This window comes from Patella vulgata, chromosome 4 (assembly GCF_932274485.2).
Source record: "Patella vulgata chromosome 4, xgPatVulg1.2, whole genome shotgun sequence".
Lineage (NCBI taxonomy): Eukaryota > Metazoa > Mollusca > Gastropoda > Patellidae > Patella > Patella vulgata.
This window is the reverse complement of record NC_065882.2, coordinates 73,674,085-73,916,186: the sequence shown is the minus strand read 5'-3', so window position 1 is coordinate 73,916,186 and position 242,102 is coordinate 73,674,085. Positions and strand designations below refer to the sequence as shown.

The 242,102-nt window shown below is 34.9% G+C and overlaps 3 protein-coding genes and 1 long non-coding RNA gene across 9 annotated transcripts; 2 read left to right on the top strand and 2 right to left on the bottom strand.

The window, feature by feature from the left end:
* Positions 1-3,361: 3,361 nt before the first annotated feature.
* LOC126819785 (F-box/WD repeat-containing protein 9) lies at positions 3,362-15,834 on the bottom strand. 2 transcript variants are annotated; one of them, XM_050548023.2, is made up of 9 exons: positions 15,779-15,834; positions 14,136-14,418; positions 13,244-13,383; positions 12,082-12,210; positions 10,654-10,766; positions 9,799-10,033; positions 7,560-7,676; positions 6,587-6,745; positions 3,362-6,267 (listed from the first exon to the last, which is right to left on the bottom strand). In XM_050548023.2, exons 2-9 carry the CDS (start codon positions 14,392-14,394, stop codon positions 6,190-6,192), a joined length of 1,230 nt encoding a protein of 409 aa, XP_050403980.2. In that variant the 5' UTR covers positions 14,395-14,418; positions 15,779-15,834; the 3' UTR covers positions 3,362-6,189. The 2 variants fall into 2 exon arrangements, with proteins under 2 accessions (XP_050403980.2, XP_050403979.2); XM_050548022.2 differs by lacking the exon at positions 15,779-15,834 and adding an exon at positions 15,456-15,627.
* A 289-nt stretch (positions 15,835-16,123) lies between these two features.
* Positions 16,124-65,648, top strand: LOC126819773 (transportin-1). Of its 3 annotated transcripts, none has more exons than XM_050547992.2 (22): positions 16,124-16,250; positions 16,486-16,561; positions 18,363-18,619; positions 32,414-32,547; positions 33,520-33,601; positions 34,258-34,380; positions 37,169-37,348; positions 38,131-38,238; positions 39,102-39,159; positions 40,818-41,143; positions 43,565-43,714; positions 44,783-44,857; positions 49,339-49,425; positions 49,786-49,893; positions 50,839-50,997; positions 51,701-51,788; positions 52,504-52,602; positions 53,545-53,640; positions 56,069-56,144; positions 58,040-58,214; positions 59,265-59,388; positions 59,790-65,648. In XM_050547992.2, exons 1-21 carry the CDS (start codon positions 16,152-16,154, stop codon positions 59,370-59,372), a joined length of 2,664 nt encoding a protein of 887 aa, XP_050403949.1. In that variant the 5' UTR covers positions 16,124-16,151; the 3' UTR covers positions 59,373-59,388; positions 59,790-65,648. The 3 variants fall into 3 exon arrangements, with proteins under 3 accessions (XP_050403949.1, XP_050403950.1, XP_055956112.1); XM_050547993.2 differs by having other exon boundaries at positions 16,132-16,250; positions 50,863-50,997; XM_056100137.1 differs by lacking the exons at positions 33,520-33,601; positions 34,258-34,380; positions 37,169-37,348; ... (13 more) ...; positions 59,265-59,388; positions 59,790-65,648 and having other exon boundaries at positions 16,132-16,250; positions 32,414-32,551.
* Positions 65,649-71,939: 6,291 nt separating this feature from the next.
* On the bottom strand, positions 71,940-199,199 carry LOC126819777 (cAMP-specific 3',5'-cyclic phosphodiesterase 4D). 3 transcript variants are annotated; one of them, XM_050547999.2, is made up of 12 exons: positions 199,048-199,199; positions 189,475-189,582; positions 155,118-155,227; positions 149,936-150,051; positions 149,211-149,304; positions 80,231-80,418; positions 78,289-78,387; positions 77,624-77,788; positions 76,755-76,854; positions 76,101-76,378; positions 75,624-75,806; positions 71,940-75,249 (listed from the first exon to the last, which is right to left on the bottom strand). In XM_050547999.2, the coding sequence occupies exons 1-12, from the start codon at positions 199,140-199,142 to the stop codon at positions 74,911-74,913; spliced, it is 1,875 nt and encodes a 624-aa protein (XP_050403956.1). In that variant the 5' UTR covers positions 199,143-199,199; the 3' UTR covers positions 71,940-74,910. The 3 variants fall into 3 exon arrangements, with proteins under 3 accessions (XP_050403956.1, XP_050403957.1, XP_050403959.1); XM_050548000.2 differs by lacking the exons at positions 149,211-149,304; positions 149,936-150,051; positions 155,118-155,227; positions 189,475-189,582; positions 199,048-199,199 and adding an exon at positions 91,651-92,130; XM_050548002.2 differs by lacking the exons at positions 149,211-149,304; positions 149,936-150,051; positions 155,118-155,227; positions 189,475-189,582; positions 199,048-199,199 and adding an exon at positions 80,970-80,989.
* On the top strand, positions 141,527-150,038 carry LOC126819800 (uncharacterized). The gene is made up of 3 exons (XR_007679762.2): positions 141,527-141,682; positions 141,967-142,117; positions 149,914-150,038. It is a non-coding gene; the product is annotated as an uncharacterized LOC126819800 (long non-coding RNA).
* Positions 199,200-242,102: the final 42,903 nt, after the last annotated feature.

Below are 242,102 nucleotides of genomic sequence, written 5' to 3'. Positions count from 1 at the left end.
AGTGACCAATGTTTGTCAATAAAGGCACACACATGCTCTTTCCATCTAAAATATCCATGTTTTCCAGTTCCAGATAACTGTAAATTATACAGCGCTAGACTAACTATTGTTACCCTAAAATAAAACAAAGATCATCATAAATCATTTATCTGGGCGACAGAATTAAACCTGAATTTTAATATATGTTTTCAATAAAAAAAAGCATCTTTTGAAACTGAAAAGAGTTATGTCTATAAAAGAGAGAAATGGGGTTTAACGTCAACACAGATTCATTTGGGGATTAACATGTGGTACACTTTTATTTCAGTAATTCACATGCACATAGGAGTCTTTAGCAGTGGGAGGACATAGAGGACATAGAGAAAACCCAAGAGGCAAGGTAGGAGACTCTACTCCTTGTCATGTACAAAAGTGATATCAAAACCAGTCCACTTGACTCAATGGCAGACCTTATGATCTAAAAAGCATGTGTTAGACAATTCTTTCCGTCCCCAACCCCCCTTGGTTGTAAACATAAGTTTTCCCAACAGATATTACCATGGTATCCTGGCCCTTTCTATTTCTTCTTCACCATTTTTACCACAATTATTACATTTAAAATCAAAGAAGGTATCTCCTTGTAATGGCGAAGGCTTGCCGCTCTTCAAACAATCTAAAAGTAAAAAAAAGATATAAAAATGTAACTATAACATGAATATGTGAAACATTCAATCCAACAGAAACAGAAATTTTAAATTCTTTTTACTATCTACATTATATAAGACAATATAAGATATACCATGTCTTTGAATGGCATTTAGCTATTGAACATAATATATAACACAACACAATTCTATGGATAACAATCACTATATTTATTACACACAACGTTTCAACAAGATTTCACTGGTTGTTATCAAGCATACAAATTACAAATAAGGAAAAAAAAGTGAAATCTTGTCGAAACGTTGTGTGTATATAATATAGTGATTGTTATCCATAGAACCATCGAGTTCAGATGAAGGTGAGTAATCCATTTAGAGAAATGTAAAAGTGTATATTTACCTAGATGGAAATTGTTTTTGCATACTTCACATGTCAATACCAGACACTTGTCGTTTTCTAGTTTGCCACAATAACAACCTTGAGAATTTACACTAGACATTCTTGTTTATTTTCTTCTGTACTGTATCATATATCACACAAAGCTAAAAATAATATAAATAAATGATGCTATAAACAGTTCACAAGTACAATGGGGTTTAACATACTACTTTTCTGCACCAGCTAGGCTAATGAAGACCAGGATACATCATGCAGTGCGCTACATGTATGAGTGAAGTTTTGCCCAGGCAGCACTGCTACCGCGTACTCTTCATTGAATTCCCACTATCAAGTATGTCAAGGGTTAGTCTACATGTTCTGCTCCTAACCTGGGCTAATGAAGACGGGCATATGCCATACAGTGTGCTATGAGGGAAATTTTTCCCGGGCAGCAGGCCTACTCTTATATCAAATTCCAACTGCCATGGGATCATTTACGTGCACGCCAATGTGTACATGGGACCTCGGTTTTTCGTCCCATCAGAACGACTAGACAGCTGTCCTTGTCAGGCAATCCATCCTGCATCACTGATAAGGGGAAACCACGTCGGAAAATTTGAATGAACTTTCTCGGCCAATGCAGGGATCGAACACCCAACCTCCAGGCTAGCGAGCCAGCGTCTTACCCACTTAGCCACGTGATCCCCCACTGGGTTAGTGATTCAACACAAATAATGCAGCACCACCATAACAAATGCTTTGATTATAATGTCAGCGAGCAGGGAATTACAGGGATACGTGCTCATATATCAATGCTTTTACGATTAGGAAACAGAGAATTTGTTTATATATTCTCAGCAGTGACTTGAAAAGTTAAAATGGAATCGTAGCCCGAGATTTAGAACATCAACACTTTGATGTTGATAAAACTCAAGCATGGGGTGGGATAAAAGGAGTTACTTCCCTTGCCTTAGTTTAGCCATTCGACAAATTTTACCATGCACTGCATTTTAGAAAATAGTCAGACACAGTAGGCCTAGATGCTCAGAAGCAGTCAGAAGTTATACATCTTACTCACTTACCCTACTGCCCAACTCCCATTTAATCTGAAATACAGCTCTATTTGGTTGAACTGGCAAATTTTGTAGCAAGTGAACATTTTTTCTCAACGCATTTTCCCTTCACAATAAATCAGAGTTACCGCCCTTACACGTCTCGTATTACAGGTATTTTCGGAAAAGTTTTAGTTTTTTAGCTCAAAACTTGTTGGCTGTAAATTTACATAAATGCATTTTTAATATTATTCTGGGCAACTGCAAGGTTCAAACCATCGGCGAACTATTAGCGTTTACTTTATATCAGTCACAGTGTCAATAGCCTATAGGCTACGGTGCATTAAGGCCTTATCCATAGTACTGGGCGTCTTTTTTAAGCTCGAAAAAAAAGACAGTTCCAACTGCTTTTTAGAACATCCAAGATATTGTGAATTCTTTATGGTCATGTTTTACAAATTCCATAGGTTTGATACGGTGTATGCGAAGCATCTAATAATCAAAACCTACTTTTGAGGATCGGAACCGGAACATTAAATTTATAGGCCTAGGTCAGAAATGAAATGGGGTTTAACGCAGACTCGTAGCCAGCGGGAAATTGGCCCCCGAAAAAAAATTTGCGACCATAGCTCTAAAATACCTACTGTAGACTGCCAGGTGTGCCCCCCCCCCCCTAAAAACTTCACTGCACCTCCGCAGTCACCAAGCTGGCTACGTGCCTTGTTTAAAGCGGAAATTGCAAATTTTCAAGTTATATTTTTAAAATGTATTAAAATAAAGCCTTAAAATAGATGGTATTCATAAACAGTCCTACCTTGTTAAAGAACAATCCTATTAATCCTATAATTCGCTATTGCCAGCTGAGAAATTAGCAAAAATATCATTTTTAACTCCAAATTCCAACGTTGGAAAATGGCTGCCCCATGTTGTCAATAGCAAAACAGGGGAGGTAATTGTGTTGTTATTTCCTGTGTCATAGATTTTTAAGGGTGGGAAATAATGCCCATGATCGTATAATAGTGATTTGATAACCTATTCAGCAAAAGACATAGAAATAATTATGTTTTGACTTTCTTAGAAAATTTGAAATTCACGCTTTAACGTCCTACTTTTCTGCACTAACTGGGCTTATGAAGACGGACATACAATTGCAATTTAAATTCTCCTACTGGATCGAACCCAGAACCTTGCTCATTAGTGAGCCAGGGTCTTACTCACTTAGCCAAAGCGACTACCTTGAGGACAAGTATAGTCCTGTTAAAAATAATTACACAAAAATATATTCTTGTGGGTTTTTTTTTATTTATGTTAACATAAAACACACAACAAGATATGTGTAGCCTACTTGAAATCTCATAAGGCATATAATGTACCAAGAGAAATACTCAATAATAATTGAAAAAGTGTTAAATATTATTACAAATATCTTTACATCTTAAATGCATTAATATAAATTATAATCCTTAAACCAAACAGTACATAATAAACATTTAATAAAAAAATATACAGAAAAGTTAAATTAATTTAAAACGGAAAAATAATATAGGCAAATGACAACAGAAAATGCAAATTGTAATCCTGAAAACTTGTGCTTAAAGCCTCTGTGCGTCAATTACTTTTTTGGAAAATATAAATTTGTTACATTTTAATCCACGCTAAAATGTAGCTGACTGAAATTGATTATTTATCATTTAAAGAAGCATTATGTAAGATTTAGATAAAGGGCTGGTAGTTCAAAAATAGATAATGCAAAATGAATATATTGAAAATTTCATTCAAATTACTTAATTCTGAGCGAAGATACTAGCCTTTGAAGGTTTGACAAGATGTGTGCACTGATTGTAACCACCGTACTGGTCATTCAAGTCTTAGCCTTGCTTCTCCATTTTTAATGTAAATCATTAAATGGTCGAACCATTATAATCTACTTAAAATCTAAGCCATTCGAATCTGATGGCATCGAGAGTTGATTATGGTCTTGTCATGTTAATAAATGTCTAATTAATAATTAATATAAGATTTAAGGCCCAAAGAATGAACTGTAATTAGTGGATTTAGCTCTTACATAATGCATGTTTAAATGACAAAACATTTTCAGAAAAAATGACAGAAGAAATGTCAATCCTTACACCAATATTTACACAAGATTGAGCAATATTTACAGAAATGTGAAACATATCAAAAAAGATATTTACAAGTATAACCCTTATATATGCGGCTGTATGACTATTGATGTGGAGTGGCAAATTTTTAAAGTTGTTCTTTTTGCACATAGGAGTTTTTTCCTTGATCCGAGATTGGACACTTGACACACGCACAAAGAATCATAACCAAAAAATAAATCTTAATAGAGCATGATCAAAATGATATTCCTATTAGATATTCAACTTTTACGATATTGTAGTTCGTAAGGGATTCCTATATCGCTTTCAAATCATGCTAATGCTCCCGTCAGTTGGGGTGGCTTCCGTACTGCGCTGCTGCGACAGTACGGCGACCAGAAAATGCTCAAGGTTGCCGATTAACATTAACACAACGCGAGAAACTCTCCCAAAAAATTACAAACTTAAAAAAAGCTGCATTCTCACATCTTCCAGGTCAGATCACAGAACCTTGGCTTTTATTCTGAACATGCTCAAAATAAACGCTGTGAGTCGGTGATCATTTGCAACAATGGAAACCACAGCAGATATCTGTTATAACACAACACAGTTCTATTGTTCTCCATAGAACTGTGTTGTGTTATATTATGTTCAATCGCTAAATGCCATTCAAAGACGATATCTGTTGTTTCCACCACGCTTTAAACACCCTTATGGCGACCTTGACGTGCTCTGAGACTATTTTCCGGTGCCTTAGCAGCACAGTAAGGACACCACCCCTGTCTGATGGGGTATAAGAGACTACAATAGAAAAATTATAAATATTTTTAACATTGTAAATAAATTTGAAATTGTAATGAACGTTCAACGTAGATTATTTACAAACACCGGTAAATTATATAATATTATGATAAATATTCTAATGGGTGATATTTTGTTTATAATGCCAGAGCAAAATGACGGGGTCGCATTGATGTGGGTTTTGATGTTTTCAGTCCCCTATAAAATGGAAAAAATCATGTGGTTTTAATGCGATTTTTAACACTATAATCATAATGCTCAACTAATGTCAAACATGATAAAAATATTGGGTTTTTAACCCCCCACAGGACCTGGTTCCTCGGCCAAAATCATCAGTTATGTAGAGATATCTTAAAATATCTTAAAGGTCCTGGTTACCGTGGTAACTTATTTAATAGTCACACCAGTTTGAATTTTACTTTTTCGGAAAAAACTATTAAAATTGTGCTTATTTTTCCTTGACAAAAAAAAATGAACAAAAAATATTTGGTTGCTCTTCTAAAGTGTTTTTAGAGAGAGAAAGAAATGGGGTTTAACGTCCAATTGATACAAACTAGGTCATTTTGGGACTAACATATGGTTCAATTTTATTTCAATAATTCGTTTGCGTGTAGGGGTCTTTAGCATTAGGAGGAAACATGTGGACCCTGGGAAAACCCACAAGGTTGGACAGGCGACTCTACTCCTTGTCACATACAACCGGGGAATCGAAACCATGCCAGTTGACTCAATAACAGACCTTATGATGCAACGCGCACACATTAACCATTTGGCCATCCAACCCCAAAGTGTTTTTTTTAGTTCAAATGTATAAGTTTTTAACATTGTTCACAAGACTCAACTGGTTGTTTATCTATCAAGTCCGATAAGAAATAAAAATTAAATTACTTTGACCTAACCTGATTATTTTAGGATTAACATGTTATTTTGTTTTATTTCAACAATTCTCTTGCAGACAAGGGATCTTTATAAGTGGGAGGAAACCACAGAAAACTTGTGAAGTAAGGCATGGACGGACAGGGGCGACAACAGTATTGACACATAGGCATAGAAAAATATGTATTTATAAGCATGACCGATATGACGATCTGACTGATTTAAATAATATCACAGTTAACCCATAAGAGGTAAAATGTGTTTGTACATTGCGTTGACTATTGTACTAGCAGAAATAAGTTATTGAACATTGGTCTTCATCTGTATTACTGATATCAGTATGACTTTGGTCTCCAAATTCCTATTGAAATATCACAGCTGGAGGTTGCTAGGATACCATTTAAATAACTGATCTGAAATAAATATATAAAGAAGAAATTTATTGGATCATATTATATTGTCTTATATTATGTATTTTATTATATTCAAGCATTTCCATCTCTTGTGAGGTCAATTTATTGGAATAGTCAAATGTTTTCGGGCTTTCACTTCATAATTTGCCAGTTTGAGCAAAATGTTCCTCATAGCACACTGCATTTCTTGTATCCGTCTTTTTTGCAGCAGATTAGTACGACGGAACACCTTCATTTCATTTCATTTATAAAAGTGGCGTCCCCTCCCCCGCCCTTCCTTAGCAACCGAAGAAATGATTTTATATGGTATAGATCTTACCCCTGTAACATCACCCTTGTGCTCTTTTAAAGTTGTGATTGGTGATGGATTTATATTTGGTTCAAGAACATTAACATGAAAATCACTTGAAGATGTAAATACAGCTCCCCTTGTATGTTTTACTCCAGTAAGTTTCCCTTTATGGCCAACATCATATGTCTGAAAATACATGAGGTTAAATTTTAAAAAATCCAAAAGATTATTAATTTGTGGTGTAAAGCCTTACACAGCTAGTCGGTAAGCAGTAATTGGCGTTGGCATGCAGGTAATGAACCCTTGACAGTAGGAATTCGATGTAAGATTAGGCCGTAGTGCCGCTGTTCTCGCAAAATTTCCCTCATAGCACACTGCATGGCGTATGCCCGTCTTCATTAGCCCAGTCGGAGCAGAACAGTAGGACGTTAAACCATCCCCTAACAGCATGCTTAAAACTTTTCGTCTTGATCAGCCACAATGAATATAAACTAATTCGTTCAATCTGATTAAAATACAGATCTATATTTCGTTTCGTTTTTTTTTTATACATTTGATGGCCTACACTACATGAAGATCTGACCAGTTTTACTGAAAGGTCGCATCAGGGGTCGTACGAGGGGCTCTTGACCCTATGACATCAGACATTGATTAATCAATCAGCGTTGATGTTTCTAGTGGTTTACCCACAGTTCCGTTATGGCATGCCTAGAAGTCACCGTAACAGATGGTTTCATTGGCTAATATGTCACGCCATCCAGAACGCATGTTATAGAACTCCAGATCCTAGTGTAGCACAGACAAATAAAACGAAATTTTGAACTATAAAATACGAAACGAAATAGGATCTGTGTTTTAATCATGTTATATAACAACACTTCCAGGCCCTAGTGCATTGAAGACATGTAAAACGAAATTTTGAACTATAAAAAACGAAACGAAATAGGATCTGTGTTTTAATCAAATTGTAATTTGTTGTACTTTTGAGATGAAAACTTACAGCAACTGTGTTGAAATTGCCATATGTAGCATCCATAAGATGTAGTTGACCCTCTTTATCTCCAAACCACAACTGATTATCACCATAACTCAAGTCTAATGCATAACAATTTTCAAGCTGCAAAGAAAAAGTTGTCTGATCAGTCCAAAACGGTCAAAAGTAACAACACATTAAAGCAGCATTATGAAAATTAGACAAAAAGCAGACAGTTCTCGCTAGAATAGTTAAAAAATCTAAAGGGAATATGCTGAAAATTTCAGTCAAATTACTTCACTCTAAGACGAGAAATCCTCATTTTAAGAACACTGTAGCCTCAATTGTCATCGTTACCGTTGTTACGATAATAAATAAAGTCTTGATTATCCATTGTCTCAGTTAATCATCAATTTCCGTTGAACCACAGATCGGATTCAAAACTGTTTAAAATCAGACCCATCAGATGACATCGAGAGTTTATTATGGTCTTGTTATGTTAATAGATGTCTAATTAATAGTTTATATAACATTTAATGCCTAAAAAAAGACCTACAATAGACAGATTTATCTCTTGCATAATGCCTGTTTAAGTAACTAAGAAAAATAATCAAACAATGATTAAGCTCTTGTCCTTCCTAATTGGAAGTATTAAGAAGAATCTCTTTCACTATAATTCATAACTGGTGGGAACACATTTTTTTTCCTAACAACATTGCCAAAACATCACAAATTTAAGTCGTCATTTTGGCACGGCAAATACAAATGAAATGGGGTTGACGTGAACCAACCGGGCTAATGAATACAGGCATACGCCATGCATTGTGCTATGAGGAAAATATTTGCCTTATTTCAAAATTCCAACTTTTACAGGTTCTTTTACATTTACAAGTATGTCAATGTGTACATGGGACCTCCGTTTTTGTCCCATCTGAATGACTATACACTGTTCTTGGCCAGAACCTTCGTCATGCATCACTGACACAGAGAAAACCACACGGTTAAATCTTGAGGAACTTTCTCAACCATATTCGGGATCAGAACTGGGACCTCCTGGTTTCTTTTACATTTACAAGCACATCAATGTGTACATGGGACCTTATTATTTGTCCCATCTGAATGACTATATGCTGTTCTTGGCCAGAACCCTTCGTCATGCATCACTGACACAGAGAAAACCACACGGTTAAATCTTGAGGAACTTTCTCAACCATATTCGGGATCGGAACTGGGACCTCCTGGTTTCTTTTACATTTACAAGCACATCAATGTGTACATGGGACCTTAGTTTTTGTCCCATCTGAATGACTATACACTGTTCTTGGCCAGAACCTTCGTCATGCATCACTGACACAGAGAAAACCACACGGTTAAATCTTGAGGAACTTTCTCAACCATATTTGGGATCGAATCTCAGACCTCCTGGATGGCAAATGAAACGACTTTTAGATATTAATCCTGACTGAAACCTAAGACTGAACATAAGGCACCTACCACAGACGATGTCAAACACAAATGATCATAAACGTACATGAAGAGCCCTGGGGAAGAACAAGTCACTTTTTCCATGAACCCCAGTTAATGGTGCCATCTGGTAATAAATTGTATTAGCTTTCTATGGAACAATCGATTTCAGCTAAAAACGATCAGAGTTACATCGAACCAGGGCCTTTCTGAAATGGTCTCCTGTTCGATAACAATCTAAATGCACGGCGTTCCGGTCGCATCAACCATTCTCGTTCATAAGGTTTCAAATTTGTTTTGCATTTTATGCGAAATACATAATGTGACAAATTGTTTTTCCTCTGGGTTCTTCATATATTATAAATTGTGCTTGACAAAGTCTGTGACAGCTGCCTTATATCCAGACTTGTTGTTAAACATACATTATGCAAGAGCCAAATCTGCCAATTGCAGGTCTTTCTTTAGGCCTGAAATGTTATCTAAATTATTAATTAAACATTAATTAACTTATCCAGACCATTACCAACTCTCGATGGCATCACTAGCCTGTGGTAATTACTGGATTAGAACCTGGTCTTCTGCTTCTGATCAAATCAAAAAATGGATAATCGAGACTATGTTTTTTATCGTACCGACTTTAGTAATGATGATTGAGGCTAGGCCCAAAATTCAATCTCTAAATACTCAGTTCAGGGTGGATCAATTTGATTGAAATTATCTAGTTTTAACAATGATAGTAAGAACTACCAGCTCTTTATCTAATCTCCCATAATGTATCTTTAACCATGAGAAAATTACTAACCTCTACAGTTTTATAAACTGACGATGTCCGTCTGTCGTAAATACTTATAGTTTTATCCTCGCTACCCGTTATAATATAATTATCATCGGCAGCCACACATAACACTGGCTGACGATGAAAACGTTTGAAACTTTTCTTTCCTTCTCTCGGGTCAATGAAATAAAGTTTCTTGTCGTAGCCACCCGCTACAATTAGACCAGGTTCCATATGAATTGACAATATGGCTGATTTACACCTGGAAAAATAATAGTGGGAAATATTCTTTGAATGGCATTTAGTAATTGGAACATTCTTTGAAGAAAACATCTTTCAGGGTAGGAATGGATCAACCAATTTAATCCATCAATCATGGATTATTCAACAATAGCAACAGAAATGACAGAGGTTGATATTCAAAATCTGATTTCTGATAACTTTCTGATAAGTTGTTTTTGGGTTGGTTTAAGGATCGTTTTTTTCTATTCCTACTGGGCTCATAAAGACGGACATACATCATGCATTGTGCTATGACGAAAATTTTGCTAGGACAGTGGCATTAGGACGACCTACTCTTATTTTGATTTCTATCTAATTTGCTGCCAATAGTATATTCGGGACCTCTGTTTGATTTTTTGTCTCATTAATCCTCACCATTCCTTCCACTGCTAAAGACCCCTATCCGCAAGCAAATTATTGAAATAGAATTGTACTATTTTTAGTCCCAGAACGTCCTGGTTTGCCTAACCACATTTTTCTCTTTTTTGTTTGGAATATTGTGACTTGAAAGGGATATTGCCAGATATTATTGAATAGTTGGTAGAGAAAATTTAAGACATTTCATTTAATTTATATGTAGAAAAAGAAAATGTACGTTACTTGAATTCTGTAATTGGTTGACATCCAGCTTCAATATTCCACAGTCGTATAAATGTATCCCATGAACCTGTAGCTAATGTACTGTCAACAGAGGCTAATGACCATATCCAACCCTGGATATAATAAGGCACAGTTTATTGTTTATGATAATCATGACAAATATGTACTGTAGCCAGCATGATTAAAGGACAATATTGGTGCCAGTCATTATCACATATGTGATACAACTGGTTAAACATGTTCCAAATATTATTTTATCACAAAGATCATTGCTACGATAGATGAGTAATGAAGGGTTCAACAAACGGAAGTGATGAACGCAAAAGGAAAACACAACTTATCCTTCTATATAACTGACTGAAGTGACGAGTGATAACAGATACACGGGCGAATTTCTGCTCACTAATAAGTTGTTATGTGAGACTGTGAGAGGATATCTGACATTTCAAAGAAGTAATTGAATGTCACTAGGTAAGAGAACAAGGGAAAAATAGAAATACAATGTAGTCTGTACATTCCCTTGTTTTTATTCTTTCTATACTTAATAAAAACATGGTAGTGCACAGACTTTTTCTATTTTTTTTTTCATTTTCTCTTATCTAGTGACAGTCAATTTCTTATTTGAATTGTCAGATATTCTCTCACAGTCTGACACAACAACTATTGGTCTTCGAAGAAGTTATTAGTGAGAAGAAATTTGCCCAGGTATCTGTTATCACTCGTCACTTCATTCAGTTATATAGAAAGATAAATCGTGTTTTCCTTTGCGTTCGGCACTTCCGTTTGTTGAAACCTTCATTATTCATCTATCGTAGCAATGATCTCTGTGATAAAACTATATTTGAAATAGGTTTAACCAGTTCTATCACATATGTGATAATGATTGACACCAATATTGTCCTTTAAATAGCTGTTTTTTATTCCAGGAGAGACCAGTCTCACTCTACTTTATATATTTAACATTTCTCATTATTTACCAAATACCTTTTACTACTGAAAATATTGTCACCAATAGATTTAATTTAGTTTGTGGACTTCCAACAATCAACACTAATTATCAGAAATTATTGAAGACCAACAGGCTTCTTCATCTTATGAACTTACAAACTGTGTATATTCGGATGCCATCTTTGGTTTCTAGAGCATCCACAAGATTTGTCAAACTGATCCAGGGCCATAACGCTGGCAGTAATTACCAGAAATCGTTGGAAATCAATGGGATTCTTCGTTTCATGAACATAAACACCGATAGATGGTGGTGATGACAATATACAATCACATTTCAATGTGAGCATAAAACAATGTGTATTGCAATTGATGCAACCTTCAATAGGTCACATTGAATGGCTAAAAAATATCTTACAGTTTTACAGTATTTGTTACGTTTATCACATCAGAGTAGAACTAGTTTCTCAAAAACAGATTTACCTTATGAATTTTACAATCACTGTATACTGTCATTTCTTTCTTTGATTCAGGTCTGTGTTTATCATATTTATCCAAATCAAGAATAGTTAAATAACGATCTCTTGATCCAGCAGCCAGAATAGAACCGTTCTAAAAAAAATCAAGTCAGATACAGTACACACAGATTAAGCATGGCATGGGTAGAAATCTCCTCTACGGTAGCTATAAAAGGAAAGATAACTGTCTGGGATATCAGTTGATTTGGGAAGGGGAGGTTATTTCACACACAAACAGTGGTGACACGAGAGATTTAAATATAACGATTAACACCTTACGATTTGATGAAGTGATGAATTGTAATGTGGAACGGTGAATTGCCATACATCACTAATACCCATGATCCGTGTTGGATTTAGGACTAATAAGGCCCTGTGCTAGTTAAGTTATGAGGCTCCTTACTTGGGCCTTGAAGGAGGTAGGCCCCGCATGCCTACAGGCAGTACAGCATACAAGCTCAGAAAAGGATAGTTAAAATATTACATGTTACCAGATCAATCATTATTTTCAAAAAGTTTTAGGCAAATTTTTGAATTATTTGGATGGAACATGGGGCCCCTGTGTCAACGGGGCCCTGTGGTTAAGCACAATGGTAAATCCGTCATTGCCCATGACCAACCATGTAAAGGTTTAGATGACTCAACAACTGTACCAAGGTAGGACGCTAAACCATATTTAATTCATTCATTTCTTTCGGCAACTCCTTGCACATGACAAAATTGAATGAAATTGGGTTTAACAACCTACAGTTCTGCTCTAGCTAGCCTAATATAGACAGGCATATACCATATAGGGTGCTATGAGGGGGATTTTGCCCAGACAGTGTCACTAAGGCCTACTCTTATATCCAATACCAACTATCAAGGGCTTTTTTTACGTTCAGGCCAATGTATACACAGAACCTCAGTTTTTTGTCAATCTGACCAACTATACATTGTTCCTTGTCAGGCCCTCCATCCTGCACAAATTACAATGGGGAAAAATGCCAGAAAATCCTGATGAACTTTCTCAGTATACACAGGGATCGAACACAGGACCTCAAGGTTAGGGAGCCCATGTCCTACTCACTGAAACACTGTGGATCCTGCACACTGCAAATGACAAAGCAGACATATTTGGTACAAACCTTCATCAAATGAACTGTATCCACTGCTGCAAATAAACCTTCGTTATATGTAAAATAGTCCAGGTGATCATCAGGGTTACTCCACTGTCGATATGTCTCTTCTCGAATGATACATCCTTCTTGCCAATCAAAATCGTCAACTATATAAAATAAAAATATCTGAGTAAATTAAATGAAATGCGGTTTAACATCCTATTTTTCTGCATGAATCGGACTAATGAAGACAAGTTTCGAAGTACTATGATGAAAGGTCCTGACAAGGACAGCTGTCTAGTCATTTGGATGGGACAAAAAACCAAGGTCCTGTGTACACATTGGCGTGCCCGTAAAAGATCTCTTGGCAGTTGGAATTTGATATAACAGCAGGCTGTAGCACTGCTGTCTGGGCAAAATTTCCCTCATAGCACACTGTATGGTGTGTGCCCGTCTTCATTAGCCCAGTTGGAGCAGAACAGTAGAGCGTTAAACCCTTATAGCTTACTCTATTTCGAATTCCAACTGGGTGCGATCCAGTGCCTTACTCACTGAGTCACCACAGACAGTATACATGTATGTTAAGAGGTTATATATCTCATTGGTGATTCCACAGATTCTGTACATTTTGTAAAATAATTTTTTAGATTTCTTTATTTGTCTTGGTTAGTTGGCCAAATATTCCAATGTGTGCCATTTAGATAGTCTCTCATTGCATTAAGTGATGTGGTTTCAAGCCTACACTTGTACCTGACAAAGAGTAGGGTCGCCTGTTTGACCTTGTGGGTTTTCTCCAACTCTTTCGGTTTCCTCCCACTGCTGAAGACCCCTGAATTGTGTTAACCACATGTGTCCAGTGAATCTCTGTCTCTCTCTCTCTCTTTCGCTCTCTCTCTCTCTCTGCTAAGTGATATCTTACCATGTATAGCTGGGTATTTTTGAGGCCATCTTTTAGAAATTCTTTGTTTCCAGTATGAATCACAAGAAAACAGATCGTAGAATTCTTGACAGACATTCATCAAACTTTTAATGATGGTTTTTGCATCAATAAAATTTGATATATAAATCAAGAGTTCCGATGGTAGATTATTTAGGAGAAGGGGAGGTAAATCATCATCTTTACAATCAACAGGTTCTTTGCAGGAACAATCTGATAAGGAGGTGCTGGGAGACGCCATGGCATCAAATATATCATTTACAATCTGAAATATATTACAAAAATAGAAACAGTTTTATTTCTTTGACATCGGCTGTACTAAAAAATATCAATTTTTCATTTATCCTGTTGTTTTCTTGGTAAATATTGACCTGGTTATGAATCGTGATATAAATCGTATTGTAGCACCTGAATCCCAATACGTATCGTATCATGACTTTAGTGACAAACGGTGAATATGATGTTTTCTGTCTGTGTCCCAATTTTTCCCTGGACATCTGGTAACCATGCTATATTGTAAGGTTAAAGTGGAGATAAATAGCCCATTTGAATGGCAGATTTAATTCTCAGACTGCATGATTATGTAAGATCTAAATTTGCCTATTGCAGGTCTTTCTTTTGGTCTCAAATGATTGATATATAATTATCAATTTGACATTTATTTGTATGTAACAAGCCCATAATCAACTGTCTAGACCACCGGATGGTCCCAAGTCTTTAATGGATTGAAACACTTTGGCACTTCAATAATACATGAATCACCCATTCCAAAAAAAGGGTGTGTCACTGTTGCATTGTGGGAGATCGGTGAGCAAACTCACTCGTAGGTCGCCATTACTTTGCATTGGATTTTTCTGACCAAATTTCGAAAAACGCTGATTTTACGTTAATTTTAGTGATGGGGGATATTTCATATGATGTGATAGAGATACAAATGGTTGACGCACATAAAGAATACCTCAGAAAGCACATTTTGAAGTATACAGTTCGCAAAAAGGTAAAATTTTGGGAATGGGTGATTCATGTATCAGATTTAAAAATGGATAAACTAGACTTTGTTTATTGTAACAATCATGGTACGGTACACGACAATCAAGACTAAACCCTCAAAAGGCTGATAACTTTGCTCAGAATAAGGTAATTTGACTGAAATTTCCAATATATTCATATTTCATTATTCTAAACTAGTATAGCAAGAGTTTACATAATGCATATTTTAACAGATTAGACTAGTCTAGTCACTGATCGCAACAAATAAATAATTGACTAAGTCTAACTAATGCAAACAGATTTATCACTTACATACAGATCTTGAAAGGTGCTGAGCAAGATTTCACTTCGGTAAGTAAGATTTAACAGTTCTTTGCAATAAAAAGTATTATGCTATGTTTAAAATATTTAGAAATAAGATCATTTCTAAATATAGAAAGAAGCCCAGAAAAATTTAGTCAACATTTTTCGTCCAGCAGATTCCAAATCGCCTGCTTTTCACGCCGTCGTTGATCTCTCTGGAATATAAATCGTTCGTTCGTGAGGATTAACGTCTACTTTCACCTAGGGTGATATCGCATATAAAATAAACTTGGAATTTTTTAATATATATGTGTGCGTAATAGAATAAATACCTCAGAGATCTTTAGTTTATTTACATAAAAATGAAAGTCGAGTTTCTGGCAAGGGAGATAATTTCTTTTGTCCAATCAAATTCTTTGTTACAAATAACATCCTTTTCCTTTATTCAATATTCTTTAAGAAATAATTTCAGCGAGAAAAAAATAATGATTTTCAAGATAATTAGAGTAATTTGTATTTCAAAATGAACATATTGTTATGGGCAATAAAACGTGATATTTTAAAACATATTGTTCTTGATTAACCAGTATTCATATTCAATTTTCGTCTATTTTTAAAATCTGGTAAACCGAAGCTAGAGACTCATCTCGTTAGTTTCCGGCGATATCATCGGATTATTCCGGAATATATGCAGAATTTGCCAAAATGGCGTGGCAGCCAGAAGAATCGGGACTCCGGCAAATATTACAGTTGTTGAAAGAGTCGCAGTCCCCTGATACGGCAACTCAAAGGGCTGTACAACAAGTATCCTTTATAAATTATCCCGTATGGCCACAAGTTTGTGGTAATTTAGTGGTCATTAGGGTGAAAATTAAAGCGGGGAAATCGTGACCACGTGCACCTGACTGAACAAGCGGATGCCGCCGAATCGTCATTATTAGGCCTATCGGTTTCTTACCTATTTATGGATCAACCAAGTCGATGTTCCTAATTCACAAATATTTCATGGTTTTTTTTTATTCCTTATCTTTTTGTCTAGAAATTAGAAGAATTAAATCGTTATCCAGATTTCAACAACTACCTGATTTTTGTACTAACCACACTGAAAACCGAAGGTAGATTTCCATTTTATTTCAGAAAATAGGTCTATTTTGTTAAGTCATTATTCATGTTTTCATATTGAAAAAAAAGAAAAGATAAGATTACCATATCGTGAATTGTGCTTTTTATTTGTGGGTGGTTTGATGTTTATAATAGAATTAAGTGTTCAGTGGAAATAATGTTACAAGATAAAAAGATTATATTCACTTGTTAAAAGTTTGTCTGAAACATTTGACTCGTTCTTGAGGTTTTCTATCTATTGTATTGTCACGGGTGATCTGTGGCTCAGTTTTTAAGACGCTAGCTAGCTAACCAGGAGGTCTCTGGTTCGCTCCTGGCATTGGTAGAGAAACCTAAGGATTTTATGGCATGGTTTCCCCTGGTCAGTGGTGCAGGATGGGAAGGCCTGACAAGGCACAATGTGTTGTGGTTCAGATAAATAATGATTGTAGGGGTGATGATTTTCCGTGATCGCGGAAAAAACGCGGAAATCGCGGAATTGTCCACTCAAAACGGAATTTGAAATCTCACACGGAAAAAGACGGAAAAGCCGATATTTGCTGATACTAAACACAAACTCAAAATAATTTTGCAGTTATCCAAGTATTTCATCTTTTTATTCATAAAAATCGAAAATATTGAATGATATCGCGTGGTTTTGTTACTGTCTATTTTAGTATTTCGCTACTTTCATTTCATCATTTAGGAATCATAATTTTAATCGAAACGAAAACCTGTCTTTCATGTATCCCATTATAAAATTACTCTGTAGTTTAACTTGAATTAAACATTGTAATGTATATATATGTCTTTAAAAAAACTTCTGTCACTTCATAAAAGTAAAAATCGTTTCATTTACTTCTTATTTTACTGCCGGGCTCGTGACTCGTGTTTATCCGCATTAACCACGTGACATCAGAAATATACCGTAGCCTTGTGAATCCAGCCCTTATTCTCGAAGAAACGGTAGTAACTACGAAGATGTCTGGATAAATCGCGACTACACCTAGCAGCTGAGAAAAATGGCTTCGTCTGCTAAAAAGATGAAACGAGCTCACAAGATGTAATTTTCTGTTATTTAATTCGGGAAACAGGTTTAAAGAATAACTAGTCATTGAACATTACAAGTCATTCACAATTCAACATTTGTTATCATTGGTTTAAAATGATCCGTTTTGTAATAAAAGGCATTTTAAGATGTTTTATTCATTTATTCATAAAATAACATTTTATCTCGAAAAAACGGAATATGGTCAGCTCTGAAACGGAAAATAACGTAATTAGAAATACTTAAAACGGAATTTGCTATTTTCTGAAACGGAAAATCATCACCCCTATGATTGAGATCCTGTGTACACATTGGCATGCACGTAAAAGAACTTTTGATGGTTGGAATTTACATGATTATTGACGTAAAGCTCTTACTTAAAGTTCCAAACTACCAACTCGAATAATTTGACACGCAGTATTTTATATTTTTGGTGGTGGGCTGATTTTTTGGCATAGCATCAATAGATAGGTCATCCAAGATTGATAATGCATCTGGAAAAGTAGTTGGTTGATTGTTCGAAAACCGTAATAACATATCCAGTAGGGAATTGGGTGAAAATTAAAACAACAATGCACTCTCTTTTGGCTATGGACTATCTCAGTAACCATCACGCGATCTATGTTTATTCCAACAGACAAGTAAAATTGTCTTGCAACACTTGATGGGTCAATTCTTTAACCTAAAAAATCAACGCATTGAGAGAAAAATAAGGTTGAAATATTTTGTGGGTGCTTTAATACAAATAAATTACTCTTAATTTCCAGATGATCCAACCAGATCTTTAAGTGGATTGATTTTGAAAAACAATGTTCGTGCTCATTTTGAAAAATTTCCAACAGAAGTAACCTCATTTATAAAACAAGAATGTCTGAACAGTATTGGGGATCCTTCGCCATTGATCCGGGCAACTATAGGCATTCTCGTTACTACTGTTGTTGCAAAAGGAGAACTAAGGAACTGGCCAGAATTACTCCCTACTCTCTGTCAATGTTTGGATTCGGAAGATTATAATATATGTGAGGTGAGTGTTAGATTTTTCTTTAAAAATTGCATGTAATTGATTTAGAATATAAAGGCGTCTTTAACGACACATACTTTCCATTCTCAAGTATCACACTTGCTAAATACACACATTATCTATCCACAAAAAGATAGTTACTTTTGATTTTCTTGCATTTATAGTAATGATAATTCAAGTACTGTGCATATCATTCTGTCACATGACTGACAAAAAATGGCAGATTGTGGCCGGTCCCGTGATGTCATTGATAAATATTTTTTAGTAGCTTGAACAGCTATGATTAAATGTAATCAGATTGCCAAAAGCACATTTATCTACTACAGGGTAATCACCTTACATTTTCATTCTTGTGAACATTATCTTGAGTACATGTATCTTAAAAGAATATTGAAATCGATTTAGCATGTTCAAAATGCCTGAAATAGGATTCAGGAAGTTTTTATGTATGGTGGGCCTACAGAGCTATATTAAGATATTGTTGGCCTCTGGTATTAATAACTGAATATAAAATCTAGATTTCTTACTCTTTTTCTACTTTCACTAAATAATTGTCAACTAACCTTTGGAGGCCCTCCAGCTGACAGAGGCTCGTGGGTAAAAACCCTAAACCCCCATGGGTCTAGGCAATCTAGTTAGTAGAGTTCCTATTCATGAACAGAATGAATATATTTTAGACTTAAAATTACCTGTGATTATAGGCTTCTATTCACATAGCACATGTAAGATTTTGTCCATATAAAAACAAATATTCTGGCATTCCCACATCACTTAAAAAGTGCTGCATGACCCATTTTGTTTTTTAAAAGAATAAATATTTTACCACTGGAAAAGAAAGTAACTTTACAAAAAAATTCAAAGGAATCCAGAAATGCACCATAGGCTCTTCATCAAGTATGAAACCCTGGTTAATAATAATATTGACAAGTATAAATGATACATGTACTTGATAAATGTATTATCTTGAAACCCGTTGTTTTTGAGAAGTCATATAGCCCAGTAGTGATCCTGGCACAAAATAAAAGCCCCCCCTCCAGCATCGGATTTTTGGTAAGGATTGTCTTGAGATCCACAATATTTTTTTGGATATGGCCTTATGTAAAGCTTTTTATGTGCAGCACTGTTGTACTTAAATCTCTGTAGCTTTAGCCTTGCCTTGTAAAATGCAGCCCCAGATTATTGTTCCCTGTACACCTCGAGGTGGATCAACTTGACTGAAATGCTGTGATGTTTTAAAAAAAACACCCCAAATAAACAGAAAAACCAATAATTTGACTTCGGCAAAGTGTACTGTTATCTAAAATCAACAATGATTGTATTGAATTTTATGGAATTGGCTGGAAATGTTAGTAATTAAAGTATTTTTGCTAAGAATGTTTGTTTTTAATTAAGAAACTAATCAAATAAAAGAATGATGAAAATTGCCAAGTTTTTGTATGATTAGATTAAGGAAGCTACATGTATGTGTAGAGTTAAAGGATTTCTCTTTCTCTCAAAAAACAAATTGTCATAAAAAAAAAATCACTCAACATGAAAAATCCAAGCATGCCCATAATGTATGCTATGTCCCTGTGGGTAGACAGATTGTCTAGGATTTTAACACCCCTAAAAGGATTTAATCATAATGATGAAGAAAATATATGCTCACGTACTAATTGTAGAGTATAGAGAGCCTCTCTTTAAATATACATTATGCAAGAGCTAAATCTGCCTATTGCAGGTCTTTCTTTGACCTGAAATGTTATCTAAATTATTAGACATTAATAAACTGATCCAGACCATAATCAAAACGTGATGTCATCTCTAGCCTGTGATATTTACTCGATTGGAATCCGATTTGCTGCTCAATGTTCATTGATGATTAAATCAAAAAATAGATAATCAAGACTGTTTTTTATCGTACTGACTTTAGTAATTATGATCGAGGCTAGACCCAAAACTCAATCGCTAAATTCTCGGTTCAGAGTGGATCAATTTGACTGAAATTTTCAGCTAAATCCCTTTACGTTATCTAGTTTTTAACTATTATAGTAGTGAGAACTGCCAGCTCTTTATCTAATCGCCCATAACGTATCTTAAAGTACAGAAATAAGCTTACAGGAAATTAGTCTGAAATAGTTTTCTTGATTTGTACTTGTTGCATGTACAAATACAATTATGAGTGCATGTGCAACCAGCAGGTGTTAATTATTTATTATAAATGCATATGCAGCCTGCTGGAGTTAATTATTTATATAAATGCATGAGCAGTCTGCAGGTGTTAATTTGAATGAATGTTTCGATTACTATAAAGATTGAAGATTTCGCAAGATTGCAATATCTTGGTATAAATCACAAGTCTTGTTCAATGCTGTCATGCCTAACATGAAAGGGTCGGAAACGTCGATTACATATGGTGAAAGGTATTCTGCTGGTCTTGCGGATTCAGTTATGTTTACATTGTATCGATGGTCTGATGGTATAAACAATAAAGTCTTGTAAAAAAAATAAGTTTTATTCAGTTACACATGAAGAATTCATACTTCTTTGTGAATCACTCCCCTAAGACTTTTGTGAGAGCTCTATTAGGCGAGTGATTTTGAGTGTGATCAAATTTAGGAGAGCTTTTTTTTTTTTTGCTCCTGACACTTTTAAACCCACATGATTGGGAATGGCCTGGGGAATTATCTGCCTAACCATAAGAATTTAAGAAATGAATGTTTTAGACTCAAAAAGATCTAGTTTTGTGTTAAATAGACATTAAAGCCATTGCCTTTTATTTGTGTATTTATAAGAAATGTGTGGAAATAGAATCTGATTGAAATCAATCAATAGTGTGGTTATTTAATGCAGGTGCTTGTTCCTTGGAGAAAGGATTCGAAAAAATTACCCTTTCCATTGTTAAAAAATGAAGTGATGAATGGTAATGCTTTAAAGATACTTTCCCAGAAAAGTATTTATCAGATTTTTATTTTCAATAAAAGTATGACAATTTTGGTATATATGGAAAATAGAAACATCCAATCTTACTAGAAAAGTAATGGATTCCATGAAAAACACCCATGGAGTGCATACAGGGCAAACATATAGGGGTTTCCCTAACCGGCAGTACCCGTTGCTAGGTACTGTAACACATCAGCCAAGTCACGTGACACAAACATGACTTCTTTTAATAGATTTTCTGTAGCAGCAGGGGTATTCTCTCACGAAAACAATGTTTTGAGAAGGATTTGGAGCAAAATTTTGATAGATTAATTCGTTTGAATACGTTTTTAGTCCAAATATATCATCAAATCACCCAATTTGTACGCGGGAAGGTATCTTTAATCCCATTGCTTTTTATTTGGGTGTTTAAAAGAAATGTGTAGAAACCAAATCCTGTTGAAATCAATCAATATTGAGGTTATTTAATGATTTAATGCAGGTTTTTGTTACATTGGGAGAGAGGGGGGTTAAATACATCGTTATCACCTTCACACCGTAAAAGGATATTGATTTCTAATATTGGTACTCAGTTGGGGAATAGTCTGGTATCTAGATCACTGGTTTAATCATTAACTACACTGTATATAAAGCTTGTTAACTAGTTTATCCAGACATGGGTTAACCTTGTATTAACTAGAGGTGCATCTTGTTCAACACCTGGGATTTTACATATAAGCTTTGTGTTTTATCCCCTCCCAACAACATCTGGTTCTTCTATACCCTCTAGCATTCCAGATGGTCTCTACAATTATCAATATTACAAAATAGTATAAGATTTCATTGTATCAAATACCCTGTGTACAAGTATATCTTGTTCAACTCAAATGATCTTGTAGAAGCTTTGTTCTTTATTATTGAAATCTGAAAACATAGCAAAACCAATCAAAAAAATAGATCATATTAAATAAACTGCAATAAAATCTTATAAAGTGAAAACTGTCAGTGTAATAAAACATTGAAATCTGATATTCCCAATATGGTTATCATTGTATAATGTATTAGGAATTTGATATACCCAACAAGATTGTTTTACACGCAGATGTATTACAAATGAGGGGGTTTGGGTGGCCGAATGATTTAACATCTACGCATTATATCAAAAGGTCTGTTATTGAGTCAAATGGTGTAGTTTAGATTCCCTGCTTGTACATGACAAGGAGTAGGGTCGCCTGTCAAACCTTATTATTGAAGTAAAATTGAACCATATGTTGGTCCCGAAATGACCTAGTTTGTGTCGAGTGGGTGTTAAATCCCATTTCTGTGTGTATTACAAATGAATATATAGCATAATAATCAAATAAAATAAATATTGTATCAAAAAAAAAAAAGTGAAATGTAATATAAATGCAGCCAATATTCCCGTGTGCATCATTTTATTATGCATTATAGTAATGTTTGCCAAACATATTAAAATTTACAGTAAAATCATTTTGAGTAAGCCATTATTTTCATTATTGTACATGTATACATTACAATATGCGTATTGTAATACATGTAATATGTATACATGTATTTATTAAAATTCACAGTAAATGGTTTTGAGTTGAGGTAACTATAGTAACTATCTATACAATATATCTATAACTTTGTAATCTTTTAATTGAAGCCAATATTATCAACAGCATGGTTGATTTACCATGTTTTTATGGCATATTACTTATGTAGTAAAACACCTCAAGCAATGGATTTATTAAAGAGGATTTGTATAGAAATTATGCACTGTTAATTGAAGTAGTTTATGGCTATCTTTTTTTCAAGATATCTACAATGGAGGCATATTTCCTAGCTTTGTGTGGCTGTCTTTTATTACAATTAATTGATTTTATACAATTTGTTAGCGGAGCATCCAAACAACTTATTGAGGGAATACAAGTATAAATATTTCAAGTATTTTGCAGTTTATGGCCATCTTTTTTTTTCAAGATATATCTACTGTGGGGGCATATTTCCACAGTTTGTGTGGCTATCTCTTTTATTTATGATATTTCATTTAATTGATTTTTTGCGATGTGTTACCTGAGCATCCAAACAACTTGTGTTAATACATACAAATCCTTAACTATAAGTATATTGTTGTCCATGTATGTGGAAGTATTATACAATTGTTAACTCATTCAAACACATTATGATGGAATCATGGCTATATTATGTAATAATATAACCTATACATTGGAGATTAACAATTTAAATATTTAATTGATTTTATGTGATTCTTGTTACCTGCATTCAAATACCATACCATATGGTGGAATCTTGGCTACATGTATATTATAATGATACTAAACAATGTACATGTATACAGGTTGAGCTAGGTGGCTCACTAACCTGCGTTGACCGAGAAAGTTCATTAGGATTTTCTGGCTTTCCCCCTTGTCAGTAGTGTAGGACTGAGGACCTGGCGATGGACAATGTCTAATCGTGCGGATGGGACGAAAAAAAAAAAAGGTCCCATGCACTTAAAGAACCCTTGAAAGTTGGAATTCAATGTAAAGGTAAACTGAGTGCCGCTGTTTAGGCAAAATTTCCCTCATAGCACACTGTATGGCGTATGCCTTTTTTCATTAGCCCAGTTGGAGCAGAACAGTAGGATGTTAAACCCCATTTCATTTGATTTTACTGGTGGAGAGAAGTCTACCATATAACTTAAGTTGCTGTCTATGGCAGTTTTATTTTTGAGATACAGCTACTGTGTGGGCGTACTTCCATTCTTTGTGTTGCCATATCTTTTATTTATGATATTTCATCTTAATTGATTTATACGATCATTATGCTCATATAGATACCTTATGGTGGAATATAACTTTATTATACAGTATAATACTAACAATGTATACAGTGAATATTAGTCTCAGTAGCCATAGTTAGTAACAATTGACTGGTGGGTTGGCATTGAACCAACTTGATGAGTTATAAGTACTCAACTGCTGATTTGTTATTCCCCAGTGGAACTGACCTCGTTTGTTCAGGTATTATAAAATAAACTCCGTAAACAAACCAGGACCCATTACTTTCAGGTTGGCTAAGCTAGACTAAGACTAGTAATTCTCTCCCTATTGACTTCAATGACGTGGATTTAACGTTGAAGTCAATGGAGAATGACTTGTCTGTCAGTTTTTGCAACTAGGCGATTAGTCATTTGGGGATATAACTAATAAGGAAGAATGCTATCACTATTTAAAAAAGTTTTGTTATGGATGAGGATAGGCATAGTAATAATTTATACAATTAAAATATGTCCTTCAATTCTACCATTTGAAGTTTATTTTGGTATTAAATACTTGTGCATAAAAATTAGCAACGAGGACCGGAAAATAAATATAAAAAAATCAAGATAAACACTTTATATGATCATATTCAGTAGTTCCCATGGCAACAAAAAGGATGCCATTTAGGCTGTTGTTGACTTTGTCACTTTGAGTAGATGATCAATTTCGTATTTGAGGAAAATCCAATTTTTGTCCCAGTATGAAAACAGTAGTATATTGTACATGTACATGCATCAGCCATCACATGTTATAAACCTATTTCGTTGTACTGGCCACCAGAGGGGATTCACATGCCTAAACATAATACACAATGTTGAAATATATGTCGATCAATCTGTGCTGAGCTAAAATAGCTGGGCCTACTATTGAAAATTTATTCAAAAAAATAGTTTTGAACTGGATCTCCAAAACTTTACGTTGAATTTTAATCAAATTCAATTCAGAAATTTTTTTGTTCAAATAACTAAGACCTGTATGTGCAAGTGTATTATTGAAATGAAATTCAACCATACATGTATGTTAGTCCAAAAATTACCTAGAGTGGATGTTATTGAAAGTGTATCTGTAATTATCAACCGATGAATGTAATACAAATCTAGACTACAGTCAGAGTGTGTTTATCAATAACGTAAACTGTATTTTACACTGTTTATTGATTTAGCCCACTATCTTCAGTTTAAGATTTCTGCTGGTATTCAACTGTTTAAGCCCCCACGTACCAGAATAAAGGTTAAATTTATAGTTAAAGACCATAGCCTACATTATCAGATTTTATTTTTATAAAAACACATTTATTCAAGTCGACCAATTCTAAGCTGTGTTAATGGCCATTTACAGTTTACATTGGTTTCTATTGATTTTATGTCACTGTATCTTATACATGATAATAATTCTATCTTTTACGTAAAATCCAAGTCATTCTACGTTGTCAGATTAATTACATTATAACATGGAGACCACAGTGGGGCACTAATCATAAGGTCTGTAGTTGGATACCAGTGTAGGTTGAGAAAGCTCCTGTATCAATCACTTGAGCTGAACAGAGGTCGGAGCAAAGAAGCAGGGCTTGCCATGAGACGCGAGTAATTACTTGCGCGCACGCTACGCTCGCGTAAAACCAATTTTACGTGAGTGATTAAGTACTCGCGCAAATATAAAAAAAAATTTAATCAGAAATAATTGAATATCGTAATAAAAAAAGCCGTAAACAATTTGTATGCCTTCATATTGATGCACTATTGCGCACGCGGCGTGTCTTTCCAGTGCCACCTGTTACTAAAAATACTTTGAGACATGTACTGCCAGGCGGTTTTTAAGCGGATGTCCTTTGCCGTGTGTGGATAATCAAAAATTCTTTTGATCCCGCATCTTTTCTGCAAATTGATGGGATTGAAATTGTTTTGCCTGTTCTTTTACCTTTCTAAGCTTTACCTTTCTAAGCTTTACCCGAATCCCCTCAGCACGCCAATGATGGCAAAGGGAAACCCAGTTTCCCTTGCAACGTTCTTGTCATGGGAAGAAGATTTACAGATAATATTACTGCCAAGGAAATAAAAGAGTATGCATTGCCATTGTGTGTGAAATAGCTTTATTCAACGTCCGCTTCCACCGAAGTGACAAGAGCATTGACATTAGGCACATGAAATTTAAATGGCTACTCACGCACATCATTCTGCGTGAGTAATACATGTACTCGCCTCACTCACGCAAGTCTATATTTGCTTGAGTAGTCATCTACTCGCCTCCAATTTGCTCGTGGCAAGCCCTGAAGAAGTGTATAGTCCTTCCTATGGGATATAAACCTGCGGTCCCATGCTGATGACCGGTGTCCGAGCAAACTTTTCCTCATTAAATAGAATGTCGTACTTAATATCATTCCATTACAATAGTGCATAATTTTGACTCTTTGAGATAAATAGCTCATAGCAAACAGGTGTATAGTTCTTCATACAGGATGTAAACCTGATGTCCCATGCTGGTGACTGATCAAAACTTTCCTCATTAAGGCAGGACACTACCTAAGAATTTTACATTGATAACAGAAACTTGCCATTTAGTGTAATATTAGTATATGATGTCCCAAATCAGATTTGATAATTTGAGCGCAAAATGTTTATTTGTTGCCATGGAAATGGTGGCCATATTGGATTTTTTTATATATTCACGGTGGCTATGTTAGGAAATCAAAATCTTCAACAATTTTATTGAAACAAACTATTTGTGATTTGGAATAACATATATAGGCATTAAAGAGTGCAATAAGGCATAAATTTTACTATTTAAATGTTATTAAAGAACATTATGCATCCCACAAAAAACAAGTGGGTGTGGCCGAACACACCACTAAAAAGATTTTGTACAATTAAATATCCAAATGTATAACAAACACTTTGAAAATCACCTTATTGCAAACAGTAGCTATAGCACTAATCGTATTCCAAAGATGAGACCATTATCTCTCAAAGATTTTGAGAATTTGATTTTCTAAGACCTGATATGGGTGAAAAATTGAGTACGGAAAAAAGCAAGTTAAAAGTTAAAAATTTGATTTACCTATATAAATGACTAAATATTTAACACTATATAATATAAAGGCTGGACAAGACTTGAAAAATCAACAAATTTTAACTATTTTGGGCAATTTTAGCTGATATCAAAATTTGACAGATCAGTCTATACAGAGTGTTTTATAAGGTAGTGTCTTGCCTTAAATATACATTATGGGAGATAAGATAGAGATGGCAGTCCTCGCTATAATAGTTAAAAACTAGATAGTGTAAAGGTAATTTGCTGAAAATTTCAGTCAAATTGATCCACTATGAGCCGAGAAAGAAGCGGGTGAAATTTTCGCATAGCCTCGGTCATCATTACTAAAATCATTAATATAAACAGCATAGTCTCGATTATCCACTGTTTTAATTTAATTATCAATGGTCGTTGAGCGGCATTATAGGAATCTAATTATGGTCTGGATACGTTAATTAATGTCTAATTGATAATTTAGATAACATTTCAGGCCTAAAGAAAGACTTGTAATAAGCAGATTTTGCTCTTGCATAATGCATGGTTAATTTGGACGTTGTACTTGATATCATTTCATTAAGATAGTACATAATTTTGACTCTGAGATAAATACATGTGAACAATCTTACATCGACCACCTATTGATTTGAAACCGTCCAAATTTCAAATTATCCGATAATGAAAGCCTTTACTTCATAATTAAGTTATGATCAACGTATGCTAATAGTAACATCATCAGATCTAAGTTACTCACTGAAATGTATTTGTTGGAATTGAGGTCTGATTAATTTCCATGGATTATTGACGTACACGGACTTGACCTGTGAATTATGGAAACCACGGAAATGAATATCCTTAACCTGTCAAACAAGTTACGTCTGTTTGCCGTAAATTGTCCGTTATTAGATTCAGATGTTTCTTATTGATTTTTCAAGCTTTATGGCATCCAGTTTCCGAAAAAGGAGTTTAAACTAACATAAAACTGTATTAATGCAAATAAGATACTGTCAGAAAATATCAAATTTCTCGCGGTATAATCCACGCTAGATGTATTCAGATTAATTATTTAACCATTGATTATCAATACTAGGTTACACATGTATCTCCCAGCTTGGATTCAGTTGGATTAAAAACAGCCCTATTAATTACATGTAGATTACATGTAAATAAATGCTGTTAAAATGACAGCAGATGTTTTATATATAATATCTGGACGTCATCCGACAAACAATTTGTAACTGGCGTCTAGCGATCAGGCTCCAGTAGACTGGTTTTGTCAAGAGATTCTGTCGAAAAAAAGCAAAATGTATCATTTAAATAACAGGCAGCATTGCTTGATCATTGGAATATCATTTCATATCTTTGTAAAAACGGAATTGAACCATTCGTACTGAAAACATTTCTGTTAGCTTGCCTCCTTTTATGGATTTAAAAAATAATTATGTGAGCGTTTTTGTTTCGCTTTCTTCAAATGAAGTAGCTCGCTCCATAGTTGGTGAGGGCGGGAAGGGGGATTGTTTGGGCAAAATAATCTGTATTTTTTTCCCTTTCGTATTATGGCTGGGAATTACTGGAACTTTCAAAATCAATTATGTCTTGCTTGAAATTGATATAGCCAATAATGAAGTTAATGCTTATTATGTTATATCCTAAATTATTATGGATGGTAGCTTTTTACAACTTAATTACAAAATTACTATCATTTTGAGAATCGATTTAGACATGCTAGAATCTGTTGTCGAAATCAGTCGTGCTGCTGTAACGCGCATCGCCACATTTAACCTTCTTTTGAAGTCTCCATATGGAATTGATTATATTGGACTCCAAATGAACTGTAATTAATGGATGAATAGACTTGGTGGGATTGTAGCAAATTACAAAAATAGATATTTAATTATTATAAACTGTTGAACCCCATGTCTCTGCTATCAATACCCAATCAATAGATATTAATATATTTATACAATATATATCATACATGTACCTTACAAAACAGCTGTCGGGCTGTAATTGAAAAAATATAAATTTATGATTGTATGACTCAAGCGATTTTATATTTCTAGTTAAGCATTCTCAGACTTAATTTGTTCGCTTTATTTTATCTAAAATATAGCCCTTTAATAAAATGTTTTAATGTATCAAATACATAAATAAGAAATTATATGCAAAGTTTTGTTTTCTAAATCAAGGATATTTCTCATAAACAGTGATTGAAAGTTGAGTAAATTCTTAAACATACATACATTAAGTAAGAGCTAAATCTGCTTATTGCAGGTCTTTCTTTAGGCCTGAAATATTATCTAAATTATTAGACATTAATTAACATATCCAGACCATAATCAACTGCGATCTGTAGTGTATTATGATCCGATTTACTGCATAACTTTCCTTCATGATTTAATGATTAAATGGATAATCGAGACTTATGATTTTTATCGTACCGACTTTAGTAATGATCGAGGCTAGGCGGAAATTTCAATTGCTTAATTCTTGGTTCATAGTGGATCAATTTGAATGAAATTTTCACCAAATTGCCTTTACATTATCTAGTTTTTAACTATTATAGTGAAAACTGCCAACTCATTATCTAATCTCCCATAATGTATCTTTAATTTAGTTAAAATAAGGCAAACAATTTTGAGTAAATTCTTAGTCCGAGAATGCTTTGTGTACTAGGTTATTTCGGCACTAATAGATGGCATCATTTAATTCCAATAATCTGCTTTCGTGGAACGGTCTTTTGCAGTGGGAGGAAATAGGGAACCGAAAAACCCATGGAGTTAGGTAGGCGACGCTACTCTTCGCATACAAACTTGTCAATGAAAATCGCACCATTTGAGGGACCTTACAATCTAAAGTACCCTCATTATACCACTTGATCACCCAACCTGTCTTGTGTCATTCAAGATGATGAGAGCTTTGATTCAGTCATTTGTTTTATAAATGATACACCTCCGGCTGACTGAATTGAATGACATAAAATATTCTACAGTGTATAAAAAAAAAAAACAATGATTCAATTTTAGATCAAATTTGGTGCAAATAAGTTTGTATTGCAAGGTTTTAGTGTCCTTCAAATTACATTGATATTGATCTGTGATAAAACAAATGATTAAATTATTATCTAAAAACGTTAAGTTCTTGTGTCGTTGAAGAAGACATTTCGTCGTGTTAGAAAATGTTATCTGTAAAATCGATATTAAATACATTTAGTGAAATATATCGGTAGGAAAATTTCAGTGTTGGACTTGTCTGCTACATGTATAAAACCACTTCAAGACGATTTATAGAACCTGGAAAAGGTGATGAAAAAGTTTAGTTGTCAATTCATCTACAACTTTTTTGATTATAAATCATTGTTATTATATGGGACATTTTATGAAGTTCTGTGTCTTTTTAAGAAATAAAATGAGGTTTAAAGTCCTACTGTTTTGCACTGATTCGGCATATGCCGTACAGTGTGAGGGGAAATTTTGCCCAGACAGCGACACTACAGCCAACTACTATATCGAATTCCAACTATCAAGATTGTTTGGGGGGGGGGGGGCTTCCCATCCAAACGACTATACATTGTCTCTTGCTAGACAGGGGGGTTGGATGGCTGAATGGTTAGCGTGCGCGCGCTGTATCATAAAGTCTGTCATTGAGTCGGCTGGCGTGGTTTCGAATCCCCGGTTGTACGTGACAATGAGTAGGGTTGCCTGTTCAAGCTCCAAGCGAATTATGTAAATAAAATTAAACCATATGTTAGTCCCGAAATGACATAGTTTGTGTCAAGTGGACGTTAAACCCCATTTCTCTCTCTCTCTTCGTTGCTAGACCCTCTGTCATGTACCACTGACAATTGGGAACCACGCCATAATTAGTTGGAACATTCTTGGTCAACGCAGGCATCGAACACACGACGTTCAGGTTAATTAGCCACTGTGACACTATTGTGAATTGTAATTAAGTTAGTGATATGTTATTGACAATGTGTTAATTTGATTACAAAGGTAGATTGATTAACTCTGTTGTTGTTTCTAGTCCTAATCAGTTTGTTGATGTAAATATTTGATAAGATCAACTGAAAAACCTGAAATGTTCCATCACATGAATCATCTAAATATAGATTTTCTCTCTCGTTATTCAATACCATGTTGTTGTGAACTCGGATTAGATATAAACCATAGATCATGAGGACTGTCATTGAGTCAAGTGGCTTTGTTTGGATTCTCCTCATTGTAGGGTTCTCCGGTTTCCTCCCACTAGAAAAGACCCTACATACAAACGAATTATTGAAATAAAATTGAACCATATGTTAGTCCCAAAATGACTTAGTTTGTGTCACATGGACATTAAGCCCCATTTCTCCCCGAAGTCACTTCCCTTATTGTTTTTTAGATTTTTCCCAATTGGTCCATTTTGAATTGTCATCTTGTAATTTTACAGTAGGTTACCCCCAATAATCACATAGCTTCAGACACGATTTAGTTTGAAGTAGCAGCATTTTTTTGTTTCATTTAATAATCTGGCCTTCGTCCCACATCTAAAATTTCTATCCATTTCTTTCCCTGGTTAAATTCCTCCCGTTAGATTTGAAAGTTCTTCCCTGGAATCCTAGTGCCTCCTGTTTCAGAATGTTGGAAATGTTCAGTTCTTCATATCGTTGTATAACTAAATATAATTGAACCATGTTACGGCTACTATTCCTTTTAAAGTTCCAGCTTTTACAGTATTGTGTACAAGGGAAAATCCCTCAAATGACAGTGACTTTAACAGCGCTAATGTTCTGAATTCTCACAGTACTTGATAGTTGCATAAAATAGCTGAAATGTGGACAAAACTAAACAGAATTGAACCATTTATTGGCTTATATTCCTTTTAAAGATTTAGCTTTTATATTATATATTAAACAAGGAATTTAACCTTTGACCTCGCTTATTCTAAATTATGCCCAGTACTTGATCATTGCCAAAAGTACCAGTAGCTGAAATGTAGACAAAACGGAAGATTAAATCTTAAGTTTTTATTTTTTGACTAATTGATATTTTGTTTTATTCAGGGAGCTTTTGGAGCTCTACAGAAGATCTGTGAAGATTCTGCTGAATGTTTGGACAATGATGTTGTTAATCGACCTCTGAATATTCTTATTCCTAAATTTCTTCAATTTTTTCGCCATCAAAGCCCTAAAATAAGGTAAATCATCAATATTTATCATTTGCCTCGTTCACATTTAAATTGCAAATCATCATGTTTTACAACTCTTAATAGCTGGTGTGCTTAATATATGTACCGAGACGCAATTTGAATGTACAACATATATTACTGAAAGTACTGGCAAGACATAATGAAACTGAAATGTGATATTTGGAAAGATTGTCGGCTCTGCATTTACCGACGAAAACATGAACAAACCGAGCCTGTTGGCAAAGGGAGGGAAGATCAAGTCAGTAGCGTACATGTATCTCTGAAATAAGATTTACGATCATCCATTTAATAAAGATTTGCATTGTATCTCCATATACTTTGATAAATGACTATCAATTTGAATAATCTACATGTAGATAAGCAGGTAAAATAACTGGTTGTTTCTACTAAATCTTTCTGTTACTTGGGACAAAGCTGAAACTTTTTTAAAAAATCAAAATTTTAAGATTGAACTAAAAAATTGTATTTTTGTATTTAAATTTTTCCTACATGTTATTGGGGGGGTTGGGATGGCCTAGTGGTCTAGAGTGCCGCGCTTCGACCTCTGGCTGGCGGCTGTGGTTTCGAGCCCTGGTGTGAGCGTATGTGGCATGGAAATAGGGGCGCCTTCTCAACCTCGTGGGTTTCCTTCGGGCACTCCGGTTTCCTCCCACTGCTAAAGACCTCTACGCGCAAGCGAATTATTGAAATAAAATTAAAAACCATATGTTAGTCCCGAAATGACCTAGTTGTGTCGAGTGGACGTTAAACCCCATTTCTCTCTCTCTCCTACATGTTATTTATATCCCTCCTAAATATAAAACATATTTTATTGCTTTAAAGCACAGGGTTTGTGCTTGAAAACAATAACAGAACACTAGAAACCACCGCTTGCTTTCCATGTAAATTTTGTGGGGGGTTTTAATCGTCAATGTCTAAATGCCACTCAAGGGTTATATAAAATGTTTTATTTATTTGCAGGTCTCATGCTATAGCTTGTGTAAATCAGTTTATTATTAGTCGTACTCAAGCCTTGATGATTCATATTGATACATTCATTGAGGTTAGTATATTATCTTATAGTATTTATTTATCCATCATGACTCAAGCTACACTGTGGGAGATCACGTGGGTAAGACACTGGCTCGCTAGCCTGGAGGGTCGGGTGTTCGATCCCTGCATTTGCCGAGAAAGTTCATCCAGATTTTCCAGCGTGGTTTCCTCCTTGTCAGTGATGCAGGACGGAGGGCCTGACAAGGACAGCTGTCTAATCGTTTTGATGGGACGAAAAACTGAGGTCCTGTGTACACATTGGCGTGCAGGTAAAAGATCCCTTGACAGTTGGAATTCGATATAAGAGTAGGCCGTAGCGCCCTGCCCGGGCAAAATTTGCCTCGTAGCACACTGTATGGCGTATGGCCAGTTTAGGAGCAAAACAGTAGGAAGTTAAACCTCATTTCATTTCAAGCTACACTGTACAATAAGTAGTGCCAATAAAAGATCCCTTTCAATTGGAGTTCATAGAATAGAATTTACAAAGCATTCTCAGACTTTGGTTAAGTTTTTACTCAACTTTCAGTCACTTTTTATGAGAAATATCTTTGATCCAGAAATACAAAATGACTTGTTGATGTATTTGATACATTAAAACTACAAAAGTAGCAAGGCAGATGCAGAAAAATATTGTTTGTCTTCAATCTCTGATATTTTATATTTTAGAATCTGTTTTTCCTGGCTACTGACGAAGATACCGATGTTCGTAAAAATGTTTGTCGAGCTCTGGTTATGCTGGTTGAAGTTCGCATGGATAGGCTCATGCCACATATCAATAATATTATCGAGGTAATGAATATTGTTTACTTTCAGCAAACGTAGTGTGTAGTCATTGGTATAAATTGAAAAATCACGACCATACTGTGTTAAAATCCTTCAAATAAGCTGAAACGGCGATGTTTGGCCAAAATTGCTCCTCAAGAAACAAGAATTATTTGATGTTGAATTATCTGGGTTTTGGGTGGCCAAATGAATAAATGTGTGCACATTAGCTCATAAGGTCTGTCACTCAATGAAGTGCCGTGGTTTAGATTCCCCGCTTGTACGTGACATGAAGTAGGGTTGCCTGTTTTACCTTGTGGGTTTCCTCCCACTATACTCAAGTAAATTATTGAAATAGAATTGAACCACATATTAGTCCCGGAATGAGCTTGTTTGTGTCATTTGGAAGTTGTACACCATCTCTCTCCCTCCTTCCTCCCTCCCTCTCCCTCCTTCCCTCACTTTTAGCATTGTGCACAAGTTAATAGAACAAATAACCATATGTTAGTCCCAAAATGACCTTGTTTGTGTCAAGTGGGAGTTGTATACCATTTCTGCCTCCCTCCTCCCTTCCCTCCCCCTCTCTCCTTCCATCACTTTTAGCATTGTTCACAAGTTAATAAAACAGATAACCATACGTTGGTCTGTTGACAACATAACATTCTATTTTATGTTTCAATCAATATGTTAATATATAGATGTCACATCTGTTTAAACATGTCTATCTATAAATAGCCACTGGTAGTACTGTCAATATATCATATAGATAATTTGTCTAGTTAAAATCAACTTGCTTTTGTCAAAATATAGCACAGTTGGAGATAACATGCCATAAAAAATTTCATTTCGTTTGCAAGGAAAATATAGTCCTTGTTTTCTGTATTTGGTTGGGGTTTCTCCTTGATTTGAAAAACTCCCATTTAGGACAAGGTAAATAAGGAGAGTTTATAATAAAGACCGTGGTTCCTTTCATTGATAAGGCAAGAGGTACAAGATGTGGAGTCTATACAGCCGTGATTTGTGACAATTTGTCAATGATATAAAATAAAATGATTGATTTTCAGTTGTAAGGTGTGCAACAAAAAACTACTTGATAAAGATTCAGGCAATGTATACCTCTCAAACTTGATCAAGGACATTAAAAAAAAATAAGAAGAAAACAACAATGACTGTACTTGGATTTAAAAGGATTTAATATACTTTTTCAACCCCCTGATTAGTAAATTTAAATGATTTTTTTTTATGTCATTCAAGATGATGAGAGCTTTGATTTAGTCATTTGTTTTATAAATGATACACCTCCGGCTGACTGAATTGAATAACATAAAATATCTAAGTGATCATTGCAAAATTTCAACACTGGCATCCAAACAAGATTAATGACACAGTGGACAGAAAATGATAAACTAAATATTGGTTGAGATCTGTCTGAATTATTCATTTGGTTGCAAGTTTTGAAATCATGGGACTGTCCTTGGCATGAATGAATATTGTTACTATGAGAATTCAATTTGTCTCCCAAGTGAAAATATTTAATATTTTATTAAAAAACTGAAAGGGATTTAGGAAAAGACATAGGCTATATGACCTCTCTCTCGTATAATTAATATGAAGCCATAATTGAACAGAACTCTTATCGATCATTGGCAGAATCTTGGAATATTTTATAAGAGCGTCGCTCCCAGGAACAGATCCTGGTCCAAAAATAACAAAAACCAAATTATCAAGGATAGATATTTCCCAACTTCAATTCATAAGAAATATAGCGCTAGCTTGTAATGGATGTCGAATGATGCTTATATTGTCTGAAGTGAATGACGAAAGTTGATTTTCATTCATCATATTTTACGTACTGAGCTGAATTTTAAAGATACATTATGGGAGATTAGATAAAGAGTTAAAAACTAGATAATGTAAAGGTAATTTGTTGAAAATTTCAGTCAAATTGGTCCACTATGAACCGAGATCAGCTTTGTAAATTTCCGCCTAGCCTCGTTCATCATTACTAAAGTTAGCACGTTAAAAATGCATAGTCTCGATTATCCATTGTTTTGATTTAATTATCAATGAGCGTTTGCAGCATATAGGATTCTAATCCAGTTGATATCGAAGGCTAGCCTTGACATCGAGAGTTGATTATGGTCTGGATAAGTTAATTAATGTCTAATTAATAATTTAGATAAGATTTCAGGCCTAAAGAAAGACCTGCAGATAGGCAGATTTAGCTCTTGCATAATGCATGTTTAATTATTTCTGCATTTGCAAGCAAGGGATTCAAAATACATTGTACCTCAAATGGCCATCATTGGCTTTTTTATCGATCTAACAATGCAATAACTCAAAAGATTAATAACAAGTTTTCAATATTTCTGTCATTCAAGATGATGAAAGTTTTCTATTCATTTGTTGATAAATGACATCTTGGAGACCTACTGAATTAAATGACATTTTGGAGGAGAGAACTATTGAATTAGAACATACAAATACTTCCATCATTATTAAACTTTTATGAACTATCGGGAACTGGTCCCCAAGAACTACTGATCTTGTTCTTTTTCTTGAAGAGCGGCACTTTTTGAAAAAAAAAGCCTTAGTGTAAATGGGCATATAAAATGAGTAAAAGGCACCATTCTGCCCAGACCAGTTAACGCAACATCTTAGTAAACAATGCATACGCCATAGAGCCAATGATGGACGCCCCTTGATGTGACATCACCTGTAGAAGACATACAGTCTGTCATCTAATACAGATTGTAGTTCGATAGCTGATCATGTTTTAAATAATCGTTAAATTGATATTTTTGTCGTATTACAGTATATGTTACTAAGAACTCAAGATAACGATGATGGTGTAGCATTGGAGGCGTGTGAATTCTGGTTATCACTAGCAGAACAGGCCATTTGTAAAGAAGTTTTATCACCTCATATAGAAAGATTGATACCTATTCTGGTTAAAGGAATGAAGTATTCAGAGATAGATATTATTCTACTGAAGGTAAAACTAATGTTATTTGATTTTATAGTGTGGGGCTAAATAGATCCAATAAAAATTGGTATTGAAAGACACATGTCCTTGCCTTACTTAGCCATAGAATAGTAGTGATTTCTATTCCAGTCGATGAGGAGTAATTAGCTGTTCTGTCATTTAGTCAACATTCAAACACAACCCTTAACTTTGAAAAATCTGGGATTTTTGCAGCAGATGGTGGTTATGGAACAATACAAATTTGTCAATGAAAGGCAAATAATTTTACTGAAGCCAAACTTTAAAAAAAAAACCTGTGTTAAAGTCCAAATCGCCGACCCAGATACAATAAATTGGTTTTGGTGTGGTTTCCTGCAGACAATTTGGATATTTACAATAGTCTGAATATCAGCATTATTTAAAGATTAATTTATTTGTTCAGTAATATTGGGGGGGGGGGGGCAATTTTGTAACGAGAACCTTTCTAGAAACACCTGTTGAGTTTCCATGTATTCAACAGACAAACACGAAAGGAGATTAACTTCAGCGCTTTCCGTTCTTGGGTAGAAATTATGTCTGTTCAAGAAGTAGCTCTGGTACAATTACAACACCATGTTTACATTTTGATTAGTCTGTTTATTATTCACCGAATTGGAGAGCTTGGTTATATTAAAATCTTTCGTAGATCTAATGAGATAGGAACTTGGAATTTGACACTAGGTGGAAACTCTGCTGTCCTCATAAAAATAATTCTTTAAACCTTATTTTCATTTTATTTAGTTTCTTACATGTATTTATATTATTTAAACTAGGGTGATGTGGAAGAAGATGAAATGATACCAGATAAAGAATCGGACATAAAACCACGATTTCATAAATCTAAAACCCACAGTCAAAAACGTCAAGAGGATGCGGATGAGGTAAAAAAATTAGTTTTATTGGAATGTGCCCGAAAAGAACCTTCAGAGATTTCTAAACCGGCTACTCACTTTTTAAGTACTGTCGACAAGGCTTGCAAGCAAAGTGTGCCATATTTCTGTATATAGATGAGCACAGCTAGAATTAATTCATAAGTGACCAGAAATCCCTCTGCCTTGGCCAAAACTGTCCTGTTGTATTGTAGACTTAACTGAATATTATTTATAAAATGTCTAAATAAATAAGTGTTGTATTTTCTGAATTGATGGACGAACTGAGAAATGATGTAAAACATTCAGCATCCTAAAATATGTAGAATAAAAGATGATAAAAATCTTCCTACTGTCTGATCTCAGTTTTTTGGGGTCTTATCCAATTTTGGTTCTATTCTTGACAACTCAATACCCAAAATATTTCTAATTATAAGAAGCAAAAATAAGTCTAGCTACACCAATTTGAATTTTGGTTCTTCTGGAGAATCTAGTATAAATTCCACTTATTTCTTTCAGAAAACAAAAGGTACTTGGTAGCCCTTCAAAATGGATTTTGCTTACTGAAATATTAACTTCAGATTCAGGGCCCTTATTCACGAAAACTTAAACTAAGATACAATCGAAATTTTAAGAAATACTGCAATTCGATTGGCTGACCAGTAAAATCAATTTGCATATATCCAATGAAGTTGCAGTATTTCTTAATTTCGGTTGTAACTTAGTTTAAATTTTCGTGAATAAGGGCCCAGGTGGCTAGTGAACAATTTTTGGCTTAGCCATACAACTCCCAAGAACAGAAACAATATAGTCGACTATCAAAGAAAAATACATTAGAACATATTGTGAATACAGATAGTTAATTTCTTTTACAGGATGGCGAGTCCGAGGAAGGGTATGATGACGATGATAGTTTGTCAGATTGGAACCTTCGTAAGTTTGATTTTCAATTTTGAAAAAATAAGCTTGATTGGTTATGTCATTCAAGATGATGAGAGCTTTGATTTAGTCATTTGTTTTATAAATGATACACCTCCGGCTGACTGAATTGAATGACATAAAAACTTATGGCTCTGATTATTGGCCGAGTGAATGACGCGTACCTTCAAAGTGGTTTAATTCCTGTGTTTTCCCCTAGTTAATGGTGTAGGACGGGGGAGGGCCCCGACACAAAACCGTGTCTAGTCGTTCAGATGAAAAGAGTACCTGTGGTACTGTTAGATCTAAATATTAAGGCAACCAGCAGATTTTGTCACAGTCACAGTATGTAAACAGGGCTAGTGCTAAGCCTTACCCACAATCCTCAACAACATTCACGAGCCCTTACCCTGTTTACATCTTGTGAGCCTAATGAAATCTGCAAGTGGCCTTAATATTTAGATTCTGTGTACATGTTGGCATGCTAGTAAAAGAACCCTTAACACTTGGAATTGTATGAAGAGTTATCAGGAAGACCACAGGAAACGAATCTCCTGCATAACATACTGCAAGGCGTAAGCCCATCTTTGTTCTTGAAACAACTAATCGACATTCACATTTTTCTAAGACATCTTTTTTCACAGCTTAACAATGTTAAAAAGTACTCAAATTGGTTAAATATAACATTTAATTAAAAAAAATATATATATATATAAAAATTAAAAGGTGGCAGTGGCTATAATAAAAAAAATTCTTCCATTTGACGCAAAACAATAAATCGGAGATAAAGGACTAGTTTTCATTATTTTTGTCATGTCATTTAAGATGATGAAAGTTTTCTATTCATTTGTTGATAAATGACATCTTGGAGACCTACTGAATTAAATGACATCTTGGAGACCTACTGAATTAAATGACTTAATGATGCATTGAGGATCTTTTTAGTTGGTAGATTTCAATTGGAGACGGAATATCATTACATTCCCTTAATTGTCTGCTGTCTTTCAGTCAAAACAAGGGACTATTAATCTGGGGTTTGTTCATCTTGTTGTCGAATGTAGTTAGCTGTTCATTAGGTGTAAACTTTCCACATGCTTTGGCTATTTATGGCCTAATAGTAGAACATAGTCTGGATTATGCATGGGGTCAGTCTACCCTGTAATCATTTGGGAACTGGTCATAAGCTGGGTTGAGTTCAACTTTTAACTGCCTCTTTAGCGTCAGTTGTGTTGATCTAATGTTATTTCTTAAGAAATGTTAAATGACGGGTCACATTATTACAAATGTTTTTAAATTTTGACTTAGTTAATTAACAGTGGAAAACAAAATCTGTTAATCTCAACACTGGTTTTATCTACATTATAGATGACAGATTAAACTATAACGCCTACTTATGGAAGAACAATGACAGATTGTTATCCCACAAAACAAACCAAGATAAAATCGACAGATTTATTTTTAACCCAAAAAAAGTGATCTAGCTATGTTAGTCCTGAAATTAAACCCATTTCTTTCATGTCATTTAAAATGATGAAAGTTTTATTCATTTGTTGCTAAATGACATCTTGGAGACCTACTGAATTAAATGACATGAAAGAATAAAATGAAACAAACTTTTGCAAAAAGAAAATAAGATTATGAATTTTAACAAAACAAACTTGTAATTATTTCAGGTAAATGTTCTGCAGCAGCTTTAGATGTATTAGCCAATGTTTTTCATGAAGGCGTTCTGCCGATTCTTCTTCCTATTCTAAAAGAAACATTGTTTCACGAGGAATGGGAAATCAAAGAATCTGGCATACTGGTTCTCGGAGCCATTGCAGAGGGCTGTATGGCGGGAATGATGCCCCACCTGCCAGAACTCATCCCTTACCTGATTGGCTGTTTGTCTGATAAGAAGGCCTTGGTTCGTTCAATCACATGCTGGACATTGAGTCGATATGCACATTGGGTTGTTGGTCAGCCACATGAACAGTATCTTAAACCTTTGATGACTGAGGTAAGCGGGTTATTTTTTTTTTTAGTCTCAATACTCTGATCTAATTCATGCACTTTAGATCATAAGGTTAAGGTCCGTCTTTGAGTCAAGTTGCATGTTTCTTTCCTGGTATTAGCTAAGAAAGTTCCTCCAGGATTTTGGTGGTCAGTGGTGTTAACAAACTACTTAACTTGAATTTAACAGGATGGTTTAGCTGGTCGCGTAATTGTTACATGTAATTTCCTATCGGAATTCATGAATATTCTTTACGAGAAATGTCTCTCTAGAATGCCAAAAATAAGGTAATCCTTCAAAACCAATGAGACTTTTGAACTCCAATTGTAATTATGTCATTCAAGATGATGAGAGCTTTGATTTAGTCATTTGTTTTATAAATGATACACCTCCGGCTGACTGAATTGAAGGACATAAAGTCTTCTATTAAAAAAACAAATATCTGGAATTTTAGGTAAAAATAAGTCTGAATTGGGTTTTTTATTATTGTACAGACTGCATTTATATTAAGCTTCAATCAATCTGTGATAAACTATAGTGATTCATTTATTATCAAATATAGTTGAGCTGAACGGACATTTTACATTGGTAATATTTTTCTGTCGCCCCTCTGTTAGGTCGGGGGTTGGATGGCAGAGTCAACTGGTGTGGTTTCGGTTGTAGGTGACAAGGAATAGTGTTGCTTGTCCAACCTCGTGGGTTTTCTCTGGGTCCTGCTGTTTCCTCCCACTGCTAAAGACCCCTACCCTCAAGTGAATTATTGAAATGGGATTGAACCATGTGGTAGTCCCTTAATGACCTAGTTTGTGTCAAGTGGACGTTAAATCCCTTTTCTCTCTTGTTAGGTGCTTCTGCTGTTCAGTTTTTTAATTAAAAATGATGTAAAAGATAACGCTGTTAACTCGAGTTTATTTTCATAAAGGCCTGGTATTTACTATGTTCTCCATTAAAGCCTTTGGTCATCATTTGTTGAATTTTTTAATCCCTAGCAAACTACAATATTGTGAAAGTCCAATCTCTAAATGTCCAAAAATTGTTGTATCCTGTTCAGATATGTTATAATTCAGCATCCTTGTCGGAACAACATAATGTGATTTAAAAAAAAAAGAAAAAAAAAAGCAGTGACGCCTATAATCTTCACTAAAATCTTTTCATTAAACCATTTGAATCCAAGGCAAATTAATATTGTGATTTTGTTTTCTTAGTTAAACATTAGATTTATAAGCCATTTGAGTACATTAGATATTGTCCAAAAAAAGCAAATGACTAGCAACTTTTAAGCTCAGAAAATTGTTCAGTCTGGGTTGTGGGGTTTTTTTTTTTGATAATCATTCAAGATGATGAGAGCTTTGATTTTGTCATTTGTTTTATAAATGATACACCTCCGGCTGACTGAACTGAATGACATATCCTATAAACAGATTTCTGGAGTTCTAGATAAATTTAGATAAAAATAATCTGGAGCTCAGGTGGCTAAGTGAGTAAGATGAAGGCTCTTTAGTCTGGAGGTTGCGTGTTAGATCCCTTCATTGGCCGAGAATGTTCATTGTGATTTTCCGGCGTGGTTCCCCCTTATCAGTGATGCAGGATGGAGGGCCTGACGAGGACAGCCATCTAGTAATTCGGATGGGATGAAAAACAGGTACATTGGTGTGCATGTAAAAGATCCCTTGGCAGTTGGAATTCGATATAAGAGTAGGCCATAGTGCCACTGCATGGGCAAAATTTCCTTCATTGCACACTGCATGGCGTATGCCCGTCTTTATTAAGTCAATCTGAGCAGAACAGTAGGACGTTAAACCCCATTTCATTTCTCTTCCGTGATTCTGCTGTTCAGTTTTTGAATTAAAAATGATGTAAAAGATAACCCTGTTAACTCGAGTTAATTTGCATAAATCCCTGGTATTTACCATGTACTCCATTAAAGCCTTTGGTCATCATTTGTTGAATTTTTAATCCCTAGCAAACTACAATATTGTCCAATCTCTTATGTCCAAAAATTATTGTATCCTGTTCAGTATTTACAAAGATATGTGATAAAAACAAGGCAGTGTCGCCTATAACCTTCACTAAAATCTTTTGATGTGCCTCTTAATTAATCCAATTGAATCCAAGGCAGATTAATATTGTGATTTTGTCTTCTTAGTTAAATATTAGATTTATAAGCAATTTGAGTACATTAGATATTTCCAAAAAAAGCAAATGACCAGCAGCTTTTAAGCTTAGAAAATTGTTCAGTCCTGGTTTGTGTTTTTTTTTTTGATAATCATTCTAGATGATGAGAGCTTTGATTTAATCATTTGTTTTATAAATGATACACCTCCGGCTGACTGAATTGAATGAATAACTTAAAATTATTGATGTTTCTCGGTATGTCTTGCATTTAATGAGCTATTTTTAATATTTAATTCTTCTAAACCATTTCAGTTGTTGAAGAGAGTATTAGATGGCAACAAACGGGTTCAGGAGGCCGCATGTTCTGCATTCGCCACATTAGAAGAGGAGGCTTGTACGGAATTGGTTCCCTATCTTTCGTTTATTCTAGAAACATTGGTTTATGCTTTCAGTAAATACCAGGTATGTTGTATTTAATTATCACAACACATGGGATGGGCTCAAGTAGTCTTATCATGTAGGGCTTTGAGCTCTTTAACTGGCCAGTCACCTTGTGGTCGTGGTTTCGATCTCTAAGGGTAACTATGTGACTTGGAGATAAGGTGGCTTCTCAACCTTGCAGGTTTACTCTTAGGTACTCCGGTTTCCTCCAACAGAAAGTATCCCTGCACATGTGCGGATAAATTTGTCTGCGGTATCACCTTTGGTGAAAGCAGATGTTAAACCCCATGAACAACACAAATGGTTATAGTAATGTCATTCAAGATGATGAGAGCTTTGATTTAGTCATTTGTTTTATAAATGATACACCTCCGGCTGACTGAATTGAATGACATAAAAGCTTGTGGCTCTATGAATGATTATTGGCAGAGTGAATGTGGCATCCCTTCAAAGTGGTTCGATTCCTGTGTAAGCCGAGACAGTTCTTCAGGATTTTGCTGTGTTTTCCCCCTAGTTAATGGTGTAGGACGGGGTCTAGTCGTTCAGATGAAAAGAAAAGGGTGCAATTTAGATCACAAGGTCTGTCATTGAGTCAAGTGGTGTGGTTTCGATCCCTAACTTGAAAAGCAGTTGGGTCGCCTGTCCAACCTCGCAGGGTTGCTTTTGATCTGCCGGTTACTTCCCATAGCTCAACACCCTATGTAAAAGCGATTTATTGATATTAAGTTGAACCTTATGTTAGTCCAGAAATGACGTAGTTTGTGTTGAGTGGGTGTTAAACCATGTTTTCTGACACTTCTCTCTCTAATTCTTAACAAGGAGAAAAATGATGAGGAGTGGCATCATCTACCTTACTTCATGGGTTGTCTCCCACTTCCGAAAACATTATTGAAATATTCATATACCATATTAAGTATACTTAGAGTGTTTCTAACTGAGAAATGATGTAAAACTATCAGCATCCTAAAATATGTAGAATAAAAGATGATAAAAATCTTCCTACTGTCTGATCTCAGTTTAAAATTAAATTGATCAGAGCTTAAACCATTTCACAAACCGTCAAATGAATTCACGTTTAATATTTTTCAGCACAAGAACTTGTTAATTTTGTACGATGCTATTGGAACACTAGCCGACTCAGTCGGCCATCATTTGAACAAGGAGGTGAGTGTTCAAAATTTAGCTTGTTTGAATATTTGTGTTATGGTTTTCCAGACATCAAGCTTTAGATTTCCCCATGCGCTGCAAGTTCTGTGGTTGTCTTCCACAGTTAAAGAATGTAATGAAAACATGATTTTGTGCTAGTATCAAGTTCTATTTCTTTCAGTTACCCAACAAGATTGAAATTGAATATGAAATTTTATGACAAAACAAAAAGGAAACCGAGTTTTGACTTTGCACTAATTAAGCCGGCTGGATAATGTAATCTTTAGCCTAAGCGAACATTTACTACTGATCCGTTTGCTTTTATTGCACTAATTAAGCCGGCTGGATAATATAATCTTTATATCAGTGGTAGAACGGTGCATAGATAAAAATAGTAATAGTCGCAGCGTTTGAAGTTTTTATAACCAAAATATCTTCATTATCGCACTGTTGCTAACAAATATATTATCCTAAAAACTGGATCAAACTGTAGTACAAACTACAAAAGTAGCTGGATTGTTTTGACCGTCCTAGGGGGGGGGGGGGTGGATGGCCGAATGGTTAGCACGTGTGCGCTGTACCATAAAGTCTGTCATTGAGTCAACTGGCGTGGTTTCGAATCCCCGGTTGTACGTGGCAAGGAGTAGGGTCGCCTGTCCAACCTCGTGGGTTTTCTCCAGGTCCTCCGGTTTCCTCCCAGTGCTAAAGACCCCTACGCGCAAGCGAATTATTGAAATAAAATTAAACCATGTGTAAGTCCCGAAATAACCTAATTTGTGTCGAGTGGACGTTAAACCCCATTTCTCTCTCTCTTGACCGTCCTAAGACCTGTCTTCCACGTGAATCCACAAGTAACTGTTAAAACTTAATATCATAGCTATCTCTAGTGGCTCACTGAGTATTTCCAGCCAAGGTTATAGCAGAGAAAGTTTTCGTAGTTTTTTCTAGACTGGTTCTTGTTGATCAGGGGAGCAGGATGGAGGTCCAGCAAAGGGAAAAAACACCTAGTTTAGATGGGACAAAAAATAGGTCTGGTGGATTGACAGCATTTAATCTTTATGAAACAGTTGTTTGAAACTTGCATCATTCCTATATCTAGAACTGAACATGTAACTTTTCAGTCTTTTGATTCTGTGAAAGTGTTTTTCTAAATTAAATGTAGTTTGTAATCAACCCCAATTTATGTCCAGAATTGAGATATTGGATACTATTTGCTATACTAGTATTTGCTTGTTGACCACTTAAGAGATTGTTGATACCCAAAATTGCAGGATGTTTTACACTGTAATCATTCGTGTGGGGAATTTTTTTGTCAAATTTATTCATGATCTTGGCACCCAACACCCGAGTTGTTGCTATAAGTCAAGTATAAAACTTTGTTTCTATGATGATTTATACAATCCAACTCTGATTTTAATAATCTGAAAGAATCTACTAAATCTGAGAAATGTTTTAACCAAGACTCATTGTTTGGCGGGAGCTGCAGGGGCTCAATTGGACGCTGGTGAGCAGGTGGTGTTGGCTGAGAAAGCGTCGAGTCGTTTAGAATTGAACGAAAAATCTGACATTCTGTGTACCCACTGGTGTGCATGTCAGGGCTGCCGACAACCTGTATCGCAGCGCAATTTGCGATATATATTTTGTCCGTTGCTATCCACATTTCTCAACACTTTCAACGTGTATAAAATATCAAATAAATTTTATAAACAAAACGGAATTCTCCGTGTGACATTTTCTTCTCGAACTACCCAGACTCAATTCATGATACTATATGATACAGGGACATAACTCTATGAATCAGGACTATTAAACCGGAAATAGGGAATCAAGTAGTACCACTCACGTTGCGAGACATGTCAATTTCGAGTAATTATATCAGTATTCAATTTGAAAAAAACCAAATTCAGTGTATCCCCCACGTATTATAAATAAAATATAAAAAATAAATACGTGTAAACGTATTGTAAAGTGAGAAATCAAAGTAAGAATTCCCGTAAACTATTATTGTTTATATCGCGGGTGTCTAGTTAATCGAGATTATTCGTAAAATACCGTGTGCTTCCGATTGAACAAAAATAATAACACAAGATAAAAAGCAGACGAAATTGTTTTCTAACGAAGAAATAAGAAGCCACTGCCAAGAATTGGCTTCAGACATAAGGCCTAACAAAAGTCTACATTCATTCAGAAATGTTCACAGCTAGCTGTAGAAGTGCTAAAATTCTAAAAAAATCTTAAGAATGAAATCTAATCATTTGCTATCAATTAAAATTAAAATAATCTTGTTATTTAGGTGTTTTATGTTGATTTGAAACTGAAAAACTGCTAATCAATTTTTAAATTTGCTAATCAAATTTGGCAAAATTGGACTTTTTGATTAGCAGTGCTGCTAATCATCTTTGAAAAATTACCGACAGCCCTGGTGCATGTAAAAGAACCCTTGACAGTTGGAATTTGAAGTAGGCTGTTAAAGATTTCCCTCATAGAACACTGTATGGCCTATGTCTGTTTTCATTAACCTGGTCAGTGCGGAAAACAAGGACTTTAAACTCTGTTTCATTTTATCGTTTTGTCATATTTGCCTGTATTGACCAACTTAAAGTGAAATTGACCACAAAGAATTTAACACTAACCCTTTAGCACTTGACACATGTGAATAACTCAGACACATGTAAAAACGCTTAGATAAATTAAAATAAAAAAAGAAATGGGTTAATACCAATCATTTTCCATCTGGCAAATCTAACACTGTAACCCCATTTATCATTTAATCTTGTGTATTTAGCATTAATTTCTTTAACATTAAGTCAATATCAAAACTTTGAAAATTCTTCATAATCACCAAAAATCTTCTAATTTGTATTTGTGCCCAATTTATAGCTGACCATTTAACGAGTGGTAATCAACTCAACCCAATGTCATCCCTATTGGGAATAAAGAGAATATTTACTACTCAATCTTGATAACGAGTGGTAATTAACTCAACCAGGGCTGGCCACGAATAAATTGATGGCGAGCAGATGACTGCTCACGCAAATTTAGGTTTGGGCGAGCAAGGCGAGCAATAAAAATTGCTCACGCAAAATGTTGTTTGCGTGAGCACACATTTTCTAACATTGTTTCAATTTAAAATCATAAGAAAATTGCTATTCCTGGCACAAAGTTTGCAGTAAACATGTGTGACCATCGCTTTCTGTTTTTGACAGTCATACGTACTCTTCTTTATTAAAACCAATTTCCGTATGGATTTCTTCACCCCACGAAATAAATGTGGATAGGGCAATCAGGTTGCCTTTGGCCATTATTACGCTTAGATTGAAAATTATACGACTGCACAATGGAATAAAAACCGAAGTTCTGATAAAATAGGAAATACCGATAAATATTAGTTTGAAACGTGTTCATTTAGCGTGAATGCCTAATGCCGGATGTAAATATTCTTTACTTTAGACTCGATTATCACGCGTTCGTTACTGGTGTTCGTAGGAAAACCAGTCATAACGTTCAGGTCTAAAGTGTATTTTTAGTAACAAGAGTGCTGAGTAACTTTTTAGTCAATCAAATTTAAGGAGGAAATGCCGCGTGCAGCTGGGTGAATCTCAGTTTGACAGACGAATTTATGAAGTTATTGACATTGTTGGTTTAGTTTCGGCAATAAACTTGTCAATATTTTGATTATTTTTACAGGGTTTTCTTAAAATTTTGCGCGAGCAACAAACCGCTCGCGTAAATGTAGATTTGCGCGAGCAACTGCTCGCGTCTCGTGGCAAGCCCTGTCAACCCAATGTCATCCATATCGGTAATATTGGGAGTAAAGGGAATATTTACTACTGATCAGTTTGCTTTTATTGCACTAATTAAGCCGGCTGGATAATGTGATCTTTATATCAGTGGTAGAACGGTGCATAGATAAAAATAGTAATAGTCGCAGCGTTTGAAGTTTTTATAACCAAAATATCTTCATTATCGCACTGTTGCTAACAAACTGAAATTGTGTATCACTTATTACAGCCAGAAACTAATGCTCCTTAGACTGCACCAGTCACATAAATAGCTGTGGTGCGTCCAAGAACTGTGAGTTAGATGCTGGCTTGCTAGCCTGAAGGTCGCGGTTCGATCCTTGTGTTGGTCGAGAAAGTTCATCGGGATTTCCCCTTGTCATTGGTGTAGGACAGAGGGCCTGACAAGGACATGCTGTCTTGTCGTTCGGATGGTACGAAAAACCAAGGCCCTGTGTGCACATTGTCGTGCTTGTAAAAGATTCTTACTCAGTTGGAATTTGATATAAGAGTAGGCTATAGCGTCGCTGTTAAACCCCATCACTTGCATCCAAGAACTATTATATGGTCATGCAACCCGGACAGCTATTAACGTTTCTAGGGTGATTTAGGGAACAGTGGTTTCAGGCCGTCGAGGGATATATCGGTACGATTCCTGTCAATGCACAAACTTCAGATGTTAAACTCCATTTCATTTCTAACATCAAAATATATTTTCAGGAATATGTTAAAATGTTGATGCCACCGTTAATCAATAAATGGAATATGTTGAAAGATGAAGATAAAGATCTTTTTCCACTACTTGAGGTAAGAAAAACATAATGGCTTTTACAAACCTGGAGGTCCGGGATTTCATATAGATATTACTCCAGGTTTCCCCTTGTCTAGTCCTTCAGATTGGATAAAAAAAAAAAAAACAGGTCCTATGTACATTATAAAGATCCCTTTACATTTGGTATTCAAATTATGAGTAGGCCTGGCACATCTGTCAGCAAAAATTTACTATATCACACAGCATGGGTTATGCCCATCTTCATTAGACCAGATGGAAGAGAAAAGTATGCATACATTGGTGTTCACATTGGACTTTGATATCTAGTTCGGAAACACCACTGTCCAAGCAAATGTTCCCCGTAATAGTTAAACACATTTAATTTCTTATTTCAGTGTCTTTCAAGTGTCGCTACAGCTCTACAATCTGGTTTCTTACCCTACTGTGAACCTGTCTACAGACGATGTGTGTCTCTCGTAGAACAAACTCTCAATCAAAACTATGTAAGTATACAATTAAACTATCAGTCAACATCTATAGAACTAGAGTGTACTAGTGCATACATTATGGAATGGTTTCAATTCTTTACTTGTATGTGACGAGGAGTGTCTACCTAAATTCATGGGTTGTCTCCAACTTCTGGACATTCCTGTTCTAGACATTACTGCTTGCGAACATGTTATTGAAATATTCACATACCTTTATCAACGGGACTTATCAACTGTTTTATATAAAACTAAAAAATGAATGTAAATTTTTCTCAGCAAAAATAGTTTTAGACTCACTGATTGTAGACTTTAATATTATTAGGAAACTGGCCGCTTCCAATTAGTAACTTGTTGATTAGGTAACTGGCCGCTTCCACCCATTCCTATTTCTAACTGAGAAATGATGTAAAACTTTCAGCATCCTAAAATATGTAGAATAAAAGATGATAAAAAATCTTCCTACTGTCTGATCTCAGTTTATGAAATAATCTTTATTATATGCTTCTTTTTTTTCTTTTCTTTTTTTTCTTTTCTTTTTTTTTAAATACTTGTCAAAATGTTCTGTTAAAAATTTATCTATATGATCTGTAAAACAAAAATTACAATAATACTTGTCTATTTGATCTGTAAAATTGGCTGAGTGGGTAAATTGTCTGTATTGTTCTAGGTGTTACGTCCAAGTTTTCTATGAAAAAAAAAAATCCATCACACTTTTAAAGGACAATGTTGGCGTCCACCAATATATTACATATGTGATAGAACTAGTTAAACACGTTCCAAATATACTTTTAACAGAGATCTTTGTTACGGTTGATCCGTGACAAAGATTTGAAGATTCGTGAAGTGCCGCTAACAGTTAATGTTACTGGCTGAACTGGAGAGCGATAACTGGTACATATGTAATGTTGGTTGACACCAACATTGTCCTTTAAAAATTATATTGATTTAAATATATTCCAGGCTAATCTACAACAACCGGAACAGTATGATCCACCAGATAAGGATTTCATGATTGTTGCCCTTGATTTATTGAGTGGACTAGCGGAAGGTTTAGAGGGAAATATTGAAGCTCTTGTTGCTAATAGCGCCATTTTGAAACTTCTCTTCCAGTGTATGCAGGTATGTGTAGAATACGTTTTGAACAATCCAAAACGGACAGATCAAATTTTTTTCCACTTAAATCGAAGTATACCTCCTTTGTTTTACTCAAAATGTCACAATATATCCATAACTCATCCTTAATTTCACTTAATGCTCATCTAAATCTTTTGCTCTTAAATGTTGAGGCCAGGCCCCGCCCCGAGTTCACAAAGCATTCTGAGACTTAAGTTAAGATTTTGCTCAACTTTAAATCACTTGTACCTCTATTTTGCACTAATTAAGCCGGCTGGATAATGTAATCTTTATATCAGTGGTAGAACGGTGCATAGATAAAAATAGTATTAGTCGCAGCGTTTGAAGTTTTTATAACCAAAATATCTTCATTATCGCACTGTTGCTAACAAAATGAAATCACTATCACTTGGGTTCGCCAGGAACTAATGCTTCTTAGACTGCCCCCAACAACACAGAGCAGTTCATGTGGATGTCATGGTGCCAAAGGAAGGCGCTGGCTTGCTAGCCTGAAGTTTGCAGGTTCAGTCCTATTGTCAGCTGACCAAGTTCAACAGGATTTTTCTGTTGTGGTTTCCCCTTGTCATTGGTGCAGAACTGAGGGCCTGACAAGGACGGCCGTCTAGTCGTTAATTGGGACGAAAAACCGAGGTCCTGTGTTTGGAATTCTATATAGAATTTAATATGATTTTGTGATTTTCTTTTCAAGGATATGATGCCTGAAGTTCGACAGAGTTCATTTGCACTGTTAGGAGATTTAACCAAAGCTTGTTTTCAACATGTCAAAGCTTGTATAGGTTAGTATTTAGACTAAACAATTTTGGTTAAAAAAATTAATCCAAGTAATTCCTGTTGAAAATCATGTTTCCAGTGTTAATTGACCACACTATATATATATATATATTCATAGGCCGTTACAATACATGTTATCACTTTGGATGTTCAGAAAACTACTGTACACTTTACCATGACAACTAGCTCATTACTATTCATATATATATTAACTCATTACTATTCATATATACAAAGTTCATGAATATTCATGTTAACCAGCACCGGCATCCACAAACACTTGCATTAAACATACATTATGCAAGAGGTAAATCTGCCCATTGCAGGTCTTTCTTTAGGCTCGAAATGTTATCTAAATTATTAATTAGACATTAATTAACTTATCCAGACCATAGTCAACTCTAGATGTCAATGCTAGTTTGCGATATTTATTGGATCATGATCCGATTTGCTGCTCAACTTTCATTCATGATTTAATCATGAAATGGACAATCGAGACATGTTTTTAATTGTACAGACTTTAGTAATGATGATTGAGGCTAGGCCAAAATTTAAAACGCTTAATTCTCGGTTCATAGTGGATCAATTTGAGTGAAATTTTCAGCAAATTGCCTTTACATTATCTAGTTTTAATGAGAACTGCCAGCTCTTTATCTAATCTTCCATAATGTATCTTTAATGAAATATGCAAGTAATGCTACTTTTCCTTTTCTTTTTCAGGTGACTTTATGCCAATTTTGGGTGCAAATTTAAATCCTGAATTTATTTCTGTATGTAATAATGCCACTTGGGCAATTGGTGAAATATCTCTTAAAATGGGTAAATATTCAATCCAATTTTGTTTTATGTAAAGCTAAAAATGAATGTAATTTTTTCTCGGTACAAATAGTTTTAGACTCGCCGATTTTAAACTTTAATATTATTAGGAAACTGGCCACTTCTAATTAGTAACTTGTTGATTAGGTAACTGGCCGCTTCCACCCATTCCTATTTCTAACTGAGAAATGATGTAAAACTATCAGCATCCTAAAATATGTAGAATAAAAGATGATAAAAATCTTCCTACTGTCTGATCTCAGTTCATGAAATGAAAGCCAAAAGAAAAATTAGTCACGGTAACACCAATTTTAGAATCTGTCATATATTCTCCCACCGACTGTCTCTAACTTGGACATGTAACGATAGCGGCCGCCATTCGGGTAAACTCAAACATTTTGGTTTTGATAAATAAATATCCCGTTGAGTACCGTGAACAATATTGCTCATTCATACCTAGTTATATGATTAACATTGTTCATCTTCCAAAACTGAAGAACATTTTTAGACATCCTCTTTATATTTGCAAAACATGAAAATTTTAGATATCCTCTTTGTTTTTAAAACATGAAATTTTTAGATATCTTTATAATTTCAAAACATAAAAATTTTAGAGATCCTCTTTATAATTTCAAAACATAAAAATTTTAGAGATCCTCTTTATAATTTCAAAACATAAAAATTTTAGAGATTCTCTTTATAATTTCAAAACTTGAAATTTTTAAATGTCTTTTTTATATTTTCAAAACATGAGAATTTAATCCTTTGAGAAGAGGAACCAAGTTTTAGGGGTATTTAGAATTATTTCTTTAAACACCCCACCACCATCCCTAAAGACAAAATTCAAATTGGTGTTTTCTAAGCTGAATTTGTGGTCAAGGGTCCTATTAACACAAGATTTTAGGACTAAAGCAGTACTATATAAAGTGACTTTTGTTATTGTAGGAGCCGAAATGGAACCTTATGTTAAGTTGGTCATAACGCCATTAATCGATATAATAAACCGACCCAACACTCCTAAAACATTACTAGAAAATACAGGTAAGAGTTGTTTCCCTTAGACTTACTCCCAATTGATTTTTTTTTTTGTCTAATATCTTTGACACTAACAATAATTAACTATTGGGAAGTCATGGGTGATCGAGTATGTGCTTTTGATCATAAGAGTCGGTGGGCAGCCTCAGTTGCTCGTGGGTAAGATGTTGACTTGCTAACCTTATCATTGGTGCACAAGACGGAGGGCTTGGCAAGGGACAATGTGTATAGTTGTTCAAATGGAACAAACAAAAAAAAAACCAAACTAGGTCCTGTGTACACATTGGCGTGTATATAAAAGAATCCTTGGCAGTTTGAATTCAGTATAAGGTTGTGCCCGCTGTACAGGCAAAATTTTCTTCATAGCACACATAATGCCCTTCCTGATAGCCCAGTCGGAGCAGGGCATGAAACATTTCAAGTCAGTGGTGTTTCATTCCCATGCATTTACATGACCAGTAGTATTGTCTCCTGTCAATTCTAAAGGGTTTCCTCTGGATTTCTTTTAGTTTTTTCCAACTGCTAGATATCCATATACCAAGAGCCAATTATTGAAATAACCATGTACCATATGTTAGTCCCGAAATAACCTAGTTTGTATGGAAACCAATTTCTCTGTCGATATTATTAACTTATTATTTGAGACGCAAGTGACCGTTTTTTGTCAAATCGTTTAGAATTAATACTTTCAGAGTACAAATCTGCTGATGTAATTTTTAGTTCTTTGGATTTATGATGACCAAATTGCCACTGGAGACTCGCAATTTGAGTATGTGTCAGGGGTATATTCCCTCCGGAGACTCATAATTTTGAGTATGGGTCCAGGGTATATTCCCTCTGTAGACTCGTAATTTTGTGTATGGGTCTGGGTATATATCCCCAGACTCGTAATTTTGAGTATGGGTCGGAGTTATATTTTCTCCACCCACCCATTGTTACTTTTTAAATTGAACATTTTACTACTTAACTATATTGAACTTGCATATCTTAACCATACACATGTTTGAATCTTCTCCCTGTCTTGTTTTCATTTACTTTTCATTGACCAATTTTACTTTTTCTGTGCTCTGAAATCACCACTTTTGTCGGGGGCACTAATATGTCTCTGTGACTCCACAAGAAATTTTACTAATTTTTGTATGTGTTTAATATAAAATATTATGTATGTTGATATTATAGTTTTTATATATATATATATATATTTGTTTTGAAAGCTTATTCAACATTTCACAATTATAATGGTCTTATTTTCATTGGTTGCACATTTTGTTAAATAGAGCATGTCATTTATCAACGGTTCATTTGCATCCAAGAGATTCCATGTTGTTGATTTTCAGGCTGTTTGTGGAGGTCATTTTAGGAACTCTTTGAGTTTGGGAATTTCCTAACTTCTGACGAATATGAAAAAAACAAACTATGTTGTCAAACTTGGTGTTTATTTTCAGGCCGGTTTGGTAGGTCATTTCCATACGGAAATCTTATCTATCAATGCGTGAACTCTTTAAGTAGGAATTTCCTTCCTCTCCCATAGTCTAAAAATACTCTCCATGTTGTAAAACCTATTGTCTTATTTTCAGGCCGATTGTGATTATCATTTCCATGTGGGAGTTGGAAAGTCCCATATGCCTAGGTTATACATCACAAGGGAAAAGGAGTAGGGAAACATAGCCGTTACCCCAAATTATCAATTTGCAAATGGCTTCCCCAATCAGACTGAGAATGGACAACACCTGTTTGTGGTTTACCAAATTTGACTGAAAGGCCTTTATAGAATTTTTCAACTTCTCTAGGTAGTGTCGCAGGGAAATAAACTGGTCACCTGTATTTATTTAGCCTTAAAGCAGTTAGCTCCTGTACGAGTTACAAATACTGCTGGGCTCTAATCAATGTTGCGGAATACGACCCTTATTTTTGTACCTTGTTGAATAAGGTTTCACATTTTATATAGAAAAGCTGATTATGTATTAAATATTGATGTTGTCTTGTGATGTCATGTGTGTTGTCTCCCCCTCCCCACATCTCCCATTCCCATCTCTTTTAATCGTTTCTTTCTTTACTTTTAATATGGTATTTTTTATATATTTTCGTTTCGTTTTCAGCTTTTTCTATTTTTGATTATATGACGTCAACTTTGTCAGTGGCAAATGATTGGATTTTATGGAATGCTTACCTAACTTCGGAATGAATTTATTCAAATTTATCATTTCATTTACATACAAAATAACCAATTTTTCTCCGCTCTTTTTCACTAACTTGTAAATTTGTGCAAAGATTTTTAATCATGAAGCATAGTGACAATGTTGACCAATCACTGAGGTTATATGATATATTTTTATTTCAATGTTTGTTATGTAAATGTTGATTGGTTTGTCTTTCTTATTTCTTCCCTTTGAAAACGCTCCATCCTCATGTTGTCATGACAACGGGTGATTAGCCATTACAATTGGTCGAATTGGTTTAGTGTGTGCACAGGAAGTGGCTCCCTTACTTCAACAGTTCATAAGACAATGGTCGGTACTACTTTTATTTTATTTGTTTTATTTTCTCTACTTTTATTTTAGTTCTCATAATTACACTCGAAGGGTTGATCTAATGCTTCTTTAAAAACAATGAAAAATTGTCTGTTAGGGTTAAATATTTGGTCCATTGAGAAGTCATATAACTTGCCTGCTCTGCTAAATTAAAAGAACCGAAACTGTTTCTAAATTTAATCATTAAGTGTTAGATCAGCCAAAACATTTAATTGGGAAATTTTATTTTAATTAGAACCAGAGAATCTTTTAAATAATTTGATTAATTTTTTCTCTATTTTTGATTAAGTTATTTTTAAATGACAACGCTTATAACACAACTTGCACACAAGCTTTTAGACAAGTAGATTTAATTTATGCGAATGACCTTGAGATTTTATGCGAATGACGAGGGTCAAGGGTTGAATACTACATGTATGTTCTTTGTTGATGTACGTGAAAATGTATATATGTCATGTCTGTTGGATTACTTTGAGCTTTTTTTTGCGGATATTAGTTTTGACATGAATGTTAAAAATGAATATTGTATTTCGTATGGAATAAATTAGACATTACTATATATAGTTGTATATTTGGAACCGGATATAAATTTTGAAGGGATTGAGATTATCTGTGGTCCAGTCTGAACTGTTTTAGGTAAAGAGGTAAATTATTTCGCTAATGGTAATGTCTTTATGCTTCCTACTGCGGAGGAAATGGGCTTCCTCTAACTGCTGAAGACTCCTATGTCCAGTCTGAACTGTTTTAGGTAGAGAGGTAGATTATTTCGCTAATGGTAATGTCTTTATGCATTCTACTGCGGAGGAAATGGGCTTCCTCCAACTGCTGAAGACTCCTACGTGCAAGCAAATTATATACCAGGAGGGGTTAATCCTGATGTTACTTGCCATGAAACTTGAGATTTTTCAGCTGTGTTTCACCTTTGCCATCTTCATTAGCCCAGGTTAGGAGCAGAACAGTAGGACGTTAAACTCCATTTCATTTCATTGTTTCACCTTGTCAGTAAGGCAGTACACAATGTCTGACATGGATAAGCAGAATTGAGATGGTATGAAAAACTGATTTTCCCTGTATACAATTGGCAGCATGTTCAAGATCCTCTGACAGTTGGAAATCAAAATATGACATTTTCATCAAAGAATCTTGGCCTGGTTGATGCAGAAATAAGAAAAAAAGCCCCAAAACATGCCTTGGGATTTAAGAGGTTTTGTTCACATGGAAATCAAGTTTAGATTTTTAGCACCAATTCTCTAAGTGCAAAAAATGTCATTTTGTCTTATTTGAAACGATGCAGTTGCTAGATATGGTTGAGAATGAACTTGATAGTTGAAGCCAAGATGCAATTATGTGTTATGTGTTCCTTATAAATCCAGCACCTACTTGGAAGGACACCTTTTACTTGGAACATCCTGACGCAGACACTTGGACATATGTAGATATTTGTCAGTATTGGGAGACTATACACTTCATGCATTTGAATTTCCGTCAATAGCCCTGACAAGGAGTAGGGTTGCCTGTCCAAACTCGTGGGTTTTCTCCAGTTCCCCTGGTTTCCTCCCACTGCTAATGACTCCTACGCACAAGGGAATTATTGAAATAAAATAATTGAACCATGTGTTAGTCCCAAAATGACCTAGTTTGTGAGGTGTGGACATAAACCCTCCTTCTCCCCCTCTCTCTCTCTCTCTCTCTCTCTCTCTCAATAGCCCTGTTAGTGCTGAAAAATACGGCTTTAAATCCCAGTTCATGTATTTGAATTACAGTTCAGAACGATAAACCACATATAATCTCAATGTCTTTTACTGTTAATGATTTTATTATTTTGTTGGGATTTGTCTCATTTTAAAAACAAAAACATGTCCTTAATTTAACAGGTGTACTTCATTGAGAAATATACGAGATAATGAGGAAAAAGATTCTGCTTTTCGTGGCGTCTGTCTCATGATCAGTGCTAATCCCGGCGGTGTCGTACAGGATTTCATCTTTTTCTGTGATGCCGTCGCTTCATGGGTTCACCCTAAACAAGACCTAAAAGAAATGTTTTACAAGGTATGAATGGGGTTATTTATTGTTCACTCCCACAAGGTGGTGCCACTCTTAAAGATGCATTATGTACGATTTAGATAAAGAGTCATTAATTCATCCTATAGTTCAAGAATAGATTTAAAATTTGATTAAAATTACTTATTCTGGGCCAAGTTACGAGTGCTTGAAGATGTATTCTCATTGTTCATTATCGTAGCCATGGTTATTGACAATCGAGACTCGAGTGGTTATCCATTGAAATCTTGGCCATGTGTCCACATTGTTCATTATCGTAGCAATGGTAATTGACAACCGAGACTGGAGTTGTTATCCATTTAAATCTCAGCCATGTATCCACATTGTTCGTTATCGTAGCAATGGTACTTGACAATTGAGACTAAGTTGTTATCCATTTAAATTTCGGCCATCATATGGTCCAGAGAGTTATATTTAACTCTTACATAATACATCTTTAATGATTTTAAACAGATTTTTGACTATTTTTAAATTGTGATGAATTTTGACTATTGTTGCAAACAAAAACCAACTCGAGTTGCTTAATCAAGAAGGGTTTTGTGTCTAGATTACTCACTATTTAGCTCTTTCTTTTTCTGAGAAATGATGTAAAAATTTCAGCATCCTAAAATATGTAGAATAAAAGATGATAAAAATCTTCCTACTGTCTGATCTCAGTTCTTGAAACGAAAACCCCACCCCCTTAACAAAAAGAACCTCCAATACTACTGGGGGGGGATGGCTGAATGGTTAGAGTGGGCGCGCTGTATCATAAAGTCTGTCATTGAGTCGACTGGTGTGGTTTCGAATCCCCAGTTGTACGTGACAAGGAGGAGGGTCGCCTTTCCAGCCTCGAGGGTTTTCTCCGGTTTCCTCTGACTGCTAAAGACCCCTACGCGCAAGCGAATTATTGAAATAAGATTAAACCATATGTTAGTCCTGAAATGACCTAGTTTGTGTCGAGTGGACGTTAAACCCCATTTCTCTCTCTCTCTCTCTCCAATACTACTTACTAGGAAGTTTTAAGTAGTATTCAATGTTTGTGTTATATATTTTCAGATTCTCCATGGTTTCAAGAATCAAGTTGGAGATGAAAATTGGGAGAAGTTCTCAGATCAATTTCCTCAACCACTTCGTGAGCGTCTAGCTGTCAACTATGGGGTCTGATTCGTCTACATCCATAGTAAGTTCTCTTCTGAAATAACCTGTAAGAAGATTGTAGACGGATAGGTCGTGGTTTGTTTTGCATCATTTTCAGGCAGACCATTGTAATGCTAATTGTAGGCCGGTTGGGAAGCTATACACCTTGCCACATAGGGAATCGACTTTCCTCTCTCACTTTTACGATTTGTTTCTCCAGTTTTTAATTGATCTGTAAATGATGTTTCATAGTAAAAACCAACCAGATGATGGTTTCTGGAATGAAGTTGCAACCAACAATAGGTTGGCAACCACTTTTTTTAAGGCTTCAGTTTTGTTGACATACTTAGAAGGTTTAGAGTCTTAGATTCAAACATGAAGAAAACAAAAATGTCTTCTATAATAGATACATGTACTTATTCATGTTTTCTGTTTCTTTTTCAGAATTGGGGCAAAAAAAAAATTCGGGATGGTGCTCTTATCGCGCGTTGAGCATCTTCGGGGCCGCGTAGGGGTTGGCGAGGGAGGGCCGACTCAGAGGGGGGTCCTAGCAGCACTCGGTCACCACCAGCAACACAAAGTGACCAGCTGTTACAAGCACGGGTAATCTTCGGGTGGGTCGCGAATGGGTAGGGTTCATCTCGCGTCGTCGCGTTTTATCGTAATCTGTGTTCGAAACAGTGTCTAGAAATCAACTTTGCATGTTAAATCTTGATCTTAAAGGATTTTAAGAAGTCCCATATTTTACAACCACTGAGTTCACACTGATTACACATACACCAGAAGGTAATATAATATCCATTCATCTCGTAAACATCAACGAACATGTTCACATGTCTGAATTCAGAATTTATGTTAGCTTTTACAATGAGTCTGTGATTTGTTTTGTAACTTTCGTCAATGGAATCATGATTGGAATCATGGAAATTTTAATTTCTCGACTCAGTGGTTGATATTTTTCCTAATGGAATTGATATTATGTTGAAGTATTGTTTTTCGCATGCTGCCTAGAATCATTTATAATACCATAGCCATTGTCGCTTGTCTTCATATTCTACAAGACGATTGGCAAAATGATGTAATCCTAGTGTTTGATTGGCCAATGTAGTCCTATTGTAATGTTATGATTGGTTAACTTCTCCACTTCTGAACTTTATGTACACAGCTAGCTTCTGATTGGCTAGAATTAGATGTTTATACATCAGAACAACCAATTGGTGAAGAGTTATCTTTTGCTATATGTATTAGCGCAAGGAAATTACATTTGATTAGTTGTGTAATTAACGACTGGATTGTTCAGTGCTATTTTTCATGTTTAGTCTTTGTTTTTTAGTCTTTTCGCATTATTAAACTTCTGTTTGCGAACTAAGAAACCAATATATAGTGCACATTTTAAGAAATTAATTTAATTTTGAATGTAAAGCAATTCATAGTATTTAATCTTATAATGATACTTTGAGAAGCTATTTTGTTCCGAATTGTTTTGTCTAGTAGACATTTGTAATCGTTAAGAAAAATAAAAATGGCATCTTTGTCAACTCCACCAACTACTTGACATTCTTGTGAAATAGGGTGTTAAAAAAAAAAAAATGATATCAAAAAGCTTATTCACAGAATTTAATGGAGTTTGTTTAGTTCACAAAAATGCTCAATTCATTGTGAATGAAGTTAAGGCCAATTGTAATTTTGTCTTGGATGTATTAAGTCCATGACTTTTATCCTATATCAAATAACATGCAATCATTGTATTAAGTTTTTGTTCACAAGAGCACAGATAATGAAGTTTGAGAGGAGTGATCATTCACCAGTTTGTTTCAAGAAATAACATCTAATTGTAAGAGTTGCCGTTTTATTTCTTAAGACTTATTACACCCAGCTAATTAATGGACTGGCTGTCCCCAGAATTGATACAAGGGAGATAACTGTACCAATTAGTAGTCTATATCATCAAGTCTTGATTTTGATGAGTAGATGAAACTATCCATTGTTTTCTAGACCCAAGTTAGATTTGTTTTGGATTTGGGACTTGTGAAAGGACGCATGATTCCGCTGCAGTACCGCGTCGCAATGTTTTACTTTTTTGTATCGTTCACTCGTGTTGCATAATAGCTCAGTTAACGTATTACAATGGTGCTTTTGTTTATTTACTTAATGCATATTATATTGATTCCGAGGAGTAGCATAACAGTTAGTAAATAAATGACTGCATAAGATTTCAATTAACATAGATTGAAAAACGGAAACAAGATTTTTCCAAAGATTTGTGTCTGATCGATCCACTTCTTCGGCAAATATGATTTTAAGTTTGGAGTCAGCAGCTAGTTTTTGGTTTTAAAGGAGAGGCAGTGAATCACTTAAGCATCGGCCAGTAGATTTACTTTATTTAAAGGATTTTCCACTAGAAGAACTGAAGAAGTGAGAGAGAAATTATGATTCATATTGATGTGTTCCATTTCACTCGTGACAAGTCCTGAGCAAATCTAACTCAACAGTAAAAGAAATTGTGATATTTTTTGTAGCAGGGATATAGCGTAAACCTTGGCCGTTCGGACGAAACAATTTCACTTTTTGTTTCAATATTGTTATAATATGCCTGAATTTTTTAAATTTATATTTTAATTATGAAATAAATGCTCGCGTTGTTGACTAATAAAAAATGTCTAATTAAATTATCGCGTTGTGTATATTAATTATGCAGATGTGCATATTTTGAGAGAAATGCTAGAATATCGCACATCGATATATGGCCGCGTTTTTTTCCATAAAGGAAATTTCCTTTATTAATTTTTCGCGATATGTGAATATTTATTTTGCGCGGTGTGATTTATTTTAGTATTATGTAAATTAGATATAAATGTGAAGTTATTTTTTGATAGATATTTTTTATTTTTTAAAGATTTTTAAAAGTTTTTTTGCTATTTTGTTTTTAAGGCCAAGGTTACGCTCAATGTCTCTGAATATTTATTTTTTTATTTATTTTTTTTTTCCCCAACTGCTCAAATGACATTGTCACCTTTTATTAAAAGGTGTAGATTTAATTCTTGGCCATCAAATAAAAATAAAAATTGACCCTTGGAAAATTCTTCCATTAAATTATCATTGATAAGATGCCCTGTTCTCTAAGATTTTAAATTTAATTATAACTTAAATTTTCATTTTGATGTCATTGTGATCTCGAGATTTTTGTTATGTATTGAAAGTTAATAAGACTTAGGATCGGAGTTAAAGGAAATGTTTATTTAAAATCATTACCTTTTTGCCACTGTAAGCTATAAATTCAAGCTCCAATCAATGAATTGTAAATTAAAATATCTATGGCTCCTTTGTTTAATAAAGAAAATGTTTATTTTAAAAATAATTCAGTACTTCTTTATTATCGACACCATTTATAAGAATATATCATTGTTTGCTGAATTCAAAACCATTATTTTATTAATAGCAATTGTCAACTTATCTCTGCCTTGATCATATTTTTTAATGGAAGAAATTTTCTAAGTGTCTGATGTTATTAAATCACTTTTCTCTATTTTGTGTACCTGTAAGGTTTCAGGCTTCATAATCGATGGTGGTTGGGACTGAAGCTATATTTATAGCATTTACGATTAATATCAAAATAACAATTTAAAAACTTATCATAGCTTTGATTATGAATGTTGTAAAAATGTTATAACTAATCAAAGAAACTATTTCATGATTAAAAAAAACAACACTATCATATAGATAGTGAAAACAGTTTTCCAATAAATGTTAAAATATTTTCATACTTTGTTTCTAATTCATTGATATATGGTAAAATCACGTAACAATACAAGGTATTATTACTTCCTCCGATATCACTATTGTTGTGGCAGGCTGTAAACCATAAAACAATCAGTTATTAGATGATAGGTAAAACATATTCCAATAACTGTAAGTCTACTTCAGCTTACAACGCTTAGCTTCTGTCTGGAACCTTACATGTAATATAAATTGTTTAAAGTGTGATAAACTATCGGTGAATTTGATAACTGTGATGCTAAATATATTAAACCCATCGTCTCATCGTGGTATATTCTCAACTCTTCTGTCTTATTCTCGACTCAACACCACTAGTGAATTTAAACAGTTGTAAAACCAAAAACACTTATCTAATTTAGATGGCTTACCTAAATTTCATTTCACTTTAGATGGCCGATTTCGTAACTTTGTGCGTTACCCTTTCAATGAAGTCCGCCAAGTCGGTTAGAAGACGGAGACGTATTTTTTAACAGCGTGTTGTGTCGCTCATACTGACTCTAGCGAGGTAGGCAAGGTCTTATTTTCTCACTAAGATGTTCATTTATATTGTTCAGGCGTTCACAGGGACTGACACGCGACCGTTTAGCAGTAAAAAGTTGCCCAGTAAAATTGACTGGGAAGCCATTGGAATTTCGACAAGGATTCAATAGAGTTCCTTAACGTAGAGGCCGAGTGTAATGAGACCTACGTTCAGAGCTGAACTGGGTTATATAAAGATTGATATTTTATTTTTATCAGAGGTTTAAAACAGTAGAGTTGAGAATATTACATGAGAAGACATGTTTTATTAAGACATGGATATAGGTACAAATGAAGGGTGATCTAGTGGGGGAGTATGTTGTGTGTGTGCGTGCGCATGTGTGTGCTTTGTTTTTAATTATGTTAACCATATATGTTCTTTCTACCAGAAAAACTTTGAGCAGACTTTAAAAATGTCTTTCAGATTTTTAAAATTCAGTTGAATAATGAGAATTTTGTAGAATACGAGGCCTGCCATCATTAGCCCAGTGGGTGTACAACATTAAACTCCATTTCATTCCCAAGATAATGGGCTGACCTTCAGTTCATATATTTTTTTTTAATTTATTTAATTGCCCTCCACATGTCATTACTTAAAACAACACCTTGTTTATTCAGTGAAAAATAAAAAAAGGAATTTTGATTGTTCGGAATAGAAAATTTAAGCAAACATGCATTTATTAAAGATGGATTGTGAATTGTCACGACTAAATGAAAATTAAAAAAAACCCAGCAAATCGGTCATCTTGTTATAAAAGTAATATAATCACGTGTAGAAACATGTGGATACTAGTTGAAAATTTCTGTCTTCGTTATGTACCGCATAAAAAAAAAACTGGAAAAACCACCATAAAATTCATCAGCTGATGCATAATTTATTACTCAACTGTACTTGGCAATATTTCTCAGAAATATCCGGGTCTCCAACCTTTATTTGCATTATTAAACTGTGTTCTTTGTATAAAAATGAAAATAGCTGGTTAAATTGACTATTTTAGACACCACAATTATTTAGCTTTAGGACATCTAGCTAGAAAATGTTGGCAGGCAATGTGTTAGATTGATGTATTGAAATATTATAAAAACATAAAAATGCAAAAGCCTGAAGCCTAAAACAACTGGGAATTAACATATTTTAACGATACATTTAATGGTGTTGTGATCCAACAACTTATAGCAAAGTTAACAATTTTGCATTAAATTAAATTCCAAGACCGTGACGAATTAACTTCTAAATGAAAATACTGCCGATGGGTTGAAGAATCCCTGTACAGTGCATGCAAGACTGGGTCTAGGTGATACGCGGTTGGGGATCAAATTAAGAAAGTGTAGGTAATATTCCCAGAGCTATGAACTTGATTTGTTTTGCGTTTAAGTGAGAACTAAATTTTTAAACTGAGTAACCCGAGTTAGAAAAATAAAACCTACAAAAACAAGCAAATAAATGGAGCTCAATCAATTAGACTATAACTGTTAATACAATTTTTGCATTTAATTTACATATCTCCATCCTGTCTTTATTAGCCCAGTCGGTGCAGAAAAGTAGGATGTTATACCCCTTATAATTTACATATCTCTATGATCTCCCTGGTGCAACCCAAACCTGCAATGTCTTCATTTTCTAGATAAAAAGATGACGTGAATGAGTTTCGTTGTTTAACTCGACTCTACCCTTTAACTATTTCAGTATCTTGGATCAAAGCAAATTTCTAACAATCTCATTTCTTTTAACTAAACAGTATTCTTTAACTATTTCAGTTTCTAGAGACACATCTCAGATCAAACGAACCAAATATGATTTTTAAATCTCGTCAAAGTTTATTTTTAAGGACTGCTCACTGTTTGTAATTATGTCTGAATGTTACAATGCAACTGCAATAAATTGAACTATGGTCTGTTTTCTTATTTGTCTTCTACCACTTTCCAATATTGTAAAAAAATACTAGCTGTGCTTTATTTTACAGGCATCCTATGGGTAATAAATAAAATTATATTGTTTCTGCTAAATCTGTGTTAGTTGTGCTTTTGTTCAATGGAGTGAGCCACGGTGGCTTAGTAAAGTGCTGGCTCACTAACCAGGAGGCTGAGGGATCGATCCGATTTTGGAAGAGAAAGTTCCATCAGATTTTCTAGAGTGATTTTCCCTTTGTCTAGTGCAGGTCGGAGGGCCCGACACAGAACTGCATAGTCGTGCACACTTTGGTCTGCACATAATGAAACCTTTACAGTTAGAATTTGAAATAGAGTAGTGTTGCTGTCTGGGCAAAAAAAATTCCCTTGTAGCACACACCTGGTTCCTTTACAACTCATGTTAGAATAATCACAACCAAAACTGCAGCTAAAATATTTTAAGAAGGCAGCTCGGGCTTGAATCGATGCCAGCAACAGTTGTCCAAATACTTTTAAACAGTTCTGGACCTACTCAAGTGTTACTGCAAGGAGGTTTGGGTTGCCAAATGGTTAGACATGTGCTTTAGATCATGATGTCTGTCATGGAGCTGTATGGCACAAGAAGTAGGGTTGCACATCTAACCTGGTCCTACACGCAAGCTAACGTGTTACCTGGAAATGACATTACCCCCCCCCCCCCCCCCGTTTCTTTCTTTCCCACTTGTCAGGTGTGTTGCATGATGACCAAAAAAGTGTGCCTAGTTGAAATGGTTAAATTTCTAGATCAAGAGCTGGCCGTTCTTGTAATGAACTTAAAAAATAGATAATAAAAATGAATATATTGAAGTTTTGACAAAATATGAGATTTAGTCCTTCAATGGACAGTCTGTCTAATCCACTCAATATCTTAGCCATCAGGTGGTCTGGGGAGTTTCTTTTGATCTGGTCATGTTAATAAATGTCTAAACAATAATTGATATCCCATTTGAAGTCCTAAAAAAGAACAGCAATAGACAGATTTAGTTCATACAAAATGCATCTTTAAAGCTAGCAACTTGGGATTCAGATAAGCAATTTTCACCACACTCATTTAAATGTCAATTTCATACAGTTTCTTGGCCAATTCTGTTATTTTGAACATTATGACAAAGGACTGTCCGTTCCTATTAATCTGTAATATGAAAAGGCATACAGCGGAATTGGTCCAGATTCTTGGCTGGTTATAACAATGAGGCCGATACGCAAAATTCTACTTGAAAATAGTGTTGGATTGTTATAAATTTGTGTCTGATGTGGCAACAATTGATTCCTTAAATTTTTCTTAGATGTTGAGCCAAATGATTTTTTTTGATGAACACAAAAGAATTATGGTGAAAAATAGAAGGTAACGACTCTAAAATAGCCTTAGAATAGAGGGGGGAGGGGGTAGAGCAGTATTTTCATGTTGCAGAGAGAGGACTTCGTCTTTGAGAGACAGTTCTGAAGGATATGTCACGATCTAATTTAAAAAAAAAATGATTTCAATAAAACCACTGACAGAAAATTGGTTCTAACATTCTAGACCAAAAGATATTTTGCAAAAGGCATGGAAATTAAAGAATTGCTATCATGAATAATGGTGAAATTATTACTTTTATTCCAGAAAAGAATTAAAGTTGTCTCCCTTTAATTGCCACACCATTTTTTTGGCTAAAATTTAAATATTTGCCAGTTTTCGATATTTTGATTTTCACTGTCATATCGCAAAGACAGGATTGATCAAATCTATACTGAAATATATTGCTTTGACCTTGGGATCACTTAACTCAACAATAAAATGGGGTTTAATGTCCGTCCAATTGGGCTTATAAAGATGGGCATACGCCATAGCCTACAATGTGCTTTATGAGGGAAAGTTTGCCCAGACAGCCGCACTACGGCCAACTGTGATTTCTACTTCCAACTGTTGAGGTTTCTTTCACATGTTTTACATGGGACCTCAGTTTCTCATTCCATCCGAACAACTAGACACTGTTCCTTGTTAGGCCCTCTGTCCAACACCACAGACAAGAAACTTTCTCGTCCAACAATGGGAACAAACCCAAGACCTCCTGGTTAGCAAGCCAGCGTCTTACTCACTGAGCCACTGCAGTTCCTTACCTTGATTGCTATGTAAATCTACTTGATTTTCTTTTCATCTAGGCGGTTGATGGCCGAATGGTTCACATTGGATCATGATTTCAATTCTCGGCTTGTATTGACAAGGAGTAGGGTCGCCTGACGAACCTCGTCGGTTTTCTCATAGTCCTCCGGATTCCTCCAACTGCTAAAAATCCCTACTGAAATAAAATTGAACCATATGTTAGAACTGAAATGAACTAATTTGTGTCCAGTGGACCTCTCTCTCTCCCTCTCCCTCTCTCTCTCTCTTTATCTTAATCCTGTAAACAATTTGTTGTTTCTCCTTCGTTGAACATTTTAATCCCCTTGATGTCAGTCAACAGATATAAAAACTAGCCAAAGATATCACATATCCTAATAAAGTGAAGTCTATTACTTGTTGATCAAAGTCAATCAACTTGTCAGTTAACCTTTAATAGTTCACGATCCAAGTAATTAGTACAAACGGTAATTTTGATAATCCTTAAATATACAAGCTTGATAATTTTGCATACATGTATAGGATAAGAAAAATGAAATGGAGTTTAATGTCCTACTGTTGTGCTGTGACAGGGCTAATGAAGATTGGCATACGCCATACAGTGGGCTATGAGTGAAGTTTTGCCCCGGACAGCAGCACTACAGCCTACTATAACATCGAATTCCAACTGTAAAGGATAAGGGTGGAGTGAAGCCAGTGCGGTGGCAATGCTTCAGACGTTTGTTTGTTCGAAGTTAATTCAATGGATGTAGGAGGAAAAAATATGCCCTCAGGACACGCACCTGAGAATTTTTGTCGTGGAATTTTTCCCATTCTAAGAATAACACTTGGAGGCCATTGCTATTTGAATGCAAATTATATGAGGTGTTTGATTCCACTCTGCTCAGTTTGAAAGGGGGAGGCAAAGATCTTTTGGGAGGGATTTTAAATGAAATGGGGTCTAAGATCCTACTTTTCTACCCCAACTGGGCTATTGAATACACCAGGCCCCGAGTTCACAAAGCATTCTAAGACTTGAGTTAAGAATTTACTCAAAATTGTTCGCCTTAATTTATCTAAAATAAAACTTATTTTAATGTATCAAATACATCAGAAACTATGTGCAAGTATTTGTGTTTCTAGATCAAAGATATTTCTCATAAACAAGTGATTGAAAGTTGAGTAAATTCTTAACTTAAAGGAACTAAATCGCTAACATTTGGGACCTAGAAATTGACACAAGTGGGTCGCAACTCATATAATACTGTCATATGAATGTATATAAACTGATTTTCATTCAATCGTTTCCGTTTTTACTCTAATTTCAAATCAGTTATGTTCCGTGAAATAAGCCAGCAGTTTCAATCGAATGCAAATTCCTAGCGTCTTGTTATTCCAGTCTACATACGCCGTTTGGTTTGGTGCAATATGTCTTGCTAGAACTGGGGCTGAAACGCATTATGGTACACGATTCGTGTACCAAGGGTAAAATATTTATTTTGTCTTAAATATTTGATATCAGAAGCCCATCTTTTTCCGGTAAGATCACAGCAACGATGTTGTTTTAAATTGACAAATAATTCGTGTTTTAAATGTCGAAGATTTTGGATGATATTGAGTTAGAGACTAAGCTACTTTAAGTCTGAGAATGCTTTGTGAACTCACTTTTCAGTCCAAAATTTTTTTAATCAATGATGTATGCGAGAATTTTTCCACGGCAAGTCTAATGCTAGGTTTTCACTGTAAACATTTTTTTTTATTGTAAATGATTTTGCTATCTAATATGCTTTATAAAAACTGCTGGTTTCTTCACAAACACATTGCAGTATGTTTTGTCAAATTGGTACATCGCTCTCTGGGGCCCACAAAGCCCCAGGGGGAGCATAAATATCACTGAATTTTTTTTACGTCAGCCTGGCAGGTATCCCTGATGCCTTACTTTGGCCATTCAGGGGTAAAGTTAGATCATCTCTGAACATAAGTTCTCGTTACACAGGGCGAGTGTAAATGAAATGATATGTTTTGAGCTGAACCAGGGTAAAGTTAGAAACCTTATTTTTTGCATAGTCTTTGCACTGTGTGGGAGACCCAAAATTTACTTGTTCCAGATTCCAGCACATAAAAATTCTCTCGGAGGCCATTGTTCTCTCTCCCTTAGGTGGAGGTGTTTTATTGCCCAAGAAAAGTAAAAAGACATTTGATGGTTGGAAAACACTGGGAGTTATTTCAGAACTAAGCACAGAGATGAGACAAACGTACCGCTGGGCCGATTTATTACTAGTATTTGTTGTACTTTTAGCACCTTCAGACTTAACAGTACCATTTGACCAGCTTCAATTCACCTTTGTCGTACTACCGGACTTCTTTATTTGTTGTGTTCCTTGTGATCGTAAATAATACTACAGCAACAATGATTTCACAGCTTTATTAGTAAACTGGAAATAACTTTGCAGGTTCCTCGTTCTCAAATATATAATGACTGGTAAGAATTTCTGGGTGAGCTCTCATCTAGCTCTCCTCTACAACCTAATTTATACCCCCTACTTTTCCCAGGTCTTCAAAAACCTTGACGTGAATTTCCACGCCATATAAGGAATAAAACTCTATATTTCCCACAAACAAAACAAGCAACATTACCTATTTTTGGTCAACCGACCATAGGTCAATAAACAGCTAGAATTTGATGACTATTTTGACAATGATTATAATTTAACTAAAACATCACTGTTTTTTACGAACAACTATAACCACGTTCATTTAGTACTTATGATTTGACTTTATAGACCAAATTGAAGAGACAATTTTATAAAGAGCCAAAATTGTCTCAAGGGCCATAGTGCTACACCTTTCCCACTTTTCGACTAGAGAATAGATTTTTTTTTATCATGATCAACTTTTTGAAACATTGTTGATATTTTGATAGCTGCAGCCATCATAGGGCTCTCTAATAATCCTGCTCTGCCAATTTGTATAAAGATGAATATGATTAACTGGATCTGATTTCTAACTTTCTGATAAACAGGTGATTGTGTAATCAATGCAGACGACTTTCAGTCCAACTTAGATAATCCTCCACCCCTAAAAAGATCTTTGCCTTCCTTCCCCTTTTGCTAAATAATCACTCCCCAATGATCTTTGCCTCAAAATTTTTTGAACTGAGCAAAGTGGAATCAAAGAGCTTATTTAATTTGCATTCAAATAGCAACTCCCAAGTGCAGCTGTCAGTGAAAAATTTCCCCCATACAACACTGTATGGTATATGCCAGTCTTCATTAAATTAGTCCTGTTGGTGCAGAAAAGTAGGACGTTAAAACACCATTCATTTCCAAGAGTAAATTTAAAGACAGAAATTCTTCACTTTTCTGTTGGTTCGTTCTTAAGGCTTAATGTCCGCTTCCATTTTGGGTGATATCACAGACACATGTTTCTCGAGAAACTTGCCAGAGGAGCCAAATGATAGGCTTAGTCGAGCATAGGTAGGAGACGCAAGATCAATTAGAAGGACTCCTTGATTCTGTTTCTTTTGGGTAAAGGACACAATGCCTTTATGTTTCATCCAAAGGAGTTGCTCCCGGTACAAGTAATAGAGTATTGCATAGGAGACTGTCCGAATGATGGTGAGCTTGCGCAGTCTGACCGACGTTACCATCAAGGATATGAACTTGCCATGGCTGGATGGCTCCAGGTAAAAGTAATAGAGTATTACATTGGAAACTGTTGAAATGATGGCGAACCTGCGGAGTCTAACCCACGATATGAACTTGCCAAGGCTGGATGGGTATGGAGGGTAAATCTGGCTGGAGTTGGTCCTGGGGGCCCACCACCTGCCATGTTCCTGTGGCAACAACCGCGAGTTTTACACACAGAGAGAGAAATGGGGTTTAACATCCACTTGACACATGCTAGGTGATTTTGGGACTAACATATGGTTCAATTTTATTTCAATAATTCGCTTGTGTGTAAGGTCTTTTAGCAGTGGGAGGAAACCGGAGGACCTGAAGAAAACCCACGAGGTTGAACAGACGACCCTACTCCTTGTCACGTACAATCAGGGAATTGAAACCATGCCAGTTGATTCAATGACAGACCTTATGATACAGCGCACATGTGCTAACCATTTGAACATACACCTCCCACCCCTGCGAGTTTTACAACATCTAGCCAAGATGTATGGAGTTAAAGTGAGATCAAGCTTTATGTTGAAGATGACCACCTGCCTGACTTTGGCCCGGTCATTTCTGATCCCGAGTCCAGTAGAATTGGCATCAAAAACAACAAAATCAAAAATATGGATTTGTAAGAATTTTATTCTCCACTTGGTTAAATGACTGGTTTTTCTAAAAAAAATCCAGTTTTTTAAAAAGGTTTATTAGAAATGGGTTGACAACTATGTGAAATAAACATCTTTAAATAACAAACTAATTATTCCTTTTATATCATCATCAGTCAGTAATGTCGTTAATTTATAATAAAACATTCAATTTCAGTCCTGATCGTCATTCGAGGGACTTTTTATTTATCCCATGCAAACTACAATATTGTAAAAATTGAATCTCTTAAAGGTGTACAAGTCAAATATGATTCAGAATTTACAACCATAAGATGAATTATTAACTTGTTTTTGTTTTCATACTCAAATAATCAATTTGAATAGATTTTGGAGTTGATCAGGAAATAAAAATTTGATATTCTCCGAAAAAATACGAATGACGATCATTGACTTGAAAGATAGTCTTGCTTTCTGAATTTACACGTAACAGCATTTTCAAAAACAACAATTTTTATTTTTATATAAAAAGAGACGTTAGTAATTAGAATAAATAACGGACCAGATCTAGAGATAGAAATAAATATGTCAGAGAGGGTCTGACAATTTTTAGTAAAAAAAAGAAAACAACCAGTGACATGGATGACCACGACAACAAGGGGAAGAAACAAATAATTTATTATAATAACAAAATGATATGTTTGAGTTTTCGTTACAATCATTCAGGTTTATTTTTCACAAGATTTCTATGGTTTAAATATGCATATATACCGGTAGTTAAATATAGTCAAATTCTTTCATTCATGTATGCAGGTGATCAGCCTTAAATCAGCTAAAATTAAAATGCATTAACCGAATCAAAAATTTCAGAGAATACGTCTGGTAGTTGAAGGTGTATCCTGGATCAAATCTTTTCAAGGAATATGTATGAGCTAAGTCTGGATATCCTGTTGAATTCAATCCAGATAATTCATTTCATTACGTTTATAAATAAATTTCGGTGTTTTTTTATTATGTGAGCAAGTTAACTCAAGGATATAAATCAACTAGGATGAATCAGATTACAGAAAATTTGAAAGAACTAAATGGTATGACATGGGTGACCAATTAAAACCTCATTTACATGGGTAAAATAATTTCTACGAATTTGAAAGCCGGAACAAAAATGTCCCTATTCAACTTCTCTTAGAGTGTTTGTAACAACCCAAAAATCTGGTAAATGAAATTTGATAATAAACTTATGTATAAATTTGAATATCCTGACTCGAGGGATAGGCTTATTTCGTAAAGAAATTTTCTCTTGACTTCCCATTGATAAAAATAAAAACCAAGGTCAAGTCAAAATACCAGGGTTGTAAATAATATTGAATGATTTGCCAATAGAAGATCGAAAACATCTATTATTCATTATACAAAAGGGTGTTTTGACTTGTTATAATGTCCTCAAGGATTTAACGCCAGCACTGATAGTCTGATCAGATACTTAACGGAACTCCTGTTTTTATCCCTTTTTACTTTTTTAAACAGTATCTTATGTCTGTCTTTCAATGATATTTTAATCAGACAGTCACCCAAAATTCTTCCTTGTTTTTGTCACGATTTATTTTAAACTTAAATAACAAAGTCAGTTTATATCACAGTTAAGTACAAAACAAGGGTCTGGAAAGAAGGGGATAACGATGGGGAGATTGTAAGGATTTAGGGGCAGAGGGTGTGTCGGGGTCGGGGGTGGTTGGGTTGGGGGGAGATAAACAAGTCACAACAAATTTTGTTAACTTTGGATGAAATAAATAAAACAGAACAATCCTGTCAGAGTTCTATAAATAAGAATTAATTTTACGTTTTCTGACGACTCATTGAAGTAGAGATACAACGACGTAATTTGAAACCCTTGCTTTTAAACAATTTGTTAAATTAATGTGAGTTAGTTAGGTCATGCTTTGATGAAATAAATATAAATAAACAAACAAACAAGATGCTAATAATAATCTCACACATCCCTGAATCACGCTTCACTTCCATCCACACACACACACACGCTCACATTTACACGCGCATTTATTCAACACATAGAATGGAATGAAAAACACAAACGAATATTTTTTCTTGGTTAAAAGTTAACAAATTCCGTAACAACACTAGTAACAACAAACAAACAATATTAACTTAAAAAGTAATTTTTTTAAGAGTCCATTTCGAAAGATCCGTGTTAATTAATGAAGAATCGTCTAATCTATGTTATTCATTCAATCAAGTCATCGATTAATTCACAATCATTAATTATTAATTAATTATTAATTATTATTAATTATTTCAACAAACTGGGGGAATTTAAACACTATGTATCACAGTTTAGTTGAAACGTAAAAACATCGTATAAATAACCACAGATAAATTAATTAAGCCGAGACAAATACGATTGGTCAGTCCAAAGAGTCCATACTGATCACCTGACCAATCAAATCAGCTCAAATCTGTTCAAATACACAAAATGGCCATCGTTCATTATTTAGGGAGCACACATTCAAATGAGTCAGTTGGCAGATAATTGTTCAAATACTATCAAAGCAACCGTAACGTCATATAATATATATATATATATATGCACTTTAATAAAACAGTTCTTTTCTATTCCACAGCACAATGCATCAGTTTATCACTTCACTATAGGTACTCATAGTCGCATTGATGACACTCGACAGTTTATCAGTTTAAGAGTTACCTTCTCCTTATTGAGTATAAGTTTGTAAAAATTCATAAAACGTGTTCGCCATTTTTCTACCTGACACAAGTTTTAGGTAAGAAAAAAACACCACCATGGCATTCCACTAGAATTAACACTCCCTGAGATGGAGCCAGCGGTTCATGATATATAACAAAACCACTCTGTAAATTAGAGCATGCTCTTTAAGATGACGTTACTATGGTGACCATACAAATGACCTCTCTAAGAGACTCCCTAAAACAAAGAGTTAGGAGAGCTATCACATGCTTCATTTCTTGTCCAAATGTCTGTTATCCTTTGAGCCTTTCGAGTCCTTGTGACTATCGGTGACTCGAATCACTAATGTGTCTTTATTACTAGAATCCCCCTTCCCTTTATCCTCGTCATCCATGGGGAACTGAAACTTTGTTTCCTCCTCCTTCTCGTCACCATCCTCTCCGTCGTCGCCTCTCTTAGTGCAGAAACTTGACGAAGGACTGATGGGGATCATACTCTGGAACCAATCACGATTATCTTCTAAGGTGTCCAAGATATCTTGAGCGTCTGGATATACAAGATCGGCCCACGTTTCCCATAGCGGATGAACAATATAATCTATAAATCCAACCTGAAACAATAAAGAAACAACAAATTTATTATAATTGCTCGATTGAATATCTGTTTTAACAATAATTCATAGGTCCTTTAAGTCTTATGAACAATTAAAATTTGGAGAAAATCCAGTCCGATTGGTGCAGACAAGTAAAACTTTAAACACCATATAATTTTCTTTTACTTGCAACACGTGTCTAATTATTGACCCCAATTAGCTTTTAGTGCATTTACTTTAATCAACCACCATGAAGTGTATGATGTATGGAAAGTAATATTCAAATTTTAAACGGTTTGGACTCTTTTTAGTGCATCAACTTCAACTAATACCGTAAAGTGTTTGAAGTAAGGCAATTTAACTTCAGTTTGTAAACTGTTGATGACTCTTACCTGAGATTTTTCAATGGTTGCTGTTTGTCTATCACACATCGGACTGATATCTAAACCACGCCTTCGTTCAGCATCACCTTGTTCAAAAAACTCGTTCATTATTCTATCTGTCCACATTTTATATAATTCTAAAGGTTTTGTGGGATTGCTCAGATCTGAACAGTGAACCATATTCTGTAAAACCTGCAACAAGAAAGGAGAAAAATTAAATGAAAATTCATTTTGTAATAATATTTTGTGTGGTCTTTTTTTTTTTGATTCAGGAGTTCATTCGCAAACATTCAAGGCAAGCTAGACAATATACTTTCAGCTTCTGATACCAGTAAGGCCTTAAACGAAAGAGTTTGCCACCTTAAGAAACTATTATAACATTCTGTCTTTTTCCTTTTTCTACACACACTATCAATTTTTTTGTGCCCTATCCTATGGACATAAACTAGTAATTATTTGATCTTAGAAAATCTTGGATTATCCTACCTGGATTCTATCTGTGTAGTTGTCGAGCAATAAAACACCAGATCCAGCCACTTTCTTCGTTTCCACCATAGTTTTAAGATCAGCCAGTAACGTCATATGTTTAGACATGTCTGTAGCTAGAACCATGTCAATCACCATTTTACGAAACGTCTGGCGTTGTTTTTTACCCAAGTTAGCGATAATGTCACAGTTTTCTTCTTGTAGAAGTTTAAACGCTACAGCCAAATGATGATTCTCTAAAACAGATTCGTCGTTATACATCAACGCTAATTCTGAACCTGGAAGAAAAGAACCCAAAATTATACAATGAAATGATTGGTTTTAACGATATTTTATTTCAAGTATGTGTATATACAATATTGATATAATGATTTTGAAACAAGCCAAAGATTATATAAATTCATCTCCATGGGATTAACGTCATATTTTTCTGCAGGCACCATGCAGTGTGCTATGTGGAGAATTTTGCCTGGACGGCCGAGCTACTGCCTACTCTGTTTTCATATTCCAACTATCAGGGGGTCCTTTACGTGCACACCAACTTGAGCCAAACTTAGTGCCGGACAAAATGACAGGTACTAGAGGGATTGTTTCTGACAATGTCTGTGACAGGTGTCTTATTTAAAGTCTTGAAAACAAAATTCATTAACTAACCTGATGCCACAAGGTACTGGTTTGTTAAACCTGGATGATCAACATCGTGAATTGCAGACGCAAAGATTGCCGCTAACGTTTCTAAATCTGTGAATACATTCTGAAAAAACAAAATATCATAAAATTGAGATAAATTATTTATAAAAAAAAATCTTTTTGGCTGGGGGTAGTTAGCTTTAAAAGATATGGTTGTAGACAGAAAATCTGAAATTTCAGGGTTTTCCTAAATATTTATAATCATTATGTCATCATTTTATCTCGGACAACCTTTAAATCACAAACTATGTCGTAAAAACATATCTCTCGGGTATCCGGTTTCTTTTAATCATGCAGATGTCAGTAACTTTAACTGATAATTTTATATTCCAAATAAAGATAAAACATGCTGGTAATCCGCGTGAATGCCAGGAATCTGGGACTAAATTTAATATGTCTAATTGTGCCGACATGGACAAGATATAACCGGTTAAGCGAATGGAACGAACATAGAACCAGAATCAACCGAAATAATCTTTCTAAAATGTCTTTAGCAATTAAATATCAAATAAGATAAAAGAGACATATAAATGTGGTCACATGTGTTGTAACGTCCAATCAAATTATTTCTTCCTAATATCTCCTGGTCATGTGGTATTATGTCCAATCAAATTATTTCTTTCACTTAAATGGCTGTACACTTTTTAAGAACTGTATATTTTTCAGTTAATATTTACATGTTTCATGTGCTAAAGGGTTCAAGCATTTGCCCCTCCACTCTCCCCTTACCCTTTCTCCATATCCACTTAAAATAAAATACATGTATTGTAATTACCTCTACCCTTTCACCCTGTCCCTTACACTATCCCCTTGAAATAAAATATTGTAATTACCTCTAAAGCTGGTACAGAGAGTAGAACATGTGTCGATTGAGTGACGTCTGCTGCGTGGATGGAATTATGGTATGGCACATCATTATGATAATGTTCCTCGAGATGCAGCAAGTACGTTACTAATGTCGGTGCAGGGATTTTAAACGTTTTCATTAAATCTCTGTCCTGAAATCAGAAACAATCCAAAAATTATATTTTGAAATCCAGGGGCCCTTTTTTACAAAAACTTAAAACTAAAACATTCAGATTAAAAAAATTTTAAATTCATAAAGAACAACCCAAAATTGTAATCTGACCAGTAGTGGAGCAAAACATGATGTAACATTGAAATCAATTCATGTTTTAATAGATCGAGCTGGATGATAGACATTAAAGGTCCAGTTAAAGTCAAATCTACATAATTTGCATGTAGAAATACGGGCCAGCAATTACATCAGATATGTTATTTATAGATTGAAGGACAAACATGCCAAGTTTCATGTTGATCGTACTTGAACTGCTGGCGCCTTAAGCCTTTTTTCTCAGAGCTTCGCCCAAAGAGGAACAAGATAATTTGCGGTATTCCTAAAAGATTGTTCTTGATACAATACAATTTATTATTAAGCTATACAAATACACAGGTAGAATATTATATATTGAGTAATACAAAAGGTAGAATAAATTACCTGAAATATGGTGTAGACAACAGCTGTAAGGGGTTTGTTATTCGAGTATGTTGCTATTTTAAACATGTCAACTCCCCATTTATCTATCTCACCTAAATACTGAAAATATACAAAATAAAACAATGGTTAATACACTAGGTAGATTAACATTCCAAGTGAAGCCATCATTCCGTTCAGTTATAAGTCATGTCTGGTGCCATGTACAAGACAGGGCATGCTAATTGGTCCTAGAGCAGTTTTTTTTTATTTGTATGTGGAGTTCAGATAGTGATAGGTGCCATATGTGGGGCAGAGTACATTTATCTTTCTGAAAAACATATAACACTCTTTGTTTATTTTTGGAATTTAACATAGAAAACTTATTTTGTTGCAATTTGTCTTTGTAATCTTAAGTGAAAATCTCAATTCAGTTCGTTCTCTTAAACTCCCTTCGAGATTAGAAAAGCCAATTCTATGAAAATCTCATTTAATTTAGATATTCAAATATATTTCATTTATTTGATTTGAAATGAAACAGGAGTTTTCCTTTTGTTTTTATCTCTTGACTTTTGTTTTATCTTTGCTCTTTTTCCACCAGACAATTAAAAAAAAATATGTTTAAACTTCTTTACTCAAAAGAAACTAAAGCGCAAGAAAATAGAGAGTGCAAACGGATTAAGACCTTAAACTATTTGTAGAGTCAAAAGGTGAAGTGAGGTAATTTACAAATGCTGGACGTGAAAGATACCAGGAAGAGCACCGAGCGTTACTTCTGCGTAACTCACCACGAATTACGAACAGTTTTTAACTCTCGGTCAACAGTCAAACAACCTTGGGAATTCCAAAGTCAATATTTATTTGAAGGGAAAACAGTGTTTGTTGGACAGGCAAAAGCCAGATATTAACCAAAAAAGAACAAATTCGCTCTACGTCAAAAATAAGTAGTATCAATAAGGACCAAGTACTGTGACGTACAACTTTGCGTGACTTTTGCTAGAAATATTTCTTCCTCCGTAAAAAAATAAGTAGACTCAAACACCGTTCTTGTAGCGTATTTATAACGTAATATATTTACCCTACAAATTACTCAAAGTTTTCTGTCCGTAAAAGTCAAGCAAATTGTTAGTTCAAAGGACTAAATACGTCCCGTAAAGAATTGCCAGAAACCATTACATCTTATAACGAACACCTGCTCTTATCTCTGTCAAATGAATTCCTTATTTTAAATTCTAGGAATAACAATTTTTTTTAAACCTTCAATTAATATGTTTTGATTTAGAATATATCATGCAATCAAACACCTGAAATTCTGAGATTGTTTGATTCCCTGAAAACCTGACATTTTTTTTAGGAGTATCACAGATTAAGGTTAATCTGTTACATGTAAATCATGTTGGTTTTTCTTTATTTTTACATATAAGAAGCAACAAAAGAGAGATTAGAAATGATGAAACAACTTAGGATTAGATATATATCATAAACTTAATCCAATCCAACAACAATTATTAGCGAATTACAATTACAGATTAACTGCCATAACGTGTATTCGATTACTATTTTTCAATATTTTTGATATTGACATCAAATCCCATTCCTATGTATTACCCGCAGATTAGATGAGATAAATACATATATGCAAAGATTATCTTTAAAATCTTAAATACTTTAAACACAATTCTTCTATATTAAAACCACTTTTGTTCGGTCCTCATTAACTCAGCTCAGAACGCAGGATGTTAAACCTCATATCATTTCACTAGTCAGGGTTTGTTTTTTTTAAATGTGCAAGAAAGCAAACTATACAGATAAATCCTCTAGCTGTTAACGCTTTGCATGTTCATATTTTTATACTTTTAAAATGTCATTTTTCGGGGAAAAGTTTATACAAAATATTTTTGGGGAAATTTTCATTTTTTCCGTCTCAAAATATTATTTTTTTACTAGAGTGCATAATATTACTAACCTTTGCTAATTCCTGTGGATGTGGAGTTTCTACTCCATATCGTGGAACGATACCGGTAAAACTGTTGGCGTGTTTAAGCTTCCTTACACCGGAGATCTGGGACATAGGTCGATTTGGTTCTACAGTCTCTGCCACTTGATGAACTGGGTCAACCTTTAATGTTGGTAGATCCAATTCCTGTTGCTTATCTGAAGAGAGAAAAATTCAAAATTTTAAAATCATTGTCTGCCAGTCTACTTGGAAGATACACATTTGCTACGCACATCAACATCCTTGTATTGTTATTGTAACCCATAGAAACCATTTCAAAGACATACAGTAAATGTCCTTGGGGAACAATCGCAATTAATGCATGTTTACAAAACATAACTCACACAATTACGCCTCGTAACTATTTTCTTTTTATCGTACACTTGAGTTTTGATTTCATGTATCATTTGTAAAGGACGCAAGGCAATTGTCCATATCTTGTGAAAGAAAAGAAGAGGAACAGAAAAAAAAACAGAATGAAAAGCTGCATCAACAGTAAAATGAACTCAATGCCATCAAACAAACAAAAAAACTATAAACAAAACGATGACGACAAAGACGTGGGCAGTGACGTCAGTTGTAGCAAGAACATCAAATAGCCGGATCAAATTTGTGTATTTTTTAACAGAAAAGTTTGCCTATGTCAATTAGTTGTTGATTTTGGTTGTTTTCCTGGGTCGATCAAAACATACACAATAAATCCACTCACTTTTAAACTTCTTTTTACGATTAACGGAAAACTGGCATCCGAAAAACAGAGATTTCAAATTCAGTTTAGAAAGTATCATATCAACAGCTGACGTCATGTTAATTCCAAAGTGTTTTCTTTGCAAGAAATTATGTTTCAATGTCCTTTATGTTATACAGTTATGTTTCACAATGTAAAAACAATTCTTATCATGAGTGTTTTCTTTCCTAGAAATTATGTACCTATTTACGTCACACAGCTGTGTTTCAATCAAGAACGTTTTCGTTCCAAGAAATTCTGAATTTATGTCCTGATGTATAAAACTTGTCTGTATTTCACAATGTGAAGTAATTCTGATGAAGACAGTCATACAGAAAGCTTTATATCTATGTATACCCGTGACTAAGTTATCAAAATATGCAACCTTTAAAATCAATAATTCAAAATTAATCACCTCCGATTATCCAATAACACAATAAGTGATTCAACATGGTTTGAATTATTTGAAGTTGACTTCACATATACGACAGTATCAAAAAGACGCATCTGTTCGTCTGACTTAATGCTAAAACAACAGGAAATAATTTGTAGAAACAAACCAACGCAATAAAAGACATCCAACAGCTAAAAGGGTAGGAAGCCAGCTTACAATTACACCATTAGCAATGATGAACGCTGGCAGTTTGACGTCAATAAGTCAAAAACATAAGAACCCTGATCACTAGCAGTTATCAGTTATCAATTAAAATTAACGAAGGCGTGGGGTGTCATACTTCATCTCAGGCTAAAGATACCGTCAACATACGTCATTATTATTTCATCTTTAATTAAAGGAGAGGAATCCTTATCTGTATCCGTATCTTTATTGTTAAAATTAACTGTGGAGTAGTAATCAGGCAAATACAGGTGCTTCATCAAAAGACCAAATGGAACCATTGTTATCTATCAATTAAATTCTTGATGACTAATTCCCTTGATGCCTATCCTCCCAAAATGATTCATTTTGAATAAATTCTCATATTGACAACAAAAACAAATATCCTTGGCATATTATTAAAAATATAATTCACAACAAAATTTAATAATGAAGAATTAATCATAGCTTATTATCAATATCAGTTTACCATATCCTTGGTTGGCATCATTAAAATATTAAAAAAACAACATATTGAATCCCAAAGGATTAATCATAGCTTTATAAACAATATCAGTTTACCTTAACGAGCTACAATTCTTGAAATTATTAGTCTACCTTACAAATGATTTTAACAGAATCAAATTTTCTGTGGGGCTTTTATTTACAACCCAGCTTGTAAGCATGTCTGTAATTGCATTTTGATTATTTATAACTTCCCTGAAAATTTGCAAGGACGAATATTTTTAGCTACTTGTGTAAACAAGAACAGATCATGTTAGAGTGTGTACCTGGGCCCTAATTATAATGATTGCCAATTCAACTTCCTGTAATTATTCGACAGGTAGAAAATCAGGTTGGTGTAACAAAGGTAGAAACCAGGTAGGCATGTCATGTTTATTCTTTGTTTACTGCCACAGAATATGCAACAGGATTCAATACACAATGATCCCCCCCTGCCAGACATCAAAAGATTAAAAACATGTCTAACCAGGAAAGAACCGCAGAATCAGAAAGTAATCTGAATAAAAATGAAAGAGGACTATTTACTTTGTCTTAATTAACCAGCCACATATCAAATGTTTCCATCCGGCTTATCCAGTGATTATATGCCCTAATGAGTTAAATATGATTATAGCGCAATATTTTTCCTTTTATCTAATGATGTTAATGTATTTGTTTATTTTACATTAAAAAAAAATAAAAATTACAGAGCTTTAGGCTTATGAACTAGCATTATTAAACAATGAATTCTTTGTAGCTGCCTACAGATTTGACATAAATATTATTAGTCTGCCTAGGGCTTCTCAGGGTTTCTGACTGCCTACTGTCTGAAGCATCCAACAAATGACCTTAAAATCACATACGTCATGGAAGACACAGTCTTAACATAGGGTTCATATTGTATGTCATAGCTTACGCATCAATATAATAATTCTACTTTGAACAAAAATCCATTGAACTTTGTGTACCGTTACTTCGCTTGAAGTTCTCTTTCATTTCGGGATATAAGTAATATATTAAATGCATAAATCAAATGGGGTTTAACATCTGCATCATAAAGACAAAGCTTGAAATTAATTAATGGGATTTTTTTTTCTCACATATTTAACAATTTTTGTTAGGATCCCTAGCCAAAAAGGATAGTCACTATTTTAAAAACAAAATTTCTGTAATTATGTAACAAATGATGTCAAATGTTTATTCAATTATTTGTTTGTTATTGTTTTATATCTTTTAAAGAGGAGTGTCAATAAAAAATAAAATTTAAAAAGAAAAAAAAAATTCATCCAAGGTCTAAATGTTTGATACAGATGCATAGTACATGAAAATAAGGGTGGTCTCTTAGCTAGACCATAAATTTAAAATTTATGTTTTTTTTCATCATGAACAGCAGGGACCTAATTTTATTAGGAAGGTCACTGGCACACTTTTGCTCATGTTACCCTGAGAATTGCCACTATATAAATCATATTTAGTTTAAAATACAACAAGATGAGTTATTACTTAACAGTGGTGTTTTTATAAAGTTATCATAAATCTGCTATGTTATGTACACCATTAAATACATCTCCCTTTGCCTGCTCATTTTTTAATATTATCACAAAGATTTTTTATATCTTAAAATTTCATTATCAATAAATTAAATCGGTTATAAGCTTGTGAGTTTTTTAATTCAAGAAAATCTGAATGAGATTTGACTATTTTTTCCCCTTCAAATTCAACATGTTCATATTACAAATATAGGCCAACAAAGATATTTCAATTTTAATATTTTATTATCAATAAATTGAATTGGGTAAGCTTGTGAGAGGCCAATTTTTAACTCTGATAAGTTTTATGAGATTTGGATTTTTTCCCTCAAATTTATCATTTTTTGATATTATAAATTTTTTCGAATGAAAGAAATCCGATAAGTTTCTGACGTGTTAAAATGTACTAATGACCTTTAGTACCAGCAATTTTTTTTTCTTTCTTTTTACACAATTTTTGTAATGAGAAAAGTCTGTTGGACTAATTGTTTCTCTTCGTTTGTGTTATGATTTCGTTGTCAATTCTTTGATAGCAGAAATCAATAGTTAAACCATGTGTCATTGATTCTGAGATCATTTATATCTAGGTCGGTGCTGACGTCAATTCTACGTCACGACAAGATGCTGATTCACTTAGTACTATCATTTACAGACTATTAGTCAGAGATGAAAAACTTTGGCATCAAAGAAATTAATAATTCACGACCTTCAACAGGAAATTTTCAAAACTGCATGTGGCAAAAATGCCTGCAATAATTTGAAAATCTTAAAGTCTCTGAGATCTTAACACAGATTCCAATAAATTCAATTAGGGTTCCAATACACCTTAGTTGTAAGATCGGGGCTAGGACCGAATTTCAGACATTTATAATTACATGAAAAAATTGTCTACAATAAAGCCCATGAATTTACAAGCGCTGGGTATCTTAACAGAGTTTAATAAATTCAATTAGGGTTCCAAAAAATTTAATTTACCAACAAGGATCAGAATTTGTTGAACTTTTGATCTTTTCGGTTATTAGTTGTGATTCATGTCGGTCACTGGGCTAATTTTTTTAGACTTTTGACTAAATCAAGGAACAAAGTAAGGCAATCTGATTTTCTTTTTAATATTTTTAGGAGAAGAAAAAAATCTGGTTCATTTCATCTGTAATTAGATTATGGTACACGAAGTGTGTTGATAAATAGCAATTAAGGTTGTAATATCTAAGGATCTTGTTCCACATGCCAATAATTCCTGCTGTCACAACATTATCTCTTATTACTTTTAATCTATGGCTGGAAACAGATGGATTCTCTGCATGCAAATCCTATACCAGTTGACCAACATATATATATACAGAATCAGATTTTTGATATTTTTTTGATATTTATATACAAAAGGTATTTGTGATATTTATTTTTAATTTGAATTTGACATTCTATTATAATTGTTATTATTGTAGCTATTCATATTTAGTTTGTCTCATGTAGAACACCATATTTGGCACAAAATATGGCCTGGTTGGTGTTTAAACACCATTTCATTCACTGTAAGCAAACATAAGTATACATTTGATCAAGATCAGTCTGGTTGGTGCTGACGGTGCCATTAAATATCATTCATTATAAGCAAACCTATATACAGTTTGACTGATTGGGTCAAGACAAGGATCAGAGATCAAGATGTACAATAGAAACATAAACTGTCATTTATTCGAGATAATATCTCACCGCTATCTATCAAATGTTTCTTTTCATTAACACCAATATACTTTGAATGATATATCTATTCCCACACCTGTTTCGCTTGGACTACACATACAGATAATGTATCAAAATACGGTCAGTAGAATTCGGACAAGTAGGCAATCAAAGGCGATGAGGTCAGATTGCAACAATGTTACCATTTCCAGTAAATATATTCAACTGACCAATACAAACAAAGGATATAAATAATAAAAGGTCAATTAATCTGATCAATCGGATTCATTCTAAGATTCTGGGTCAAATATGTCCAGCTCTGTCTGTTAGCGTTACAATAGGAAATGGATTGCAACGGATATTACAATGACATATATAATTGGTGTACGAGATTAATTTATCTATATATCCCTTTAATTCATATGTATATACATGTCAATTCTATAGAGTTATTAACCAACATACTTGGAGCTAAACCCTCTTCTTGAATTACATTTACATGTATTTCTAGAGCAATTGATACCACTCCTCATTTAATACAAGGTACAATTTTATGGATACACAATTACTGAGTTTAATACTCAGTAATTGTGTATCCATAAAATTGTACCTTGTGTTAATATGTTCAATTACTAAATGCCAATCAAAGAAGACACTCCTCATATGTTTGGAATAATCTGCTGTTCTTAGGTATTGTGACTAGAACAACCGATACCACTTCTCATTTGAGGATTTCGTATAATTAACTAATTCTGATGTTCTTTGCATACTGTGCTTACTCTTTTCTAGAACAACTGATGCCACTTCTCAATGGAGGAGTTCATGTAGTTAACTAATTCTGTTATTGTGAATAAAACAATTTCATGTTAGAAGGAGAACTACAGCAATTTATTGCATATGTCAATATCAAAATAAACTGAATTCTAGCAATTTAAAGATGAAATTTAATCAGACATAATATTCTATGAATTTTAACTTGATTAAGTATCTTTGAACAAAAACATGCAGCAAATTTTTTGTAAACATTCGCACAAACAGGACGAGCTTAGTTAGATATTGATGTAAAAACTGTAAGATCAGGTTGGGTTTTGTTCTTTAAAAGATTAACATAAAACAAAGATCATCTTTTATGCACTCGTCGTAACACACTTGACCTTTCTGAGTTGCATTGCTGACATGCGACCACCGGGTGATTTCATGTTCAAGCAAACTTGTACAAGGAAACATCAAGCACAACTTCTTTAGCTTTTACGCGTATTAGCCAACCGAGCACACATAATACTACAAAGCTTCACCAGAAGTTAGGTTTACATTGGGCTGTACACAAGGTAAAGTACAATCAATATAGGCCCACGTAATAACTAGCCTTAACCACAAAGGGAACTTATATGTTTTCCATCAACCGCTAAATCAAGCTAAGAAGTCTGCCAACTGTTCTACAGTGCCTTAGGGTACAATCTTTTATAATAACATCATACAATTCTTCTGGTTTCTTGGCCAAATATTCTCAAATCCTTGTTTGGTTCGTATGTTAGAATTCATAGTATGTATCCCTAACTTGCACTTTTAAAGCCTTATCTCTAACCTCAACTCCTTGGCCAAATACTCCCAAATCATAACATTCAGTTAGAATTGATAGTACATATCCCAAACCTTATAGCCCTATCTCTCACCCCCATTCCTTGGCATAATACTCCAAAATCATAACATTCAGTTAGAATTGATAGTGCATATCCCAAAACCTTAAAGCCCTATCTTTCCTTCCCATTCCTTGGCCAAAAACTCTCAAATCATAACATTCAGTTCCTATAAGTTATTATATACATGTACTGGTATCCCAACAGTGCACTTTTAAAGTCTTATCTCTGCTCCCCATTCCTCAATAATCTGGCATTCCTGAGATAAAACCATCATAATTAACGTCTAATTTATAAATCTCTCCGATAATAAAAAATCTCTTATAAAAAAAACTAATTCTGAACCACATATAAATCTATTTTTACCTAGTGGGTTGAAATACGAGTTAGAATGTACGTAGGTAGTAGGAGTAATACGATAACACATCTTGGTAAATACAACTCCAGACTGGGTTCATTTGAAATACCAAATTTTTAACCAACTACAGATGTACTGATGTCATCACAACATACCTTATAAAGAAATCTCACAAAAAGAACTTAAAGAAAAGACGCAAGATTTTAATAGTTTTGGAAAATAAAAAAAAAATTTAATGTTTCTGTTTGAACTACAATATTCATCAAAATATTAAAATTTAAATATGAATGCAATAAAATTTTCTAATGATGCAAATACTGGCTCAAATATTGATGAATTACGTCTATGACAGAAGACATTTTACGTTCGTTCGTCACAGATTAAGTCATAACTATGTGTTTTGTTTTTTTTAAAATGTGTCATTGTCTGCTTTGTCATGGATGTCGCGCCATGAAAATTCCATAATCTTTTTTTTTTTTTCAAGTTAATTTTAATATCGAATCAATCAGGATTCATTGAAAGTCAACCATGACAAGACATATTAATAAAAATGTTTCTAGCAGGAAATGTGACAAAGTGATTGACAAATCTTTCACGTTTTTTGGTGATGTTTTTTTGGCAAAAGTGGGACAGATACATCACATCACGGACACAAATCGCTAAAGGTAGACATAAAAAATGGACAGACTTGATACCAGACGGAAACCTTCAGATTTAAAAGATGAATTAATCAATGGCCGAGCCGCAAGAGACCCGACATCTATGCATGCATATCTTATCCTTCATAATGACGTTGTCACTGACGTGGGTCAACGCCTAGTGGTCCCGACATTAAATCCTGGAGAACAAATATACATGACATGAAAACTTCAATTCTATGACGGAAAGCTTTTTTTTGCAAGACGTGTTATGACATATCAATTAATGTATGTAAGTTTATGCGAAAACCAGAAAATTGTGTGAAGTCATTGGTTAGTCAAGATGACAAGATTTTTGACACAGAGAATAATTTACCGGTATTTAATGTAAAAGTAACCACATATTTTTAAAAAAAATTTCATGTTATGAAACCTCTGTTAATAGAAACCGCAAGTTTGTGCAAATTCATTGGCTCAGGTGCAGTTATACAAGAGATCAGCCCTTGGCGTTTGTAGATCTTAATTAACATAAGGGTGAGTCAAAAGTTAAAATTAATACTGTTCTAATCGCTAACAGTTTTTATTTTCCTCGATTTTTATTACCTCATCCGCACTCAATAAATAAATAATTTTCATAGATAAAAGTCATAAAATAAACAACATGCAGTCTGTCTACAATGTACTATTAATGTTAAGAGGAGAGCAATTGGGTTTAATGTCCACTTGACACAAACTAGGTCATTTTGGGACAAACATGAATAATCTGGCATGGTAAAAAATCATAACTTAAACTTAAAACCATGAAAAGAATTTCATCACATGAATCAATCTGACAATAATATCACCAAAACCTATAGCAGACATTTATAGAATGACCTGCAAGAATAATTCATGCAATTTATGCGAGACCTTGTCTAGCAAGTTTCTCTGGGTAACTTGACATCATGTTACTGACTGGTTTTAATACCTACTAACCCACTGACGTTTTTTTTACTTCTCATTTCGCAGACATTAATCTGTCAACTTGAAAGATTGAGCACTTTTTGAAGACAATCTGGGCAATGTTTTGAGGTGACTTGCAGCTCCAGTTTAAATTAAAATAGTTTTTTATATAAGAAATCTGTCAAATAGACAGATATGCATCCTGCCCTTTAGATAAACCTGCTTATCCTTATACATTTCAAATGCATTACATACACTGAAGTACTATTCATAAGATTCTTATAAAACAAGTCTCACTAATTTGGGCCACCATCAGATAAAAAAAAGTATAATTAATTTGTCAATTCAGCTAAATATAAACATAATAAAATCACAATTTGAAGTCAGTAACCCCCCAAAAATTTCAAGAATTTTCATTTTGCTTTACATGCATACATTCAAGTACTTTCACACACGTCTTATAAAAACATCCCCCCAATTTGGGCCACCATCAGAAAAAATATTAGAGTAATTAATTCGTCTGATCAGCTAAAAATAAACATAAAATCGCAATTTGATGTCAGAAACCTAACCAAATTTTATTTTTGTTATTAAAGGGAAAGGGGACACTGATTTAAGAGTGATAACCGAGATATTCATTTACAATGTCACAACGAAATCATGAAATATCTCTCCCATTACATCAAAATATTATGATATCTGATGCTAATTCTAAAAATAACGCATAGGAAAGATGTAGGAATCCCACCTGTAACCTTGTATTGACTTTGTTTGGTTCGAGTTCTACACGTACGCTCGATCCACAGCATGTGTGTTTCTACTAACTCGATTTTACCATGGAGAATAAACTAACTGATCAGGTCTATTGAAATTAAAGTTTCTGAAAGTGTGATAATGGTTTAGATTGATAGTAAAATAGTTTTGAATTATGGGATATTTAAAGGTGTAATTATCACAAGTGGGTTAATATATCTTTCGTACATATCTGAATAAACAATTATCCCCTATTCCAATCGCTCGCCATGTTGCATAATGCATCGTATAAACAAATATGGCACGACAGTAGATCTACAATTCTATGCAACATGATCTAGATGTCGACTCCATATCAATTCGTAGATATATTCTTGACTTCCATCCAATGCAAGCTCTGGTGACATTCTTTTTCGTTCGTTCATATGTTCTTATTTGTACCCAATACAAGCTCTGGTGACATTCTTTTTTTGATTCTTGTTCAAGTGCAATTTCATTGCTAGAGGTTTTTTGTGCTTAACTTAAATACAATCATAGAAATGTATCTGTTTATTGGAGTATGTACCTATATGCACCAAGATAAATGCATCATTAGACTCCTGCATTTCTATCCTTATCATGCATTGTTATCATCTAGTGCTTTTAAACAACCAATTGACTTTCTTCGTTTTTTCGTATCATGTCATAATATAATTGTTTCACCAGGCTATTGTGTTCTATACGAACATACATCAGGTCATTATGTTCTAGTGAGAAACAGCCCGATTCTACTCTTAGATAACATAGGTGATCATATCAATTCATGGTTCTCCAAGTTCACACGGTCGATCTCTTTTAATTATGTTCTAGAAGAATTTCTAATTGCATCAATTACAAATGAAATGCAATGGAGTTTAACGTTTGTGCTCTGACTGGGCTAATGAAAATGGGTATACACCATGCATTGTGCTATGGGGGAAATTTTATCCAGAGGTGCTAAAGATTACTTTTATTTCAAATTCCAATTTTCAAGGGTTCTTTTACGTGCACGCCAACATATATTTTTATTGCACCAATAAAAACATCATATATAGCTCTATAGTTATAAAGTTCTAAAACAAAAATCAATTCTTTTCAACCTTTTACACTAAAAAAACCTATATTTTTAGAATGTGGAGCACAAACTAATTACCTGACATTCTCAGGGATAGCATGACCTTGTTTTGGTTTAAGAATAGACAAACTCGATTCCGTAATTTCTCTCTAACCTGATAAGTTGCCAATATTTCTTCTTCAAACTACACGCAACATTGAAAGAACTTCTACCTCTTGCGTTATTATCTTATCAATTTGCTTTAACGAAATGCCAAGTTAAGGAAATTTAGCTAACGGATGTTCTCTGAAGATCATCCTTTTTATCTTCTAAGAAATATGTTTGTAAATTCCTTACGCACTTACGTCAATGTCTTCGACTTGATGCCTCTCAAAGATTTTCACACTCAATATGATTATTCAACAATTTTCAGAAAGTTAACGGTGGGAAATTATAAATGCTCTGTAGTCTGGTTTCATGATTTATTAAAATTAATTTTTGGGATAATAACGAAAACTGCCATATCTTAATTGAAAATGCAGCCTGTCTTCATAATAACAAAGAAAATACTGAATGTGTAATATGCAATCACAAATAAAGTAGCTAAACTGCATTTAGGGACATATTATTTTAACTTGCCATTTTATGTTTCTCCATAATTCAAAAATCTTAATAACAGTATGACAGATATCTTCATAAAAAACACACATAATTCAAATATTCTAATATGAAACCGTTGGTTATGCATCATAAAACATACTTATAGTTTAAGGAAATTTAACACCAACAATTTTAACAAAACAATTCCAATTTTTCTTATATTTTAATGAGCAGACCAATGACATTTGTTGATGTTTAAAATTCAACAAAATTTATCACCAATAATTTCAATTTTACAAAAAGAATTTGAATGTGCAAAGGTCCCAATGTTTATAATAATAATGATACTTACAATCGTAACATGATCCCGTTAACCTGAGTAATAATGCTTCTTGTTTCATTGTGACTATAACACTATCAACACACTGCTGACATTGTCGCTGTTGCTCCACGATGGACATGGTGCATAAAACAGGCATTGCGACTAACTCAACACAATTTTAAAGTTATAATTATATCGTCTCTATCACAGCTAGCTAAAAATCATTTAGTCCTTTTATTTTTTTTTTCCCGCTGAAATTTGTCAAACTTAAAACAGATGACAAAAATTTCAAATTTTAAAATCCTTTTCTTGAGCAATAATCTAAAATTATTTTCACCACAAAAATGTATATAAAGTACTGGTATATATGAATAGATATATCACAAAATAACTATAAAATGTTTTCTGTATAAAATAATCACTATAAAACTATCAGTATTAACACATTATGCTGTATATTCCTTTTAAAAATAATGTGTAGTTTTTTAAGTCTATGGTTCTCTGTGTATGAGTATCAGTAACATCTGAGTGTAATGTGTAATGTCTACTGCTTTTATACATATCTAGCTATGGTGAGAGATTCAGAATCAAGCTAGCCATTTGATTGGTTAACGGTTCATGCTTGATGTAGGCTTGAGGTGTGTTTTGTCTTCCCGGCCTGCTAGTACTACTGTACATTGCTTTAGCTTGTAGATATCATATCTAGGATCGTCCAGGCATTATCACACCATATCGTTTGTATTGTCATGGATTGTGATCAGATCATCAAGTACTCGAATCAACTGTCATGTATTCAGTTCTTTGGTAGGGATGTATTGTTTGTTTTTTTTTTAGGTTGTTTTGCAAGACGGGGGAGAATATGATGTCAGGTTTGAATTAGATAAAGATATGTATATATATATATCATTTCGTTTTTTCTAATCTTTCAAAATATGTTAACACAAGGATTTTTCCCACATACCTGGGTATGTTTGTTAATGAAGCGGACATGATATATCGATAACGATTATCTGATAATTATCTTCAAATATTTAAAGATAGGAACAAACCACACTACTCATATGTATCATGAAAGTAGAAAATATGTTTTAATTTTATGCAATTAAATACACCTGGCTTTATAATCCCTTTATAAAGAATAAGCCAGGAGAGAGAGAGAGAGAGAGAGAGAGAGACCTTAGATCCAAAGCACACATAGCCTTCTCACCACCCACTTACAAAGTGGAAGCAGACATTAATTATTATTTTATATGTCTATGACACATAAAGATGGTGGTGTGAACTCAATAACAAACAAATATTAAAAGTATGTTTTATTGCATGACTTCTTTGATAGGCATTTATTAGTAAATGAAGATATTAACAGAAAGTACAATTTTATGGATACAAAATGACTGGATTTATTTGAATTCAACATTTGTATGAGACAAGAGTATCCAAGTGGGGGAAATGTTGCATTGTGATAAATTCCTTGATGATGCTTTTAGAAAATTGAGAGAGTGAGAGAAAGAGATGGAGTTTAACGTCCACTCGACACAAACTAGGTCATTTCGGGACTAACACAAAGTTCAATTTTATTTCAATAATTCGCTTGCACGTCAGGGTTTTCACGTACAACCAGCGATTCAAAACCACGCCAGTTGACTCAATGACAGACCGTATGATACGGCGCACGTGCTAAAAATTCGGTCATCCAATGCCCACGTAGAATTGTACCTTGTGTTGATTGTGTAGCGTGTTTAACTCGGTCATGTATGTGGTCTTAATGTAATGTATGTGATTAAAATGTAAGACGTGAAATAGGTATAATATATAGACAAAGCTTACGTGATATTGGTATAATACATACACAATGCTTATGACCATATCTATAATCTGTCTTCTGTTATCTAATACTTATAGCTTAATTACATAGATATTTAATTAATATATAAACGGGAAGTGGCTATTACTTGATAAAACCTTATTCTATAAAAAAGAGAGAGAGAGAGAGAGAGAGAGAGAGAGAGATTTAACAAACAAATAACAGATTTACTTTGTGACTAGTGACTAACACATTGTACAGTTTCATTTCAAGGAGAGAGAAATGGGGTTTAACTTCCACTCGACACATACTAGGTAATTTCAGGATAAACATATGGTTCAATTTTATTGTGGTTACAGGTCTTTAGCAATGGGAAGAAACCAGAGAAAACCCATAAGCTTGGGCAGACGACCCTACAGCTTGTCACATACTAGCAGGGAATCAAAACCATGCGACTTGACTCAATGGCAGATCTTGTGATCTAAAGCACATGTGTTAAGCAATTCAGCCACCCAACCTCCTTTCTTTAGAAGAGAGAAAAAGAGTTTAACCCAACCCAACACAAACCAGATCTTTTAGGGACTAAAAAGTCGAACATAAGATCCGTATAGCAATAATACAATGAAGCATAGGGATCTTCAGCAGCGCAAGAAAGTCCGAGATCACAGAGAAAATCCACAAACTTAAGCAGGCAATCTTATTCTATGGTGACTATAAACCCAGTTTCTACAATCTATGAACACTCAAGCCACCTAACCCCCATATAGAAAACTCAACATCAAATATATCAAAACATTATATTGAAATGTTTTGGTTTTCTACGCATGACTTCTTGGTTCAAAAATAATTAGAGAAAATAGAAATTTTATTGAAGTAAATTTTCCTTTAATGATAATCTCTCTTCTTTTTTATTGTCTTTTGAAGATTTAATTTGTTATCAAGCAGAGTAAGTTAATCCTCAAGTCAAATGAATTTTTTTTACCTTTGAAAAATTTAAAATCTTGAAAATAAAACAAACTATTTATAGACTGAGTGAATATATTAATTGATGTTTCAACAGATTTTTATTTCACATTCTTAGAGAGAAAATGATAGAGAAATGGGGTTTAACATCCACTTGACACAAATTAGATCATTTCAGGACTAAAATCTAAAATATGGTTCAATTTTTTATTTCAACAATTCACTTGTTTGGAGGGGTCTTTAGCAGTTAGAGAAAACCGAAGGATCAAGAGAAAACCCATGGGGTTGGACAGGCGACCCTACTTCTTGTCAGTACATGTGGAGAATCGAAATCACGCCACTTGACTCAATGACAGACCAAACGACTATACCTTGTCCATTGCCACAGCCTTTGCACCACTAAGACAGACCAAACGACTATACCTTGTCCATTGCCACGGCCTTTGCACCACTAAGACAGACCAAACGACTATACCTTGTCCATTGCCACGGCCTTTGCACCACTAAGACAGACCAAACGACTATACCTTGTCCATTGCCACGGCCTTTGCACCACTAAGAAAATGCTGATGATCTTTCATAGATTGAACACAGGACCTCCAAGCTAGCGAGCCAACTTCTTACTCACTGAGCCACCGGATCTCCCTGGGATTTCGAACCTGGGCCATTCTCCCAACAAACATTAAATTGTTTTTCATGAAATTTATTGAAATGAGGATTAATGTCCTACTTTTCTGCACCAACCGGGATAATGAAAAATTTCAAATATAGATTCTTTAATTTGAATGAGGAACCACGGTGGTTAAGTGGGTAAGACGCTGGCATTGACCGATTGCTGGGAAAGTTCATTAGGATTTTCCGACATGGTTTCGCCGTAAGTAGTCCACATAAAAGATCCCTTGGCAGTTGGAATTTGATGTAGGCTATAATGCCACTGTCTGGGCAAAATTTCCCTCATAACACACTGTATGGCATATGCCCGTCTTCATTAGCCCAGTCGGTGCAGAACCCTATTTCATTTCATTTGAATGTTCTAAATGCAACATAGACTTATTAAAAAAATGTCTTTTTGCATAATTTTTGAATGTGAACACCTGTTCTATGCTACGATGTAACATCTTGTAACCCACAAGGTTTTCATTGATAAAATATTTCTTAATATAAAAGTATTACATGTTTATATATGTGTGGTAAAATATTAAATTAAATTTCAACCCTTAAATCAATACAAGTTCTATACCAACATAATTCTATATTGATTTCAGAATACACATGTTCAGTAAATTTCAATAACAGTTATATGTATATTGAATTGTAGGTAGGATGCAGCCTACTGAGCGAGGGCCTTACAACACGGGACACTTGAGTGCTCGTAAACACTCCTTGGCAGTTGAAATTTATATTGATTGTCGGTACTCAGCGGCAACCCACTTGCATGGACACAACCCACTTGCATGAATGTAAATGAACGCGCTCTCTCTCTCTCTCTCTCTCTCTCTCTCTCTCTCTCTGCACTGTATCACAAGGTCTGTGATTGAGTCAACTGGCCTGGTTTCGTTTTCTGGTTGTACGTGACAGGGAGTAGGGCCGCCTGTCCAACCTCGTGGGTTTTCTACGGGTCCTCCAGTTTCCTCCCACTGCTAAAGACCCCTACGCGCAAGCGAATTATTGAAATAAAATTGAACCATATGTTAGTCCCGAAATGACCTAGTGGAAATTAAGCCTCATTTCTCTCTCTCCCTTCTCTCTCTCACTCATAAATAATAAAACATAAGCTATATACTGATTAAGATGTGTGTAAAGTTAATTCACTCTATGGCTTATCACCTTCACTTCATGGCCTATATTATAAGAAACTAACACATATATGGTGGGTAACATGACTTTTATCTCATTCACTCAAATTTCAAAGATAACAATTACAGGGATTTGCTTTTCTTAATGTTGAGCTTTCAATATTATAAACTTTCTCAGATAACTGTCAGAATACAAAATACAAAACAAAACCAAAAAAAAAAGGTTTAAAAACAGGTGATTTGAGATAGTCAAGATAAAGCAAAGAATTATACTTCTTTTAATCAAATAACTCGACGAAAAGTTTGTTCGTATTTTCTATTAAGTTTATTAAATATCAATGGTTAGAGGAAAAAAGTTTCGTCATTTTTTAAAATTTCAACTGAACAAAAGGCCAAGATGAGGATTAAGATGTGAACATCCTATTGTTAATCTTAGCGTTGCCGAGGTGTTAATGACGCGACAGACTACTAGGTCACATAAAATCTTTTTATCTCATCTTTCAAATACTTTAAAACCTATTATCATTATGTCTTACAAATTATATATAATTCTTTTTTATCTGCTTTTGTTTTGTTTGTTTTTCTACTGTCATTTCATTTTATTTGTTGTTTTTTTTAAATTTAATTTCTACAATTATGAAATGTTGTAGTAAAAGATTAAAACAAATTAAAAAATATGTCAAGTTATGGTTTCTATCTTTCTGTGCGGATATCTTTTGATATACGAATAGTTACATATAGCTGTTGATTTAAAAATATTAAAAGATGTTTTAAATATATTCAAAATAATTCTGAACTCACCCATTTAACTCTTTATGAAACTTACAAAACATATATCTCAGCAATGGGTTGGCAGATCTGTCGCAAATTTTGAATAGGATCCAATTTTACCATCCCAAATTTAACCAACCATATAGCCAAATCAAAATTAGTGTTTATACTGTTGGTTTCAGTTATTTTGTATCAGCTTCTTTTCATTTATGTGGAGTCACAATGGTTCAGTGAGTAGGATGTTGGCTCGCTAGCCTGAAGGTCTCATGTTCAACACCAGTGTTGGCCGAGAAAGTTCAGTGGTGCTGGACAGAGGTCCTGGCATGGGTCAATGTATAGTCGTTCGGATGTCCCGTGTAGGCTACATTTTGGGATGCACGTAAGAGAACCTTGGCAGATGGAATTTGATATAAGAGTAAGCTGTAGCGTCGCTGACAGGGCAAAATTTCCTTCATGGCACCCTGTATGGCCCAGTCAGTGCAGAATAGTAGGAGTTCAATTTCAAATGAAATTATACTGACTGAAGATACAGAGAGAGAGAGAGAGAGATAGGGTTTAATGTCCACTCGACACAAACCAGGTCATTTCAAGACTAACATAAGGTTCAATTTTATTTCAATAATTTGCTTAAGCAGTAAGAGGAAACCTGAGGATCCGGAGAAACTCATGAGGTTGGACAGGCGACCCTACTCCATTGTCATGTACAACTAGGGAATCGAAACCATGCCAGTTGACTCAATGACCGACCTTATCATACAACGCGCACACACTAACCATTTGGCTATCCCCCCCCCCCCCCCCCCGGAAGATACAGTCTAAAGACAATTGATTCTTTCAATAGTGAAGGCCATGCTTATTCTTTCTAGAACACCAGATACCACTTTTAATCTAATGGAAAGCTCACATAATTAACCCTTTTAGTACTATGACAACTAAGGACAAACTAGGTCATTTTGGGACTAACATATGGTTCAGTTTTATTTCAATAATTCGCATGTGAGTATGGTAGGGATCTTTAACTGTGGAAGGAAACCGGAAGACCCAGAGAAAACCCACAAAGTTAGACAGGTGACCCTATTCTTTGTCACATACAAACTGGAAATCGAAACCGCGCCAGTTGACCCAATGACAGACCTTACGATCTAAAGCGCATGCATTAGAACATTCGGCCACCCAACTTTCCAAATATTTACAAACAATCATCAGTAGTATTATAAAGCTGTCATCATTCATATTGAGTTACGTTAAAGTACGCACCTGAGCAGAAAAACTACAAACAATGAGTGAAGAGAAACGGATGAAAGGGCTTACATTCATGTGTATTATTTACGAGTGATCAGCTCCCTGATACATCATTTTAACCCACATTCATTCATATAAAAAATATATCCATCTTTTTTCCCCATCAAGACACCAATCCATCTACCATTGAAACATCAGTCACTCTAGCTACTTGATCCTATATTTATAGCTGGACTATTATTATGTCCATATTTGGAGTGTTGGATGGCCTAATGATCTACTGTGTGGTTTTGATTCCCAGCTTGGAGCAGGTTCCAATTGAAAAAACCTCATGGGTTTATTATCATTGCGTTCTCCGGTTTCCGCCCACTTTGAAATAAAATTGAACTGTATGTTAGTCTCGAAATTACCTAGTTTGTGTTGAGTGAAGTTTTACTCCATCCCTCTCTCTGGTCTCGGGGTCTCTCCTGGTTTGGGCTGATTGGGATTTTCTGGTGTGGTTTCCTTTATCAGTGGTGCAGAATGGAGGGCCATGCTAGGATCAATACAGTCTAGTCGTTCAGATGAAATCCAAACCCAGGTCATGTGTACGCATTGGCTGGAGTGCATGTAAAAGAACCTTGACATTTTGAATTTGAAATAAGAGCAGACTGTAATGCTACTGTCTTCATTAGCCTAGTCGGTAGACGTTAATCTCTCTCCATAGTTCACAATGACACGACAATCAGATAATTCAAAACCAATTATCTACATAAACAGAAATCACATAAAATATTTTTTTTTTTATGATTGATTCTTTCTTTCATAACAAATTATGTTCTACAAGGACAAAAATCTTCATAGATTTTTTGCGTTCAAAACAAATATATTATTTTCAGTTGCTGGGATCAATCTAGAAAATATTGATCCCGGTCGTTCTGATCTTTCTAACCGAAAACAATTATATATGTCATTCTGATCACTGTCGAATATAATCAAGGGTTCTGCAACCAGTAAATTGAAATCAAAGAAGTAAAATGAGGCTTAAAATGTTCAACTTTTTTGCACCAACTGGATTCAAGAAGACGGACACAGTTCATGCAGTGTGTTGAGAGGGAAATGCCTCCGTTTCTACACATAGTTCCTTGTATCCCAATTGTCAAGGGTTATTTTGCATGCACAGTGCCATGTATATGGGTGAACACCATTTTTTTTTTGTCCCATCTAATCAGATAGACACTTCTTCCATGACCAAGTCCTCTGCCCTGCACCATTGCCATACTCACGGTATCTCAAAGGTGCTAAACCTCTTTGATTTTAGTGGATGGGACAAGATCTATAGGATTAATGATGGGACAAACTCTATAGGATTCATGATGGGACAAGCTCTATAGAATTCATGATGGGACAAGCTCTATAGGATTCATGATGGGACAAGCTCTGTAGGATTCGCGATGGGACAAGCTCTATAGGATTCACAATGGGACAAACTCTATAGGATTCGTGATGGGACAAGCTCTATAGGATTCGTGATGGGACAAGCTCTGTGTGATTCGTGATAATTTTTGTTTCAAAAGATTAAGCAAAAATCCGCTTGTCATTTTAATTTGTATTATATTTAACTGGCCATGTTTTTTATTTAAATGAGTTCCAGTGGTATGATTGATGTGAGTGTCCTTGATTATTTTCTTTATTGTTACCACAGTAACCTATATAGACCAATCATAATCCATCATACAAACACTACTTCGTCACCAGAAAACAACCTATACAGCCCCCAAATATATCGCATTTTGGTCTTATGATCCACAGCATTCATTTGACAAGTGGTTTAACCCTTAAACATACATTATGCAAGAGCTAAATCTGCCTATTGCAGGTCTTTCGTTAGGCCTTAAATGTTATCTAACTTATTAATGAGATATTAATTAACTTATCCAGGCCATAATCAACCCTCGATGGCATCAGATTTCTCCGATATTAAATAGATTAGAACAGTTCAGCTAAAAATGGAGGAGAAAGACTTAGCTTCAAAGAACCAGTACAGTGGTTGAGATTATTGCAATGTCTTGTCAAACCTTCAAAGGCTAATTTCTTTGTTCGCAATAGAGTAATTTGAACAAAATTTTCAAATTATTTATTTTACATTATCTATTTTCGAACTATTATAGCAAGTTTGGCTAGCTCTTTATCTAAATCTTACATAATGTATCTTTAATTAGACTGTCTTAATTATAGTATCAACATGTTTTGCAAATGGGAGGGGGGAAGGTGAGTGCGCTTTAGGACTGTCATTGAATCATGTGGTGTGGTTTCAATTCCCTGGTTGTACGTGACAATGAGTAGGGTCATATCTGCTCAATATTGTAGGTTTTTTCCTGCTCCTATGGTTTTCTCCCACTGGTAAATAAAATCAATTATAAAAAATTGTAGAATATGTTAATTCCAAAATAATCTACTTTTAAGTTGATGTTAAACTCTCTCTAAATTTGTTAGCTTTTGTGTCTCGTCGTCCATAGTAATCATTTAACAAACAGTTTGACCTAATTAGAGTATCTTCACCTGAAACTTTCAGTATCCTTAAATATCGCATTAAAATATCCAGGCCTCGGAAGAAAGAAGCCTTCAATCATTTTTCCACCCGGCTTGTCTTGTTAACCCCCAGGAACTATCAATTTCATTGTCTAAATTTTTTATGGTGATGTATGTCTCAATGAAATTCTGCATAAATTAACATAATTACTTGATCTTATGAATGGCAGTAGGACCAAACAGAGGAGGATTGGCAATCATCAATCAAACAAAATCAACCATATGTTTTATTTGACACAGTCTTACTTTTATAAGCCTTGTTTGTTTTGATTATAAAAGTCTTAGATAACAAACGCAAAAGTCAACAAGGAAAAGGGTGGAGTGGGCCGTAGAGAAAGGGGAGTGAAGGGGCAGGAAAGAAATGGAGTGCAATTATTTTCGGGGACTAACAAACACATCCTTATTTAAGGACTAACATTATTTCATTAAATTACATGCATAAAGAGCTCTCTGGCAGAGAAGACATACAGTATAACCATAGTTGTTAAAAGAAACAAGGAAAGGATAGGATGGGTGTGGAGAAACGAGGTGCAACTATTTTGGGGGGACTAAACTTAAACATTATTTGATTAAACTGCATGCATGAAGAGCTCTTGAAACAGAACAAATCCATAAGGTCAGGCAGATGACAATGCATAATCCTAATCATCTACACTTATATTGTATTGGTTCCAATTCATGAGGGTGGGTTGGTTGATCAAGTGGTCTAAGATGTGCACTTTATATCATAAGGTCTGTTATCGAATCAAGTTGTATGATTTAGATCCCACATTTGTACATGACAAGGAATAGGATTTATCTACCAAACTTTGTAGCTTTTCTCTGTGTCCTCTGCTTTCCTCCCACTGCTAAAGACCCCATTGAAAGGAAATTGTACCATGCTAGTCCCCCAATGATCCAGTTTGTGTTCAGTGGATGCTAAACCCCATCTTTCAACTTTCTCTCTTCAGTTTACCAAAAATATTTGTTACTTCTGCAAACTGCCTAAATTTTTTGGGGAAGGTATAATCAAAGTATTCTGTCAGTTTTAACAATGAGATAGTATGTGGTAGTATTTAATTATTGTTGGGTGGTATTGGGTAGTGTTTGGTGGTATTAGGTAGTATTGGGTAAATTGTCCTGCCGCTCACATTCACCACTTGTGAAAATAAAAACAGTACAAGTATCAAGTCATGATGAACAGAAGTTAATTTAAGGACAGACACACCAAACGTAAATAGATGCAGAAGACCTCAAGATGAATGTACTTTACATTATATTATAAACTCACGTTTTTTTTGTTGTCATTAAGGATTATTTCAATCTGTCATCTGGTACAATAATATTTATATGAGAAGTGGTATTAGTTGTTCTAGAAAGAGTAAGCACAGTTAACCATATGAACTCCTCAAATGAGAAGTGGGAAGTGGTATCAGGTTTTTATAGCAAGAGTTAGCACAATAAATGTGAACAGCCGAACAGGTTGGTTATGTGAACACCTTAAATGGGAAGTGGTATCAGGTTTTTATAGCAACAGTAAGCACAATACATATGAACAGCCGAACAGGTTGGTTATGTGAACTCCTCAAATGGAAAGTGGTATTAGGTCTTTATAGCAAGAGTAAGCACAATAAATATGAATAGCCAAACTAGTTGTAATGTGAACTCCTCAAATGAGGAATGGTATCAGTTTTTTATAGCAATAGTAAGCACAATACATATAAACAGCCAAAATGGTTGTAATGGGAATTCCTCAAAAGAGAAATGGTATTGGGGTTTTATAGCAAGAGTAAGCACAATACATATAAACAGTCAAACTGGTTGGTTATGTGAACTCCTCTAATGGGAAGTTGTATCAGGTGTTTTTATAGCAATAGTAAGCATATTATGCCATGTGCAGGACTAACCTACTGGACCTGTAAATTTCTGTTAAATTCTTAGTAGTATCCATCTTTAAAGTTTTCTTCAGATCAGAGGCACACCCCTTTCTGTATTTATTGTAAAGGATTGAGCTATCCCTTGCGAACTACAATATTGTGAAAGTTAAATCTCTAAAAGGTCCGAATATATATTAAGCATTTTCAAAGATACAATGAATTGAACATTTTACAACATCTGGCATCCTCTATCTGCAGCTGATATACACAAGCCAGTGCCACCTATTATAGTAAGTGCAGGGAGACTGCACCACACACAATTATAGAAGACAAATCTACAAACAAGACACAATATACAGACACCAAAAACAATAAACGTACATGTAATGCCTAACATCTTTTCTTTTGAGAGGCCTATTTTTTTATGTGAATTAAATCCAAGAAGCGAGAGAGAGAGAGAAATGGGGTTTAACGTCCACTCGACACAAACTAAGTCATTTCGGGACTAACACATGGTTCAATTTTATTTCAATAATTCGCTTGCGCGTAGGGGTCTTTAGTAGTGGGAGGAAACCAGAGGACCTGGAGAAAACCCTCGAGGTTGGACAGGCAAACCTACTCCTTGTCATGTACAACTGGGGTATCAAAACCCCGCCAGTTGACTCAATGACAGACCGTATGATACAGCGCGCACGTGCTAACCATTCGGCCATCCAACACCCCCCCCCCTCAAGAAGCGAGATCATCTTCCATTGATATTTTGATTTTGTTTTCTTAATGTTAAAAATTTAATTTGAGTACATTTTAATAATAATAATACTGTCATTTATAAAGAGCGTTAATACTGAAGAACAGTTCCTAAGGATGCTGTTGATTGTTTCAGGTATAATATGTTGCATATATCAGGTCAGGAAAAATTATCTGCAAAATGCCTGACTTTAAATTAATTTATCAGACCATGTTACTCGTTGACTTTAGGAGCCATCCCAGTACCTACACAAAATAAACTGGTTTAACATTTATTGAACTCTCGGTCACGTACGTACCAACCTACTAATATTCAAGTACACAGTTCTTCATGATGGTTTGGAACAATACGTAATGTTATGTATTCATCTGTTTATATCATTTCAGCACACCTATCCCTCCTACCTGGTAAAAAACTTCCATTACTGACATCAATTTGCAGGAGTTCTGTCAGAATCAATTAGTCGAAAGACGAGCTAGAGAGATGGTGCAATGCCAATGTAGCCATTTCTTCAATTAGACATTTTTTACTGCAGGTTAATGAGTTAATAAGTTTTAAATACATGTATTCTACAAAAGAGTGGGGACTGCACTCGGAGAACTCTCAAAAGATGCCACCATTTGTTTCATTGATTTAACTTTTTTATAGAGTCAGGTCTAAAGCAAGCCATTAATCAGCTTTAAATCATAATAAACGGTTGAATATATAAATTAATTTAAACATTCTGACAGTTTAAGCTCTAGTAGTCCTGCTATTGCTTTTCTCTCTAAACAAATGTTACTTTGGTATCTTATCAATTTCAGGGGGCATTAGGTACGATTGGGTAAAGAGCAGAAAGTTCTTGCTAAAATAGTTTAAAAAATAGATAATGAAAAGAGAAAATGCTGAAAATTTCAGCCAAATTTATTGACTCTGAACCAAGATATTAACAATTCAATTTTTGGCTAGCCTCGATCATCATTACTAACGTTGGTTCTACAATTAACAAAGTCTCGATTATCCATTTTAACGTTAAATTATCCATCACGAAATGTATTCAAATCCACTAAAGATCACAGGCTTATGATGGCATAGAAAGTTGATTATGGTCTTGGTAAGTTAATCAATGTCTAATTAATAATTTAGATAACATTTCAGGCCTAAAGAAAGACCTGCAATAGGCAGATTTAGCTCTTTCTTGCATAATGTATGTTTAAGAATTAGAGTTTTCAAGTATTACATTTGAGAAATGGGGAGATTTCTTGGATGACCATGATATATTATTATTTTAAATCCATACAAAGACAGAATGTGGTTGATCTTTATAAATCTTTAACAATATTGCTACTTTACCGTTCAAAATCTTCAAGAAACATTCATGCGTAATCTCTAAACTAAACAGTTTTTTTGAGAACGAGATTGACGTCAGTACATCTACATTAATCAAACGCATGAAACTTACAGGAACGAAGATAATATTGCCAAAAAATCTATTCTACACATTGCATCATTACAAAGTAGCTGTTGAGCTTTGCGTAATGTGGGTGCGGCCCGCCATTGTAATTATCTTGGAAGCTCTTCAATTGTTTTCAGTTGCGTAAACAGAAAGCCTCTATGAGTATTGCATTACCAAACACTTTGCTCCATCGCATACACCAGCCCCCCCTAAAAACCAAGTTTCAAAATGAGGTGCAGAATAAAATAATAAATCACCTAAATAAAATTCATGTTTTATTTAAGCAGTTCGTCTTGAAATTGGGAACAATATCGCAAAATATTTTCTCATTGTACATCTTTCTGGTAAACAGATTAGATTGTCTGTGAGGTTTTCTGTATTTGAAACATTCCAGAAGTTGATGTATTTTCTAAATCAAGTCAGTGATCAACCTTGATTTAACCTTAGGTAGACATTACTTAACGTGCTGTTAATTGGTATATACAGGACCTTGGTCTTCCGTCCCATTATAATGACCAGATGATGATCCTTGCCGGTCTTTTGTATGACATATCAATAATCATTAGGCCAGAAAGTGCAGTATCACATTTAACCCAATTTTATTTGTTCTTTTTTGTACAAATTAATGATGCCATAACAGATATATTATATAATAATATTTCTGTCAAAAGATCCAGTCACAGATTGAACATGTGGACCCATGGCCTCGTGTTTAAGTCACGTTTCACCAAATAGCCATTTCAAAGTCCATCTCTCCAGACCTCATATCCCAAAATTAGCTCCTTTATCTATAGGGTGAGGTGATGACCTTGTCAATAAGCTTAAGAGCTTTAAGTGTGAAATATATTGACAAATACTTATTTAAATCTTTCACTATATAAAACTTTACATTAAGAAGAGTCAGCTTACCTATTTCTTTGGCTAATTATTAACATGAGGTATACAAGATCCATTAATGTTTGAGAGGGTTCAAAAAAGAATTATGTACTATTCTCAGGTATGCCTCCTTTCCCTCTATTTAATTTCCTAAACTGACATATTTTGGGTCAAAAATCTCTTCTCTTAAACAGAAATGTTGTATTTCAGAAAGTTTAAGGTAGAAAATGTCCAATCTTTTTTGAAATTCTAAAGGATAGAGTGTCCAACATAAATGCTCGGATCTTGGCCAAACTACAAACACTTATAACTTGGCTTAGAATGAAATAATTTGACTGAAATTTTCAATATATTCATTTTTCATTATCTATTTTTGACCTATTGTAGCAAGAACCACCAACTCTTAGTCTAAATCTTGCATAACACATCTTAAAGGCAGAAAATGATCATGCATTGCTGAAATTCATAAATGCTGCTTGAAATGACATGACATTCCTACTTTCTACCCCAACATTATAATTAAGTAGAATTGTCTTGGAGACAGACTTTTTCTTCATAATATTCCAACCGTTATGTCATTATCAGCTGCGTTTTTTTTCGACAACATAGATGCCTCAAAGCCACAGAAGATAAGGCGTCTGATGAATGATGAAGAGATTGCGAGGATATTAACCGTTGGTGATCTGTTTCCAGATCTAATATCCTGCTCATCATGACAGCGTAACGGATTTGTCCTTGAGATCCAACTAGGAAGCAATCAATTATCTGTGGTAAACCTTCATGTCTTTGACCTATTTCTTGCAGTACAACAAAACTAATGCATTAAAAAGACAGTGCATCATGTTGGAGTGAAAAGGGGTTCAATATCTTGTCATTATTCTGCATTTTGAGAGAGAGAGAGATACCAGTCTGTAGAGGAAATTTCCCTGTACATCATACTGAAAATCCACCGAAATCCACTTTGGGAGTTATCAACGTTACATTTTACCAGATTACAATACAGCATGTTTTAATTTTATGCAAAGATTCTGCACAGTTTGGTCCTATCAATTATTAACAATATTACTACTTTTAGTTTTCTAGGAAGGTGGTACTTCAGACGCTAGACATCTAATTTTCATTCACAAAACTTTCTCCAAACACAAGCCTTTAATAAAAATATTGTAAGTTTTCAATTACATAATTCAATAATTACTACTTTCAGTCTACTGGGAGGTGGTACTTCAGATGCTAGACATCTAATTTTCATTCACAAACTAAACATTTTCCAAATTTAAGCTTTTAATTAAAATATCAAAAGTCTTTAATTACATAATTCAGCAATATTCAAGAGTGCAGTTTATGGTTGATTTAATGTTAAAACATTGCGATACTTCAACATTAGATGAACTTAATTACAGATTTAACACTAAAGAGAGGCTAAGTTAACAGAGAATAATAATCTTCTTCGCTGATGTCAAATTTCCTACATAATTTTTTTCACAGATTTTTTTTTTTTTTTTTAGTAATTATATCAATCTTGCTTGCTTTATCCTTTAAGAACTTTGGAGTTTTTTGAGGCATAAAATGAAATGGGGTTTAATGTCCAGGACACAAACTAGGTCCTTTCGGGACTAACATATGGCTTAATTTATTTCATTAATTCGTTTGCGCGTAGGGGTCTATAGCAGTGGGAGGAAACTGAAGAAAACCCCCAAGAAAAGTAGGACTTTAAAGATGCACTCAATACAAACTAGTGACATACAAGCGGGGAATCGAAACCATGCAACTTGACTCAATGACGGACCCTATAATACAACCCCCCAGAAAAGTTGGACTTTAAAGATGCATTATATAAGATTTAGATAAAGTGCAGGCCATTCTGGCTATAATAGTTCAAAAATAGATCGTGAAAAACGAATATCATCCAAATTACTTTATTCTGATGAAAGTTATAAGTGTTTAAAGTTTTGACAAGATAAAGCGTAGTTTGTTTATTATTATCATAGCACTGGTCTTTATTATCCATTCTATAGATTAATTTTCAAATCTTGTTGGTCATTTAATCCATTTGAATCTCAGCCATCCGATTGTCCAGAGAGTTGATTATAGGCTTGTTATGTTAATAAATGTATAAATATAGTCAATATAACATTAGTCAAAAATAAAAACCTACAATAGGCAGATTTAGCTGTTACATTATGCATCAGGGAGCCACAGTGGACAAGTGAGTAAGACACTGGCTTGCTAGCCTGGAAGTCGAGTGCTCGATCACTGCGTTGTCAGTGGTGAAGGACAGAGGACCTGACAAGGACAGCTGTCTAGTCATTCGGATGGGATGAAAAACAGGTCCCATATATACAGTGGCGCGTACATAAAAGATCCCTTGCCAGTTGTAATTCGATGTAAGAGTAGACCATAGTGCCACTGCCCTGGCAAAATATCCCTCATAGCACACTGTATGGCTTATACCCGTATTTATTAGCCCAGTCAGAGGAGAAACCTTGTTAAACCCCATTTGATTTCTTTTTACATTATGCATCTTTACAACCCATTTCATTTATGGTGTTGTAGTCTTGTATTAACATGGCCTAATTGAAAGTCAACGACACTGCCACAATTTTTACATGACCTGAACTCAAGCCCTGTATACATCAAATCATAGCTCTGGGCAGTGGGTAATGATTTTTTTTTTAATTTCAAAAGAAAAAGTCTTTATAATGTTCATCCAGTTTTTTATTTCACACGAAACACCCTGAAGAGATTAATTCCATATGGCACAGCAAAGTCTGGGGAACACAAAACCTCTGTTTGAAAGGGAATCCTTTCAGATCTGTTTTCAATGAAACGGAAACAGTATTGTCTAATAAGATGAAAAACCTTGCCTTCTTAAAAATTAATTTCCTGTCAAACTTTTACAAAAAAAAAAAAAAAATTCACCAGAAACTTGACAAGTCCGGTCAAATATTTTAGGTCTTCGGGAATATATTCATCTGGTTAAATGATACAAAATTTGAACAGTAATCAATGCCTGGAATAAAAATAGCATAATCACCAACGGCAACTTCTAAACATATGACTTGACGTTAACCCTAACTTTCTCTTGACCTTATATAAATGACCTTCAAAATAATTATACTTGTCATTTCGACATTTCAGACAAGTTTTTGCGCCAGGGGTTATCCGATAAATCTTTGGAAGATTTGCAGCAAGTGCGTCTCATTTGAGTCATTAGCGTGATCTTTGCCTCGAGAAATTGACAACCTTTATAAACAACCATTCGTCCTTATTGACATTTTTATTTTCCAATCAATACAGATTAACCACAATCCAGTTTTAATTATGATCAGTGCACATGCCTAGAATGCAACCACTCAAATAAGAAATGAAATAAAATGGGGTTTAACGTCCTACTGCTCCTCTCCGACTTAGCTAACGAAGACAGGCTATGCGGGAAATTTTGTCCGGCCTACTCTTATATCAAATTCAAACTGCCAACGGATCATTCACGTGCATGCAATGTGTATACAGGACCTCAGGTTTTCATCCCATCCGAATGACTAGAGAGCTGTCCTTGTCAGGCCCTCAGTCTTGCACCACTGACAAGGGGAAACAACGCCACTTTGCAACATGGCTCACATACTAAGAGGCAGAAAGAAATGAAATGTAGTTTAATTGCTGATTTTTCTTCACCAACTGGGCTAACAATCAACAGATTTATCATGAAGCAAAATAAGCACATGCTTAAATCACCATTGGGAAAAGTGTGTGGGGGGGGGGGGTACCACCCCAGAGGTTTACTCTGGACCAGGATTTAACATGGTACAAATAATGATGCAACTGAAACAGGGCCCACAGAAATGGGCCCTTGGATTAAATCTTGAAAAATATGTTATAATTTCAGCCCTCATGTAAGTTTTGTTTCATTTAAAAATCTATTTTATGGCTTATCCATAAAATATACACATTTCATTTCAGAGAGATTCTCTTTGCAGACAGCTAGGCAACCCTGCAAGTACATTTAGCTGACTTCCATTATTGATCGAGAAAAACAAGCACCTCAACATAAAGAAAAGTAAAATACTTGTCATTTATTATACATAACGACATTTTTTTTATGCAGACTTTAAAGGAAATGAGATGGGGTTTACCGTGTCACTTTTCTGCACCAAGTTGGCTAATGAAGATAGACATGCACCATACAGTGTGCTATGACAGACATTTTGCAATGATGATACAGTCTACTCTTATTTCAATCTCCAACGATCAGGAAATCTTTAATATGCTGCTAATGGTATACACAGGATGAGTAGATACTTTTCCTTGCCAGATCAGACCAGGTTATTAGTCCTGCACCAGTGATACGGGGAAACCGCACAGGAAAATCCTGTGGACCTATCTCAGCCAACAGCAGGAACGAACTGAGGTTCTCCTAAGCCACTATGGCGTCTTCGACAGAAGCAATTAATTTCTTGGTAAATAATTTTCATTTTTTGTGAGAACTGTGTTGTCATTTTTTCTCAAAGGTTTATGAGTAGACAGAAGCAATTAATGATGTCAAAGGCCATTTCCTAATAAATATTTCCCATTCTTTGTAAGACCTGCGTCCATGACCTGAAAACCCAACAAAAAAAAAATCCACTTGTATTAAGCCTTGCCATATTTTCTGATTCTGACACACAGAAAACATTAAGTCCTTTGATTCATCTTTTGTACGAATTCTTTTCACCCTTAGTCCAGGTTTTCCAGTTTTCTCCCAGTGCTAAAGATCCATATGTGCAAGCGAATTATGAAAATAAAATTGTACCATGTTAGTCCTGAAATGACCTAGTTTGTGTTGAGTTAAAATTAAACCCCATTTTCCATTTCTCTCTCATCCAGGGTAAATAGAATGTCCACACAGCGGGGCCTTGGAAGGCAACCAAAGGGATTCAGCTGTAGAGTCGCTTAAAGTACGACCTAGATATTGACAAGACTATTGAACTTGAACAATTTGTTCAGACAAAAAAAACATTTAATCCATCAAGGGCATATTTATTTTATATAGCTTCTGCTTGGAAGGTCCGTCTCCCAGGAGATATGATACCACCTCTACTAAAATAACTAACTTGTCAAAAGTATTCAAATATTTCATATTTGATGTCAAAATGTCCAAATTAAATATAAATGTCTTTTTTGGGGGGGGACAAAAATAACTTTATTTTTTAGAAAAAATTAACAGAACATACATTGTTCTTTTAAACTACAGCTTGCATCATCTTGCATGGTACCATCTTGTACATTGTTTTGCTTCGACAGGCGTATAGGAAACACACCCTTTTTTTTTAAAAGGGTTCCCCACCCACCAATAAAATATATGGATTCTTGTTTGACTAGAGGTCGAATCTTTAAAATAAGAGAGATCAGGAAGAAAGAAGTGATATCAATCTTGTAGCACATTCTATTTTTTTCTTTTTTCATAATTTTGATTCTACAGATTCTTCAAATGAGAATTTAAAAACTATCACAGAACATAAAATGATTTATCTAAAGACTTTTTGTAGCGCTATGAGCATATGCCTTGTTTATAGAGCTTTGCAGATTAAGTAAAAAAAAATTATTATTATTACATACTTTTTTTTTAATAATTTTGATTCTATAGATTATCCAAAACACATTTGTTTAAAAGAATTTAATGAGACATAAAAACTATCACTGCACATAAAATAATTTATCTACAGACTTTTTGCAGCGCTATGACATATACTTTGTTTATTATTTATTATTATTATAATGAAGATTAAAAAAACAAAAACAAGAGAAGACTTTCAATGTCATGGCCATGATTATGATCAATGTACAATTCTGAAAATGAGGAAGACATGCTCCTATCAACTTTTTTTTCTCAAGTTTACAAGACAAATTAATGAATGGTATGTACTGTAATTAGTGTGATTTGATGATGACCAAGACGAATGGAGTCCTGTTTGGTAGTTAAAACATTTCAATGTCCGGGTACACTTAAAGTGGTGATAAGTTGATGCTAGTCAGACCCGCTGTCATTAATCAGACTTTCATCATATATTAACAGAGAGAGAGAGAGAGAGAGAGAGAGAGAGAAGGAGAGAGAGAGAGAGAAATGGGATTTAACGTCCACTCGACTCAGACTAGGTCATTTCGGGACTAACATATGGTTTAATTTTATTTCAATAATTCGCTTGCCCGTATGTGTCTTTAGCAGTGGGAGGAAACCGAAGGACCCAGAGAAAACCCATAAGGTTACAGGCAACCCTACTTCTTGTCACGTACAACCAGGGATTCGAAACCATGCCAGTAAACTCAATGACAGGCCTCATGATACAGCGTGCGCGTGCTAACCATTCAGCAATCCAATCCCCCCTCATATATTAATAGCTATATATGTGTATTAAGTTAGAAATTCTGAGAGTTTAAGCTATGTTATAGTAAACACTTTCAACTGATATCTCTTGTTTACCTCTAGATAATGTCGTCAAATCAACAAGGTGCTTTGGATCGTGTTTGATCTTAAATTCTGTATTTAATAATGAAATAAAATGGGAATTAATGTCCTACTTTTCCGCACCAACCAGGTTAAAGAAGACAGAAATATGCGACATCATGTGCTTTGATGAAAATTTTGCCAAGGCAGCAGCGTCTACTCTTCATTGAGAGAGAGAGAGAGAGAGAGAGAAATGGGGTTTAACATCCACTCGACACAGACTATGTCATTTCGAGACTAACATGGTTTAATTTTATTTCAACAATTCGCTTGCGCGTAGGGGTCTTTAGCATTGGGAGGACACCGGAGAACCCGGAGAAAACCCACAAAGTTGGACAGGCAACCCTACTCTTCATTGAATTTCAACTGCCAAGGGATCTTTAAATCCCAGATTTTTTACCTAATAACTGGAATTTCACAAACTATCCTTTAAAGGAGCTTTATGTAAAATTTAGATTGAAGCTGGCTGTTACCCTGGTACTGTTATATTCAAAGCTTATAGCCTTGCTTCTCCTTTTGTCAAGGTTAACAATTGCGTCAAAATAACCACAAAAACTCTCAATGTCACTCTCATATGCAGTATATGACAAAATAATGTTCCCACCAATTTTTTTTTTTTTTAAGATGGATGACATTATGATCAGTGGTAACTTGTACGATAAATACCGGTATGTTTGTAAACACCATCAATGTCCGTTTACCTTTAATAATAAATGTTCGCCCAGCTTCACTTTCTACATCATCAAAGTATTTACCTACAGATATGAAAACAAACATCAAGGAAACTAGTCTTTCATTGGTCGATTATTGTGCTTGCCTCGTAGGTTATAGCCAGACACAACAATCTTGGTTTTACGTCATTTATAAAGGAAAGTAACAAAAAAAAAGAAAATAAAGATCAGTGAAGATATAAAAAATATGCTTGGAGGTATTGTCCAATAAAAAAAATATAAGGATGTTCGTAGGTATTCTTCAGTAAAGACAGAAGAAAAAGATGCTTGAAGGTATTGTCCAATAAAAAAGATAAAGATACTTCTATCTATTATCCTTGACATTGTAATAAATGGTACAATAACATTCTGTTTATAAATCCTGTAGAAAAATACAATGTATTAAAGACAAATCAAATTGATATAATAAAATCAAAATCTTGAAAAACATAAATCTGTCTCTTAATAAGAATTCTCTTCCTGGATGATTCACCTATTGTACCTTGCTTTTATATATGAGAGAAGGAGAGAAATGGGGTTTAAGGTCCACTTGACACAAACTAGGTCATTTCGGGACTAACACATGGTTCAATTTTATTTCAATAATTCAATATTTCCCCTCCCCTTTACTAGTTTACAATAGTAAAGAGATGAAATGGGGTTTAACGTCAACGACACAAACCAGGTCATTTTGGGACTAACACATGGTTCAATTTTATTTCAATAATTCACTTGCGCGTTAGGTTCTTTAGCAGTCGGAGGAAACTGGAGGACCTGGAAAAAAAAACCCCAGGAGATTGGACAGGCGACACTTCTCATTGTCACGTACAACCGGGGAATCGAAACCATGTGCTAACCATTTGGCCATCCAACCCCTGCTTTCATTATATGACATTTTATTCAAAAACAATGAAAAAGGGTTTAACACCCTACTTTTCTACTCCAACAAGGCTAATGAAGACGTGCATAGGCCATACAGTGTGCTATGAGGGACACTGTACCTGGGGAGCGGCACTACGGCCTACTCTTATTTAAAATTCTAGCTGTCAAGGTTGATATATGAACGAATCAACACTGACCTTGACAGGCCCTCTGTCCTGCACCACTGACAAGGGGGGAAACCACACTGGAAAATCAAGAGGAACTTTCTCGGCCAATACAGAGAGTGAACTTTATTGATATAATGTGAGTTTTTCTCAGGTAAAACTAAAACCATAATGTCTCAATGGCTAAAATATATTCTTGTTTTGTTAATCAAATCTCACCTTGACTTTCATGTATTTAGTAACAGCCTCATTAACTCCAGATACAACTGGCATTTATTCACCCTACTTTCAATTTCACGTAAATTACTAACATCATGAAATATGAAAACAAATTCTTCTGAACTGTATTCACATTCATCCTACACTAACAAAGCTAATGGTACATGTGGCGCAGCGATGATTCAAAAATAATTCCAACCACTTTCTCGCTGGGGTACGGAAGCCTCACATTTCTTTTCCATTGCCTAAGGAGGGGGAGCAGGTTTGGGGGGGAACTGATGGGGTTTTTAACATCTAATTAAGAAATACTAGGGGAACATTTATTATAAAGAGATTTGACTGCATTTTCTCAACTTTTTTCAATGCACCATATCAATATGAAACGAAATGCGGTTTTAACGTCCTATTTTGTCTGCGATATCACCCAAGGTAGAAGCGGACGTAAAATACTACTAATAAGCGAACGAAATAACTTCCTACTTTTCTGTATCGATTAGCCTATTTGATAGTTGATACAATTGGCCTATTTGATAGTTGAATGTACTGAGAATCATACAAATGTAACACAAAAGATCTCAACTTCTTTTGTGTCTTTTTTTTTTATCAACCTATATATTAAAGAATAAATCTCTCTTTGATATGAACTACGTACGATGTATTCATTTACAACGCCCCACCTTGAGTTGGTAATAAAATACTGCCATTAAACACTTCTGAACGACATTAATGGTCGTTCTAATGCAAATTTGATTCACATTAGGTGCATCTGCACAGAATAAACGGATCCATTCTAGTTTTGTGGTCAAATGGAAGGCTCATATAAAAGGTAGGAAAACACTGAAGTGCCTTTAGTCGGCCTACACAAAGATCAAACCCAGGACTTCCTGGTTTATGATTAGCAAGTGCGATAATCGACAAGTCACTGTTTGTTCTTATTACTGGAGGCAGACCACCATTAAATTTCACCATCTCGGTACCCACAAATTGTAGTTCGTCTATTTATAGCAATTCTATCTCTGTCTCTTTTCTCCCCTTTTGCATGCCCATTTTTGTTGATTTTTTGGTCTAGAATGGATGAAGAGGGTTATCAGGTTGGCTACGGTGATATGTACGGCAACTAGTTACATGTTTTTAGTATGCTTCTTCAAGTTTGTGTATCTCAAAATTTTGGTGGTCAACCTCAAACAAATTTTAGTGCAGACATGATCATTTGTTCCTCTGTCTGTAGTGAAAAGCATTCAGCCCAACGAAAAATTTGGGGAAAAGTTGGAGGTGGGCAAAGAGGCCAGAATTAACATTGAAATCAATGGGGAAATTAATGGTGGTCTGCCTCCTACTGAAGTAAGGAACATGGTGAGTATAGCGGTGACAATAACATGATATTTGTCCTACCATACTTGCTCTTACTCTCTAGGACTACAAATCATAAGAACTTTCACCACTCAGAAATAATCTATTAGAGAGAGAAAGAGGAATGGGGTTTAATGTCCACTCAACACAAACTAGGTCATTTCGGGACTAACATATATGGTTCAACTTTATTTCAATAATTCGCTTGTGCACAGGGGTCTTTAGTAGTGGGAGGAAACAGGAGGACCCGGAGGAAACCCATGAGCTTGGACAGGTGATCCTACTCCTTGTTACGTACAACCAGGGAATCGAAACCAAACCAGTTGACTCAATGACAGACCTTATGATACTACACGCTAAACATTCAACCATCCCCCCACCCCCAATCTATTTGAGGCATTTATTAACTGGATAGAACAATAAACTATACTATTCAGTTCAAATTTCAAGACAATAATTCACCATCAAGCAATAGCCATAAATGCCAATATAGACAGTTAAATTTATTTATAAAATTAAAATGTTTTTGGAGGAGAGAGAGGAACTTAACCAACTTATATAGGAGTAATAATAATAAACAGTACACCATGTTGTACCTAATAACTTATATCAAATCCGTGGGAGTTGAAAGTAAGTGCTTCGTAAAGAATAGTCTCATTTTACGTGATATAAGAACATGTAACAAAAACATTTCATCTTCAATTAAGATTACTACATGGGAAACAGTATCAATGAACATTTGCCAGCATGAAAACACACGAGCGCACGCACTCATCCTTACTTAAAAAAAAGAGGATGGAATTTACGTAAACCTACGTCCCATTCATTACGTGAGGTTATTTAGGATAAGTCTCTCACGATTCTATAATGAACATATGGTTAGTGGGCTAAATAACTTCCAATAAAATCTCCCAAACCGACTCCATATTGTGAAAACATTTGAAAAAGAAATTATGAAGAGCCATGTATCATTAGTATATTTCATTTAAATTAAGATAAGAATAAAATCACTTCCTTCAACACCAAATTAAATTTAGCTTGCCTGTGATAATTACATTGACAAGAGTCTTGTGTTCCAATAGGTGCAACAATTTTTTTGGGGTAAAATGATTATGTGGTTTGCTGGTAACCAAGTACAGATTTTTAAGTGTAATGGTACCAGAATTAAAATGTTTCCCTAAAGTGATTATTAGAGATAGTAGAATATTTGCAAATAAAAATGGATCTTTTGTCTAATTCACACCAATATTAGCTGTTTTGTCTAATGCACGCCCATTTGAGCTCTCATAGTACTTTGTCTGATGCACACTAATTTGAGCTCTCGTAGTACTCTGCCTGATGCACACCAATTTGAACTCTCATAGTACTCTGTCTGATGCACACCAATATGCAGACTTAGAGTCTAATGTACACCAAGTTGGGCTCTTAATGGTACTTTGTCTGATGCACACCAATTTGCGTTCCTGGGAGTCTTTTGTCTGATGCACACCAATTTGAGCTCCTGGGAGTCATTTGTCTGATGCACACCATTTTGAGGTCTTAAAGAGTCTTTTGTCTTAATGCAGAACTGGGTGTTTAGTCTAATGCACACCAGCTTGAACTCTTATGGTATTATGCCTAATGCACACCAATTTCAAATCTCAGGTCCTTGTCTAATGCACACCAAGTTGAGGGTATTTTGTTTAATGCACATCAATTTAAGCTCTTGTGGGTATTTTATCTAATGCACACTAATTGGAACAAATACGTCCCTTATCTATTGTTTTTAAAAGACACTTGCAAAATGTCAACACTTGCATCCAAATTAATACCCCATTGATTGATCTCGACCACCGGTCCATCCATGCCAACAGAATTAGAAAAAGTTGACATATTTCCAATCATGATCCAGCCTTTAATTAATCAATTCTATCCACGAGTGTTGAAGTTTTGCGATGGTCGCTTAGTTAGTAAAGGTTATTAAAGTTCAACAGTTTACCTTGTGCTGTACTATAAATACGACACTATTTATTATACTGGACATATTCACTTACCTGAAATGACAAAGAAAAAAAAAACATTTAAAAATTTTGTAAATTTATTTGGAAGAGACTATGGTAATTTGTGTAAATATTTCAAATGAAAAAATCTTCTCATAGATAAAGGTCCGGAGTTCAATCCCCAGGCATTGGCCGTGGACTTTCTAGCAGGATTTCTGCTTGTCAGTGTCTGTTTATTTATATCAAATGAAAAAGATCAAGGTCCCCTATATATGTTACTGTTTATTGTAAAAGAATCCTTGACAGTCAGAATTTGACAAAGATTACACGGAAATGTCGCTGTTCGGGTAAATTTCCTACATAGTGAAAGAAAGTGAAATGGGGTTTAAAATCCACTCGACACAAACTGGGTCATTTCAGGACTAACATATGGTTTAATTTCATTTCAACAATTCACTTGCATGTAGGGGTTTTTAGCAGTGGGAGGAAACTGGAGAACCCAGAGAAAACCCATGAGGTTGGACAGACGACAGGGTATATGATAAGAAAAATAAATTGATTAGCAGTTATTGGATGTTTTAAAAAAAAATGCTAATCAATCTGAAAATTGATCAGTAGTTCCTCTTGATTGAATAGCAAATAAGTAAATTTTCAAGGTATCGTATTGAATGATTTCTGTTGGCCATAATTAATGTTTCTTTGTGTATGGGGGGCTTTCATCGCCTTTAATAGACTTAAACTACGAATATTTTTATGTTAGCCAATATAGCATATCGTTTTCTGAATACAAAAAAAAATAATATAAAATAGGCACACCTCACTATTTTTCATTTTCAGTTGCCGTAGAGTATTCAAATTTACGCCCGAAATATTCTTAGAAAATTAGGTGTTTTCGTAATACGATAGAGTGAAAGAGTACCGACCCGTACGACCATAGGCTACCTGCTTCACATTTACGGCAGTAATATTTCTCAAAAATTAAGCGTTTTCATTCACATGGCAGAAAATGAAAGCAAAATATCTGTCGAAACATTGATTGTTTTCATTATAAAACGGTATTTTAAAATGAAATTTTAGCATCGACACCTGTATGCAATGCATGCATTGTCGCCACGTTGTTATTTGTCCACATGACCTTTTTCCCGCCAAAATGAACCAAGTGCCATTTTAGTCGCAAAGTAGTTTGTTAAACAAATAAAAATTAAACTGGTGTGTATAGTGCACGATTCGGGTGGATATATTTTACAAATGATTATAGCCTACGGAATATTTTGTTGTTCAGTGAATGGAAAACGTTGTGTGATGGCCAATGGGATGCCAGATGGGAACATGTCGTCAAATCTTATAAAGGGAAATGGTTACAGATAAAAATTACTGTTTTGTGAATAATTATCAAGCTTGAATATTTACGGGATTATCAAATTTAACGTCTGTACTAATCACTTAGTTGAATCGTGAACTGAATGATTGTTAAAAGGTTAGCTTACAATTAGTTTATTGACTAATCTTTGACTACTTTTAATCTCGTCAACCGACATCAAAGGGATTAAAATGTCTGTACGCAGTGGAATGGTAAATCACGTTTGTTCAACATTTTTTCACGCTTAATTTAGGACAAGAGACTTGATTCACAGATTCCCTTAAATGTGATAACTTGCTGCTAATCAAATTAATATTTGATTCACACTTACGTCGTTTTTGTTTAGCAAACTGCGATGCGATACTGCTTATCATATTCCCTGACAGACGACCCTACCCCTTGTCACGCAAAACCACCGGAGAATCGAAACCACGCCAGCTGACTCAATGACAGACCTTATGATACAGCGCGCACCTGCTAACCATTCGGCCATCCAACCCAGCTTCCTACATAGCACACTGTACGGCATATGCCCATCTTCATTAGACTGGTACATCTTTTTTATGATATTCTATCAGTACTGGGCTATTTCATTATTCTTTTAAATCTTATTATCCCATTTGACCAAATTTAAAATACCTTTTTTGGTATTTTATCTGTATTGAGCTATTTTTGTTTTTCTTCTTGTACTGTGCTATTTCTATATTTAAATTGTATATTCTATATTGTTTTATAATATGCGTTTATAATAATCATATATTTGTGTTTTGTACAAGTGCCACAGAGCAGCTTCCCAAGCTAGATTTTGGTGCTATACAAGTCAAATAAATCATTATTATAAAACATACTTAGTGCAAGAGCTAAATCTGCCTATTGCAGGTCTTTCTTTAGGCCTGAAATGTTATCTAAATTATTAATTAGACATTAATTAATTTATCCAGACCATAATCAACTCTCGATGGCATCGCTAGCCTGCGATGTTTATTGGATTAGGTTCCGATTTGCTGTTTGATTTCCATTCATAATTTAATCATGAAATGGATAATCGAGACTATGTTTTTTATCCTACCGACTTTAGTAACGATGATCGAGGTTAGGCGGAAAATTCAATCGCTAAAATCTTGGTTCATTATCTAGTTTTTAACTATTATAGCGAGAACTGACAGCTCTTTATCTAATCTCCCATAATGTATCTTTAAGTGTTTGTCGGTGGAATAATAATCCGGTCCCACACCCCCCCTCCGACCTCCTCCCACACATCATTTTAAGCCGTCTGATTCCATGATGATCATTCTCATCTTTCGTTGATAAAATTAGGCTCGATATAGCCCAAATAAACATCGTCAATGAAAAATCCAAATCAGTGTAGAAGTTTGTTATTTATCTTCTTAAACAAGGTATTGTCTGGCTAATATCAATTATTTTCAGTTCAATTTGCATCAAGAATTCTGATCAAAGGGCATCATACTCCTTTGAAACGATTTATCCCACCTATTCAAATGCACTAACTATTAAATATAACACAAAATGACCATTTTAATATTAATATATATCAGTATCTATACAACATCAACTTTTGTAACAGCTTTTATTAATCATACATAAATCTTTAGTTTAAAAACTGTCATGGGAGTGGGTGAGCGAGGGATCAAGACAGAGAATGAACTAGAGAGAGGAAGAAAAGGGGTTTAACCTCCACTTGACACAAACTAGGTCATCACCAGACTAACATATGATTCAATTTTATTTCAATTATTTGCTTCTGTGTATGGGTCTTTTAGCAGCTGCTGGAAACCTAAGGATGTGCAGAAAAACCTACAAGTTTAGACAATCCTACTCCTCGACACGTACAAGTGGGGAATTGAAACCACGACACTTAATTCAATGACCGACCTTATTATCTAAAGCTTACATGTTAAACCATTCAGTCGCCCACACCCCCTAGCGAAGGAGGGAGGTTAAAAAACAGCATGTAAGGTTATTCAACACAGGTTTCAGACAAAAGATCTTAGTGGAAAATTTAAGATCATCAAAGGAGAGAGAGAGAGAGAGAGAGAGATGAAGTTTAATGCTATTCAACAAAAACTAGCTCATTTCGGGTAGACTTCGGGTACATATGGTAGATTTCTATTTTAATAACGCATATAGCCCATAGGTATCTTTAGCAGTGAGAGGAACCCAGACGACTCAGGTGACCCTCTCCTCTTCAACCAACCACAATCTTGGCAACTTTTCATGAAAAAATTTCAATTTTTGGATACAATTTGTAGAATATGCATGTTTATATCTCTTTCCTTGTCAGTCACATTTTGTGATATTGATAAAAAAAAATTCTTGTTAGTGATTAGTAAGTGTCACATTATAAGCAGTGGGATGAAAATGGGAAAACCCACTAGTTCAGGCAGGTGACCCTCTCCTTGTCACCCACAATTTTTAATGAAAGAATTTTAATTTTGGATATGATGACATGTAGAATATGTGTATCTATAACATATCTTTCCTTGTCAGTCACTTTTTCCAATATACAGGTGACACCGACAAAAAAAGCTCTTAAGGGATCTTGTCACGTGTCGGTGATTAGTAGGGGACGTGTTAAATGTACACGTATGATATAATTATCATCCTACATGCTTATATAGAACACACAATATAAATAAATCACGTTTTCAGCAACATGTGTTCTGAAGGAAGCAAGGTCAGGGCAAGGTCGCATCCTACATGAAAAAATTGATTAATTTTCTGATTATTATGTATTTTATTTGTTAGGATTATATATACACACACAGCAGATGTTTAATATTACACCACACACATGGAGATATTAAAGAGAGAGAGAGAGAAATGGGGTATAACGTCCACTCGACACAAACTAGATAATTTGGTTCAATTTTATTTCAATAAATAGGGGTCTTAAGCAGTGTGAGGAAACCGGAGAAAACCCACGAGGTTGAACAGGCGACCCAACTCCTTGTCATGTACAATCATGGAATCGAAACCACGCCACTTGACTCAATTATAGACCTTATTATACCATACGTTAACCATTCAGTAACACAACACACATGGAGGTATTAACACTACTTATTTGCATTGTTTGGGAATTATCTGATTTTGCACAGTTTAAAGTTTGATTGAGTCAATTCAAACTACACTATGAAAGATGAATCTCATGAATATCAGACCAAATCCAATCAGTATTCACAAAGATATGTGGATTTGAAATTCCGTGGATCTATGCTGCTCACTATGTAATAAATCTGTCAGCATTCATTTTGCTATCCTCGAATAATTATTGATGGCCTTATTTTATTTCGATTGAATCCAAGCCAAGCAATTATTTAGGACATGATTTAGAATTTCTAGGGCACTTTGAAATATATAAGTTCAAATATAACAATTAACAATATATTTTACGTTTGGATGCACATACAATACGCCTTTATTTTCGTTTTGAGGCATACAGTCTCGTGCAGGTCGATTGAGGTCAGTAATACAGGCACCCCCCTGATATTAATTTCCCTTTTTATGTGATATAGATCTCAAGATGTCTGCAATAGCCAATAGCCATATTAAAACATGACCCAAACATTGAAGCTTTTTGTATTTAGCTGTTAAAAGTTAATCTTATATTCATCATGTTCTTTGTTGCGTAAGAAAGAATAAACAGTGTTTTTTTTTTTTTTGCGATGTCAATTTATAAAATCTGGGTCAAGCCGTCTAAAATTACAGGGGAATGATCTCTTTCCATAAACAAGAATAATAACTAGGATTTTACTTGTATCTTACTTGCGCGATATTTATCTGATCGCAACAACTGTGTTACACAAGACAAAATCTGTATGTTATAACGCACAGATTGCAAACTACATATAAAGTTAACCGAATTAGGGAAAGAAAATTTCTTCATAAAATTACTGCCCCGAGACATAAACAAGTCTTTGTTGCATAAATTATTTGTCTTATCTGATCAAATTTTGAAGCCTGATTTGATCTTTACGAGCGCTAATATTAGGATAATCCTGCGATTATGGGTTCCCCAATCTCCATAGGAGTTAATGTCCTGTACAGCACAAGGTTACGTCGTGCAGGAAAACATACAATCGATGGAGACGAATCAATCTCTTGTGGCGTGTTAAAACAGCCCGCATGTGTCAATCAATCAATTGAAGTATGGTTTAATAAAAGTTTCTTGCTCCTAGTTTAAATGTCAATCTTGGAGTATGAATACGGGGAATAGGAGCTTCGATTTGAATGTCTTGTTTTCCTTAGAAACGAAATGTGGTTTAACGTCCTACTTTTCTGATCTGACTGGGCTAATGAAGACGACCATACGCCATACATTTTGCTAGGAGGGAAATTTTGCCTGGACAGCAGCGCTATGGCCTTCTTATATATATGGAATTCCAACTGCCAAGGGTTCTTTTACATGCATGGCAATGTGTACGCGAGACCTTGGTTTTTTTGGCAAATTCTACTCAGAAAGCATCATTTCCGACTTCTCTTTAACGAATTCTAAATAAAGGGAACTTTTGCAGGCAGAGCCAATGTGTACAAGGAACCTCCTTTTTTCATACCATCTAAAGATTAGACACTTAATTGCCAAGAACCCTGTCCTGTAGTTTTCTTTAGAAGGCCTTTTCATCCCTTGTTTTTATTCTCCAAATGATATCTGTTTATAAACCAATTCAAGAAAAATGTCTATTATCAGTTATGCTTATACATATTAGTTATAATCAATGGATATGAAAGAGAGGGTTTGAGAAAAATGGGGTTTAACATCCACTCAACATAAACTTGGTCATTTTGGGATTAACATACGCTTTAAATTAATTTCAATAAATTGCTTCCGCATAGGGGTCTTTAGCTGTGGGAGGAAACAGGACAACCCAGAGAAAAACCATGAGGTTGGACAGGCAACTCTACTCCTTGTCCCGTACAAGCGGGGAGTCAAAGCCATTTGACTCAATAACAGACCCGTATGGTTTCACACGCATGCATTTAACCATTAGACCCCCCCCACCCATCCCCAGATATGAAAGAAGAAAATGGTTTCAACATGACAGTATCAAGCTGTTGCATGTTGATGTTTATATCACATTAATTTACATTTTTATTGCGCTTTCCAAAAATACAAATGTCAACTTATCGGTGTGTATATATATATATCTCTGAAAATATTAGCACAACCATAAAGATGCACAACTTTGTTTCATCATAAATCATGAAAAGATAAAAGGTATCCCAATACAAACTGATTTCAACATTGGTTTATAAACATTTCAGTATTTTAAAGTACTTTATCGCTCATCTGGGTCATCAGAAATAACGCAACAGTTATTTTGCTAATTTTAACTGTCAAGGGTTCTATTATGTACACAGGGCCTCGATTTTTTGTCCCATCCAAACATCCAGGCACTGTTCCTTGCCATGCCCTCCGTCCTACAATCACATTGGAAAATCCCAAGAAACCTTCTAGGCAACACCAGGACAAACCTGGGACCTCCAGTGCTTTACTCACTGAGCCACTGTGGCTGGCTCCTGAAATAAAGGGCTCCGAAAGAGAACAAAATATTTTGAAACATTTTGAAGATGGTTTCTATTCCCTTAATTTTACATCCCAATGTCAATGTAACATATAATGAAGGTCTTATGGATTTTAAAATTGTTTCATAACAAGTCGTGTACTTGCAATATTTATATTCAAGAAGCTAAATCGTTTAGAAATTCAAACAAAGCAGTTTATTCTGTCAATAGACATGTATCATTAACTAAGAAATTGATCGAGCCACACAGACAATATCATGCTTTTTTTTTAAGCTGTTATGAAATTATTGTTGATTTTACTTAACAAAAGAATACCATAAATACTGAAATGAAATGAAATGGGGTTTAATGTCCTACTGTTTTGCTCCGAACTGGGCTAATGAAGACGGGCATACGCCATACAGTGTGCTATGAGGGAAATTTTGCCAGGACAGCGGCACTACGGCCTACTCTTATATCGAATTTCAGCTGTCAAGGGATCTTTTACGTGCATGCCAATGTGAACGCGGGACCTTGGTATTTTGTATCATCCGAATGACTAGACAGCTGTCCTTGTCAGGTCCTCCGTCCTGCATCACTAACAAGGGGGAATCACGCCAGAAAATCTGGGTGAACTTTCTCGGCCAATGCAGGGATCGAACACCCGACCTCCAGACTAGCAAGTCAGCGTCTTAGCCACCGTGCCCCCCCCCCCGCCACATAAGTACTGGAGAGCTGACATAAGTGAATGACCTCAAGAAGAGTACATTGTATATTTATCTTCTTTAGTGCACAAATTTCCCAAATTCAACCAGGACTTTAAAGAAGCAACATATGCAAGCCAGAATAACCTGTTATCATTATGCATATTAGTTTAGAAATAGATACTTTGAATAGACAGGTGGTTTATTCATTAAAATGTTTTGGGTTATGACGACCGGACATTAGGCACCTGTCACAGACTTCATCAGACTCTGATTATCACACAATGTATATATTATAATATAAACATGTGATAATTTATGTCTGACAAAGACTGTGACAGCTTCCTTCTGTCCTGACTATAGGTTATATAACGCTTTTACAATCATTTTTGAAGTATCTATTTTTGTCTATTCTCTCCTCCTGCATCATGGGTTGATTCAATAGCTACGCAGATCTTCCAGCCTCTGCAACTCATTAAAGGGGGTGTTGCCATTCCCCCTTATTTCCCCTCCCCTTTACTAGTTTACGATAGTAAAGAGACAGAAGTGGGGTTTAACGTCCACAACACAAACTAGGTCATTTCAGGACTAACATATGGTTTAATTCTATTTCAATAATTCGCTTGCGTGTTGGGGGCTTTAGCAGTAGGAGGAAACCGGAGGACCCTGGAAAACCCACGAGATTGGACAGACGATCCTACTCCTTGTCACATACATTATTTAACATTCAGCCCTAAAGAAAGAGCTACAATAGGCAGATTTAGATCTTGTATAATGCAAGATTAAATAAGTTTGTAGATGATCAGAGTTTGTTTAAACTTTGTACAAAGACTAAACCTAGTTCAGAGGCGGATTCAATGGCGGGCGCGAGGGGCGCGTGCCTCCCCCCCCCTAATTTTCGACAGTGCCCTTTTTTACTGCTGAAAGTGCCTTTTCTCAGACTCAAATATGTCCGTTCCCAACACGTTGTAGGGATCCCAAATGACTCAAACCATCAACTCAAACACACCAGTCTGGGAAATAGCTCTTGGAATGGCTACAGATGCAAGGAAATGACGGATAATTTTCTTGGGCCCCCCCCCCCCCACAACGGCGTGCCCCATCTGCGCAGTCAATGCCTTCATTTTGCAGCGCCCCCCCCCTTTTCAAAATTCCTAGATCTGCCCCTGTAGTTGGTTTCTATAAATCAATAACCAAATTGCTAGCTTAAACATACATTATGCAAGAGCTAAATCTGCCTATTGCGGGTCTTTCTTTAGGCCTGAAACGTTATCTAAATTATTAATTAGACATTAATTAACTGATCCAGGCCATAATTAACTATCGATGGCATCAGATTTCTCCGATATTAAATAGATTAGAAAGGTTTAGCCATATTTTGATTTAATTTAAAAATGGAGGAGCAAGACTTGGCTTCGAACAACCAGTACGGTGGTTGAAATTATTGCACACGTCTTGTCAAACCTTCAAAGGTTAATTTGAATTAAATTTTCAAATTATTCATTTTACATCTATTTTCGAACTAGCTAGCTCTTTATCTAAATCTTACATAATGTATCTGAATGTTTAAGGCATATGCAAAAAAGGTTGTGATGAACTGCCTCGCATTGCATAGGTAAGGATAGAAATAAAAATCATTACCATTTGTTTGTCTTAAAACTACCCAAGTGGGGTGTTGACGAGACATTCAACCCAATTCCAATCCAATGTTAAGTCAAGAAGGGTAACGGCCAGCAATTTTGCTTTCTCACACACCTTGTGTTTCTACGAAATTTTTTAAATTACATATTTCAAGGCTCCACCTTTCTGTAACGTAGTAAATATTTCCCAAATGTTACTGTTACATGCTGAACTCACAAGGTCATTGCACCCAACAGCCGATCCTAACACTGCTGGAAGCACATCATATTATGCACTCAATGGCTCCAGGAACTGTTGTTTCTAATTATGACATCACTTCATTCTCATTATCTCGGGGCAAATGACCAATAAAAAATGAAAATATCAACAGAAATTGACCGACTTTATTGTAAATATCAACATCGACAATTAGTCTATTACGTGGAAGATGATTTATGAAGACGTAAAATGACTCTTGTCCGTACACACTTCAAATATTCATAGGAAATGAAATGAAATAGGGTTTAACGTTCTACTGTTCTGCACCAACCAGGATAATGATAATTGGCATACACCATGCAGTGTGCTATGATGGTAATTTTGGCACGACAGCTGCGGTAAAGTCTACTTTTATTTTGAATTCTGTCAAGGTATTTATGTGCTGATCGAGCAATGTTGAGCAAACTGCAGCTCCCTAAAATGTCCACTGAACAACTGCTGCTCCTAGTACAGGAAAGTCGACAGACAATAATATTAGTAAAGAAAATCATTTAATTTTGCTGAGTTCCATTGGTTATATGTCAACAATGACAACTGACCATCTTCCATCATCTAAATATAGTCCTTCACAAGACAAGGGAGAGAGATTGGATTTAACCTCCACTCGACACAGTTTAGGTCATTTAGGGACTAACATATGGTTTAATTTTATTTGAGTAATTCGCTAGCGCATAGGGGTCTTTAGCAGTGGGAGGAAACCGGAGGACACTGAGAAAACCAACGAGGTTGGACATGCGACCCTACTCCTTGTCACATACAACCGGGGATTTGAAACCACACCAGTTGACTCGATGACAGACCTTACGATACAACGGGCATGTGCAAACCATTCGGCCATCCAACCCCCACAAGAGAAATTCAGAAGACACTGAATGGACACAGGCACAAATACTGTTGTTTTTTTTTCTAACATAATGCCTCCTTTTAAGTATATATTATTCATACACATCCAACACTAAGTTCAAAATGTTGGATTCTTATTCAGTAATGTCTAACATTTTATCAGGCTTGCAAATAGACTCGTATTTGTACTCGTTTTCGATTGGAGAACTACGACTCTTGGTACAAGAAAGTCAAGAGAAGTGTGAATAAGTCGAATAAATTATTGTATTTTGAATTAGTTTCATGTCGCTAAAATTCTCTTGGCGTAGAAAACACGTGCTTAGTGTTCGTATGTTTAATATGAGATGTTGAATGATTTAATATGAGATGTTGAACGATACGTGTCCCGAAGGGGAAGCATTCAATTTTTATGAAATATAACCATGATATCATCTATTGTTGTTGGTACAGAAAGGTCAGAAAATATTCCGCCTGGCGGATGATTAAACTGGAAGGTTAATCTGACTCTTCACACATAAATAGATCAAATATTCTGACCTTAGGAGTGGAACTTTCATTCCATTGGCTAAATGATGAAATTTTAGTACAAAATTTGGCCTTTGAAAAGGCTAGTAAAATATCATAGCTTATGCCCCCCCCCCCCTTTCAGAGCTCCTCGGAGCCCATATTTTAATAAAAAGACATTTGGTATTTTAAAAATTTGGCTGAAGAAAAGGCCAGTAAAATATTTTACCATAAACGACCACCCCCCCACCTACCTATTAGAACTCATATTTTGATATCAAGCCATAAGGTATACTTTAAAAGTACCAAAACATAAAAACCAGAAATAATGTAAAGATTTCAACAATGTACACATAGGTTTTTTTCTTACATAATTCATATTTAATGAATCCTGAACACTTTGTTTATATCAAAATCAAGCAAATAGAGGGGTTTGGATGGTTGAATGGTTAGCATGTGCGCGCTGCACTGTATCATAAGGTTTGTGACTGAGTCAATTGGCGTGGTTTTGATTCCCTGGTTGTACGTGACAAGGAGTAGGGTCGTCTGTCCAACCTCGTGGATTTTCTCCAGGTCCTTCCACTGCTAAAGACCCCTACGCGGAAGCGAATTTTTGAAATAAAATTGAACCATATGTTAGTCCCGAAATGACTTGGTTTGTGTCAAGTGGACGTTAAACTCCATTTCTCTTAAGCAAATAGATGGTATATGTTATTACACTTGATAAGACAAATTTATTACACTTCTTTCAATGAAGCCACTGTTTGTTTTGGGGGGGAAATGCAATATTTTCATTAAGATGAGTCATAAAAATAGATTGATGTTTGACTATTTTTATCTTTTCCTGCGGCTTATTTTTTTTTTTTTTGTGTATGTGTGTGCAATTTGTCTTGGTTTCTCCACTATATCACACTGACATGACACAGTGCCGCTAACATTTATACATGAATACTTACGATTGTTTATCTTTAATTCTAGAATTCAAATTTTATTGCTTTGATAAATGTTGACTCTGCTTTGATAAAAGAAATGGGAGTTCAACATCTCATGAAAAATAATTATACAATGTAATGTACTTTCTAGATGTGCTTCATTGATGTTGATCTTGCTTTGATAAATATTTATTTGGAATTTCAAAATGAAATGAAAGTTCAACATCTCATGAAAAACATGCCAACAGTGAGGCTGATGTCCCCCGCTGCAATCACAAAAAAATAAATAGATGACAAATATTAATTAATTGAAACGAAATGAAATGAAGTGAAATGGGGTTTAACGCCCTACTGTTCTGCTCCTAAACTGGGCTAATGAAGACGGGCATGCGCAATATGTGGGAAATTTTACCCGAGCAGCTGCAGTATGGCCTACTCTTATATCGAATTCAAACTGCCAAGGGATATTTTATGTGCATGCCAATGTATACACAGGACCTCAGTTTTTAATAATCCCCTGTCTGCCCAACTACAAAAGAACCATGCTAGCAACCGAATTACTAAAATAAAGAAAGAGAAATGGGGTTTAATGTCCACTCGACACAAGCTAGGTCATTTTGAGTGTAACATATGGTTCAGTTTTATTTCAATAATATGCTTGCGCGTGGTAGAGTTCTTTAGAAGTGGGTGGAAACTGAATGACCGGAGTGTAACCCCTCGAGGTTGGATAGACAAGCCTAGTCATTGTCATTCACAAACTGGGAATCAAAACCATGCCACTTGATTCAATGACAAACCTTTTGATCTATACCACCAAGCATTCTTTACTGACATATAATGGTTTGTGTCCTGAAAGGATCCAGTTTGTGGAAGTAAACTAGAGTACTGGAATAATACCACACGGTATACGGCTCTTTTCACAAAATTAGCAAAAAAAGTTTCAAATATCTGGGGAAAACCCAGACTGGATTGCAAGCCAATCACCAGACCCTAACACAATAGTTCTCAACCTTTTTTGCCAACGGCACACTTAGTTACACATGAAAAAATAACGGCACACCTGGCTAAATATATATATGAAAAATATTTGAAGTTTTCAAAATAAAAACATTTTAAGTCAGACAGCATAAAACTGTAGACAGAGACTAGTCATAGACACATAGAATAACTCAAAACTAAATAAAGAAAACACAGCTAGGAACTTATCAGTAAACACCAGTGAATACTCAATTGGGATCATGTGGTTTTTCGCATAATCTTAGTGTGTCATTCAAAATTTTGTGGCACACTCAGAAAGATCTTGCGGCACACTGGTTGAGAATCACTGGTTTACACCCCATCTCCAAGCCAGGGATTGAAACCAAATCTGCAAGCCAGAGGTGAACAGCCAGATAGAACTCAAAGCCGGACACTCTAGGCCACCTCATCCTCTTATTGTCAAACCACAAAGCAACCAAACACATAATATATTAACATTGTTTGCTTAACACCACACATGTTATCGTGTGTTTTGATAGTCATTTAAAGTACATGCTAATCACGATTAGCTTTGAAGCATTAAAAGTAGATGATCAAGATTAGCTTTGATAGTAATTAAATTAAGTAAGTACGTAAATATGTTAACAAATAAAGATAATAATTTTTCATCGTGTAATAATCAGCATTATCACACAGCTAATAATAATCTATTTTCCCCTTTTGTACTAAAGCGATAATAATCTACATAGGTTTGTACTTTTAACAACTGATTAGATATTGAATAGATGGCTAGAGTAGTCTAATGCTGGCACCCACAGAAATGGGGTTTACCATACACATAGTTAGTACTTTTAACAACTGATTACATATTGATGGGCTGGCAAGAGTGGTCTACTAATACTAGCACACAAAGAAATGGGGTTTAACATACACATAGGTTTGTACTTTTAGAGTATATATTGATGATCAGGTTAGAGTGGTCTAATGCTGGCACACAGAGAAATGGGGTTAAACATCCACTTGATACAAATGAGGTCATTTTCGGAATAACATATGGTTCAATTTTATTTAATTAATTTCCTGCGTGTAGGAGACTTTAATAGTGGAAGAAAACCAAAGAACCCGGAAGAAACCTACAAGATGAACAGGTGACCCTAAACCTGGTCACATGCAAGCTTGGGATTAAAACCGTGCACTTTACTCAATGACAGACCTCATGACCTACTGCACACACATCAAACCACTCGACCATCCAACCTACCCCTTGCACTCTTGTCCAAAGTAAAAGAAATAAAATGAGGGTTTAACGTCCTATTTTTTGCTTGACAAATTGGGCTAATGATGAAGGGCAGTGTGCTATGATATGAGGGACAGTTTGCCCACACAGTTGCATTTTCATCTACTCTTCTTCCAAATCCAACTGCCAATTAAGATTCTTATATATGTGTGCCATGTGTACACAGAATCTCAGTTTTCCATAATACCTGAACAATAGGACACTTTGCCTTGCCAGATCCTTCATCGTGCATCAAAGATAAGGGGTGAAACCAGGCTTGAAACTATCAAGGAGCTTTCTCAGCCAATACCAGGACCTCCTGGTTTGTGAGCAAGCACCTTATTCCCCAAGCTACCGTGACTTCCCAAGCATGAGCAAAGAATGGTACTTAAATTATTCAAAACAATAACTAGGAACACTTTCCTTGTCAGCCTTGCAAGATCCACCCCGGACAAGTGAAGCAACTGATTTAGCACTTCATTTTGGCCTAAATAAACGACATAACCTCCATAAAATAACAGCCTAAAATATATCATGTTTGCAGCGAAAAGTTCCTGTAGTAAAATCTTACGTTATACAACAAATGAAAGAAAAAGTGATAACAAAATTTATTTTTATAACCATTTCATAACACAAATATCCCAAGAGATGAGTTTAATCCCAAAGTTGACTTTTATTGTAAGATTGGTGTCTACTGTAGAGTCAAACTGATATTGGCCTCCTGCACTTTAACAGAGATGTGACAGTTGTTTATAGAAACAAGATAAATGAAGCCGAGCATAGACCCACAGAATAAATGAAAGGAAATATAGGGTTTAACATCCCATTTTTCTGCAAAAACCAGGCTGATGAAATGAAATGGGGTTTAACGTCCTACTGTTCTGCTTTGACTGGGCTAATGAAGGCTGGCCCGGGCTGATGATGGCAGACATATACCATACAGTGTGCTATGAAAGAAGTTTTGCCCAGACATGGCATTTTCATCGAATTTCAATTGTCAAGAATTCTTTACATGCATGCCAACGAATTAATGGATGGATCTCAGTTTTTCTCCTGTCCAACAATCCAGATGCTTTCCAGGCCCTACAGCCGGCAGCACCGACGAGGGCACATCAGGCTAAAAAATCTGGTGGCCAACACTGAGATCAACTTTGTGACTTCCTTGCTTTGTTAGTGAGTTGGCACCAATTGTTTCACAGATATATTGTGAAAACCTTCTTATATGTCTGTATTAGATGACTGACCTTTGTAATTTCAAGTATGCCTTGTTCAAGGTGATGTCACATCACAAGGCATCCATCAATTGCTCTATGGCGTGTACATTGTTTATGTAAGACGTTGTTGCATTAACTGGTCTGTGCAGAATGGTGCCTTTTACTCATTTTATGTACCCATTTGCACTAAATAGGAAATACTTTTCTAATACTTCAAAAAAAATGTTTTAGAATTTAATTTGCAAATGGAAAACAGTTATTATCGCGAGTTCATTAAGCCGCATCGATTTCATCCCCAAGCTTGAGTAAAGACTGGTACTTAAATTATTCAACAAAACAACATCATCTTGTAGAGAGAGGACTAGCGAATATTCGCGGCTGATCAGTGTGCTCCAGCACCCTACCAACAGAGCCACCATGTTGTCTACTAGCTGACCTTGTGTACTATAACCAAGTTAATACAAACTGTATTAATAGAAGCAAGACAAGCCCAATATCTTAAACTATTTATTTCAGACTAAAGAAATGTAATGTAAACATGTTATTGAATATTGTATTTATAGAGAACAATGATTAGATAACTCCGTCTCTAAGAAAATATTTTCTAGGTCCTTTATTTGTCTGCACTTAATTAAGTTTAACCCAATGTGGTGGTTGGTGCTAAAGATCGTATTATCTTAGCAAAATATGGAATGTAAGACAGACTAACAAACTGGTATTCTCTAACCTTATGACAGAGATAGGATCGCAATACACAACACATGGTGCAATGATAAGGTGGAATGATGAGATGGTTTTCTGTAATCTTAACACAGGGTGCAATAATAAGATGGTATTCTGTTATCTTGACACAGGGTGGAATGATAAGATGGTATTTTGTTATCTTAACGCAGGGTGCAATGATAAGATGGTATTCTGTTATCTTAACACAGGGTGCAATGATAAGATGGTATTCTGTTATCTTAACACAAGGTGCAATGATAAGATGGTATTCTATTATCTTAACACAGGGTGCAATGATAAGATGGTATTCTGTTAACACAGGGTGCAATGATAAGATGGTATTCTGTTATCTTAACACAGGTGGAATGATAAGATGGTATTCTGTTAACACAGGGTGCAATGATAAGATGGTATTCTGTTATCTTAACACAGGTGGAATGATGACATGGTATTCTGTAATCTTAACACATGGTTGAATGATCAGATGATATTCTGTAATCTTAACACACAACACAGTGGCTGTCAGCGGTGACTATTTACAGTTAATACCCTTTAGGATAAAAAAAACCCCTGAATCTATTTATCAACTACAACCAAATATATTAAACAAGAAACCACCAAATTAACCCTACTTTTAATTCATAAAATCTCTTGTTGAAAGTCAAGTAATATGAGATACCTGCTGATAATTACATGGGTTAAACCTTTCTCTGTAACATTTACGTCACTGATCAGCTTTTTTTTAAGATCAAAAAATTTAAAGTATTCATCAACTCCAACCAGATATATTAGAAAAGTTACCACAAAATTAACGTTATTTTCAAATTATAATACACAAAGGACTAACATTGCCATTCAACTCGGCTGTTGTCAGCGGTGATTATTTTCAGTTGTTTCCCTTTAAGATCCGAAAATTTAAACTATTCATCAACTACAACCAAATATATTAAAAAAAGAAACCACAAAATTAACCCTACTTTTAATTTATAAAATCTCTTGTTGAAAGCCAAGTTATAAGAGATACCTGCTGATAATTACGTAGGTTAAACCTTTGTTTAATACATTTACGTCACTGATTAGCTTTTTTTAGCTCAAGAAAACTTACAGACAATTGTAAACGTCAGGAAAATAGCTGATGTTAACCTAAAACGGAAATATCACGGGAGATTTGACATCTACCCGATGTACTCGACGAGTGATGTTAATTAAGCTTCTAAGAGCTCGCTTCTTGTGCATGCTGGCTATCAAAAGTTCTTTCATAGCATGATACAGAAAAACAATCTTGTGTGTCTTAATCATCTTAGCTCTTACAAATATGACTCGCTTCTATTTGCATTGTTCCGTCAACTCTATGCTTTGGTCATCTTAAGACTAACAAAGAGTATTTTTTTTATAGGATTTATCTCCTATATTGCTGGCTATCAAAAATTTCTTTCTCAGCATGAAAGAGAAAAGCACATCTTGTGGGTCTTAATCATCTACTCTTAGAAATATGACTATTTTCCTTTGGTAATTGTCCCCTTTACACAATACTTCTGTCGTATTCATTTCTATTGTTACCTGTGCAATGTACAGTGGAGATTTTTGTTTGGACAGTGGCATTTCTTTTACAATTACAACTGGTTTCCATTGGAAATGAGATGGAGTTTCAAATCATTTTCTGAGTAACATAAAGTAATTTTCATTTAAATCGAGAATTTCAAATTTTCTAAGAAAGTCAAAACATAATTATTTCTATGTCTTTTGCTCAATAGGTTATCAAATCACTATTATACGATCATGGGCATTATTTCCCACCCTTAAAAATCTATGACACAGGAAATAACAACACAATTACCTCCCCTGTTTTGCTATTGACAACATGGGGCAGCCATTATCCAACGTTGGAATTTGAAGTTAAAAATGATATTTTTGCCAATTTCTCAGCTGGCAATAGCGAATTATAGGATTATTCTTTAACAATGTAGGACTGTTTATGGATACCATCTATTTTAAGGCTTTATTTTAATACATTTTAAAAATATAACTTGAAAATTTGCAATTGCAACTTTAAATGGTTGCATGTGCAGTAGCGCTTCCACTTCAAAATTGTCACTGTAAGTCATTTCTGATAATGCACGAAAACTTAGCAAATTAAATTCATATGTCATGTGTTTTGTTTATGGTAGGGTATCGTGAATTCACATGTCTATACCACTTTGTCAGCATGGTGTACACAAAAAATTATATATTGGATTAAGAAATAAAATAATAGTATGGCTTATAGTAATTATTTATTAATGAAGTATTCCCTTTTGGCTATTTAAATAGATTTTATTATCAAAATTTCTTACTTGGTTAAAGACAAATAAAGCGAGTATTACCATTTGTTCTATAGAAAACACAATGACCTTGAAACACATGAGTTGTTACACGCTAAATTCGAAATGAAGATAAATATAGAATTATTCACGGCATATTTCTGATGTTTATCGGTTTTAGACCAGAATAACTAATGATAGACTACCTTCACAGCTAGCGTGACTAGCCCCCTCTGGAATAATGTCATGCATAATAACAGTAAACATCTGCACTATATTTTTGCGACACATGCATGCATTATCCATATTGCTAGATGCATTATCCATATTGCTAGATGCATTATCCATATTGCTACATACATTATCCATATTGCTAGATGCCTTAACAATATTGCTACATGCATTATTAGTATTGTTACATGAATTATCAATTTTGCTATAAAATAGCATTGGAATACGTAATTTTATTAATTATACAACTCTATAATATAAATCATGAGATTATGTGACTTCTATACGTGTGCATTATTCTGTACAACCTGTAGAATTTTATAGTTACATAGCAGAGGTCGATCGTAGCCATGTTTGAAAATTGGGTTTTGAAAAACACACTATTTTTCCGGCATGCAAAATGACCGATGGGTCAGACCTAGTTCCAGTCATTTTGCGTTGCCCCCAGTCTTGACCGGCATATACAGCCGACATGGAACCCAGGATGTACAGTATGCAGTGGAGAATTTTGCCCAGACAGGAGCATTATTCTTCTTTGATTTCTTACTACCACATGTACATGAGTGGGCTTTTATATGAGAGGGAGCGAGAGAGAGAAATGGGGTTTAACGTCCACTCAACAAAAACTAGGTCATTTCGGGACTAACACATGGTTCAATTTTATTTCAATAATTCGCTTGCACGTAGGGTTCATTAGCAGTGGGAGGTAACCGGAGGACCCAGAGAAAACCCAGGAGGTTGGACAGGTGACCCTACTCCTTGTCACGTACAACCGGGGAATCGAAACCCCGCCAGTTGACTCAATGACAGACCTTATAATACAGCGCGCACGTGCTAACCATTCGGTCATCTAAGCCCTCACTTTTATATGAGGAAGTCACAGACACCATGACCATATTATTACAGATTTGTCAAGGATATCAATTTATATTTTTTCATTACAACACCAATGACAGGTTAATAATTCTAAGAGTTACTAAAGAACACCTAAGGTGAAATTTTTCTTTCAGTATTAGCCTACTTTTTGCTACTTCCTTAACCTCAAAGAGAAAACATATTTTCTGTGGGTGTTTTTTAGATGGTAACTAATGGAAAATTTAGTTGGAAATATTTCTAATGTCATTATTGTGCGTTGTCATGACATGATGAAAAGTCAGATTATATACATACATATATAAAGAGATTAACGTAGATCAAGTACTTCTATGTTTACGGAAGATAAATACATGAAAATAATTCAAAAATATGTCCAGTTAAAAATATCAACCAGTTTTACGTCTGGGGTTTAATGTCCACTCGACACAAACTAGGTCATTTAGGGACTAACATATGGTTAATTTTATTTCAATAATTCGCTTGCGCATAGGGGTCTTTAGCAGTGGGAGGGAACCAGAGAACCCGGAGAAAACACACAAGGTTGGATAGGCAACCCTACTCCTTGTCACGAACAACCGTGGAATCGAAACCAGGCCAGTTGACTCAATGACAGACCTTATGATAGAGCACGCACGTGCTAACCATTCGGCCATCCAACCCCCCATCAAATCATAAGCTGGATGAATGGAATGACTGAAATGGGGTTTAAGGTCCTAGTCCTACTGTTCGTCTCTGACTGGGCTAAGGATACCATAAGCTAGCTGTCTTCTCTTAATTCAGTGTCTTCAGATGAAATAATGCATACATATACCTGCCAGTTCATTACATAACATCGTAGGTCAGAAATGTCAACATTTCAGGCTACAAACTGGGATCTAAAAGGCTCATCATATTTAAAAACATGTAAGTTCATTACACCATTTCACTGTGACCGGAGTTTTTTAGCGGAGGTAAAGTGTCGTCTAATGCATGCGCTTTAGATCATAAGGTCTGTCCTTGTATCAAGTGGATTGGTTTGAATACCAGGATTGTATATGCGACAATGAGTTAGGGTTACCTGCCTAGCCTCATCCTGTAAGCGGCAGTCTTATTTTCAAAATCTTCTCAACTAGTGAACAAGGAGTTAGGGTCACCTGCCTAGCCTCATCCTGTAAGCGGCAGTTTTATTTTCAAAATCTTCTTAGCTGTGATTAGCAGTACCCTTATTTTCTGCCTTAATCTGACAACATAATGATTCTATAATTTCAAATTGATACAAATATTACAAGGAAGTAATTAATATAAATCGTTTGATCTTATCAGGCTGTAGATTATTTGATTTAATCGTTTTAGAGATTTTATCTTATTTATGATATCAGAAGGAAGAATAGATATTGACCCAAGTATCTTATTTAATCGTAGCTAGTTTTACCTCCTACTTACAAGTTATTTATGTAACGCTGTTTGTGCGTCTGTTCCAAATCAAGACGTTTTTGTTACAAAACACAAAACATCTGGTTTAATAGGATTTCTCAATGCGTATTTTGTTTTCAAGAGAATTATATAAGGGTTTTGGAATATTTTGAATGGATGAAATAATAGATTACTAATTAATTTTCTTGTTACAAAAATAAATCAAGATTTTGTGTGGAAGATGATTTAAATCTTAATTATAAATATCAGGTTAATTATGTTTTTGAACGATGTTGAAATATCTTCCTTAAATGAAAACATAATTTATGCTTCAGATTTACAAATAAAATTGTCTGATTTTAAAATTTTAATTTTACTCTTCTACTAGTGGTCTCTATGGTTATTACTACTAGTGGTCTCTATGGTTATTACTGTGTCCATTTTTATTATAGGCTAATCTAATGGTAGGATGTGGTGATCCAGTGACCAGGTCCCACTGGTAACCAATCACTATTGGTCAAAAAGCTAGGTCACTGTGGCCATTTTATATCTAGGCTACTTGGTCACTATGGCCACCAGTTTACTGCGGACATTTTTGATCTAGGCTATGCTAATGCTAGTGTGTAATAATCAGGTCACCGTATTTTAAAAAGCCCAAAATGCTTACCACTGGCGGCACTGTCCTGCATATTCATTGACTTGATATGAGTCCTCCTGTACAGCAAAAAGTTTGTTTTGTATTAAGGGTTTGTAGCTAGTTGTCATATCTGGAGTGACTCTCCTGGACTATGCCTAAGGGAAGGGACGCCAGGGAACACCTCCAGAGAAAATTGGTAAAGTTCAAGGAAACTGTAAATAATCTATGTTACACATATAGGAGGAAGTGTGACGGTTGCGGGGGTAGAGAGGTTTATCAACTAAACATGCCATTTATTATGTTTTACGGTTGCGGAAGACAGAAGCTCATCAATAAAAGTGATGTGCTCGGCCATACATTCATCATTGAAGTTTGGGTGAAGTTTATTGGTTGCGAAGGAAGAGAAGTTTATCAACAAAAGGTTTCATGTATTCTTTTTATGGTTGCGGGGTTTGAGAGGTTTATCAACAACCGGTGTTGTTTATTATATTTACGGTTTGAGAAGACAGAGGCTTGTCAATAAAAGATCTTTGGGTGTTGGATTTTTTTTTGTGGTTTTTGTTAAAAAAAAAAGGTAGCTCCTTTTTACAAAAGGAACACTCAGTATATCTCTTGATGTCTTTTATATCAAAGACCTATACAAAGAGAAAGTTAATGCATCCATCATCACCTGATCCATTATGACAAGTTGTAGGCGTGAAGCCTCTATCAACCAACCTTCACCTCTCCAAAGATTTCTAGGGCTTACACAGCTCCTAATTTAGACCTAATTCATCATTCAACTGACAAGACCTGTATATCAATTTTTTTATGTAAATTTTAATACGGAGAAAAAAAGACGAGGTCATTTTGAAGTAACATAGTAATTTTCAATTCAATAATTCAATTCCGCCTAGGTGTCTTTAGCAGTGGCGAAGGAGGAAAAGAAAGAGAGACACACACCCACACACAGATAGAAGAGAGAGAGAGAGAGAAAGAGAGAGAGAGAGATGAAATGGGGATCAACATCCTACTGTTCTGTTCCTACTGGGCTAATGAAGAGTGGCATGGCTATGCAGTCTGCTACGGCCTACTCTTATATCAAATTCCAACTGCCAAGGGATGTTTTACGTGTATGCAAATGCATACCCAGGGGGTCACCCCATCCAAATAATTAGACAGTTGTCCTTGTCAAGCCCTGCAAATGCATACACAGGGGGTCACCCCATCCAAATGACTAGACAGACCTGCATACTGCACCCCTGACAAGTAGAAAACAAGCCGGAAAATCCTGATAAACTTTCGCGCAGGGATCGAATACGCAAACTCCACTCAACACAAACTGGGTCATTTTGGGACTAACATATTGCAATCCTTAGAAGTAGGAGGAAACCATAGAACATAGAGAAAGCCCACAAAGAGTCCATCCTCCTTGTTACATACTATTCTGGTTCTGGGATTAATTCCAAGTCATTTTACTCAGTGACACAAAGCAAAAGTCTTAGACCAATCAGAAACCCAACACCCACCCTGGATTTTATTTTTATTGCAAAATGCTGAATGTTGATGTTTCCTTGTTAGAACATCTTTAAATGTGTGTGAGAGAGAGAGAGAGAGACTACTCAACACAAATACATAGGAATCTTTACTGTTATTGATGTCATGCAAATGGCAGCATATCATAAATCTTTCAAGAAAATTGGCTGTCTATTTGCTTATCAAATGAAATGGGGTTTAATATCCTACTTTTCCAATTTATTTGCTTATCAAGTCTAGGCATGGGCATTGTTCAGGTGGTGAGTAAGTGGGTTTTTTTTATTTTTTTCACCTGGAATGTAAAATCTAGTGTCATCCAATCTAGAACTATATTTGTGACACCTTATTTGTCAAGAATGGAATATAAATTTGTCAGTTTATGTTAGAACATATTTAATCCTTGTCTCCCCAAATGTCTGACAACACTTGTTTTATGAGACCTTGATGGCTTTTTCTTGCTGCCTAATTAGCTAGTCATTCTGGCGGATGACATGTCATTAAAATACACACGTAACAAATCAACCCAACTAAAAATTTATTTTATACGTCTCTCTGTATGATCGTATGACCTAGAACATTTCAATTATTAAATGATGTAGTAAAATATCATCAAACCCCAAAAAATTATTTTGCAAATATTAAGAAAACTAAACAAAAATATTTATTTGATATTTCGAAAGAAAAAATAACTGTGAAAAGAAAAAGGACATTTATTTTGCAAATCTGAAAGCTACATTTAAGAAAAAAACAAAATTAGCAAGAAAAGTCAAAATAATATATCTTGTAAATATCAAAGTTACTCACGAGAGATTTATTATAGCAAATTAAGGTAGCAGGATTAAAAACAAACTTTTAAATGATGTATGGCATAAAAAATACACAAAAAAAGTTACATAAATCCTATGAAGTTGATCATTATTTTAAGAAATATGGAAGAACAGATTAGCTAGATGACCGTGAAAAGAGAAGACAATTTGTCTTGTAAATATCAAAGTTCACTTCAAAAGATTAATAAAAGGAGAATTAAGGGAGTATGGATAAAAACTTTCGAGCTGTGTAGAAAACAAATCTAGTTGATCCTCTAAGTACCTGTTAAGTTGATCAATATTTTAAAGGACATAGACCAGAAGGATAGTTACTCATGTAAAGAAAGAGAGAGAGAGAGAGAGAGAGAGAGATGGGATTTAACCTCCACTCGCCACAGTTTAGGTCATTTTAGGTCTACTAATATATTATGGTTCAATTTCTATTTCAAAATTCACCGGCATTCTACAAGGGCCATAACTCTAGAAGTAATTAATGGAAAGGGGGGTATGTATTTTAATTATTTCTCATAATGCTCATATTTTGATTAATGTTTTTTATTGTAATTTTGTTAAAGTCATTATTTGTTTTATTATCAATCAATGACATTTTAAATCATAAGTTGATTCTTGGATTGAGGCAGACAAAAAGAATGATGAAACCCTTGACTACCAGAATGTAAATAAGCTGTAACCACACCTTTATTACAGGTATGTCAAGAATCAAGATAAACACAAGGAATAAACACACAATAACATTAGATCTATTGTTTACCATTCCATTCATTGCAGGCAATTTGCCCATTAATAGATGAAATAACAATGGAGAGAGATAGAATGGAAGCGGGGAGAGTTTATTTTTAGGCCAACTGGGGAGGAAGATAATTCCCACACGCTGGGATAGACACTATAAGGGGATTTGGCAAAAAGGATTGGGTTTGGGGTAGGTAACTCTAATCTAATATTCCAGACAGGTCATACAGTACACCATTAATTTCCCCATTGACTTTAACGTAATTCTCGTGTGACGAGAATGGGGTTGAAGACTTTCTACCACAGTTGGAGCAACATATTGTGGCAACCTCTTGCTAAAAAGCGTATATGTAATTAAGTAAGTAAATTTATTTCATAAAAACGCCCGCGAGGAACAGCATACAATTACAAAAATGACATTAATACAATACAACAAATATACATGTAACAAAATAAACGAACATATATTATATAAAAATAGTTATAAGTTATATATACTAGCAAGTTGAAGTCGATTAAATAGCAAGGGGGATAATTAGCATGTGCTTCCTTTAGGACTCTGCCAGACTGTTGTGGACGATTGTCTGAATCATGGACATTTGTAACATTTACTTCAATCAAGATAGACCAATTTTATGCATGGGAATGGAAACTTAATAACGGACCTAATCTCCAAAACTAGATGCCAAGATCAAAGACCATAGCACTGCTTGAATATATTCTTCTACTGAAAATATTGTGAACAAAACATTTGGAGACAAATAAATAAAAATTAATTTTTGACTAAAGGAAAGGGTTGAGAAATTAATTCGACTTATTATGAAATATCCTATGACAGATGAGTTTCTCAGAGTGATGATATACACTGACCCCCTGGCCAAGGACATTAAATAGAGTAGTAATATTCACATTTTCTTGGCTTTAAATTATGTTTCAAAACAGAGGAAGATTGAGTTTTAAAACAATTCCCACAATCTAGGTCATTTTGAGACTAACATATATAGTACATAGTGGGAGGAAATGAAATGGCGTTTTAACATCTTACTGTTCTGCTCCTATACTGGGCTAATGAAGATGGACATAGGCCCTGCAGTGTGCTATGAAGGAAATTTTGCCCGGGCAGCGGCATTATGGCCTGCTCTTATATCGAATTCCAACTGCCATGGGATCTTTTACGTGTACAGCAATGTATACACGGGACCTCGGTTTTTCATCTCATCCGAATGACTAGACAGTTGTCCTTGTCAGGCCCTCCATCCTGCACCACTGACAAGGGCAAACCATGTCGGAAAATCACGTTGAACTTTCTCGGCCATTGCAGGGATTGAACACGCGATTTCCAGGCTAGCGAGCCAACGTCTTACCCACTTAGTCACCGTGGCTGCCATAGTGGGAGGAAAGCTAAGGATCCAGAGAGAATGCATAAGGTTATAGACAAGCACATCTAGTCCATGTCACATACAAGGTTATAGACAAGCACATCTAATCCATGTCACATACAAGGTTATAGACAAGCACATCTAGTCCATGTCACATACAAGATAGGCATCAAAAGGACAACAAAGCATATCTAACATATGTTGAACCATTTGTACATTCAACCTTTCATTTTAAAAACATTATTGGAATTAGATAAATAAGCATGAATTCCTATCTTAGAAGCAAAAGATAAATCATGAATGCCAAAAAAAAAATACAGTAGCTGTATGAACTACTCAGTTAAGACATGGTATCAGATGATTTAGAAATAATATGCATACCCTACCTTGTGGACCAATGCCTGTCATTAAAAAAGTAAAACATGGCATTCGGTGTGTAAACTTAATTAGATAGTCCATCTCACCGATTACAAATAACTATAGGATTGGCATGACCTTAATATTTGAGCACTGACGAAATCCAGAACAACAAGAGCATCAGGAGTCCCCTCTTCCACTAATTGTGTGATAAACAGGTTTCAAAAACAATGGCCTGACCTGACCTCTTAATTTAGGGTCAACCTGAATATTTTGTCCAGAGATGAAATCCAGATCTGTTAAGAGGGTGGAGCAATTTTGTTTCCCTTTCAGCACTAATACTTGTGGTGACAAGTGAGTTTTAAAAACTGACCTCTAACCAAATGTTAAGTCATCAACATGCCACAAAGTATACACAAACATATTAATTGCAAACTTTTCATTCATAAAGGAAACAAGCTGACTGAAAAGATGACAATGACAAACCAGCTTCCGTTCAAAAACAAATCCCTCAACAGCGGTGTGTAGAGAGAGGTCCACTGCGGCCCAGACAACCATTATAGAGGGGCATACAGTCAAGGAGTGAAAAATAAAATTTGGGAATTTTGAAAAATACGGCATTATCAGAGATTAGATAAAGAGTTGACAGTTCTCGCTATAATAGTTAAAAAATAGATAACGTAAAGATAATTTAATATGCTGAAAATTCAAATTACGCCACTCTGAACCAAGATATTAGCAATTGAATTTTAGGACTAGCCTCGATCATCATTACTAAAGTCGGTACGATAAAAAACAAAGTCTCGATTATCCATTTTGACGTTAAATCATCCTTCACAAAATATATTCAAATCCAGTAAATATCAGAGGCTAGAGATGGCATCAAAAGTTGTTTATGGTCTGGATAATTTAATTAATAATTTAGATAACATTTCAGACCTAAAGAAAGATCAGCAATAGGCAGATTCAGCTCTTGCATAATGTATGTTTAATGTATGTACTATCTACCCTACTTAATTTGAATAAAAAGTATATTTCATATGTTTTAAGAAATTTAAAATGACACCCAGTACTTGACAATATGCTTCAGTCATGTGAGCATACAATCAAAACCTCTCAACACCACTGTCCCTCAAAATATATTCCACCATTTTATTTACCTGTTGATGAATTTTGACAAATAGAAGATAGAAATAGCCACTGTTTTTTTTGGTTGTTTTTTTTTTTTTTAACTCATTTTTTATAAAACTAATTTTCTAAATTTTCTTCAAAACAAGAATCTATTTCTTGTTTTATATAAATATATATTACATTATAAAAGATATCAAAACAAGAATCTGTTTCTTGGATTAATTGTCATAATAATATATTGTCATAACAAAATTTTCTAGGTGAGGAAAACAGATTAGTTTTTTGTTTGCTAATTAAATCAGGTGGTATGTCACAGTTTTGACTTGTATATCCGTTTACAAAAATGTGATTATACAGGTAATAAAATACTTCAGTCATGTGATAATTTTATATTCCGATTTTAGTTTACATGCACGGAGAGTGGAAGCTGACAAACCCAAGGCACCATAATTTAATATTCCATCTTTAGTTTATGTGCACTGTGAGTGGTAGAATTTCAAATCAATGTCATGTCATGATTTAATATTCCGACTTTAGTTTACCTGCACGACTTTAGTTTACGTGAACTGTGAGTGGTAGAATTTCAAACCGATATCATGTGATGATTTAATATTCCGATTTTAGTTTACCTGCACAACTTTAGTTTACGTGCACTGTGAGTGGTAGAATTTCAAATCGATGTCATGTGATGATTTAATATTCCGACTTTAGTTTACCTGCACGACTTTAGTTTACGTGCACTGTGAGTGGTAGAATTTCAAACCGATATCATGTGATGATTTAATATTCCGATTTTAGTTTACCTGCAGGACTTTAGTTTACGTGCACTGTGATTGGTAGAATTTCAAACCGATGTCATGTGATGATTTAATATTCCGACATTAGTTTACCTGCACGACTTTAGTTTACGTGCACTGTGAGTGGTAGAATTTCAAACTGATGTCATGTGTTGATTTAATATTCCGACTTTAGCTAGTTTACCTGCACGACTTTAGTTTACCTGCACTGTGAGTGGTAGAATTTCAAACTGATATCATGTGATGAATTAATATTCCGACTTTAGTTTACCAGCACCGTGAGTGAAAATTTCAAACCGATGTCATGTAATGATTTAATATTCCGACTTTAGTTTACCTGCACGACTTTAGTTTACATGCACTGTGAGTGGTAGAATTTCAAACTGATATCATGTGATGAATTAATATTCCGTCTTTAGTTTACCTGCACTGTGAGTGGAAGAATTTCAAACTGATGTCATGTGTTGACTGAATTTTCCAATTTTAGTTTACATGCACATACTATGAGTGGAAGAATTTCAAACCGATGTCATGTGATGATTTAATATTCCGATTTTATTTTACACGTACCCAGAGAGGAAGAATCTTAAACCAAAGTTTTTAATTCTAGTTTATAGTACTGGCTTGGGCTTAAAGTCCAATCAACAAAAACTAAGTTATTTCAGGACTAACCTATGGTTTATAATTCCCTGGCACATAGGGGTCTTTAGCAGAGGGAGGAAACTGGACCAAAAATGGAAGACTATTCGGCTGTCTGATTAATCTATCAAACCCAGCCATGTCCGATCTTCACACTGAATGAGAAGATATTATATCATGATCATTTACAAACTAATTGAATCTTGCAAATCTCTATTTTTATCTTTCTCAATAAACTTGACCGACGGACTGATGACAAATAAATCTGCTCTGTTTGCTCAAACCAATGAATGGCGGTATGACGCACCCCAAATTAGGGTGGTCGTTTATTAAAGGAATATAATTAACTATTAATTATAACATCAAAATTTACAAAAATGAAATAGACATAATTAAAATAAATTCACCAAATGATGTTTTTTGAGTGAAGGTGTAGCGGCCCAAAAAACCGCCATAGACGAAGTAATAGAATAAACTATAGGCAAACTGGATGCCGAGAAAAAACAAACCGCTCACACGCTTCGAAGTTTTTCCAAGAAGGGAGTCACGTGGTGGCTGTTCACATGACATGTTTAAAGACAGCTTAAAGCTGCATGCTCATATAAAAATTCGTCTTTGGCAAGACGTTGTATTTCGTTTGAAAACTCCAATTAATAAATAGGTTGTCTACCAATATAACGTTTGTTTACAGGAAGTAAGGTTATCAAGAGATAAACAATGGATATCCTATTCAAGAATATTGAAAATACCAAAGCTTAAACACTTTGAAATTGTACATTAATATACATATTCATCATTTAGTACGATTAAAAGTTGATTAATGACGACAATTTATTCTGGCTTGCAGAGACTTATAGATTTATAAACAATATTGCAAGTACCAGAGCTTAAACTGAGAGAGAGAGAGAGAGAGAGAGAGAGAGAGAGGGAGGGTTTAACTCCACTCCACACAAACTAGGTCATTTTGGGACTAACATATGGTTCAATTTTATTTCAATAATTCTCTTGAGCGTACGGGTGTTTAGCAGTGGGAGGAAACGAGGTTGACAGGCAACCCTACACCTTGTCGCATACAACTGGGGAATCGAAATCTCAATGACAGACCTTATGATACAACGGGCATGCGCTAAGCATTCGGCCATCCAACCCCCCTTAATCTGTTAGAAATTATAAATTGATATACATATTCAACACTTATGATTAAAAACTGATTAATGACAAATGATTCTGGTTTGCGTAGACTTATGGCCGCTTAAAACATATTAAAGACACGCCTAGGTTTAACATTATTTTCATAAATAAAACAGAAATATAAAATGTTATGTCAAAAATGGGTAAACATTAAAAACATTAATTTCTTCATCTTATAAAGGACCTTCAAAATCTGACCTGGTTTTTTAAATGACATAGATAATAGATATAAATGCGCAAAACTATTGCTCAAAAACTTGTCAACAAATTTAATTTTATGTCATAAAACTGTAAGCATTGAATATTTTACACCCAATTTAAATGATGCAATTTAAAAAAATTTCGAAAGAAAATTGACATCAATCTTTTCCCTTTCAAAAAAACACCCACCTGCTTCAAAACCGAAATTTGTCAACAAAATAAAATTAACGATTACAACCACCAACAACAAATTTTTAATGACGCACATTTAAGAAACTAGATCTTAGAAAAACAAGATAGTTTCTACGCCTTCACCGAGAAAACGCACATAATATTGACTTAGATGAAGCCATTACAAATGAAGACAGTAGCCTGATTTCTTCCCCTTATTTAATAAATTAAGTTCATCAAGATGTATGCGACCATAACATCACAGAATTAGAAACATCTTGTCGAACAAGTTTATGAAAACTGTCATAACTTCATATTTTCTATACAATTATTAAACCAGAAATAATTGCCTTACTTGGACTAATATATTAGAACGTGACAGATGAAGACCCAAATAGGACATTAATTCTTTGTATAATGAATTACCTGAACGTCAATTTTACGTTTTTCCAGTTTTTTCTTGAAGATACTTGTTTAAAGAACCTGTAAATTCAGCTTTAAGGCAATAGATAAGTAGCGTTATACGTTATTAAATGGATTATGGGTGTTTAAATGCAATAAAGTCTTGTCTTGTCTAACCGATGAACATTCCAGTGTATATTAGAGTATTTTACAGTATATATTTTAATTACTCCCTGTATATCCAATATCTTTCAGGGTACATTCAAATATATATATATCCAGGATATATTGCGGTTTCTCTCAATGTATATTATACAAAGGGATTTGACACAACAGTTATAGAGCATGATTTGTGACCAAATGGTTGTAACTTTGGGACTCGAAGCTCTTGAATAGATGATGATGAGTTAGTTGTATTTTACGTCCGCTTCCACCGAGGTGATATCTTGAATAGAACACACTTCATCTCTATATTCAGACCTACTCAGCTGTAAAATGGATACCAATGTATATTATAGTATCTCCCAGAGTATATTTGAGTTACACCCTCTGCATATATTAGCGCACCAGCGAGTGTATATATGGGTATCTCCCAGTTTATATTAGAGTATCTCCCAGTGTATATTAGGGTATCTGCCACTGTATATTGGAGTGTATATTAGTGCATCTGCCCGTGTATATTAGAGTTACACCCAGTGTATATTAAAGTACCTCCCAGTGTATATTAGAGTTATACCCAATGTATATTAAAGTACCTCCCTATGTATATATCAGAGTATCCAGAGTGTATATTAGAATATCTTTCAATGTGTATTGGAATTATACTCCCTGTGTATATTAGAGTTACTTCCAGTGTATATTAGAGTATATTAGTAGGATTTGTCACCAAATCGTTGCTGGTTCGAGACTTGAATCATGTATCATGTCGAACTTGAATAAAGCACACTTCATTCCTGTATTCCAATCTACCCAGTTGTAAATGGATATATGTATAAGAGAATAAAAGTAAACTTACCTAGATATGTACTGCATATATACTCTGCTATCTGATTTCCTGATTTACTCGATTCTGCAAAATGACTCAATTCTCTGTTTAACATCCGTTTAAACTAAAAAGAAAGAATAAATTTAATAATTTAATGAGTTTTCAAATTTCTCAAAACAGAAAATCTGCCAAATCAATATAGTCCCTTTCTCGATTTCTTTAAAAAAAATCAGCTGATTTCATTTCACAAATATTGTTAATTATTTCCCATAGGAAACTCCAAAAAATATCCAAATTCTATTCAGTTCTGTTTTAATTAACACCGAATATACAAAAATGCCAGTTTAAATAGCACTAAACTATTATTGGAATTCAACAGGTATGTGTGTACTATTAACCAAGAATGATGTAATTGCAGCCATCTTGGAATTGTGACATCCGATCAAGAATTGATGCACAATTGTCCAAGATACAAGCTTCCTAAATTTCATCCCGTTTTGGGACATATCAAAAATCGAAGACTGGCAATTGATACATAATTGTCCAAGATGTCGATTGTACATAGAAATTGGCACACTACACAATTGTCCAAAATGTCGAATGTACATAGAAATTGCTGAGTCTTAGGCTTCGAACAACAACGACAAAAATGATAAGTAGGGCTTGCAACCAGTTCCTGGTCCAAAAAATGTTTGTTGAGCACCACTCAAACCTCAATATTTTTTTTTAACAGGTAAAACCATTGAGAAACTTACCTTACTAGATGCCATATCACTAACAGACCGGTGTGTTTGTATCGTCTCAAGCTGATCCAAGCACCAATCAAGTTCTTCAAGAGTTTCCATCGCTAGTTTATGGTAATTAAGTTCTTCTGAAATATGAATCCATGAAATGTGAAATCTGAATAAAATTTCAAATTCTTTCCATGTCTTATTAATCCTAGAAAAAATGGTGAAAGGTCTGTCTTATAATATTGGGGTCTGTGGTCATGGAAATGTGTACACAGGACGCCTGTTTTTTGTCCCATCCAAACAACTATGAAGTTAGTCATTTAGACAGCAGGTTTAGAAACTGAGGTCCTCCATTACACATTAGCATATAACTGAACCTGTAAGACATTGAAAATAGTTCGTGGATACATCTGTCATACCCAAAATCTCTTGGTTTGTGAGTCATTGACAGACCTTATGATCTAAAAAAAACAACTGATATCACTTCTAATTGTAATTGGTGAATTGTGTGTGGCCTACTTAACTTAATTAAATATTCATAACAATTCAACTCCTAATTTATCAAACTTATATTTGCAAAGAATTTAACATCCCTCCAATAATGATCATGGGGTTGTCGACTGGTCCAACACATGCACTTTTGATCCCAAGGTTTTGTCTCGACAAGGAGTAAGGTTGCCTGCTTAACCTTGTTGTTTTTTCTGGGTCCTCAGGTTTCCTTCTACTGCCCTAGTATGTGCAAACGAATTATTGAAATAAACTTCTAATGTATGTAAGTCCCAAAATAACCTAGTTTGTGTCGAGTGGACGTTAAGTCCCATCTTTCTTTTTTCTCCGCAGGTTTGTCTTTTTTGTTTTGTTTTGTGTGTAGTGCAGTTGTCCTGCACTTAATATTAAAACACATGGTACCAAGTCTTACTTATCTGGGACATTCTAAAACTATTTTATTGTAGTCTAAAAAAAAATTTTACCAAATGAACTTGGGTCTACATAACTTCGTGAAAGAAAATGTTCTAATCTGATAATGATTATTTTAATTGTGTCAGTGACGTCAACTATATATATTATAAGATAGGCCATTTCATATCCCATGACTATTTAATCTTGTTTATAACAAATCCATGGCACCACATGACATGAAATTCACAAGAGAAATTGAAAACTGCGGCCCCCTTTATTGATATTAAAGATAAGATGTAGGTCTATGATAACAAGATCAAAGTCATAACAAATTTGATATAATTGATTTTGTTAACAAATGACATGAAATATTGTTAACAACAGAAAGAGAAATGAGGTTTAATGTTCACTCCAGAGAAACTAAGTCATTTCAAGACTAACATAAGTTTCTGGGGGATCACGTTGGCTAAGTGGGTAAGACGCTGGCTCGCTATGACAGCTGTCTAGTCGTCTGGATGGGATGAAAAACCGAGGTCCCGTGTACACATTAGCATGCATGTAAAAGATCACTTGACAGTTGGAATTTGATATAAGAGTAGGCCGTTGTGCCGCTGTCAGGGCAAAATTTCCCTCATAGAACAGTAGGACGTTAAACCCCATTTCATTTCACTTCAACATATCGTTCCATAACATTTCAATAATTCACTTGTGGGTAGGGGTCTTTAGCTATGTGGGAGAAAAACGACAAGGTTGGACAGGCCACCCTACTCCTTATCACGTACAAGTGTAGGGAATCGAAACCAAGCCACTTGACTCAATGAAAATCCTTATGATTTAAAGCGAACATGTTACACCATTAGGTCACCCAACCCCCCATATTGTTAACAAACAATTGATATGAAATGAAATGTGGTTTATAACGTCCAACTTTTCTGCTCCAACATAACTAATGCAGACGGGGTACACAATGTAGTGTACTATCAGGGAAATTTGGACCAGACAGCGGTACTACGGCCTACTCTTATTCCAACTGTCAAGGGTTATTTTACGGGCATGCCAGTGTTTCCATGGAATCTCTTTTTTCGTCCCATATGAATGACTAGACGCTGTTCCTTGCCAAGCCTTCCATCATGTGCCACTGACATGAAGAAACTACAGTCGAAAATCCAGAGGAATTTTCTCGGTCAAAACAACGAGAGAACCTGTGGCCTCCAGGTTTAAGACATTTTATTTCTAGCACTGCCAAGCCTTCCATCATGTGCCACTGACATTGGGAAACTACACCCGAAAATCCAGATGAGCTTTCTCAGTCAACACCAAGAGAGAACCTGAGGCCTCCAGGTATAAGACATTTTATTTCTAGCACTTGCCAAGCCTTCGATCATGTGCAACTGACATGGGGAAACTACACCCGAAAATCCAGATGAGCTTTCTCAGTCAACACCAAGAGAGAACCTAAGGCCTCCAGGTATAAGACATTTTATTTCTAGCTCTTATGGTAAAATATATAACTCACTTTAGTAAAATTTATATTACTTATTTGAGTAATTCGTAATTTGAATAAAACTAAGCATAAATATAATGGCCAACATTTCATTGGCTTGTATTTCAAAATATTTTAATTGTAGATTTTGTGAATAAGAAAGGTCCCTGGGCAAGGTTCTAATATTTAGAAAAAAAACCCCAAAACATTTAGTTTTGATTTCAATACGGAATGGAAAAGGAAGAATTAAAATATTTTCATAGTAATAGATATGATATCTGCTTCAAGATAAAGTTCATGGACACCATGTTTTGTAAAATCAATACAGTTTTATTTTTGTTTTTCACTTAATAGATTTGACATTTTCATAAAAAGATCTTGGTTCGATAATACACTATATCAACACACGTCGATAAAGTAAAACCAGCAGTTGCCAGGCAGAATACGCCCACATTTTCGAGAGATGGATAGAGAACAAGCTAATAAGAAAGTGATTTTTCCTACAATCAAAGGCCATAATTCAGGAAATTACAATTCGATATGCGCAAATATCGAAAGGAACCGAAATCTTTGGGTTATAAACTTACATTTCAAGTTTCAACAAAATCGGATAAAAATTGTGACCTGTATAGGGTCCACAACCTTGATATACCATATTTTTAAGCTATTTGAGACCGAGGGGCGTCCATTTTGTCTGTCAGTTTTGGGCCGATTTTTGCAAAATTCAAACTTAGCCTTCCTTAGGGTGTAACGGTGATATAATAATACGGTTTTTTAAATCGGATAAAAATTATGACCTCTATAGGGTCCACAAGCTAAAAACGCGATTTTTCGTACAATCAGGGGGCATAATTCAGGAAGTTATGGTCCGATATGCGCGAATATCGAAAGGAACCGAGATCTTTGGGTTATAAACTTACATTTCATGATTCAACAAAATCGGATAAAAATTGTGACCTCTATAGGGTCCACAAGCCAAAAATGTGATTTTTCGTACAAACAGGGGCCATAATCCATGAAGTTTCGATCCGATACAAGCCAATATCGAAAGCAGCCGAGATCTTTTGGAGATACACCTATATTTCAAGTTTCGTTAAAATCGGATAAGAATTGTGACCTGTAGAGTGTCCACAAACAAATTGTGGACGGACGGACGGACCGACGGACAGGGGCGACGGCATAATACGTCCACATGAAAATGTGGGCGTATAAAAACAAACTTGGCAAAGCCTCATTTTTTTACTTTATCAATTTGTGTTGATATTTTTTTATATCAAAAAAGACTCATAGGAGATTCTCTATATACATATTGTGACATAAGCTTTTTCTTTTTTGTCCAATTTTTGCAACGAAGAAGCATGCTAAGTTTTATGTTGATGGAGCCTTAGGTTTTATTCAATAAGCGTCATCCCCAAGAAGAATTTAGTTTCGAAATAAAACAGAGTTATTCCCCTTTAGTTTTCAACCTAGAACATTCATCTTTCGTTCATTGTGTTGAAATTTGGTTTTAGTGGTTAGAGGGAAATAACTCTGTTATTATTGTTACTATATTTTATTGGGTTCAGACTGGTGCTGCTATCCATACTGACTGCACAGTTAAACCCCTGACAATTCTTGGTCAATAACATATTTGACATAATACGGTACATTTATCTTAGGGTATGCTCGATTGTCAGTTCAGAACGTTCTGAACTGACAGAATTGCAATCGAGTGCGATACAGAATTCAGTCCCGTGGTGGTTTGAGTCAAATAGTAAAGCAATAAAACACAAAATGTTTCAGCTGTCATCAGTCCATTTTTTAAGGCTAAAATCTGATTGGTAGGTCAGAGATCTTCTCTCTCAAAATAGCTCAGAATGGTCATTTAGAGGGTTAAAATTTCAAAATTTTCGCAGGGGTAGTATCCCGGAGAGGAACCACCCCCATACCCCCAATTTGCCCCTGCAGTCGCAAAATCTTAAAAAATGGCCTGGCTGTCATGGTCAGTTAAAATTTTTTCTTATGCTGTCGGAACATGTATTGTAGCCCGAACTCATCCTATTTACTTGAGAGAAATTAATTCCGAAACGGTTAATCAGGCATTCCCCACAGAAAATGGCACATCTATTTAGTCTTGAAGTTGGTATGTTAATTTTAAGAAAAGAATGTTTAAAAGTAAGGTCATTTTTGATGACAAACATGCTGGAAACATGTTTTGTGGCTCAGGGAGTAGGGCATTGGCTTAATAAACAGAAGGTCCTGGGTTTGAGAAAGTTTCTCAAGACTTTTCCAAGAAGTTTCTCCTTGTCATAGTGCAAGACGGAGGGCCAGGCAAGGTACACAAAAAACACAAGGAACAGTGTCTAGTCATTTGGACTGGGCTAATGAAGATGGGAATACGCCATACAGTGTGCTATTAGGGACATTTTGTCTGGACAGCGGCACTATGGCCTACTCTTATATCGAATTCCAACTGCCATAATAGAATCCTTGACAGTGTATGCTTGTCTTCATTAAGCCAGTAAGGGGCAGAAAATTATGACGTTAAAATCAATTTCATTTCATTTCCCCACCATCATTGAAACCAGCATATTGTAAAAATCTATAACACATACTTCTATAAATGGAAAACGTTTACTAATATATGTGGGCAACGTTTAAAAGAATATTTTCTCATCTTTAAATCGTCATCCAGATAAATAAGTAGCTGTTTTCCGTAAGTATGTGTTGTACTTTATTGCGCTATGCCTCTAAAAGATTATGGCAAGTTGTAGTCACAATTTCCATGCCATAAAAGAGTGATAATCTCAGCACCTGAAAATAAACATAAAGCAGCAGACATACCTGATGTTTTGTTTCCTCCAGGGGAGAGATTCTGCATATTTTGACGCTGTGGAGACTGTGGTTGTGGTGCTGGAACATGGCTGGCATGCTGACCTGAACCTCTACGAGTTCTGAAAATAAATAAGACATTTTGATAAAAATCCTGAAGTTCTAAACATATATAAAACAAGTAAAAGCAAGTTTAAATAGACTGCAGGTATTTTTGCATTGAAATGTTCTTGTTAATAATGAACACTCAAGGGAGATTACTTGACAAATATTAAAGTTTCTTCACATCTTAAAGAAACATTATGGAGAGAGAGAGAGAGAGAGAGAAAATAGTTCATTTCGGGACTGATACATGGTTCAATTTTATTACAATAATTCGGTTGCGCGTAGGGGTCTTTAGTCGTGCAAGGAAAGTGGAGGTTGGACAGGCAACCCGACCCTACTCCTTGTCACGTACAACCAGGGATTCGAAACCACGCCAGTTGACACAATGACAGACCTTATGATACAGCACACACATGCTAACCATTTGGCCATCCAACCCTCTGAAACATTATGTAAGAGCTAAATCTGCATAATGTTATATAAATTATTTAGACATTTATGCACATCACAACCCCATAATCAAGTCTCTAGACTGCCAATTGAAGGCCGAAAAGTGAGAGTTCTTTTGGCAATGGTACTTAACAATCGACACAATTTAGGCTATCCAATGTCAAAATTTCAAACATTCAGAACTTCACTCTGAATAAAGTAATTTGACTGAAATTTCCAATGTATTCATTTTTCGTTATCTATTTTTGATTGTCATCGCAAGAATAGACAGTGCTTGATCTAAATCTTACATAATGCACCTTTAATATGTGTGTTTATAAGAATACCCTTGTCATCGTTAATAACATGTTGGGAAATACTCATTGCTAGTACATTTGGATGTTGGGTGTTAGAGTGATCAATATTCATACAAATATTGCATTACTAGTAGCTATGTAATTGTTATAGATGTTCATGTATTATCATCTTATTATAAAAGATATCTTCATATTATAAAAGATATCTTCATATTATAAAAGATATTATCTTATTATAAAAGATATTGGGAAATACTCATTGCTAGTACATATGGATGGTGGGTGTGAGTGGTCAGTATTCATTTAAATATAGTATTACCAGTAGCTATGTAATTGTTATATAGATGTTCATGTATTTACTGTCAATAACTATTATCTTACAGGAAAATAGTCTTTATATATAGCTATAGATGTACATGAGATGGGATGGGGCTATATTCATGTAAATATAGTATTACAAGTAATTATATAACTGTTATATGTTATATATATATATATGTGTTCATGTATGTCAGATGTTGGCTCGCCATCCTGGAGATTGTGTGCTTGATCCATGTGTTGACCAAGAAAGTTCATCAGGATTTTCCAGCATGGTTCCCCCTTGTCAGTGATGCAGGATTGAGGTCCTTTCAACGGACGATATATAGTCGTTCGGATAGGACAAAAAAAACGTCCCATGTAAATACTCGCGTGCATGTAAAAGAACCCTTTACAGTTAGGATTTGATATAATAAAAGTAGGTTGCAGCGCTGCTGTCCGGGCAAAATTTCCCTCATAGCACACTGTATGGCGTATGCCCAGCTTCATTAGCCCAGTCGGTGCAGAACACTAGGACGATCAAACTCCATGTTATTTCATTTCTGTTAGTAAATGTTATATATATGTTCATGTAATTACTGTCATGTTCGTATATGTATGCTGCCACCTAACAAGGTGTTTACACACTATAAATTTATTATCTTATCTTATCAATGTTAAGCCACTTATTAGCTTTATTCCGTAAAGTGGTTGAATCATCGTCCAAGCCCAGGTCGTATGAAAAACGAATTAAGAAATTGTAAGCTTTACGATAATTGGTCTAAGATAAGAGCCAATCAGCTTTTATCACTAAACATGATAAAAGCTACCCTTTTTTTGTTACGATAATAATCCGTTCGATCAGTTCGCGTAAAAGATAAACTCCGTCAAGCATCATATCACCATCCTGTCAGTCAATCCTCTTCAATCAGCCCATGGTCGACAAAATCAATACGTAAATTTCTATACTCTCTAACCCAAACTATTGATATTTAATCGCTACGGTAACAAAACGACACCAGTAAGCGATGTTCTTCAATGCTAAAGTGCGGAATAGTTATTGATTTTCCTGAGAGTTTCTTTCACTCAGTCGACGTCCGTTGACGACAGTTGCTGTATAAATGACGCGGACTGACGTCAAAGCCGTAAGGTTAATGCCGTTATTTTATGCGTGAAACCAAAAGAAAGAATTTGAGAATACATTAAAGAGATAGAATTTATAGCCAGTAGTCCTTTTCAACAGGTCATAATCTAAATGGCTTATCATAATTGGCTTTATATATAGTCCCTTTCAACCTGGCAATTATTGATGAGTGGTGTTTTTTCTCTCACAGGAACCAGCCAGCTAGAAATATTATTCATTCCCAGGACTAATATCAATCTAGAACATCCAGAATTATTGACTTTATGCCTCCGTCATCCAGTCTCTTTGTCAGGAATCAGATTTTTAGGAGTAATAGGCTGTGTTAATTCCCCTGTTGTTAATTTGATATTTATTACTTATGACAGAAGCAGATTGACCTATATCTGCTCTTGTTACTAAAACCCTTTATCCAATCACATCCAAGAATAGATAGAAACATGGCACACTTTTTTTTCCTAGCATAAAGTGGGGCAAAACTGATTTACAGATTGGGGAATAACGCAACAATAATGATACCGCCGACATTAAAAAAGTTTTTTAAACAACATTTCACCATTTTTTAAATAACATTTAACATTTTTTTAAATAACATTTAACACATTTTTTTAAATATTATTTAACATTTTTTAAATAACATTTCAACCAATCACAGCATGGAATAAATAAGGCATTATGTCAAAAAATTTTTTTATATATATACATTGTTTAAATCATGACACAATTCGAGTCTGGTTTTATCTGGCTGTGGGTTGATTTGAAGGAACCAGTAAATTCTGCTTTAGAGAAAATCAATTTTAAATTATCTGCTATTCAAGTGTAAATAAAGCAGAGTGTCATGTTCATATTAGAACATCTTTTTTTCAAAAAGACCGATGTCAGCAACAGAAAATATTTCAGATATAAACACTTCCTAGCAGTTTCGAATTTAGAGGGGATATATTATCATTTTTTTCAAAAAGTTGGATATTAGAAAAATGCTTCGGGTATAAACACTTCCTAGCTGTTTCGAATTTAAGGGGGTTTATTGTCATTTGACCAAGCTTGAATCATCAGAACACATTTTTTGAAAAAGCCAGAGAGTGTTGATGTCAAAGAGCAAAAAAATGCCTAGTGTTATTGTGTACTGTAACTATTATATTTTTTTTTAGACATGCCGGAATTTGATAATAACAATGACGAAAAAAAAAGGATAATGCTGAAGAATTAAATATTCCATACATGACATTCCTGTCATTAAGGCTAAAATTTGTCAAACTCTTATCATGAGAGGTTTTTTTCCCCCCATGTATTCGCAATTATATTTCTAATACACTCAAAAAACAAACAATAAAGCCTGAACACCTGTCAAATTCAGGAAAAACGTAATTTTAAAAATAAAAAATCAATAAATCGAAGATTAATAAAATGTTATTTACTAAAAATCTTGCCAGTTGAATAGTAAATAGCCATTTCGATGTCTGCTGACAGTTCCTATACCTTCCTATAGCTGCAATATGAAAATACCGCTCATCCCCACCTCTGGTCTAAGGCTATTTTGGAATCCTTACCTTCTATTTTTCACCGTGATTCTTCTTTGTTTGCCAAAGGAATCATTTCTTGCCACAGCTGACACACATTTATAATAATTCAACACTATTATCAAGTAGCATTTTTCAATTAAAAACACACAAAATATGTTTGAACAGATCAGCCATTACGAGACTTGAGCATGCACAGACCGAATGATTATTTAATTGCTAAATTCTACTTGAAAATAATATTGAATTATTATAAATTTGTGTCAGATATGGTGAGGAATAATTCATTTTGCCAATCAGCAGCTGCCAGGCAGGATACGCCCACATTTTGCAAGAGATGGATAGAGAACAAGCTAAAAACAAACAGGATTTTTTGTACAATCAGGGGCAATAATCCAGAAAGTTATGGTCTGAAATGCGCAAATATCAAAAGTGACTGAGATCTTTGGGATATAAAGATATGTTTTAAGTTTCATCAGAATCGGATAAAAATTGTGACCTCTAGAAGGTCGACAACCTTCGTATTGCATAGTTTTCCACAATTTGCGAACAAAGAGCGGCCATTTTGTTGGGCAGTTTCATTTCGATTTTCCAGAAATTCGAATTCAACCTTCATTATGGTGGAATGGTGAAATATTTAAGCGGTTTTTAAAATCGGAAAAAAAAAATTGTGACCTCTTGAGAATCCGCAAGCTAAAAATGACACTTTTCGAACAATCAGGGGCCATAATCCAGGAAGTTCGGGTATCCGCGATTATTCGCACATTTTTTTTAAATCGGATAAGAATTATGACCGCTATAGGGTCCACAAGCTAAAAACGCAATTTTTCGTACAATCAGGGGCCATAATTCAGGAAGTTACCATTCGATATGCGTGAATTTCCTAAGGAACCAAGATCTTTGGGTTATAAACTTACATTTCAAGTTTCATCAAAATCAGAAGAAATTTGTGACCTTTAGAGGGTCCACAACCTTGATATACCATATTTTTACGCTATTTGAAAACGAGGGGCGGCCATTTTGTCTGTCAGTTTTGGGCCGATTTTCACGAATATCGAATTCAACCATCATTAGGGTATAACAGTGATATATTAAAACGTTTTACTAAATCGGATAAGAATTATGACCTCTATAGGGTCCACAAGCTAAAAACAAGAATTTTCTTACAATCAGGGACCATAATTCAGGAAGTTATGGACCGATATGTGCGAATATCGACACAGGAACCGAGATCTGTGTGTTATAAACATATATTTCAAGTTTAAACGAAATCGGATAAAAATTGTGACCTCTACAGTGTTCACAAGCTAAAAACGTGATTTTTCGTACAATCAAGGGCCATAATCTATGAAGTTACAGTCCGATACATGCCAATATCGAAAGGATCCAAGATCTTAGGGTGATAAACCTATATTTCAAGTTTCGTTGAAATCGGATAAAAATTGTGACCTCAGAGTGTTCACAAAGAATTGTGGACGGACAGACAGGGGCGACGACAAAATACATCCACATGAAAATGTTGGCGTATAAAAAAAAAGAATCACGATGAAAAATAGAAGGTAAGGGTTCCAAAACAGCCTGTGAACAGATGTGGGGAAGGGCAGTATTTTACCGTATTTTCACATTGCAGCTAGGAACTAACCTGTCGATAGTTTTTCTTAGATCAATTCAATAAGGTCACATTAGATTTTTTAACTTTGGTCCCCGCCCACCAAAAGGAGGGGTGGGGGAGATTAGCGCTTCATATCTGCATAAATAACATTTGTTCTTCAATATTGATCAATACAAAGGCACGAATTGTTATACAAACAATTTTACATTGATTCTAATTTAAATCCTTTCATTTCTCTGCTATTATGAGATAATGAAATCACTGAGTTCAACACATTAACCAGTTATCTACTTATTACTTTCATAATTCAAAGATTTACGTTAATGTTAGTTAATGTACGCTAATTATCAGACACCACAATAACTCATTCTTAATAAATACTCTTAAATCATGGAATTCATGAGGTCAATGATGTCATTGTTAATAGTGCACTTTTCATAGAATCTATGATGATGTCATCATTAATAGTGACCTACACTAGAATCTATGATGTCATTGTTAATAGCGCACTTTAATCCTAGAATCTATGACATCATCATCGTCAATAGTTCACTAGAAACTATAATGTCATTGCTAATAGTGCACTTTAATCATAGAATCAATGACGTCATGGCTAAGCTGTAAAGTATGAAGAAAATTAATGAACGCTTAAAATATTTCTAAAGAAAATAAATCTGTATGACGTAAAGCAAGCTACATGAAGAATATTATCTCTTACAGTCTGAGATATATAATTAATTTCCAGTGCATGTGAACCATATTAAATCATGTCATGAAGACTTCTAAAATTAGACTATATTCCCAGAATTCATTAAAATTCTCTACTGACTGTTCATTATTTCAAACTATTTCCTGATACCAAATAAATTTCAGTGAAATACATGTGAACATGAAGAAGGAAGCATTATAGGGCCACGTGGCATCTGAGAGCTGATTATTTTTATTGTGACATGTTGATTTTATGTAATATCATAGGCCTACCAAACTAAAACAGACCGAGTCTCTCCTAATTAATTATATAGTCAACTAGTAATTAAAAAAACAGGGAATGTTAATTTGTCTTTAATTTTTTTGTTATATGTACCACATCATATGTCATCAATCTGATATATATGTACTATAGTTTGGATAGTACAAAAAGATACCCCCCCCCCCATGTGTTCACATTAGTGTAACAAAAAAACCCCACTATTACACATAAAATCATAAGGTCTGTCACTGAGTCAAGTGGCATGGTTTCGATTCCATGATTATTGGTTTTCACTGTGTCTTCCAGCTCCCGAAGATCCCAAAATGCAAGCAAATTATTGAAATAATCTTAGTCCCAAAATGAACTAGTTCATGTCAAGTGGATGTTATACCCCATTTCTCTCTCTTTCTCTCTCATATCTCTGGCTATCTTGTACTAATTACAGACATGGCTTGAGCTAAAATTAGATGTCTTGAATGGAAGCGTGAGAAGTTACAGATGGTCATGTCTCCCACAATTTTCAAATTATTGTTACTGAAAGAATTTCATTTTCTTACCATGGTGAAATCATGAGTAGTTTTGTTAGAAAATAAAGAGCCAAGGCTGTCTGTTTTAGTCTAGGGGAATTGAAGAGTGCTTTTAAACATGGGGGAATTGATGATTTAAACAGTAAACGATTTTTAACCAGGGGATGAATAAGGGGGGGGGGAATTTTAAACAGGGGAGGAATTGGGAAGGAATTTTAAACTGGGGAAGAATTGGGAAGGAATTTTAAACTGGGGAAGAATTGGGAAGGAATTTTAAGGGAGGCATTGGGAAGGAATTTTAAACACTGGGGAAGAATTGGGGGGGGAATTTTATCCAGAGAGGAATCGGGGCGTATTCTGTGTAATTTTAAAGAACATTTTAAACCTGAAGGAATTTAAAAGGGGGGGGGGGAGGAATTTTAAACAGGGGAGGAATTGAGGAATACTTTGTAATGGGAGAAATAGGAGAAGAATCTTAAACTGGGAGGAATTGGAGAAGGAATTAGGGAATTTTAAACCGGGAAGGATTTGAGAAGAATTTTTAACTGGGATGAATTCGAGAAGAATTTCAAACTGGGAGGAATTGGAGAAGAAGTTTAAACTGGGAGGAATTCGAGAAAAATTTCAAACTGGGAGGAATTGGAGAAGAATTTTAAACTGGGAGGAAATGAGGAGTCCTGGTATCACAAGAGGAGGAATGTGACCTGGTTCTCTGCCAACCACTGTTCTAATCAGTAATAATCATAATTTTTACATTTAATACACTTTCTTATTGATTTTAATTATCGCATTACAAGATTTTGACGTAAGCAATCAATAGTTCAAGCAGTGTATCATTACTTGACGTATGAAGGTTCACACGCGTTCAATAATATCAGAATCATATCAATAACTTACGACGAATTATGGCGTCAAAGGGGTACATTTCAAACGGTGACCTACAAATCTAAAATAATTATCAGTAATCGATGGCACTAAAATTGTTCATGTTTCACTCAGGAAACAGAAAGATCCTGAGAAAATTAATTCCTTCCGATTGAAGATCACTCAAAAATAACACCCATAAATTAACATAATCATATCAAATTTAATAATCGGCTATTGAAATATTTGAGAGAAGGATTGAAAGGCTTGTTATTAGTCAGTTTGATGGATGAGGATCCTTAAATATGGTTTGGGTGCTTTTTTTTTTTCTTTTTGTATAGAAATGAATGTGAAATGGGGTTTAACGACTTATTTTTCTGCACCAACTGGGCTATTAAAGACGTGCATATGCCAAGCAGTTTGCTATGATTGACATTTTGCCCTGACAGCAACGCTCAAGTCTACTTTTATTTCTGTATCCGGTATACAAGGGACTTTATTTTCTGGTCGATCCAAATGACTATATACACTTTTCCTTTCCCTACATACTGCAGGGGGGTTGGGATGGCCTAGTGGTCTAGACTGCCGCGCTTCGACGGTTCGACCTCTGGCTTGCAGTTGTGGTTTCGATCGCTGGTGTGAGCATATGTGGCTTGGAGATAGGGACACCTTCTCAACTTCGTGGGTTTACTCCTAGTACTCTGGATTCCTCCCACAGGAAAGACCCCTGCGCGTGCGCTGAGATAATGAAAATAAAAAATAAGACTTGTCTGCGATATCACCTTCGGTGGAAGCGGACGTTAAACACTATGAACAACAACAACATACATCCTGCACCACCAACAAGGGGAAACCAGGCGGGAAACTCTCTTCCAAGGAGCTTACATGTCAAGGACTAAAATGTCTGGTACACTAGACACAAATTTGACTAGTTCTAAAAGTGTGCTGAGTAGAAACCATAAAAATAATTGTGCCATGAAAAAAAAAAAAAATTCAGTATTGAACTTTCAGGATAATGATTTTTGGAATTCTCTAGGTTTCACCACATTACAAATTTTAAATAAGGAATAAAACGTAATGGCATTCACTGTCCATTTATATCTCACCCCGAAAAATTGGAATAAATGAGTTTTGACAGGAAACCAAATGGCATACCATTAGGTACAACAATGGTTGGGAAAATTGTATTGTTAATAGAAAATGAAACCTTGAAGATTGGAAATATCTGCTAAGACAGCAAAATCATTATTGCCAATTTAGCAAAGAATAGTGATAGTTCCCAAGGAACTTATCCAACACAAAAAAATGTATTAAGGCCTAATGTGGCATTTGCATTTTCACTAAAAATCGAATTTCTCACAGCTAAATACATGCTGATTGATTATTTAACATTTAATCAAGAAAACAAAATAAAAAAACCAAGACTCGATAATCTTCAGGTTTGGATTAAATCAGAATTAAACGAGCAAGGCCCATTAGGTTTCTCAGCTACCAATAAAAGATGGCAGAGTCTGGTTATACCCGTGTAGCATTGATCGATGAAATTTCAGTTTCTCATAACTTTGCAAATACGGATCGAAATTGAACCATTTTTGGACTGATATTGCTATTAGAAATTAAACTTTTTCACAATATTGTAGTTTTCAAGGGATTCCTGTAGCGCTAAAGGATGCATCAAGTCTTTAAGGGTTCCAGAATCAAAATCAAGAGCAGGTTTCAACCCCTGATCGACATTTTTATTTTTCTAATTTTTCACAGATAAATCCTTGCTAAATGGTACTTAATTGATTATTTAATCTTTCAATTAAAAAATAACAACAGTAGATAAACCGAAAAATATCGAATGAATAGGATACAAAAGTTTGCGAAATTTTCAAATCTTCATAACTTTGTAAATAATGAATGAAATAAAATCATTTTTGGATTGAAATCCATTCCAATATCTAAATTTCACAGCAATTTGTATAGAACAAAAATCTCTCTCTCTCCCTTCCTTATTCTAAAGCACACATGGAATTTTTAAAAATAATATTTTAATTATATACAAAGCAAACAATCTGCTTTTCCTAAAATTTGAAAATGAATTGTAGAATTGTTCTTCATTTTGAGTTTTGTTAGATTAATTGCCTTTTTACCATCAACATTGGTTTATCACCATTTTGATCAATGCGAAGGTAAAAGTTTGATAATGAACCATTTGAAGAAGGAGACCATGTGTTAATGGGTTTTTAATTAGGAGTGGCGGTGTGGCGTAAACAGCTCAGATCCAATCTTGATCAGCCACTCTTATAAAAAAAGTAAGCTTTTTTTTTTAATTCTACGATGAAATTACTTGGCAGCGCATAAAATCTGATAATTTAAAATGCATAGAATGGTTGTCGATAAGTTTATGTCTGGATACCATGATGTTTGTTTCAACTTCCGTCAATAATTCATTGATATTGCCGCAGTTGGATCGTTGGTGAGAAAAGATTCAATACTATCGACAGGAGAAAATTAAAAAAAATTAACCCTCTGCTCAATCCATATCTGTAACCATTTATTAAATATTTCTGAGCCAGTGAGATTATCATGAGTATAATGATTTGATAAATCGATCAAAGTGACATTATTCGATGAAATATGAAAATATTGATTGCTTCTGTGAAACACTTTCTCTTCGACAAGTTATTTTTTATTTTTGAATAATGGGATAGAAACGAAACAATACGTAACAGGAAATTTGTGATGTTGCTAATATCCTTTCATGGATTAAAAACGTGATATTCATTTCTGAGAATAAAAACCTTCGATTCACAATTAAACCTCACAAGCCACACAAAAGAGCTCTATTTTTCTTGATAATTTTAATATTTTTTAACCTAAATCTTTTCACAATAATGCATTCATAAAATCATAATCAAGTGAAAATCCTGGATTTATTTTTTTTTCCATGGGAGGGGGTGGAGTCAAATGCTTCCACAGGTCACAATTGTATGGAATACAACTACTGTTTATTACAGATCGATGTTTCATTGCTTTTATCGTGTTCCAAAGTCTTAGTGGAAAATGCACATGATCAAACATTCACCTAATAGAGAAAGAGAGAAATGGGGTTTAACGTCCACTCGACACAAACTAGGTCATTTCGAGACTAACATATGGTTTAATTTTATTTACATAATTCGCTTGCGCGTAGGGGTCTTTAGCAGTTGGAGGAAACCGGAGGACCCGGAGAAAACCCATGAGGTTGGACAGGCGACCCTACTCCTTGTCACGTACAACCGGGGATTTGAAACCACGCCAGTCGACTCAATGACAGACTTTATGATACAGGGTGCGCACGCTTACCATTCAGCCATCCAACCCCCCTCACCTAATAGACACCTACACCAAGTTTGAACATTCTACCTCAATTATAGTAGGAGAGTTATTATGTTCCAAAGTCTCGACTAATCAGATTGAAGTCTCGACTCAACCTAAGTAGAAAATACTCATCATTGAATTTAAACAAGGCATTGATGTAATGAAACTATACATAAAGTTTCACTACTCTCACTCAATTAGAATGAAAGTTATCGAGCTCCAAAGTTTCAACCAATCAAATTGCTTATCGCTCTGTTTACCCTAAGGAGAAAATGTTCATTATCGAACTTAGTCAAGGTATTGATGTAATGAAACTATACACCAAGTTTCATCACCCTCACTTAATTAGAACCAAAATCATCGTATATATGAACCAATCAAATTGCTTATCTCTGCTTACCCTAAGCCAAAAATGCTCATCCTCGAACTCCATCAAGGCATTGACCTAATAAACACCTACAGCAAGTGAGAACATTCTAGCTCAATTAGCAAGAGAGTTATTGTTAGTGTGACGGACAGACAGACGGACAGACAAACAGGGGACAATTACTAAATCCCAATGAAACAATATATCAAATGCTTCCAAAGGCAATCACAGGGCAAAGACGACTGCTATATTCTAAAGAGTGAACTAGCATGGTTATAACTAGTGAGGCCAATCCAACTTAATTTTCAATTCTTCGAATTATTGTTTAATATATAGGCACATCAGTCTTGTAAATAGTATTTTGTTTAAAATTTCTAAACTTACAAATTTGGTGGTACTAAAACCTTTTTCGTATGAGCAACCAAAGAAATAAGAAACAAGAATTATTAATTGGTCTTCCCAAGGAACAGACATTCAAATTGATGTGGCCTATCAATTGTTTCTATAAAAAAGTTGATGTTGTGGATAATAGGTGATTTACTTCTTGGTTTTGCAGGATTGAATACTTTATAAGTTAAACCCCTGTTATTAACTAGCAGTTAGCTCAATCCCCATCATTGGCAACCCACCACATGATGAATCGGAAACGGGGGTTGACATGTCATGCTGAGCTTGTCCTAAATTGATTTTCACCTCTTAATATATGGCTCTATGTGTGCAATACAGGTTGAGAACATTGACTTGCATAACAGAATGTTTATCGGCCCCATCAAAATGACTATTTGCTTTTACTTGATAAAGACCTGAGAATCCTTTCAAATTGTCACTCAATAATAAACAGAAATCGTATTCCATAGTCGAATTGCGTCGTGAGTATTTCTAATTTAATAACTAAATGCAATCTGATCAAAATACAGATCTATATTTCGTTTCGTTTATTTTATACTTTCCATGACAAGTAAAACGAAATTTTGAACTATAAAAAACAAAACGAAAAAGGATCTGTGTTTTAATCAGATTGAACTAAATGGGAAGTGGCACCAAGTGTTCTATAAGAATATTCTGTCTCATTCATGACATTTATTAAGTTTAATAACCTCATAAATGCACGCATTGTTTGCTATAGTTGGCTATGCGAACTTTAAAAACTAAATTGGATTTAAATTGCTACTTTTCTGCACCAATTGGACTAATGAAGATGGAAGTTCTAAAATTTAACCAAACTAAAAGGGATTTAAAATCCTACTTTTTAGCATCAATTGGACTAATGAAGATGGAACTTCAAAAACTTAACGAAATTAAATGTGATTTAACATCCTACAGCCAGGTACAATGCCTAACGACTCTTTCAGTCTCAAAAATGCCAGATCGTGATTAGAATTTTTTAAATCAGCTAATTAACAGATATCAAGTTAACATAAAACCCGCTTATTAATAAATTAATAGATACTCAAGGCTTAACATAAAATTACTGTACACAGATTTCACGCCAATATTGTAACCATTGCAGCTATTTTCCTTTCAGCCTTTCAATAGGTCAATAATCAGAATTTTCTACATTAGTTACACTTAATTAAGAAATATGAAGCCTATACAATCACAGCTTATAAACAGCTTTCAGAAGTCAGTCTAGCATGCCATTTCATCTTGTCCTATACTGGCCATTAAAGTTTTATGCTATGTGCTAATGGGAAAAGATCGTTGAATAATTTATTCGTAGTTAGAATTCCTAACAGATTAGAATAGTGTCGTGTGATCGAATGTTATATTTCTTCATTTAGTCCTAACAGGCTAAAAACCCAGGACTCGGCTTATAATATCACAAAGAAGAAAATAAGAGTGAGATTGCTTTAGGATCTATTTATTGAATGGGATTTAGAAATTGTGAATGAAATCAACCTAACACTGACGTTAGAGTAAAAGCAGGGGGCAAACTGCAAAAAAAACCCAAACCAAACAATTATTTTGTCGTGCAAAAAAACCTTGGGGACCTTTTCTTTCTAGTGATTTTTCTGATGAAAAAAAAAAACATAGCCATGTTGACAAAAAAATGCAACTTAAAAATTGTTTAATCCATTTCCATCAAACAAATGTAAGAATAGAAAGACAGTATTTTATTTAAACAAACTTTAATCTTCATCATTTTTGAATCCATTCAAAATTTAATGAAATCCACTGGAAGAAGATTTTTATGATACGCCAATCTAAATTGGCTCTCCAAAGGTGGCATTATCCAAGTTTCTTCTCCGTTCCCCTGCCCCCCCCCCCCCAACTAAATACTAGTTGGTCTATAAAAAAAACCAGCGGCTGCCAGGCAGGATACGCCCACATTTTCGAGAGATGGATAGAGAACAAGCTAAAAAGAAAGTGATTTTTCCTACAATCAAGGGCCATAATTCAGGAAATTACAATTCGATATGCGCAAATATCGAAAGGAACCGAGATCTTTGGGTTATAAACTTACATTTCAAGTTTCAACAAAACTGGATTAAAATTGTGACCTCCATAGGGTCCACAACCTTGATATACCATATTTTTACGATATTTGAGAACGAACGGCGGCCATTTTGTCTATCAGTTTTGGGCTGATTTTCACGAAATTTGAACTCAGCCGGCCTTAGGGTGTAACGGTGATAAAATGATACGCTTTTTTAAATCAGATAAAAATTATGACCTCTATAGGGTCCACAAGCTAAAACGCGATTTTACGTACAATCAGGGGCCATAATTCAGGAAGTTACGGTCCGATATGCGCGAATATCAAAAGGAACCGAGATCTTTGGGTTATAAACTTACATTTCAAGTTTCAACAAAATCGGATAAAAATTGTGACCTCTATAGGGTCCACAACCTTGATATACCATATTTCATGAAATTTGAGAACGAACGGCGGCCATTTTGTCTGTCAATTTTGGGCCGATTTTCACGAAATTTGAACTCAACTGTCCTTTGGGTGTAACGGTGATATAATAATACGGATAAAAATTATGACCTCTATAGAGTCCACAAGCTAAAAACGCGATTTTTCGTACAATCAGGGGGCATAATTCAGGAAGTTACGGTCCGATATGCGTGAATATTGAAAGAACAAGTTTCAACAAAATTGGATAAAAATTGTGACCTCTATAGGGTCCACAACCTTGATATACCGTATTTTTACGCTATTTGAGAACGAACGGCGGCCATTTTGTCTGTCAATTTTGGGCTGATTTTCACGAAATTCGAACTCAGTCGTCTTTAGGGTGTAACGGTGATATAATAATATGGTTTTTTAAATCGGATAAAAATTATGACCTTTATAGGGTCCACAAGCTAAAAAAGCAATTTTTCGTACAATCAGGGGCCATAACTCAGGAATTTACGGTCCGATATGCGCGAATATCGAAAGGAACCGAGATCTTTGGGTTATAAACTTATATTTCAAGTTTCAACAAAATCGGATAAAAATTGTGACCTCTATTGGGTCCACAAGCTAAAAACGTGATTTTTCGTACAAACAGGGGCCATAATCCATGAAGTTTTGATCCGATACATGCCAATATCGAAAGCAGCCGAGATCTTTTGGAGATAAACCTATATTTTAATACGTCCACATGAAAATGTGGGTGTATAAAAATCCCACACCGACGACACAATAAATCTGCAAGGTCCCTTTTATGCTCGTTATTATGCCATATTCCTATTTCATTATGCTGTATCTGTATTTTGCTGTACAGTTCTCCAGACATTATCTCTCAATTATATGTATAATAATATTAAACGATTCTGCATTGGCATTTTTTGTAAACTTCTGCATGTTTTATTTATATCTGTCTTATACAGTTCTCCTTGCATTGTCTCGCTATTGAACGATTCTGCGTTGGCGTTCTTGTAAACTTTTGTCTCTGGATCCGCGACAGATGATGATGATGATGATGTAGTACCTATTTACATTAGTGTTTCTGATGGTCATCACAACAATATCATCCGACATAAAATAGTGACAGGTAAGTCAATGATACGGTCACATCTGTTGTCTCGACTAGCAATTACAGACTTGTAACAAGCAATCTAATTGGATGGAAGTAATCAGTGATTGCTGGACTATTAGCAAGAACTATCGATGCAGACATCAAGTTGACAGCCTGTCAGAAAGAAAAATATCTTGATCAACATAATGACGCGAATGGTTTTCATAAATAGCTGAAAGGGACTGAAGCTTTAGATTGGTTTCAAAATATTTCATAGATCGTTGGCTAAAAATAGACGAAATCAAAGATCAATAACGGCACAGTCTGGATTGTCTCTTGCATGACATCCTCCACATAAAATCTAAATATGAACGCACACCCTGAATCTAAATATGAAAAAGCACCCTGAATATTTTTCTGTTTCAATTTTATATCTTCACTTGGAGATATGTATCTAATTGCACTGTCTGTGCTATTGTTTTGTCTGTTCTATCTAAATTTTATAAGGCAGTTTTCTTTCAATGTGCTCTATGACCCATGAAATGAAATGGGGTTTAACATCCTACTTTTCTAATGCTTTATATCTAATGCTAGTGTTTATTGTCTGCTTATCAAATCTATATACTCTTTCATGCCTTCGTGATAATTATAACAGACTAGATTAATGTTAAAGGATTCCAGTTCCATGATTGTTAAAAGTTGCATGAATGTCTTTCGTGATTTTGTGGCTCCGTTATTGATTAATAACAGTCTATTAATTGATACATTGACAATGATATAGTGATAGTTATTTTAATGGTGGGCATTCTCTTCCAAGAACATCTGATACCACTTCAATAACAGGTAATTAATTGAAACCTTGACAATTATGCATTGGTAGATATTTTAATGGGGGGGGGGGATGACTCTTTCTAGAACACCAGATACCACTTACCATTGCAAAAGTTCACATATCTAACATCAGTTGTAGTACCTTTGTAGATATTATAATGGGGTTTAATATCCACTGGACACAAACTAGGTCATTTCGGGAATAACATATGATTCAATTTTATTTAAAAAATCTGCTTGCCAGTTGACTCAATGACAGATCTTATGATACGGTACAGTCACTATTTATGAGAAATATCTTTGATCCAGAAACACCAAACTTTGCACATTGAAGTATTTGATACATTAAAACAACAACAGTTTAATAAAGATTTTAGTTAAAATAAGGCGTACAATTTTGAGTAAATTCTTAATTTAAGTCTTAGAATGCTTTGTTAACTCGGAGCCAGGTGTTCCTGCAGGACAGAAAATCAAATTGTTGTGGCTTTAGCCGAGATGAATTTTAGACACAGTTATTTCTTTAAGAAAGGGGGCCACAGTGGCTGAGCGAGTAAGACACTGGCTTGCTAGCCTGAAGGTCACCTGTTCGATCCCTGCATTGGCCGAGAAAGTTCATCGGTATTTTCCGACGTGGTTTGCCCTTGTCAGTGGTGCAGGAAGGAGGGCCTGACAAGGACAGCTGTCTAGTCATTCGGATGGGACAAAAAAACAAGGTCTCGTGTACATATTGGCATGCACATAAAAGATCCCTTGACAGTTGGAATACGATATAAGAGTAGGCCGTAGTGCTGCTGTTCAGACAAAATTTGTCTCATAGCACACTGTATGGCATATGCCCATCTTCATTAGCCCAGTTCGGAGCAGAAGGGTAGGATGTTAAACCTCCATTTCATTTCATTTCTTTAAGAAAGATGAAGACATGGCTTTAGATCAGATATTTACTAACAATATACAGAATCGATTCCGGCAGTTGTTCACAATGACTCCCACACAATTTCTGGTTTTTGTAATATATACGTAGTCAATCAGCACTAAATGAAGCATCGCAAAAATTAAACCGCAGTTGGCGGAAACTCATGTTTTGTTTGTATGAGAGCTTTGTAACCATGGTTATGGTAATGAAATGACCAATAGTCTGCCAGACAAATTAAACGAATTGAATTACACAGTCAAGTAATTTCAGTTATAATTATCGTTCTTCTTATTTTCCATTTATAGCGTAATAATATCAAGCTCAGACATTGTCATATTGTGTGACCAATCGGACCATTTAAATCGTGGTCCCCGGACTCAAAGGAATGGCAATCTAATCTCACTTACAAGCTGTCATCAAAATATTTTAGTTCCAATAGACAGAGACATTATGTGTGTGTGTGTGTGAGTGAGAGAGAGAGAGAATGAGAGAGAGAGAGAGAGAGAGAGAGAGGTCAATTTTATTCAAATAATTTGCTTGCGTGTAGGGGTCTTTAGCACTGGGAGGACACCAAGGGACCCAGAGAAATGGGGTTTAAGATGTCTCAAATTAAACATACATTATGCAAGAGCTAAATCTGCCTATTTCAGGTCTTACTTTAGGCCTGAAATGTTAACTAAATTATTAATTAGACATTAATTAACCTATCCAGGCCATAATCAACTCTAGATGGCAGCGCTAGTTTGCGATCTTTAGTGGATTGTAAGCCGATTTACTGCATAACTTTCCTTCTCGATTAAACGATTAAATGGATAATCGTGACTATGTTGTTTATCGTACTGACTTTAGTAATGATGACCGAGGCTTATGGGAATTTCAGTCGCTTAGTTCTCGGTTTATAGTGGATCAATTTGAATGACATTTTCACCAAATTGCCTTTACATTATCTAGTTTTTAACTATTATAGTGAGAACTGCCAACTCGTTACCGAATCTCCCATAATGTATCTTTAACCAAAGTATTTTGTTGACAAGATGTTCAATTCCATTCTTTTCGTCCCACACATGTAAATGACAAGGAGTTGGGTCGCCTGTTCTTGGGTACTTTGGTTTCCTACCACAGCAAAGATCCTGACACTTTTTTTTTTCTGTTCCTTGGCTGTTTGTTCTCTGTCTGTTTCGTTTAGCATCTTTCCTGTATTTTCTATCATATAAACAATGCCTCTCTGATGTTGTTTATTATATAAAGCAAGCAGATTCTTTTTCTCCATGTTTTTTTCTCTCCACACTGATGATACCAAACATCTATCAGCTGGACCTCCCGAATGACCTGCCCCTTTTTTTTTCTCACGACAGGGAATTTTAACACTGTGTTTTAAAGTGACATTTTATATACAAGAACTTTTTTATGTTTTTACCCATTTATCTTATTACTTCTTCATAAGTAAAGAACTTAATTAAATCAACTGGTCCATAATATCATATCATAATGTATTGAACGTTAAATTTGTAATAAACAACAAATTGTTTATTATGGTTTGATGTTTTACGAGCCAAGAATCCTACTCCCTTGAACTCTATGTACCAATTGGAGAAAGGCCATGGCAATATGACAGAAATACCTTGGAGAATTTATTTTGGGCAATAATTATTCTACAAGACATGTAATATATTACATGTTTTAACAAACAAACCTCTGAAAGACGAAATACAATGGAAATTCTAGAAAACTTCTAAAGTAAGTGATGTTTAAGTCTTTCTGGAAAAAGTACCAGTAAGGCCATACCAATTTGAAGTTCTGTTGTGCTTCTTATTTCTTCGAGAAAACGATTAATTCCAAAGTAAGTGATGTTTAAGTCTTTGTGGAAAAAGTACCAGTAAGGCCATACCAATCTGAAGTTCTGTTGTGCTTCTTATTTCTTCACGAAAACAATTAATTCCAAAACCAAAAGTGCTTGGTTGCACAGTTCTAAAGCAAACAAAACATCTTTCATGTGATTCAATCAAGACCCAGAAAAACAGAAAATTAAATTGGTTTGGTCTTCAGAAAGAAACGTCTTCATACAAACGGAACGGAATATAATGTCTCATCAACACACTACTTTGGTTGATCATTTATAGAGACAAACAAATAAGACAATCTTCATTTCTAATTATTTGTGCAATGCCGGGTAGGAGAAAGAGAGAGAGAAATGGGGTTTAACGTCCACTCGACACAAACTAGGTCATTTGGGACTAACATATGGTTCAATTTTATTTCATTAATTCCCTTGCGCGGACGGGTCTTTAGCAGTGAGAGGAAACTAGAGGACCTGGAGAAAACTCACAAGGTTGGACAGGCGACCCTACTCCTTGTCATGTACAACTGGGGAATCAAAACCCTGCCAGTTGACTCAATGACAGACCTTATGATACAATGCACAAGCACTTACCATTCGGGCCCCCCATGTACATGGGAGTTTGTTTTTTCATCCCATCTGAACAATGAAACACTGTTCCATGCCAGGTCCTCACTTCTGCGCCACTGGGAAACCACACAGGGAAATCCCAAGGAATATTCTCAGCAAACACAGACATTAAACCCTGGGGTGCCATACACACACAGGGCTCCACTGAGGATTAAATACAGTTGTTTTATTAAAATTTACACAGAAAAAAAAATCCCAATTCTTTTGAAGTGAGTAGGTATTACATTTACATAATTTTTATTCTGACAGGATCGTATAATAATTTATAAACGATGGAAGTTGTAAGTGGGCCACATCATCAATATTCTCACTGTTCTAGGTGTTGAAGTAAATATTTTATACGTTGACATATTGATTTTGTTAGTGTTTTCATATTGACTATAAAACATACATATCACATGTACTAGTTAATTTAAAAACCGATGTCATGTGATGATTTAATATTCCGATTTTAATTTACATGCACCCCGAGAGGAAGAATCTTAAACCAAAGTTTTTAATTATAATTTACAGGTACTGAGGGATGAATGTTGTACTGTCTAAATACATAGAAAGTGGTTGAATATTCTATTGCATATTTAAGACTAAAAACAGATTTTAATTCTAGTTTACCTTCACCGAAAATGGACAGAGAGAGTTTAACTCCCACTCACAAAAACTAGGTCATTTTGGGACTAACATATGGTTCAACTTTATTTCAATAATTCACTTGCCCATAGAACTAAGGTCATTTTTAGGACTTACATATGGTTCAACATCATTTCACTTCATGGCACATACAAGCTGGGAATGACAGATCTTATGATCTAAAGTGCATGTGTTAGACCATTCTGCACCCCCCACCCCTCCACTTGCCGATAAAGATGTATTCCCACCATTGAAACTCTTTATTTTACCGCAAAGTATTAAAAAAAACCCAGTGAAACCAAACAGGTGTCTAAAATGAATTCAAAACAACTTTTTCTTATTACATTGTAATTTGTGAGCAGCCAATTGGCTGGAATTCTAGTGCGTTAATAAAACGATTATTATCAATATTATTTACTCATGGAGAATGTTAAAATGTATTCTAGAATTACAAAGAAAATACATGTACATATTCTTCATTTTGGGAAGAAAAAAGTTTGGCAAAATTTGGCATCCATTGCTGATGATATAAATGGGATGTGGTCAAAAGTCAGTAAAACCTGTTATCTTTTGATGGGCCTCTTTTCAGAATCTGACTGAATCCAAGTCAGTCATATTAGATTTTGTTTTTTTAAATTTTTAAAAATGTTAAATAATTAATGGAAAACATAAATCATGAGGTTTGTCATCGAGTCAAAAGAGGTGATTTCAATCTCACACTTGTACATGACAAGGAGTAGGATCGCCTGCCTAATCTTGTGGGTTTTCTGTGGGTCCTCCGGTTCCTACGCATGACCAAAGACCCCTACGCACAAGCAAATTATTAAAAAAAAATTTTAGTCCCAAAATGACCTAGTTTATGTTGAGTGGACATTAAACCCCATTTCTCTTTCTCTATCTCCATAGAAAATTTTATATTTTCGAAAATGCAAATGGAGCACAGAGATTTTAAATCATGTTTTCTGCCAATAATAACAGTTTTGTCTTTAATTTGCATTCTATTTAATTTTCGTTCTTATCTCGCCATCTTTCTCTCTCTCAACAATTTTAATCAGTCTGAAGAGTGGAAAAATGAGTTAAATATAGCCTACACTAAACCATGGCCAAGATATTATCAAATATATCACTATAAATATGGGTTACCTAGCAACAAAATTTACAAAAAGTGCATGTGAAGAATGAAAAGAGTGAAGAAGCACAGATCGAAAATGCTGAAACATAAAGCAGTCCTATTCAAATAAAGATGGCAATAAAACCATTTCTGAGATCTTTTGATCTGCATATAATCCATACACACCATGTTCTAAATGTAGTTGATGATTGCTGCATGCTTTTTCATGTTCAACTTAAAGTGGGTGTATTCCCACATAATTGCGATGAAATGAAAATGGAATTTAAATAGGGTTAAACATTCTAATTTTCAGTACCAATTAAACTGTGAAGACAGACACAATGTGCGTGCTATGAGGAAAATTCTTCCCACATGCTTTCACATACCCTCCATCGAATTCCAGCTGTCATGGTTACTTTTATGTGTACGCCAACAGGTACGCAGGACATTGTTTTATTGTCCTATCCAAATGGTTAGACACTGTTCTGTGCCAGGCCCTCCATCTTTCTTGGCTAACACACAGGTATTGAACCTGGGACCTCCCATCACATTTATCACCGAGAAACTGAACCAGAGAGAGAGAGACAGAGAGAGGGTTTAATGTCCACTGGACCCGCAGAAAATCCATGATGTTGGACAGGCGACACTACTCTTTGACACGTTCACAAAAGTGACATGCGATAATGCTATAATCATGAAACAGGCCATGTCCTTTTGTTTAAATACATGAATTCTATGAATTTGTCCGTCTCACTTAAGAAGACAAATTGTGATCATTTCCTTTCGGTCAGTCATCTACTAATAGATACTGATACCTTTGAATCCAAGCCAGCAGATCATCTACTGTTGATATTTTCATATTCTGTTCTTAAAGATACATATTATGGGAGATTAGATAAAGAGCTGACAGTTCTCGCTATAATAGTTAAAAACTAGATAATGTAAAGGGAATTTGCTGAAAAGTTCAGTCAAATTGATCCACTCTGAACCAAGATTTTAGCTATTGAATTTTGGGTCTAGCCTCAATCATCATTACTAAAGTCGGTACGATAAAAAACATAGTCTCGATTATCCAATTTTTGATTTAATCAGAAGCAGCAGACCGGGTTCTAATCCAGAAAATATTGCAGGCTAGCGATGACATCGAGAGTTGATTATGGTCTGGATAAGTTAATGAATTAATAATTTAGATAACATTTCGGACCTAAAGGAAGACGTGCAATTGGTAGATTTAGTTCTTGCATAAAGTATACTTAATCAAATGTTATATCATCAATTTGACAGCCTTTTACCATGAATTAAGCAATGAAAAATTAGATATTCTTTGAGAAAATTCAAATGATCATCAATGGCTTTTAAAACAAGCTGTGGTTTTCTCTGAAAGAGACTGTCACCTTATTGCAGACGGAATGTTCTTAATTGCGTCGATATTCATAAAATTGCAACCCAAGGAGTATACGATATAACCCATATTTTTCTCCCTAAGTACTTGACAATTGTCACTTTTATAAACGAGTGTGTGCCATAGGGATGACAACGCAAATTGAAAATGTCAAAAACACCGATGACCCAAGGGGACATTCGTTTAATCAGCTTAATAGCAGCCAACAAACCAAGATAACAAATTTCCCTAAAAATAACGAGGATAGCGTCGAATCAATAAATAGATAGGTAAACTTAATGAGAACTGAATTAATCCGCTTCGTGGTTACGCGGACGCGTGTATTCTGCTGATTAGCTTTCCTCAATATCGATTGGTCAATTTCTTTTTTTGTTATCAAAATTAAGTATGCTGTTCATCAATTCATTGGATTTATGTTGGATTTTACGCAAGATTTCTAGCATGTTCTAAAAGGTCTTGTAAAAAAAAAAAAATGAAAAAGAAAAAGATACGCATTTATTTAAATAACCGATGGCAAGATTTTAAAATTGTTTTATAGGATAAAAGAGAAAAGTTAAAAGAATTCAAAGAGTAATGCTTTAATTAATTTAAGAACAACCAAAACAAGATTTTTGAAAGTGATTAAGGGGCAGAACTCTGGCAGTAATTATTGGAAATCGTTGAAAAACAAAACGAAGCAGTTTTATATAAGCATTAAGTTGCTTGTTACTGTATCCAGTTATTATTCTCTTAATGATTGTATGTAAGTAATCTGCTGTTTAAGTCAAAGTCTCATGAATTCAAACACTCGTTGATAGATTTAAAGGGAATCAGATGACAACTTAACCTTTAGAGCATCCAAATTAACCGATTGTTGAAGGATGAACCGATGGATGGGGTTGGCAACATAATACGATCACATTTCAAGGCAGTAGTAACAAGTTGAAGGCTAACTATAGTACGCAGTTGGATAAATTTAGTATTCCAAACATCTATGGTGAGGAATATTACCTCAAACACCTGAGTCCAAGAATGAACACACTTGTCTCCACGATATACCTTGATAGATTTCAGACACCGTCTCTCAAAGCAAAGACAAGTGACTTGGAAATAAAAGACTGGTGCCTCTAATCCAATGATCATCAGGACAGAGCATCACACTTGAATTTCTAAACTGCAGGGCAATGATCGAACCCAGAGTGCAACATCTGTTACAAGTATGTTACAAAATGCAAATCATATGCAAAGCAATGATCGAACACCGTACGCCATAAAGCGTGCAATATCAGTTATATACATGTATGTTACAAAGTGAAAATCGTAATTAAATGACAATATTGAATTTGACAAGTATTGTAAAGATCTTTATGTGCTTTTTATTAGCTTAAAACTAAATCTGGTTTAGATGACAAAGACATAAACCATGTAACATTTCTTCAATAGGTTATTGAACCAACCTAACAGTATATTCAAGGACTCACAAAGGTTATTGGTCTAACAACAGAAAAAAGAACAAATATAAGAAAAACTTTGACATGTATCATTTACTTGTTAAACTTCGAAATATGCAGGCTTAATTCTAAAGTAACAATGCCTCCAATTTCTCGACATGGCTTATTAATCCATGCTGATATGTACGCAGATTTAATTAGGAAAACAAAATCAAAATTGCAATTAAAAATATTAATCCATGCTAATATGTAGGCCTACTCAGATGTAATTAAGAAAATAAAATCAAAATCTCAATGAAAAAAAAAAAAAATTAATTATAGATAATCTCCTGGATTGCATTCATTCAGATTAATTAGAGACCCATCCAAATATTTCACCTAACTTAACGGATCTATTTCTGATTGATATATCTTTCTTTTAAATATTCCATTTTTACAATATTTTAAAATCTCTAAAATGACAATCAGTAGCTTTAACACAATAACAACCATATACATTTATTACAAGTCCCCTTAATACAGTAACAAGTCCCCTTAATACAGTAACATTCATATACATTTATTACTGTAATAATTCCCCTTATTACTGTAACAAGTCCCCTTATTACTGTAACTATTCCCCTTATTACTATAACAAACCCCCTTGATACAGTACGAATCATATACATTTATTACTGTAACAAGTCCCCTTATTACTGTAGCAATACTGTAACAAGTCCCCTTATTACTGTAGCAATACTGTAACAAGTCCCCTAAATACAATATGAATCGTTTACATTTATCAAAGACACTGTCTTGTTTCATCATATTTATAAAAGGTCAGGTAATTCAGGTGTTAGTATGAAATCCGATCTAAGTTATCAGATGTCAGCTCAGTCAATCAGCTTGTACAATATCTCAACTTATTAGCGTGTTTTTTTCTCAGATATAGACAAATTAAATGGGGATCATTATCCACTGAAAATATCAACTCAGTCATCTCGGGACCAATGTATGGAGTATTTTTATTCTAATTATCATACGTGAAAAGTATTGAAATGAAATGGAGTTTTCTACACCGACTGGGCTAATGAAGACTGGTATACACCATACAGTGTGCTATGTGGGACATTTTGCTCGGACAATGGTAATAGTCCCTTATCTTATATCAAATTCCAATTATCAAGGGCTCTTTCATGTGCACAGCAATGTGTACATCAGACCTAAGTTTTTTGTGCAATCTGAACGACTAGCTACTGTCCTTGCAGTAAGACCCTTGGTCCTGTACCACTGACAACTGGAAATATAACGATTTAACTTATACTCCACATCGACTTATACTCCATAAAATACGGCAGATAACGGTAAAAGGTACAATAGTAAATACAGTCAATTAAAGATAATATCTAACAAATAGCGAGCTAATGTGTTAATAACATCATCTTGTTAGCGTAATTAGCGAGTGGACAACAAGACGGCTCGTATCCTTAATCTGATAAAACGTTTGGAAAGGAGTTCGTACTTCTGTGCCCGAGGTCAACCTCTCCTTCCTTCACAAACAACAACCTCAGACGTCGGTCGATCAAAATCAATAAGTTGTCAGATCAGCTAATCGTTATCAGGATCACTAGCGGAAAAAAAAAATGGAGAAAGAAATTTCATTTCAAGAACGCTGTCATTTGTCCGTTTATTTAGCAATTTCATCTCAAGAACGCTGTCGTTTGTCCGTTCATATAGCAAAATCTTCGTATCCTAAAAGTGAATCTGGGTTTCTTCTCAAGAATGTTGCAGTGTAACCCAGGTATCATTTAATCTTGCGTATCTAGCACATTCGTTTAATATCAAATCTTTGTTTAAAAATTAGTACAAATTGTTTAAAATCACCAAAAATCTTTAAATTTGTACTTGTGTCCAGTTTAAAGCTGACCATTCAATTTTGATAATGAGTGTCCAATTTACATGTATTTAATTTCCTGACCAATTGGGTTGTTTATTTTTAACAGTGATTGAGAAATTAAACACTTGTAAACTGGACACTCATTGTCAAAATTGAATGGTCAACTTTATACTGGACAGAAGTACAAATTAAACGATTTATGGTGATTTTAAACAGTTTTTAAGAATTTTTAAACAAAGATTTGATATTGAACAAATGTGAAAGAAATTAGTGCTAATTGTTACTAGTCATCCTACACTAGGTCCCAGCTAGGCATAAATGGGGGCTTTAATTTAATTAATTATTGTTGATTTATAATACTCATTTTGATTAATGTTTATATTGTAATTTTGTTATGGTCACTTATTTGTTTTATTATTAATAAATGACAACATATATACACCATATCATGTTTTGGTTAATTCTTGGATTAATGCACACAAGTTGCATTCTTTTGGTATCCTAAAAGTACATCTGGATGCCTTGAAAAAATTTGAGGTCATAAGGTCATTTCAGGACTTACACAAGGTACAATTTTATTTCAAAATCGACTTAAATCTTGGACTGAGGCACACAAATAGCATTCTGCTGAACTGGAGGAAAGATAGAAAAGGGGTTTAATGTCCACACAAGACAGACTAGGTTATAACACATAGCATAATTTTATTTCAGACTTGACCGCAAATTGATAGTTGTGTCAGTTGTTGTGCACATAGGGTTGGTTATGGCTGCTCTTTTCGAGAGCAGCCGATACCACTTATCTTTTAGTGGAGATTTTTTTGAGTTCCACTTATATATTTTCTTGTGTTCCATTTTTTTAAAATTTTAGTGAGTGGATGCAATGATGTGTGAAATATATATGTAACATATGATTAGGTCTACTATTTCTAAACACTTCATACCATCTCTAATTCATTTGGGAAGTTCTATTTTTTCTGTTTTCCATTCGTATTGTAAAAACATACTTTTTAGTTACTATAATTCAAGTAATATTGGCTGTAACATGCTAGAACCACCTGTTTTTATTTTCTAAGTTCTTCTTTTTTGGCTGTAACATGTTAGAACACCTCTCATTCATATCGTAAAAAAAAAACATTTTTTTTATTTAAGATAATTCAAATCATATTTATCTGAAACATGCTAGAACCACTACTTATACCATCTCTTTATTTTTTGGGATGTTCTAGATTTCTTGTGTTCCATTTATATTCTAAAAACACCTTTTTTATTTACTATAATTCAAGTAATATTGGCTGAAACATGCTCGTTGTAGATAAAATATATTGATATGTTCTTATAAAGTAATATTGGCTGCAACACGCTCTTTGTAAATAATATATATTTATAGCAAATTACGATTAATAACCATTATTATTACTCTAACACATGTTCCAGGAAAGTGATATATCCAATATACATATCACTCGTTAAGTTTTTAATTTATAACAGTACATACAGAAACAGACACATGTTCAGCTCAGGTGCAATATATATACCATTACATAAATAACATTAATAGTCAATAACAGCATGAAATTCAAACATTTTGCAGAAAATAACAATTTTTTCACGGCTTAATCTATGCTAAAATGTATTCGAGAGAGAAATGAAATGAAATGAAATGGGGTTTAACATCTTACTGTTCTAATGAGGACAGATTTGAGAGAGAGAGAGAGAGAGAGAGAGAGAGAGACTTATGGGTCATTTAACACTTACTATGTCATACTGGGACTGACATATGGTATATCACAATTTCTTTCTACACCTAACGATAAAAAGTGCATGCTTTAGACCATTCGGTGCTCCAACAACCTCAGCTGCCAGACTTTAAAAAACATTTATTGTCAATATCACTGAACTGGAGTCTATAGATCTGGACATTTAAACAGTAGTGTGCAAGCAAGAACAAGGAATCATCAGATATGGTTGTGGTTGTGGTTTTGTTGGATAAGTGATTTAATAGAGCATTGTTGATTATAAGGCCTGTCGCCGCTGCAAGCGCCATTGATTTCATACCTGACCCAGAATAGGGTTACATATGCCTAAACTCGTGTTTTTTTTTCTATGAATTCTCCGGTTTCCTCCCACTGCTGAAGACCCCCTGTGTATGTGCGCATGGAAATTACTGATATAAAAAACAAACAATGTGTTAGTACTGGATTGAAGAAGCAGACGTTAAATAAAGCTATTTCACATGCATTAGCCCTGCAGTTGCCTTGCCCTTTCTTGATCAAAGGAAGGGCGTGGGGACAAAATTTTGAATTGTCATGGTGGGATAGGAAGTGAAAAATAATGATTAAGGGTGATGGAAATGGGGTCTTCACCTTTTAAGCATTGTCATCAGCAGAATTAGCTAGGCCATTGTTTGGGAAGATGCTGTACTTTTTTTTATTGGAACTTACAAATTATAAAATGATTTAATAGGAATTCACTGGAACTTAGAAATCATAAAATAATTTACTAGAAATTCATTGGAACGTACAAACCATAACATAATTTACAGACAAATTATTGGAACTTACAAATCATAAAATAATCTAATGGCAATTTATTGGAACTTAAAAATTGTAAAATAATTTACTGAAATGATATTTATTTTTCTCTTTGAGCTCTGCATTGACAAGAGAGAAATACAGAGTTTTTAATGAAGTAAAAATGTCATATCCTACAGGGATTTAGGATGAGCAGTCAATTGTTCATGGTCGTAAGATTTAAAATGATGATAATGAAAGCCATATATTGTTTACTATCATCCCTCGACTACACACATACCATTAGGATATGCATTATTAATTTGATATCAAAATAAATTAATGGAAAATTACACGTGTGTTCAGAGTTATATAAAAAAAATACCTTTTAAAAAACACAAAAAAAAACAAGTCTTAATTTTTGGCACTAACAAGTATAATAAAGAAGGGTTTCTGCCATGAACTGTGCTATGAGGGAAATTCTAGGACTTTCACGCGTAAAATATTAATACCGGTATTTACAATCATGAAGAATCAAAATTGTGAAATTCAAAATACCTGACAGAATTTTACTTCCTTTTGCTATCAATTTTTTTTTTTAAATTAAGAGTATTTGGTAGCTCTTCTCAGATTATGTTTTTATCTTTCAAATTTTTAAGGTTGTGAAGATAAAAAATTAAAATGTGTTTGGCTTAAAATAATATTTTAAAGATACCAAACTATAGAATATTAACGCAATTGTAAAGCGTTTGAAATCAAGTGCAAATGTCAGCTGCACTGGATACCGCCCCATTAGGATACAATGCTATTCATGTAGAACAACACTCGATAGCTAGTTAAACCAAACGGTATTCAGAGCCTCGAGGTCTTAGGATGATAAAATAGAGTCCAACTTCTCGTCAATATTGTTGCGGTCATCTTGGAAACTAACAAGGTCATTAATATTGTTCCGTCAAGAACCAAAGTAAATTTGAACTTTATTTGTCCTACCTTCCAGGCGCAATCAATAGAATTGCCCACAGCTCTAAAGCCATCCAAGACTTTCAGAAAATAAACAATGAATGTCTAACAATTTAGAATATCCTATAGAGAGAGAGAGATGTGGTTTAATGTCCTCTCGACACAAACTAGGTCATTTCGGGACTAACATATGGTTCAATTTATTTCAATAATTTGCTTGCGCGAAGGGGTCTTTAGCAGTAGGAGGAAACCAGAAGACTCAGAGAAAACTCACAAATTTGGACAGGCGACCCTACCCCTTATCACGTACAAACGGGAAATCAAAACCACGCCAACTGACGCTCACGAGCTAACCATTCAGCCATCCAACCCCCTTTTTCTGGTACAAGCCACCTCTCATTCCTCATGAAGTTTTTCTAATACTTGGATATACTAAATTACATTATAATAGTTACTTAAAAACAGAAAATATTTTTTACATTCGAGATAAAATGTAAATGATTTTGTTTGTTTTGCCTCTAGAGCAATCTTCTATTTTTTAGCAATCAAGAATACTATATTACCTAGTATAACCTTGCATTACATTTTTTTTATTCATCGTTCAATGTGAATTCTTTTCGTCTGAGTATTAGCAAGTTATTCATTATCCAACAAATTTACTCAAGAATGTGGAGCTTGTTTTATTAGGCCAAATCATATTAGTTTTCTGGAGAGTTGATACAACCGAGAAAATTCAACAGGATTTTCCAGCATTGTTTCCCATTGTCAGTGGTGCAGAATGGAGAACTTGATAAGGACAGTTGTCTAGTCGTTTAGATGAGACGAAAAACCGATGTCCTGTGTACACCTTGGCATTCACATAAAAGATTCCTTGGCAGTTGGAATTCGATTTAACACTAGGCCATAGCGCTGCTGTTCGGACAAAATTTCCCTTCATTAGTCCAGTCGGAGTAGAGCAATACAACATTAAACCCCATTTCATTTCATTTTTTAAACAAAAACTGACGCTCCCGTAAGCCTGGAAATAAGGCACCTGTCACAGACAATGACCGGCACAATCTTTCTGATGCCTGTCATTTTGTCTGAGACAGATTTGTCTTTGGCACAAAGTTCAAAATATCTGGGTCCGTATTCAAAGGAAAATTTAAGTCTTAAGTTAGTCACTTAACTACTAGATTTTACTTAAATATACGTACCTTCCTGTAAATTATGGGTAAGTTGTATTCAAATGCAAGGTTAAGTATCAAATTTTCCCTTAAAGTTAAGTTGCCATAACTTACCTTCAAAGTTAGAAATTCATGATTTTTGGCAATGGAAGTATCCATAAGTTAGAAATTCGCACTCTTTGGCATTTGCAGGCATTCCATAAGTTAATTGTGCAATTAATTTTTTCACATAGCCAAGGATATGTAAAATACAGCCTTTGAATACTGATTTAAGGAATCACACTTATATAAATGGAAAAATTAAGTATTTTCACTTAACTTTAATAAAACCTTTGAATACGAACCCCGGTATTGGTTATTCACAGTTTAAAAAATACATCTAAAATCATTATTTCCATGTCTTCACTCCAGGGTTTTGTTTTCAATTTGGAAGTAACAGTTTTGATCAGAGTAGAGCAAACAAGTAGGGTTTTTTTTTTCTCCAAAGAAATAGGTGTGAGAGAGACATATGGTTAAACGTCCACTCAACACAAACAAATTTCTATAATTAGTATTCGGAGGAAACTGGAGGACCCACAGGGTTGGGCTGACAACCCTACTTCTTGTAACATACAAGCTTTGGATGGAAATTAATGACACAGTGTCAGACCTTATGATCTAAAGCTCATGCATTAGACCACTCAACCATCAAAACAATTCCAATGCTCATTGGTAGAATAAGTATGGTAGAATTCATCACAGCCCCCCGTTCTCCCATCAAACAAATAGAAAGCCAAGTTTCAACAGGTGTTCCATAAAACAGAAATTCAAACTGGTTTGGCCTTAGTATGTAATGTTTCTTACTTTTGTTAACGTTATTTAAAACCATTACATCATTCCATGTACCAACGTCATTTTTGTACCAATAACCGCAAAATAAATCAAAATATTTTGGCAGGTAATAACAATTATAGGTGTGAAGATGTGTTAGATTAGTCAGAAAGTATGTGTACTTTTTGTGTTAGAGGAAAATAATGGATAACTTATAATAGACCTGCTTGAAAATATGTTGAGAAAGACAGAAAAATGAAATGAAATGGGGTTTAACGTCCTACTGTTCTGCTCCTAAACTGGGCTAATGAAGACGGGCATACGCCATACAGTGTGCTATGAGGGAAATTTTGCCCAGGCAGCGGCGCTACGGCCTACTCTTATATCGAATTTCAACTGCCATTTACGTGCACGCCAATATGTACACGGGACCTCGGGTATTTGTCCCATCCGAACGACTAGACAGCTGTCCTTGTCAGGCCCTCCGTCCTGCATCACTGACAAGGGGAAACCACGCCGGAAAATCTGGATGAACTTTCTCGGCCAATTGCAGGGAAAATTGAAATGCGGATTAACATCTTACTTTTCTGCAGCGACTGGGCTATTGGATAAGTACCTACACAATACAGTGAGCCATAAGGGAAATTTTGCCATAACAGCTGTGCGCTACGGCCTACTCTTATTTCAAATTCCAACTGTCAAAGGTTATTTTATGTGCAATAATCAACTAGGGGACAAAACAGGAGGACATGGAGAAAACCCACAAGATTCAGCAAGCTGACCCTACTCGCTGTCATGTGGAATTGAAACCACACCACATGACTCGATAAACCCTTCTTTGGGTGTGCAGAGAACACGTGCCTGGGAAATTAGATTCATTATATTTTATCATTAACCAAAATTGTGTGATATGCATTTATTTCAGATTGGCAATTTAATCAAGCCAAGGTAAATTCTTTTGATGGGCCTCTATTTAATTTGATTGATCGAAGTTGAGAGATTACCGGGTATCTACTGTTGATATTTTTTTTTCATAAATAAATGTCAAATAATCCATTTGATTGTGTGCTGACCTAAGCCCTTTAATATGTCAACATTGTTGTACGCTGACCTAACCTCTTTATTAAATCAAAACAATTGTGTGATTACAATTGTGTGCGGACCTAAATTCCTTAAAAAATCACCAGAATTGTGCACTGAGTAAGCTCCTTAATAAATCAACATAATTCTGGACTAATCTAAGCTCCTTCAGAAATGAACATGATTGTGTCCTGAACTAAGCCCTTTAATAGTTTAACATGATTGTGTGGTGAATTAAGTCCTTTAATAAGTTAACATGATTGTGTGCTAAACTAAGCCCTTTAATAAGTCAACATGATTGTGTGCTGAACTAAGCCCTTTAATAAGTTAACATGATTGTGTGCTGAATAGGTTAACATGATTGTGTGCTGAACTAAGGTCCTCAAATAAATCAGCATGATTGTGTGCTGAACTAAGGTCATCAAATAAATCAACATGATTGTGTACTGAGCTAAGCTCCTTAATAATTGAGCAACAATTGTGTGCTGATCTAATCTCCTTAATGAATAAACATGTTTGTGTGCTGAACTGAGCTAATTTTGTAAATAAACCAACATGAATGTGTGCTGGGATAGTTCATCAATATTAATCTATCTATGACACTGATCTTTTGCTGTGGTAATTAAGAAGTTCTGCCAATTTGTGTGATGAGATCTTTTCATTTCTCATTATCTCTGGTTACTGTGTGCCTTATAATTATGGTAATTTCTCGACGCTGCTTAATTAGTAAAATTAATTTAATGACAATCTGATTTATGTCTGTACTGTGGTTGCAAGGCAAACAATTACCGGAGGTTTGTATGAGAACTTGTCATTTATGGTTGTATGGTGATATGCCATTGCTTTTATTCTGGATCATCATGTTGGTTGTGTGGTGTCCCATCAAGTATGGTTGTGTGGTGTCCCATCATGTATGGTTGTGTGGTGCCCCCTCATGTTGGTTATGTGGTGTCCCAACAGGTACGGTTGTGCAGTAATTTATCATGTATGGTTGTGTGGTGTCTCATCATGTATGGTTGTATGGTGATATGCCATTGCTTTTATTCTGGATCATCATGTTGGTTGTGTGGTGTCCCATCAGGTATGGTTGTGTGATGTCCCATCATGTATGGTTGTGTGGTGTCCCATCATGTTGGTTGTGTGGTGTCCCATCATGTTGATTGTGTGATGTCCCATCATGTATGGTTGTGTGGTGTCCCATCATGTTAGTTGTGTGGTGTCCCATCAGGTATAGTTGTGTGATGTCCCATCAGGTATGGCTGTATGCTGACTCAGTCTTTTGTGACCGGATTGTGACCTGTCATGCTGACCTTGTGAGTTGTGATTGTATGGAGACCTGTCATGTATGGTTGTATGATGACACCATATATGGAAGGAAGGCGACCTATGGTTGTATGGCAACATGGCAACTTGCCTTTATTGGTTTTAGAGAGACCTGCCATGTATGATTATGTCGTGTATGCCGTTCTAGGGAGACCTGCCATGTATGATTACGTCATGCATATACCATGCTTGGTAACGTGGTGACCTGCCATGCGTGGTTATGTCTTGTGAAGAAGCAAGGTGACCTGTGTCGTGTCGTTCCATGGGGGTGTGCAGCACATAGTTGACTTGTGAGCTTCTATGCAGGGACATCATGTAATGATCTTGATCATGTATGTACTTTATATTAATTGTTGCGATATTCATTAAGATACTACTTATAATTGCAATGATATTTACTAATACAAATAACCACTTACCTTTCTTTGCTGTTTGTCACGTTGGTTAAGTTGATGTAATTATTACGAACACTGCGTAATGATGCTAAAATCTGGGCAAACGGGGTCACTATCATATCCTCCGCATGTCTGGAAGTAAAAATCACAGATTGACGTCTTTTAGCTTTATCTTTAGTTTTATCTTTTGTTTTATCGGCTGATGAGCCTTTCGCCATGTTAACTTTCCCATTACGTCGGAAGTTTGGCGTAAGGAATTGCAATTTCTGCATCATTTTGACAGCTATCTTACTGAAATATTCACTGCTGAAAAAAATAAAAACCAGCGGCAACACGTCCCAAGATCTTGTAATTAGCCTATGCAGTAAAAATAAAGTTGTGTTTAATATAATATCACTGGTCTTATCACAATATTTCTATAGGCCTAATTTCGGTCTCAACCTTTTGGGAGAGACAAAGAGAGTTCTAAGTCATAGCACGATTTCCCCCAATTTTCACACCACGAGGGAAAAATATTCTTCAATCTTGACAAGTGAAAGAAGTCTGATATACCAATTATGTTTCCAGATTAGGACAATTTTAGTTGTTTCCGAGGTTTGTCCCTGGTGTTTACAATGAACTCCCAAAATCAATAACTCATAACACAAGAAATTTCACCCAAGATCTTATTGAAATTATATCAAAAACCAATAAAACACACATATGTTGCCTAAAAATATACACTTCCAATATCAGACGCAGAATACATACAAATTGAAAAAACTCATTCACAATAAAAATACATTATTGACACAGCACGTGATAATTTATAACACCGTCCAAAAAAATTCCTTTTAACAAATTTTAACAATTTTCTACCCTGTATTCAAATTGTTTGTCAAGCAGTAATGGGTCAATTCACTTCAACATATATCACAATGACACTGAAGTCAAAATACCAACAATAATATTGTAATTCTGCCGTCTGCCTCAATCTCAAAAAATCATAAAAGATATTGAAAAAAATAACGTCACACAAATTAATGTATGTTAAGAACTTGTTCGACGAGTATTGAAGCTTGGAATTGTGAAACGTTAAACCATATCACAATTTATACATCACTGGCCACGTAAACTCATTTCAGAAATATTGACCTCCGTGAAAAATCCGAAATTTGGGATATGTAGATACGATAAATTGATATATATACGCCGGTATGATGGACATATCATTTATCATGTCTGAAACCACAATCATTGATTCCAAATAAATTATCCACTAACTCGCCGAGAATCGACATTCTAGAGATGAAAATAAAACTTGAGATATAAACCATTAATTGACGAATAGATTTCCGATCGCATTTAAATCGTAAATCTGTTTACTTTTTTTAATATTTCCCAAACTGGCATGTTGCACAAATTAGCAGCCATGGTGATCCATCTTCATTCCATTTTGACAAAAAATGAAAAAATCCTGATTAAAGCTGATATGATTGACGTCATTCTCAGAAACATCAAGAAGGGAGATGAAATAAGACCAGATCGATTTTAAAATCAAATCTTAAAAATCTCGAAGAAGTCGTTGATGTAAACACCACTGAACAAGGTTTACTCTAAGATATACAAATGTAGTAAACACTAGCACAGAGGCACATATATTCTATGAATTATCTGGTAACTTCTGTTTGTCTGTAGCACAACATTAAGAATAATGTCTTATACAGATAAAGAGAGAAAGGGCTATTCCATTTACATCATGTATTATAACTACTACATCCTATGACTAACACGAAAGTAGTCATGGCTGAAGAAGAACCAACACAGAACACACAAAACGTTGGTAAGGTTTCTCCTTGCGATTTTCTCTCTCTGTGGTATTATTACTATATAGTCTCTCTACAACATGACTGAAGCATTAAGCCACTCAGAGATCCACTCTTTTCAAGTCTCAGTCGTGAGTCTCAGTAAGATTCTCTTGGACTGTTTTTCCCTAGCAAAAGCTGATCAATACCTAATATGCTATAGCCAACACTTGTTGAAGACTTGAATCTGCTTGCTATATACAGACGTCTACACAACGGTACAGATAAATGACAACTCGACTATCGTTAATACTTGATGTTAAACAACCTTTTATTACAGTCTCGCTATAGCTTATTATGTTTACAATATTTCAAATTCATATATATATATATATATATATATATATTGACGTTCTATTAGCCATTGTGTCTTAATCTTTTCTTAACTGTAAATCTCACAAGAAAAAAAATTGTTCTCGACTGATGAACAAACTGAATTTATTTGACATGCTTTCTATTGCTCATCATGTTTACAATATTTCAAATTCATATATAGCCATTGTGTCTTAATCTTTTCTTAACTGTAAATCTCACAAGAAAAAAATAGTTCTCGATTGATGAACAAACTGAATTTATTTGATATGCTTTCTATTACAATATTTCAAATTCCTTTATATATATATTTTGATGTTATATTAGCCATTGTGTCTAAATCTTTTCTTGACTGGCGGACAAAAAACAAACTTCATTTATACGACAGGCTTGCTTGGTCAAATGTATTAGCATTGTGACTTTACCACATGGTGGAGGACAGGTGACCCTACTCCTTGTCACGTACAACCAGGGAATCGAAACCCCGCAAGGTGACTCAATGACAGACCCTAAGAAAACCCACGAGGTGTGACAGGCCACCCCAGGGATCTTGTTTGGCAGTGGGAGGAAACCAGAGGATGGAAGATATACATGAGGCAAGGTATACCATTTCACATCTATTTTTGATGCGCTTTTATAATATTAATTAGATTATCATGTTTCCTTGTTTTGTTTCCTTGACGATTTTCTTTGAACAGCACCTAATTCTATTCTCAGACGCAAATTCTAACAATAACTTGAGATGATGAAATTGCAATTAAAAATACAGCCATAAATATGTTGATCAATACGTCTACTCAAATATTAACATAAATCGGGACAAGTTTAGACACCAGTAAACAACAATTTCAGAGAGAGAGAGAGAGATTAAGGTCCACTTTAGACAAACTAGGTCTTTTTCACACTAACATATGATTAAATTTAATTTCAATAATTCGCTTGCTCGAAGGGGTCTTTAACAGTGGGAGGAAGCTGGAGGACCTGGAGAAAACCTATAAGGTTGGACAGGTGACTATACAAGATGGGAAACGCTGGCCTAACCATGCCACTTGACTCAATGACAGACCATATGGTCAAAAGCACACATTAAACCATTTGTGCGCCCCCCCCCCCCCGATTTCAGATAACTGTTCAAAATCTATTATGTATCGTTCAAACTCGAGCAAATGAAATGGGGTTTAACTGTCCAAAATATATTATCTATAATACTAACTCAAGCAAATGAAAGGAGGGGTTTAATGTAAACACAATACTTTGGTCATTTTGAGACTAACAAGAAGGTGAATTTTTCCCTGACATTGACCTTTTCCACCTACTCTTCATTGATTTCAAACTGCCAAGGGTTCTTTTATGTACAAAGGTGGTCGCAATTTTTCATCCCATCCAAACGACTAGATAACACTGAGCTTAGAAAATCCTGAGACTCTTCTGGGATTCCAACCCTGTACATTCTAGTCATGAGTCTAGTACCCTTAACATTGTCATTAAATAACAATTACCACAAAATCCATATCGCTACTATCTTTAAATATCTAACCAACATTCCTTTAAATATTAAACAATTACCCTGACAATCGTAGGAAAATTTGGTGCTCATGGCACATATCCATATCACTGTCATCTTTATATATATTTTTACAAGGACAGCTGTCCAGTCTTTGGATGGGATGAAAAACCGAGGTCCCGTGTACATATTGACGTGCACGTAAAATATACTTTGGCAGTTGGAATTCGATATAAGAGTAGGCAGTAGTGCCACAGTCCGGGCAAAATTTACCTCATAGCACACTATATGGCATATGCCCGTCTTCATTAGCCCAGCCGGAGCAGAACAGTAGGATGTTAAACCCCATTCTATTTCATTAAACTTCATTTCTTTATACATTAACCCAACAGTCCTTTAAAATATCAAACAATTAAAATGAAATTTGGTAGTAAAATATTTATTTATAATCAAATTAAAACCATATAGCTAACAATTACCAAGGAATATGATAGGAAAATATTTATTGATAGTCATTGTGTACATCCATATCGCTACCATCTTTAAATATTAACCCAAAAGTTCTTGAATGGTTATTGTGTGCGTGTTGCATCATAAGGTCTATCATTGAGTTAACTGGCGTGGTTTCGATTCTCCGGTTGTATGTGACAAGGAGTGGGGTCGCCGGTTGCCTCCCACTACTAAAGACCCCTACATGCAGTGAATTATTGAAAAAAAATTGAACCATATGTTAGTCTCGAAATGACCTAGTTTGTGTCAAGTGGATGTTAAACCCCATTTCTCTCTCTCTTTAACCAAAAGCTCTTTAAATGATCCAACCTCTTGGGTTTTCTCTGGGTCCTCCGGTTTCCTCCCACTGCTAAAGACCCCTATGCGCAAGCGAATTATTGAAATACAATTGAACCATGTGTTAGTCCCGAAATGACCTAGTTTGTGTCGAGTGGATGTTAAACCCCATTTCTCTCTCTCTTCAAATGATCCAATAATCACCAAAGAATTTCGTGGGAAATATCTACTATGAAATAACCAGGAAGGAATTTGGTAAGAAATTTTTACTAGTAGTCAACTTGCATTTATTAAAGACAGACGTAATTACTTAAAGTCAAGCAGAAACAGAAATAAAGAACTAAATATAGACTGGACTACTAAAGAAAATTCTGGCAGCCTAAGAAGATTAGACCTGAAGGCTTCGTCTAATAAAGTATTCAATGGAAGCTTAGACCGCATGAAAATAATTTAGCTCTCATAATTCCTGTTATCGACAACACTGAAGTAACAAACCGAATATATCTCCGTTTAATTGGAAATAAATGTGAAAAGGAATCAATGCCTCATCCACCCTGAAACCATGAGAGGAAATGTTGGGATTGGTGGGTGATAAACCCGATGTCAATCACCACTACAAACAATCGAATCGACTCGATCTCCACCTACCCCCCACTCCCCAACAACAATACACAATCGACTATCTCCTCACCTACCCTCCACTATTATATATACACTCTACCTCACCCCCACACAATCAACTGTTAAACCTGATGTCAATCACCACTATAAACAATCGACTCGATCTCCACCTACCCCCCACCCCTCCAACTCCCCAACAACAATACACAATCGACGATCTCCTCACCTACCCTCCACTATTATATATACACTCTACCTCACCCCCACACAATCAACTGTTAAACCTGATGTCAATCACCACTACAAACAATCGAATCGACTCGATCTCCACCTACCCCCCACTCCCCAACAACAATACACAATCGACGATCTCCTCACCTACCCTCCACCTTACCCCCACACAATCAACTATCTCCTTACGTACACACCAATTGCTAAACAAGACCTCGTTTTTTTGTCCCATCCAAACGACTAAACATTGTCCCATGCCTGGATACACTGGATCTCGTTTTTTTTTATCCCATCCAAACGATTAAACATTGTCCCATGCCTGGGTATACAGGACCTCATTTTTTGTCACATCCAAACGACTAAACATTATCCCTTGCCTAGCCCTCTGTCCTGCATCACTGACAAAGGGGAACCATTCCAGGAAATCCTGATAAACTTTCTCAGCCAACATGAGGGTCGAACACATGGCAAGGATTGTCAGCCTCTATTAGTCTGAAATTCGCAAGAAATTCTATTTGTCTCGGAATAACAAACTATAGAGAGCAATTGGGCTAAACATCCACTCGATACAAACTAGGTAATTTCGGGACTAACAAATGGTTCAATTTTATTTAAATAATTTGAAATATTGATTTATAATTAAAGATAACGCTAAAAATTGTCGTATTCTTTTAAAAAGATGTCTTGATAAACAAAATATATGGGAAATTGACTGGCTGGACAGTTTGTCTCTTTGACTTTTCCCTTTTTTAAGTCATTTTAAATAAATGCAAGTTTTAATATATACAATAAAATGGGAAATGTGTAAAAGATTTTCCTGGCAGCCAAAACCAAATGCTTTCCTAAAGAATGGGCCGATTCTCTTTCCCACAAAAACAAAAAAAAAATACTTGTTTTTAATAACATAAAGTGATCATTGATTATCATAAGTCGTGACATTTTCTGCGTAGGAAAATTCTCAATTAGATAATATAGGTCAATAATGTACCTAACCAAATAGTCGACAATAGATTTTCACCTTTTGTATGTACGCAAGATTAAGGAAGAGCTCTTAGTATTTATTATTGATTGGAAGGGGTGTTATTGAACGTGTTTCGCGCTTGACTGCATCCCGTAGATTAAATGTTGATTAGATCATGTATTTATCTATTGACTGAATTGTATACATATATATTAATATATGTATTTATTCGTTTTCCATTCTATTGGTCAATAATCTATAAATCCCTAACAGAATCTCTTTCAATTGGGTCAGAAATTAAAGTTCTGGTTTGATCAAATTTTATGCACTAGTTTCGTAAGATGAAAATCTGCTTTCATTATAACAGGCACGATAGTACAATATGGACCAGGAAACAAGCGCAACGACATTGCAGCCATCTTGGAATTATGGCGTCTTTTCAAAAATCACAGTCTGTTAATTGATGCACAATTGTCCAAAGAACTGCAAGCATGCCAAGTTTCATGTCATTCATACTTGATTTGGTAAAGCCGTGGGTTTTTTTTTTCAGAACAAGAACAACAAGATAAGTAGCGTGGTCATCTAGAAACTTATTGAATCTTACAAAGCTCCACATATTTCAAATATGGAGTTTGAAAACTCTAATTCTTAAATTGGTAGGCTATTCAAATAACACTTGTTTACAGTGAGTGACATTCTTTAAGAATTCTGGAAACACAGAGCTTAAAGATACATTATGGGAGATTAGATAAAGAGCTGGTAGTTCTCACTATAATAGTTAAAAACTAGATGATGTAAATGGATTATGCTGAAAATTTCTGTCAAATTGCTTCATTCTAAGTCGAGAAAACCTTATTTTAAAATCTCTGTAGCCTCGATAGTCATTCTTACGATAATTAACAAAGTCTTGATAATCCATTTATGTGTTTAATCATGAACAGTAGTTGAACGGCAGATCAGATTCAAATCCAATGAAAATCGGACAGTCCCACCCTTTTTAACATATCAACAAAAAAATCAATTTTCTATCATTTCTATAAGTACAAGAATGTTTTGATCAAATTATTATTAACAAACTTAAAGAAGTATTTCATAAACACAAAATATTATTCTTAGTCAAAAGTAAAATGCCATTACTATTATTATCAATTCAAGGGAAACAACTCCATTTACTGGAAATGAAACTGATCTGCTCTTGATCTATAACTTACTACTCTATGAGTAGTCACTCAGCGTTATTTGCATTTTTTGGACAATATTTAGTTTTTCACAACTTAACCACATTAAAATATACTCAAACTGATTATTTAACATTTAATTAAGAAGCATAAAATAAAAATATTATTGTTAGATAATTTGTACTTGAAAACGATAAGAGAATACTTGTCGAAACGTCATCCTATATGTGTATCTAGAGAGAGAAATGGGGTATAACGTCCACTCGACATAAACTATGTCATTTCAGGACTAACATATGGTTCAATCTTATTTCAATAATTTGCATGCGCGTAGAGGTCTTTAGCAGTGGGAGGAAACTGGAGGACCCGGGGAAAACCCATGAGGTTCAACAGGCGACCCTACTCCCTTCTATGTGTATAAACCAGTTAATGTTTTCCATATAAATTGTGTTGTGTTTTTTAGTATCAACATTAACATATAACATATATAAAATAATTTTGTCTTATAAATAAAGAAAAAAAGTCAGTTATTCATAATCAAAAATATATGTTATTGAAACTGAATCACCTGAAAAAAAAATGTAATATTCAAAAGTCTTCATAATATTGAAGACTCCAAACGTAATCTGAAAAGCAATGCAGTGATTTAATTAGATTGTCCATTATGGAAATTTTCTCATTTAAAGTCTTTGTGCACGAATTTTATTCTTTTTCCTCTGCATAATTCAAGCTGAAATGTATTCACATTGATTATTTATGATTTAATTAAGAAAACATAATCAAAATATCAGAGCTTGATAAATAATCTCCCGACATAGGTTCTATCAGATCAAAAGAGGCCCATCAAAAGATTTTAGCGAATCTTAGAGGTTCGATTTCTGCTCCCCTAGGTCCAGTCTATGAAAAAAGGGCAGAAAAGAGAGAGAGAAATGGGGTTTAACATCCACACGACACAAACTAGGTCATTTCGGGACTAACATGGTTTAATTTTATTTCAATAATTTGTTATCGTGTAGGGGTCTTTAGCAGTTGGAGAAAACCGGAAGACCTGGAGAAAACCCACAAGGTTAGACAGTCGACCCTACTCCTTGTCACAGACAACCGGGGAATTGAAACCAATGACAGACCTTATGATACAACGCACATGCACCAGCCATTCGGCCATCCACCCCTCGGCCATCCATCCCCCAGCAAAGGACAGAAACTGACCAAATAAGTATAGTACAGTACGATGAGATAACTTGTATTTCTGTAGACTGCAGGCCAGACTAATGTCATGGTTGTAGAACATATATAGGACCACATGACGAAGAAATGATGAACAGAGTGATGACTGGGTGATTGTTATAATCTTGTCTATCATCAAAGAAAGAAAAAAATGGAATGGATTTTAACGTCTCAATACGTGATTTTACATAACCAGCACATATAGTATGTAAATATCTCCCTGACTCGGTAAATAATCAAATATTGTCTCGTGAATATTTTGGAAAAGTCGTTTTGAAACTGACATACGGTAATTTATAGTACCATGCAAAGTTGGCAGCCTGGACTCTCGACGGTTGCGTTTCAGCTGACTTTTCGTCGATTTCCAACTGTGATGGATTCTTTTACATCCACAGAGGTCCTAGAGAAAACCTATGAGGCAACTCAACTCCTTGTCATGTACAAGCTTGGAATCAAAACTGGAGAGAGAGAGAGAGAGAGAGAGAGAGAGAGAGAGAGAGAGAGAAATGGGGTTTAACATCCATTCGACACAAACTAGGTCATTTCGGGACTAACACATGGTTTGAATTTTATTTCAATAATTCACTTGCGCATAGGGGTATTTAGCAGTGGGAGGAAACCGGAGGACCCGGAGAAAACCCACGAGGTTGGACAGGCGACCCTACTCCTTGTCACGTACAACAAAGGAAATCGAAACCATGCCAGTCGACTCAATGACAGACTTTATGATACAGCGTGCGCACGCTAACCATTCAGCCATCCAACCCCCCGAAATCAAAACTGGTCTCAATGACAGACCTTATGATCTAAAGGGCATAAGAGCACCAATCGGCCAGTCACCTCCCATATTGATAGGAAGGATTTGAGAGAGACCATGCAGTTGATCACCACAATACATTTAAAACAAAATACAAAAAATGAAATAAATCTCACCTTGTCCAAAATGAATATCGCTGTCGAGGAATGCGAAGAGCACTGGTGCTCATCACACGATGGATCGCAGGATCGCTAAATGTAGCAGTCATCATTTCAAATTTTTTTTTTTATTCTATTACAACAAAATTAAAAAAAAAATTTTTTTAAAAAGTTCTATTTAAAGGTAATTGTACTGTCATAAAGCAAAACAAACTTCTATCTTATCACCCGAAAATAATCGTCACAATCGCTTAATGTAAATTCATGCGATTGTCGATATTCTGTGTGGCAGGAGATATGAACCTAATTCCAATAAATTGAACACAGATTTCCAACTTCACCAAATGATTAAGCGGAGTCTATTATATCTTCTGCTCGGATTTGCCAATACTTTGGAGACTAATCTCACTTTGCAGCAACCTCAGGTTATTCTATAAACAGTTTAGCGTGTCTAGTGCCGAGAGAGATATATTTTTTTTTTTACATTAAGTGAAGTCATTAACAACAGGAATATTATCACGTTATTATTTCCTTTGCTTTGCTTGAGGAGATTTTACACGTTTCGTAATCTGACGGTTTCTACGAAGCTGCACTAACTTATTATCAAACTAATGTTGAGAATCGTACAGTTCAATCCCTTGAGGGAGCATTCCTCGGAAAAATGCCGACAGATCAAAAACAATCAAGAAGTCAATCTTCTTCTACTTCTGGCTGCAGAGAAATAGAAATCGGGGGAAATAGAATTGCTGATGTGAAAACATAAAATAATTGTTTCAGATAAAATTAAAATTGAAAACACAGTTTCCAAAATTAATAAGTTATTCAAGAACACTAGTGAAATGATTTTCAGATGTCCTAAAGGAAACGCACTTTTCTGCACAAACAATTTTTTCGTCCAGCTTTTAATTTTCAAATGTCACACATCCATGAAATCAATATTCTCCTTTCTAAATAGTTTTTTTTAACAAAATAGTATTGCAGAAATAGTATTTAGTTATTGATTTCTTCGTTGCTTGATTCGAAATTTAATCTCTACTTAATGAAAATAAATAAATGACAGAATTCGTATTATTGTCCGTTTACACAATGGACGAATTTTTCATTTAAAACACGTTTACACTTCTACGATAGTCCAATGAACTTGATTAACTCCAAGCCGGAAAATTACAAAATATCCTTTGAAATATTTGTTAATTATTCTCGATTGGCATATCAGACTTTTCACATCAATCATAAAGGATTCACAATCGATTCCAAAAATTATTGAACATTTATTTTTGTCTTCATCAGTCTAAATCTGTTTGTTATTCGGTCCTCTGTGAACTCTCGTTAATTTTTCTTTTTTCGATCTGGAGACTTAGTTGAACGATATTGATATATACTACGTCAATGAGCAAGGAGAAAATTTGATCTTAGTGGCCTCGACTATGGATTCTTTTTTTCGCCCAGCGTTGTTTCGTATTGATCATTTAGACACCGGTACTCGAGTAGATCACATTAATAGTAATTATTGAGAGTTTGCTTACTTTGTATTATAAGTTAATTACAGGTAACAAAGGACACCTGCACGATTTGTATATCACCAGCCAAACACCTGGACAGGTCTCATTAACTTATTGATTGGAAAAATTCACCCCGAAGGACAATCAGAGCAGCAGTAGATCTCAGATTACAAGTCGTTTCTTTTGGTAGTGGTACCTACACATGTAGTTAGATTAAACGAAGCAATTTTACAATTTATGTCTGATGAAAATCAATTCTTTTATTCTCTTGCTTCAATAGATATGTAGTGTGGAATTAGAATTCAGGTAAAAACTACCAAAATTGAAAACATATTAATTGTCTCATAGAAATTTGTCAAAATCGGAATCTATCTGGAAAGTTGACAAAAGTAGTTTAATTTTTGAAAAGCACTAAAATGGATACTGTGTCCTGGCCATAGTCAAAAAAAATCAGTAAGGTGCCTGTCCGATTTTCTCTAGCGGGAGTTGTACCACTAATTTTTAGAATTTAATGATGTAGAACTGAATTAAATATGTTCAATAAAAGCTAGAATATTTTAAATGTAAAATCTAAAAAAGACTCCACTGAGACTTGGTTTAATCCTTCTCTGCAAATCCCACCAAATAATCCAATGTTGTGTCAAGATTGAATTAGTAACTTTCCAGCAAATTAACACAAAATCTACCAAAGCAGAAATGAACAATTTGCTTCTAACAGCGGGTGTTTATGAAAACCTAACTCCAATTAAATTTGACAGCAATATATTTTTTGGATCATTACTTGTGTTCACTCAAATGTTTATAATTGGTTTCTTTGAATCACTTGCAACCACATAAATTGTTTATGTCTTTTTCACATTCGAAAAATTATAACAGCACTCTTATACAGGTCACACCAAATCTTTTTATATTCTATTTTCTGTCGATGAATAAAATTCTCCAATATGGCCCGTCAAACGAATTTTTAATCAATTTTACAAACAGACTGTCTAGATGTTTAAAATCGCACAGATGACATACAGCAAACAATTTGTTTTTGAAAAAAATAATGCTCTTGCAGAATTTATACTCATTTATTTTATCCAATTATTTAAACGGGCGAGCTTTTGCATTTAAAAGCTCACATATGTGATCCAGGTAGCAATGTGTTTTTCAAACATACAATGCCCTTGAAGATTTTCTACTCATTTGTTTTTGTCCAATCATAGATCTTGGTTTAGATCCTTAAAAGGATACTAATATTTCCCCAGAAGTCTCTGGTTCCTAATAGCAACCTCTTGCTTCTTGTGACATTAGAATGTAATCTTGATCCTGATATAGATGACTTAAACTCTTTCTTTTATGATTGATTTGAAAGAGAAACTTAGTCTTTTGTAGTCGTTTATCCGTTAGTGGACTTCCTTTTAATGAAAATGGCTTTTCTTACATATAATTAGTACTAAGCTTTCAGGTCCACTATGACAATAATTCAACTGAATCCCTGAGTCTTATTTATTTACGTTTAGTTTAGCTTCTGAACTGTACATCTGAAACTACTTTTGAAATTATTGAGGTCTCTCAATCTATTTTATTTCCAAATAACTTCTGCACAGCACTCTCCACAGCTAACTTTTGAAATTGAGTTTTTTTAATCTTTATTATTACCACGGAACTCCAGCACAGCACTTTACACTGCCAAGATTCAAAATCATCTAAGTTCCAGAATCTTATTTATTGCCACAGCATAAGTCTTCCTGCTGTTAACATTTGAAATTATTTTTCAAACGACTAGTCAATCCAGTGTCCTCATATAGTTGAACACTCCCTCTGTAGGCTACATTCAAACCTGTGGCATTCCACCTATAAATATTCGATCTAGCAAATGGAACCACCTTGACGCGCCGACTGCTTATTAACAAATAGAAAGGTTATTAACACAACAGGATTAATTACCACTGTCAACAACCACTTAGCGACTACCTAGAAACCCAGCTGATAAGGCCACAACAACTTGTCCTGCACAAATATGGAATCCTGAAGATGTAAAACTATTGTGTCATCCCTGTGAAAATTCTTTTGTTTATCTTGAGTCTCAAAGAGGTACCGGTAGTAGAGCTGTTCTTGTGTCCATGGAACCCAAATCAGAAAACGAAACCAATAGTTTTTCCTGAAAAATAAGAAAATATACGATGTTAAGTTCATTATGTAATCGTGACAGATATGGTAGTGTAATAAGCAAGTTTACACAGGGACGATCATAAAGGCCTGGTAATGAATCGATCGTATCAGGTTAATGCTATTGAATCAACTTCAGTCATGTTTAAAAGGTCTGCCTAGATATTATCAACTTTCAGTCCGACTCGCAAATGAAATTAAATGGATGAAATGTTATCGTGGAATTTTCTAAAAGGTTACTTTTATTCCAATATAAACGAAATGTGCTATTATTCAGTTTTTATGTCATAAATGCGTATGATTTCCCCGAAGAACGAGGCTTTTCAATTCCAGAGAATTGTATTTCCAACTGTTTCTTTCTAATAACACAAACGATAACATTACTTCAAAATGATTTAACTTGGATTTTCTGGTTTTAGCAATAAAGATTTTTTTATTTTTTTTCCAAATAGAGCACATAAATATTCAATAAAAGGAATTTAGCCATACTGATTTTTTTGTCCAAATAGGGGCGATAAACTTCCAATAAAAGTAATTTCATACAGATTTTATTTTTCCAAATAGGGCCTATAAACTTTCCATGAAAAGTAGTCATATTGATCCGAATGTAATAGTTAACCTGACGTGACATTTCTGATTCAACTATTTATAGCTTACAGACTTTTATTATATGGTAAAATCAGACATCTGAGAAAATCAACATCCTGTAAAAATGGATAAACTTTTTTTTATTTTCCAGTCACAAGTCACTCACCCATTTTATTTTATAACTCAATTATTCAGTAGTTCACCTAAATTATTTGAGGGATCATCTAAATTATTCAGTGCTTCACCCTAATCAATCAGGGGCGTACTCAAATTATTGAAATGGAGTTTAACGTCCTACTGTTCTGCTTTGACTAGGCTAATGAAGATGGGCATACACCACACAGTGTCCTATGTCCTGCACCACTGACAAGAAGAAATCACGTCTGAAAATACTGATGAACATTCTTAGCCAATGCAGGGATCCAACACGTGACCTTCAAGCTAGCGAGCCAGCATCCCACTTAGCCACCCAAATTATTCAAGGGTTCATTGAATGAGCACATAAATTATTCTGTGTTTCACCCTTATTATTCAAGGGTTCACTCAAATTATTGAAATGAAATGAAATGAAATGGGGTTTAACGTCCTACTGTTCTAAATTATTGAGCAGTTCACCCATATATAATTCGCCCAAATCATTCAAAGGTTCACTGTATGGATCACCTAATTATTCCATGCTTCATCCTAATTATTTGAGGGTTTATTCAATTCATTGAGTAGTTCACCAAATATAAATTGCCCAAATCATTGAGTAGTTCATCCAAATATCACTCGCCCAAATCATTCGAGGGTTCATTGAATGGTTCACCTAAATCATTCAGTTGTTTAATCAAATTGGTTCAATGCAATTATTTAGTTGTTTAATCAAATTGGTTCAATCCAATTATTCAGTGGTTCACCCTGATTATTCATTTGTTTACTCAAATTATTCAGTTGTTTACAAATTATTCAGTTGTTTACTCAAATTATTCAGTGGATTACTCAAATTACTCAGTGGTTCACTCAAATGTTTCAAGGGTTCACTCAAATTATTCCATTGTTTACCCAAATTATTGATGAGTTCATTAATGGATCACCCAAATTATTCAGTAGTTCTTTGAATGGATCACCCAAATTATTAAGTGGTTCACACAAATTATTAAGTGGTTTGCTCAGATTATCCAGACGTTCCCACAAATTATTCAGAGATTTACTCAAATCATTTAGAGGTTCACTCAAATTTTTCAGTGCTTAATATTAAATGGAAAGCCAAAATTATTCAAAGTTACACACTGTTTTCACCTTGATTCGTTAAGGTGAAAGAAAAAAAAGAGAGAGAGAGAGAGAGAAAAACAATTAAGCTGCTAGTGTTAACCAAGTTTGTGGCTGCTGTAATCAACAATATCTAGATCACTTAAAATATTTGCCTGACTCAGTGTAATAATAGTTAGTAGAAACAAAACAACCTCTTGAAGATTACTCAGCATTTTTATGCACTTTACTCTTGAGTTTCTCCTTATTAAATAGCATGAATATAAACATCTTAAGATAAAGACATAATTTAACATGAAAAAAACCCAGGACAGTGACGTATATCCGATTACATGAAGAAGAAGAGAACTAACTACTAGTGGTGATAAATCATCCAGTTCCATTTCTCTCTAATTTCCATTTCAGATTGATATAAAACATTGTTCTAAGATTAAGGGCATGTGCATTTAAAGTAGCAAGAGAAAGAGTGATTGACACATAGAGAGATGTATAAACCGGATCAGGTGTCAGTATCAAGAAGCCTATGTAGAGAGAGAGAGAGAGAATGTAAATAGAATATGCTGAAAATTTCAGTCAAATTGCTCCACTTTAAACTGAGATATTAGTTTTTGAATTTTGGGCTAGCTTCCATCATCATTACTAAAGTTGGTAAATAAAAAATAAAGTCGTGAGAGAGAGAGAAAGAAAAAGAGAGAGATGGAGATGGGGAAGGGGGGGGAGGGAGGGAGAGTGAGAGAGAGATGAACAAAAAGTGACAATTCAGCTACACCATAAAACCCTTGTTCGAAAGAGATAAGCATAAAAAGTAACAAATCAGCCGAGACCAGTTATCTCAGTTATCTGTATTAAAACGATAACAGAGAGAGTCTAACATCCACTCAACACCAAATAGGTCATTTTGGGACTATCATATGCTACAATTTTATCACTTTTCTGTAGGGGTGTTAAGCAGAGGGAGAAAACCGGAGGACCCAGAGAAAACCCACAACATTAGGCAGGCGACCCTACTCCTCATCATGTACAAGTGTGAGATCAATATGATCTAAAACCCATCCAACCACATAATTTGTGAATGACCTGAGTCTGTAAGATTTAAAAATTCATCAAGCTCAATAACCCGGAACCTACTCCAGCAATAAAGCATCTAAATTCCATCAAAAGAATCTTTATAGAAGTCACTTTAAAATATTTATTCTAAAATACATGTCGCCAATAAACCATTAAAATATATTATTTTGATATCTGATATTTTATCAAGACAGATGAGGTCCGTTTAAATCCAATACTGAAGCAAGCCGCTTAATCTGCGTTGCCACATTAAGCTTTGATAATGGCACCGAGTTTGATGTGTCAATTTATTTCTTTGAGTTATTTAATCTGGTCCAATTATTCCTGCTAGAACAGGGGGAATTTAACAATACACAATACATTTTATTGGAATTATTTTTTTTAGAGATTACCAGACCATCGGTAGAATATGTGAATTTCACAATAGAATTTATTGGAATAAACATAACGAGATTATCAGGCCAATGCTCTGAGGTTGGCAGATAATTGTGTTCAACTTTTATAAAACACGAACAAGCTTCAGATTCTTGTCAGCGTTACAGTTTGTGGTTCGAGTTAACAAGGAAAATGTTTTTTCAGACAATATGAAAAAAAACATGTTGACATTTTTACAGATGAAATTTGGAAACTATTAATGCATATTTTAAAGAAAATTTGCCAGGCAATGAGAGAGAGAGAGAGAGAGAGAGAGAGAGAGTTTAACGTCCACTCGACTCAAACTAGGTCATTTCAGGACTAACATGGTTTAATTTAGTTTCAATAATTTGCTTGCGTGTAGGGGTCTTTAGCAGTGGGAGCAAAGCGAAGGACCCAGAGAAAACCCACAAGGTTGGACAGGCGACTCTACTCCTTGTCACGTACAACCGGGGAATTGAAACAACACTAGTTGACTTAATAACAGACCTTATGATACAGTGCGCATGTGCTAACCATTCGGCCATCCACCTCCCCCCCCCCCCCCACCTCTATGTAAAGGATCAGGTGGATTAGAGAAGGAATATCATCTGTGATTAATTATAACAAATTATATGTTTACATACAACTACGAACCACCATCATCAATCCATATTAGGCAGTAGTTATAACAACAAGATGATTGATTCTATAATAATTCCTAACTACCATGATTTGTTGCTCTGCACCTGCATCCTATTGATAACCTTGGTGCTTGTAGGAATCATATTAGCCAGAGAGAGAGAGAGAGAGAGATATTAATGTCCACATCCACTCTACACAAACTAGGTCATTTTGGGACTAACATATGGTTCAATTTTATTTCAATAATTCGCTTGCCCGTAGGGGTCTTTAGCAGTGGGAGGAACCCGGAGAGATTAACTCCACTCAACACAAAACTAGAGAGAGAACACAGTTCAATAATTAATGACATGCTAAATCAATGCACCCCATGCATCCATGGGTAACATGTTTTTGGCCCACCCTGTATAAAAAGAGAGAGGAGTGATGGGGTTTAATGTCCACTCAACATAAACTAGATATTTCAGGACTAACATATAGTTCAATTTTTATTTAATTACTTTGCTTTAGCAGAGTAGTCTTTAACAGTGGGAGAAACTAGAGGATTACGAAGTTTGACAGGTGATCCCAACCCTTGTCACGTATGTGATTCGCAGAATTGAACGGACAATAAGAATGAATCAGAAAAGGTAATGACTAATAAATGTGTTCCGTCTGCATTTTCATCCAATAGAAAATCAATAACTATTTATTTCATGTAAACCCACAAGTAATAAAGCAAACCAACATATGCGTCTTTCACTGACCATTAAACATTGATCATCCAGTCCTAAAGGGAAATAATAGGTGGATTTTTTATACTATTATTTAGGGGGGGGGGGGAGAGTTGGATGTTCCCAGTATCTGCCACTGATGCCCCCCACCTGTTTTCCGGGTCTAATTGTATATTTCATTAAAGGGACATTATGGGAGATTAGATAAAGAGTTGACAGTTCTCGCGATAATAGTTAGATAAAAAAATAGATAATGTAAATAGAATATGCTGAAGATTTGACTGAAAGAGAGAGAGAGGTTTACAAACTAGGTCATTTCAGGACTAACATATGGTTCAATTTTATTTCAATAATTCGCTTGCGCGTCAGGGTCTTTAGCAGTGTGAGGAAACCGGAGGACCCGGGAATGTTTAATAGAGGCTAAGGTCATCATCCAATAGACTTGAAATTTATACATAGTGTTTATATGTTCATGAGACGAAGAAGTCTGTTGATTGATTTTCAACTATTTCCAATAATAACTGTCACAGAGTTACGAACCTTGACCACTTCGTTAAGACTAATATCTGATCACCAACTGTATGCAACTGTATTAACTTTGACAAAATAAACCCTTTTATGGTGTACCATCCATCTCAAGACTAAAGAAATAAACATTTGGGGTATATTTACATACCTACAATATGCAACTGTAATATCTTTAACACTTTTTACTGTGTACTCCTGGTATCACACTGCATATCAATCAGGCTTAATAAATAACCTTTTTGGATATATGCACATACCTACACTATCCATTGTGGTGCTTTTGAATAACAAAGCCTTTCACCACAACAGCCTATCTTCATCTCAGATAACATACAGCTAAATAAAGAAACTATTGGGATATATTCACAAACGTACAATTCTGAGTAAGAAATGCATGAGTGGGTATGTAACAAATAACTCAAGATCTGTCAATAAATTGAAAGTCAAGCGATATTTTCATGGTCTTTTTAAGATATCTGAATTAATTCTATTAGGGTATATTTAATTAAAAACCTTCAAGTAATTCAAAACACAATCTGATTAAAACACAGATCCTATTTCGTTTTGTTTTTTTATAGTTCAAAATTTCGTTTTACTTGTCTTTTACTACACTAGAATCTGGAAGAGTTGTTACATTACCGGAGTTCTGGTGGAAGTGAGAGATTAGCACGGAACAGTAGGTAAACCACTAGAAACATCAACGCTGATTGATTAATCAATGTCTGACATCATAGGGTCAAACGCCACTTGTATGACCCCTGACATCACCTTCCAGTACAACCAGTAGTGTGTAGGCCATCGAAAGTATAAAAAACGGAACTAAAAATAGATCTGTATTTCAATCAGATTATCAAAAACAATGCTGCCAGGATAGTTAGTCAATCATCACAACTCTGTCACTTTAAAACAATGCTACCAGGATAGTTAGTCAATCATCACAACGCTGTCACTTTAAAACCATATTGAAGGAACTACACTGGTTATCAGTCTCTTCCAGAATTGACTACAACGTTCTTTGTATTGTTTATAGATGCCTTCATGGTTCCAGTCCTGCATATTTATGAGAGCTAATACACCATTAGAACCTCCTAGTAACTGTATTAAGAGGGTGGGGTAAAGAATTCCACAAAATGGGTACACTAATTAATTTATTAAAAATACATTATGCAAGAGCTAAATCTTGAGGCCTGAAATGTTATCTAAATTATTAATTAGATATTAATTAACCTATCCAGACCATAATTAACTCTAGATGGCATCGCTAGCATGCGATCTTTAGTGGATTATGAGCCGATTTACTGCATAACTTTCCTTCACGATTTAACGATTAAATGGATAATCAAGACCATGCTGTTTACCGTACTGACTTTAGCAATGATGATCGAGGCTAGGCTGAAATTTCAATCGCTTAGTTCTCGGTTCATAGTGGATCAATTTGAATGAAATTTTCAGCAAAATGGCTTTACATTTTCTAGTTTTTAACTATTATAGTGAGAACTGCCAACTCGTTATTGAATCTCCCATAATGTATCTTTAATTACTATCACAAGATGTGTGCTTATTACACATTCCAAAGTACAATGTACAAACTTTCGGTTCTGGAGCATTCCAGTCTAGTGCACCCATTTTGTGGAATTCTTTACCCCACCATCTTAAAACAGCTTCATCACTTGAATGTGTTAAAAGAAAACTAAAAACTCACCTATTAACCATTGCATTATAGATAGAGTGGATCGAGATATATGTGTAAATAGTGACCATAGAGTACACAGTATGCGAATAGAGAATGCATTTGTGGATAGAGTAAATAGTATGCGAATAGGATGGATAAGCGCTTTGTAAATATACATTATTATCATCATTACAATACTCACAGTATTATTCACACACCTTCAACATTCCCTGTATAATTTAATAATAAACTCCTCTACTATTGTGCCATCAACAAATATACATGATTATTATGGTTATAATACTCACAGTATTATTCACACATCTTCAACATTCTCTGTATAATTTAATAATAAACTCCTCGACTATTGTACCATCCACCCTCTGATTCTCACATTACATAAAACCATAAATAAAACCTGAATTAAATATTTCATCCCCTAATACATGTCACTATGGTATGTGAATAAAAACATATCAAGATAACTCCCATTGCTTTACTAGTGAAAACAACCAATTATTTAGTCATCTGTGGCTTTGTTTTGACATATCAATGCAACATGTGACCCAAGATTAAAATCGAATCAAGAGATTATATCAACCATGCATAATTTTTGATAACAAAGAGTATAATACACGTAGGTAAAAATATAAATCGCTATGAATGAAATCATCATTGATGATTGGAAGTGGTCTCATAATCTGTTTTGTATATGGCATCCATTTGCTTCCGGCGTGGTTCCCCCTTGTCAGTGATGCAGGACGGAGGGCCTGACAAGGACAGCTGTCTAGTTGTTCGGATGGGACAAAAAAACGAGGTCCTGTGTACACATTGACGTGCACGTAAAAGATCCCTTGACAGTTGTAATTCGATATACGAGTAGGCCGTAGTGCCCTTGTCCGGGCAAAATTTCCCTTATAGCACATTGTATGGCGTATGCCCGTCTTCATTAGCCCCATTTCATTTCAATGTTGCATCAGTGAGTAAGGTTCTGGTTCATGGTCCAGAAGATGATCCCAGATTCATTCCCAATGTCTGCAGAGAAAGCTCCTTGGGATTTTCCTCTCTGGTTTTCCCTTGTCAGTGGTGATGGAGGGAGGGCCTCACAAGAGAGAGAGAGAGAGAGAGTTAGAGAGCGATGGGGTTTAACATCCACTCAACACAAACCAGGTCATTTCGGGACTAACGTATGGTTCAATTTTATTTCAATAATTCCCTTGCCTGTAGGGGTCTTTTGCAGATCAAGGAAACCGGAGGCCCTGGAGAAAACCCACAAGGATGGACAAGCGACACTACTCCTTGTCATGTGCAGTTGGGGAATTGAAACCCAGCCAGTTGACTCAATGACAGACCTTATGATACAACACACACACGCTAACCATTCGGGCATCCAACCACCCGGTGTCACAAGGAATAAAAACTGTGTTAACATTGGTGTGCATGTAAAACAACCCTTTGCAGTTGGAATCTGACGAAGAATTGACAGAGACGCTGATGTCCGGTCAAAATATGCATAATAGCACACTGCATGACATATGCTCGTATTTTTTATCCCGGTTGGTGCAGAAAGGTAGGACTCATAAACCAAATTTCTTTTCAAATCTGCATTTATACTGGTGCAAATGGAAATATATTTCTTTGAGTTCAGTCAACAAAATTTTGTCACACCAAACCCCCAAATCAACAGACATTGATTTAGCCGAATACACTGAAAAGTGACTTTCACAGTTTTTACTCATATGGGGTCTATTCATTTAGTCATTTAGTTATACATTATTGGGATTTACGTCCCAATTCTGCGGCCCGTAATTCCGTAAGAGATGGTCTAAAACCAAAAAAATGTGAGATATATGCCATGGATAATTATATATTTATCTTCATTTCAAAGTTATTGTATTACAACTCAAAATTATCCAGGTCAGTGTGTTTTCTATAGAGCATGTGTTAATTACGTGTGAGCTACTGAAATGGTTTTTCTCCGGCCAATTCAACTATTTTGTTATTTAAGTAGCCAAAACGGAATATTTAATTATTAAATAATTATCATGAGCCTTACTAATATTTCATTTTTAAGTCAAATATATTTTTTTTTGTGCACCCCATGGTGACAAAGTAGTATAGACACGTGAATTCACAATACCCTACCATGAATAAAAAACATGAAATATAAATTTACTTTGAAAAGTTTTCGTGCGTTATCAAAAATGACCGGCAGTGAAAATTTTGAAGTGGAAGCCCTGGTCTATTGCTGCTTGCGTTCTCTTCTTTTGTGTCTTTTCCTTGTGACTGGAACAGCCGTTCGTGACCATAACTTGACAAAGCTCGCAGGAAACCACATTCAACTAGTTTTGAAAGATATGAATATTGATACTGATCTGTTATATTCACTTCAATGCAGGGATAACGGAGATCATTTTTATTTGCCCTAGCAAGACAAATTTTGATCCTCACACCCCTTCCCACACTTATGCAAAAGTAGGGTTTCCAACTTTTCCCCTGCATAGGCATAGTAGGGCATTAGGGATCGGCTTCGGGGTTCTGTATCACGAATACCAGCCATCTCAATGAAAAAAAATTAAATAGATATCTATGGGCCCCCTCGGTCTTCATCCCCCTCTCCTTGGACCTGGTTCCATTGACTCCTAAGGTTCAACAAGGGTTCAGTGAAATAGACAGAAATTAATTGATTGCCCAAATATCTGTGACCCCTCTACCTGAATTTTCAGTCGCCCTAGTCTCCCCATTATTTTAAACATTTTGGAAGGGCATAGGTGCTTTTCCTACTCCCCATTCTGTACACCACACCTCATAGCTAATCAAGAAATAAAACAGGAAACAAAACTATAACATACATATGCCGTCTGCCTTGAATTCTTTTTTTCCTTATCGATTCTTGTCAACGAACAGAAACATAAACAAGTGAGAAGGAAATCTTTTATGATGTTCAAGTCGCATTATCTTTTCATGATGGTATTGGATTACTGATAAGAAACTAACGAAAATGGCAAGCATTTCAAAAGAATCAATAAAGTCCCTTAAAATAAAAACTAACGAATATTCAATAACCCTCAGGTAATAAAGTCTAAATTAAAAAAACTAATAAAAAAGGTTGTTGAAAAAGATAAAAAAGAAGATAAATGTGATCAGATTTCTACAATGTTTAGCATATTACAGATCAGATGTTTAATGGTGCTGAATTATTTTATTTGAAGAGATTATTTAATGGTTATCATTTTCTTGAAATTGATGAAGGCCACTGTGGCTCAGTATATCAGGCGTGGGCTCACTAACCAAGCAGTTCAAGGTTTGATGCCTGTGTTGGGTGAGGAAATTCCTCATGAATTTTTAACGGGGTTTCGTTTGTCAGTGGTGTCCAATCGCTCAGCAGGAACACAATTTGAGGTTTGCGGGGTTCCCTTTATCAGTGGTGTCTAATCACTCAGTAGGAACATAAAAATTTGAGGTTCTGTATATGTTTGTGTGCACATAAAAGAGTACTTGACCATTTTCAATTCAACAAAAGTTATTTGAAGCCCCACTGTCCAGGTATAACTTCACTTACAGTACATGATGTAAAAAATGCAGAAAAAAAAAAAAAAAAAAAAAAAATGCAGAAAGTTAAACCCATTCCATTATTTAAATTAGCATAACAGGTTAAAAAATCATAAAGGAACAATTTAATACAACAACATTTCTACAATGTTCAGTTTATCAGAGATCAAAGGTTTAATTGTATTGAATAATTTTATTGTGGAGCTTATTTAATAGTTTATTCACCATAAAATCCATACTTTCTATTATTCTTGGCTAAGACCCAGAACACTACACTCGCCAAGAGACTTTGATAAAATGGTGTAAAGAACATTAATGGTGTGAATCAATGTGAATTTGAGATCAAAATATTTGTTTCTAAATCCCCCCTGTTTGAATGTATTTTTTTTTATGTATCAATGACTCGTAAATTAACAAATGAAGAAACAAGAAAGCAACTTTGATATCTTTCCTTTTTTGACATTGTTATAGTGCTGTTTCTTGTTACTTTAACATTGTAAATAAATGCGATTGATACTTTGCTACTGGAGTCAAAAGGTATGGTTTGGATCTCAGGATTGTGCCTGTATAAGATTGTTATATTGTTAGTCGCTACATCACCTAGTATGTGTTGAGTGGATGTTACAACCCATCTTTCTTTCTCCATCTATGTTAAAATACAGTTAACTGGTCAGGGTTCAATTGTCACTTTTTATGAATCTCTCTCTTTGATACTTTAACATTGTTAGTCTGATATTATTGTTTTTACTTTGGTATTTTGACATAGTCAATCCTACACAATACAACATGCATAAACCCCCATTTCTTTATCACATACGACTAAAAGCATGAAATGAAATGGGGTTTAATGTCCTACTGTTCTGTTCTGACTGGGCTAATGAAGATGGACATATGCCATACAGTGTGCTGTGAGGGAAATTTTGCCTGGACAGTGGAGCTACAGCCTACTCTTATATCAAATTCCAACTGCCAATTTGTACACAGGAACTTTGGTTTTTCATCCCATTAAAACAACTGTCCATGTCAGGCACTCTGTCCTACACCAATGACAAGGGGAAACCACACTGGAAAATCTGATGAACTTTCTCGGCTAACACCAGGATCTAACCTGTGACCTCTAGGCTGGTGGGCCAGCGTCTTCCTCACTTAGCCACTATGGCTCCCTGACTAAAAGCAAGTTACTTAGTTACATGCTTATTCTTACAAGAAAACAAAAGTAGAAAATTACAATTATATTACCTTGGGACTAATAAAGCTTTTTTTTCCATAAGGATGAATGAATTTGAAATATTCTTTCTCAAGCAAAGGGGACAATCAATTTTGATAAATAAACAGTCTGAAGGTCACCTCTTTTAAATTTAAGTCAGAAAACCCCATGTAAACATGACACTATTATCATCTTGTGCACTTAACTATGAAATCAAGATATCTATTATATATCTATTTATATAAATAGACAAAAAAATTGTTCATACCTATATATGATACAATTCAAAATGACAGCTATAATTATGCATACCTTTATGATACAATTCAATATGATACATAAAGACAGCTGTAATTGGATAGTGTTAATCTTTTTATGGGAGCTCCAAACATCACAAACAATTTTTTGAGTTTATCATCTACGGCATCTATATAAAATAATATGAATAGATGCACCAGTATACACTTCATTTGACAAAAATTATCCACTGAATAAATTAAATATGAAAGGAATAAAAGAAAAAGCAAGTATTTGATAAGGAAAACAAGCCATCTTCTCTCTGCAGGCCATTGCAAGTGACATGGAGGCAGGCCCTTAACTAAGGGGGGGGGGGAGGGCGGCGCACCGGGGCAAAGCCATCTCCCCCTGCAAAAAGTTTCGCTGCCCAGAGTGCAGAAAATAGCGTTTCCGGCAGTCTAATTTTGAAAAATTTTCTCGAAACACCCTACTAGATTTACTTACATTGTCTATCAATTTTACAGCACCCCTGAGAACACTTTCCGCCCCCCTCATTGCTCTGAGCTAGTTACGACCCTGCATTGAGGTGCCTCGGGTGGGTGTATGTGAAACTATGGATATCGCTACAACTCTTTATTAGCCCAGTTGGAGCAGAACAGTAGGTCGTAAATCCCATTTCATTTCACAATTAATAATGAAAAAAAAAGTCAACTGCTTCATAAATAACTTACTTGATAAAAAAACAACCACATTCAACAATATATTTTCTGTATGTAAGAATTCCTTTACCTTTCAAAAGACCATGTGCCTATTAAACGACATTAAAGCATTAACTCTATAATCTTCAGTGCTCTCAATAATACCTTGAGTCGGATTAACCTCAAAGATTACTCTGAATGAAAACCTTATATATTTCTATACATTAAACTTACTTCTTATTAGGGTTCAACAAAAGTTCAAGGATATTTGTCTTCAACACATAATAGATGATCTTCAGAGGTTATTGTTTTCTCTATAGATGCATTACGGGAGATTAGATAAAGAGCTGGCAGTTTTCACTATAATAGTTAAAAACTAGAAAATGTAAAGGGACTTTGCTGAAAATTTCAGTCAAATTGATCTACTCTGAACCAGGAATTTAGTGATTGAATTTTAGGCCTAGCCTCGATCATCGTTACTAAAGTCTGTACGATAAAAACATAGTCTTGATTATCCATTTTTTTTATATGGTATTTAATCCTTTCTTTTTGCGGGGTTTTTAAATGTACGATAAAAACATAGTCTTGATTATCCATTTTTTTTTATATGGTATTTAATCCTTTCTTTTTGCGGGGTTTTTTAAATGATTTTCTTCTTCTTTTTGGTAGAAATCAAACTATATTTTTCAAAAATTACTAATTAATAAAAAAATAAAAGAGTTTGTGCTTTTTTGTTTTAAATGATTTTTCTTTTCTTTTTGGTAGAAATCAAACTATATTTTTCAAAAATAACTAATTAATAAAAGAATAAAAGAGTCTGTGCTTTTTTGTTTTAAATGATTTTCTTTTTCTTTTTGGTGGATATCAAACTAGTTTTAGTTTTGGCTTTTAAATTAACAATAATTTGTTTCAAAATATTTTTTTTATAATTCTTTTCATTGACATTGATTTAAAATGGGTTTTTACTTTCACAAAAGGAAACAATAATTATCCATCATTATTCATCATCATTTATATAGCCATGCAATGAAATGGGGTTTAACATCTTATATTACTTTAGATGAAATACTGGCAGAAGGCTTATCAATTGAAAGTGTATATATTAATTGTGATGGACATGTCTGTCTAGCAGTTGAACTATGAGAGAGATTTATAAGGTTATAATCATCAATGTCATACAAAGAATTAATACTTATTCTCAAAACAAAACAAAAAATTTAATGGAGAGAGAAATAGGGTTTAATGTCCACTAGATGAAAACTAGATCATTTTGGGACTAGCCAATGGTTTAATTTTATTTCAATAATTTTCTAGTGCGTAGGGGTCTTTAGCAGTTGAATAAAACCCATACGCATAAGGTTGGACAGACGACTCTACGCCGTCACATACCAGTTTCGAATCGAAGCCACTTGAGACAATAATAGACATTACGATCTGAAGCGCACACGTTAAACCATGTGGACACACAACCCCTATGACCCCGTCTAGGAGTGGAGAGATTTATATGTTTGGCATCAATGTCATACAGCTTTTATAAGAACAACGAGGGGCAACGGTGGCTGGGTGGTTAAGACGCTGGCTCGCTAGCCTGGAGGTCGGGTGTTCGATCCCTGCATTTTCCGACGTGGTTTCCCCTTGTCAGTGGTGCAGAACGGAGGGCCTGACAAGGACAGCTGTCTAGTCCTTCGGATGAAACGAAAAACTGAGGTCCCGTGTATACATTAGAATGCACTAAAAGATCCCTTGGCAGTTGGAATTCGATATAAGAGTAGGCGATAGTGCCGCTGCCCGGGCAAAATTTCCCTCATAGCACTCTGTATAGCGTATGCCCGTCTTCATTAGCCCAGTATAGGAGCAGAACAGTAGAACATTAAACCCCATTTCATTTCATTTATAAGAACAACGAACGAAGAAATATTCTGTTATTCTCGAAAAAAAAAAAAATAAATAACACCAATAATAAAAACCTTGGTATATATATATATATAGACTTTATACAATCATCACATCTCATCTGTGAATAATTATCCGTAACTTGTTTCAAGGATCCAGACACAATTGAGACATGACTGAAAGCTGTATGATCCGTTAGGGAAAAACAGTTAGTCAACAAACACTAATGTGTTTTGATCTTTCAATAATCAATTCAGGAATAGTTGAAATGATTCCAATCAGACGTGTTGGTTGTCACTTGGCATTTTATGGGAATCATAATTTTTTTTTTGTATAGATTTATTAACGATATCAACAGTATAACAGTCTAGTTTTTCGGGGTTGTTTTGATAGATTTATTGATAATATGAACAGGAATAGAACCGTTCAATAAAATCAATAGATAACATTGTAATCTTTATCATGATGGAAATGAAATGCCATTTAACGTCCTACAGTTCTGCTCCTATACTGGGCTAATGAAGATGGGCATACACCATACTGTACGCTATGATGGAAATTTCGACCAGACAACAGCACTACAGCCGACTCTTATATCGAATTTTAACTGCCAAGGGATCTTTAATGTGTAAGCCAACATGTACACAGGACCTTATGGTTTTTTATTGGTCCCTTCCAAATGACCATACGTTGTCCCTTGCCAAGCCCCACCCTTCCTGCACCCCTAACAAGGGGAAGCTACGCCGGAAAATCATGATGTAAAGAAGTTTGACTCTGTCCAGGACAACCCTGTCCTTTCTAGGGAGCTTTGAGACAACAAAATAGGTCATTTTGGGAGTTAACATATTGATTGTATGATTTTATTTCAATAATTTGCTTATGGGGGAAACCATGAGACTCAGAAGAAAACCCACATGGTTATGTAGGCGACACTACTATGTGTCATGTACAAGTGTGTGATAAAAACCATGACACTCGACTCAGTGACACACCTTATGATCTAAAGCACACATTTTAGATCACCGTGTCTTTCCAAATTTCAACTTCGTAAACAGATCTGCTATTGCTTAGTTTTCTAACATTAAAAACACTTCTCAATATGGATCGAGACCACTCCACTTTGTAATGTAAACAGGGTTTTACACAAGCCATATTAATGGTTAAATATTCATTAAGAAATTCTAACAATATTTACTCCAATACTGTAATACCCATCTCTATCAATATCACTGTTTACTCTAACATACACCATTTCCGTTATTCAAAGATGCATTATTTAAGATTTAGATAAAGAGCTGGTCGTTCTTGCTATAATAGTTCAAAAATAGATAATGAAAAATGAAGATATTGAAAAATTTCATTCTAAGCGAAGTTACAACTTTTTGAAGATATAGTATAGATCGCTCATTATCATAGCAACAGAACTTGACAATCGAGACTTGGCCTCGATTGTCCATTTTATTGGTAATTTTTAAATCTCGCGGATGTTTAAATCTCGGTCATTCGATGGTCTAGAGAGTTGATTATATTCTCGTCACATTAATAAATGTTGAAGCTAAAAGAAAGACCTGACAGAGGCAGATTTAGCTCTTACATAAGGCATCTTTAACAGTATGGCAATAATTAGTCCTGTAACATTTAACAAATTGAGTTTTCAAGCATAGTCTGTGTAAAAGCAGTAGAAAATTCATGAACAAATTAAGATGATATCCAAAATCGTTAATTTCCTTCAGTGTAATATCTGTCTAACTGAGATTAGCCAAATACTGTGAAAGCACTACCTAATAATGAAACTCCTTTAAACCAGTCTACGAAATGAAATGAAAAGGAAATGGTTGAACTTTTCAACGCAAGTCATGCTAATGAAGACATGTTTGGATGATAAATGTCATACATGTCACTGAAAAGTCTTGCCAAACCATTCCAACATCCAGTTAAGAAAGGAATGGAATGAAGTTTAACATCTTGTCAACATTCAGTCATTTTGAATGACAATGTCCCCTGGATGTCACACAACTGACTATAGTCTTGGTAAATCATTAATTGGAACATTCAGTATAGAAATGATTAATCAATACAATATTTCAGTCATTCTGAGAATAATAGTTATTTTTCCAAGGTCACATGTGCAATGCCTAGCCCTGGAGAGTAGAATTTTGGCCCACTATTCAGTGAATTTCAAATGTCCAGGATCTTTCATGTGCACACTGATGTGTACACAGGACCTTGGTTTTTTGTCCCTTGCCAGACCCTATACCGTCTGCACCACTAAGAAGGGGGCACCATGACACAGGCACCATGACATGTGACCTTGGTTGTTAGTCCCATCAGAAAGTCTGTACATTGTCCCTTGCCAAGCCCTACATTCTGCACCACTAACAAGAGGAAACCATGACAGAAAATCCCAATGCCAGTAGGAATTTGAAATAAGAGTAGATCGTAGCGCTGCTGTCAGGGCAAAATTCCCCCTCACTGGACACTGTATGGTGGATGATGTCTTCAATAGCTTAGTCAATGTAGAACAGCAGAACGTTATATACCATTTCATTTCAGACACACAATGGCAGAGCTAAAGGGCTGAACTATTGAAACCAGTAACTGACAATTTTCACTTTTTTCTCTACATCAACTGTTGATTAACCAAGAGTAATTTTATATAATTCTAGAATTATTCAATTAAATTTTCGCTTTCCAATTTTTCTCTACATCAATTGTTAAGTAAACAAGAGCAATTTCATATAATTCTAGAATTATCTAATTAAATTTCCGCTTACCAATTTATTGATCTTCACGAGAATAATTGAAATAAATTCCATTTAATCTGTCATTTGATTTGACTTACTTTAAAACAAATGTCAACAAATACTTAATCTCCAACATAAAAGCCACATCATCAGGAGATTGATAAAAAATGGATGTTCATCTTCCATTTAATGAGGGTTTTTTTCAGCAGAAATTGTTTTCATCTCTAAAAATACATTCTTGAATACAAGCTCAGACTTTACACAAATTGGAATAATTAGAATTAATAATACATTTTCATGAACTAGAAATAAGATAAATAGGTTGAAAGTAAGGAGATACATCCTGCAGTATTTCCTGAATACATCAACACCCACCCTAAGGCCAAGATCACACCCATACTAAGGCTATGTTCACAGCAACACAAAGTCTATATGTTAAGGCTATGTTAACAGCCAATGTAAGGGCTCCTACTTTGAATTCCAACTGTCAAAGGTTCTTTTGCATGTATGCATACCTGTACACAGGACCTTGGTTTCTCGTACCATTCGAATAATTAGACACTGTTCCTTTTTCCTCTCTGAAAATTACAGGAAAACTTTCTCTGTTAAAACCTGGATTGAATCCTTGACCTCCTGGTTAGTGAGTCAGCACCTTACTTACTGAGTCACTGTGGCTCCCAAAGATATATGGATTATTTTAGCCTAATATAATGTTAACAGGACGACAGACAAGAGTGACAGCAATATATGACCCATTTTATTCTTATCATTAAAGCAATTCTAAAGAGATCATTTTACTAAACTTTCATCTATAATTCAGACTAAGAAAAGCAAATCAGTTTCAATTCCTTATTTAATTACATAGTCTGGTGATCAGAGAACACAATATATCCAAAAAGTTGATCAGTTCTAAGTGACTAGTTCTATTTTGAAAGAAGGTCACTGTCAGGCAGACAGATCACCAAATGAAGAAATAATTCAGATCACAGACTTTCGACCTTGAGGTAATAAAAGCAAAGCGATCCACAAGTGTAAGTTAATGAGGCATCAGTATTAACTTTTTATTCAATAAAATTTTAGAAATATTATTTAAATTATCTAAAAAAATAATGTTCACTGCACATAAACTAGTTATTTTCGGGCTTAACATATGGTACAAGTTTCATGTCAATAATTTGTGAGTGCATAGGGATCTTTAGCAGTGGGAGCAAACCATTGGGCAGACAACCCTACTCCTCGTCATGTACAAGATTGTGATCGAAACCATGCCACTTGACTCAATGACAATCCTTATGATCTAAAGCGCATGCATTAGACAACTCGATCCCACACACCCCGCCCCCATGAAACACCTATGTAAACAAACAAATATATAACTTTTAACAGTTTGACTTTATTCTGTTAGCCAAGAAAGGCCCTCATGATTTTCTGGTGCAATTCCCTGGCCTGACCAGGAACAGTGTCTAGTTGTCTGGATGGGACAGAATACTGAAGTCCTATGTACACATTGACAGTTCGAATTAGAAATAAGCCCATATAGCGTATGCCCATCTTCATTAGCCCAGTCAGTACAGAAAAGTTGGACGTTAACCCACATTTTATTTTGTTATAACTCGTTTGTAACCTACATTGGTTGGTAATAAAATTGGATATTTATATTACTGTATTTTACATCTTTGGTTTTAAACAAATAAAAGTAGTCTAGATATAACTGATGTTATTATAACATGTTCAATAAAACAAAACTAGACCTAACCTCCTGATCATGACATCTATCACATGTTGAAAGTAGGCGTTTCTATCATAAGTGATGAACAGTTGGCCAATATAGATGACAAATGGGTTTTATAATTATTGTATGATATTCGAGTGACAATACTATATACCGGAAAACACCAAAAAACACCAGAAAACTACCGGAAAAGACAATGTTATACTGAATACCAGAAAAACACTAAATACCATAAAACACACTTAATACCGGAAAATACCCTAAGTACCCGGTATTTAGTGTTTTTCCGATATTCAGTATAACATGGTGTTTTCCGGTAGAATTCTGATGTCTTCTGGTAGTTTTCCGGTGTTTTTTGGTGTTTTCCAGTATATAGTATAGCCCTTATTCCAGGAAATAACATGAAATAGGGTTGAACATCTTACTTTTCTTTAGCAACGAAATAAGTTGCCATGCAACGAAATATATAAGTCCCACAAGTCATCCAAGCAGACAATAGAGGTTGTGCATAATGAAAGGTGAAAATGATATATTTCTGTGTTTAGACTTCTCACAGAAACTCAAGGGTTTGTAGGTCTATCAAGTTTTATTCATTAAGATTTTTCATAGGTTAAGAGCTAAAATTTGTACTAGGATTTTAACAGACTATTAAAAAATTATTTTACAATGATCATATTTTCTTATGCAACATCAGAAACTATCTCACTGCTGACGCTTGTAAACTACTTGTGCGATCACTAATTTTATCAAGGATTGATTATTGTAATAGTTTACTCTATGGAATCCCACAAGCACTTCTAGCCAAGATCCAAAAGGTTCTTAATACTGCAGCCCGAATAGTAACAAGGACACATAAGTTTGATCACATCCAGAATGTGCTGGCTTCTTTACATTGGTTACCTGCTGAGGCGCGAGTCAAATACAAAATACTAACATGTCGCAATAATGCAGCTCCTCAATACTTATCTAAACTCTTATATGACTACAACCCTATTAGATCACTTCGCTCTCAAAATAAACAGTCACTAGTTGTTCCAAGATATAATTTAAAGTCATATGGTATAGGTCTTTCAGTTCAGCTGGTCCTAGATTATGGAACGAACTTCCACAACAGATCAAGAATCAACAAACTTTTAATCAATTTAAATCCGCACTAAAGACTTTCCTGTTTCAACAGTTTTACCAGTAGAGCCATTACAAAAAGCGTTTTGAGCATGTCTCAACATGGAGAAGACGCTATATAAAACTTCATTATTATTATTATTATTATTATCTTGGGTTCTACCTCATCACTTTTAATTTCTTGCATTCTACCTCCCTACTTTGAGTCAAGATGGCTTGGTGAGTAAGATGTTGGCTCCCTAACCTCGAGGTCCCATGCTTTATACTAGTGTTCGCAGAGAAAGTTAATTGGGATTTTCTGGTGTGATTCCCCGTTGTCAGTAGTGCAGGACAGAGGGCCTGGCAAGGGACAATGTATAGACATTTGGATAGGTAAAAAAAACTGAGGTCCTATGTTCATGTAGGTGTGCACGTAAAAGAACCCTTGAAAGTTGGGATTTGATGTAAGAGTAGGCCATAGTGCACACTACCTTTTCTTGCCATTTTTTAAGGGTCAAACCCTTTTTTTTCATAAATTGACTGATCTAGAATGCCAGTTTTCATTAGCTCAGTCGGTACAAAATGAGAGACGTTAAAACCCATTTCATTCCTACTTTCATTTTCTTATCTCGGACTTTATCTCCGTACTTTATATCTTTAGTATTTCAATGAATCAACAACTATCAAGAGTCAAAAAAACACCAGATGTTACAACCATCTTGAAAGGTTATAAAAATAAAAACATAAATGTCTTTCTACGACTTTTATCTTCCTGCCAAAATATGCAAATGGCTACATATGTAACACTGATATCTATTTAGAGGTTTCCTGTGGAGTACCTAAATATTTATTTACAACCAAAACATGTATTTAACACTTGAAACTCTTTTTTTTATCTTAAAGATACTTGTAAAGTTTTCTCTTTATCTATCGGTAAAAAAAAAGATTCTGACAAACATCAAGGAAATGCAGTTGTTTACTAATTATTCTTTTGATTGCAAGTTTTCTCTAATGTCTTACATTTGATATTTCACAAGAGCATGCGCAATATGTTGGTCTCAGTCTACGATGGTACATTAAATAATAATAATAATAATTTAATACATTTATAAAGCGCACACGTTCCAGCAAGTATAGCTGAGGAATCTCAAGATCGACATCGTTTAATAAACCTCAACACCAATGTTACATTACAAACCCCGTTGGAGTTACTAACAATTTTGCAGGATGGTTCCAGGTACAGACTGTGAACCATTCTATTTTTGTAGGATATATAAAATGACAAAGTTTGTGCTAACAAACCATGGTACAAAACCGCCCGAATCACCATAATAATCAGACAATTACCGTTTTTTCACACAGTAGCACTTGACCAAAAGCAAAAAGCGCATTTTCTGACCATGTTCTATCGTATCTAATACACAGAAGTTAAACACAAATATTTGGTGATAACTTGTGAGATATAATCGTGATTTGAGATAAAATATAACTTGGACATTATTCTCACATCTGTACTAATCGAGGACCGTGGGAGGCCTCAATATACCCTTTTCCTCAAATTTTAAGTCCAATGTAAGTCACAGGACAGACAGTTGTGGTGATTCCCAATCTGTTTGCCTCAGACCGACAAATTGTCGCATCATCAACAGGATTTGAATCTTTCTGTCTCATACTCCTTCTATTACACTGTGAATGGTACAGGGGCATGTTCAGGGATTTCAACACAGGGTGGAGACAATGTCATGTTTGGAGTAAGGTCTGAGGGATGACCTGGGAATGCTATAAAATCAGAAGCTCTGAGACTATATTTCTTCTAAATTAGGTATTGAAGTGAAAATCACAGACTAGAATTTCTGGCATTTTGTTTCTAGAAAATGTCCCAACTCTTTCAAGATTTGAATTCCTCTCTCCATCTTTACCCCCCACCCTCTCCCTTCTCAATATGACCAAACATGAACAGGATTTGAATCCTTCTGTCTGTCTCATCCTCTAATTCTGTCCCCAGCTCCCTCTCCTTACTACCACTTTAAACACCAGAACCGTTAATGGAACTCTTAAATCACAGCCATGGTATTGCAGCCATGTTGTTTCAACAAAATTTACTGATAATCATTGCAAATAAATTCTCTCAACACTTGAAGGCACTGGGAGAGAAACAGGTGCCAATGAGTGAAACAGGTACCCCAATGCATTGTCCATTTTCACTTTCTGACTGGTTAATGAGGTTTTACTTCAGTTCGTGTTAAACAAGACAGGTAATCGGTGGACATGTGTTATAGATAGCTATCTTTATCCTCCGTGAAATCACCTCGCTGTTTTATCCCAACTTTATTTACAGGCAAGAGGTTGCCAAGATAAAGCCATCGTAATTGAAATGAGATATCATCAGACGATCATTTCCACCTACACGAAATATCTTTATTGCTCCTTATCTTGGACAAATCGGTGAACCGCCTAATAAGCAACAACCTGCTGCTACATCTCAAGGTACAACTAATATAAATAAATCGAATACCTTTATAGAGTGGAAACTATTTCTGAAAGATCTTCATCTAAAAATGTATCCAAATTCAAAGACAGGTTGATTGGATCAATAGTCTTGGTTGTCCATTCGTTTTTTAGCATTGTGATGACTATTACGTTTTAACGGTTTGCGATGAGCTATTAATACTAGTTGCTGGAATGTTATAAATTGGTTTTAATAGTTGGAATTCAACAAAGAGTATGCAAAAAAATTTCCCTCATAGCACGCTGCATGGCGTATGCTCATCATTATTAGCCCAGTTGGTGCCAAAAGTAGGATATTAAAACCCCATTTCATTTGGCTCATTTAGCAAATTGGTCATTTGGATGGGACAAAAAAAAACGAGGTCCCATGTACAAATTGACATGCACATAAAATGAATCCTTGACAGTAGGATATTAAAACCCCCCATTTCATTTTGTTTACATAGCAAATTGGTCGTTCAGATGGGAAAAAAAACCCTGAGGTCCCATGTACAAATTGACGTGCACATAAAATGAACCCTTGACAGTGGGCCATAAGTGTTGCTGTCCGGGCAACATTTCCCTCATAGCACAATGCATGGCATATGCATGTCTTTGAGCCTAGTCGGAGCAGATACAAAGGATGTTAAACCCCATTTCATTTCATTCATATTGCAACTTTACATAGCAAACAAAAAATCATGATATGACGAACTCACCCATAGAGTTATCTTGAACCTGATCTTACTCGGATGTTGGTTTTTTTTTCGCAGCTATGTTTATTTCTCATTAGCATTCATGTTCACAAAACCATATTAAACAAAAATAGATATAGACACTTACAAACAAATACTTTGGCAGTCTTTACGTACAGAAGCTTGCTTGAATGTTTATGATTTATTCTCACTAGAAATAATCTTCACAATACACTAAGACAAAAACAAACATACAGTTACACTTCAGAAAATTGTTTTTCTAAAAAAAAAATCAATTATACTTCACTGCGGTGAACTTCCCAGTGTCACTTGCATATAGAACATAACTCGGAACTATTTGATAAAACAGTTTCCACTCAATTAAAAGCAGAAGAATCATCCAAGTTTTCTGGTCTAATTAATAGCCTGTCACAGAATTCCTCCAAACGGAACTGCTTCCTGCAAAAGTCTAAGAATCCAAAGAACAATTCAGATAATTTCCTTGGTTTAAAACATAACTTCCACACACTACAGTTTTTTAAATAATCAATCGTTAGGGAAGAATACTGGAATCAAATTTCAGTTCTGCTGATCACACAGCAGTGAAGATCAACGCCATTCATTCATCAAGATAAAAAGTTATCAACTGAAGACCCACACTATTCAAAGCGTATTAGAAGAATGTATAAACTCTAGAGAGAGCGTATTTAAGTTTTCCAGACACCTATAGTGGCAGTCAGTGGCAGTTTACTTCTCTGTCAGCTTCAATACACTATACCTCATCATCAACCAGAGAGAAAGTGAGTAGAACGGAGTGAAGTGTGTTTTTAGATCATTATGAATTCTGTCTGTTTGGCAGGCCTTCCAGCTGAATGTACTGACTTTAACTATTGAAAACACTTTACAAGTCTGATAGTGTATTGGGCCTCCTGGCCATCGTCATCTGGAATATATTGTTAAAAAGCAGATGTTTCACAGCTCAATAATAGACTATTCTAACATTTATGGTACATTAAAGGGGCAATGTGTTAAATCAAAAATGATTTATAGAGATCACAAGAAGCTTATTTACAAAATTATTGCCATTTGAAGTTTACATGTATTTCTATTCATTTCATGCAGCCATCTTTAGCAATAATATTTAGCCTTTACATTAAAGGGGAAATATGTTAGAGTACATGTCAAATATAGAGATCACAAAAAGCTTATTTACTCAAATATTGCCATTTAAAGTTTACATGGATTTCTATTCATTTCATTCAGCCATCTTTATATATATATTAGACTATTTCAATCTTGAAATTAGAGGGTCAAAGTCAAAAATGGTAATTTCATTCAAAATCTTAGTATTTTAAATGCCTTGGTTAGATAAAATAAATCAAAAAAAGTTGGTGTTAGAATATAACAGATTTCTTATTCCACAGTCAACAGTCCAAGACAAAAAAAAACCAAATTAAAATGAGATAAATGAATCCATTTAAACTTAGTCTATCACTTTATTTTCTTTCTAATCACACCCTTTTCACTTCTTTAAATTCTTGTTACATTCTTGCTGTGTCGCATTCCAAATGACATCAATACATGGATGTTGTTACGTTATTTACTGGTAAAGCTGGACTAACTCTTCTGCACTCTGTGACTCAAGTTATTCAATCAATTTATGTCTCATATGCTTCAATTTATCTTTTATTTGTACACAATACCAAACTCTAACTATTTAAAGTACACGTAGCTTAGCCAATGTTGCAGAAATAATCGTCAGGTAATAAATACAGCAACAGCTTGATAGTCAACTTTCAATAACATTAGGAGCCATGGTGGCTAAGTGGGTAAGACGCTGGCTCGCTAGCCTGGAGATCGTCTGTTTGATCACTGCATTTGTCGAGAAAGTTCATAGGGATTTACCGTTAGTGGTGAAGGACTGACAAGGACAGCTGTCTAGTCTTTCAGATGGTATGAAAAACCGAGGTCCCATGGTATGAAAAACCATGTAACATTGGTGTGCACGTAAAAGATCCCTTGGCAGTTGGAATTCGATATAAAGAGTAGGCCATAGTACCGCTGCCCAGGCAAAATTTCCTTCACAGCACACTGCATGGTGTACGCCCTTCTTCATTAGCCCAGTCAAAGCAGAACAGTAGGATGCTAAACCTCATTTCATTTCATTTCTATAACATCACTCGATCTTAGGATTCCAATAATCCTTTAGTGGCATTTAGCAATTATGCTTTGTTTTCATAACATTTTGTGAATGTGGTTTTATTTACAAGACCGTGTGTTTATAAGCTCTATCTGTTATATACTGTTTGTTTAATGTATGGTTTCCCCCTAATCATTTTTCTTTTTCAATATCAGGGTGGTTTTAAGGTTCATGTACAACTATATCCTTGTCATCACACGGTGCTTTTCAGGTCTTTGATGTTAAATATGTCTGTTAATTGGTTGAACTCTTCTAATGATTAGTAATAAGAATGGTTTCGCATTGTACATATATATAGACCCTCAAGTTTACTAAATGTCATTGTGCTTGATAACGATAAGAGAATACTTATCGAAACGTCGTGCTTGTGTATAATAAACCAGTGATTGTTGTCCCATATAACTGTATAGTTTTGTTAGGATTCCAAGTTGACAAATCCTCAAATCATCATATCTTTGTAAATACTGAATGGAATTGAACCATTTTAGAACTGATATTCCGTTTGGAGATTCCACTTTAACTAAAATTATTTAAAATCCCTCAAATGGCTTTCAGAGACTCCAGATTCCACTTTAAAATAAGACTTCAATTGCATACAATGTTACACAATGATGTTCATATATGTTAAAATGTCACTTTAATCGCATACAATGATGCCACAAAATGGCGTTTAGAGACTTTAACTGCCACTTTAAAGTGAGAGAGAGAAAAGGGATTAAGATCCACTGATCAACACAAACTAATCCATTTTGGGACTAACATATGGTTTACTATTATTTCAATAAATCGCCTGTGCATGTAGGGGTTTTCAGTAGTATTAAGAAACCCGGAGGACTCAGAGATAACACACGAGGTCGGGCAGACGACCCATTTCCTTGTCATGTACAAAAGTGGGATCGAAACCACACCACTTGACTCAATGACAGACCTTATGATTTAAAGTGCATGCGTTAGGCCACGTAGACCACATAAGACCACCCCCTTTAAAATAAGACATGAATTGCATACAATGATGCTATACATCATAAAAGTCACCTGCAGAGTTGATAAATTTGAAAACACATCAGAAATTGTTTACACACCACCACCAACAAGTTTAGGCCATCAATATTATCATTGTTCAATTGGTTCTAAGAAGAAACTACATCACGTATTGAAGTTATACAATTATTTATCAGATTTTCTTGCTCGTTTTTTATCAATAGTTGGGAGTATTTTCTTATTACTAGTTTTTGTTCCCAGGGGTTTTCCATCAATATACATATTATTTTGGTAATCAACCATCTCTGCGTAATTTCTTACACATTAAACAGGGTTAAACGTCTTACTTTTTTTGCACCAAGCGGGCATATGCCTTGTGGTATGTAATCAGGTAAAATTTGAATGCACAGAAATCTTTAATAGGCTATCTTGTAATACACAGGGAGAGAGAGAGAAATGGGGTTTAACGTCCACTCGACACAAACCAGGTCATTTCGGGACTAACATATGGTTTAATTTTATTTCAATAATTTGCTTGCAGTGGGAGGAAACCAGATGACCCGGAGAAAACCCACGAGGTTGGACAGGCAACCCTACTCCTTGTCACCTACAACCACGGATTCAAAACCACGCTGGTTGACTCAATGACAGGCCTTATGATACAGCGCACATGTGCTAACCATTCGGCCATCCAACCCCCCCATTATACATAGGAGAGGAATAATTTCATCCTAGCCTGTTCCTCAATCATTGTTTATAAAAAAGAAAAGATTCTGTACACGAGCTAATGGAAACAAAGTTTATGAATTCCTTAATCAATGACTAGAATGGAAACAAAGTTTATGAATTCCTTCATCAATGACAAAGACAGTCTCAGACATGCTAATGGCATCTAAATACATGAATCAATCGCTAATTTTTCAAAATAAAAGTTACTCCACAGGGCTGGATTAAGGCTTTTAGAGAGAGAAATGGGGTTTAATGTCCACTCAACACAAACTAGGTCATTACTGGAATAATAATTCTACAACTATATTACAACAATTTGCATGCCCCTACAAGAATGCAAATTGTTGTAATATAGTTGTAGAATTATTACAACTTTATAGCAGTGGGAGGACACAGAGAAACCCATGAAGTTAGACAGGTGACCCTACGTACAAGTCTGGGATCCAAACCACTCCATTTGAATAAATGACAGACATTATGACCTAAAGCACACACTTTTGACAACCAAACCCCAAAGACATGCAGAGGCTCTAAGCACCAAAAGATCATGGTGTCCCCTCTCCCCATTAAACAATGGGGATTATGGAGTCCCCCCCCCCCCAACCCTACAGGTGTACACTGCTCCTTTAAATTCCAGAGAGACTATTAAAGTCTAATCAGTTGGGATTGTGGAGTCCCCCCCCCCCACAGGTGTACACTGTTTCTTTAAATTCCAGAAAGACTATTTTAGTTGCTATATATAGTTTTCTGATTATTATATTATCGACATTTCGTTGTTTTTCACCCAAACACCATTTTTGAAGACCATATATTATTCTTCTCTATAGACTGACGACTAGATCCTTCTTATAAATAATTACAAATCCAATCTTCACCACTAACCATTCCTGAATAAAATTCATTAGAAATTCTAAACACTCTTCATGTAATGTGTGTTTTATGGCATTTTTGCGATTTCTTAATCGATAAATTCATCAAAACAAGTCTGATGTCAAAAGATTTCATGAAATTTTAATTTTTTATTTACAGAAAATGTGTAAATGATATTCTAATTTCTGGTTTCAATTATCATAAAAATCCCTTTCTTTTGTCAGTTAATAACAAATTCATATCAGATCTATCACATTATAGACCATGGAAGCTAACTGCGTAATAAATAAAATTAAATGAAATGGGGTTTATGGTCCTACTTTCCTCCACTGACTCATCTTCAATAGAAGGCTTGATCTCACTTTAACTCTGCATCTTATGAAGCCCTTCATGTAATACCCTGCATATTTCGTCACTAATTTCGATTGGCTACTAACCCAGCTGGGGACCTCTCAGATTCCATGATAGAAAATATCATCGTGAATACCAAGTCTCACGCTATCCAGCTAAAATGTCTACCTGTGATAATAGAGTTGCAAAGTTCAAGGTTCGTTCAATATGGTTTCTATGGAGGTTGCCATGTTTGATTTGAGTGTGTTTGTGTCACAGCCTCTGATTGGACAACGCTATTGTTCACATGTCTGTGGTAAAGGGAGATAATGTACTGTACTTATAAGTTCAGGAATTTCTGACTTATCTAGCAACCCCTGTGAAAATACACACTGAAATCTCACTGAAATTTCAGTGAGAGATTTGGTCAAAATATTATTGAAATTTCAATAAAATTTTGACCAAATTTCTCACTGAAATTTCAGTAAAATCTCACCGAAATTTCAGTAAAATCTCACTGAAATTTCAATAATATTTTGACCAAATCTCTCACTGAAATTTCATTGAAATTTTCACTGAAATTTCAGCGAGATTTCACTGAAATCTCAGTAAAATCTCACTGAAATTTTACTAAAATCTCACTGAAATTTTACTGAAATCTTACTGAAATTTTACTGAAATCTCACTACTATTTCAAAGTCTTTATTAACATGCATTCTGAAAAAAAAACTCCAAACAATTGCAATATTACTATTATCCCTCAAATTTCTGTATTCCGTCTTCTAAATTTTCTTTTTCTTCTAGTGTTGTCCTTTTCTTCGATGATAATAAAAATATATGGCCTGAAATGACACAATCAAAATAATATTAAATAAAGATAGGTATGTGCCATGCAGTGTGCTGTGAGAGCATTCAGCTCAGCAGTTTCAAAATTATCCTGTCAAAAACAAATTACAAAGCATATATAAATTTTGGGATAAATGTGCATCGGCTGTCACCAGTGGCAGGCATTTACTTCTGAATACACAAGGTTATAACACTGATAATTTACTCTTAAAATATATTTTTAGTGGATCCGTAATATATATACACAGAACCGTTTTACCTTATTTTTTAAAAACTAAACATAGCCAGGTCACACAATTTGCATGACGAAATTAATTTACCAATACATATAGCCCGATCTACTAGAATTTAAACAACAATACTCACCATGGCTGCTTTTGAAAATACGCCTTATCAGTACATCCATTTTATAATTAACTTCTTCGAAATTTATCCATATATTATCCATGTATTATAAATTACGCGCCTATTTTCCAGGAATTTCAACATTTGATTAAAAATTTGGAAGCCTTTAGCGAAACGGTGAAAAGAACTTAGGTTAATTAAGCCCGTTAATCTGTTTAAATAGCGACACCAGTTTATCAATTTAGTAATTTAACATGCACGCGAGGTCATTTTGTTTGCATGAGAGTTTCATATAATTTACAACCATTACAGAATTAAAAATTTCTTCGTTTGTTTTCCATTCCAAAATTTTTAAAAACAGTGCCTGTAACTCGACACCCTTGGAATCTCGGCATCATTGACATACATTGTTTACACTAATCGGCAATGACCTCAAAATTTGAATTTAAAATGAGTTAGGTTTACTCTCTCTTTTCACAATAAAATAGGTTGGTTTCAAAACATGATTATATTAATTGATCGTAAAATATTTACCGTAAATGAAATTTACGGGTGCCATAATGATGACCTTGTTTCCAAGTATGGCTATTGAAACACGTGTGTTACATTTGATAGCCATTCTATCATAATACAATGATTATCAGAGCATATCGAAAAAAAATTTGATGTTGAGTCATTCATAAGTTTAGACATCATTTTAAACATGCACGTGTTCATGGATTACGCACGGTGATGGGCGAATAAAATAAACGTCAATGAAATTGTCTACTTCAGGAAATAACGTGATTAATTAATGGAAATTAAAAACATTTCGTCTTCTTACACTATTAGGCTATAATTTCGAAGTGCTCTCTTTCACAAAGTACAAATCTTTATATGCAGTTATTAAAATATTTGCAATGAAAAAATGACATTTTTATGTTTTGTAATTTCACTGAAATTTCAATGAAATTTGCAATATAAATATTTCAGTGAAATTCCAGTAGACCAAAATATATTTTATTTCAGTGAATTTTCAGTAGACCAAAATTTTTGTTTATTTCAGTGAAATTTCAGTAATAGACCAAAATATATTTTTATTTCAGTGAAATTTTGGTGAGATTTCAGTGAAATTTGGTCATTTCAGTGAGATTGAGCAAAATTTTAAAATTTCACTGAAATTCACTGAAATTTCAGTGAAATCTCACTGAAAATTCAGTGTCATTTTCTCTGGGGAACGACTAGATGTTGTAAAACTAGTAGCCCTAATTGCTTCAAGAATATGCCACTGACAGGGCTAATGAAGAGAGTGTATGCCATACAGTGTGCTATGAGACACAAAGTTTTGACTGGGCATCAATTTCACTAATTTGGGCTATGCACATAAAGTTAAAGCAGATCAGATGAAATGCTTTTCTTCAGAATTGGGCTAACGAAGATATGCATACTTCATACTGGAGGAAAATTTTGCCCAGACAGTAATTTCACTAATTTGAGCAATGCATATAAATTTCAAGTAGATGAGAATCTACGAATGATCAAAGGCAATAACTTTAGATGTTATTATCAGAAATCGCTGAAATTCAATATGATATGTGTTCTCAATAATGACAACACATATCAATTTTAAAAAATATTGTTGATAAATGGAAGATGAGTACATTGATTAATATTTATGTATAAACTTTGTTATTTCAGTGAAAATTGTTTTTCAATTTCACAAAGCAGGTTTATTTTGGGAATTCTGTACAATAAGAGCTGAAATCAATCCCTGCTGAATCAAGACAACAACCTTATTTACTGTAATAGATACCGACTCACCTTATTATCAACTTTAAACAGCGTTTGGGAATCGTGCTGCAGACAATAAATTTTATATATCCCAAGTGTGGCGGTGTATTTTTTAATCATTTTAATCAAATTAATAGTATTCATATACACTTTTATAAAGATTCTTATCCACTCTCTCTAAATATATCGATGCTTGAATTATATTAGTGGTCTAATTAAATATCTTTAAAAAAAAAAAAGAGAACTTCTATGAAGTAAAAACTAAGGAGATGATGAGTGCATTAAGACTTTTCCAAGTAGGCCATGTCATTGACATCTGCTTTCTCAAAGTTTTAAGTTTATTTGGTTAATTAACATGCCTGCAGACAAACGTAACAAATTAAAGATAGCCAAGGCACTAAGATGATAGCATCTGGAATATGTTTTAGATCATGAAGTCTTGATGAGTTGTTATCAGTGCTATTTATCGTGTAATAACCTGGTTTGACAGGTACACCTTATATACAAGTATATATATATATATATATATAGATATAGATATAGGTATTATTCACACAGAGAGAGAAAGAGAGTGTTTTAAATTATGAAGCCTTGGTACTATGTGTAATCATTAACTTGGTTAGACAGGTTCACTTTATTTACAGGTAAATATAGATACAGGTAATATCCATTTAAACTTAAAATGAAATGAATGGGGTTTACCGTCCTACTGTTCTACTCAGACTAGGCTAATGAAGACTGGCATACGCCATACAGTGTGCTTTTTCATCCCATCCGAATGAATAGACAGCTGTCCTTTGCCAGGACCTCCGTCATGCACCACTGACAAGGGGAACCTTGCCGGAAAATCCTGATGAACTTTCTCTGCCAACACCGTGATTAAACCCACAATTGTCTCATCATTCAAATTTATTACATTTAATACTCCACTTTATCTAAACTCCTATTTTATTGAAAAATCTCTTGTTTCCAAAACTGATATCTTGCTCCGTTCACAGACCAGTAAATCTCTTTTCCTTCCGAAATGCAAAACGGAATCCATTAAAAACACTTTTCATTATTCTGCATGTCTTTTATGGAACAATCTGCCTTTTGATATAAAAATGTGTAAAAATGTTGAAAATCTTAAGATTAAACTGAAAACTCATTTATATTCAGCACTGAAGAAACCATAATATTCAACTGATGCCATACTTATTATTTTTCGTGTATATTTAACTTGCAACTGCAGTCTATCTTATTTTGTGTGTAATTATAATGTTCTTCCTATATTTTATGTGTATATATATTTTGTAGTTTAGGAGTGACTTACTAACCCAAAATTTTCACTTTAAAATGCTACTGCATTTAAAATGATTTTGAATTTACCCTGATATTACATGTATATATGTCTTTGTAACTTAGGAGGGACTTATGGAAGATTAGTTTTTTTTGCAAACTAAATAAGTTGCCTCATTAAATAAAGTTTTTATTATTATTATTATTATTATTATTACTTCCAAGCTAGCAAGCCAATGTCTTACTCACTTAGCCACTGTGGCTCCTATTTAAACTTAAAGATGCCTTCCTGCGTACCAAACATTTTAATCGAAAGGAAAGTACCTCAATCTATTTTAAGCATTCTTGTCTGTTACAAGACTTGACTGGGGTAGAATCTAATTTCGGTTTATATTAGTTGTTAGTACATGTCTTGGATTATCATCTTCCAACTTTTTTATTCTGTTTAATCGCAGGGTCTAATGAGCGTTTATTTCTCTTGATGTTCTCACAACAGTTGGCCATTGTCATTAGATCAACACATAAGACAAGTTCCTTACATCGCATGAGAGAGGGAGAGATGGAGAGTGGGATTTAACGTCCACTCGACACAAGCTAGGTCATTTTGGGACTAACATATGATTTTATTTTATTTCAATAATTCGCTTGCAGGCGACCCTACTCCTTGTCACGTACAACAGGGGACTTGAAACCATGCCAGTTGACTCAATGACATACATCACATGAGGAAACAGGTTGCCAGTTAAGGACACCCTTACATTTTTGTCTTGTTCATGCCCATAGATGTTTTTCAGGGAATCCAGAATTTTTCTAGTTAGATTAGGTACTCTACTTCCCAGATATTATAAAATTTCCATACCTTTATTGGAAATAAATACTTTCATTGGAATGTATCTTTAAAGATGCATTATGTAAGATTTAGATAAAGAGCTGGTCGTTCTTGCAATAATAGTTCGAAAATAGATAATGAAAAATTGAATATATTGGCAATTTTAATACAATTTATTTATTTTGAGCAAAGTTATGAGTGTTTGAGGTTATGATAAGAAATCAACTATTTGCCATGATAATAAATAAAGTCTCCATTGTCAGTCCTTTTATTGTCCGTTTATATGGCAGACATATTGTCTAATCCATTCAAAACCTCATCCAACCCCAGATATTAAGAGTTGATTATGGGTTTGCCATATGAATAAATGTCTAAAAAATAATGTATATAACATTCGAAGCCAGGAAAAGGGACCTACAATAAGCATCTTTAAAAGACATGCTGCTGATTTTTTAGGGAAAGATTCTGAAAACCACTGCATTATGGAGGGGTTGGGTGGCTGAATAATTAGCGTGCGCGCGCTGTATCATAAAGTCTGTTATTGAGTCGACTGGCGTGGTTTCAAATCCCCAGTTGTACGCGACAAGGAGTAGGGTCCCCTGTCCAACTTCGTGGGTTTTCTCCGGGTCCTCCGGTTTCCTCCCACTGCTAAAGACCCCTACGCGCAAGCAAATTATTGAAAAAAAATTAAACCATATGTTAGTCCCGAAATGACCTAGTTTGTGTCGAGTGGACGTTAAACCCCATTTCTCTCTCTCTCTCTCTCCCACTGCATTATTACCAGTGTGTATATATATATATATATATATATAACATCTGAAGAGGTTCATAATTAAGAGCAGACAGCTAGCTTATGAATTGATGTATATCAGAATGAAGAACTAACAAGCCAACAGTGAGGCTGATGTCCCCCGCCGAAAAGGAAAATAATTAGAGGACACATATAAATTTATCACAAATTATCTTTTACAAAGTATTGAACAATCAAACAGTATATCTTTGCTTATAGTCTAACAATCAAAGTAGGAGAGTTATTGTTTTCCAAAGTCTCGACCAATCAAATTGCGTATCGCTCTGCTTACCCTGAGCAGAAAATGCTCATTATCAAACTTAGTCAAGTGATACTGTAATGAAACTATACACCAAGTTTCATCAATCTCACTTAATTAGAACTAAAGTTATCGTGTCCCAAAGCATCAACCAATCAAATTGCTTATCTCTGCTTACCCTAAGCGGAAAATGCTCATCTTCGCACTCCATCAAGGCATTGACCTAATCAACACATACACCAAGTTTGAACATTCTAGCTCAATTAGGAAGAGAGTTATCGTGCCCCAAAGTATCAACCAATCAAATTGCTGCTTACCCTGAGCAGAAAATGCTCATTATCAAACTTAGTCAAGGTATTACTGTAATGAAACTATACACCAAGTTTCATCAATCTCACTTAATTAGAACTAAAGTTATCGTGTCCCAAAGCATCAACCAATCAAATTGCTTATCTCTGCTTACCCTAAGCGGAAAATGCTCATCTTCGAACTCCATCAAGGCATTGACCTAATCAACACATACACCAAGTTTGAACATTCTAGCTCAATTAGGAAGAGAGTTATCGTGCCCCAAAGTATCAACCAATCAAATTGCTTATCTCTGCTTACCCTAAGCGGAAAATGCTCATCTTCGAACTCCATCAAGGCATTGACCTAATAAACACATACACCAAGTTTGAACATTCTAGCTCAATTAAAAGTTATCGTGTCCCAAAGCATCAACCAATCAAATTGCTTATCTCTGCTTACCCTAAGCGGAAAATGCTCATCTTCAAACTCCATCAAGGCATTGACCTAATCAACACATACACCAAGTTTGAACATTCTAGCCCAATTAGGAAGAGAGTTATCGTGTCCCAAAGCATCAACCAATCAAATTGCTTATCTCTGCTTACCCTAAGCGGAAAATGCTCATCTTCGAACTCCATCAAGGCATTGACCTAATAAACACATACACCAAGTTTGAACATTCTAGCTCAATTAGGAAGAGAGTTATTGTGTCCCAAAAAATGTGACGGACAGACAGACGGACGGACAGACGGACAGACAGACGGACAGACAGACGGACGAACCCATTTTAATAGTCCCCTGCTTTCTTCGAAAGGCGGGGGACAAAAAGTTGTTGATTTTATAAATGGACATATTTTTATTTTTTATATATATATGTTTAACATCCTACTTTTCTGCACCAATTGGACTAATGACGATATTTTATGTAGATATCTGTAAATAAAAAGAGGGGGCGCTGGGTGTACCAAAGTACATTTTACTTGAAATCAGCACCAGCCAAACGTCAATTAATGTCTACACTAATTAAAACCATATTCTATTTAAATTAATTTATAAAATTTCTCTTATAGTTAGTAACTATCACAGCTACTTTAGGCCTCACCTATTTGAATTTCTGTTTTTCACGAATAACCATTAAATATTCTGCCTTAGGAAAAAAAATAATTTAAAAACCAATAGTAGGCCTACTTAGTTTCTCTTCTCTAAAGCTTTTACCTCTAAAAAGTTTTTGGGGGTGGGGGTTGGATGGTCGAATGATTAACATGTTCACGCTGTATCATACGGTCTGTCATTGAGTCAACTGGCGGAGTTTCGATTCCCCTCTTGTATGTGACAAGAAGTAGGGTCGATTGTCCAACCTTGTGGGTTTTCTCTGGGTCCTCCAGTTTCCTCGCACTTTTATAGACTCGTACGCGCAAGCGAATTATTGAAATTGAAATAAAATTAAACCATGTGTTAGTCCCGAAATGACCTAGTTTGTGTCAAATGGACGTTAAACCCCATTTCTCTCTCTTTCTCTCTACAAAAAGTTTAAGTTTTCAACTTTTAACAAAAAATCGCACAGATGAATTAAGATGGTTTGTCTTTAGTCTGTTCAAGGTTAACAAGTGCATCCAAAAAAAAAAAAAAGTTGAATTGATTTTGGCAGGTAGGGTATATGTCAGGGTGTGTGGTAGATACAATGGTTAATTCATGATCTAGAACCCAGTTATGATTATTTACCCTTCTGAACTAGACATCTCTTGAACATTTCCAAGATTTATCCTGGTAATTAACCTAATCATGGTATTAAAAAAGAAACTTCGAAATAACCTGACTCAAGGTATCGGAAATAGCTGTCACACAAACAAAATTCCTGAGATTCTTCCAGATCACAATATATGGTACAATTTTATTTCATTAATTCACTTACACAAAAATAGACTATCCCATCAATATTCATAACAACACATTAGATCCACCAAATTTAACACTTTATTTTCATCAAAGTTTTACAATTTCTGGGACCAGTTCTCTAATGTCTGGTTGGAAAAAAAATAATCACAAACTCTTAAAAGTTGGTATAAAATGACAGAAGATTTAAAGAATTATCCTGTCTGTTCGACCAATTCTTTAGGGGATTCTTGTCGACATCACTATCAAGTTTATGGGTCTTTTATAGTCATAGGGGTGCAATTTAGGGACAAAATGATTCTTTCTAATACAACCATCGGCCATCGGAAGTAGTAATGATCTGAACACTAGACAAAGCTGTGAAATCAGAGGTCTCATTAACACTAATAAAACAAACTTCTAACCTTAATGATGTATATAAACTACCTCTAAGGGTAGGCGGAACATCATTATAGAAACTAAGCTAGCTTGACATTCCATCGTGCGCTATATAGGTAATGAAATTTTAATGTCTTTTATTTACAGGTAAGTAACCTCGACCGATTTCCAAAAAAAAACGATTGTTGTTGAATGTCGTATTATGAAAGATGAATTTCTGAGAAAAAAAAACATACATCTGCCCAAAACAGGTTCAATTCTGTTAAGTATTTACAAAACGGTCGCTGCTCATAGTAGTGCATCTTTATTATGGCTGGCCGACCAACATTGGATGACTTCAAGTAGAAAGAACATGAATTCAATTGGAAAGAACATGACTTCAAGTAGAAAGAACATGACTTCAAGTAGAAAGAACACGACTTCAAGCGGAAAGAACACGACTTCAAGCGGAAAAAACATGATTTCAAGTAGAAAGAACACAACTTCAAGTAGAAAGAACATGACTTCAAGTAGAAAGAACATGATTTCAAGTAGAAAGAACATGATTTCAAGTAGAAAGAACACAACTTCAAGTAGAAAGAACATGATTTCAAGTAGAAAGAACATGATTTCAAGTAGAAAGAACACAACTTCAAGTAGAAAGAACATGACTTCAAGTAGAAAGTACATGATTTCAAGTGGAAAGAAAATGATCTAATAAAAAAGACCAGTGTGACTTTCTTTAACGGTTCATACTTTTTCCTTATTACCGAGCAAGGTTTCATTGCAGAGTTTTTTGGAATATTGACATCCCATCCACCGATGTTTTGGTCAGAGGGGTTAAGGTAAAGAACGTTTCTATCTCCTTTAAAAAAAATTCTTAAAAAAATTTTGGGAGCCATGATGGCTCAGTGAGTAAGACGTGGCTAACTGACCTGTTCAATCCTTGTCAGTGGTGCAGTTCTGAAGGCTTGGCAAGGGACAATGTATAGTCATTTGGATTGGACGAAAAACTATTTGAGTGATCGTTTCTGTCTGGGCAAAATTTTCCTCATAGCACACTGTATGGCGTATGCCCGTCTTCTTTAGCCCAGTCAGAGCAGAACAGTAAAATGTTAAACACCATTTCAATTCATTTCTTTTCTTACAGAAATTTAATCTTTTGAAAAGTTACATGACACCCCTTGGAGCCAGAGAGAGAGAGAGAGAGAGAGAAAAACAGGGTTTAATGGCCACTCAACACAAACTAGGTCATTTCAGGACTAACATATGGTTCAATTTTATTTCAATAATTCCCTTGCACGTAGGGGTCTTTTAGCAGTGGAAGGAAACTTGAGAAAACCCACGAGGTTGAACAGACGACCCTACTCTTTGTCACGTACAACTGGGGAATCGAAACCATGCCAGTTGACTCAATGACAGACCTTATAATACAACGCGCACACGCTAACCAGAAGTTGAATGAATATTATTTGTCAGATGGAACTTAAAAGATCTGCTACCCTGATCTATGTCATGTGATACAAAACACTCTGTCAGCTTATAAACATGGCCGTTCTCTAATGGGAAATTCTATAACTTTTATTAATCCCTAAATTAAATATTGACACATTTGGAACCATAATCAGTAAATATATTTCACAATAGTCAGATATTATTTGAATTGTTTCAATTAAGTCGTCTTGTTATTTCCCTTGTGGAATCATCCTGATTTACTGTTTATCATGATTTAGTTAGCGAAACACAATCTTCTCAAATTACGATAAATAAAAAGTGCTAATTTGATTACATCTGGTGACATCCATCAATAAATAAGAACCATAACAATGTTTAGATGTATGAACAGGCCTGGAAATATCCATTTGAAATTCTACCTGGCAAAATGTCATACACTAATTAACTGGTATCGGATGTTTTGAACTTTGTGTCGCCATGTATTAAACATGTATTATGCAAGAGCTAAATCTGCCTATTGCAGGGCTTTTTTTAGGTCTTAAATGTGATCTAAATTATTAATTAGACATTAATTAACTTATCAAGACCATAATCAACCTCTCTATGCAATTGTTAGACTTTGATATTTAGTGGATTTCAATACGATTTGTGATAGATAATTTAACACATAAATGAATAATTGTTTATTATTGTACCAACGGTAATAATGATGATCAAGGCTAGCCTAAAATTGAATTTCTCATATCTCAGTTCAGAGTGAAGCAATTTGCCTGAAATTTTGAGCATATTCTGTTTTCATCATCTGTTTTTTAACTATTATAGTACGAACTGTCAGCTCTTATCTATTCTTATCTAGTGCCCCTTTAAGAATATCAATAAAACATTGCAAAGGAATATAAATCTGTGTACGGAAAAATTGACAGGCACCAGAGAGAGATCGAAAAGGGGTGTAACAAACATTGCCCTCCCACACACCCAAGACAGGCACCAGAG

What these genes read in the sequence shown, in the direction of transcription:
- LOC126819777 (XM_050547999.2), bottom strand. Translation starts at nt 199,142, where the DNA reads ATGATGACTGCTACATTTAGCGATCCTGCGATCCATCGTGTGATGAGC. An exon ending in ATCCACAGGAATTAGCAAAG is followed by an intron (nt 78,388 to 80,230) that starts GTTAGTAATATT and finishes GTATATTTTCAG; the next exon opens with TATTTAGGTGAGATAGATAA. An exon ending in CCAGTACCTTGTGGCATCAG is followed by an intron (nt 76,379 to 76,754) that starts GTTAGTTAATGA and finishes CTTTTCTTCCAG; the next exon opens with GTTCAGAATTAGCGTTGATG.
- LOC126819785 (XM_050548023.2), bottom strand. Translation starts at nt 14,394, where the DNA reads ATGGCGTCTCCCAGCACCTCCTTATCAGATTGTTCCTGCAAAGAACCT. An exon ending in GTGATTGTAAAATTCATAAG is followed by an intron (nt 10,767 to 12,081) that starts GTAAATCTGTTT and finishes TATTATATCCAG; the next exon opens with GGTTGGATATGGTCATTAGC. An exon ending in CAGTTTATAAAACTGTAGAG is followed by an intron (nt 7,677 to 9,798) that starts GTTAGTAATTTT and finishes TTTTCTTTGCAG; the next exon opens with CTTGAAAATTGTTATGCATT.
- LOC126819773 (XM_050547992.2), top strand. Translation starts at nt 16,152, where the DNA reads ATGGCGTGGCAGCCAGAAGAATCGGGACTCCGGCAAATATTACAGTTG. An exon ending in TAGATATTATTCTACTGAAG is followed by an intron (nt 37,349 to 38,130) that starts GTAAAACTAATG and finishes TATTTAAACTAG; the next exon opens with GGTGATGTGGAAGAAGATGA. An exon ending in GCCATCATTTGAACAAGGAG is followed by an intron (nt 44,858 to 49,338) that starts GTGAGTGTTCAA and finishes ATATATTTTCAG; the next exon opens with GAATATGTTAAAATGTTGAT.